Raw genomic sequence first — 280,846 nt, 5'->3', positions numbered from 1 at the left:
TGGGTACAGTACTCCTAAGACAATTCCAAAAGGCTCGAAGTCGTGCAGGGTTCTTGTACATACCTAATCAATAACACTCGTTTTTCTTGTTCTTTATTTCAAATATTGAATTAAAGAATATTCTGTAGCCCACTATGGTAAGCAAAGTTTGTTTAATTACATTTTGAATGCCTGTGGGGAGTCGTTATATTACACCGTGTAACACTTTTTTTTAATTTTTTTTTTTTTTTGTTCCTGGATAGTAAGTGTTATTTCCTAATTGCTTATGCCTCAAAAGTATAGAAAATGGCTATTATTCCCCACAAACTTTGCTTTTGCGACCAGGACAGGTAAATTTCAAAATATCACTATTTCCAATGAGAAAACGGGCGAATTTGTGTCTTTTCGTTCACATAAAGTCAGAAAAAAACAACATATGAATCCAAATTAACATGTATTTATACTAAAGTAATACAAAAATGACGACAAAAGATTCAGAAGTGAGTAGTTTTTCGATATTTACGATTATACTGTAAATTTACAGTATAATCGTAAATCTCGAAAAATTACTCACTTCTAAATCTTTTGTAGTCATTATCATATTGACATTTCTAGCACCTTGTAGACAATATTACCATAGCATCAAAGGGTATGAATACTTCTGAATTAGCTTTTTTTTTTTTTTTACGAATTTTACAAAACAAAAATTGGTGAAATAAATAAATTGTAGACATTTCTTGTAACTTTTTCTCATCCACAAAAACAAAACGTTTGCTACAAAAGATTTATCCTAAAATTCTTTGTTTTCAAGACGTTTCTAGAAATTTTGTATTTCCATTGGGGTATGTAAACTTTAGACTACAACAGTAGTCAAGCATTGCCTTCAAAGCCACCATTAACTGAAACAGCTTTCTATGTGAAACACATACCAAAAAAAACAAAAAAAAAAACTGTTACACATTATAAAAGGCACAATTGTCTTGTCAAAATGACAGACTTATTTTGTTTTAGACAGCATTATTTAAAAATAAAAATAATAATCTGTTCATTCTACTGATTGTTTTCACTTTTCAAGGAAAAAAGCAAGTAATCTGGCTGTCCCAGCCTTTTCGCTGTACATGCAAGTAACACACTGCATTGAATGTTCCTCGGTTGGACTGGCTAAATTAAAATAAACAACAAAATCTGTTAAAACCAGTTTTAGTATTTTCATTTTCAATAATATAAAATGTGCTACAGTGTTGCCAGTGATATAGGAGAATATCCCTATTTCTATATCAGTCGTTTTTAGAGAGGTTAGCCGCGTATACTAACACAATGTGAAACAAGAAGAGGCTATATTTACTGCTTGACTTGTGAACTTTTTAAACTCAGGGGTCTCCAATCTGGGTCCTGGAGGGCTGGTTCACTCCTGGTTTTTGTTCCAACTGTACCCTAAATTACTTAATTGGACCAATTAAGTGTTTATTAGAAGCTTAATTTGTTAGAAGCTTTGCCATCAGAAACTTTCAATGTGCAAAATGACAACATTCCTTGATGAACTGGTAGCAAAGATTCAAGCCCAGGAATCTCATAAAGTTGGGTACGTTATATAAATACATTACATTCTACATGTACGTATTATACACATACAATTTAAAATTCTCAAAATGCTCTTGAAAAAATGTGGCAAGTGGTCCGTGGTAAAAATCCAAACACCAAGGTGGTCCCTACATTGAAAAAGTTTTGGGAACCACTGCTATAGGCGATGCAAATCTTTTGTCCATTGCTGTATATTAATCTAGTAGGGGGGCCCCCCCCCCCCCCCCCCCCCCCCCCCGATAATGATTTATAGACCCACACATCTCCATTACTAGACATTACAAAGTTTCAAGTTAATACAACAAAGAGATTCAGCAGGACTTGCCTGTACATTTACAGGTTTGAGAACTTGAAAAAGGAAACTCAACAAGCATGTATTCTACATGTTACTTTATTTCACCAGCCAATGCAAACGATGCTGTTATACATATGCATGTATTTCATTTAAAAGTGTTTATAAAGTGAGATATAAATTATACAGTAGCAATAAGAAAATACTGATACTTTCATTAAAAATGTATATACCCAGAATCATATAGCAAGTAAAAATCACTGCAGTTTTGTTTTTATTTAAAAAAAAAAAAAAAAAAAAACAGAATAAAACATAAAAAGCTAATTTTCTATACAACCCATTTTCCAATAGTACAGCATATGATTCTTCCAGGGATAAAATAATACAATTCACAGTATGGAAATGTACAGCATTTATATAGGATTTTTTTAATCCTCTTGCAAAACTTGTACTTTTTAGATCGTGACAAATATTTTCAGTGTATATTTGCATTGGCAAATCAGAAATTGCGACGGAACAGGAAATTAAAATTGTATGCTTGAGTCTTGCAGGAATACTTTATACTCTCTGAATTTATACTTATTTATCTCTAGTTATGCCATGATGTATTAAATGTTTTTGATGTTTAATAGAATCACCAGCATATTTCTGTAATGAGGCCAGTATAGCCATGACCACTAGGGGCAGGGCACCAGCATTTCTTCCCCCTGAAATGAGGAGTTTGTTTAATATTTTCAATAGAAAATCTGAAAAACTCACCTTTCAGGGGGACAGAATCACTGACACATCCACCCCATGTTTACTTCTAGTGGTCACTTTTACACTGGTCCAGATACAGTAGTTATTGTTGGTGATTTTATTAATATCAAGGAGTGATGAAACTAATAAACCAGGCAGAATAAGAAATCATAGGATAATGTACAAAATAAAAAATAATATGAATTCAAATTCAGTGAATGGGACCACATATTACCTATGCAGGTCCCTATTCACAGCGCTTCAAGAAGTTACTTAAAGAATGTATTATAACAAATTGTTCTAGACTGGTGTCAATGGAGCAATTTCATGAATACTAAACAGCACTTCATGCATTCAACACTGAACTTGAGTAAAGACAGAGTGTACCTTAGCAAGCATGTGATTGAAACACTGAGCGCTGTCTCTGGAAGCATCAATCCATTTAATATTAAAGCTGGACCAGCTGCAATCGAGACCAGGTTTAACAATTAACCTAAAAACAACAGCGCCCTTCAGGTAAATGTTGTTAACCCAGGTACTGTTGGGAAGCACATACAGTGCTACTGTTCTCAGTTTGGGTTCTGTGATTTGTGAGGTCCAGCAATAGATTTACGCTAAATGACTTGTATTTGGTACCATGAAGATTTCCACACAAAGGAACTGTATTTGTGAGTGACTTGTAACTGGTCTTGATCTGTGTGAGATCTGTTTGGAGCACTTAAGTAGGGACCTTTGTGTACTAAATCAAAAAGCTATCATTTTTTTAAATGTAAACCACAGCTGTATTCGGACCCACCAGTGTTTAAATCAAACTGAATAGCATCCACTCCCCACCAGCGTCTTACAACAGCAAATGATGCTCTCAAAGCCAGATGGACACATGGTACCTACACAGCCCTGTGTGGGGATGAGGGTGCAATGAAAAGGAGGCAATCCGGTGGTATTTACAGGATGGTGTGTTGTGTGTTGGGGTCTATCCCTCCTTTGAAACTCAGCTTAATGTCCTGATAAGAGATAATACAATCAAAGCAGCAGTAGTTTGTACCGTCACTCAGCTTGTTTCCTGTTCATTCCCAATCTATTATATTCAGTAATGTGCAAGCAAGTACCGCTTGTACCTACAAGGTTTATACATTTGATCATTCTGTAAAACTTTCTATAAAAATATCTATCTACAGTATATAGCGGTGATTTCACATGGAAATACTTCTAATTAACATTGCGTCTGTATGCTGTCCCATACCGCTAGGAGCCTGCAGAGGGTGTCTAAGCTGTCAGACTGCAGAATAATAAATCTCATTGCTGCCGACAGTTCATTTCTGATTCCTGACATGCAAATCACAGCTACAGTTGAAATACTTTTTTTTTTCTTCTTTATATTTTCTTAGAATCTGTGCTAGACATGCCTGAAACCTTCCATGAAACAAAGATACATTTCAATCTCGTTCTGATTAAAACCCCATGCAAACAAACCCATTCAAAACTGGTTTGGAATGAAACTGTATAACCCCAAGTGTACGTGTATAATCAGATGGTTATATACAGTCTGTAACCCATGTTAAACAGCATTTCAGATCCCCTGAATTCCAATTGATGTCTTTTTTTACATGGTCCTTGGTGAATCCTATTCACAGATTACATACAGAATACATACCATCATTCACCCATTGTTTTCAAGGTTAATTGTCTTCCAAGAACATCAATAAAAGATCTTACACATTGGCTAAACACACTGTACTGTAAAAGTAGGTCCTGTACATTCTGTTATATAATAATAAAAAAGGATAATTAAAAAAGGTAGCAAGTATTTTAACCTACATATTTGATATTCTCTTTATTGTACCGCTTGTGCTCTTTTTAAGAACAATTTTGCTCAAAAAACAATTCCGAGAGCAAACATGAAGAGATTTTAAAAGATCAATTGCTGGACAGTGTGTGAATACTGATCACCAGACGTCATTACAATCTGCTTTCCAAGCTGATTAACAGTCAATGCACAGCACATTTTGAGCATGACAAGCATTAGGTTTTCAGGATATTTGATAGGTTGTATCAGATCATCTAAAACCGCTCTGAACTTCATTAAAAACACCCATTATTATTTTTCCATTTCGCCCATTCTGTTTAGAAATGACATCCAGCTTCCCGTTACAACCTTGAGATGAAAAGCCAAAGTCTGATTTTAGCTTAGGATCACTTGTGTTGCTTGATTACTACCTTAAAACAAATCATATCTACACAGTTTATTTAAAAAGGCATTTACAAATAACGTTTAAGATTAGAATAAGCCCCAAAAACCTATTTGATGTGGATTGCAAGACTTTATATCACCTCCCATTTTTTTATAAAATAAAATATATTATGCGCTGACTGTTAATATATCCAGTACTACCCTTGCTCCTTCATTCACAATCACAAGTAACCACAGTGTAAAAAAGTGGCTACACACTGCATGTTGGATCAATGCAGAGGCACCGAGTAATAACATGGCACCTCCAGTACCTTGAACTTAAGTGCAGGCTGCTGTCTATAGTGTGATCACCGTTCCTTCCTCTTCTACATTCGCTCGTTCTGTACTCATCCTTCTTTCTGACTCTTGATCCTGAATCTCTCCTGCTGTCGTAAGCGAGCCTGCACTGCTGCTGGAGGTTACGAAGCCATTCTGCTTGGACCCGGAATGGGACACAAAATGTGTCAGAGAGCCCAAGCTGGCGCTGGCGGAGGCAGCTTTGGGGATCTGCTGGGGCTTGCCACTCCCCTCGATGATGATGTCGTTGTCCTCATCGCTTTCCGCCTCCTCAGGGTGGAAGTTCTGGATAACGTGTGGGGTCACTGTGTAGGCGTAGTGGCTCGTGCTGCTGTCCGAAGACTGACCCGAGCTACCAGAAGTCCGGCTGTGTCTGACCACATTGTTCCTCTGATTGGCAGGCTTCACTGTGACAATGAGGTTGTGGCTGTTTGCTATCATCATATCTGTGACCTGGTCGAGGCTCTTCCCCGACACCTCGATTCCGTTCACTTCCAGAACTTCGTCATTGACTGCTAACAAGCCCGTGCCATCAGCCAGGCCTCCCGGCACCATGCGGGAGATGAATATTCCTGGTACTTTCTCCAGTCCCTGCGGGGTGACCCGGACGCTGGAGCCATCCCGGATGTAGAAGCCGAGGGGTTTTTCCGAGCCGTGCTTGAAGAGTCGGACCCGACGGTGAGTCTCCGGGAGTATGTCCACATCTATGATGGAAGAGACCGGGCGGAAATCACGTGGCAGGCTGATCAGGAGGGGAGGTTTCTTTCGGTTGTTGTCGGCACGGAGCACAGTGGAGAGGACATTCTTCTTCCTCTTCAACGAGTCTGTGCCAAACGCAGAATAGTCAGCCTCCTCTGCAGAGAAAAAGAAACAGAATGCAGTTATATAATTTTCCACAAGATGGCAGTGCTTCAATCTAAAATTGGAATAGGTATACTTTTTTTTTTTCTTCCAGTAAACGATATAAAATTGAATTAGGGTTGTATTTTGCTTGCATCCTGAATTAGTGATACAGACCATTAGCGCTCAATCCAGCCGAGACACGTTAAAAATATAGACACTTAACAAGGAGGATGAGGATTAGCCAAGAGGGCTAAAGGTTAATAATGCTGTACGTGTGGTGTCAAGAATGATGTATTGATCCAGATCTGAACTAATAATTATTAAAAGTGATTTTTAAATGACTTTGTCGTGCTGTTTAATATCCCCTGTTGTACATTAGCTCTCTCTCTGTTTATTTTGTACAGAGACCAACAGAGTTGTAGATAGGAACTGTATTATTAAATTTATCAGTGCAATTTGCCAAAGGTATGTTTTCCCATTCATGTTGGACTGGAAATTGGCTATAATAGCTTTTATCATGATAAAATACGAGAAAAAAAAAATCAGCTTTGTTTTTAATACAACCTAGAAATACTATTCTGAGGTGACAGTTTACAGAGCAGGTCCATATTTGGAGAGTTTTATGAAAACGATTCTTTAACAAGAAGAGACATTGCACTAGTCACTTAAAACAATGGCAAGTACAAAATGCCTACGTCAGAGCTGGTACTGTATTATCTACTAATACTCAGTAAGGAATTTAACAATCCAGCTTTTATAGCTTGAGACATATAAGCTGCCCTTGTAATAAAATGACAGATAATGTTTATTGCACTTTCTAAGTATGTGTTTCAGCTGTGTTACTGAATATCCAAATTCCACAGCACCTTATACAATCTTCACAACCCCTCTGGGTTATTGAGTTATTGCAAAGCTCAGTATCAACAGTCAAGGCTGATTTGTCAAACTATTCCAGACAATTATTAACTCCAGGCATTTGTTGTGTGGTGTGGAGTTCTTTGGCAGAGTAATCCCGACTGTGAGCTGTGAAACTGGAAGCATGGAATCATGCAGCTCGGCAGCTCTGAAATCTTTTGCTTCTTAAACCTGCAGTAATCTCCGATTCAGAAACAAATCTTCAACCTTTTTCTGTGTTCTTCTGTATGCATTTCAGTCACTTCTGCATCACTTCTGCTCAAGCAGCAATTTAGACTTTAAAGATGGTACAATCCAGGGGACCGCATTTTTTAACAGATGGGCTATTCCATTTTTATTACAACTTTAACGAGGTATTAAATATACATGTATCCCTCATGAAGGATGTAAATAAAGGTGCCATAATCATAAGATATAGTCTTCAATATCAGTCTTCAAAATCTGTCAGGAGTCAGTGCAAATGTATAATTATTCACAGCTGAGGTGATGTGGGTGTGTGTGTGTGTGTGTGTGTGTGATGTGGGAAATGAATTTAACTGCACAAACTGGTTCTTTTGGAATGAAGGCAGGTTCTCAGATCATTGCAATCGTGTAACTTTACTGCAAACTTGTTATCTTGTGGGATTCCTCAACAGAGACAGCTCAGTGTATGAGCAAAGAACAAAAACTTCAATGGACTTAAATCTCTCGGAGCACTCTGAGCACTGTTGATTATGTTCTTAGTCCCATAGCCTACAGCATTGGCGTGGCTGTTGAAAAGGAATGAACAGGGTTCTATTAGACAGCACCGACAGGAGGTACCTGCTGAACAGACTCGGTCAAGTCTGGACAGCCTACTTTCTATCTCATTCCAACCATGGTGATCCTGTCTGAAATACTGCTTACAGATAAAAGGAACAATCAACATCACTAACTTCTTTTTTTGTTTAGTTTTTTGCTTCTTCTGAATTAATTTTACTGCATTGTGTACAGCATCGTGCACATTTATTAGAACACCTCAAGGTTTGTCATTTTATATGCCTACCTGCATTAACACCTCTGGGCGTGACAATTTCAATTATCAGTCAGTAATCCGTGATATAGAAACAACAGGCACTCCTTTGAGAAAATGTTAGACAACTTTGATCTTTAATTAGGCATCCTAAACAACTTCTAAACAGTCTCATGCATTTTACCATGTGTGACTATGTGTTCATTTTCTCTTACTATTTTAAATGAATTAGCACATGTGGCCTATTTAAGTCATCAATGAAAGACGACAATTACTATTTGCATATTTTGACAATTTTTCAAGATTTTCAGTTCCAGCGGTTTTGATTTCATATGCACAACAAATCAATCAGAAGCAATGGGGTGTTCTAATACATGTGCACATTGCTGTATAATACTGTGCACATGCAACTTTCAGCTGTATCTGAATGCGTTTGGGAATGGTTTGAGACAAGTTACACTTTTAGTACATTTAAATAAAGAAAATGTCTTGAAACCACTCTGAGCGGGGCCAGCCGCAAGCTGCTGACCCAGCAAGCTTTGATAGCGCTGCTTGCCAGTCATCACAGAAGCACTCCACCAGGTACCTTAGTTTATTGATGCATAGATTCTTTCTTTGTATCTAATCATATGAATCCACAGCTAATCCTGCTAGTCTGCATTAAGACACAAGACAGAACAAGAGAGGGCAAGTTTCTATTACTTTCAGTATTTTAGGACACATCATAAGCAGAGCTAATAGCATGGTGCAGTCCAGCAGGCGTTTCCCCTGTCACAGAACTGCACACCAGGCTTGGTTCAGCTTTGTTTTGTCAACAGAGATTTGGCAGTGGCTTTTCAAAATGTCTTTGAAATGTCACGTATGATCAAGAACAGGTTATTGACAGGAAAGAAGCCAGTGAAGAGGTGAGGACACTTTCACTCTCCAGGTGAAATGACCAGGAAGTGCACGACAGTCTAAAAGACAGCTTATAAACACACAGATTTCTTTAACCTAGAGTAGTACCAGCTTTCATGTTTTAAAATTAAAAAATATATATTTGAGACATATAATGAATTGATTTGCATGGCATCTCATTTATGGACCTATTTTGTTAGCAACAATTAATTTAAGAAAGAACACTAGATTTTATTAATGAATAATGTTTAAATGGCATTCATACACTGTATAATAATAACAAATAATAATAATAATAATAATAATAATAATAATAATAATAATAATAATAATAATAATAATATAATACTTCAACAGCAATACTGTAGGATTGTACCACACCAGACTGCACAATTGAACACTTTGATATTTTTTTCTACTTTTCTTCTACAGAACCCTATTTATACTCTGACTTTGTAAGCCATTATTTCATTGCTGAAGAGAACAGCACCTGAAAGGCTTCATTGGCTCCTGATCAAATATGTGTTGTGCAAGAGCTTGCACAGTCAAAGACTAAACAAAACACTTATTGTTCTTCCCCTGGAAACTTAAGTGAAAAGCATACAGGATCCTTCAAGCCCTGGGAAGTATGTTAAAACAGGTAATCTTCAACTTTCCTTTACCTTGAGAAAAGCTACAATAAAATACTGTGTAACACTAGTGCACAGCACTAAAACATGACTCGCTTTAATGTCTCAAATAGCCAATAAAGTTTCATAGCAGACACCCCAGATTTTATTTTAGACAAACATTATGGTTAAAAATCTCAACTGCGTCAAAAAGCAACCCATAAAACCAACACTGGTTCAAACTGCTACTGTATGCAATGGGGAGTGCTATATCTGCTGTATGCAATGGGAGGGTTGCCTTCGCCGTATGCAATGGGAGGGTTATATTTGCTGTTTTAGCTCATGAATGTCCTGAAAGATGCCAAATGCAAAGAGAGGGGCATGTGCTTTTTAATGCTTGCACTCTATTATATACAGAAAAGAAAACAAGCCACTGTCAATGGCACTCGCTGCATGCCTGGGTTCCGACTGCATGTAAAAGGAAATCAGTCATGAAGAATAAAGTCAGAATAGGAGTATCATCTCTGTCACAGGTATAGGACTTCATTCGGAGGTTGTTGAAAGTGACAAGATGCCTATGGCTGTTTTCACTTAATGTAATCTAATGTTAGTGCTAATCAGACCACTTTCCATTAAGTATAATGGCTTTGCTATGAAGGTCTGCACATTTGATTCTACAGTACATTTATTTCTTTCACCGCAAATGACATTCATTAAAAATGAAGATAGCTTCAAATCCAAACAAATAGCCCTGCATTACTGTTCTAAACAATAAAAGGGACATTCAGAGGATATAACAATTGTTATACATCACCAAAGCTATTAAGGAAATGGATTTGTTGATGTATAACAACCTGTCTTCAATGCAAACCAGGCATGGTGGTGGTAGTGCAATATGCACCTATCCTGTAGCCTATGCTGGGAGAGGGGGTCCCAGTTCTCCAGCCTCCATGTATATGGTGTGTGATCACTACAGACACCACTACACTTCTGGCTTAGATTATGCACACTGGAAAGGAGTGTATGGGGAAATAGCCTATATAAAACATGCTTAATAGACACTGGATATCAGTTTCCTATTTGGAGCAGTCTGCTTTTCTGCAGTTTATGGTGTCCCAGATTAAAAAGCAGCACATTCTCACTTTATTTGAAAGATTTTAGAAGCCCACTGTTTTGCATTCATTTTGTTTTTATAGAGTAGTGTTTTGTATAGCGTTAGAAAACAAACATAAAAAAAAAAAAAACCACACACTAGAATATGAAAGTAAATCGTACTTGCGTCAAAAACTGCTGACCTTCAAAGTTTGGGATTACACCGTGTAACAATTTTTTTTTTTTTTGTTCCTGGGTAGTAAGTGTTATTTCCTAATTGCTTATGCCTCAAAAAGTATAGCTTTACAGTATAATCGTAAATCTCGAAAAACTACTCACTTCCAAATCTTTTGTAGTAATTTTTGTATTACTTTAGTATAAATACGTGTTAATTTGGATTCATAAGTTGTTTTTTTCTGACTTTATGTGAACGAAAAGACACACATTTGCCCGTTTTCCCATTGGAAATAGTGATATTTTGAAATATCACTGTCCTGGTCACAAAAGCAGTTTTTGGGGAATAATAGCCATTTTCTATACGAGGCATAAACAATTAGGAAATAACACTTACTACCCAGGAACAAAAATTGTGTTACATAGTGTTATTACATAGGCTAGTTTGTGTTCTCAATCAATGTCACCTTTAATGACTATTTAAATCAATACACCGGATCACCCGTGCCCTGTACTCTATGGGATAATACTGCAAAAGACAGCTCAACTGAATTATAGCCACACTTGCACTGATTAAAGCCTAGTCCAATGGGTTTTTTTTTTTTTTTTTTTTTTATTTGTAGGGATTTCTTTCCCCCCTGTCACTCGAGACATGGTCTTATTTGCTATTGCTGCATTCTGTACAATGTGTGTAACCAAATTTACTATTTTTCCCACAAACAAAAAAAACCTTGCCTGTGTTGACCTATTAAAACAAATGAATGACCACTGCAATTGAAAAAGCACACATGAACGGACACTCTCATGACGAGATCCTCCCAAGCCTTTATGGAGTCCTGCAGAGCCTTTATATTCTGTGCAGTAAAAGTATGTCTCACTGTCTGTCTCTTGATAATATCTTATCAAGCTTGAAAAAGACTTGCACCATTTTTAAAAGCTTGTGAATATTAAATTACATCCATTTGTTCCAGGCTGTTTGTAACCCTTCAACAAGGAGTATATAGTTTCGAAGGATGGCAGGCATAGCATATAACACAACTAGTTATCAAGCCATACCGTATATAAAAAGCATGGGTGCTAAATACTGAGACAGTACCATTTCCAGTGCTCCCTCAAACTACAGGTGTCCCAACTTCTAATGAGCATGCAAATTGAAATGGCCTTTTACTGTAGATCCAGTTCATGCTATAAATGGCAGCTATATTACAAGCAAGCATTACTGGACATAACTTGCATTTAACAATGCATGCCAACAGAAGCACTGCATTTTTTAATTGCATCATGGAGTCATTTTTCTGCTGCTAAAGTTTTGCATTTGACATTGTATGTGAAGGTTTTTACAAAGTACCAAGCACGCTACTGATCAGGGCACTTGCCAACTAATTGCACTGAAGAAATCAACATTTAGAGGGAATTCCAGAAGCCTTTACTAATCTCAGACTGTTCTGCATCTCTTTCTAGTACACTGAAGAGAAACAAAGGTTTTCATTGATGGAGGCTTGTCACAATCAAGCAATCAGGCTGAAACTAGAGCTTCCATTCAAGTGAGATGCATGCCACAAGCAATCCTTTTGGCATATTCCTTCATTTGAAATATGTATTTGCACTAAATAATGCAGGTTAGTTTCAGAATAACAGTTTCTGTGTAGAAAACTCTTGATACAGCCTGTATCATTAAATAAACAGATTCACCACACCTTTCCAGCCCTAACCCTGAAATTGAGTCAGCTGTACTCATATTGAAGGCTATTTTTGAGCTTCTGCCAGAACTCTTTTGTCACATACCATAACTTTGAGTTGGCAAACAGCGTGCACACACGCCTACGAGCATTCAAAACGTGTGTCTTAACGTCCTTCACCTTTGTACACAAGTTTCGCATTCCATGCTTTAATCATTAAAAGTACAAAAAAAGAAAGTCCCCAGTTGCCCCATCAATTAACAGGTCAAGGACGCAAGTTTGCTGTGCTTAAAGAGTAGCAGGGTTTCTGAAAAATATAGCGTTATACATCCCCTGATGATTTTTACACTGTGTTAACTGTTTGGCAATGTGGGCAATAATCCTTAAACTATCGGTGCACTAGGGTGGCCATTTTGAAAAGAGCTTTGAAACAGACTTTAAAGTTATAAGTGTAAAAAGTCGTCGGGATGTTAACAATGACAAGAAAAAATGTCCCGTACGTTATTTAAACAGTTGTAGCAACACCTGGGGACGTGTAATGCTACATTTTTCGGAACCCCTCTACTTATTCAGACACATTTTATCAATCGCAAATTTTAGAAATACTTTCAGTGAGTGTAAACACATTTGTGTTCTCGGTTTGGTTTCTTGTAATTCTACCTTGGAATTTTGACTGAGCGCTTTGACGTTATAAACAAAAAGGATATCAGTTCTAATTCTAACTGGAATAGAGAAAAGAATATAAATTAATATGTAACTAATACAGAAAAAAAATTAGAATACAATAAATGTATGATGTTATTGTAAATGTTTGATCTAATTGTATGAAAACCAAAAAGAGAATACAAAAAAAAAAGCCCACAGCAAAGCAAAATTTACTGAGGTGTTCACAGGATTGACTACCTTATACCTGAACTAAATAGTTCATTATAGTTTAAGTTTCTTTAGTTAATCGCTTTCATCACCAATTCACATTACAATCTACTGTAACTCACGCTCATGTTTCAGTTTGAAGGTACAAAGTTCAACTTCTTCCGATGGCATTAAATATTGTTTATCGATATTGTATGTTTTTACTACACAATAAAATATATATAATATATATATATATATATATATATATATATATATATATATATATAGTATTGGCATGCAAACTTTTTGTATGGAAGAACTTTACATGAGCTTATAGACAGCAATTAGTAGAATATCATACTGTAACAGAAGTAGTTGTACAGGTTGTGAATAATATTAAATGTTTGTTTTTACTCCAGCTTTAATAACAAATACAATCAACCCAAAGTAAAGAAACTAGCACTTGACTGCCTTTCCTGAGAGCAGACAGCTGCTCATTACAGTTACAGTAAGAAACAGATGACATTTGCAGAAGTTACCAGTCGTGAGTGGATCAACTTGTAAACACAATGGGACACCGTGTTCTGTAATAGCACAGTTTATATTTTTGTGCAGGCAAAGTGTAGAAGTCAAGGAAACACGCAAAACCTGCAAAGCAGGTCTGCCGATTTCAGATTGCTTTGCGCTCACTAAAGAATAACAAAATGACCAACAGAGCTATTGCGTTCAGGCATTTATTATTTCAGACTTCTGCTTTGCTTGGTTATGGGGGAAAAAGGTATTTCTTGCATGGCGAGTTTTCTTGTCTCAGTTTGTGCTTGCTTATCAAGCGTGAATTACTTTACCAGTTGATCCCGGTTCCTCTGAGGCCGGGAAGCACTTGCATTGCTCTCTACACTGTCCTCTTGAAACTGCCCCCTCATGCAGAGACTCTGGCTAGTACCAGGCGAGGTTTTTATTCCTCTGTCCATTAGTCTTTGGTCCAAAGAGGCCAACCACCGTGGCCTGAAAATGTTTTCAGCCCTCTCTACTCTGTTCCCTAGAAACTGTCCTATCATGCCAAGACTCTGGCTAGAACCAGCAGTCTTTATTCTATCCACTGGTCTTTGATCCAACGAGGCTGACCCCTGAGGTTGGAAAATGTTTGCAGCCCTCTCTACACTTGTCTCAAGGACTGCCCCATCTTGCCTGGGCTCTTGCTAGAACCAGGCGTGGAGCTAATTCCTCTATTCCTCTAGTGCATGTTCCTGTGAGCCCGATTCCTGAGTCCAGGTACTGCTTGCAACCTCCAAAAACTGCACCAACGTGCTTAGGCTCTGGCTTGAAACAGACAGATGTTTTTATAACTTTTTTGATCAAGTCTGTTTGTGATGTGGAATCAACCATCAATGTCGACATTCTGTCGCTAAGTTTTCTGTAAAATGATTTCTCTTGAAATGCATACCCATCTGGCATTTCCTCTGAAAGCAAAAATAAACATATTAATAAATGATGTACAGTTACCTGTACAGGATTACAAGTTGGTGACTTTATTGTGTCTGGTGTTCACAATGTCACCAGTTAAAAGGCATCCTATATTCACCATTATAGTGTGGAACACTATGGCCTGTTTCAGTTTGCCAGTGCTGGCTCTGCATAAAAACTCTGTGAACAAACCCTACATGGTCTTTCATGTAGTGATGCTTTATCTAAAACCTCATCACGCTGACGCTGTAGGACAACGCAGTGGAAAATCCAAGACAATGCTAGCTGTTATCCTGGTAATGAACACCAGAGGAGTTTATTCACGATGACCTCATTCTACCACATGATACTGTACGACCATCCCACTGCTACCTGTCCTGCTGCTGTTGTAAAATAAGGTCTGGATGGGACCCACATTTTAAAATCCCTCTTTAAATATCTGGTTTACAGTGCCCTGGTAAAGTGTTGAAGTCCCAGAGCGTTATCACATCTTGTCTCAGGGATCTGTTAGCATATTGCTTTGCTTAAATGAAGGGTCTTCTTTAATATGTCCAATATTCCACACCCTCACCACTATCCTACCCTGTATCTGAAGTCTGTCTGCACTTTCCATAACCTCCACCTAGGCTATACCTTCTGTGTAATGCAAGCAATTAACATTCAGCCAAGAGAGCATCAACCTCGAGATTTAAAGACAAGGTTATTCCCCAAAACACAGTAGGATCTTTATGTATTGTATCTGAGGCAACAATCCTAAGATGGAGACACCCTTGGCCCGTACACTGAAAGAAAGTAAAAACTGCACTGCACTTGTACTAAACAGGTTAACAAGCCCAGGAGTGTTGTATTTCCTACTAGCAGAAATGTCCAGTGGAACAATAGGTTCTCTGTTCAGCCTACTCAAATTATACACAGTATAGGCCTACATTCCATCAAATATTTTTGACAACTTGCCAGAGGACATTGCGTTAATAAATATAAAAGTAATAGGGCTTGTGCGAAAAAAAAAAAAAAAAAAAAAAAGAATAGCCCAATATTCTAATTCAGATACCAGGCTCTATTTAATTTCTTATTAGGAACGATGTTTTCAGGTGGTTTGTGATACATCAAATCCTTTGTTACTTTGTCCGACTGTAGTAATGTCTTTCAGTTAATATATTTTAAAAAGTAGGCTATTCTAAACATGGACTTTCATTAGATGAGCAACACATTTCACCTAAACAGATATTCGGCTGATTGTTTGTACAGGACAGACTTCAAAAGACTTTTACTTTTTTGTCGGTTCTTTTAAAAAAACATCATGTCAAGTATTTTTTTTACAGAAACAAAAAACGCCTTTAATTGATTAAATGCTTTCCCAATCTCAGCCTTTCAAAAGAAAAAAAAAAATTATGAATCACTTCGACTAAGTAAAAAAGAAAAAAAAAGAAAAAAGCAGATCCATTGATTTATCGACATTATGAAAGGGTAAAAAAAAACCACAGTAATACATGTGGAGCTATGGATTTCTGTGTAACATTGCTAGTAACGCTTTAAAAACTAGTATGCATATTAAACTGATTCCATCTTTTTAGGCATATAGTAATTACAAAATGTATTACATTATTTTTTTTTTTACCTTATTTGTACCAGTTTTTATTTCCACAAACTATTAGGAAACACCTCTTCATGGGGCTGGGTTATGCAAAGCATCTGGATGATGTGACATGTTTGTATGTAATTATAACTGTGCAACATTGGCAAGAACAGTTTAGCTGTTGGTGGGCTATAAAGTGTGTAAAATCAGAGTTTGAAATGGGCATGACGAAGGGATGACCGATAAGTCAAACATCTCAATAGGAGACAAGGCAGATACAACACAGGTACAGTGATATAAAATATTTACAGGCTTGTAAATGCCTTGACAGAGATCATGATTATGTATACCAAGTATAGTTTCATACTGTAAAAGACATCCTCACTTTTTTTTTGTGAACTTTAATCCCAGTGACAGGCTTTCACAATTGTAAAAGAAAGGAAGACACATGAGGAAAAGCACAATGCAATAGATCATAAATCTCCAAAACCTCCATCTAGAAGACAGCTTGGTTGTGGTTGGGAGTGGTTAACATGTAGAAAACAGAAAGTACTGATTAGAGGAAAAACCTCAGAATGGAGTGTGGTAACCAGCGGTGTACCACAGGGATCAGTATTAGGTCCTCTGCTATTCCTAATCTACATTAATGATTTAGATTCTGGTATAGTAAGCAAACTTGCTAAATTTGCAGACGACACAAAAGTAGGAGGAGTGGCAAACACTGTTGCAGCAGCAAAGGTCATTCAAAATGATCTAGACAAGATTCAGAACTGGGCAGACACATGGCAAATGACATTTAATAGAGAAAAGTGTAAGGTACTGCATGCAGGAAATAAAAATGTACATTATAAATATCATATGGGAGATATTGAAATTGGAGAAGGAATCTATGAAAAAGACCTAGGAGTTTTTGTTGACTCAGAAATGTCTTCATCTAGACAATGTGGGGAAGCTATAAAAAAGGCTAACAAGATGCTCGGATACATTGTGAAAAGTGTTGAATTTAAATCAAGGGAAGTAATGTTAAAACTGTACAATGCACTAGTAAGACCTCATCTTGAATATTGTGTTCAGTTCTGGTCACCTCGCTATAAAAAAGATATTGCTGCTCTAGAAGAGTGCAAAGAAGAGCGACCAGAATTATTCCGGGCTTAAAAGGCATGTCATATGCAGACAGGCTAAAAAAATTGAATCTGTTCAGTCTTGAACAAAGAAGACTACGTGGCGACCTAATTCAAGCATTCAAAATTCTAAAAGGTATTGACAGTGTCGACCCAAGGGACTTTTTCAGCCTGAAAAAAGAAACAAGGACCAGGGGTCACAAATGGAGTTTAGAAAAAGGGGCATTCAGAACAGAAAATAGGAGACACTTTTTTACACAGAGAATTGTGAGGGTCTGGAATCAACTCCCCAGTAATGTTGTTGAAGCTGACACCCTGGGATCCTTCAAGAAGCTGCTTGATGAGATTTTGGGATCAATAAGCTACTAACAACCAAACGAGCAAGATGGGCCGAATGGCCTCCTCTCGTTTGTAAACTTTCTTATGTTCTTATGTTCTTATGTAGAACATCATACTGATGCAAGAAGGATCTAAGAATGGGGTCAGACACAGCAAGACTATATTTTTAGTGTTCAACTTGACTGTGGGACACATAGCAGCTTTAAATATAACGGCCATTATATAAAGTGTCTGCTACTGAAACAAGGATAAATAATGAAGGGGGGCTGCAACTCCAAAATGAATTCAATACTGGAGCCCTCAACATATGCCAAGTCCCCTAAAACCTGCTCCCCTGTCTCATTTAATATCCTTCACAGTTTGCTGATCAGAGGCTAGCCTGTTTCCGCATGGCTGACGACTACAAGCAAAGCCTCCACCTACCAGCTATTCAGTACACTAGGAGGCATAGTTACGCATAATCAATCAAACAGGCCCCCAGTTGAGATGATACAAAACCCATTATAGTAACGGACAAAAGATAAAGAGGCATTTACCAATGTGCACCATTCACTTGAACCTCAGCACACTTGAAACGAGCTTTGCATGAAATCTGCAATTATGAAGTCAAATGCACCAGCCAGCAATTCATCATTTTAAAAGCTGAGGGAAAAATCTGTAAATCACAATCATGGTTTATTATTTTCAAATAAAGGGAAAATTAAGAGTCTGAGCAAACTACAACCCACAAAAGGATTTAAACGCTATGAAATGTTGTATTATGCACTTGCAAATTCAGTCAATAAGTGTTAAAGACAGCCCCCAAAACACAGGGGCTTACTCCTCCACAAAGTGTAAGTAGCGGTGTTCCGGAAAATAGTGTTACACATCCCCACGTGTTGCTACAACTGTTTAAATAACGTACCTGTGATTTTCCTTTTCATTACACTGTGTAACACAATTTTTGTTCCTGGGTAGTAAGTGTTATTTCCTAATTGCTTATGCCTCAAAAGTATAGAAAATGGCTATTATTCCCCACAAACTTTGCTTTTTTTTTGACTACAAAAGATTTAGAAGTGAGTAGTTTTTCGAGATTTACAATTATACTGTATTTACAGTATCTCGAAAAACTACTCACTTCTAAATCTTTTGTAGTCATCTTTGTATTACTTTAGTATAAATACATGTTAATTTGGATTCATATGTTGTTTTTTTCGGACTTTATGTGAACGAAAAGACACACATTTGCCCGTTTTCCCATTGGAAATAGTGATATTTTGAAATATCACTGTCCTGGTCACAAAAGCAAAGTTTGTGGGGAATAATAGCCATTTTCTATACTTTTGAGGCACAAGCAATTAGGAAATAACACTTACTACCCAGGAACAAAAAAATGATTTTTTTTTGTTACACAGTGTTATTAACACTCTGACAACTTTTTACACTTAAGACTTTAAAGTCTATTTCAAAGCTCTTTTTGATATGGCTGTTCTAGGGGTTTGAGATCTGTCCTCTAAATCACTGCAGGAAGAGCAATTTAAAACAAACAAACAAAAAATTATTATAACAAGTGCTCTGGCTTTTCTGTTCCGTACCACATCATTGATCATTATTGCTGTGTTACCTGTTTAACAATGTGGGCAATAATCCTTACACTATCAGTGCACTAGAGCAACCATTTCCAAAAGAGCTTTGAAACAGGCTTTAAAGTTATAAGTGTAAACAGCTGTCAGGATGTTAACAATGAAAAGAAAAATCGCAGGTACGCTACTGAAACAGTTGTAGCAACGTTATATTTTTCAGAACCCCACTACTTACAGTGACTGGTATTGATAAATTATTTTTTTTGTTGAAGTGTAAAACTATTTTCTGAAATGTGTTCTCAGAATTCATGATTGAGTGTTTGAAGTTACAGACGTTATGAGCATTTTACCAGGCTAGTCAGTCACAGCAAGTCTGCAGTTACAGGGGCAACATAACTTTTCACTATCAAAAGAACAGAAGGTTCCTTAAGCTAATTGATCTCAAGACCACACTGGTTCTGAACTAACAAATGAATCAGCAGCAACAACAAGTCTTGGCAATGTATTCCACACACCAACCAATTTGAGCAAGCAACATTTAATCAGGTGTAAATACTCAGTCTTTCAGCTGGGACAGGAACGTTGGGCTTCTGCATGTAATCAAATTGCAAGCACAGTATTACACTGTGACCCATAATCCCCTTTCACAAAGTGGCTTAGCTAGTGTAGGTCATATGGCTGGTGAAGGAGCTTAACGTGCTGAGCTGTGGTCATAATCTTTTTAGTTTTGCTTAAACAAACAAACTCTTAAAATCAAACTCGCAGTGCATGAAGCAGCGCTGCATATTACAGGTAACTGCAGGGATAACTCGTCTATAAGGTTGAGGTTTTCAAAATTAATTTACTCTGCGTGTTTGAAAGTTATGCGATTGTGTGTATGTATATATACACACAGTGCCTTGCAAAAATATTCAGACCCCTGACCAATTCTATCATATTACTGAATTACAAATGGTACATTGCAATTTCGTTCTGTTCGATATTTTATTTTTAAACACTGAAACTCAAAAATAAATTATTGTAAGGTGACATTGGTTTAATGTTGGGCAACATTTTTAAGAAAAATGAAAAACTGAAATATCTTGCTTGCATAAGTATTCAACCCCCACACATTAATATTTGGTAGAGCCACCTTTTGCTGCAATAACAGCTTAAAGTCTTTTGGGGTAAGTATGTACCAGCATTGCACACAGTGTTGGAGTGATTTTGGCCCATTCTTCTTGGCAGATTTGCTCCAGGTTGTTCAGGTTGGTTGGACGACGCTTGTGGACCACAATTTTCAAATAGTGCCACAGATTCTCAATGGGATTGAGATCAGGACTTTGACTGGGCCACTGTAGGACATTCACCTTTTTGTTCTTGAGCCACTCCAGTGTTGCTTTGGCCTTGTGCTTGGGATCATTGTCCTGCTGAAAGGTGAATTTCCTCCCAAGCTTCAGTTTTTTAGCAGACTGAAGCAGATTCTCTTGCAGTATTTTCCTGTATTTTGCTCCATCCATTCTTCCTTCAATTGTAACAAGATGCCCAGTCCCTGCTGATGAGAAGCATCCCCACATCATGATGCTGCCACCACCATACTTCACTGTAGGGATGGTGTGTCTTGAGGCATGGGCAGTGTTAAGTTTGCGCCACACACAGCGCTTTGAGTTTTGGTCAAAAAGCTCTATCTTGGTCTCATCTGACCACAAAACCTTTTCCCACATCGCAGCTGGGTCGCTCTCATGCTCTCTGGCAAACTCCAGACGTGCTTTCAGATGGTACTTTTTGTAATGGCTTCTTTCTTGCCACCCTCCCATACAGGCCAGTGTTATGCAGAGTTCTTGATATGGTCGACTGGTGCACCATTACTCCACTCCCAGCCACTGAACTCTGTAGCTCCTTCAAAGTGATTGTTGGCCTCTCTGTGGCTTCTCTCACAAGTCTCCTTGTTTGAGCGCTGAGTTTTGAGGGACGGCCTTTTCTTGGCAGTGCCTGGGTGGTGTGATGCAGCTTCCACTTCCTGATTATTGATCCAACTGTGCTCACTGGGATATCCAAACACTTGGATATTATTTTGTACCCTTTCCCTAATCTACGCATTTGTATTACTTTCTCTCTAACTTCTGTAGAATGCTCTTTGGTCTTCATTTTCCTTCAGATTCACAACCTTAACAATGATCCTTCAAGAGTGGGATTTTTATCCAGAAAATGTGACAGCAACTTTAATGGTTCACAGGTGGAGGCCAATGGTAAGGTAATTGTGTCCTCGTTAGGGCAATTTCTTTCATCGGTTCAAACTGGGAGCTTCCACAGCACAGGGGTTGAATACTTATGCAAGCAAGATATTTCAGTTTTTATTTTTCTTAAAAATATTTCCCAACATAAAACCAATGTCACCTTACAATAATTGATTTTGAGTTTCAGTGTTTAAAAAAAAAAAAAAAATCAAACAGAACGAAATTGCAGTGTACCATTTGATATTCGGTAATATGAGAGAATTGGTCAGGGGTCTGAATACTTTTGCAAGGCACTGTGTGTGTGTGTGTGTGTGTGTGTGTGTGTGTGTGTGTGTGTGTGTGTGTGTGTGTGTGTGTGTGTGTGTGTGTGTGTGTGTGTGTGTGTGTGTGTGTGTGTGTGTGTGTGTGTGTGTGTGTGTGTGTGTGTGTGTGTGTGTGTGTGTGTGTGTGTGTGTGTGTGTGTGTGTGTGTGTGTATATGAGAATGTGTGAGAGAGAGAGAGAAAAAGAGAATCCTGTTGTCTACCGGACCTGGCAGCCATCAACTCCTTCATTTTGTACAACTAAGGTATGCACCAGGTAAAATATCAGTAGGAGAGATTTAATCTTGAAGCTACCCACAGCGCTTCAGCAGAAACATTTCGATCAGACAACTGCAAACCTGGATTCTGCGCTGCGAGTGACACAAGCAACAGCTAACACATGTTAATTTTTGGACATTAGATCTTGTCCTTTTTGTTAACCAGATTATTTTGACGATATATGTTAGTGTTTCACTTAAATATATTTTAGTTTAGAAAACTAAAACCCTAGCTTACTGTACTCTACAGTCACATAATATTCCTTACCTTTCCTCTGTAAAAATATCCGAAGAAGAGGGATGGCTGTTGATATTGCTTTGTGGTAATTATCATCGTTGTTTATTGGTAGCAAGTCCCCATGAATGTCTGCATATCCAACCAACACCTCCACGTTAGGGATTCTGTGCACATGTTGAAGTAATCCATAGAACTCATCAAATTTCCCAGGTTTCGATCGTTCCAGAGAAAACCGTCGGAATTCTGCGCCAAACTGTAACCAGAGAAAAATAACACTGCGTTAAATAAGACACAAAATGAGATTTTTACAAAACAAAATTAAAGGAATTCTAATCAACTGTCCTTTTTCTTATCTTGAGTTTTATCAACAAAAACTGATCCCCCTTTAATTCTGCCATAAAAACATTTGGTTCTTTGTTTTTTTAATGTTCATTTGTATGCAAATATTTCAAATCCAACTCAATAGATAAAGTCATTAGGTACCTGGAAGCAGGAGCAACAGCAGCATTGTATTTAAAATACTTTCATTACAAATGAAAGAATAGAACCTCAATAAAAAGGCTTACTCACAATCACAGCCATTACAGTACCCCCTGTTTATATCTACTGATGGTCTTAAATATCAAGGCCATTACCAGCAGTCCCACATGTATCAACACCCTGTTAATTTGACTTGTGCAAACTACATGGTGTAAACTACCAAACCCTCTAGAAACTTGCATAAAATATATGCATATAAATATATATGCCTGCATAATATATATATATATATACACACAGACATATGTGCGTGTGTGAGATTATATATATATAATTTATATACACACACACACACAGTACCAGTCAAAAGTTTGAGTACACTTGCTGGAAACTAGTTTTTTTTTCATAATTGATGTTTTACGTTGTATACGTTTCTGTAAATACTTGAAAATGAAAACACATGTTACAATATACAAAACAAAACATAAGACAAAGCAAAGCTATGTTCAAGAAAATTGAAAATTGCCTCTAAATCTTGGATTCCTCAAAATAGCCACCCTTTGCCTTAATAACAGCCTCATAAACACGAGGCATTCGGTTAATAAGTTTCAGCAGGAAATCACCTGACATGTCTTCCCAGCTCTTCTGCAGCAATTTCCAGAGATGTAGGGCACTTGTGGGTAGCTTTGCTTTCACTTTTTTGTCCAGTTCGTCCCATACAAGTTCTATGGGATTGAGGTCTGGAGACTGGGCCGGCCAGGTCATTAGATTGAGTTGTTCTTCACTTTCCTTCTTCGCCAGATAGTTCTTGCACAACTTTGAGGTGTGTTTTGGGTCACTATCTTGCTGAGGAATGAAGGACTGCCCAAATAGCCATAATCCTGATGGAATGGCATGCCTCTGAAGTATGCTAGGATAGCCATGCTGATTGAGCTTGCCATGGACTTGGTAAAGATCACCAACTTTTTCACCAGCAAAGTAACCCCAGACCATGACACTGCCTCCTCCATGCTTGACAGTGGGAACCACATATGCAGAAATCATGCGCTCACCCTCTCTGCATCTTACAAATACTCTGCGTTTGGACCCAAATATTTCAAATTTTGACTCACCCTTGGCCTGCCTGACCTTGTTCGGTCCTCATGAGTGCAGTTTCTTCAAATCGTTTGATGGTCTAGGCCACAGCAGTTACAGACACTTGCAAAGTTCTTGCGATTTGTCTTAAAGATTGACCTTCATTTCTTAAAGTAATTACAGACTGTCTTTTTTCTTTGCTTAACTGAGCGTATTTTGCCATTTTCTGATCCCTTACATTCAGGAATGACAAACTTATGCCTATGCTACCTATATTTATTGTAATCATGGACACTCATCTGTTAACAATAACTGGTGACAAAAGGTTAGTTAGGTAACATGATAGTTAACTCAGAGAACATCTAACAAAGACACTTTTATACTTAGGCCAGTGTTCTAACACCGTGTTGTACACATTTCAGACTTTTAACTGACGGGCTTCAGACTGAAATCCCCTTGCTTTGGGTGACCATTTCATTGCAATTGACAAGATTTACATTTTCATTTAAAAATTAAATTTTTGAATGCAATTCACTTATGATTATCAGCTTATATAAGTACATGTATCATATAATGAAATAATAAGTGTTTATAGACAAGTTTATACAGTTAAAAGGATAAATAATCATGAAAAACCTGGTTTCAAGCAGGTGTACTCAAACTTTTGACTGGTACGACTATATATATTATATTATATTTTCACACACACACACACACACACACACGGTCAAAAGTTTTAGAACACCTCAATTTTTCCATTTTTTATTGAAATTTATGCAGTTTAATGCCTCAATGTACTCTGAAATTAAAATATAGAACAAATAAACAATTGGAGATAAAAAAGAAATCATGGAATCTTTTTGTTTAACAAAATTTAATCTAAATTTTTGACTCAAAAGTAGCCACCTTTTGCAGATATAACAGCCAAACACACTCGTGGCATTCCTTCTACAATGGAAATCAAATACTGTTCGGAAAGTTCTTCCCAACACTGTTGCAGAAGTTCCCACAAATGTGTTGCACTTGTAAGTTGCTTTGCTTTCACCCTTCTGTCCAGTTCATCCCAAACCAGCTCGATGGGTTTAAGTCTGGAGACTGTGCTGTCCATTCCATGATTTGAAGCCTACCGTCTTGTTCTTTTCTTCTAAGGTAGTTCTGACATGGCCTGGGGGTATGTTTTGGGTCATTATCTTGCTGTAGGATGAACCCCTGACCAACTAGGCGTATACCAGAGGTATTGCATGGCGCTGCAAAATGCTGTGGTAGCCGTTTTGGTTCAGGGTGCCACTCACTCTGTGCAAGTCGCAGACTCTGGATCCAGCAAGAGAGCCCCAGACCATCATGCTTCCTCCTCCATGTTTGACAGTTGGTGTCACACACCGAGGAACCATCCTTTCGCCTACTCGATGGCGTACAAAAATTCTGCACTGGCGGTGCTTCATGGCTCAGCCAAGCCTCTTTTTCTTATTTTGCCATCTTAGCAATGGCTTTCTTACTGCCACTCGACCTGTCAAACCTGCAGCTCGAAGTCTTCTCTTCACAGTTGAAACTGAGACTTGCTTACTTCGACCGGTGTTAAGCTGTGTTTGAAGCTGTTGTCCTGTGAGCCGCCTATCATGCAAGCTGTTGACTCTCAGAAACTTGTCTTCTGATTCTGTTGTGGCTTTGGGTCTGCCAGACCTCTTCCTGTCAAAGTTTCCTCCAGTTTCCAAGTGCCTTTTGATGGTGTAGGAAACTGGACTCACTGACACCTTGGCTTTCTTTGCAATTTCTCTAAAGGAAAGACCTACACTTTTAAGGGTTATAATGGTCTGTCTGTCTTCCTTTGTTAAATTGCCTTTTTCTCGCCATTATGATAGCAATATACTACTTCCTGCAGTACGATACTGTCCAAATAATGCTTAAGAGGGTGTAGCAACACAGTCTGTTCCAACACTGCTTTTATACAGACAGAGGGTTTGTAAGTAATCAACAAAAGTTGGGACACCTGTAGGAATTGTTAGCATCAACCCTCACGGCTTAATTTACTTCCATTGCTGTAGAACAGCTGTAAGTTGCCTTTTTGTATAACTCTGAAATGTACATTATTTTTCAGTTTTTGGTAACCTAAACTTTTTTTTTTTTTTTAACCTCTGGCAGTTTACCGCTTACCTTTTTACCATTTCAGGTTATTCACTGGACTTGAACTGCTTAAATTTCAATGAAAACTGAAGAATGGGGGTGTTCTAAACCTTTTGACCAGTAGTGTGTGTGTGTGTGTGTGTGTGTGTGTGTGTGTGTGTGTGTGTGTGTGTGTGTGTGTGTATATATATATATATATATATATACACACACACACACACACACACACACACACACACACACACACACACACACACACACATATATATACATATATATATATATATATATATATATATATATATGTGTGTGTGTGTGTGTGTGTGTGTGTGTGTGTGTGTGTGTGTGTGTGGTGTGTATATATATATATATATATATATATATATATATATACACACACACACACACACACACACACACATATATGATATATTATATATATATATATATATATATATATATATATGTATATAAACACATATATATATATATATATGTATAGGAACTAAAAAAAATAAATACATTTGAATTCAAGAAAACTATAACAAGGTCATTCCATTGACTTTTTAAAAGTCACAACTTTAAAATGATGATTGTGTATTTGGTATTTAACAAGAAGGAATCCATTCAAATCCATTCATTCTTCAGATGTTTGAGGGTGGCTTTAAATTTGAAAAGTAAAATAGAGTATACATTTTCATAAATTATGCTAAAATTGCACTCTTGTGTTTGAAATGGCCTCTTCTGTTTCCGCCACCCCTGTTCTTACTCAGTCAGAGCTGCTTGCTGTGTAAGCTCAAGTGCTTTAAATATTTGACATCAACTCTTAAGGAATAAGAGACACTGCACCGCTGTAAGGTTCAAATGTTTTCCGAAGGCTGGAATTAACATTTCATATAATGCCGAGAACTCATTTCAAGCTCTGTTTAAAGAGCTTACCTTCTGTAAAGTATACCCTTACTATAATAAGCAAATAAAACAAGCCTATTGTACTATAGGAGCAGGACAAAATCAAAACCACTGTTAGACAGCACTGCGTTGTTTCAGCATGACATGCCTGCAAGGTGTTCTCATGAAAATCTGCAGGTTACACTGGGGTTTCAATATTTTGTCTAAGCATGGTATCCTTGGTATCTGTTCTGTCTCTTCATTTAAGTGACTAATCAATGCGGAGCTGTTTTCCACCGCTTTCCAGTCTCTGGAGTATGACAGTGCTGTTTTCAGAGGAACGCTATGCTTGTAAACCACTGCATCAATTTAGTTGATCTGATTTAAAACTTACTGTAGTCAGCTGCTTTCCCCACTTCAAAGGATCGGCACAACTACAGGCCTAGACTGAGACTGCAGAACTGCAGATCTGAGGTCCATTCTGTATACTTGACAGCTATTGTGTATAAGAAAAAGAGGACCACTTAAGAAAATACTGATTGAGTTTCTTGCTGTAAAAGAACATCCAAAGTGAAAACAGCCAAACGTTGTGTTAAGCAAAGCTTCGTAACACACAATGCAAAAAACAAGACTCTGACACACACGTACAGCAAACACAGATATAGCCTTTTGCAGTGTATTTCTGCATCGATGCAAGTGTAAACAAAGAAAGGAGAACAGGTTTTACAAAGACTTACTCCAGGTATTAGTGGAACTTTACAGCAAATCTTGATACAGTTTTCTTTACTATAATGCCTCCCATTCATTTTGAAGTTAATTCATGAGTCAAATCGGTCTCCCTGGATACAGTACACTTCAACAGTAGTCCTGCCAGTGTAAACTATGAAACAAACAATTCAGGAGAATCACAAAGGTTATAAAAAAGGAAGCTATTTGGAATGTGGTTTCGGTAAACACCACAAAACTTGTCGATAGCTGTAAATTCAAAATTAGAGAAAGAGTGACATGAAAAAATACGCTCTCAACACACCCAGAACCTGACACCACTATGTGACAGGGGTGCAACGGGTCGGAGCTGTGGTCGATCCTCCCGATCGCTGGTGGCGTTGCATAAAACGGGACGAGACCGGCGAAAAGACAAAGGTCGAACCGTCTGGGAATTCCAGAAAGAACGCTCACTCCGCCCGAACGCGGAAGTCCGCAGCCGCCGTGCGACATACCTCAGTCGGAGTTACTATGTACGCCGATTGGGTACAGGTGCGACCGGGGCCGAGGCTAAGGGCAGGGTCGAACAGTATTTAAAAGACGGTACGATCTAAGCTCGGTTGCTCAGTCCTGGGGAACAGCGGAGGAGACGTGCTGTTAGAGTTATTAACAGATATAAAAGTGTGTTGTGTTACAGAGTCTGGAGACGGTGTTGCTGCGTTTTTCCCGGAAGAACGCCCGGGACCAAGGCACTAAACCCTTCCCAGGACCGGGAGCCCCTAGAGGTCGGCGCGGGATGACAATTGAAATGTTTTTGTTTTTTATCTTATATTTTAATGTGTGCGGGACTTTGTTGATTATACCTTTTTATTTTCTCCTCCTCCTTTATCATTGTTGATATTGGTGGGGGAATTTATTTTGATTATTTTTATTTCATTACTTTTGTTCTATTTTTTTTTCTGTTTGTGAATTGAATTACTGGTCGGTGGCCATTTCTCCGGCTAAACGTAATAAAACCCTGTTGCGGGGAGAACTAGAACAAGCCTCCTGTGTACTTTTTGCCAGTCCCATCATCACCACCATTTGACTCAGCCCACTAACCTCTTACACACACACACACACACACACCCGGAACCTGATAGCACGCACACACACACACACACACACACACACACATGAAGAATCTGATACAATACACACCCAGTGCTTTCGTGACAGGGCAGAGGGTGGGCACACTCTCACAAGAGAGTGTTCTAACCACTTTGGAAAAGAGCTGGGTCTGCATTTGTGATTATTGAGACATCCAAATGTTTTTGTAGTGGCTGGACAAGACTAGAACCCACACTGAACTTGGAGCAATGACTCTGTATGTTAAGGTTTAGTGTTCATCTGCGTTGTTGCGGCACTGTGCGATTTCATTAGATTTAATCTGGGGGGGAAAAAAAAAACACACACACATGGTTGCTGTTTATAATGCTTTGCTGTCTGAGCTATATAGCTCGAGATCATTGTATAACATCCTACTGCTGCAAACAGAGACAGGAACATGCACTGTCCACGCAGTTTCTCTTACAGTAGAGTTCTGTACAGTGCACAGAAGCACGACAGGGAAGGAATACTACCTCTGTATCTCCACCAGGCATTTATGGGATACTAGTTTTTCATGCATGTAGGGGTAAAAACAAGACAGCCATTCATTAATTGGGTAACAGGAAGCACACCTGTTTGTTACCCCCAGATAACCATCAGGCAGGAAGAACTGTGTCTCAAAATGAGCAGGTTAATTTTTGTCAGTTTAACTGGTGCACCAGTATCCAATGAACAGGCTAGCTTTTGTTTTCCAAAACAGCTGCCAAATATTTAACACCCCAGAAAAACAAAAGCATACTGGGAAGAAACACTTGCGTGTATTGAATTTCAATTCAGCTAGTTATTGGATATATTGAACTGTTACTAGTGTGCCCATTGCATAATGAAGGTCCTTATACAGTAACACAGGGCTATGTTCACCTTGCACCACCTTTCATTCCAATAGTTGTAAATCGTGGTGGTGTTGGCATTACCACTTTAGTCACATCTCTGAGATACAACACTGTAGAGGAATAATACAATGAAAGCACAGTAGGTAGAAACTGTATAGTGACGCTTGTTCATGAGGTCAGTCCATGAGTAATATATTCTGTTAAACAAATAACAACAGATATTAAACAAAATTACTCAGGAGCATGTGGTCCTAGTAGAATTAAGGAGTTTATGTACTGAGTTACAGTGTCACCAAATTCTGCATAATCTGGTGATACATTAATCAATATTGGACTTCATTCTCCAGAGATTTAATTAATCTAGCCATTGCCCCAAAGAGAGTTAGTTTTATGCTTTTCACTTTACCTAAATAATGCCTCACCATGTTTTGAAAACAGAATTTAGGGATGGAAATAAGACTCCCATTGCACAGCAGTTTGATCCATTCCTGATTTTACTAGGAGTTTAATCAGATACACCTGAGCTTCAAGTAGTTGCCTGTCCGAATCAGTAGGCATATACCTGGCTTAAGTTTCTTGTGTCTCACAGTAACTTCAAAAAAGAAGGTTTCCACCCCCCCCTTACCAAATGTATCTATAATATATAAACACAGCGGGTGAAGGAGATGAACCATGCTTGAGTAGCACTACACATATAGCCTACATACAGTCAAGTCAAGAGCAGTTTGCTGTCATTAGTTAGTTGGCAAGAAAATGGGTTCTGAGCAGAGTTTGAAGGGGCATAAATATGTCTGAATCTGTATTTGTTACACTGAACCAGAAGCAACTACGGGAAGACAAAAACGTCAGATGCAGCAACATGAATAAAAAATTCGAGGTAGCTATTGACAGAAAGATGGATAGACACGATCAGTGCTTCTGAGACCACATTCTAAAGTATTTTTTGAACACTATGAATAATATAAGTTTAAGTGATTAGTGAATAAAACACAGCTAATTTGAGACAAAATTGATCTTAAATGGGTTATATTATACAGTATAAACAATGTAAATGAAGCCGTTCTATTAAAAAGTTAAATCATGTGATTATTATTTAAGTGTGCACACACGCATGACTTATGTAAGCTAAGCATTACTGTCAAAAAAAAAAAAAAAAAAACTCACTTTCCCACACCCTGAGAACTGGCTACAGTACTGTATCTAACTTCTACCACTGGGAAATATGGTTCAGGTTTCATCATGTTTTGAAGACATACAGATTCAGGATCTGTTGCCAAATTAGACTTTAACCCTTCTTACTGACACAAAACGCTTAAATAAAGTGGAATAAAGCCTATTGCCACCTAACACTACATTCAAAGTCACAGGCTCTTCTAAAGTTTTACAAAGAAGCCCAGGTTCAGTACTTTCTTGTTGGATGTATTTTCAAAGTTTTACATTTTGAAACAGAAGTTTTATAGAGCAGTCGACTGTGTCCCAGGTTTCTACCATGCAGCGTTATTCTACCCTGTCCAGGTAGGCAAGTCATTATTTGACATCATTAAACTGACAAGCACTCAATTATAAAACCTGTGTAAAAAAGAAAGGTGTGTTTGTTTACTAACATGACTGTCAAGGGACACGAAACCAAAGCATGAGTTGCTTTATCATCAGCTATAAACTGGAGGCAACTGAAACAAATTCATTTCTCACGCCTGAAAAATTATTCCAGGAGAAAAAAAAAGAAAAAAAAAACCCTAACTAGTCTATGATAGACTCTTTGTTTAGGAGACCACTTTTCACAGTGCACAGAACAATACAATAGATGCGCATTTTAAGGAGATGTCTGGTGTTTATAGCATAAGATCTTTTAACTATATATAATTTTTGGACTACAGTAATTAATAGTTCCAGTGATGCCCACCGAAAAACGTACAGTTTTCCTTTGTTACTATAGTAATATATAACATGTCCAGTCCGTAGTTCTGACAAAATTATTCTAACAGCCCCTTTTAATTACATGAACCAGCTCGGGCATCAATAACTCCATTGATCTCTTAGTATCTCACTGATGATATCGGTCTGGCTACCGTTCTGGACTCCCACAGTACAGTACACTCGTTATACAATATTGTATTTGTTATTTTATGTTTTTTTATTTATTTATTTTTTAAATGGTTCACGATAACATGATGTAGAAAACAACGTTTCAGTAACTTCAACCACAACATTTCTTTACAAACATTTTCAAAAGTCAAGAATATGTATTTTTATTTTGTGTAAACAATGTAAACCACATTCCAACTATTTATTTCACCAGCATTTCATAAGAAAAAAATAATGTATTGTATGTGTTAATTTTCGGTTCCGCGTTTATTAGACTGAGTTCACCTGTCTCCAAATCCAGAGGCTATTGGCATCACCTGCACGATACAGTATTGACCGTAGCTAGTAAATTACAGGCAGCTGAGATTAAAACCAGGGCCGAAGCGCACACTGTAGAAACTGACAATGTATCTATAACGTTACAAGTATGTTAATATTAACACAAAAATAAATGACATTCACAGTTCACTGCACTGTCCATCTGCAATAAAAAGAGCTCGCTACTCGTTTATGGTTTTAAAAAAAACGCCACTGTTCATAGTAATGCATTACTGTGATTGCTTCAATATACACATTTAGATCAAACAGTAGTAAAAGTTTGACTCCTCAATTTCTGACGTGTAGTAGGCTCATACAACAAATACTGCAACTAGACACAAAACTAGTATGCGAACGCGATACAATCCCTCTTCTTTCTGGCCGGAGACGGGAACTGGTCTTTCCCGTGAGGGAATTGTATACGACAGACAATGACAGGTTGTGTGTACACAAAGCTAGTCTGTACCCCGCTGTGTGGGAAAACCATCAAACCATCTGCGCAACAACAACCGATAACAAGTTGCAGCTAGAATAAATCTTACACAGACTTGGTATGGTTACCAGTAAATCCGAAGTGCTTAAGCGTGTTAAATACTCGTCTACGCACCTTGCTCTTCACCTCCACAGCGCACAGAGCCCTGCTGCTCGGCACTCGGTGGGTTTTATTCATGTTTAGATCCGCGACCCGGGGTAACAGGCTCGCCCTCACTAGGGCTATCCCCCCACGGCGTGTTCTCCCTCTCAGCTGTCTGTCTTTCTCGAAGTCTGCTCACTTATTATTTTCACTTCGTATACCGTTGCCTCATTCGCGTTCTCGCTCCTTGGTTGCTTCTTGGTCTTTTCTCTCTAACGTCTCCCTGGATGCGGACGCCTCCGCCTGACAACCTGCTTTAAACTCTCTCTCAGTCACACAGGCAGGCACACACACACACACAGTGACGTAATCCGTGCCCAGGAAACTGCTCCAGACCAGCCTCGTTTCCACAATGCGCGTTCACGCCAGCTTCATGCTCGCACCGCAGCCTGTTTGGACACGCAGGTAGCAGTTTGACGTGCCGCATAGACAAATATTTGATGATAACAAGGCACAAAGGTGCTTAATGCATGGCGAGTATGAAAGCTTTAGAAATCCAAACTGTGCCTCGTTTTGACCTACAGTCTCTCAGGAGATATAGTTATGTTTATGATTGTGGCAAGTGTAATTTGTAATGCTGTAGTATAATTCTGTAATGATATATATATTTTTTTGTTTGGAATTTTTTTCAAGCAGTGCAAACCTACCAGTGTAAATCAAAACATTTACTAGGTACTCGGTATTAACTCATATGGTTTCTCTGGAGCCCCTGTATTGATTGTTAAGGTGTAAAATTAATATGCTGAAGAACAGGGATATCTAGAATTGGTACAATATAAAACCACAGGTATCTAGGCAGAACCATAGAGAGTATTCCGTATAAAACATTCTACTCTGATTTCACAGACCTGATTAGCACTCATCTTGGTGCCTGATCTTTTAAAGGAGTTGCCAACTTGCACAGATCAGCAATACAAAGATGATAAATGATGTCAAGAAGCAGCAGTTCCATTCTGTGAAGTATTGCAGCTAAAGACATTGGAATCCAATACAATTAAAGTGTGTAATATTCAAAGTAATTAAGACATGCAAAGGTATTTTTAAACTTTCAACTAATTAGTCATTAATCAATAAAGCAATTGATTGCATTGTCAGGGGAAGCAATCAAATTTCATATCAACACCATGGTAAACAATTGCCGTAAATACAGATCACACATTGAAATACTGGGCTTTATGCTTTTCAGAATAGATTTTTCAGTTCTGTATTTCCTAAGTACCTTTTCTAATACTTTAACCCTGTAATGTCCATTTCTGAATCACATACTGTGTTACTCTTTTTTTTTTTTTTAAATCCAGCCTCACAGTTTTTCATGTGCAGCACAGGGGAAAACGTATTTTATTCAAGAAACAGAATCTAGTTACATTAACAAAAGTAGCTTTTCTTATTTCAAACATGTCTGGGCATTAAAGGGTTAAATGATATAATGTGAGTTATTCCATCACCTAATGTATAATACAGCGAATTATAGGTAATCATTGCTGCCCCAGAAAGTTGGGTAAGTTGAACACACAACCCCTTGACAGATAAAGGAAACTGGGCTTTTTCTGTCAGAACTGCAAAGGGTAGTGTGTGCACCCCCGTCTGGTTCTTTCCTGCAACTACACTTGGTGGTGAGGAGAAACAAATACTTTGAAAGTTTTATGCTAACTTCGCTAATCTAAACTATACCCTTTACTCTTACGCGCTTAATGGTTGTACCAAATTCACAAAGAAGTGCGATATAGGGAACATCTCAAGCAAAGACAAGTAAAGATGAGCAGTACTCAGCAAAACTTGCTAGCAAGTACATATCAATTATAATTGCCAGTACATGAATTGCCATTGAATTGCCTAGTGTAAAATATTAAGCAAGATTGCTTAGGGTCTGACTCTTGGATAATATTGCTGGCCATTTCTCATGTCATGTTCATCATTATTTCATGATAGCAGCGACCTGTTATAGACTGCTATTAAGGTTACCACATGCAGTCATTGGGGCTGTACACATACAGAATATTTTATTTTATGATGCAAGAATGTTATTTTGTATTCTTTAAAGATACATTAGTTTCAGATGTATTACAACACCCCATTACTTGTGTCGTTTATTGGACTCCCTGCTTGACAAAAGTACCAACTGTAAAAAAAAAAGTCTGAATACAACTTCAAGACAAATGGAATGAAGTGAGCCCAGAGATCGTGAGACACCACATAGACACAATGCCAAGAGCCAAGCTGTTATTGATGCCAAGGGTGGCCATATTAAATATGAGCTTTAAGACACTTTCAGACATGTAGCTGTAGTTTCATGTAAGTGTGACCTTTAATGTTTTAGAGGTATATTGTTTTCTTCACATGAGCACTGCAGAAAATGTTATGAAACCAGTATATTCATCTTGCCCCACTAGCAGATCATTTTGCTCGTTTTAAATGACGATGCTTTGCAACCTGTACCTCATAACCTGAGTCTGCAGCGTGTGCTTGGATCTGACAGTGAAAAGGAACAAAGTATTTACAATAGAAGTCCTGCAGGGAGAACAGCTACTGACATGAATAGCATGCAGAAGCAGTATTGCCTGGTTACTGATGTTCTCAAATGATTCAAGAAACTTAGTATCCACACGACTGACACAATGATCAGTCTCTGCATGGCAGAGGCCCAGGTGCTCAGGCCCAGGTATACTCTCTGAATTGGATTGCTATATTCATACTGGAGTCCAAATAAATCCTGGAAAGATAGTTTTGCCATTGAAATAAATAAATAAAATAATTATTTGTACTATCAACATTTTCAAAATGTTTAATTTCTTATCTGATTAATATCATATGATGCAGGGGTTTTGAATCCCAGTCGTGGAGGGATATTCCACTCCAGGTTTAACAGGTAAAATGAGATAATGAACTACTTCAGGGTCTGGATGGAGGTTTAATTGGGCCAATTAAACAGTTTGGAACATGGTTGAAACAAAGACCAGGAGTGGAAGATCATTCTCTTTGTTATTATTTCTGCTCGTTATTTACCCTGCTAATAACTACTCCAGCACACCCTAGTGGTCATTTATAAAAAAAATGCCGCACTTGGTAAAATTAAGCTTTTAGGAGTCATTTCATAAGCAGCCCCCACTGAAATATTTGTAAGCTGGGTGAATAATGACACACTATAGGTAAAAACAGCAATAGAGAATTATGACAAAATATTAAACAGAAGAAATTAAGTGAATACAGAAATGACAGACATCTGGGAAGTACATCTCTTAATTATTTTATTTTTTTTTGTTTTCACACATGTTCCCATTTCTATCCTAAAGCTCAGTTTCTATGTAGAACTGTTATAGCTGCTCTTCAAGTTCTTTACCGTAGTTGGACAACACACACCTGCAACATGCAACACACACTTTTGTGTCATGCAATTGGAACCCCTGACATACAGTCTGAAATATAAGCTGCACCTCCCTGTTCCAATTTAGTTTCAGTCACGATGTGCAAGACAGCAGAAATGACAGACTTTGACAGGGGAACACCCAGGACTCCATATACATTAGTGAATTTTATAAACATATTCTTATAACAGGCCGAAAGGGGACTGATATTTAAAAGACTACTGTCGTTCATGTGACGAGGCGCAATTGACAGCACCATACCAAAAAAAACAGTGCTCTCTCCCCCTCGGCCGTGAATGGAAGCAACGGAGAGTCACGTGACCGTATGCTGCCAACATGGCGGCGCAGTGCTGATGTAGCAGCTCTGTACACCTTCACTCTCTGTACGGAGTTCATTTTTATGTGATTTAATAATAAAAAAATAAAATAAACACGGAGCTTCGTTCAACGATGACGTTTTGAGACTTTCGAACAATGCAAAAGCAGACCGAGCACTGTAAAACGAAAAGCATGTTTCTGTCCCGGGCTCTTGAGAAGATCCTTTCCGACAAGGAGGTGAAACGAGTCCAGCACTCCCAGCTCAGAAAAACCTGCCAGGTAGCTCTCGGTAAGGAACACGTCTGCGTTATTATTAACACTGGTATTGTACTGCATTGACACACTGATCGTGTTTGGTTGTTTTTCATATACAGCTGTTTATGCTGACGCTGTCGCATTCGAGTTGTTACAATGCTGCTCAATACTGTAGCAGCAAAGAGACCGAGGCCTTACCAATGTTGCAGCTATGGGGGAATAAGATACACAGTTCAGCAGTGTACAGTATTCAATTTCATACGCGAGGTATTAGAGTTTGCTGTTCTTTATACTTACGTGTCAGATGCTATGGTAACCCTATTTGGAAGTTATCAGAGTGCAAATTAAATGCGTGGAAATAAACTTGTACAGACGGAAATGCGATTATTAATTATTGATTTATTTGTATTTTTTTTAAAATACAGTTCCAATTTTCAAGCTCTTAAGAGAAATGTACGGCATAGCTGTGGTATACATTCTTTTATTTGTAAACGTTGAACATATGATTAATAATTGCGATATGAAAAGTGTTGCATGTATTTAATACGATATACCATTCTGCATACATAGTGCTTGTTACTGTATGCGTTTATATTAGGTAGAGCGTGTGCTAATTACTATTGAGCTACAGGCGAGTCATTTATATTTTAATGACTTGGTTAACGTGGCGATTCGGCACTGGACATATCTTTACTTTGTTCCTCAGATTAAAGATACAGTATTTAATACGACATACACGTTGTTTAAAACAACGGCTTGTGTGGAAGCGGGGCGACTTGATAAACTAGTTTACCTGTCATTTTCTTCCGCATTGGTCGGGCGGTTTAACAGGTTTAGCGTCTGTCATTAGAGTGCGCCAGTGCAGGTAACTGGAACTTGAGACTTCAGGCCTGGCCTTCCTGGAATCTAGGAGGATACGATTGGTTGCCCAACATCCTGCTGTAGACTAGCACGCCATACGGCAGATTTAATCAACCCGTTCTGCGGGAGAGACATCATTCACAACTAAAGAATCTTAAGAGTAAAACTTAGCCATTCTTTATGTTTTGCCTGTCTTTGGAGAGAGGAAAACAGTACAGGTTACTACTGTGTTTGGTAAATAAGGGGAGTTAGGGTTAATGGGCAGTAATCAAAATGTTAAGTTCACCTAATGAATGATTTAACATAATAGAACCTGTAATGTACTTTTATAAATTATAAATATCATCTATTTCCACTAGTCTCACCCGACTGCTGTATTTTCAATTCAATCAGTCTTCCACTACTTTGCATACCTGCTAATGCACATGACAGTCAGATAGCATTTTGAGGTAAAAGGTCTTCAAACCCCTGGTGCCCCAAAAGGTCCATACATCTAGTTTTTGTCATCTTCCTTGTTCATATTTCTCCGTTTTGCTTGAGACCCATTGAGTCCAGTGGCGTTATCTCTTATTCTCCCTGAGAACCTTTGGGTCCAACGCCAGTCCCTGGGAGCCTTTTAGTACCTTTATGCTTTTTATTCCAAAAGTCTTAGAGCCTGGGCCCTTCTGGTCCACAGCATTGTTATCTTGTTAGCTTGCAGTTAATGCTGGGCAAGAAGCTTGTAGATGCAAGGTCTCTATCAATTGTTAGCAGTACATGCAATTTGAACCAAACAGTCTGCTATCTGCAGTATTAGTCTCTTTTCAGAAAAGAACAACAGTATATCTCTGCCAGTCCACATGCGTAGCAAACTGCTAATCAATTCTCGATCCATGTTTTCCAGCAGTTTTTATTTTATTGTTTAATTCTCCCTGTTAAATGCAGCTTACCTGTAGGCTAACATGAACACCCTCCAGCAGGCAGTGAACAGCACACTTGGGTGTTAAAATGCAGGCTCTCCAGCTGGTACTGTATTGAGGTTGTAGCAATTCACTGTATATTGCTGCATCGTGATACTTTCTTTACATGATATGTCTTCTTGTAAGAGAGGTTTGTATCATCTGTATTGTGATATAAGACCAAAGTACAACACAATTAATTATAGTTCCCCAATTTATTGTTGTAACTGACACATGCTCTCCCCATCTCTTTAAATGTGTGTATTGTAACAAAACAGTCCTCCGCTAAATAATAATGTGGTCTTATAATTAATTATCTCAGGGGGGTTTATAGATGCCTTTAGGTCATCAGTGGCTACAGATCTGGAACACTTGTTAATGTGGACTATTTAAGCCAGTAATTGGTTCAATTAAATAACTGAGAGCTTGATTGAAGTGGGAACCAGAAGACCCTGTAGCTCTCCAGGACCAGGGCATGTTAATCTCTGGATACATTTCAACAGGAATAACAAGGCAGTTTTCTGTTCAGTGTACTAAATGTTTAGTTCATGCTGATGAAAAGCAGGTTTTCACTGATTATGCCGTCTGGAAGGTTACAATAATGGGTTGGAGGTGTCTCTGGGTATTTGAATTGTGAATAGGGTGCTTTCAATAAATTAATATGCGAACAGACTTTAAGCTGCAATGTTCCACACCAGCATGCAGGATTTTCAACTTTTAATATGATTCCTGAGTGACTATATTCTTCAGTAATTTACCCTTCAAAAAAGCAGAACATGTTGGCTATCCAGTTTGTTTACATCCTCTTTGTGTTACTATGAACTGCAGTATTGCAGTAGGCAGTTATAAATGTCATCAGCAAGCTGTGCTGCAGCAAAAAAAAAAAAAATATTATATCTATTTTTTATAAATCAATAATGTTTTACAGGAAACAGTACAGAAATATAAATTTTTTTGCAAACCTAAATATATATTTCAGTTGTTTCCCTTTTGTGATAGAGGTGTTTTACAAAAAAAAAACTATAAACTGTTCTTGAATGATTAATAAATGGCATTTATAGTTGGTAATAATCATAATCTACACTTCTGAGGTTATTTATAAATAAATTGCTTCTGACATCACAGGTAACTAATTAAGCAAGCTGAAAGGTAGCAGTATCAAACCTTTTACTCTAATCAGCTAAACATGTATAAAAGGCCTTTGCAGGAATATGGTTCATTTGTTCTTTTGTGCAATGCTTAAATATTTGACTAAGAAAGGATCAATATTTCGTAATGGTCTGGTATTTAACAGGAGTTTAAGCAAACAGCATGTAATCTGACCATGTAAGGAGTTCCTGGTTGAAACTTTCCTGTGCAGTTCCCTTTGGCAATCCTCTGCAGTCGTCCTCTTCCACTGTCAGTCTTTGCCAGTCTCTTGGACCATTCAGCAGTTATTGTGTGAAGTTTGCCTTTCTTTAACAGTGGGTGATACAGTGGGATGATTTTTTGCATGAAGTTTCAGTTGTGTTTTGGCATACAGGTGCTGCAGCTAGTGAAGCATCTGCTACAGTACCACGCCCATTTGAAACTGAAAACTTTGCTTGTACCCATGTTCTGTTCTATACCACCCTTGATGTGCTTGCTTGATCTCCTAATGCACTCCTTTTAAAATGCTTCTTAAGTTTTATTTCTAGTACCCTGTTGTTTATATATCTGAAGGGTACATCTTAAAAGGATATTATGAAAAATCAGTTTGTCTTGATGCATGGATTTTAACTTAGTAGCTTAGTACAGTGTGCAATAAATCATTTACTGTACCAGATTCTAGGGGGTGTGTGTTTGTGGTTTAGTGGTTGGTAATATAAACTACCTTTGATTAAGTAAAAGGGTTCCAGGGTACAGCAGGTGCTGTTCCATACAAAATAACTCCTGCCCCACCCACATGGCATCTGAAGGCTTTCCAACAAATAAATAGTTGAAGTGAAGAGTCGAGCAATCCTCCTGCAGTCCACTTGACGTGGAATGACCATATAATAAACTTACTGTAGCTGTCAGGAGTATGACGGTCTCCTTTACCAAAAAACAAAAGACAATTAGTATCTGAATCACTGCTCCAGAAGCCTAAAATACATCTAATTGTAGACACACTGCCTGTGTGTTGTGTTGGTGAAGCACTGTGCTGACAGATTAATGAGTGGGCTTTTGCATGCAAGACAATAGAGAAGCATTACAAGCGCCCAAGAGGATGGTGCACTTTCGTTGAGAGCAGTTCAGGATGACATAGGCAAAAAACAGTTTTGAGATGTTTGGAGAGAGAATGAAATTTATGTGAAATGGAAATTGTTTGAAGTTTTGGTTTGCCTTTTTTAAATTCTGGGTTCAGCTACTGTAGTGGTGTAGGGACCTGTATAAGGCACACATTTTATAGAACTGCTAAAATATGATTGTGATGAAATTTGGCTAGGACATTATTTAGCAAATTTCAGTTGCCTGTATTGCATAAATATGAGGGTCTAGTGTATATTATAAGGTAAGCTGTATGTTAGTATAATGGTCCCCTGTAATAAGAACACTCTTCTAGGTAAGTAAAGTGCATCAAAGATAGTGTTTCCTGAGTTCCGCACAGTATATACACGCAACCCATTGATTCCAGCTTCTTCTCCTTTACAGATGAAATAAAAGTCGAGTTGGAAAAACAAAAGTAAGTACACCATTCTCAAATCTTAGCTATTCATTATCATTTTGTTAAATGTTTTTTGTGCATTCATACCTGTAACATTGCTTGCGTACTGTTGTTTTTTTTTGTTTTTTTTAAAAGCATAATGTGTATATTTTAGTACTGGGATTAAATAGTTTTTTCAGATTCAGATGTTCTTTCAGAATTTAAATGAATATTTTTATTCTTTCATTTTAAATTAGCTGGAAAACAAGTGTAATTTGTAGCACAGTAAAAACTAAATCAACCCAGTGTCTCCCCTATCAAATACCCTAGAAAGAAGCGAAGTAGTAGAACATGTGTTATTTTTTTCAGACCTAATTTGTGCACTTTTGCATGATGCTTTTGGAGACAGTCATAGGTTCTAGTCAGTCAGTTTTGAATTATCTAATTGTGATTAGTTTTGTGAAAGCATTGAACTGACTGGAAACCATTGCCTTACAGAGATGGCTCAGTGGTTGTGCCCAAAGCCAGCTTTATCGAAGCGGATAAGTACTTTCTCCCGTTTGAGTTGGCGTGTCAATCCAAATCTCCCCGTATGGTCAGCACATCTCTGGACTGCTTGCAGGTACTGTGCATCTATGAAGTGAACATGCAGTATATAAACCCTCTGTGATCCAGGCCTGTCCTCTTCTGTGCCTTGCCAATCAGATCTCTGTTACACTAGACCAAATCCATATCGGAGACTGTAAACCATTATTTCTGACTGGGAATGTCATAATAATAAATAGTCTCAATAGCAGAGGTTTTATATTAGCAATTTCAAGTGCTGTCCTGTACAGCATTGTTATTTTCAGCATTATAAGTTACTGGTGATATCTGTAACCTGTGTAAGCATATATGGGGTCCCTATCTTGAAAGTCATTATTGTCCTTATCAGTTCTGTTAGTAATATGAATGCATACAGCTTTAATTGGTACTCTGATGAAAACATTTTGACGTCTACCTTTTTCTGACTACGTGGCTATGATTCCTTTTCCCACAGAAACCATGTGGCTGACCTTTAGCAGTGTTGGCTCCACCTGGTTCTGTACTGCACTTGTAAAGGCCAGTCGTGCATGGTTTATCTGGGATCAGAAAGCACAGGCGCACGAGCGAACAACAGAATGCAGTATTTTTCCATGCTTTTCCCATGGTTATACTATGCCTTTAACATAGTTTACCCAGGTTTGGCATGTTCTTTTTAATCTGTTTTACCATACCTCGCTATTCTTTACAATGTTTCCCTGTGCTCTACCATGCTTTCACTAGGCTTTCTTACACATTGCTATGCGTCTGCTATGGTAAACTTTTATAAGGTTGAGGGTGCATAAATTTTCAAAATAATTTTTCAACAAAAAAGGGAGACTCATCAAGTACCTGCACTAACGGCTCATCGTTATTGTAACAAATCTGAACTTTCTGAAGCTGTGCGTTTGTATTTATTCTGTTTTTGGTTTATTTTACTTGAAGTGCCCATGATTTGTTTCCTCAGAAACTGATAGCATATGGTCACATCACTGGGAATGCCCCAGACAGCGGGGCTCCAGGGAAGAGGCTGATCGATCGGATTCTAGAAACCATTTGCAATTGTTTCCAAGGACCTCAGACAGATGAAGGGGTCCAGCTGCAGATCATTAAGGTATTTCATTGTGTGTTTTTAAATCTCTCTTTGAATCCTGGAAGCATGCATGCATCTACAGGAGTATGTAATATCCGATTGAAATACAAAGTTTGAAAGGACTGCAAACTGCCAGAGCCAGAGCCAGAGCCTGATCCAGAGCCTGAATTATTTTATGTAGTCTTATTTTCAAAGGTATTTTTTATTCCACTGCAATGTCCAGTAAAACAGAACTGTTGTGCAAGCAGGTAACCAGGCAACATGCACAACGTTGAACTTGGTGTCAACAGCAGAAGTATGGTTTTTAAATGAAGACAACTAGGACTAGAGATCCATGTTTGGTGGGTGGCTTGATTTGATGATGACGTAATGATGAAATGTTAAACTGTAGTAAATTCTATTTTATGCCATGGATTTGACATCGTCTAGTGTTGCAGCTCATGGCAGTCCATGAACGTTCATTGAGTACTCTGGATAGTCCAAGAATATGGATGGGTAGAAAGGCAAGTAGGTTGCGGTAGTGTGCAAATTTATTCAAACACCTCAAGAGTTATCATTTATATCCTACCTAGCTGCATAAAAAACCTCTGGGTGTGAGAATTTCAATTTTCAGTGAGTAGTCAATGATATAGAAACAATAGGCACTTGTGTGAAAATGTTTGACCACTTTGTGCTTTAATTAGGCATCTTAAACAACTTCTAAAGCGTAATGGATTTTACAATTTGTGACTGTGTCCCTTTTCTCTTACAATTCAAAGTTGCTGCAGTGTGTCCACTCTTGTCATTTCAGATATTTTCACAAAATGAGAACAAGCATTAAACTTTAAAGCTACAGTGTGCAATGCAAAAGCACATCATGAAAAAGCACATATGCAGGTGAAAAACACTAGACTAGATGTCGCTACATTTAAAAAAATATATAAACACGTGAAATTTTCAGACCACTAAAATAAAGGGCATAACATGAGATCTAAGTAATAAATCGCAGTTTCCAGTGTGAAAAAACAACACAAAATAATAAATTAACATCCAAAGTAGCATTAAAAAGTAGCATATAGTATTAAAATGTTCAATACAAAATATGGACTGTAGCGTAAGTGGAAAGCATAATCAGTCAGTGTTATATCTGAATCATTAATGCACAGAGCAGCTATTTGTTTTTCTGTTTCATTGTTCAAACCGGGGCGTTGACTCGGCAGAATCTGGTAGACATTCACAGATTTCCCAAGATTTTCAGTTCCAGTGGTTTGATGCACAAAAAATCAAAACAGAAGCAATGGGGTGTTCTGATAAGCGTGCACACCACTGTACCTCTTCATGTAAAAGTTGTGCTGTGTTGGTTTCGTAGGCTCTTCTTACTGCGGTGACTTCTCCCCACATTGAAATCCACGAAGGGACCATCTTGCTGACTGTCCGGACCTGTTACAACATCTACCTGGCCAGTAGAAACCTCATCAACCAGACCACGGCCAAAGCCACGCTCACGCAGATGCTCAATGTCATCTTTGCCCGAATGGAAAGCCAGGCGGTGAATACAGATTTTATTATCCGTCTTTGCAAAGGAAATCTGTCTGTCTGTATATCTGACTTGTCTTATTCATTCATATACAGCTACACATGTACATTACATTTCATAGGTTGTCAGTAAATGTGCTGTAAAAACAAAAAAAAAGCTTCATTTTTTAACTGAGAGAGATTTATTTGATCACGTTTGATTTCCGCTGCTCTTATTCATTGGGAAAGGAGGTGCAGTTTTGGTTTTTAAGAGACTGTTCAAGCTTTCATGGAATACCTGGAGAGTCCAGGTATTGGAAATGCACCTGGTATTCAGAACCATTCTAAACTCTACATAAAAACACTCCAACCCTTGTTTTAACCCATAGCTGCATCTAAACATTTTCACAGCCACATTGGTTACCTGGTCTCCAGGTTTTACCAAGCTTTATTATGCTACTTTGGCTTTCTCTTGGAACAACGTGCCTTGGAATTATGTGTTATCATTTGTGTATTCTTTGTAATATAGTACATTGAATCTGACATGCCGATACATTTTCCTGAATTTATTTCATAGCTTTGAGTTAGTTTAATGTTTTGGATTTTGTTTCATGTTCTCAGGAGTGTGAATTATTGATGTTTACAGCAGTAACTACACAATTACAGCTCCTGTATTACACTCAGTATTTTCTTGTGTACATTAATGCTGTAGTATTTTCAAAGTTTTAAATGTTTAGGAAATTATACTGAACCTACCACCTCTACCAGGCATTGGAAGCAAGAGAAGACGAAAAGGAGAGACTGAGGCAGCAGCAGTCTCCAGAGATGCCGTCTGTCTCAGATTCGCCCAGACTCACTCGGGCACAGCTACCGGAGCAGCCTGACACCCCTGAGACCAGCACACAGCAGGAGAATAGAGAGCAGGTCATTGGAGAGCAAGAGAACGGAGAGCAGGGGAACGAAGAGCAGGAGAAGGGAGACTCGGAGCCAGAGAACGGGGCAGTCCAGAACAAGGCTAACTCGGGGCAGGAGGCCAAATTACCAGGTAAAACACAGGGCTGCTGGAGGAAAGAGAGTAATATATTCATCTGAATACAACAGTTTACATCTGAATAGAGGAAAGGGAGTAATATTATCAGAGTACAACAGTTTATGTAATCTGAGTAAAGAACAGAGTAATATTCATCTGAATACAGCATTTTATATGATTTGAATTTTTTTTTCCCCATATATATATATATATATATGTATATGGTTCTGATCCCATTTTTAATCCTACTCAAATGTGATGTTCTTCCATAACAAGTTTGTTTATATCCAGAAAATCCAGAAGCATCATATGAAGAAGAAAGCCAGACTGCGCAGGATGCTCCGGTGCTAGTGGAGGAGGATACTGGGACACTGATGGACAAAGGTAAGGACAAGATTTAAATTCGGGAGGGGAGTACTTTGAGCCCGACTATGTATCTGATGTTAACTGAAAAGCTATTTTAAGAATTCTGAGATGAACAAATCTGTAAGGTCTGGTTTAAAGAATGTTTTTTTTTAAGAATTTCAATTACATTTTTTTGTACCTGCATAGATGTTCTACGAAAAGAGAATGAACTTATAAAAACAGTTGATAAATGAACACAATGGAATACCAGGTCTGGAACGGCTCTCACAAGCAGGGTTAGGGATCCATTTTTTTCAATTCCTTTTTAAAATCGGTTCCCATTCCATTTGAATCAATTCCAGTTTCTTCAAAGGAAAAGGAATTGACCCGACCCTGCTCACAAGAGAGTTGTTAATATCTTGTGCTAAAGAGTGGGTTTGCCGGAAAGCCCCTGCACACACACATACAGGGTTCTCCTCAGGAATTCTGTACAGCGAGGCGGCAGAACATTAAAGTGGGAGCACTATTAACGGAAAAATAAACTTGCCTTACCTTAAATATATAATACAACAAAGAATTTAAATAATGTATTGTCTTTCGTTGACTATATCTCGTTGCACGCTTTTATGTTCTAATAGTAGTAGCATCTGCAAGACGGGCGGATCAGGTTTTTTTAGCTGGGCGGCGACAGCCACTTTGCCGGGCGGCTTGTCTGGCTGAAAAAGCCTGGGGAGAACCCTGATATATATATCAAGAACACCCTGTCAGTTATTTGAGGTAATAATCCATTTGGATATGCAGGTCATGGTCTAAATACAAAATACATATGTGTTCTTTACATTGCCATCAAAAGCTAGTCCTAAAGCTGGATTTTACTGTATATTTCATCAAATTGTTTGATATTGTTTTAAATCAATCCTTGCTAATGCATCTCTGAAGATGACCAGTTTTTACCTTTTTGCAGCTTCCCAAAAGCAAGTGATCCCATTTTCATTCATTGTTTTCCTAGGTTCAGTGGAGCAGCCAGTGGAAATGGACATTGAAAAGACTGTTCCAGAAACTGAAAACAAGGACACAGCCCCCTCTGCTGGAAGAACCGAAGCTGTTCAAGCAAACGGCATCCTTGATGACCGAGCCTCTGTCTTGTCGGCTGATATCCTGGTACCAAACCCATGTTATTTTTTAATTTTTTTTTTTTTTTTTACTTTTTATATAGGTTGGAATGCTTCCCCTCTCTTAGGAAACAAAGAAAGTAAAAATTACCAAAGTATGCTAGCGGTGACTTTATGTCATCAGATATTTAAAACCTTTCCTTGTCCCTGTGTTTTTATTGAAGTTTAAGCTTATCACCAACAAAAACAAGTTTGGAGCTCTATTAAAAAGAAAATGAAAATGTACTTCTAACACTGTTTAAAACAGCTGAAAATGTTTCATCTGCAAACTTGACTAAATTCAACATAAATGGGCTTTTATAAATCTGTCCTTTTTGTAGAAAAGAGCCAGTGGTTTGTATAGATGCTGAGACTGAGCACGGTGGACATCAGATTAGTTCAACAATGTATTATTTCCCCAGGACCCTGATGCAGTCCATGGGCCAGCTGCTACTGCCAGATTCTCTCACATTTTGCAAAAGGATGCCTTCCTTGTGTTCAGGTCTCTCTGTAAGCTCTCAATGAAGCCACTCTCTGATGGGCCTCCTGACCCAAAGTAAGTAGGATTGGATGATGTCGACAGAATGTACATGACAAACCAGGGTCAGAGAAGGCATTCCTCTTACCATGGGCTCTGCAAAACACACACACACATGCACACACACACACACACATCACTTATATGGTAGTCCTTGATCAAACAGAAGTGGTAATAAGGCGGAAATGTCACTAGAACTCTCTTGTTAAGATGGTGGAACACAATTAGCACAGCGTCTTAAATCCATCTCCTGTTACAAATGGAACAAATCATATTAGTTACGATGTACTGGAATTATTTTGCAAACTGTGTACATTGTCAGATGAGAGACTTCCTACCCCTAATAAAAGTGTATTGTGGTATAACATGGTAAAAGCAGTAGCAGAGTCTAGTACAGCCTGTTAAAAGCATGACAAAATAGATTTCCCTGTCCCAGCGAGAACAAAGCCCTTTCTTTATTGAAACCATGTGGGGAGCCACAGAAAAGTGCTGACTCAGTATATCGAGTTCAGAGTCACATGACCTTCATGAGTGCAAGTGGAATTGCCAAGGTCTTCTACTGCTGGGCTTAAAGCAAGTATATTGTTCTGTATGCACTCCATCAGAGGCTGTTCCAACCACACCCTTATTATTGAACTGATCCAGTTAAACACTGTCCAGGTCTTAATTAGACCTGCAATGCAACCAGGATTTGAGGTGCCTACTCCTACACTACATATTTACTTACTCTTTGTACCTTCATTTAGTTCATGCTTAAATAATGTCTTAGTACTTACTATGTGTTGATTGTGGCCAACACTTTCAATATTGTATCTAGTTTCTAACCTACTTCTACCATCAAAATATGGTTAAGCTGTTACAATATAAACACTGTAATATCTCATTACTGAGTATAAACTATTCATTGGAACCCATTGGATTTGTCTGTATGATGCCCTAAACACTGTCTGGGAGTTTTCCAAACTGATAATAGTGTGCTCACTTTTTCAATGGGCAGCAGCACAGTTTTATGAATGCCACTGCCCAGGCTTGGTTAAATCCCTGTTGTTCCCGTTTTGTTTTCAGGTCCCATGAGCTGCGCTCGAAGGTCGTGTCCCTCCAGCTTCTCCTGTCGGTGCTGCAGAGCGCCGGGCCAGTTTTCAGAACACATGAGATGTTTGTGAATGCGATCAAGCAGTATCTGTGCGTGGCCTTGTCCAAAAACGGGGTCTCCTCAGTGCCAGATGTGTTCGAGCTCTCCTTAGCCATTTTCCTAACCCTCCTTTCAAACTTCAAGATTCATCTAAAGATGCAAATAGAGGTACATATTTATAGTATATAAATATATAATGAGGAACTGTAACATGAAAAATAAAGTCTGGTCCTGGGGTTCGACTATACATATAAATTCTCACTATGGGGGCATTTGTGTATTATTAAATGTAGTTCTTATATGTACAATTTTGAAAGATATATATATACAGTAAATACAGTATCGGTATTCAAACTATAAACAACTTCTCAGTCTAACTTCCGTTTCTGTCTCTCCCTTTTGACACAGTATCTGAAAGAAAAGCTGCACTGGCACTTTATAACACAGACATCTTATTCAGCATTCGTTTTATAACTAGATATTAGGCCTGTTACGTGGTTATCTTTCCTAATGCATTTACTTTTTTTGCTGAGAAGAGCTAAGGCTTTCTCCGAGAGACGAGGCATTTCAGTTTTGCTTCAGCCCCGCTCCAGCAGCCGAACCAGGGGCGAGCCCATTCCCTCTTCCCCTCTCCCGACCCTCTCTTCTTGCACTTGGTTTTCTTGTCTGTCACCTCCCAACCGCCGTTTAGCCGTTTTAAGTTTTTTATAGTTTAAAAACTGCTAATTAAAATGATCCACAAGTGGGAATATTCCTTTTTTTTTTTGTAAAAAATATAGCATTGATTATATGGTGCTTTATGCATGGTTAATTCACAGAAGGTTACATTTTTGCTTCACTATGTGTGCATTATAGAGAGGGAGGTATTTTATTTTGTATTTTACTCAGATGTGTGTTGTGTCCCGCAGCACCCCCCCACCCCCTCCCCATTTATAATGCTGTTCGGTTGCAACGCTCATATTGTGTGTGAGACCCGCGTTATAGCGAGGGAGCTTTGTGATATATATATATATATATATATATATATATATATATATATATATATATATATATATATATATATATATATATATAATATATATATATAGAATATAGTCAGAGAGTAAGGTGTCATGCTGTTGTTTTCTTTTGCGTTGTTTAAGAGTTGATAACTTGAGCTTCCTCACATCTATAGGTCTTCTTCAGAGAAATCTTCCTAACCATACTGGAGACAACTTCAAGTTCATTTGAACACAAGTGGATGGTCATTCAGACCCTAACTAGGATCTGTGCAGGTAAATACAGTGATAGACCTCTTCAGCATTCTGATGCTTAAGGAATATACCTGACACACAGGCTCAACAGTTCTTCTATTTTAACATGGCTGCCATAATGAGAGAATTTAACTTTGTTTTAAGGGATATAGAGATAGAACGTGTTGTCTGAATATTTGGTACACAGCTGTGGTCTATGATTTTAAGTTTCATTACTGATGGTGATAAGTGAAAATGTTCACACCACTCAACATACAGACCCCACACGTTGAGATCCTTACTGCCGTTGTCTCCATCCAACAACTAACTCCTCCTGGTACCTGAGAAATTACTGGGTCTAAAATGAGTCTAGCTTGATTTCTAAAGTTTTCGCCTCACTAAAATTGAAAGTGACTGTAATGAATGTGCACGTATGTCATTTTTAATCTATAACTTTTTATTTCCTGTTGCAGATGCCCAGTGTGTTGTCGATATTTATGTGAACTATGATTGTGATTTAAATGCTGCTAACATTTTTGAACGACTTGTGAATGATCTATCAAAAATTGCTCAGGGCAGAAGTGGACATGAGCTTGGAATGACTCCTCTTCAGGTATGTACTGTGTTGGAAGCAGAACAGTTGCCACGCAAATCATCCAGTAGCCCATAACATATAAGGGTGACACTATTGAACTATTGAGTTAGTTGGAGAAGCAATGAGCTATATCTATATTACTGTCTGTGTAAACAGTTCAGGGTTTGTAGCTATAAGTACTCAGTGTCTTTACTGCAGAGAAATGAGAAGAATCGAAGTACATGGGTGGGGTAAAAATAAGACAAAAAAAGTGAGACAGCCAGGATCAATACTACACTTGTGGTTAAATAAAAAGGCGATTTCTCGAAGGCAATGTCAAGACCATTAATATTTGATTTAAATAATATTTTTCAATGGACTTTTTTATTATTTATCTCAGTAGCAATCTAAAATGAATACACACGTTTCCTAATGCACTGCTACTAGTTAACCAAGTACTTGATTAACTTTCAATCAATACTATTTGTCCGAAATAATAATGACGGTCATAAATACCGACAACCGTGTATCTTTATTAAAATGTTACATGACCTCCTATTGGACTTTCCACTGCTGCTACTCCACTTGCAGTAGCATGTACTGGCCACGTGTTTTGAGAGATGGCTTTGGCCAGCCTTTTCAGCAGGTCAATGTCAGCTGCTCAATACCTCATATATTACAGGCTAGTCAAGGTGATTAATATTGAAAATAGAGAAGGGTGTCCCTTATTAATCTGGTTTATTGAAGAGCAGTTTATACACATATTGTTTTGTAAAAGCAGGCTACTTTAATGTTTTTATTTTTTGCAGGAGTTAAGCTTACGGAAGAAAGGTCTTGAGTGCTTAGTTTCTATACTGAAGTGTATGGTGGAGTGGAGTAAAGAAGTCTATGTAAACCCCAATCTTCAGGCCAATCTTGGTAAGAACCTGGTGCCTTGATTGTACTCGCTAAGGTAACGTGACCTAATGATCAGGACGCGTTACAAGAAGTGGTGGGATTTTAAATATACCTTTCGTTATTATTTTCTATTGCCTTATAACATGGTCTGGGGATTTACATTCCATTGTGCAGATGTGTTTAAATAGCTCAATTGTGTATGTGTGTGTAGTATATTTAACTAAGGTTTACAGACTTGTGTATAATTACATTTTAAGGGCTTGGTTATTGATTATTATGTTGCAGGGATGGGAATAAGGCTCCCGTTGCATAGCAGTTTGATCCAATCATGGTTTTGCTATGCGTTTTTAATAAGACACATCTGAGCTTGTTAAACACTGTGGCTAGTCTGGTTTGCATTAAAACCTGGAATGGGTGAAACCTTTTTTTTTTCTATATAAACAAATATAAACTGTTTCATAAATAAATATGAGGGGGGGGGGGGGGGTGGAATGTCACGAGGCAAAATTTCCCATGGGGCTTTCAGTTGCCCATATATTTTAAATGTATGTGAAGGGGTAGAAATAAGGCTTACTTAGCAGTTTGTGTCAGTTTTGTTTTACCCAAAGCCAGGTATGACAAGGTCACAGTCAATCTTGAAAGGTCAAACTTAACAGAAACTAAGGGACTTCATTGCTCACCGTACTGAATATGCTGCCAAGATAAGCCACGGCTGGATTTTATTAGAGTATTTTACAGTACCAGTGAATCCACTTGTATTGCATCAACTTCTCATTTGTAGTGATAACACAGAGTGATTCCCCAGTGCTGTAAAATTCTCTATCCAGCTGTGGCTCCTCCTGTATAGGCATAAGTCAAACCAATCCCTAAATCAAGAAGACATGCATTTCGGCTGGTGCTTTCATCTGCTCTGCAAGAGAGTCTGCCGTGACGTGGCTGGCTTAGTAGTGAAACGTCATCTCCTCCTCCTGCATTCCCTTCCCCAGGCCAGGAGAAGCCCCCTGAGCAGGAGAGCACAGAGACTAAAATCCTGGAAGTGCTGGTCAGGAGGGGCAGTGCAAGCTCCCAGGACTCCACGGTGTCCTCGGGCATCGGCAGCACCAGCACACAGGCCTCCCTGGCAGACGATCCAGAGCAGTATGAGGTCATCAAGCAGCAGAAGGAGATCATAGAGCATGGCATTGAACTGTGAGTCCTGTCTACTGCACTGTCAGAGTGGGTTTATTATCCTGGGGAAGCTGCAAGCTCAGTTGCATATCGGCATGACAAGCAGCAGCAGGTTAAGCACTTGCCTCCTTTTATTTAACAGCTGTTTGTATCATTGATTTCAAGGAGCATTACTTTGGGTATGTTGCCTAAGGATAACATAGCCATGTGCTTTTGCAAAAGCTGCAGAGTTGGACTACATTTCTTATTTCTACCATTAGTTCCACAATGCTTTGTAATCCTGTAAAAAGTAATTATACAATTCAATAAAATTGATTCTACATATTTTTTTGTTTAATGCATTTTTGAAAACCTTTTTAATTAGTGACTGATGAATAAGGTGCAGCACTCAGAAAAGGTTAGAGCAAAACCATCAGGCACTCTTTCTCCTCATCGTCTGGTGAGCTCAAGCAAACACCTGCAAGGAGCCAGTAGCTCTCCGACATTAGTTCTGGTATATGAATACCTGGTCCTGTCAGGTATTTTCATGACTGACTGTCTCTTGAAACCTATCTTCTATCTCTCTGTTTGAACAGGTTTAATAAGAAACCAAAGAGAGGTGTACAGTATCTGCAGGAGCAGGGCATGCTGGGAGTAACACCAGAAGACATTGCCCAGTTCCTTCACCAGGAAGAACGACTAGACACAGTATGTCATTTCAGAAAATAATGACAAATTATAGTCTACGTGAATGATCTAAAAAAATCTAAACAGATGCCCTTTAACTCTACGACAGTCCTGCTGGTATTTTCCCTTATTAACATCAATACAATAAACAAGCCCTCAATGTTCGGTTTTGCAGATGTATTTTAGTTTGCCACTGTTTAGATTGAAGGCCCTGTTTTTTTGCATGTATTCTTGTGTATAAATACATGATAAATACTCTATTATATTTGAGGAAGGTTGCATGCTTTATTTTGCACTGATGCACTTTATCCTGTTTCAGCAATCCAGTTACATCTTGAATCTGACTCTCTGTCTGTCAATGTGCATGTACATGTAGACTTATCTGTGATATTTTGTGGGACATATGCACCTATTGGCATTTCTTCATTTGACATGGGTTTTAAGAGTGGTGTAATGGTATGACATTGGATATAAATTATGTATCTAATGTAATAAATCTAAACTACTGCTGTAGTTTTCTCCTTAGAGTGCAACCTCCCCATGCCATGTGTGGTTAATATAAATAATGCTAGTTCGCTGCAAACACCATTTTTAAAGCCCTATTCACAGACAGCACTTGGGTGTTGCTCCACCCTTAAGAGCACCAAGTTAATGTGTGTTTCATGTTGTGAAAGCACCCTTATGGGAGCATTAACACTCCAGGGTTCTTTCTTAGTATGGTTATTAGTCTAATGCACTAATTAATAATGCTCCCCCCAGACCCAGGTGGGAGAATTCCTCGGAGAGAATATCAAGTTCAACAAGGAGGTCATGTACTCCTATGTGGACCTGCTCGATTTCTGTGGCAAGGATTTCGTCTCGGCTCTGCGGATGTTCCTTGAGGGTTTTCGTCTCCCAGGAGAAGCTCAGAAAATTGACAGACTGATGGAGAAATTTGCTGCGAGATATCTAGAGTGCAATCAGGGGTAAATCAATTATTGATGCTGTATAGAGATCCTAAAGCATCTGGGCTCTGTGCTTTGCAAATTGTTTACCGTTACTATCAGTACCTTCACTGAGCTGTGGCCAGGGGTTGGACGCAATATCAGAAACACGTACAACATGCAGCGCGCACTTTTGTGAAACCAGGCACTTATATTTACAATGCAGATGGCATCCCTGAAATTCTGTATTGTTCACTTAGACGATGTCTTCACTTTAAACCCAGACTCAGAAATCGGACCAACCAAAGTGATTTGCTTTTGAATAAGTTCAACTTTTAGGATCCCAAGTATAATGTTTTTGTCTCCCCCCCCCCCAACAGGCAGACCCTGTTTGCAAGTGCAGATACTGCTTACGTGCTGGCGTATTCCATCATCATGCTGACCACCGACCTACACAGTCCCCAGGTGAGACATGCACTGAATATACTAGACAGATACCCCTTCTCCTGCCTATCTGCGCAGCTTTCAAACAAAGTACAGTTCTGTATCCTGCTGTCACGCTGTGGTTTTCACTGGCTCTAGATCAGGGACGGGCTACTCCTGGAGTGCCAATCCAGTCCAGGTTTAATAGAAGTATTGTAGGAGCTGATCAGAGGTAGGAATTCATCATAAGGACTTGGCTGTAACAAAAACTGGAAGGTCAAAGGTTGTCTATAGGTCAAGCAAGTCTACTACAAAAACATAACAAACCACTTCATGACCTCTTCATTTTATTCCATTGCAAAGTCTTGGTAAACCACAGCAAGATCTATAATGTATCCCTTTGCAAAATTATAGGGTTTTTTTTTGGTATATGTGGTGCAGTTACATTTTTACTTATGTCTATGGAACTGCTTACTAAATTGTTGTGAAATTGGTAAGGACATGTTACGTGTACATACTGTAGATGTGAGTCACAGAGACACTGATTGCTGTAGTTTTTTTTTATTTGCTGCTTTGCACAACCTGTTTTTCTGTATAGTTTGTAAAGTTGAATACATCTAAACTGTAAGGTAATTAAGCACTTTGTTGTGATCTACAGTACATCACAGATGTTTGTATAGGGATATACTTATCAGTTCTCTTCAACACCTAGGTGAAAAATAAAATGACCAAGGAGCAGTATATCAAAATGAACCGAGGAATTAATGACAGCAAAGATCTCCCAGAGGAGAACCTGTCTGCCATCTACGATGAAATAGCCGGCAAGAAAATAGCACTGAAGGATTCCAAAGAGCATTCCATCACGCCGAAGAACAGCAAGCAGAGTGAGCATTAAAACAACAGAAACACATGGGCTGGGAAACCTGGGCTCCTTCAATACCAGTGATCAAGTGCGAAGGAGTGAGAGCTACAGCTTTAAAATCAACTGTCCTACCTGCCATTTGACCTTTTTCTTGTGCAGAAGATATGTTCTCATTATTGGGTTTTGTATTTTGTATTTTATTGTAAAGTTGTAGATTGCTGACTAGATGGATTACTCCTTTTGTGTAACACTTCCTGTGCTGTTGGACCTACAAAACAGGAATTGACCTGCCAACTATAGTCAATCTATAGAGTGGTACAGTGTACTTAAAAACAGCATACCAGTATCCCTAATTACAGTAATAAAACAAGATGAAAACTAATGTCATTAAAAAAAAAAAAAAAAACAGTTTTAATCACCTGGAAAGGTTTGAACTTGCATTTTGGTTTTGATCACAATGGTACTTAACCTTGCATTGGAACATCTCTTTCTTTACCCGAGTTTTGCTGTGTTCCCCAGATGTTCCAACTGAGAAACAGAGGAGGCTGCTGTACAACCTGGAGATGGAACAAATGGCCAAAACAGCCAAAGCTCTGATGGAAGCAGTAAGCCATGCACAGGCTCCGTTCACCAGCGCAACTCACCTGGAGCACGTCAGGCCCATGTTTAAGGTGAGAGGAGTCCTGTGGCCTTGGGCATGGTCGACCTATGCAGTGTACAAGGCCTGGCTAGACAATTAGGCTGCAGTTCATTAGCTGTAAAATGAGCCCAAGCCCTTTAGCAGATTATCAAGATGTAGGTATATGAATTACATTTAAATGGAAAGTCTGTACAACAAAGAAGCATGGGGGAGTTCCTAAAGATCTGGACCACCATGGAGATTTCTCTAATTCTCATAGCAGCTCAATATATAAGGTTGAATATATGTAATAGAAAACACACTGTAATCGAAATGCATCAGATCTGCAAAATGCTGCTGAGACTAATAAAGTGCAGGAAAATGGATTTCAAAACCTTAGTACTGTGCATCTAGCCGTGAGTGTCAGAAAAGCATTGCCCGTGCTGCAGTGCATTGTGTGTGTGCTTCTCTCCCAGCTGGCCTGGACCCCACTGCTGGCTGCCTTCAGCGTGGGGCTGCAGGACTGCGATGATCAGGAGGTTGCGTCGCTGTGTCTGGAAGGGATTCGGTGTGCTATTCGGATAGCTTGTATATTCAGCATGCAGGTAAGCACTCGGAGCTTTCATTTTGGATTTGCTTGTTGGTTTGCTGTTGATTTGATCGGCATCTTTTTAAAGCCATTGAGCATGCTTGAATAGTAAATGTTGTATTTTTATTATAGATTATGCAAGAGCTTTTGTATGTGGTATTGGGCCTTTTTAAAGAGTGATGTTCTGGTATGCAGGTGTTTATACTGTAGATTGTTTCATATGCACCCTTAACTAAAAGAAGCTAAATGAAGTATAACACTGACAAACATTACTGATTTGTAGATTTCCATCTGTGTTAGTAAAACGTTTTGACATCCTGTGCTGATGCTCTAAATATACCAGAGTAATACACTGAATCAGGGACATAATCTATCATTAATATGCCTCAATGTGTGCTTTGAATACTGTATATACAGTAAACTATCTGTGGTTGCACCTCTAAAGCATGCTGTCTAAGTAATATGTAATATGCTGTTTTTTATTTTTTAAATCTCAGCTTGAGAGAGATGCCTATGTACAGGCTCTGGCTCGCTTCACACTGCTCACAGCCAGTTCCAGCATCACAGAGATGAAGCAGAAGAACATAGACACCATTAAAACACTGATCACTGTGGCCCACACTGATGGAAACTACCTGGGGAACTCCTGGCATGAGGTAAGAAGAGAAGGAAGGGCCCTTACTTTAATTAGATAAAGGTAGGAGGCAGAAATCTGTTAAGATTTATTGGTTTGGAAATTGTCAGCAGCAGTGATTTTTTTTTCAAGCAAAAGTGGGCGGTAATCATGCAGCTACAAATGCATGGATTTAGAAAGAAAAACATCCTGGCCTAGTTTTGTTTGAGTTCAGGTCCCTGGATTACTAGTCTTCAAAACTCTGGATTTGTCTGGATTTTAAACTTTGCATGAACCACATAATTCCTTAATGAGTAATTTGAAGGCTGTATTTTGGGAACCACTTCTCCTATTTTGAGGAAACAATGCATGGTTTTTATTCCACATGCTATGGGTGTAGGTGGTGATGACCCACAGTACTTTTTGTTCATGGTGCTGACACCTATAATGTGTGATTCTAATGCTTGAGGAAGCTTGTGTTTGTTTGACCTTGTGTTTTTTTTTTTGTTTTTTTTTTAGATTCTCAAGTGCATCAGCCAGCTTGAATTGGCTCAACTAATAGGAACTGGAGTGAAGACGCGCTATATCTCTGGTGTCACGAGGGAGAGACAGGGCAGCATCAGGGGCTTCCCCTCTGGAAGCGAGGAGTTCATGCCGCTAGGGTTAGGTATGGAACAGACTTTTACAATTGCTAAAGCAGGGCTGGCCAGCCCTGTTCCTGCAGGTTTTCTGGGTGTCTTTCAATCATCAATGGCTAAAGACCTGGACATTTTATTTTTTTTTGGTGTTGACCAATTAAGAAAATAATCGGTTCAATTAAGTAATCAAGAACTGCGGCCCTCCAAGAGCAGGGTTGGCCACCTCTGTACTAAAAGAAACATAATAAATTCCATGACAAACCTTGCGACCTAGAAGTCTTTCTCAATATGTTCAAAATTGAAGATATTGGGAAAGGCTTACTTATGGATGCACATGTGTAAAGTTTGGGGTTTTATTAAATCTACTTTCCAGCACTACGTATTTGGTATACCTACAATCTATTGACCTGAACGTCATGTAAAACCAAATAATAGAAAGTAAGCACCCATCTTAACTGTCAACACTTAGAAAATAAACTAGTGTTAGCACTTTGCATGCTAAGACTTTTCTATTTTCCTGTAAAGTTTATTTTGAACTTGGTGTCTTGTTGTTTTCTTTTGTTTTCTAGGCAGTTTAGTTGGAGGTGGACCTGACAAAAAGCAGATGGCCAGTATCCAGGAATCTGTCGGGGAAACAAGCTCCCAGAGTGTGGTGGTTGCAGTGGACAGGTATAGATATTCTTATAGCATTACAATACAAAGGATTTCTTTTGTTTTTAAATAAAGGTTTTTCTAGCACTGTAACAGCTAGTTGATACCAAAGAGAATATGAAGCAGTCAGCTTTTTACCATACTGTAATATCTGTGCTTCTAACTTCAGGATATTTACTGGATCAACAAGACTTGATGGAAACGCGATTGGTATGTATTTATTTCCAAATGTATAAAGACCTACAGTGGTGTGCACATGTTTTGGCGCACCCCGTTGCTTCTGTAGTTTTGATTTGTTGTGCATTTTAAATCAAACCTCTGGAACTGAAATTGACAATTGTCAAAATAGGCAATTTTTAGAAGTTGTTTAAGATGCCTAATTAAAACACAAAGTGGTCTAACATTTTCACACACAAGTGCCTATTGTTTCAATATCATTGATTACTGACCGGGAATTGTAATTGTCACACCCAGAGGTTTTCATGCAGGTAGGTATATAAAGAATGTAAATGACACATCTTGAGGTGTTCTAAGTGAATAAGATGGAATATTGCTTATCTCTATGTACAGCTCTGGCCAAAAGTTTAGCATCACCTAAAATTTTAGGGCAGAGGCATAATTAAAATGATAAGAACATAATTTAGATATTTTATTTAACATCATGTAATCAAAGGAAATGCATAATGATGTCGCAAAAGTCTACCGAAACCATAATAGTAATACAATATTTCATGTTAGATTTAAATTTTTTTTCAATTTTTTTTTTCAGTTTCTCTTTAAATATATGGAAAACTAAAAAGCGGTATGTCATTCAATATGTTAATGTAACATTATTCAGCAGGGTTCATTCAACTTTATGAAGCAACATTAGTTAATTCTATAGGGTGATGCAAAACCTTTGGCCAGCGCTGTAGATGCTGTAATGTGATGCTTGGTGGGGATGTTCCTGACGTTCCCTTGCTTGTTTCCAGTTGATTTTGTGCGCTGGCTATGTGCTGTCTCTATGGATGAGTTGGCTTCTCCTCACCATCCTCGCATGTTCAGCTTGCAGAAGATTGTCGAGATCTCCTATTACAACATGAACAGAATCAGGCTGCAGTGGTCCAGAATCTGGCAAGTGATTGGAGATCATTTCAATAAGGTATGACTGTTTATTTTACTGTTATGCCTAATTCTTTTCTAAAAGTATTCAGATTCAAAGCCAGCAGAGCATCTGGTTATACTTTGTTAACCAGTCTATAATCCCAAATACAAATCTTATCAAATATTCCCACACGATTTTGTTGTTTTAATTTATTTACCCTAACACTAGCCCCAAGCCTAATTTAACATACCGATAAATAATTCTTCTGTAATTGATGTGTATTTTATCCAGGTTAAAATAAAGAGCTTACTGCACCTTCTTGCTGTTTTTAATCCCTAAGGTTGGATGTAACCCTAATGAAGATGTTGCAATCTTTGCTGTGGACTCATTGAGGCAGCTGTCAATGAAATTCTTGGAAAAAGGAGAGCTGGCAAACTTTCGGTTCCAAAAGGATTTCATGAGGCCCTTTGAACACATCATGAAGAAAAATAAGTGAGAGATGCTTGCTTTTTTTAATTTTTTTTTTAATAATAAATCCTTTTCCTGAAATGATTTGGTCTGGGTCTTTAGGCAACCCTGTTTATTTTCTGGTAAAAGCAACATGAAAAGATACAAAGTTTTGGTGATCAAGGTTTAGTGTTTGTTTTAAAAATGTCTTGTGTCTTGCAGATCTCCAACGATCCGCGACATGGTGATTCGCTGCATTGCTCAAATGGTAAACTCTCAGGCTGTGAACATCCGTTCAGGCTGGAAGAATATCTTCTCAGTGTTTCACCAGGCAGCATCGGACCACGACGAGACAATTGTGGAACTGGCGTTCCAGACAACCGGCCACATCGTCGGTAACTATCTTTCAGACTGAACGGCTGGGAGGACATTAGCAGTACCATTACAAACTAGCAAGTAACAGCTTGGAGCACGAGGACTGTGGTACCATTACAAACTAGCAAGTAACAGCTTGGAGCACGAGGACTGCAGTACCATTACAAACTAGCAAGTAGCATCTTGGATGCAGTAGTTTAGTTGTTTTATTGCTAGTTTAATACAGTTAATCATTTTTTTTCTGCACTTTGCACTTACTTCGAATCATTCCCTTAAAGTTAAATAAAGTACGTACAGTATTTGGTTTGACTGATAAAGAGCTTTTGGTAGGTTTTTATCTGTATGGTATAATTGAGTTTTGTATCCAGGATACAAGAGCAATCAAAATATTTTAAATTGTTTGCATGCAAGTGTTTTTTATTTCTTCCTAATGTGTCTTAATATTTTGTTTGGCTTTCAGTGAGCACCTTTCAGAATCATTTTGCAGCTGCAATAGATTCGTTCCAGGATGCAGTGAAATGCCTGTCTGAGTTTGTCTGCAATGCTGCATTCCCTGACACCAGCATGGAGGCAATCCGACTGATCCGACACTGTGCTAAATACGTGTCCGATAGGCCGCAGGTCAGTAACATTCAGTGCTTACAACCACGACCCAGTGTTATGTTGAGTTCAGAACAATGCATTACATTTACGGTACAATAAGAAAATTAACATGGATTGGGACTGTATGCTGGGATTTTCTTCTACTTTTGAAACATGTTGATAAATGTAATTGCATCCTTAGTCTGAAATGACTTTTTAAATGTATACCACTGCCAAAACCGTAGCAATCTCCTGCTCTTGCCAGCCAGTAAACCCCAAAACAGATTTTCACTTTTTTCAATTGCAAATGTTTGAAAGCAGTTTTCACTGGACAGCCTTCCTATTTCTTTACCACCTCATGACAGGCACTGAGAGAATACACCAGTGATGACATGAACGTAGCACCAGGAGACCGAGTCTGGGTGCGAGGATGGTTTCCAGTCCTCTTTGAACTCTCCTGTATTATAAACCGCTGCAAGCTAGATATCCGGACAAGGTAAGGATGCTTCTGTTTGTGTAACATTTCAGCCCTGACGATTCTGTACATTGCACGCTGCTTATCACACCTCTATCTGAATCCTCCTTTTGTCCATAGGGGCCTTACTGTGATGTTTGAGATTATGAAGAGCTACGGACACACTTTTGAGAAACACTGGTGGGAAGATCTCTTCCGGATTGTGTTCAGGATCTTTGACAATATGAAGCTTCCTGAGCAGCAAACCGAGGTAATGTTTCACAGAAATCTCTTCAACATACCAAGCTGTAATGGATAACTCAGATTCCTGGAGGCTGGAGATCCCATCGTTGTGTTTTTGTTCTAGGAGTTAACAAGCTCTTCCTCTGGCTAGGTACCCTAAAATATATACTCCTCGGAGGGGTCCAGTCATTTGACTTGTGAAACTGTTCGTGATTGCCATTGAAGCCACTAACAAGCAAGTCCAGGTGTCTTGAGACAGCATGCACACTTCTTGCAGTGCTGAATCCATGCAACTTCCTTTCTATATGAAATGGCAAATAAAAATTAAAATATGTTGCATGTAAATATTGTGATCAATTTTGAAGCACGCTGCCTAGAATAATGATTAATCATCTCATACTCCTGTGCTTCACATGTGGCTTTCTTTTATTCACATCGCTCTCAATGTGAGCTGCCGGTAGTCTGAAGATTATAACCTCCGTTTTAGTTTCCTTATGTGTTGTCTTTGATTGGGATTGTTACAGTGCTCTAATATATTCTGTATGTGTGTGTGTTCTGCTTTTCAGAAGACAGAATGGATGACAACAACCTGTAACCACGCACTTTATGCTATCTGTGATGTTTTTACTCATTTCTATGAGCCGTTATGCGATATCCTCCTTGCTGATGTCTTTGCACAGTTGCAGTGGTGTGTAAAACAAGGCAAGTATGCTTATGGTCTACATGAATAGTACACACATGATTGTCTACCTGTCAAGGCCTTCATTTGCTTTCCATTTACCAATGTCTACAGATAGATAGATACATACATACATAGTCAAATTGGACTGCCAAAGGAAGTTGTGGCATGTGTTGGACTGTCGCCATGTAACATCCAAGCAAATAAATAAACATGCCTCCCTTTATTCACAGATAATGAACAGCTTGCCCGATCAGGTACCAATTGTTTAGAAAACCTGGTGATTCTGAATGGAGAGAAATTTAGCCCAGGGGTGTGGGATCAGACCTGCACCTGCATGCTTGAAATCTTCAAGACCACCATCCCGCATACGTAAGCCCACAGTTAAATACTTGTGCTTCATATTACTGGGTGGAATGGCATTATGCAGCTTCCTAACGTTTGCAGTTTGTCTTTCCTTACTTAGCTTGTTAACCTGGAGACCAGCAGGACAAGAGGAGGAGCCAGTGGATAGACACACTGTGAGTAGTCATCCCAATAACACCCCCTTAAGAATCTTACATTAACTGTGTGGTGTAGTAGGAGGGGTTCTGATTTGTGGTTTTATTTTGTACAGCTATGGCCAGAGGTTTTGCATCATCCTATAGAATTAACTAATTTTGCATCATAGTCATATGAAACTTGTCGAATAATGTTACATTAACATATTGAATTACATACCGCTTTGTATACTTAAAAAAATATATATTATGGTTTCCAATAGACTTTTGTAATATCATGTATTTGATTACAAGATGTTTAATAGAACATCTAAATTATGTTCATGTATTTATTTATTTTTTTATAATTGTCTCAATCTTAAAGTTCTAGGGGATGCAAAACTTTTGGCCATAGTTGTACTTTTTTATGGTTAAACGACTGGGTTGAATTGGGCATTGAATTCTGGGAGTTTTATTTGCTAAAAAATTAAGTATCTACAGAGTTCGCAATTTATGATTGTGATACAAGTTGATTTTCCTTTTACATAATTATACACCATTCAGATGGAGTATAAAGGCCTCCTGTTTCGCTTACCTTCTGTCTGAATTTATAGGACGTGGAAATAGACCGTCAGTCTCTGTGCAGTTTCGACAGAAATCCTTCAGAAAGAGGTCAGAGTCAGGTCTCGAATACCAGTGATGAAACCTGGAAAGGAAAATCATATGCAAGTAAGTTGCTGTTACAATCTGGACTGTTGAACAAATCCAGCACTGTGTGGGTATTGTGCTCAGTTAAATACTATTTCAACAATAGACTTTTAAATAGTGGTATTTGTTTTCTGGAATATGCTTGTGTGAATTTTGTGTGTTCATTTAATAGTACTAATGTATGTACTGTATGCTGTATATAACTTTTCCTACTGGAAAATGGATACTGACACCAAACTACTCAAAACATATGTTCCTGAGGGTACAATCTAAGGGTACAGTGATCTGCATATGTTCTTCAGGGTGAAACCTGAGGGTACAGTGAGCTGCAGGAGTTCTTGAGGGTGGAATCTGAGGGTACATGATCTGCAGGAGTTCTTGAGGGTGGAATCTGAGGGTACAGTGATCTGCAGGAGTTCTTGAGGGTGGAATATGAGGGTACAGTGAGCTGCAGGAGTTCTTGAGGGTGGAATATGAGAGTACCGTGATCTGCAGGAGTTCTTGAGGGTGGAATATGAGAGTACCGTGATCTGCAGGAGTTCTTGAGGGTGGAATCTGAGGGTACAGTGAGCTGCAATAGTTCTTGAGGGATGAATCTAAGGGTACGTTGATCTGCAGGAGTTCTGTTCTCTTGCTGGTTGTTTCTTGTTCACAAGGTTTCCTTGTTCTAATTTCTATTATTGGCGGGCTATATGTGTGTTACTGACATGCATGCTGTATTGCGTCTTTTTTTGTGTGTGTGTTTAGAAATCGCAGATAACAAGCTCTTTTCTGGCCTCCTCATCAAATGCGTTGTGCAGCTGGAGCTGATACAGACCATTGACAACATTGTCTTCTACCCGGCAACCAGCAAGAAGGAGGACGCAGAACACATGGCAGCTGCTCAGGTAAACAGGGTTTAGTAGTACTGAGAAGTGCGTCAGGGGACAGATCATACAAATACACTTTGACCCTCATTAAGACCCTTGCTGATAGACTGCCATTTTAAGCTCTGTGGTTTGATATTTTGGAAATGCAGGGTTATTAAGCTCTATAGTTTGATGTTTTGGAAGTGCAGGGTTATAAAGTGAAAGGGTTATTTGAATTGCTGTTGTGCTTTTACCCATTATTGTTCTTCTAAGTGATGTGATCCATCCTCAAGGCAGATAGCGACTCTATGCAAGGGTTGAACAGAGTGCTGAATTGGTTGTCACTATGGCGATACTCCAAGCAAGTTGTGCCCCATTATTTAATGCCTCGAAATGCCAGATTTCACTTGACCACTTTTTTTAAAGTCTTGCTTTCTTGGTGTTTTCAGAGGGATGCTCTTGATGCAGACATTTGCATCGACTCACAGGATCAAGGCATGTACAGGCACATGTCCTCCCCACACCTCTTCAAACTGCTGGACTGCCTCTTGGAGTCGCATACCTTTGCAAAGGCATTCAACTCCAATAATGAGCAGAGGACTGCGCTTTGGAGAGCAGGTAGACCGCGCTTCTCAAATGCTTAACTATCGGTGAAAACAGGGATTGTAGTTTACAGAGTTCAATCTGATTTCACATTGCTGTTTACATTTAGGATCTTGTATTGTACTTTTAACATTCTGATTTGTGCATGGAGATAATGGGAACTGTGCACTACATGCAAGAAATTAAGTCCCTGCTTTTGATCCCCATGACGAATAAAAAAAATCTGTCTATTTATTAAGAAGTGTCCAAGGTGATTGCTTTTTTAAAAATCTGCCCTGAAGAATCAGGCTTCTAAACCTCCATCTCTTTCCCCAGGTTTCAAGGGGAAATCCAAGCCCAATCTGTTGAAACAGGAGACTAGTAGCCTGGCTTGCTGTTTGCGTATTCTGTTCCGAATGTACATGGATGAAAATCTCAAGGATTCTTGGAAGGACATACAAACTCGCCTCCTTAGGTAAGCTGATCGCTCATTATGCAGAAACCTGTTTAAAATTAGTTCCTTGAGTTTTGATTTAAGGGTTTCTGTAAAGTTACTGCAGATGTTTTTCTATACTATTGCTTTTCAAATATTAGCATAACCTGAATCAATGTAAAAGAACAAGGAGATTCTCAGCACAGTAAACGGTGGGGGGTGGGGGGTTAATAAAGCTAATATTTTTGTGCGTTGGTTACAACTCCAATTAGCAAAGGATAAAGATGGCTCATTATTTCATTGTTAAGAACAGAATAGATCCAGGTTGAAAGGGACAAAGTTTGCTTAACTTTATTAGCAGAAGTCTGACTGCTCTGATTTCCCCCTCTCCACAGTGTGTGCAGTGAAGCTCTATCGTACTTCATCACCCTCACATCTGAAAGCCACAGGGAGGCCTGGACCAACCTCCTGCTGCTGCTTCTCACCAGAACTCTAAAGATTAGCGATGAAAAGGTAAGAGGCTGAGGTCTTGTCAGCTGCTCTTATCAGCGAATAACCATCTGCCACTGTGCAGGTCATATACACACACACACTAATGATCAGGATTCAGTCAATGACCAACAAAAATAACCATTTAACAATTTTAAGAAATGATAAATTATCAAAGAATGAAATGAAAGGTTATTTCTGTGTTTGAGCAAATTATTTTGATCAAATTGCGAAATGGAAAATATCAAACAAACAAACAAAGAGCGAATGCAAAAGAAGAGACAGCTTCTTTGGTCTTTGAGTAAATCGTTCAATAAGTATACTTTTCTTTTTTTCTTTCTCTAAAAAAACTGATTAGACAACAGTGGGTTGACATTTGATTTTGCAGTTTAAACACTGTGTATGCAGTAGTCGTATAATGTCAGTAAAACAATCTCTTTTACTTTACTTCTTTTATGTTCATTCAATTAAAAAATGTTGTATTAAAACATTTGTATTTCACTTGATGCCCGTTTTTAACACTCCACAATTAATTGCTATTCGCAGATTGAGCAGCCTCTTTAAAGTCTGTTCAGGAACTATGCATTTGCTCAAAGCACATTTTGCAATTTGAATATATAATTTTACTCAAAGACCGAAGAAGCTGTCTCTTTTGTGTTTCGCTGTTTATTTGTTTGATATTTTCCATTTCGCAATTTAAGCAAAATAATTTGCTCAAACACAGAAATAACCTTTCATTTCATTCTTTGATAAGTTGTCAGTGCTCAAAATGCGAAATGGTTATTTTTGTCGGTCATTGACCGAATCCTGACTCTGAATGTAGTGTGTGTGTGTGTGTGTGTATATATATATATAATAAATATATATATATATAATATATATGAAAAGATATATTAAAATCTACATATACTTTTATATATAATTTTAGACTGCTGATAAATATGAATTACTGATGAGACACACTTTTTTGTTTTTTTTTAACTTTTGGAAAAGCTTATCCAGGTTCATAGCCACAAGCCTAGTTGCTGAAAAACCTTTTCAGCTAGCCTATTTCAAAATCCCACAGGGCTGTTTGCATCAGCGATGTGGGACTACAGGTTAGAGAGTGAGACAAATTCTCACCAAATTCCATGCAAGCTTTCCTGCAAGTTAATTGCATTGAGATGGGCCGGTACAGTTCATTGCTGAGATGTCTGTTTCTTCTTTTATTTTTATGTTTAATTAAATATGTAACCCCAAAGGGGCACATTAATACAAACCAACTGATTTTCAAGAGTGTCTTTGTTTGTGTGTCAAATGCTGATTATTTAATCTCTTGCATTTCTGATTCTTTGCCCCCAGTTCAAAGAGCATGCCTCCTGCTACTACCCCTTTCTGTGTGAAGTCATGCAGTTTGACCTGATCCCTGAGTTACGAACAGTCCTCCGGAGGTTCTTCCTGCGTATTGGGCTGGTGTTTAAGATCTCGGCAGCAGACGGGCAGCACAGGGTAGCTGGGACTTAGCAAGGCACAGAAGCGGTTTGCCTGCATGGGGGAGTGTCAGACCTGGATTCGCTTGTCCGTTCGAGAGAGAAATTTGCTACGTCTAGACTGTGAATTTGAAACTCTCCAGACCCTGAGTTGTCTTGAGAGATCCAGCTAACAAGCCTTGGTTTCCCCTTAACAAATACTTTAAAAAATCTATAAAAGCAGACTGATTATTATGCTAGCTTTAAGTTGTTGAAACTGTAATTTATTTATTATTATAACCATTTGACAGCATTGAAAATTGATATAATCAAATACAGAAGAATACCAAGTTAAAGAGAAAGCAAACCTTTTTTCCTCCCAATGTTTTGCAGTCTATAACACAACAGTGAAAACCTGAGAGTAATAATGACCACAGGTTACATAGAGAGGGAATGCAGAACAGTAGAAAAGCCCAATGCCTATACATAATATTGCATTTCTTTGCCCTCGAGGGTTCTCTGAACATACATTTTGATTCATTTCTAAAGGTTTGAAGTTTTGTTTGCTTCAAAAAAGAAGACCTTTGTGATCCTGTAGTTATAATTATAATAATTTTAAAAAATGAATGTACTGTATATTGGATTTATCATGGATTCCAAAATAAGACAATCTATCTCCATCTGTTGAAATAGGTTGTAATAACCATTCTGTGGGTAATTGCTAAACTAGAAATAAAACATAGGTGAATATCCACCTTTTTCAAAGGACTTGCTTTTCTCACCCTTTGACAACTATTTGGAAGAGCACTGTCAAAGATGCATAGAATGCATCAGAGCATATGCATCAAAGTACTCCTGCTAGGCTTGTATGGCAGATTTTGCAGCTTGCATTTTCAAAAAAGCAGTGAGCTGGTTGCGTGGGGTGGGAAGGATTCTTTATAGATTGGAAGTGCTTTGCAAAAAACTGTTTTCTGTTTTTGAAAATTCACACTCATTAAATCATTTCACACAGCTCGGCTTTGTAAAGAACTGGAGTTTGTGTTAACTGTAAAAACTGAAAAAAAAAAACTAAACGAACATCGTTCTGTAAGTTTGTGCTGTCTTAGACTATAGTTCAGTACAGATTGAGGAATATATTGTATGTGACTTTGATTTTTTTTTTCTTTTTATTTAAATTATGCTGAAACAAACTTAAACAGAGAACATGAGAAGGTGGTTAGTTATTTGTTACAGGAGGTGAGTCTGCATGTTGTATGTGCTTCCATTCCATGTTCCATGCGTTCTGTTGAATAGACATGGCACTTGCATTCATAAAAAACATTCTATTTTACATTTTCAGTGAACCTAGTCTTTCCTGAAGTGTCTTCCAAAACACAGAAGCTGATAAGTTTTTTTTATACCCTCTAGTTTCCCCAAAGTTATGCTACTATAAAATACCTGATGAAACCAACAATTGGATATGCATTCTTTGTATGTAGTTGTCCTGGTTTCTGTACATTGAGTATTAAGCTGTGTTAGTTTTTCCCATAACTCATCCCATAAGCAAACCATGCTGTCCAATGCAAAGTTAATTTGATTCATCTATACTGTGCTAGGATAAGCCCCAGCTGGATTTTTAAAAAAAAAAATTTTTGATCATTTTGTTGCAATGATTTTTAGGGGGTAATCCTGGGATAACCACAGGTAGGTGGTTTATCCTGGCATGATAAAGAATTACCAAAGCCACCTCCTAAGTTCTCAAGTATTGTCTTTTGCTTTCCTTTTCCCAGAAATTCCGTACAATTGTACACATCACCCACAGCTTTCCCATGCAACTATTGGAGCAACTGAGTTCAGAGTAATTGCAATCATAAAACAATGTCAGGAAATAGTTAAAAAATAAATAAATAAATACAAATATTAAAGTGGCTCTTTAATAGTGGCATGTCCTCTTGAATAGCAGGAACGTCACTGCGAGTCCATTAGTCAATATGAAAAGTGATTTTAGCACATTTAATATGCAGATTATGTTCTCTGTGTCACTTTTATTCCATAAAGTGCCTCGGAAATGTGGGTCCTGTTTTGGTAATCTGGTATGTGAGTGTATTCCATTCCATGTGTGTGTGTTGATTCATTAAAGAAACCTTCACTTTTTATATTTATTTTAGATTTTAAGTCTTGAAACAGATGGGTGAAATGTATACACCTGCATTTCTCAAAACGTTTTTTTTTTTTATTATTGATTGCATTCCTTTGATCCAATGTAAATGAACACACTTTTCTGCAATTTGTCACACTGATAAAGGCAAATCGCTGTGATGTTTTTGCACTTTACTCAGTTTCTGTTTGTTGTATTGTGATTTTAGGGTTAGTGTTTGGATTGGATTTTATCCTCAGGATTAAGTAGTACAACTCCCTTAAAGTACTGTAAAGTTGCTGTTAGTACATTTTCAGAGCGGTGCAGTGAAGTAAGTATTTAATTTGTTAGGTACTGCAGAAAACCAACTTTATTACAGACAGTTCCAACACCCTACCTTGTTAAAATTGCTTTGGTAAGAAGTAACATTATTTCTAGATGAAGGTCATTTTTAAGACATGAGGCATAGATTGTACCTTTTTCTCTGATTTGTTTTTGCTGTTCGTTCACCTTCATTTTCCCTTATTTGTTGCTGTATTTAGGATTTAATGTCTAGCCTACAATCCGAAGACATTGTGTAAATAGCTTCAAATGTTATTTTAACATTCTGATGTTTGTAAGATTTTTACATTGAAAAGAAGGTGGGCCCAGCAAAAGACCTTTCACTAGGGAAGGAGGTCTTCAAAGCCGGGAAAGTTAGCAGCCCACGGCCAGCAGTGAATTTTGCTTATGGAGAAAATGATTGCACCTCAATACTGAACTACAAAAGAAACTGATTTAAAGTAGATTTTGAAGCTATTTGTTCTTTAAGTTTAGAAGTCCATGGTTATAATAGGTATTTTACGCCTGCATGGTGATATAGCCTGCAACTTTCAATCTGGCATGAGATACTGTGGTGAGAATCAGATCTCGAGGACGTTTGGCCGAGTACAGTGCATTGGATTTGAAACTTCTATAGAACAGCTATTGGCTGGTGACAAAGATCCCATTGCCTTGCACTGTTGAATCCTCCTAAGAATAAAACGGTTTGGAGAAGTGTTAAACCCATTTACAGAACCAGCCTGCAGAACTTGCCACAATGCTGCATATATGCTTGGAATACTTTTACCCTTGATATAGCTATCTTGTTCTGCGTATCATTATGTATGATTTAGTAATGAATAAGTACTTTTTTGTAAACTATGATCTCTGTATTACAATAAAGTGCTTTTAAATATTCATTTTGAGAAGCATTCCATGCAACTGTGGATGTATACATTTTTGGAAATATATATATAAATATATATATATATGAAAAAAAACTGTAAAGTTTAATGTAAAGTAATTATTCTATATAGAAAATACTGTTGTAATCTTTCATGCTTCAATCCGGCAATTAATCAATAAAGTTTTAAAGCGCATACTATTGTTTGCCTTTGTTACAAAATGTTTTTTTTTTTTTTTTTTTTTTTTTTTTTTTTTTTTTGTGATAACTTTGCCTTGGACCTTTTATTACTAACAATTTAGTTTTTACTCTGTTATATCTATTTATAATGTTAAGAAGCTTCCAAGAGTAATCCACTTTCCCCTTAACATCTCAAACGTATTATTTAGATCAGTTGTTTCTACCACACTAGAACCTCTCTGTATGTCACACTCTGTAAATATTAGCACATACTGTATATAGAGACATTGTTCAGTTATTGAGTGCATATACGTTTGGCGTTACAGTATGTACAGCCTGTGTCTGACACTTGTATCGTTACATAAGTCCAAAGAACCACTTGTCCCAATTGTGATGAAACTTTATATGATTTATTTATTCTTGACTGTCCTTTTATGACACATATAGGCATTAGAGGATTACATACAGTAGTGAACACCATGATTTGCCATTTATATTCTTTATATACCTACCTGCATGAAAACCTCTAGGTGTGAGAATTAAAATTTCCGCTCAGTAATCGGTGATCTAGAAACAATAGGTACTCCTGTGAAGATGTTAGACCACTTTTGTGCTTTAATTAGGCAGCTTAAATAACTCGTTGAATGTGTGGTCTTTTAAAGTCATCAATTAAATCAGACAATTGCTTATTTACCTATTTTAAGAATTTTCCAATATTTTCAGTTTTAGTGGTTTGATTTTATATGCACAACATCAATTCCGTAGCAAAGTCGTGTTCTAATACATTTGCACATGACTGTATTCATTTAAGCATCCTTGTGAGGGTCAGAGCTTGGTTCACCTACAGTGTCCGCCATATTGTTCATGTGACTTTGGTTTCTGGCTGATTAAAGATATAACACTATGAGATACTGACACAGTACAAAAGAGTGTTCTGAGATTAGGTCGTTCAATTCTACAACTTAGTCTTGAAGACACTTTCTTTTTTTTAAGCTTCTATAATTGTGTATTGAACAAGAAAAAAGGAACAAGTGTGTGTCAGTAACTTTACCAAGCAGCTCCCAGTGCCAAAGCTTTATATTGTATCCCTTTTGTTTTGATGCTGTTTGCAGGTTATATAAACACATGTTAAATTTTTGTTTCAGGTCTCTGACAGTCTTTTTAACCTCTGGTCAGAGATACACGTCCCATGCCTTGTGTTGAGTTGGTACACACAGCTACATTCATTGATTCTCTCAATGAAGTTCCATTGTCCAGTAAAAAATACTGCCACATTGTTCTACCCTGTGGATGTACAAGTACTGATCTTTTTGACATCACCAGTCATTTCGAAGATATCTCATGAACCATAAGAGGGTTAAAGGCATACCTCCAAACCCCGTGGGTTGAAACTTCAGCGACAGGTTCAGTTTCACACGAAAACACCATTCCCTGCAATCTGCTTTAATACGGGATTCTGGTAAAGAAACACGACTGGACGTCATTGAGCCTTCAGTTTCACCCATTATCAATAAATGTGAGCTTAATGAATAACACATATTTTAAAAAAAAAAAGTAGTATACTTTTCTGCACCGCCATGAAATGGTATGACACGGATGTAATATGCCTGCTACAAAGTTAGAAACCTTCTTGCTGGACCTTTGTAGAATGAATAAATCTGTGAGTCAGTTTTTCCAAAGCTGAAGTTAAGTTAGCGACAGCCAAGGACTTAAAACGACCAAGAAGAGAGCATGCGTAGTGAAGGCGGCGCGCCGTTGGGGCTGGCTTTGAAAGGGAGAAGGGGGCTGAATTGCAACGTTTGATTACAATACACGGGAATTATTTAATCAGCAATACGCCCAGTACAAGGTAAGAATGGGGTTCTTTTGAATTAAGGGTGTGGTATGCATTTCTTATTGAGATGCCGTTTTAATTTAATATTTATTAATTAATAAGTAAACAGACATATATAAGACGAAGTATGCCATTTTCTTTCCTTTTTTTGTACATGTTTATAATTGTATGCAAAGAAGGAATAAAAATTAAAAAAAGAGCCGAGGTCTACAGCTATATATCTACGGGTTATGGTACAATTGGACAACGATATTTCGATAGTAAAATCGAAGACATAATATTTATATAGCATTCGTATGTTAGTCTGATTTAAAATTCCATTTGTAAAATATCAAAGTCTACTGTGCTTATGTAGCAAAACATATAATACGGTTTTAAATAGCAGAGAACATTATTTGTTTGTGATTTAAATTATTATAACCTGTATTTTTATTCACAGCATGGGCCCTGCATGGTATAAGGTCGAATTACATTGATCCATTCATTTTTGCTAGAACAGATCATGCAAGGGATTAATGGATATTACACGGTGTCGTTTTATTTTAAATCGCTGGAATTTAAAATTTCTTAATTTTAAAAAATGCAAACGCGTAACATTCCCTTACATTTCCAGGCAGTCGTTTGTAATGAACTTGACGAGGGCCTTGTGTTCTGCATTGGGCCTTGTTGGTGACAGGATTTTAAGTCCCGCCTTTTAATTTGTGATTGGTGCACATCAAAGTGGTAGACCGATTGCCTTGGCTTTTATTGGACTGATGAAATGCTTGTCTTAAATTTAAACAAGAATGTTTAAAGTTTGTGTGACTCCCATGCGTGTTAATTTGTGAGACATGTTGCATTACACTAGTCACTGCAGCCTTGTGATCTGACTGCTGCTGGCTGAAGTTTTCAGAGGTAAAGCATCAACATCAGTTGTATTATTTTATAAAACTAATATATTTGTATTTTAATGTTGTTAATTGAGATGGTGGTGTTAAATATTGTGTATGTGTGATTTGTTTTTGCACAACTGCATATTCAATGTTGCGTGCTATTTTATCTCTTAGCGCTCTTAGTAAAAAAAAAAAAAAAAACATCATAACTGTATTCTTGGAAGTTAACAAGTGGCTATTGCTTGTTCAGATGTGAGTTTAGGAAAGACTACATCTTGCTTGTCTTAATAAAGTTTGTCATAAGGATTCTAGAATTCAGATAAGTGGGCTGTGCGATGGGTTGATAGTTTGGTGTTACTACTAATAGGTTATTTTAATTAACTGCATTTTCCTGTAATGTTTTACATGTCCTATTGTAATTTTCCATCAGCTCAGCCTCATCCAGTGGGAACCGTATCCATATATATATATATTTTTTTTTGCAGGTGTATAAACATGGATTTGAATGCTGCCAATTTGCAGACCCTCACGGAATACCTGAGGAAGACTCTGGACCCAGATCCTGCAGTCAGACGACCAGGTAACCTGTCCAAGCTGCTGTAACTTTGTATAGGAAAAAAGATAGCTGCTTATTATTGCAAACTTCCTACTGCTTCCACCATACACTTCTTTTTTTCACAAATCCTTCTTTGTTAACCAGTCAGTCACAGGTGCTGTTATGTTTCTATTATGCCACAGGGGGTTCTGTTTGTTGGGATATAGTAGGGAGTCATGCATGTGTGTAGTGTGTTAGATCCTGAGGGTATGATTTACATTGTTTTTCAGCTGAGAAGTTCCTGGAGTCAGTGGAAGGCAATCAGAATTACCCCATACTGCTTCTAACGCTGCTTGAGAAATCACAGGACAATGTCATTAGAGTTTGTGCAGCAGTGATGTTTAAAAACTACATCAAAAGAAACTGGAGAATAGTAAGTATTGCAATACATATTAGTATTTTTGTAGGGAGAGAGGGGTAGACATTTACATTAACCAGTTTGAAGCTGGTCTTCCAATGGGCTGGACAGCAGTGACACTTTTCTGTACCTGAATACTCTTAGTTAGACGCTGTTTCTTTTTTGTTTTTGTTTTTTCCAGGTGGAAGATGAACCAAACAAAATCTGTGATATTGACAGGACGGCTATTAAAGCTAACATCGTAAATTTGATGCTTAGTAGCCCAGAGCAGATTCAGAAACAGGTATGCCATTTTCTACATGCAGTATGCTTATACAAGAATGTACAGCGACGCTAATGTTGTCAACGCACTTGGCCATTATACATTTTAAATGTATTCTTACCAAGACCTGAGCTTGATACAAAGTGGTGAGGAAGCATTGCCTTGATTTTTTTTATTTGTATTTTTTTTATTTTTTTTTTTTTTAGTTGAGTGACGCTATTAGTATTATTGGTCGTGAAGATTTCCCTCTGAAGTGGCCAGATCTTCTTACCGAGATGGTAAACCGATTTCAGAGTGGAGATTTTCACATCATTAATGGAGTGCTGCGGACAGCACATTCGCTCTTTAAAAGGTACGGTTTTGAGCTTATTACCGTGCACTCAAAGCTCTTGATATACAATTCAGCTGGGATGCAGCAGTGTTTATACAAAATAGTGCAAAGTCTTTCATTTATATTGGTGTTAATATTTGATAAGCTTGTCTTGATCAGCAACAAGTGAGCAAAAAATCTGTTTTGCTTATAGTTTTGTCAACTTTGTTTATTGCAGATATCGACATGAATTCAAATCAAATGAGTTATGGACGGAAATTAAACTTGTCCTGGATACCTTTGCCCAGCCATTGACGGAACTTTTCAAGGTGGGCAACAACTGCAGCTGTAACTGGTTAAAATAAAAGCAAACAAGTTTAACATCAGGGAAAAACAGTTCATTGTGTTTATTATTTCATTTTGAATGGATAGTGTTTTATATATAAACTTCAATTTGAAACGGCTTCTAACCTTCTGCTGCTGCACATGCTAGTTTGTCTGGATGACTCGCACATGGATGCAATGGCAGTTTCAAGACTGGAAAGAGTGGAATACAAACAAACTGAACTGTCAAAAAGGTCTGCTTTGCTGAAGTACACTCTGGAAGGTGTAGTAAATTAATAATTAGTGTAAAACATGATTTTGTGAGACAGCTACACTAATGTGTATTGTGTGGATGGCATGGAATGTGTGAGAAATCATGAATTGTATAATAAGTTGTAATACTAGTTTTCTTTTTAGGCAACTATTGAGCTTTGCCAGACCCATGCCAGTGATGTAAATGCTTTGAAGATTCTCTTCTCCTCGTTGACTCTCATTGCCAAACTCTTCTACAGCTTGAACTTTCAGGTGAGACTGTGTTGGTGGCAGGGCAGGGCAGTCATTGCATTAAAACACAGTACTGTGAGATTGTTGTTTTAATTGAAGGTAAGCATTTGAATGTTCCCTGTCAACTGGTATTTGATAGCGAATGCAAGTGGAGCTTCATTCTTGGTGGATGAAAGTTGTCTGCCTTTCCAGAATACTTTGTTTTATAGAGTACTCTAATTATGTTTCTGTCTTTTTTGATGCCCTAGGACCTGCCTGAATTCTTTGAAGATAACATGGAAACATGGATGACAAACTTTCACAATTTACTCACCCTCGATAACAAACTGCTGCAGACTGATGTAAGCTTTTTATTTGAGAGCTGTCTTTTTTTTTTTCCAGTAGGTTCAGAAAGGAGAATCTCTTATCCAATTAAACTTGGTCAGGACGTTCTTTAGCTGAAGTTATTGAGGGTATCCAAAGAAAGGGAGTGTCGGGGTCTGTCTTTTGTCGGTACATTCCGACAGCTTGAATTGTGCATTTATGGCTCTCCTTTGTGTTTAATGCAGGATGAGGAGGAGGCGGGCCTGCTTGAGTTGCTGAAATCCCAGATCTGTGACAACGCTGCCCTGTACGCTCAGAAATATGACGAGGAGTTCCAGCCCTACCTGCCTCGCTTCGTCACGGATATCTGGAACCTGCTGGTCACCACGGGGCAGGAGGTCAAGTACGACCTGGTGAGAGTCCGGCTGTGGCTTCTCTCAGTTTAGAGTGTACCAGGCAGAGGGAGACGCTGATATTTCTACTAAACTGCAACAAGCATTTAGCCATTTTTTTTTCTTCAATCCTGTAATGGATGCTTATTTACTCTTACTTTTTTAAATCCAGCCTCATAAGCCAGAATTTCATATGCAGTACAAGAAACGGAATCTAGTTACATTAAGTAGCTTTTCTCCTTTTAATAAATGCTTGGGCATTACAGGGTTAAAGAAAGCCCTCAAAAGTTATCTTGTGTTTAAAAAAAAAAAAAAAAACACCTTGTGGAAACTTCTCCACAATTTCATGTGTTTGCATGGGGAAAAGATAATTTTGCATTTTTTTAATTTTATTTATTTATTTTCATTTCTTCCCCTCTCCTGTTAGCTGGTGAGCAATGCCATCCAGTTCCTGGCTTCAGTCTGTGAGAGACCTCACTATAAACACTTGTTTGAAGATCAGAATACACTGACCAGCATCTGCGAGAAAGTCATTGTACCCAACATGGAGTTCAGAAGTACGTGTGCTGCTGCTTGTTTCCACAGAATACAGGGATATAGCAGATATGTCCAGAATTAATTATTCTATCTTAAGAGCTGCTTTGCCAGTTGTAAAACAGCTTAGGATGTATGTAAGCGGTTGACATACATTGATTTAGTATTCTGTATGATTGTCGAGTAACTCACACAGTCTAGTTTCTTTATCTCATGTTGGTTGCTGCTAGTGTAACAGTGTTTTTGAATGTACTGCTGGTATGATTTCTGTCCCCTGCTGGTGAAAGTTACAAGCTCTTGGTTTGGAAGTGTTTGGTTTGCGCCTGGAAACCAATTTTTTTTTGTGTGTCTGTGTTTCCACAGCTGCTGATGAGGAGGCATTTGAAGATAATTCCGAAGAGTACATCAGACGAGATCTGGAGGGTTCAGGTATTGCAACATTTAAAAATATTGTGTATACATAACAGATAGAAATCTTATCAAACCTGCATCAAAAGACTCTGTGATAAATATTGAGAATCTGTCTGGGGGCTCATTTTATATTGCAGATATTGACACAAGACGTAGAGCAGCCTGTGATCTTGTAAGGGGGCTCTGCAAGTTTTTCGAAGGTCCAGTGACTGCCATTTTCTCCGGCTATGTTAACTCCATGTTGACGGAGTATGCCAAGAGCCCAGGCACCAACTGGAAGCACAAAGATGCAGCCATCTACCTGGTCACCTCACTTGCCTCCAAAGCACAGACTCAGAAGGTACTGCTGCACTCCCAGCTGGGCCTGGGGCTCTTCTCATTGCCTTTCATTGTTACAATCAAACATTGAACCTTTGAGTGTCTTTAGAAACACGAAGGCCTGTTTGATCAGTGTACACAAAATCAAATGCGTGCCTTTTTATAAGTGATGCTTATTAGTTGAACTTGTTTATTTATAAGGGAAGCTCTCATATCCTGGTTTGTATAATAGCTTGTGAGTTGGCTTTATTTATTAAACGGAACCAGTTAAACACCTGATCCCTATGGGTAGCAGATGCCATTGGATTCGAAACGATATGATATGTGATTAAACAACATTCTCTCTGTTTTTGTTTCAGCATGGAATCACACAAGCCAATGAGCTGGTGAACCTCACAGAATTCTTTGTTAGTCACATACTGCCTGATCTGAAGTCTGCAAATGGTAAGAAAACAGAAATCACCTGCTAACTTCACTCAACTGCAGAGCACTGGTAAAAGGAAAGATGATCTGTTGAAATTGGTCTTTTATTTAAGATATTATAAGCTGGTTTCACAAATCCTGATTACCACTACTGTTAGACCAACTAGTGTTAATTTGGATAAGGAAGTCCAAGATCAGTGCTAATCGGGGTCTGTGAAACCAGCTGCGAGAGATGCAGTTGAAATGTTTCAATAAGAATGTTGTTTCTACATTGTACAACTCTGGAACTTCCTGTGAAGTCTGAGGCGGTGGGGGGGTGGGGGGCTTGATGCAATCCAGCTCCTTCCGCCAGTGGTGTTGAGGTTGATCAAGTCAATTCCAAACATTTCCTTAGACCCCTAAAGAGAAGAGATGACCCCATTCCATGAAGCCTGAAATGTGAAAGCAATTGTCTTTTTAAAAAAAAAAAAAAAAAAAAAAAACCCTTTAAATGTGTCTCCCTTACAGTGAATGAGTTTCCTGTACTGAAAGCTGATGCTATCAAATACGTCATGATTTTTAGGAGTCAGGTGAGTTTTATAAATACTTATATTATAAATTTTATATTCTCTAAGTTATATTTTACTCCTAAGGATTGATTTTTTTTTAAGACTTCTGTGCTTAGCATCTTATAATGAATATTTTGTTTTGAGTGCATAGCTGCAAATTTTCTCTGTCTGAGAGGAGGTGAATTTTAGACCTTAAGTACCCCTGCAGTCTGCCATTGTAGCTGTAAGGTTCATTGTGTTGTGTACCCTTGCTTCCCCTTTTCAGCTTCCCAAAGAACAGCTCCTTGTGGCGATTCCTCTTCTAATTGCCCTTCTCCAGGCAGAAAGCATTGTGGCTCATACGTACGCAGCACATGCCCTGGAGAGAATCTTCACAATGAGGGGTCCAAACAACACCACACTGTGAGTGCACACTGCTTCACTGGAGATCGGATTAGTAGACTGTTTAATTGTTCTGTTTCTACAATTAATTAATTTTAATGGTTTAATTGTTTTTGTGATTTTTGGATCCTTGTGACTTAATTGTAGTGACTTGTCAAATCAAAGTAATTGATTTGACTGTGCACATGAAAGCTGATCAGTATTCACATGGTGCAGCAGTCCAGGTTTATATGCTGTTGCATGAAACAGACATGAATTTATCATGATTGTGGATATTTCCCTCCTGTAGAATCACAGCTGCAGAAATGGCCCCGTTCACAGAGCAGCTTCTGCTCCACCTATTCAAAGCTCTGTCCATGCCGGGCTCTTCTGAAAATGAGTACATCATGAAAGGTAGGAGTGCCTGATTGCTGCTGGTTAAGTTTGTGATTCTCATGTATGTCTGAGGGGTGTTAAGGAGAGGTGACAAGGGGGTCATTTCACACACATCTGGTATGCTGATGCGTTCTAGTATCTCTTCAGTTAAGTTCTGTTCGCGTTGTCCTGTGAAAATGAGGCTTTATTCATTTTGTTGCATGGCTGCACACATTCGCTTGTCACAGTGTGTCTGGTGTGTAGCAGTATTTGGTTGATGCACAGTGATTTTCCACCTTTAAGTTTCATTCACAGTGTTATCCAGTAAAAGTGAAAGATTTCACTCCCCCATTTTTACTTCATGTCAAACTGATCTCTGATATACCACTCCCATTAAATTTTGTCTGGGGATGCTTTGTTCACTAATCTTCCCTGGGTTGACGAAAGACGGTAGTATTCATACATGTGAGATAAAGGCTAAAAGAAAAGCTGGTTTTGCATTAGTGTCTGATTTGAAGGTTTGGTAAATTGAAACATGTCTACATTCTACTTCACAGCTATTATGAGAAGCTTCTCCCTCCTTCAGGAATCCATTGTTCCCTACATCCCTACCCTCATCAGCCAGCTAACACAGAAACTTCTCTTGGTCAGCAAGGTAAAGAACATTGAGTGCCCAAATTAGCTTTACGTCTTCATTTAACTATGTAGATGGCCCTTTACCACTCGGCTATCGTACATCTTCTCAATGAGAAAGTAGTTGATTTAGTTCAATTTACTTTGTGTACACATTTTTACTTTTACAGTTTAATTACACTTGTTTATTATGCATCAAGATATTGTGTATATGAATCTTCAAGATCCAGATATTGTATATTTATGAATCTGCAAGATCTCCATAAAATGACATCTTGTAAATGTTTAGGATCCTATGCTGCTTAGGATTTTCTTTTGTTTGCCAGTTTTTAGTTTTTACTGAGATTTAATCATTAAGTTTTCAGCAGTGTCCAAATGTACTTTCTATTGGTAGACCTGTATGTGGCGCACAGTGATTGCGCTGGTGAATTTAGCTTCTATTCAGTTCTATTTCTTGAATATTGCAGTCAGGCCCAAAGTGGCCTACTTTTTTTTTTTTTTGCAGTAAACCAGATTTTTGGCTTGGTTATTAACGTGTTGTTTTTTCCTTTCTCCAGAACCCCAGCAAGCCGCACTTTAACCATTACCTGTTTGAGTCTCTGTGCCTGTCTGTGAGAATAACCTGCAAAGCCAACCCAGCAACTGTGAGCAGCTTTGAGGAGGCGCTGTTCCCCGTGTTCACAGAGATCCTGCAGAATGATGTGCAGGGTATGCTCTTTACAGCTCATTGAATCACAGGTTTTAGTCATTGTAGTACTGTGGAATGAGATTAAAGATCAGGTTACACAAGTTGTGTTAAGTGGCTTTATAGAACTGCAACAAGAGACATTCAGTCAAAGTAATATAATCTGGTACACTCTAGCTGACTAGGCTTTATTTTTAGCACGTGATAACAGCTAAATATAGTCCAAATACAGTAAGAGCACAGGTGGAGGGGATTGGAAACTGGAAAAAACAAGAGACCTTGACACAGACTTTAGTGCTGTTGTACATCTTCTGATTGAGTATTTTCATTTTATAAATGTGGTGGTTGGTTGCTTTTTTTTTTTCTTTCAGAGTTTGTTCCCTATGTCTTCCAAGTGATGTCCCTGCTGTTGGAGATGCACACCACCAGCATCCCTCCTGCCTACATGGCGCTCTTCCCTCACCTCCTGCAGCCTGTTCTGTGGGAGCGCACAGGCAACATCCCCCCACTGGTCAGGCTGCTGCAGGCATACCTACAGAAAGGGGGCACCACCATTGCCACTACAGCTGCCGATAAGATTGTAAGACTATAGGAATTATTAGCTTTTTCTTAATTTCATCTTTGCATCTTTCTAGAGATGCCCTTATTCAATCATCTCCCTGGCTTTATTTTCGCTTGGTTTATGTGCTCCAAACTTGCATAGGAAGAAATATTCTTGCACAGGAATTTGAGTTTAGTAGTTTACACAGCAAGGTAGTCTGGAGAGGAGACGTGTTTACAGCAACATGAACTGCTTTTAAGGGCTAGCTTATTATAGACTCTTGTAAGATACCCTTGTTTTAAGGTTTAGTTAATGTATTTTTTATTTTTTTTTTCAGCCTGGCTTGCTGGGAGTGTTCCAGAAGCTGATTGCATCTAAAGCGAATGACCACCAAGGCTTCTATCTGCTCAACAGCATCATCGAACACATGCCACCGTCAGTAAAACATTGTTTTAATAGTGCACTGTGCATTTTACACCTTTCTAATGCATACTAGGTTGACAGCTTACTTGTGTTAATGAAGCAAATCTTTAAAGTAAACGCTTGCCTGATGTGTGTTTTTTGTTTTGATGTGTTTGTATCAGAGAGTCTGTCAACCAGTACAAGAAGCAGATCTTCATTCTGCTGTTCCAGAGACTGCAGAGTTCGAAAACCACCAAGTTCATCAAAAGTGAGTTCAGGGAGGAAATCCATTCAGCTGTGTGCGTTTTAAAGACAGGAACAAAAACAAAGTTCTTTAAATGTCCCATGTAACTGTGGATTTGCATTGCACTTTTCTAAATAGTAAAATGTGACTCGCACACAGGGGATAGAGTAGACACATGTAAACCAATGCCATACTGGATGAATTATTGCTACTACTGCACTAGCCGTATTTAGGTGATTCAGTAAATGTTGTATTTTAAAAATCTGTTGGCAAGCTATTCCTGGTGACCGGTTGCTCTCGACAGACTTGAAACCCAAAGTGTTGCTAATTGTTGGAAAACCTTGACGTTTACTCTGAGATTTGCATATTGAGTGAACTCTGTCATCCTATTTCTATTCTAGGTTTCCTGGTGTTTATAAATCTCCACACTGTCAAATATGGAGCTATAGCAACACAAGAAATCTTTGACAGCATACAGCCCAAGTAAGTGCTTTTTGATCCGTAGATGCTGATGTAAAATAGTCTCGTTCGGACTGGATACCGTGACCCAACTGAGTGCTCTTGACTGTTGTGCAGGATGTTTGGCATGGTGCTGGAGAAGATTGTTATCCCAGAGGTACAGAAAGTATCGGGGCCAGTTGAAAAGAAGATCTGTGCAGTGGGGATTACTAAAATACTGACCGAATGTCCTTCCATGATGGATACAGATTATACTAAACTCTGGTAATGCATTTCTTGATTTAATCTGTTAATGTCAGCATTGTTCCCCTTTGTGGTGGTGACTGCAAATGTACATTTAAAATATAATATTTATTTTGCATGAACGGGCTGTGCATCGCATCACCAATTGATTTATTATGCAAATATAATGCCTTGTAAGAAGTAATATATGGAAGCTGCATCTCTCTGTTGCAAGTCGGTATCAGTCACAGTGGGCAGGACAGCAGGGTAATATATTTAAAGGAATAACTGTTGGGCCATGCTGTAGAGGGGACACATTAGCTATTTCATAATTGGGAAGAAAATGGGGTAAATTTTTTTTTTTTTTTTTTTTTTAAATATAATGAAATGAAGAATATGCAAAGAAGAGTTTTTCAAGCCCTTTGCAGGTGGTGGTTTTATTTGTATCTTTTTTCCGTTACTTGCCTGTTGATCTAGGTCCCCCTTGCTGCAAGCTCTGATTGGCTTCTTTGAGCTTCCTGAAGATGACAGTATCCCAGATGATGAGCACTTCATTGATATTGAAGATACTCCTGGTTACCAGACTGCCTTCTCCCAGCTGGCCTTCGCTGGGAAGAAAGAACACGACCCATTCGGTGACTCTGTCAGCAATCCCAAGATCCTCCTGGCACAGTCGCTGCACAAACTGTCTACAGCATGCCCAGGAAGGGTAGGTTATAAACAGCGACATTCAAACCCAGGACTCATGCTTTTACTGACCCTTTCAGAGGGTTGCTATGGGTTGTAACTTTACCTGTGGTGTATTGTTCCTGGATCGCCCAGTATAGAGAGAAGACCCACTGATATATGGAGACACCTTTCTTAACAGTGTAGTAGTATTTTACACAACATTAAACCACACATGCTGTTTTATGAGGATTTTAAAGTTTCACTTGTATGTTTATGTATTGTAAATCACAAACTAAGATTTCTATAAATAGGTAATTGTCTGCTACTTTTTAATTGATGTATAATGATTTAACGGGTTCTTTCTGCAAGTGTAGATTCATTTTTTTTCGTCTCGATAGGTACCATCCATGCTGAGCACCAGCTTGAATGCCGAAGCACTGCAGTATCTACAAGGTTACCTCCAAGCTGCAGCCATACAGCTGGTCTAAAAACAAGCCACTTGAGCCATTGCAGGCATGCTGTCGGACAAGAGCTGATCTGGAGGAGACCCGGCTCCATTTGTAGATTGACAAATACTATTGCTGTCATGGTAAACATCTGCATATACTTTAATAGAACCATTAGCTGTTTCACCAGATGCTGGTCTTGTCAGCAAGCAGTACAAGTTAAATAAACTGATGTTCAATCTTTTAGAATTTTAACTCCTATACCAAAAAGACATTCTTAAAAAAAAAAAAAAAAAAAAAAGATTGAATTGGCTAAGTTTAAAAGAAATGGTCTACGAAGTTTACAAATGTGACTCTGATGTGGAGGTTTTGTGGAATTGGTTTGAAGCAGCTTGTATTGTGAAGTTGACATTTTAAAAGAATGCTGATGTGCTAGTGTTCAAAAAGCTCATTTTGAATATATTTTAACAGTGATCTCTTTGGAAAGGGAATGTAAGAGTTCAGTCCTGGCTGTCACTGTGAAGGAGTTAAAGATTGAAATGGATGTCCCATTTAGCCACAGGCCATGCTGTGTCAATTTGCACGTTCCTTTTCTTGCAGCTCCATTGCAGTCAGTCGCCAATTCATTTGTTTTGCAGTGCACTCATGCTAGTTCGGGAGTCTTTGTTTTGCTTTTGGGTAAAGCACTGGTTGTAGAGCAGTAATGTGTATCTAACTTGAACTGGCTTATTTCCATGGCAATGCTTCTAAACTTTCTATGTTACTATTTATGTTGACTACATTTTTTCAGGGTTTTTTTGCTGTTTTTGATCCAAATCTGAATAAATAAAAATCATTTGTGTAAAAAGCTTATAACTTTTTTTTGTTTTCTAGGAAATAACAAAAAAAAAAAACATTGATTTATTTCTTGCACCAGTTTCAGCCCTAAAGATTCACAGACCCTGATTACCACTAATCTTTGACAACCTAATGTTCCCTTAGGTAAAACAGTCCAAGATTAGGGATTATTGGGGGGGGGGGGGGGGGGGTGTTAAACCACCCCCCCTATCACGTGCTCCCCGTAAAACAGCCCTTTATTCTGTGAAGCAGGTTATAAGGCAGTATAGTCATGGCTCCTATTTGCCCTATAATACCATTAAACTAGCAAGTATTCGCTATGGCTTAAGTGTTCTAAAGGGGAAGCGCTGTGTAATAACTTTAAAATCTCCAATTAACCACGTGCATAACCAATCAACAGAGAACATGTGTATAACTGCATTTACATGACAATTTTCAAATTGCAATATTACAGATGTTTGTATAAAATAAAATAAAAACACACTTACCCTTAATTTAAGTGGACAAGTAATTGCAATAATAGCATTTGATATGATCTTACAAAAGCAGGAATTGTGTCCAAATCCATAGTATATCTCGCTCGGCATACAGACTTTTCTAGACACAGCCCACCTTTTGACGTGTAGTTCTTTTAGAAGTGAAATATCTTAAACTGAGTATATAATTGAATCTTCATGTAAAGGTAGACTGCTACTGAGGGCTGATGGGACAAACCCTAAAGTGAGGATGGGGTGGGTGGAACTGAAGTGCAAATGTACAGTTTTGTTGTAAAGTACCTCCAACATCTAAATTGTGAATTAGTACAGACTGAAAGAGGCCCAGGACTGAATCAACATGCATTTGTACAGCTGCAGTGTTCCCCCTTGTATATTGCTGCTTTTATCTTGTAAGTCATTAAAGGGCTTTGCAGCATCGTGTTTAAATGAACTTTTAATACCATATATTCCTAGACACCCACTCGGATCACATAACGTCAGGTTGCTTACTGCTCCGTAAATTTAAAAAAAAACAACAAAAAAAAAAAATGTGGTAGAGCATTGTTATAGGACCCCAAAACTCTGGAATAATCTGCCTAGCTCTGTAAGGGAAGTGCCATCTGTCACTGCTTTTTAAACAAGATTAAAAACACTTATACTGTAATCTTTTAATGCTATAATGATGTTCCTTTTATTCTCTGCCTTGTTTTACTGTTCTGTCTGTTTCTTTTGTTTTTATTGCTTTTCATGCATTCTTTTATAAATATTTGTCAGTGTTTTTATTCGTGTGAAGCGCTTTGTGGAAGTTTTTATTGTGAAAGGTGCTATATTAAAAATAGATTATTATACTGCAGAACCATTTGTAAGTCAGCAGTGTTGTTGCTTCTAGTTACCTCACAAAAATCCATTAGCACTTTCAACACAAAACTAGAGTACTATATACAAAAAAACTAATTACACAGGGGGAAATTGACTTTTAAGGAATAATTGGTCACGCATTTAGAATGGCCAAAATAACCACTTAAACTAAATGATGATTAATTGACAAAATTAACTACAGTCACTGGGTCCACAATAATTGGAGGACTGGGCTCAGCTACAAACCTGCCAACCTATTCACCAGTAAAATTTGTCTTACGTTCACCTTAATAGTATACTTGATGCTTGAATATACAGTAAATGTTGGGTAGATTGATGGGTTTAAAATAGCTACAACTAACGCTAATCGGTCATCTTTCTGACCTAAGTGCTGGAACTGTTAAACACAAGACAGCTCTTCTCACAGTACTCACAAAGATTATCATTTAAGAATAAAGTGATGAGGTGTGTACAGAAATATTGAAAGTAACTAAACCAGGGTAGTGTCTGGATCACCCACCAATACGCAGTAAATATGTAATTATGTATTAGGGCTGTGCCTCACATGACATACTAGTTTAAGACATCCCTGACCATAACGTGTAGGTTTGGTGGTCCTGTGGTTAAAGAAAAGGGGGCTTGATATGAGAAGGTCCCTGGTTCAAATCCTGGCACAGCCACTTACTGTGTGTGACTCTGAGCAAGTCACTTAATCTCCTTGTGCTCTGTCCTTTGGATGAGATGTAAAACGAGGTCCTATTCTAAGTGGCTGCAGCAGCAGTTGTGATGTATAGTTCACCCTCTAGTCTCTGTTGGATAAAAGTGTCTGGCTAAGTGGCAAGATACAAATGCACATAATAATGGTTTATTCTGTAACATAATAGTATGTCACTTTCAGTCACAATGGGCAGGACATTAGATCTGACAGTGCATGCTTCTGATACTTGCAGTAAATAATAAATACAATCTTCAAGCTTTGAAGAGCCCAGGACATTTAAAAGGGGGGGATCACTCAAGTGTATATCGCTGCAGAACGATGGCTCGCACAACTCGGAATTTACGTAGTGCTTCAGTGACCCTCAACACCCCTACCACGTGACCACAATAACCCACAAACGTTAGCTTTAGGGTTAGATTACTGTTATGAAATAGTTGCGCACGCAGCACTACCCTGTGTGAGTCTTCGTTCTGCAGCAATACCCCTCTCGGATCAGCTGTTCACATTTTAAACCTGCACACAATGCAACTACCCCATGTATACATTATTAATAGGCACACTAGTGTCCTCTAGTGTTTTGAAAAAGAAACACACCACACAATATTCGGGATAAAATTTTGATTGTCATCTCTTACTTAGAGTTCTTCTTTCACGTTTACGTCTCCTATACGGCGCTCCATGACGTTGCATGCGTAATAAAAAGTCACCCCTCTGATTCTGTTCTTACACAAACCCCCCCAGTTATAAAAATACTCTCTATCCCCGATAAAGTCCTTCCCTTTATGAATGCTAATGCATGTGTGCTGCGCGTATGCTGCGCGCTGAGGTCACTTCCTGGATGGAGTAGCTCCGATTGATTCTCTTTAGTGTTTGCCCTGTTCGCCTGTTTCTCATCACAACACCAACATTTAATTTAAAAAAGAAACCTAAAATAGACCAGAATCAAAAAACCCAAGCACCCCAGCTCATGGATTAAGGAACATTTAGCTGTGGGACTGAAGGACATAGAGGTGAGATCGTAGACGTTTTTAAATGTTACATTAGCAGTCAGTGTGTGCTGGTGCCAGTGTGACGAGACTGAGTCTGCACTGAATCACCTACAGTTCATAATCATAGATAACCATACATTTGTGTTTGTTTTACCCCTAATAAAGTGAAGACGCTGTAATAGTCATGTGCTCAAGAAAATAACTCTTACTGTGAGGCTAATAAGGAAATACGTGCTTTTATTATAATTGTTATAATGTAACCATACACTTGTGTTTTTTTTTGCATTATTATTATTATTATTATTATTATTATTATTAAACACTGCAACATGATACTTTGCATACTGTTGATTCACTGCAGAGATTATTGTATTATATTATTTTTACGTTGACATGGTTATAAAGCAATGCCATCGTTGTCAATTTCTTGAAAAACCTGGGACCATTCTTGTCTTATTGTTGGCTGAAGTTGCGGATTATGCATTTATTTCTTATTGTTGCTCAGCATGGATGGTACGTGCTTTCATTTTTGTAAATAATGGTAAATTAAATATCGCGGAATATAACTATTCAGTTTGGCACAGTATATACAGCAGAACAAGGTCTTGAGATGTTCAGTGCAGCGGTTATTTGTCGTAAATGTGTCATTCTTTTTAAAAGTGTTATCTGGGGGCAGAATTTAAAAACGCCGCGTTTGTGGTTTTTAAAATGCTTGTCATATCGCAGTTCATTTTTAGCATATAGGCTTCACTTAACGAGACTAGGCCGCAGCGCCACTCTTGCCCGTATTGTTTGAAGGCACAGTAAAAACAGTTCTCCAGATCAATTAAACTATCTAAAATATGTGTTGTGCGTCGAGGTAAATTGGTTTGCGTTTGATTTGCGACTTCCTTTTTTGTCCTGTGGTTGTATGTGAATGCTTTCAGCACTTCATTGTTAAATACAGTAGTGTTTTCTCATTTTAAAATGTTACAGGCTTCTAAACGTTGTTAATCCTTTAATTGAACCTAATCAGAACTGTTTCCGTCAGTACAAACTCTTACTTGCCAACAAGCACTAATGGCTTAAATTGTTAAAATGACACGTAAAAGCATCATGGCGTTTCTTAAACTGTCAGTGCCATTTGTAGTCTGTCTATTTTAGTTTTGCTTTTATATGTTAGGTCTGTGCTTTTGCTTCATACAAAGATTTAATAGTACTGCAGCTGGTTCTGCTGTTAATGGTTCTGAATGGATGCAGTAAGTTCTCAATCTTTTTGATTTGAATACTTTATATTAAAACAAACAGAAAAGCAAATAACTGTGATCCGTACTCAATTGAATGCTTATGAAGGTAAAGTTGCATTCTTGCATCTACTGGGATCTCAGCTGGCATCAATTTTATGTGTTTTTCAGTCTGGCATTGAAAAACCACAATTGTATTGTTGGAACAGGCTGTGTGTGTGCTTTGAACTCTTTGTATAGATAATGGGTTATTAGCTTGGAAATTGCTTATGCAAGGGGATCAAACCTTTTTTCTGTTTTTTACTTTGGATATCTTCACCTACCAATTTCAGTTTTAAAAGGGTGTGTCGTTATTTATTTATTTTTTTAAACAAGTCATTCATTACGCATTTTATGTTTCAAACTGACTTAAACTAATGTAATAATATATTATTTTTTTATAGAAATAATAGAATGAAACTATTTTATTAATCTCTGTGAACGTGCACATTAATAGATAAGTCGGATTCAAGACTTGCTCATTTATTTTCTGAAACGTCCACATTTATTGATAGTTGATGAACAGAATAAAGTGCATCAGTGCAAAATAAACTTAGTTTTAAGCATGCAGTACTTGGTATGAACAAAAAGACATGGTGTTGGTCACAAAGTACACAATGCAGAGTGTACGAAAAGATTACAGTCTTCCAAGTGGGTAAAATCTGAGATCTCAATATTTTTATACTAGTGAGGTAGAAAAAAATGTCTGTGGTCTTTCCTGATTCCGCTCCCGAGCAGTCATTTGGTTTAGCCACTGGCTGCTGTTGCTATGGACCACAGACCCTTTCTGATGTTTGTTTATCCAAGCTGTATGGTATGGGGTTTCAACAAGGTAGCAGGATTTGGAATCCCAATGAAAGTGGACAGCTGAGAGATTCCACTTGTCATATAACACTGTTTCACATGAGTGATCATTTTCTTACCTATAGCGTTACTGATCCCCATTTCTTGTGTTTAATATATTTGACTTGAGAGTAAACAACAAAAAAAAGGCTTTTCAATTCTGGTACCTACCGTAGTCCACTCAATTTATGAAACAAGCAACCAAAAAAACAATCGCAATGAAAACGGTTGTAAACTGCTGCTGTGTTTCATTATCTTGTTTGCTCTGTTTCAGGTAGAGCTTTGCTGTCTCTCTCAAACCTACACCGAACCCCCTCTGCTGTGTGCCGTGAAGCTCTTTGAAACTGGAAACCGAGATGTCCCAAGTTCAGGTCCAGAACTCTTCCCCTGTCCTCCTGTCTGCTGGGAGCCCCATGCAGAGCACTCCTCAGCCCCTGAATCCTGCAGTCTACCAGTCTGTGATGAGTATCCCTTCTGCTTCTGGGCCTCTGCCCTCTGAAAACGCCGGCCATCCTATCAAAAACTCTGCCCTCCCCTCCGCTTCTGCCACTCCCATCAATTCAGCTGCAGGTACTGGTGTCTTTTTGTTTTTGTTTTTTGGGAGGAATTTTGATGCTCATGAAACGTTGCTGGTTTGGCAGCACTTTGACCACAGAGCAAAGGATAGCACAAGCAGAGGCAATTTAGCTTTCCCCCGAAGACTGCTAAAATTATTTTGAAATTACAGCAATCCACAAAAAGTAGTGCGTTAACATTTGGATAATTTGGGCTGATTTACCGTCCTTTCAGGAGCTGATATTTGAATATGTGATGGTTATCTTAAGTGACAAAAGCTGTGTCATTCTACTAGGTTGTTGGGTGACTTTTTTATGCAAAGATTTATTTCAGGTTTTGACTTCGAGTATACTACTACTCATGTATGTACAGAAATTGCTACTCTGGTATTTATATTGGGTGCCCCACCTTCTAAAGTTTCCCCATATACTTCTTGTTTGTCTACTCTTCAATAAATCGTGTTTGAGCGTGGGCCTGACACTTGTTAAGAAAACATGTGAAACGAGTACATGCGCTTATTTTGCATAACTGATTTTACAGCCATGTCAGGCAGTGCCTGTAGTAAAATCATTAACAAGGGCACGCAGTGTGTATTTAAATGGCATTGCAACAAAACCAAATTGCATTTTTAGAGCCATAAACCTATCATAAGGGCTTGGGGGTCATTAATGCATGGTAACCGATATATTAAAAAAGAACAACAGGGTTATTGACCATAGAGCTCAGTATAGCTACTAAAAGCTGCTCCCTGTGAAAATGCCAGCTACAGGCTGAGTTGTAAGCTCTGAGCAGCCACAGGCACACAGGACAGTTCAAAGAAGCTAAGTTTACACCTTTGAAGTGACTTCCCCTGTGCCTGTGGGCCTATCTGTATTAATGAGTTCTAATCGGTAAGTCATTAATATCAGCGCCCAAGGCTTTCTGTTAGGAAAGTCTCGGGCTTGCCGTTAGCCTGAGATTCATGGCTTTAGTGTAACCGTTTCATTCCATAGAAGGACACAGTTACCAGTGGTGGGACTGTCATTGTATGGCAGTTTGATCCATTCGTGGTTTACTGTGAGTTTAATAAGACACACTTGAGCCTGTGACCTGTACATTTTGGATAATCAAGCTTGTAGTAAAATCTGGAATGGGTGAAACTGTGATGCAATAGGAGTGTTATTGCCATCCCTGAGTTACCATTTATACATTTACACTGGCTGAACTGATTTCTGCAAAACTGTACCTTGGTTTGTGAAACGGAAGGAAAGTTATCGCCTGCTAAGTACTGATTTGTGATACTGACCCTGGGGGTCAGAGTTTTATATCCTGCCAAATCTGCTCGGGATCATATAAGTAGTCTCATTAGACTCACGTGGCTCTTTAATTCATTACCTGCTGGAGGAGATCAAGTATCCGCAGAGAGAAGGAGAGAGGGTTCCCAGATACATCATAGGCCTGCGTATTGTACCTGAAATGCATTGGAACAAGGCCAGATGGTGCATTTTGAATTTTCCCTCACCAAATAGCAGAATTCCATGCCTGCTTAACATTCTCCCTCAAAACAGGTGCTACTGACTCCCATCCCATGCAACAATAAATAGTAATTGATTGGCTGTTCTGCCACCTGTTTCTTTAGTTCCGCTGTTGTTTATGAAACTATTTCTTACAGTAAAGAACTTTTTTTATTTTTTTACAGTTCCTAACATGGCAAACCCCAAAGAGAAAACCCCAATGTGTCTCGTGAATGAGTTAGCCCGCTTTAACAAGATTCAGCCTGAGTACAAACTTTTGAGTGAGCAAGGACCAGCTCACTCCAAGGTAAATCGCTTTTATAATAAAAACTAGACAGAAAGAGCAGGGTTTTCAGCATAAGGGGTGACATGTTTATTTTAAAGGACTGAATTGGTTTTTGTTGAACCTACCTTCAAATGTAATTCGCAGTGCTAGGCTCAGGTCACACTTGTGGCACAAGTGGTAGCCTGGATTGGATTTCTGAAAGATGCACTCGTGGTCTCTGTTTTCAGTCTGTCATGTTCAATTGGATTGACATTATTACTACACAAGAACGCTATTGAAAACTGATCAAGGGCTGTTAACTTGACATTAACCAGTTCCTTTTGAGCGCTAGATCATTCTGGGCTGGAATCCAAACCTCCAAGCTGGCATAGTGTTGGTAACACTAAGTAGGTGTTAATAATAAAAAGATGCCTGTACTGTAAATCCTCTCTACATAAACTAAGCAGTAGCAGTGTATTGAGAGCTGTCTGTCCTAGATTTAATATGATTTAACAGGCTTATTACAATGCCATATGTTTTGACTTAACTCAGACTTTCTAGTGATACTCCAGAAAGAAATGAACCCTTTGGCATGTGGTTTTGGTGTCAGCGAAACCCTGTGGTTTAAAACAGGTCAGTTTATTATTACAAACAGTTTATTGCCATTGGAATACACTACATTTTGGGTCCTAATGTGCAGAAGTATTTCTCTGCATTTGAGAATTTAAATAGCCCCATTTATTCCCTTTAAAATTACACAGTTCATCACGCTATTGCAAAAGTCACTGTTTCGTAGAACTCCTTCAGCATTGCAAGCAGGGTGTGGACTGAAGCTTTGACAGGGAAGGAAATAAGACTTTCGTTGCATTACAGTTTGATTCATTCCTGATTTTATTGTACATTTTTAATAAGACATTAATCAAGCTCGTAGTAAAACCTGCCATGGGTGGAACTGCTATGCAATAGGAATCTTATTTCCACCCCTGCTTTGGTCTCTGCCGTGAAAAATCCCAAAGTAATGTAAACAAACTGAAGGATCAACGACGCCCGGGCATGTTACTTCATCAAGAAGTAGAAGACCAAACTTTGGAATCTTGTATTAAAGCTGACTGCAGGGAGTGGTGTTTTCGTGTGAAACCGAATCTCAGTCACTGCAATTTCAAAGCACAGGGTCTGGAGGTATGCCTTTTAACCCTCCCCCACCCCCACAGGTGTTTACAGTGCGGCTGACTCTAAATGAACAGTATTGGGAAGCTGAGGGAACCAGCATTAAGAAGTCTCAGCATGCAGCAGCCGCCAGAGCCCTGGCAGAAACCACGCTCCCAAAGCCCAGTGTCCGCCCCCCTCGCCACACAGGCAAGAATCCAGGTAACCTGGGCAAGTCCTGAGCATGGTGGGGTCCAAAAAACCCAGCTTGGCGATTTCATACTCCAGCAAATCAGAAAAATGGACCAAGATCATTAGCTTGCCAACACCCCTGTAGTAAAGGAAAAAAAAAAAATCTTAATTTCGATTTGAAACCGCTCAAAAAGAGATTCTCATAGTGTAGAAATGCTGTTTGGTCGGAGGCTAGGTGGTGCAGCAGGCAAATTAATTGGCTTTTTAAATTCCTTTTGTGATCCGTGTGTAACAAAACCATCTTCTGACAGTTGGGCCACTTTGCTTGAGAGAGGCCCAGGACTGAATGGCAGAAATGACATACTCCGGTCAGGATTGAGGTGCACTCTCTCGCTTGCAGAACTGTGTAGGGACGCTTCTGTGGATCACGGTGCCTGATAGTGTTCAGTTACACTGTCCCTCACCTTTCAAGAGCACAAAATACACCCCTCAAAAATGTGATGATCCACTCTTCGTTTAACACTTGCAGAATGATAATGTTTAGTCCTTTGCTTTCTTCTACAGACAGCGTGACCCACACAGTGGAGCTAAATGCACTCTGTATGAAACTTGGAAAGAAGCCCATTTACAAGCCCACTGACTCATATCATGGAATGAGGCCCAATTTCAACTACAACGTTAGGCCCCCTGGCCCCTATCCAAGGTAAGTAGTCATATTCACAGTAACACAGAAGACAAAGACTTCAAGTCAACAAATGTCAGATTTTTTATGTTTTTTCTTTCTTCTTTCTTAGGGTTGCATGTTTAAAGTTGTGAATATATATTCTGGGTACAGTTTATTGTTTTTAAATGTATATTTCCCTTGTTGTCTGTGTAAGCTTTCCCTGTTTGTTTTTGTTCCAGGTACTACTACCCATTCTCCTCAGTAGGGCCAGTGCTGTACCAGATGGAATTGTCAATTGGGGGGCAGCTGTTCCATGGCAAAGGAAGAACCAGACAAGCTGCAAAGCATGACGCAGCCGCCAAAGCGCTGAAAGCCCTCCAGAAAGAGCCCCTGCTGGAAAAGGATCTCCAGGTGACTTTGCAGCCCATTTATTCAGCACTTGTCAGGCGCGTCAGGTCCAATTTATTTTCACACAAGCTATTTATTTTACTTGCGCCGTTTAATTATTTTTTTCCCCCCCCAGAGTAAAACTGGGTTAAATGGCTTTGCATGGTAAAACGACATCAGTACTGCATCTCCAGCCAAGCCCACCCCTTGTTCGCTGTATTTTTCCCATACCTCTTTATAGACTGCATACTGATAAATCCTCAGCTGATCACTCATTTTATCACCAAACTCCTCAATAATGCAATCCAAATCATTATTTTATTACTATAACATCTCAAAAAGCTCTGCAAATGTCTGATTCTTCTGAGCGCTTGATGCGGATGCAGCTGTCTCCTTTGTTTGTGTCTGTCTTATCTCTGGTGCAGGGGCTAGCTCTATTGCTCAGATATGCCCCCTTTTTTTTCCTACTCCTGTTGGTCTCACTCGTCCATTGAAAGGTTTTCTCAGCTTTTTCCGGAGAAAAAACGACTAGAGACCTGTGCTTCACGTCTTTTTGATGATGTCAAACAGGGTACATCGGACTAGAAAGGGAAAATTGTAATATCGGACGTGGTCCAACATAGGACTGCAAAGGGTTAATAACCAAACATAATTTCCAGTGTCCCCTTTTCATCTTCACAGAGCTATAGACTATCAATCTCATAAAATCATTTGCACACACTAAGAAAGAACAGAAAAGTGGGATATGAGCTAACTGGAATAGTGAGATCAGACAGACGGATTATCAAAAGACGGTCTAAATTACTTCATCTCCCCCAACCTGGAACCTTTCTGAGCTTGGAACACACTGCCTACTTGTTTTATCATTTACCACATTGAAGAGTTCATTGCTTGTTAAAATGTCATACTGTAACAGTCTGGAAGTGACGTCGCAGCCTTTGACTGCTATGTTACTGAAAACTGGTAGAACTACATATACATGGAGAACGTCTCGGAGCGCTTTACACAGTCAACAAAGGAAGAAGCAAAAAACACTACAAAATCTGCAAAAAAAATAACAAATACGGAGGAGAAAACTATATACTGCAATAAAAATTTTAACTAAAACCCTGGTCAAACAAAAATGTTTTCATATGTGTTTTATAAAGGGCAAGAGAGTGGATGCTTCTAAATTCCCTAGCTAGGGAGTGCCACAGTAGGTGCTAGATGGCTAAAACCGGCAGTTTGAACAGGCGGTACACTAAATAGGTCCTCCTCCACAGACCGCAGCACCCTAACTAGAAACATAACGAAGTATTGAGATCAGAAAGATGTAATGCTTTAAATGCAATTAATAACATTTTGTAATTTTATTCGCTGAGTAACTGAGAGTTTCAAGTCCTTTTCAAAAAAGCGTGGCGGAAGGGCAGTCAAGCAAATATAGCTCGGCACAGTTTTGTAAGCGCAAGCAGCAAGGTGCAGCAGTGCAAGTCCAGACAGGCAAGCGGGCAACCAAGTACGCCAGGCAGCAGAGCAGACACAACAGGCAGGGCAGGCAAACAAACGGAGCACACAGGCAAGCAAGCTGGACAACACGCAGTATACAGCAGCACCTTGTAACCAGGCAGGCCAGCCACCAGGCAGCAGATCAAGCATGAGCAGGCAGAGAGCCGTGGAAAGAGCAGGCAACCAGGGGGGAACAGGCAGGTGGCGGTGCTCTCCCCAGCAACTTTAGCCAGCAGCGGAAAGACGGCAGGAAACGAGCACAAACCAAGCAGGACAGGGCAAAAATATGTGATAATAAAATCAACTCAAGTCAAATAAAAATCGGACATCTAAAATGTATAAAAGAGAACTGAGAGAGAAGCAGCAGCCGCAATGCGCTCAGCATCTTGGCAGAAATTCTCATCAGGAACAATGTGTATTTTCTGAGTATAAGGTCAAATGTTGTGTGCTTCTTTAGACAACACTTGTATTACAGATTTTGCTTTTGTGAGAGAGCTCTTTGGTATACAGGGTCTTTGATTTAGTATTCTGTATCAATGGCTGTTGAAACTTTGCTAAACATTTTTGTAGAGCCCTGGAGTGCTTCCAGTTTAGTGCAAAACATCTCCTACAGGTTAACAACACAGGAAACGGAGAACATGTTGTAGTATAATATGCATTTAATTACAAAACTGCACATGCCTCTTGAATATAAATAATAAAAACTAGACTTAATTTGTAAATGTTTGCTGTAATCTAGGCAGTTGAGCTCTTTTGTAAAAGAAAAACTGTGGCCATCGTTCAAGCGTAAAGGCACTGTGTATTCACAGTAGGTGATGTGTTTTTTTTTTTTTGTTTGTTCAGGTCAATGGGGAAGTGTCTTCTGATGAGAACCTCAACAAATCTGAAATCAGTCAAGTGTTTGAAATTGCACTGAAGAGGAACATGCCTGTGAACTTTGAGGTGAGTGGCAGGAGTTACTCATTGGTATCGCCATTTCAGACAAACTGTTAAAACCACTTCATACTTTATTTAAAAAAAAAAAAAAAAAAAGCTGGTATCTGCACATCGCTTGCTGATACGTTTCAAGGACATTCTGCACAGCTGTTGCAGAGGACACCGTGCCTAAAACTTGTTGCCTGATGTCAATTAGAAGTACATTATGAGAGGTGAGTTAGTGTCTTCTGCACTCAGTTTTTATAAATGCAGTCTCTATGTTTGTATGTCTTTCAGCACTCGCTGTTTAGTTGTGTTTACCCGTCTAGACCACTCGAGCCCCAGCATCCCGTATGCTGGCCTGGGCATTGTCTCCAGGGCCCCTAGTGGCAATACCTGTTGCCACCTTTTGAGTTTTTCAAAAGTTTAGATGGAAACATTTTAGAATTGCTGTTTCAGAGACAGCAATAAACTCAAACCATGCCACGCTTTTCCAAAGTTTATCTTTTATTTCCTCTTAGGTGTTGAGGGAGACTGGTCCCCCACACATGAAGAGCTTTGTAATGAAAGTATCTGTAGGAGACTTTTCCGGGAATGGGGAAGGCAAGAGCAAAAAGATTGCCAAGAAGAACGCTGCTGCTGCTGTGCTGGAGGAGCTGAGGAAACTCTGTCCGCTTCCCAGTGTGGAGAAAGTACATCCCCGCATTAAAAAGAAAACTAGGTCCATAGTCAAGGTAAGAAGAACCTGCAGGGATAACGTGCTGGCTGCTGTGTGACATGCAGGATTCCATTCAAGTCGCACGTATCGCTGATGTGATTTATAAAGTCAACTGACCGCTTTGCAGTGCTGCTGTGGAACAAACATTTGATAGATGCGAGGGATCGAATCTTTGTGTTGTGTGTTCTATTGAAAAAGTTATGTCTGATGTCTTTGTGTGTTATCTCTTCAATGGGAACATACTATAACATTTATGAAATGTGGCCAACAAACTATAGCCAGCAATCCTAGTAGTCTGTCTCCTGAGTGCAATGTATTTGATATTTTATACTACACAAAATGTCTTTCCTGTGATTGAGTGATAAGTAATTTGCTTAGCTAGTCTGTAGATTTTTGGTAAAGAGAATCCTCAAGCTCAGTAGTGATAAACTAGTTTCATGCTTTTATGTTTGCCAGTGCTGGAACTGCCTGAGACTGTAGTCCTGTTCCCTTTTGATTCCAGTTGCAGACTAGCCCAGAATATGGGCAGGGAATGAACCCCATTAGCCGTCTGGCTCAGATCCAGCAAGCCAAGAAAGAGAAAGAGCCCGAGTACAGCCTGGTCACAGAAAGGGGGCTTCCTCGGCGCAGGGAGTTCATCATGCAGGTCAGGAAGACAATGCTGCTTTATTGTTTATTATTATCCCTTATACATAAGTGTGTTTGGAACTGACATGTTTTAGATGGATCTACAGCAGTGGTAAGGTCCAAACAAATATGTTCCCCCTAACATCCTAGTTGCTGTTTATCTTGTCAATTCTGAAAATCAGTTAATTTCTTTGCCTGTTGTTGTTGTTATTATTTGGTCATTTAGCACATGCCTTTATCCAAGGTGACTTAGACTAATATGTATAACCATAATGTGTGCTCAGTTGCAATGACATGCTTCCCTAAAAAAAGTTGGAAATGGATTTGGTATGGACATTCCCTAAGAGTGTCCATGACCAATCCTGTTTAAAGAAACCCAGTGTCTGCATTGCTAATGTTAAAGATCATCACTGATACTTGAAACACATAGTAAAACTATGCAAACGGATAGTCTTATATGGCTATACCAGAGTCGTACAATTCTAGATTACATAAAAATGGGCCTATGACCACATATTTTGGTGTGTTTTAATGAAGACTTGATTCACCCCCCTTTGTCTCAGGTTCAAATTTGTGACCAAACCGCAGAAGGGATGGGTCCCAACAAGAAGGTGGCTAAGCGCAATGCAGCTGAGAAGATGTTGGAGCTAATGGGATTTAAAGTGCCTCAGCCACAGCCCACAAAACCTGCGCTCAAAAATGATGAAAAGGTGAAAAGTGCTCCAATAGAATATATTGTTTATACTGCCTGCATTAACCCTTTGTGGTCCATTTATTCAGCGCCTGTCAGGCACGTCATTTTTTTTTTCCTCAGAGTAAAACTGGTTTAAAGGGCATACTCTGCAATAATGCGATCCAAGTCATTATTTTATTACCATAACATCTCAAAAAGAATGTCCGTGATATTCTTTCAGCACTGGATGCGGAAACAGCTACCTCATTCGGCTCCTATCTGTCTCGTTCGGCCATTGAATGGTTCTTGGCTTCTTCCGGAGAAAAAACGACTAGAAACCTGTGCTTTACGTCATTTCAATGATATCGGACAGGGTCCGACATTGGACCAGAAAGGGAAAATCGTAATGTCGGACCTGGTCCGACATTTGACCGCAAAGGGTTAATCTGGGTAGCAGTTTGGTTTGGATCATCCTACTCTGCTAGATATAGAGTTTGGTGTCTGTCAAATCCAGCAGGAGTGAAGTGTGGATATCATAGTTTAGAGAATAGAATTCTACTGGGAGAGTATACATGTTCTGAGATACAGGTTTTGTATTGGACCTGTGAACACTGTGGTCCTGCACAGCAGTTCCACATCTTGGTGGTGGCTCTGTGTTTTGAAAGAGGTTTATTTCAAGAGTGTGCTGTTTCTGTGCTAGGTTCCAGTGAAGAAACCTGGAGATGGAAGAAAAGTGACCTTCTTTGAGCCAGGCTCTGTTGAGGACAGAGCTAGAGGTGGGTGAGAGGGGCTCTGTTCTCAGTTTTTATTTGTATTTTTTTTTTTTTTTTTTTTTTTTTACATTCCTGTGTTTAATGGGACATAAACGGGTAAGAATAATATAGCCAGGCCTCAATAGAGTAATTGATAGATACAATTATATACAGTTACTAAAAGCAAAAAAATAAAACAATGTGGAAGGGTATGGAAGAGTTTACAATGTATTTGTCAGTCAAATCTGTAACCACCAACAAAATAACTACAATATGTTTTCACAAAACAACTTTTTAGGAAATCTGTTGCAATTACCAGATGAAAAGCAAGTCTCTAAATAGGTGAAAATGATGCTCGCATGGGCACTGTCTGTGTCAGCTAAGTATTTGTTTTTTTCTTCCTTGCAGGTAACAGAGAGGATGACTTCCGGATGCCATACATGAGCCACCAGCAGCTTCCAGCTGGGATCCTGCCTATGGTCCCTGAAGTGGCCCAGGCAGTTGGGGTCAGCCAAGTACATCACACCAAAGACTACAGCCGCCCCCCAATCAACCCGGCCAAGGCCACCATCACAGCAATGATTGCCAGGGAGCTCCTGTATGGGGGCACCTCTCCTACTGCTGAGACGTTACTGAAAAGCAACAACAACCTGGTGCACCTTCCACACGGACCGCTCACCCGACCCTCCGAACAGCTCGACTTCCTGACCAAAGTGCAGGGGCTGCAGGTACTGGAGCCGAGCCCTTCTGGGAGCTCCCGTCAGAGGCTTGCTGGTTATCGGCATTCGGAAAATCAATTGCATCCTGATTGCTTTGTCTCAAGCAGAGCAGTCATTATGCAACCCTGGATTGTGTAAAATCCATCAAGTTACAACGGCTTAAACACTTTGTAGTGGCTTTTGTCATGGCAATCGAACCAAGTTGACAGACATGGGGCCCTAGTTTACTATATCAATTGAAATACTACTGATGCTGTAGAAGTGGGGAATGTGAACACATAAATGTAGTCATAAACAATTTAGGTGCATGGCTGCCTTTCAGACAGGATGCAGAATGCTGTTGGGCCTCATCTTTGCTTTCTGTAGGATTTGATGTGTTTTGTCGACAATAAGAATTGGCTTAGGAGATCAAATTTAATGGCCATCTAGCATGAAATTTTAAACCGATGTGCTTAGGTTGTCAGACAATTTCCTTTTATGTGGTTAAGATTTAAAAAAAAAAAAAGAAAAAAAAAAGTATTTAGTTAAAAGAATTGATGCTGATGAGAGGAACAAAATAAGTAACTGGTGTTTAACATTGTAGCAAAAGCTTTGTCAATGAAGACCCTGTAATGTGCTTATAATTAATTAACTGAGTACTTAAGCCTGGTCAGTGATTGAATTTCTGGTTGAAAGTGCCTCGGTTACCTGCCCCTCGTGTTCAACACTGCATCACTGTCAAAGTGCATTGACTCTTATAGTCAATTCACAACATCTTGGTCATTTGATTTATTGATCACACAGCGCGTGTGTGTAATTGTTACTTTATTTCTTTGGTTGCAAGTGAAGCACAGGGTAATTTTGGGTTTTCTACAGGTAGATGAATAAAAATTCAGTAAGAGCTTTCTCTTGTTTTCCAGGTCGAGTATAAAGACTTTCCTAAAAACAACAAAAATGAGTTTGTGTCTCTGATAAACTGCTCCTCCCAGCCACCCCTGATCAGTCATGGAATAGGAAAGGATGTGGAGTCCTGCCATGATATGGTAAGGGGCAGTGTTAGAAAGGGAACTGGGCTTGTGTCTTGTAATCAGATATTGAGGAAGGCTGTTTCAAATGCAACTTTATTCCGAGAGCACTGGTATTTCTTGCCTAGGTGGTTGAGTGTATCAAGCTGCGATAAGCCATGCCTGGAATTGTTAATGCATTTTACAGAACCAGCACCAATTATTTTTAGGGGTAATCCTGGGATAACTACAGTTAGGTATAAACCTTGCTGTGAGTTATTCTGGTGGGATGTAGGTTGATCAAATCAATGTTTTTTTTTTTTTTTTTTTTTTTTATAAAAGAACGGTCAGTCCATCTGCCTCAGAGCAGAGTTTTTAAGGCTAGCTCTTTTTATTCTTAGTCCACTGTAGCTGTAATAGTTTATTTTTAGGCAGAGTGCTTTTATTATCTGAATAGCAGAGTGTTTTACACTTTCACTGTAAGGACACTCTTCTTTTACAGGCTGCTCTTAATATACTGAAGCTGCTGTCAGAGCTGAACCAGCAAACTCATGACAGATCTGGAAATGGACCAATTTCTGTGTGAGTGCCTTTTTGTGTATACGGTGGGTTCCGTGGAAAACTTCCCTGGCACCACGGCACGCTGCGGTACCTCGAGGCACGGCACAGTATACCACAGTTCTCATTATTATTTCTAAACAAGATGATCTCTGCTTGGGATTTGTTTAATACCCCCCACCTTTGGTACTGTATTAACAAACATAGGCTACTGTATTTTAAAATTAATTTGTTGATCGATAACATGACTACTAAAGCAGAAAAACCCATATTAAAAAAAAAGCTTTCCACTGCCCATATTAAATCGTGCTATAAAATGTAATTTAAAAAAAAAAAAAAAAAAAATTCTGCTCATGTAAAATTTGAATATATAAATAACACACATAAACAAACGTTTACTATGGCAAATATTTGGGCGCTTTTCTCGGTTATTCCATTCCCAACAAAACACAATACAAAACAGTACCGGCACATGTTACCGACTGTTTTATTTGGATCATTGGTGCAACATTTGATACAAATGATGTAATTGTTTTGGGCCCATATAAATGCTACTCTATTTTGCTTAGAAAAAAAAAAAAACTTTTAACAGATAATTTAGACAGTGGGTACATACATTGACAAGTATGAAATTATTGTGCATAGTCATATTTGAGCTGAAGCAAATAGCTAGTGTATCTATCTGATCTCTGAAGGAACCTCCCCCAGGTAAAGAGGCTGGCCGACTCTCACCCACTCCCCAGATAGACAAATGACCCAGCAGTGTATTGAACCAAGGTTTTCAGTTAGATCATACTTGCTTGTTTACTTTAATGACAAGGGGAGCCTACATGCACTGTAATATTTTGAAGACGGTGGTTCCATTATTGTTTTATTTTCTGTAGCTGTCAGGCTACCGGTTTTATAGCTTTGCTTTTGTACTCCTAAGGGATATGATAAGATTTAATTGACCAGTTTGATAAATCTTACAAAACTCCAAGAGAATTTTAGCTGTAGCGACACAAACTCCCACAAGCTCCCTTAAAGCAAATTACCTCTGCGCCTTATGATGGGGGTCCCTTATTAAAATGATCGTAGCGAACAAAATAATTCCTTAAATAATACCTGTTGTGCACTTCCATTCGTTATATAGGTCTCAGATGTGCAGCTTTGAAGTAAAACTAATATTTTCATGTAGAATATTAAATCTGGTACTGCACTCGGTAAATGAAATCTGCATTGCACATGCCTGGTCAGTTAACCTAGTCGGATGAAAGGCTTCTTTCTTGTCATTAACCAGCCAGCTGCTGCCACAAATGAATGACATGCTTTCAGCTAGTAACAAGCTTTAACCCAGGTATTCAGAGGTCAGATGACTCAAAGTCCAGGTGCAACTGAAACAAAGCCGAGCAACTAAGGCTGTCCTTTCACTTAAGGAAGCAAAATATATCACTAACGAAAATACATGTATGTGAGAACGTGTATTTCTTTTAAAACTACACATTTTAGACTAATTTATTTCTTAGCAGACACCCATATCCAGGGTGACTTACAATTGTTACAAAATATCACAGTACTAAGTATCGCATTACAAAATATCACATTGTAAAGTATTGCATTTCAGAATATCATGTCACAGGTAAGACCAGTTGCAAAGTAGAATAAAATCAGTAGCAAAAGATCTAATGTAGGAAATGGAAGTTCAAAGCCGGTAAAATCTGGAATTATTTTGTTATCTACAGTTACTTTAAAGGCATTACCTTTTGGAGTACAGGGACCGTCACGCCATCGTGACCTAGGGAGGAACATGGGCTGGGAATGGGGGAAAAAATGTTTCCTAAATTTCTGTTACCCTTTATTTGTAGATGTGGAAAACAAGAAATGGAAAGTGAGCGTCTTCTTAAACAGGCTAACTCTAACCCCATGGGCAAAACACTGGATGGGACCGCGTGAACGGCTTTTGACTTGAGAAGGGAGGGGGAAAAAAGCACCAGAGAAAATCAGAGGCTTACTGTTTATGCAACTCAACTGTTTTAGAGGGCTACAGCTAATGAGCCACTGTAGTATCTAAATCATCACAGTTGCTAATCCTATTTTTAGATGTTCAGTTAAACAACTTTGATTAAAAAAAAAAAAAAAAAAAAGTTCATTTTTTTTCTCAATGTTTAATTGCATACATTTATTTATTTTATTTTTTTCTAGAAATATAAATAGTTGATTCAAAGATTAGCTAAATCATATTCAAGCATGTGGTTTGGGTTTTACAGTAAATGTTTTACAGAGCGAGTTTTGAAGAGAAGCATTTTTTTATTTTTATCTTTTTTTTTTTGTAAAGTTCGATTGAGGTTCATTAGAATAACATTAGAATTTTTGTTTCTCCTAAACCAGTTTTTAACCCCAAGCTTAGTCTTCAATGAGGGGGTGTTCTTTTGTTGAATTAGCAGTGGGTACGGTTCTTATACTACAATGCTGGATATGATAAAGCTAAAATAAAAAAAGCTATTGATTTTCCTTGAGTGCTTTAAGAAAAGTGTTTAACTACATCTCCATGTAGGGCTGAAAAAGTTTTTGTGAATTGTAATGTTTGTGTTGTCATGTGTTTGCTTGCAGCAATGCAGGTGACAGTTTCTATTGCATGCGATCCAAGCACGTTACCTTTCTTGTAATGCTTCAACTTGTCAATGTTAACCATAAACTTTTTTCTCCCCATGGAATGTAAGTAAAACCTGTGTGCCTTATGCACCAAATAAAAAAGAAAAAAATGTTCTACTTTTCTTTTTTTCTTTCACACATTGTGTATAGTTATCGGAACACCACTTCATTTAAGCAAATTATAAAATTGTAGATTTGAGAGGTGGGATCGATGGGCCAGCAGTTCTTCAATGTTTAATAATTTGGAACTTGACAACAAAAAGTAAAACCGTGTTTTTTGTTATTAACTGAAGACACTGCTGATCTGAGCTGTTACAATTGAAATACATCAACTACTTTGTAGCAATTATTCCATGACAATCTAAAGTTATTCCCTGATGCTGTAAAATGTTTAAATGAAATCCAGCTGCAGCTTGCCCCAAAAGGTATAGAATCGAGCTCTAAGTAGACAAGAAGGCATTAGCTAAAATGATTCTGTCCTTTGACTTTATTTTGACCAGAGTTACTGTCATATGGGTAAGTTGGATCAGTGTAAATGAAGTGCCCTGGATCACTCAAAGTTCTGCTGCAGTCTGTCTCCAGTCTGTCATTAAATGAAAGGAGTGTTAACTGGTTGGAAGTTGCCTGACACAGAGAGTGCGGCATTGGTCTTTGTGCTCCAGCAGATTTAGTGTGATTAATCAGAGGGGCTAGTTTATCTCCTCAGGCTTCAGCAACTCCTACTGGTCAGGTGCAAGTCCAGGCAGAGAGACGAGATGAGAAGAGGTGTGTGTTTGATAGTCACGTTACTGACAGATACTAAATTCTCTTCTCTGGAACGCTGTTCGCAGTACCAGCCCTTTTCTCTATAAATGGATACATGCACTTGTACGATTCCACATTGTCTTCCCACGGCAAGAGGCTGTTTGGTAAACGCAAAGAGAAAGGTATAGTTACATCAGGTATTGGTAGGGTTACAGCAAGTTCTTCTAAAATACCTTCTCCCCTGCCTCTCACCAAGTCTATTCTTCACCAGACTGCAAGTGGCAATTGTGAAACGGGTAGAAGCAGGGCTTATTGTTTTGAATGAAACCGTTGTCTGAGGGATAGAATGGACAGTCTTGGGTTCTTGGCCAATACATGGTTTAATTGGCTTTGAAAGAATCTCAGGAATTACAGAATAAGCACATCAATTAGTGTGGTTACATCCCAAGAATTCCCATGTAAACTATAAACACTGATTTTTTTTTTTTCCCAGATATATCTCAGTGTTGTTGTTGTTGGTTAATGTTTTATAGAATCTGTTGCCAGATAAGTAAAAGAATAACTAAAGACATAAAACCAAAAACAAACAAGCAACAAAGTAGGTGCTGCGCACTACATTGTACATCATATGCACTTACAACCTTTTTATAAAACCAGCTAGCTCCAAAGGGCTGATCTCGGATCAGTTTACATGAAAAACACGTAAACCAACATCCCTGCACTCTCAAATAATAAAGATGTGTGATTGACAATGCAATAAAAAGTGCAATCCCTATCTTAATAGATACATACAAATACAAATAAATGAAAACTGTAATGCTTCAGGACTGCGATGTGGTGAGTGTGTAAACTGCTATGCTACAAGGGCTTGATGCCTGGTGTACAGTCCCTACGGAAAATGTGATCTATATCAGAACGTGACCACAACCATAGCCCTGATCTAGACCACTATGATCATCTACTGAATCCCAATGATGAATACAATACATGGATTGGTTCGATCTTACAAAATCTTCAGCATCCACAAACTATTTGGAATCTGCACGTCTGGTTGACGATACGTATGTGCAGGTTGTGAGCGGTGGCCGACACAGTACTGCACCGTTATGCCTCGTTTCTATCTGAACCAGTCTAAATCTCATCTCGTTCCAGTATCAAACTGGGGCTGGATCTGTCTGCACTCTACAATCTGCAACCGGACAGTCAAAGATCACCTGTATGTATCAAATTTATATTATTGCCGTTTATAAATAGATTCGTCCGCCTCCAATATGTCCTGATCGAATAATATACACAGCCTCCGTGTTCAGCCTGAATATTTCTTTTTCTGCAGTACGAGATTTCAAACCAGCCTCTCCATCTTTTATATTGGACTCTCATTCAGAGTTGTGCCAGCTCGCAATCCTGACTGGTGCTGATGTTATCAGACCCCTTTGAGTGGATTTGACCTCGATCTGCTGCTGATGGAAATGCACAATTCTGATTTTAAACTGCTTTGGTGGCAGATGGTTCGTTACTGATAGTGAAGATACTGACACCTTGAGCATGACAGCAAAGTATAAGAGGTGTGGGATGCAGATCATTGGCTGATTAATAATGGCTTTCATCGCCTGCTGTACACAATAATCCGGTTTCAGAGGCTGGATGAAGAGCTCCAGTTCATCTCTTCTTTTTTGGGGGGGTGGGGATAAAAGAACAAATTGAGACTGGTTTAAGAGTTCTTAGAATGTATTGTATCTGTTGTGTGTTCCAACATACAATACAAGCACATTTTATATATTTGATACGTTAATCAAACCCTATAAAAATATTATTGTTTTGTTAATGTTTCAAGTGGACTCAAACATGAGCTTTTTTGGAAACCAAATTTAAGGAACTGGGTTTTACAGCCCCATAATGAGCACTAATTGAGGACTATTAACAAAGGTCTGTGAAACCAGGATTTATATCACAACTACTTGTAGAGGTAGGTTAGAGACTAATGACTTGTTCTGCCAATAACTTGTGTGTAATGGCCAGTTGCAAATTGGTTTGCAGATAAAATTGACGGCAGATCCAATTTGGCATTGAAAAGAGCAAAGCCAGGCTTCATTGGCCTGAAGTATGAGGGGTGAGCACAATTTTAAAAGCTTGCATGATACCCACCTGATATTGCACCCAGCAAACATGCCACTGTCCACCATGTATGGACACACCAAGGTGGTCTTCACATTGTCCACATCCTGTGCCCTCAGCTCGTGGCTCAGTGACTCATGAAACTCCACCACTGCAAACTTGCTGGCACAATAATCCTAGAGATATGTCTGCAGTTCATCTCCTTCATCTATATGTTTGAAAAGAAAATACATGTTTGGTTAAACTTCTGCTTCTTCAAAACTGCACACAGCAAATGGAAGTGCACAGCATTTATGGAGCATTAACTATAAACCTTTAGACGTGCAGTAGAGTTTCAATCTCAAAAGCTTACACTATGATAATATATATATATATATATATATATATATATATATATATATATATATATATATATATTATATTAGTTATAGTTATATTTAGCTGTCGATTCTTTTAGTTTACTCATGCAACACCTTAGATTTTTGGACACAGAAGCTAGGCAAAAATAACCGGTATCCGGTATGATAACATGAATGTTTAACCAAGTTGTAGCGTGTGATGCAGAGACAGAAAACTACAACTCCCAGAATGCAACTAAATTGTTTTGTTGCGCTTGCGCAGTAGTTAAGCGCCATGTATTTCTGGAGGCAGTACGAGCGGTCTGTCTCCATTTGGTTTTCGCTGTAGCGGAGGTAAGAGCTTATTTGATAAGCAGAAGTAGCATCCTTAGCAATCGTCTTATTAACAAGTTTCTTAAACTAATAGCAACATTTAATATAGTTCGCTACGTGCATTTGCCAGAGCGTAATCAGGTAATTGTTGATTTCATCGATAAGGTTATACTTACCGATGGAATACTTCAACTATGGTGGGAACTTTTGGGAATATTAGTTTTTTACATTTTATTTGCGTTTATTTTTCTTTTCGTATGACCTTGAGAGTGTATTAAATATACTGTATAAAATATTATGCAAGTATTGGTACTTTGCACTCGTTTGTTAGACTAGTAGTATGGGCCTTGGTTCTGTACACGTGGCTGGTTACCATGTTCTGGAAGTGATTTTCTTTGTCGTTGTTGCTTCTTATGTTAAGGCGTTTGTGGTTAGATTAGTACCATTGCGTTTTAAATGAAATATCTGTGCGCGCGTGGCATACTTCTCCATTTTGCTGGTGTTAACTTGATGACTGAACCTTTTTCCCCCAAAACAGATCGACAATCAGTGCGTTTGCATGAGCGTAAGAATTCTGATATTTTTTTGAAAACTAATTCTGATATCAAGTCACGTAAACAGTTTTCCGAAAATGTATCGGAATATTCCAGAAGTGAGTTTTTCGGAAAACGGCACCTACAAATTTCCGGTTGATAATGTGTATCATGTAAACGCACAGTTCGGAAAACTTTTATTGAAATAGCATACTGCACATTTGCACACTTTTTTTTGGACCCTTTTCTCTTGTGCCTGATTTTAGAAAACGAAAATATTAATCTGTAGTCGGTCTGCACGTGTTACAGTTTTAAAATAACGTGAGAATTTAAAATGTGTGCAAAAGAAACTGGTAATATAGAACAGGATGAGCTGTTGGAAGGGCTGATTGCACATTGTGTGGAGTCTGCATAGAGGTAGAGTAATCTTTGAAGACCTGACACTTCAATAAAGCATTTGAGTTACTGGATTGGTCGCCGTTCTGTGGCAGAAATGTCCGGTCTGTTCAAATCCTACTTGGGCTGATCCAGTACTTTGCATACGAAAATATTCAGCTTTTTCCAAAAACTTAAATCCATGTATACAGTTGAATTCTAATTAGATTTTCTATAGTTAGTCATGTAAACACAGAAAAGTGATTTTTTTTAAAGAATTTTCTGAATTTCTGAATGTTGACTGTTCGTTACTTAAGCCAAACTTTGAGGCACCAGAAACGTGTGTCTGTGGTTTAACTTATAGTAGTTTTTGTTGCAGGGGGCTGATTCTGTGTGGAATTGAGATGTAGAACAGAACTCCAGGCTGTGGCAAAATGCAGCAGCAGGCCGAACTGTAAGTATATTTGAAACTAGGTGCCCATGAGCTGCAAGGCAAACAAAGCTTTACTAGAATTGAAGGTGTTTTATCTGGCCAAGTGTAAGTGCCACCAAAATGATTCATTAACTCCTGTAATGTCCTTTGGGTTTATTAACTGTGTGGACATAATTTAAAACTTTAGAGGATCTTGGCACAATGACTAGCTGTAATTCTGGTGTCTGTGATGACTGAACTTTTTTCCCCAGCAGATCGACAATGTTGACTGTTCGGTACTTTAGCCAAACTTTGTCTGATGCACCAGAAACATCAACAGTATCCGCACAGCTTCAAAACATGTCTGAAGGTGTTTCACTTTGCAGTGTGTTGCATGGTTCCTAACAGGTTTTATTATTCTTGTAGGGTGCTTATTGCTGGTGTAATCAGAGATCCAGTGGTAAAGGCAGAGCAGACCATGGCTGACTTTGTTCAAAGTTGGATAAAGTATTCATGATGTAAGTACATCTGAAACTGGATAATGTTTCTGACTGTGTCCAAATGGAATACATCTTGTAGCTTTTGTTTAAGATTTGATTCTGGTGTCTGTGATGACTGAACTTTTTTCCCCAGCAGATCGACAGTGTTGACTGTTCGGTACTTTAGCCAAACTTTGTCTGATGCACCAGTGGCAACTAAAAAGGCCTTGCAGTGTGTGTGCAGTATGGCTTCCTGATGACAAAAGTGAAACTGTTTATTTGCAGGGGTGCTTGTGTGCAACTAGCAAAAGGCAGCAGAACTGGTCATTGGCAGTACACCAGTGTGGAAATACTAAAGCTGTAAGTACAGAATGAAGGCTAGATGGATAAACATTGGCGTGTTCCTTTTCATCTCTATAAATCTGTGAAGCCATAAACTGAAATGTTTTGCCTACTTGGGTTTCTAAAGAGAATGGTCCAGTTTTAATCTAATGGTAAATTTAATTTTCACTTCATAGCTGAAATGGTAAGATGTGCATGGCTAGCTGTCTGTTTCTGGTGTCCGTGATGACTGAACTTTTTTCCCCAGCAGATCGACAATGTTGACTGTTCGGTACTTTAGCCAAACTTTGTCTGATGCACCAGAAACATCAACAGTATCCGCACAGCTTCAAAACACGTCTGAAGGTGTTTCACTTTGCAGTGTGTTGCATGGTTCCTAACAGGTTTTATTATTCTTGTAGGGTGCTTATTGCTGGTGTAATCAGAGATCCAGTGGTAAAGGCAGAGCAGACCATGGCTGACTTTGTTCAAAGTTGGATAAAGTATTCATGATGTAAGTACATCTGAAACTGGATAATGTTTCTGACTGTGTCCAAATGGAATACATCTTGTAGCTTTTGTTTAAGATTTGATTCTGGTGTCCGTGATGACTGAACTTTTTTCCCCAGCAGATCGACAATGTTGACTGTTCGGTACTCTAGCCAACCTTTGTCTGATGCACCAGCAGCATGGCATTGCAGTGTCTATGTAGTATGGCATTCTAAAAAAGTGTTAACTATGTATAACATTACTTTCAGGTGTTGGTGGAGCAGAGCTGCATGTAAGAAATGCTATGGTAAAAGATCAGTGGTGCCTTCAATTAACATTGGGATACAGCTGATGGAGTATTAATGATGTAAGTTTTTTTTAAGCTGGGTTACATTTATATATGTTGCAGTGTAAGAATTGCACATAACTGGATTTGGCTTTGTTTCTGGTGTCAATGATGACTGAACTTTTTTCCCCAGCAGATCGACAATGTTGACTGTTCGGTACTTTAGCCAACCTTTGTCTGATGCACCAGCAGCATTTAAAGCCTAGTTGTGTGAAGTGTAATTGTGCATACTATGATTGCCCCTGAAACTTCTTAACTTCATATAGTTAACTGGAATGTCCCTGTCATTAGGGTTACTGTAAATGTTTAAACAAAGTACTGTACATGTTGTGTCAGTACATGTGTTGCAGCAAGTAGTTGCTAGCACAAGCTGCCACTTCTGTTTAAGACTGATGTGTAATTTTAGTTTGTTCCATTTGTAGATCACTATGCGGGTCGTTTTCCTCCAATGTGTGTTTTTTAAAGTGACAAATGACGAGGATTTCCTTTTTTTAGACTTTCACTTTTTTCCTCGTTTCAGGGGAATGCTGGGGCAGATATGTAAACTCAAGTGGACGGTCTTCAAAAAAAAGTTACGCTTGCTTGCGTGCCTTGTGCATTATCAATGGGTCTGTTTTGAGTTGTATTTTCAACCTGGCTGTCATGTCACTGTTTTGGGTCAGATGTTTCTACCGATATTATACAATAAAAGTAATGAGTTTACCTTGACGGCATGTTCTATTTCTTTTCACACTGCAAGAACATAAGTTTTAAGAATGAGAAAGGCCAATCTGCCCATCGAGGATTGTCCCTTGTTGGCACTCAATTTTCCACTAATTGAGTGTGCCCAGTGTTAGATCCTACTGCTTCACCTGGTAGTCCTATTCCAAAAAAAGTGCTTCTGTTCTAAATTGTGATACTTCAGTAGTGTATTACATGGTAGCATGCTGCAACTGTACAGTGAAGGTAAGTATACCCTACTGTATAATGTACAGAGGATTTGGGTCATAGTTTACTCATGAGTAGTGTTTTGTTTCCCTGCTTGATTTTAATTATTTTTTATTCTCCTGCTCCTTCACCCCCCCCCCCAAAAAAAAAAAATTGCAGGACTGTTGCATTTTATTTGTGCAGTGGAAGTGTTTCAAATCTATTCTACACACAACCCTTCCATTTGCAGTGGTAGGTGTCTCTGCTAGTTTCAGCTGTATGTTGGAAGCTGCCTGGTGTGTGTGTGGTCCCCCCCCCCCCCCATCACAGCAAAATAGTTTCACAGGCACTTTAACACCCCCTGCTTTTCAGTTGCTATGCTGGCCTGTTCATGTGAGTAATTGCATTGGAGGGGAAGCTGCTACACTAAAGCAGGTGCGATACCTTCATTGAACTCTTCTTTCTTTATCTATGTACTATCAAATTGATTCATTTATTTAATTGCAGTGCAAGCAAAGCTAGTACATTTTCTTTAAGGTTACAGAATTGCATGAGAATCAAATGCTGTATTGAACTTAGTCCTACATCAGCTGTGAGTTTAGCTGAACTAGAATTAGACAACATTACACAAACCACAAGTACAACTTCAATATTGCCCACATAATGAGAGCAAATAAAGGAAAGGGTTTTTTTTTTTTTTTTTTTTTTGTACAGATGTAATTATAAAACCATGTTGTACCTGTGATTTATAATCACAATTTCAATAGTAGCTTCCAAAGGCAAACCCAGGTGTGTTGAGCGCTCAGTCCTGTAGGAGTTACTGTTTTAAGGGCCGGTAGTCTCATTGATTAATTATTTAGTGTGACACACTAAACATTTTCATGAAACAATAAATATATTAATAAACTTACTAGAGTGCACATCTGCCTTGAATTGGAACTGAAAACCAGTCCAAGAATGGCAAGGGAGTGGGCAGTGCCAGTCAAATCGCACAACTTTGTTTCAGAAGCTGCTGAGGAATGTTGGGTGTTGTTTGAGATGTCTAGTAGTTTGTGACTGTTAGATGTCCTTGATGTCGATTGAGGTACTAATGTGACTTGCATTCCTTGAATAGAAAATGTGTGTACAGTGAAAGGGATATTTTTGTTTCATAACTTCACAGCTAGCTTGCTAATTACATATATAATAAAAAACAACCCTTCATAATGGAGTTCTCTGACACTGCAAAATGACAAATAAACGCTTTTCAAGAGTATTAAGCTAAAAACAAGCTTTAATTTATAAAATGGTGTTGTCTTTATCCTGCTGGCCAGTTACACAAGGTACTTTGCATTTCTTGTATTGGTTAGTATTCAATGTGTTTGTAATGTCTGCTAGTAACTGCAGTAAGTTTAGGACACAAACCAGCTAACTAGCCGACCAACTTAAATGACTTAATAACCAAGGCCGATAACATTTAGTTTTGCAGACTTGCATTTGTTTTTTATTTCTTTCCTTGCCAGAACTCTAAGCCAGATTTATCTTTACAGTTGTGCAATTTGCAGTTTTATTCTTTGACAACATAATAAAACTTACATTTATTTGGGAATCAAAGGCTTGAAGCTCAGCTGATCTTGTGTTGTTCCACTCTCCTATCTTATCTGTTCTCTGTGATTGGCCTGGGACATGATCTTTACACACCTCATCCCCTCCTCCTACTTTTGCACCTCACTGACTACCAGCTTCCTCTGTTGAGCTGGGGTTGCTTTGTGCCATGTAGGAGAAGCTGAGACCAAGACCCCTGTCTTCCATGCTGAACTTGCCCCATAATGTCACTGATTCAAAGGACAGCCTTAGCATCTTCCACAGCTTTCTTTGCCACCCACTTTCTTCCAGTTATCAATACTGGTGCTGCCTCCCTTATGCATTTGTCGCATGAATCTACTAATGTCATTTCCAGTCGGAGCATGGCGCACTTAAACGCCTCGGTTAGAGCAGAGATTGGTAGCTGCAGTATTCCTTTACCATAAAGTCACACTGCTGAGGCAGTGTGGAACGCCCAACCATTTCCTGATGTGAACTGATTAAAGCTTCTAGCTTCTCAACTGTTGTCAAGGAAACCTCGTACACAGTCATTGGCCTCAGCAGTCTTGACAGTAGACCAATCTAAAAGCACCAGTTTTCAGTTTGCCCGGTAAAGCGCTTCATGTCTATGTTCTTCATCCCTTCCACTGCTTGTTGTCTAACTTCTCCCTCACGAACTGTGTCCTTTAGATCCCTGTCGTACCATCTCCCAAGACTTTTTACTGGCTTCTCGGACACTTGATATTGGTATTAATTATAGAGATGCTCCTTGATTTAGTGGGCTTGAATTGCATTCGTGCCCATTCAATGTTATTGGTTAATTTGCCCAATAACTGATTAGTGCAGGCTACTGTTGTAGTCATGATTGTCATGTCATCCATGTATGCTCGAATTGGTGGTAGTCGCATTCCAGAAGCCAAGCGCTCTCCTCCCACTACCCATTTTGATGCCCTTATAATTACTTCCATTTCCAAGGTAAAAGCCAGTGGAGAAATGGTACATCCTGCCATTATTCCAACTTCTAGGCATTGCCATGTAGTGCTGAATAATGAAGTTGAAAAACTAAATTGCAAATCTCCAAAATAGGCTTTCACTGAATGTGTTATTGTCATCGGTATACTGAAAAAATCAAATGCTGCCCAAAGAAGTTCATGTGGCACTGAACCATATGCATTAACCAAATCCAGGAATGTCACATACATTGTCTAAAAATCCTGAGAGTTGAATGAAACAATTTGACCAATTTGTTTGGTCAACAGCACTTGTTGCCATGGGAACAGACTGTACTCCTGGCACAGTGACAGAACTGTCAACTGCCTATCTGATAAACAGGCTTACTAAGTGTTACCATAAAAGGGTATCTATTGGACAAAGGCTTATGTCAGTAGGTTTTGCATTATTGTTTTCTGCCATGCTACATGACAACACTGATCTTGACATTAGCCTGCTGTATTAGATATTACATAACTGATACCCAGGCTGCTTGGAAAGGTATGGATTGTCTGCAGTGTCAGTCCAGATTAATTTATTCCAGTCATGTTTGTCATGATCTGGGGTCAAGATTAATATGAACTTATTAAACATGGCAACACCTGACATAACACTGACTATAACGGGGTTAGCTACCATGTGTGTCCAGCACAGCACTGATTGAGAATGTAGTAACATCTGGAATGGATCTGCTATGCATCATAATGCTGAACTGTTACAAGGAGAGTGATGGTCAGCTCCACATTATTACTACAAAAGATCCCAGGTAATTGAAGCACAAGGAGTGATTACCAATAAACATACAGAGTTAATTAATTTTACCATTTGTCAGTTTCTTGAAGTATTGTTACTCCCAGTTATTACTCCCAGTTACAATCCTAAAACTATACTCCAATGTCAAGCTACCAGACTAATGGTAAGAAGTCTAGAGAACTGACCTACATTCAGGACACATTGCAAGACCCTAACTCAAGCGCCTTGTTTTCCCTACTAAAAAAGCACACCACTTCCAGTTATAAACGTTTGAAACCAGTAAAACCCAAATTAACATAACCATTATGCATACTGAACTTCAAAAGAAATGTGTCACTTATATTTGAGCATCAAAAGAAACTTAGCACTTATATTTGGATAAAATTCACTAGATGTGATCGAAAAATGACAAACTATTTTAGAGAAGGTGCAGTGAATTTATTGTGCTGATTTTAGCAACTGACATCACAAAGATGCTGCAAAATGATCTGTCCATCTTGGGCAGGTGTTGTGACTCTTGGTCTCCCAGTTCATGGCCTGTCATTGACAGAGTGTGTCTGGTTATACCATCTCGCCAGGTTTGAAATTGCCGGCTGTGAGCACCCAAGACAGCGAGCCACAGTACGCTGCCCTAATCCAGCCTCCAACATGCCGATTGTACGAGTATGGAGTATGCTAATATTTCCATATTAACAATCAATCCAAGCTGTAGCCCATATTTTATCAATTTACTGCTATACAGGAAAACTTCATTCCCTTATAAAAGGTTCCCATAGTAAAAGCATACAAAGTGTGAAAAAGCATATTAAAAATCATGGGAAACCAGTGTAAACTATAGTAAATGCATAGCATGAGCATGTACTCAGCTGCACAATTACTGTGCAACATCACTTCTTTGGGATAACTGGAAGAACTAGTGGCCCTTCCAATTCATTTTTCATTTATTTTCCAGCCTCAGACTCAGGTTATTTTTCAAATGGGATATTATGGATTGACTCTCGGTTTATGTACAGAACTATTTTCACGCTTTCTGTTTTCTATTAAAAAAAATCTCATTACAGAGAGATTATTTGGCAGTGTGTTGAAATCCAACTAAAACCTTTTCCCACATATGTTTTACTGACAGGAAAATGACCTTAAGTCTCCTGTTGACTTTCCTTTCATGGCTTATTAGCATATTCAAACAATACCCGCAGTGCTTGTTCTTCTCTTTCTCAAATGTTTTCACTGGTGTTTTGAATTGGCGAATACACAAGAAAGACTGTTTCCCATGCAGTTCTTCACAAGCAAGCCTGGCAGTATGACAATGCTTTTTTTTATTGAAGGAAACTTGCTTTGCCGTTGTGGGAAGTATGCTGGATTGCTGTGGTTTGAAAGTGGACTGTAGTTCTGACTGACAAAGTAATTAGGGTAGTTGACCAGGTCTTATCCCAAAGGTGATGGCTATGGAATCATGTCAAGGAAAGACTCCACTCTGCAGACAGCTTGTATAAACACTTCCATCTTAAAACTGATAAAGCAAATCTTTTAGAACAAGTATGAGCGGGACCTTCGCCTCGCTAACACATCCCTGAAACGGACCCTGACACTTTATACATTCATTTGTTGTCCTTCAGCACTTCTTAGGCATCTAAAACTGGTGGAATGAATTTTCATTTATAAGTTAGCCAAGCTGACAAACTGATGCATTCTGGGACCCTTTCTTGCAGCAGATCACATGGTCCTGTTGCAGCTCCCACCCTTATAAAAGTGATTGTATGCAGTATTTTATGCAGTGTATGTTTACAGTTGAATATACTAGGCATGTCCCATAGTTTACCCTGGAGGGGGGACACGACACGACAATATCTGGCGTTCTGAAGGGGGACATTTTAGCTTAAAAAAAAAAGTGGGGGCTGTTGTGTTTCCTTTTTATTAAAAATTTTAAGGACATTTTTATTTCACACAATGTGCCAGTGAGTCAGAAATGTGTGTTGCTATGCAGTAATGTCACTGCCAGTTGTGCTATCCGGTTTGGCATGCAGATTTAATATGGTCCAATCAGAACAAAGCAACTGTTCCATTTATGCCTGTTGCCATGCTACGGTACATGTCTATATTTGATAGTTTATCCTTATTGTTATCCACACAATGACCCAAGCTGAGATTATACCAGTGACTGGGGTTTCATTATTTCTTCGTTTTATGAATTATTTCTCTGTAATTCTCAAAACTAGTGAAATTAAATGTAATTAATAATTGATATTAATTAAACTACATTGTTAATTGGCAATAATTCTTAATCTTTGTTCTTTTCTGTGGCAAGGGGTTAATGACTAAGTTCAGCTGATCCTTATGGGGTGTCGTTATGAAAAAGATTGAGAAACTTTTCATCTACAGTGTTGTGTTTCAAATATCATGTACTTCACAACATGTCTTAGGAAATAGCAAAAGATATTCAATGCAAATAACAGGATGCTGTGAAAATGTGCCTCGTCTTACAATGAGTTAACAGCTTAAAAATGCAATTGTTACAGTACACCTATACAACTGCATGTGCAGAAGCATTTCCATGGGCAGCTACTGAATCACTCGCTGGCTGGGGCAGTGTTTGCAGTGTGTACACACGAGACAGTGCAGAGCAGGGCGTCAACAGATTGTTTAGCTTGAAAGGCCTGGGAATCTTTTGAAAGAGGGGAGTCTTACAGCACTCAATCGATCACCCACCCCTCCGATTGCAATTGCTGCATGAATGCCAGTACCTCTAATCTAATGAATCCACTCTTTTCACTTGCTTGGGCAGAACTGGAGAGGCAGGCATGCAGTCTAAAACAACAAGCATTAGAACTGACTGCACAGCTGCAGTCTTGCCTTCGCATATCCCTGTGGAGAGACCTGCACAGTTTTCCTGTATCTAGTGAACCTCTTGTCCAATAAAGCTCAGTTTGGTTAGGTCATTCTTTATGTATCAGAAAAAAACCAATTAGTATCGCTGGTAACGTTGTGTTCACGTCGTTTAGTTTATTGTACCATTAGTAAATGCAGCAAATTCATAAGATTTGTAATCACAAAGATTTAAAGAGATACGAAAACCACCAGGGTGGATCGAAAACTATGCTTTTGGTGGTCCCACGAAGTGTTTTATATACATAAATACCCTGTAAACTCACTTTATGTAGTTTTCTGGGACTTGAGTAGGCAAGAGCTGAAGATGTGAAATTAAAGTCTCCAGTTAACTTGGATTGTTATAAAAACTCTTTGCAGTGTCGTCATTGTGTCCTAGGGTTACCATACAGGATGTCAATTTTATATGTGAAAGTTAACAAAAATTAGAAGGCTTCCGAAAAAACTCCAGTGTAGTTTCATTGACGGTCAAATGTAAAGTGACTCTAAGTTTACAATTGACCATATGGAAAGTCTAACTACAGCACCTCAATGGATTGTATGTCGTGAAGCTGCCTTTACTTTTCCATCGTCCTTCGACGTCTGTTTGATTTGTAGAACTTTCGTTGAAAACCTGCACATCTTGAGAGCTCACAACATACACTTTATGGACGTTTAGAACTGTGGCCATATTCTTTTGTACATTTCTAGTTAGAATTTGTTTTTATTTACGTCACCTGGCACTATTACACCGATGGATTCTTTGGACTATTTGGAAACCAAGAAACCTGCTCCGTCGGCTTCGAAAAAAAACTGATTTGACATATTTATTTATCGACAAAATTGTTTCGAACTACTTGCTGAAATAGAACTCCTTATCATTTGGGGGGGGGGGGGGGGGTCCTGACACCCCCACCGGAGGTGTGCCTCTAACTGTAACACAGCAAAATGATTTATTATGCTGATAATTAACATGTACGGGGGAAGGGATGGAGTCTGAATCAGAGCTCAGTGTATTTGTTTCCCAAGATGCAACACAGCATCCAGGATCTGTAAAGTAATCAGATCTTAATACTAGACTCTAAAATATCTATAAGCATGATTGACATGACCATCAACCATGCTTAATTAATCCATTAAAGCCAGTGATAATATGTATAATCGATATATTATATATATATATATTATATATATATATATATATATATATATCTTGCAGTGAATACAGTTTAGTTGCAGTGAATACAGTTTAAAAGTCAATAATACAAATAAATAGAACAATGAAAAACAATGTATTAAAATTCCTGGGGTGTTTAAACTGGTGAACTCACTGTAAAAAATGTAAAAAAAACCCGACCTTGTAATGAATTTACAAAGATGCCTCAGTGTGCTCAGACAAGGCGGACTGGCTTTCCTTTATTTAGTATGTAGGAGGAAATTTAAAATGAGCTTGTTTGCTTTAATGACTGGATGGGATACGCAAAACTAATGCCACAAAGGTAGGGTTAGCCAAATATAACAGGATGGGTGTATTAATAGAATGGAGGTTTACACTTTATTTGTCAATGACTTCAATGTAGATTTAGCGGAAAGGTACGATTTTGTTTGGTCAAGAACTAGAAACTTAAATCAATGTTTAACCACAGCAGTTTCAGGTAAGGACCGACTCAATGTTCGAATGGCAGACAAAGGCAGTTATTTTTCAAGCCTTGTTTAATTAAGAAATTCAGAGGAAATTAAATATGTTCAGCTGGTCAGCAAGCAAAGAGAACACAAATACCTGCAATATAGAGGGGACAGGAGTGTATGTGGGGAATGGGACTATTGTAATGGTATTAACAGTAAAGGATCTTGGTATCCCTTAACTCTGCATTAACTCTGCTGTCGTTTCCATCCCAGGTCAGAATTATTAATAACCAATCAATAAAAGATCAGTAAAATAAGGTCCACGAACAATCTGGATTATAAATTCTAATAGGACATCAGTATTTGGATCTGCCGCTATGCATATAAATGCATTTTACAATTTGGTGCAGCAGGTGTTGTTCAGATGTTGACTCTTAGGTGACCCTGCTCTTCCATATGGTGAGAATTAGGCTTTCAGAGGACCTGGAGCGGGCAGGCAGAGAATGTGCACATCTGGGCAGCAGCTGACATGTAGCCAGTTTAATGTTAAGCACTAATATTCTTAGATAGCAAGGGTTCTGTGCAGAGGGGCAAGGGTATCTGCGATGAAACGATGCTGCATTGTTATAATAGTACATTATTGGACACAGCAATGGGATCACAATGGTACACATCAATACACACTGGCTGGTAATCCACACCATCACATCAGTACCAGACAGTGCTACTGTATCAGTGCTACTATGCAATGCTGGTTACAAATGCATTGTGTTGCCATGGCTGTCCCTTAGAGAAGTTTACAATGGTAAATGCATAGCAAAGGGTATTCCAACATGACGAACGCATAGCAAAGTGCATTCCAACATGGTGAACATACGGTAGAGCCCAGAGAGAAAGGGTAATGCATGTAAGAAAACAGCAGAATTAGCAAAAGGGGTTGATGGTTTGGCTAGGTTTCAGGGTGATATTTTGATGGTATCCAATTGCTTTCTTTAGAGCTAAATTTAGATCCCCAAACTGACACAAAGTAATCTAAGGGAGACGTTAAAAGATAATGCATTGCCCCACTATCACGCTGCATTTGATTTTGCAGTGGGGTTGTTGCGTTTCTCAGAAGCCTATGTTTACTTTGTTCTGTAAATTGCAGAAGTGTGTCCTTACAGCTGATACAAACAATCCTCTCTATCATCACTGCAGCCCTATCTTTATCTGCACAGCACAGCCACCAGGCTAGTCTTGTTCAACTCCCTTAGAAGGTTCTGCCTGATGAATAGCACGGCTGAGTTAATTGACAAAACCCACCGCCTGCAAAATAAAGCTATATGTAAGATCACTGTTTAGGTGATGTAAAAAAGAAGTGTGTCCTTCTCAACATATGACTGCAGGTACGCTCCATTCATTGATGGGTTCTTAATTCAAGTGGCAAATCATATAATTTTAAATTAACTGATGAAATGTTTTCTATGAAGTTGTTTCACCTTTAATTAAATTATATTAGGGTATATCTGCAGAAATGAGCTTGTCTATTGCCACATTCTTATTTTTTTCACGAAAGTTAATCAGTTTGAATGCACAGGTTAAAAATTTACGATCGTGGTTGTAATTTGATAAACATGGAAACTATCAGTAGTGTCGTATCAATTCTATCAAATTTCTACCTCGAGATGTAAAATTTTTACCTCATCTTTTTTATTGGAATATTGTTCGTTGTGAATTGTTCGACCGGAGGTTCCTAAATATATTCCTGACTTATGATTTTGGAAATAAGTCCCAAGTTTCTAGTCGGAAACAGATGTTACGGTATCTTTGGTTCCGGAGAATAGATATTTGAGTATTATATATATATATAATATATAATATATATATAGTATGATATATATATATATTTATATATTATATATATATATATATATATGAGTCAACTATGTAGACTCAGTTTAATATGTAGACTTGGTTAGATGTCTATGTTGACTTTAGAGCATCTTACACAGACAATGCTGTATCAACAAAACACACTACTTGAGCAATCACACACAGAGTAATTACAAACACCATAAAAAGGACACAGTAAAAAAAAGCTATTGACTTTAAATGTGGAGGTATTTGCTCCCTAACTGTTTAGAAAGAGCCATTCTTTTACAACCATGAGAAAACACTGCTAATCTACATAACGCTACTAGCTTATTGGATTTCTCTGAACTTTTAAAAGGTGTTCAAAACATGAACCGTTATCACTCTGTATAGGGAGGGTTATAGATCACAGAAGCGGTGTTGGGTAAATGTGTGACACATTAACTACTCCCTTCTAAGATAGATCTTTCCCGGTACATTTTCACTAAAGTATGACACATTTCTTCTGATTTTCAAAATGTAAAAACTTAGAAGTTTAAAGCACCCTTTGGACCTAAACAGGGCTCTCAGAATCATGTCTGACCTCCAAGTACATTTGGAATACCCGAGTGTAACCATTAACCTGTCCCCCGGATACACTGTCCTTACTGGGTGTTAGAAATAAACCAAACAGATAAATGGTTACACTGTGGTGTACCAGCTGTACTTAAAGGTTAGATGTGATTCTGAGAACTCTATTGAGGTCACATGGGTGTTTTAGGGTTAAAAAGTTACTAGGATGAGATGAATAAAAAAGAAAATGATACACATAGAGAATGTGTTAGATTAGATCAGATTTTCAACTGCGTTAATATATATATATATATATATATATATATATATATATATATATATATATATATATATATATATATATATATATAATTCACAATACATAAAGGAGATTTTTGGGAACTGTGAGCAATGTAAATGCTTTCATTGGAAAGTGAGTTTAATGTAGGTGAAAGTGCCCTGCTGGAGGTCATGGCAGAGCTATTCTGCCTGGGACTAGTGTCTCTCTCATATCTAGTGCTTGACCCTCAATGTGTTTTTAGTTATGTCCATTTATCTCATGCTTTTTGATAGTGTTGTTTTTTTCCCCACCCACTGAACGATCTCTATTGTGCTTCATCCTTGAAGTTTTCAAACATGTATTAAGATGGCTCTCTCTTTGTTTTTCAGACTGAAACTGAGAAGCTTCTGTGATAATTCTTCTTCTTTTATGTAATGTGGCAGTAGAATAGAACATGATAACAAACACAATTGCAGATTGATGTTTTTTATTTTTACTTAAATAATTAGGTAGAATATTTTTTGTAGAATTTGTCCATCATGCACATCACTGCTTTTGAGTTGATTCTTCTTGTGCTGTTTTTCCTATATAATGTCCCTTATCCGTTAAGAAGTTGCAGGGTTCTGAAAAATATAGCGTTACAATCCCCACATGTTGCTACAACTGTTTACATAACATACCTGTAATTTTTATTTTCATTACACATATAGCTTTAAAGTCTGTTTCAAAGCTCTTTTCGAAATGACTGCTCTAGTGCACTGATAGTGTAAGGATTATTGCCTACCTTGTTAAACAGGTAACAGCAATAAAGGGTTTTTGTTGTTGTTGTTGTTGCATAAAATAAAGACTTAGTAAATTGGCTGAACTAATAGCTTTTTTTATAGTCAAAGTCCAGCTGTATTCATCTGATAATATAAATCCCATAACCCTGGTCACCTCAGCCCCCTATTGAGACTTTTTGTTGTTTCCTGTGGCTGGTCTTAATAGCAAGTTTGAACTTTGGTACAAATCTGCCCTCCCCACCCAACAAACAACTGAAATTAAACCAGAACCACGTATCCAGGTCATTCCTTGGGCAAGTTAGTTATAAACTGGTGTAAAGTGTTTGTTTTGTTACTCCACTATGGCCACAATCATTATCTGACACTTATAACAGCACGCACTGCCAATATTTACTGGTCATCTTGGCAGCAGTGCACTGATAGTTGTCTTCTTGCGCATGAGCATAACAGCATAATATAAGCAGCAGTGTCTGGTGGTGTCAGTGTTTATTGGATCAGTTAGAAACGTAGGCGAGGCCTTTGCACACTGGATCCGTTCCGTCATTTATCATCCGTCAGCTGAAAAACAGTCGTGCGGCAATCCATTTACACATTAGATAAATGCGTTAATATCGTACTTCAGAGCAGTGCAGAAGAGGCTTTATAGTAAATATACCTAGTTTCAGCATTTTAATACAAAATAAATTCAAATCTTTTCAATCGTACATAACTTTGAACACTTTAAAAAAAAAAAAAAATAGTAGTATAAACTTAATGATCAGCAAACGCTGATGGAAGTCGTTACGTTTATGCTAGATCTACAATAATGTTATTACGCAATAATAATAATAATAATAATAATAATAATAATAATAATAATAATAATAATAATAATAATAATAAATAAAAAAAAAAAACATGATATTACACAACACGATTGTCACAGCATCAGAAACATTATGACCAATATTTATTTTTTCAAACACTCGCTTCTGTAATAAATATATCTAAAAGTTGGGAAGCTAGCAATGAGCTACTGAAAACACGTCCCGTCATTTTCACGATCTGCCCCTCTTTCGTGACTGCACTGACCGCTCTGTCACGCTTCTTTCTCTCATATGTTTCTCCAGGTTAGACCGTTGTTTCTTTACTTCCTCGACTATAACTGAAATACCAAGTATATGCTTGTAATACCCTATACTGCACAAAATCCACGTGTTTATATATGCTATCAGTTCATAATTTCATGTTTTATAATGCATATCATTCATGCCCAAATCCACGGCAATGTCTTTCGATATGTGTAAATCTTAGTAATCTTTGTTGGATTTATCATAAAATAACTTTTGTTTGCCAGCACACACACTTAGATTTTCCATTTTGTTCAGGGTACTGCAAGAACCCACGTGTCTTCCCAGTTGTTTTTCTTTGGTCAATGTAATTTTTAACGCATGTCAAATCGGATCCAATCGAACTTGTTTCGAGTCCAAAACTGACGCACCACCGTCGTGCAACAATCACAGACTCAGTGTGCAAGGTGCAAAAAAAAAAAAAAAAAAAAATCTATCTATCTATCTATCTATCTATCTATCTATCTATCTATCTATCTATCTATCTATCTATCTATCTATCTATATATATATATATATATATATATATATATATATATATATATATATATATATATATATATATATATATATAGGAAATTGTCATCTAGACAAATTAGTGACATTAATATGCCACACATAATTAATTATAAATAGTAAGAGAAAAGGAACACAGCCACAGATGGACAAATTCTCATGCAGGTATATAAAGGATGTAATAAATTGCACATCTTGAGGTGTTCTTATAAAAGTACACACTGCTGTATATGTCTAAGAATGATTTTGATTTAAATGAAAGGCGTGTTGTCTCTTTAGCATCAGCAGTTGACAGCGGCAGGGCGAAAGGTCAGCCGGAGTGAAACTAATTGAATATGAGTGCACATGCAGCGAGCTGTCTAGTTTAGTGTACAGACCTGCCCAATGACGAGCAGGGCGTCCGGAAAGAGCCATACCCGTATAAACGTGAAGGACTTTGGTTAAAAAAAACTCTATCAGCGGTATCTAAAATACATATTTCACTGGATTTTTCTCATCGCAACCTGGGTTTTGTATTTAGATGGTGGTGGTCTTTTATTTCATTACCGCCGCGATGGAGTTTGTGGTCAGTACGTTTTTGCTTTTGTGTGTCGGGTTTAATCTGCTCCTGTCCCGAAGCGAGGGCGGGTGTGTGGATTCGGGACTGTGTTGCGCAGGTAGAGACCACACCTGCGTCAGCGAGGGATGGAGACCCGACAGGTCCCACGGGAGCTGCTACTGCGATCAGGCGTGCGCAGCCACGCTGGACTGTTGTCACGATTACCAACAAGCGTGTCCAGGTAAGACTGTCCTGGAGTACAAGAAACATAACATTTCTGTACATTTTGTGCAAAGAAAAAAGTTAATAGGAGCCCAAATAATAATAATAACACATAGATAGCCTGCTTTTTTTAAGATAATTGCACATAATATTACATGTATAAAATGTATTAAATGTTTATTGATTTTATATGGGGATTACAGCGTGTCCCAAGTAGAATATATAGCACTTTGCACCTTCGTTAGTGTCTGTTGCTGGGACCTTTTGCAGTGACGTCAGGGGCGCTCCTGTTAAATCTGAAACAGAAACCGGCTTTTCATACTTGTTAATTGTTTATATTTATGTGACCTTAATTTAAAATCTGTGAGCTGAACATATATTTTTTTGTCCCTGTCAAAATCAGGTTTCGCTATTTTGTATTCACATTTTCTCTCCGTACAAAACTGTTGCAGTGTGCTCAACAAGTTGAAGGCACAGTCATTTATTATACGAAAATAAAATCAAGAGACTTCTAGATTACTCGTTTAATAATTCTGATTATGTTTTCAATAATTAATAAATATTCAAATATTAATAAATATTCTGTTTAACCCTCCTGGACCAGCCTAGTTACCCTTTGTTGCTGTTGTGTTTTCATTAACAGTCAATAACCCATTTAATATGAATAAACAATCTTCACGTCAATGAAAGGGAGCTAGTGATTGGTAATATTAAGGTGGGAAAATGGGGTTGAAATATCCTATTATTTTAACTGATTATTAACATTTAGCCAGACATAGGTTCTCCCATAACATTTTACAATTATCCTTATATAGCATATTCTCCTAACTAAATTACAATTCTACAATGCACATTATGTATACACCCTATTTACTGAATGTGTTTTGTTTGTGTTTATTAAATTAGCTTAAACAAAGCTTTGAAAAATTAGAATAAACTAACAATCCTCTCTCAAACAGTTGGAAAAGGGTTAGTGAACTACAACTGAAGTTATTCATATCATTTAAGCAGGCCTATGAAAGATGTATCCAAGGCAATGTAAATGCACTCAAATGCTGTGCTGCAGCGTTCCTCACTCAGGTCAGACTGTATGGTTTCGCTGCAATGACGCTGTGTTTTGCCGGTCAGCGGTGTCCTGTGAGGTCAGTGAATGGAGTGCGTGGTCTGGCTGTGCGGAGCCCTGTAAAGCCACGTTCCGTGTGCGGAGGAGGCGGGTGGTCCGGGAGCCGCAGAACGGGGGGGCGGCGTGCCCCCAAGTGCAGGAATACGCTGGCTGTGCGGAGTACTGGAGCCGCCAGAGAGAGGAGTGCTGGCAGTCCTTCGGTGAGTACACTGCATGATACCCGATAAAAACGAAATGTGACCGGCATGACACGACCCTCTAACAAGTATTGACAGCCCTATTGCTGCCCCCCTTCATAAATCATAAATGTCTTAACCCAAGACACGACTTCAAATTCAGCACAGAGAGGAGAACAAGAGGGCATACATGGAAGCTGAATAAAAGTAAGCTTAGAACAGGAGGCAGGAAGCAAGGTTTTACACAGAGAGTTATAAATGCAAGGAATAGCCTGCCACGCTGTAAGATCTAAAACAGTGGTGTGTTTGTCCTCCCTCCGCTTTACAAAGTATTAACGTGTTGTTTAAAATGTTTTTGTTGTTTGGTGTATGTTGTAGGGACAGGCAGTTCATTTCTCTTGTAGGTTATACTGCTGTTATTTCAGTATCTCCATTGCTTTTGCACTGTCTGTACGGCGGAGAGGGTTTTCTTTTTAATGTGGAGGTTGTCTGCATGGAGAATGATCCCCAGCCTCTGTTTTATTACCATGGTACTAAGTGCTCAGAACAGTTTGGGAGCGACCCGGAGTGCCAGAAAGACTGGAAGGTCAGCCAGTAAATTCAATTTTTTCTAGGAAACGTTTTCTCCTTTTGAAGATAGATTAACGAAAGGAATTCCAGGGCTAATCTGTGATTTCGAAGATTTCAGTGTACTTGTTTAACAGCTGGCAGCTGCCACTTGAAGGTGTAGAAACCAGTGCTTTAAAAACACTTACACCCAGCGCTGCGTTGTTTGAAGCTAACGGAGACTCGGTGTAACACGTGGCAAAGGACTTCACTTGAGTCGCAGAGTACTGAGAAGCGGAACAGGTTGGGACATTACCACTAATATTATTAGGTGTAAAAATTTAAGCCTGGGCATAAACATTTATAAAATACCGGGATGGAAATTGAGAAGACTGAAAAGAATCTCGGGGTTGTAGTGGAATCGTATTTATCTCGCCATCTCACTACTAAAAAAAGAAAAAAAAACCTACCATTGCATAGTAGTTTGCTCCATTCCTGGTTTTACTATGAGTTTAATAAGAGACACCTGAGCTTGTTATCTATACACTGGGGAATGGGTGGAACTGCTATGCAAGAGGAGTCTTATTTCCATCCCTGCACTTTGTAAAGTTTTATTCACTGTTCCGTTTACAGCGTGACAGCCTCATTTCTAGTGTCTTTACTTTTCTTTTTGTATTAGAGTGCTGTCTATACCCACATTAAGGGGTGGCTGTTGCATTTCTCACTTTCAAATTCGTCTCATTCCGCTCACTTTAGCGCTGTAGTGGTTTTGATATGCTGAAGCGGGTTGTAGACATTGATTTGATGCCAGCAATGAAAATGCAAGGGCATTGGCGCTGGCCTGGTTGTGCATGTGGTGGGTGCAGTCCAAGCTTGTGAAGTCTGATTTATGTGGTTTCTTTGCGGTGCCCTGCAGTCCCTGCACTGATAACGACAGGGGGTTACGGGAACGCCAGGAGAAAAAGGGACGTGCCCACGGACCAGGAGATACCAGGGTGAGTGGCAGACTGTGCACCAGCTTTACACTTCCCAGTCTTCTTGTAGGAACCTCACTGGTTTTTCACGGACAAAAGTTTTGCATCCCCTAGAGTTTTAGGATTGAGACATAACTTTAAAAAAAACCCTCATATGAACATAATTGTGATCTTTTATTTACATCATATAATCAAGGAAACTACAAAATTATATCACAAAAGTCTGCCGGAAGCCACAATAGTAGTACAGTATTTCATGTTAGATTTTGAAATGTCACATTTTTCAATTGTTGTCAGTTGTTTTTTTTTTTTTGTTAAGTATATGGAAAACTACAAAGCCTGTGTAATTCAATATCTTAACGTAATATTATTCAGCAGGTTTCGTTCGACTTTATGAAGCAAAATGAGTTCATTCTATACGGTGATGGCCTATTGTTATCCATAGCTGTACAGCAAGTACTGTGACAGATTCTCATGAATGGGAAGAACTACAATTCTCTAAAACAGCGATCATTATTATTAATAACGTGTTGCCATCACCTGTATGATACATGGTGAATGATCTTTTTTTTTATAGTCTTCCGTGTTTTAGAGTGTTATTATACGTGGTGGGGGCGGTGCGAGACCCGTGTGTATAAGGTTGATGAGAAAGCTGCTATCCTCAATTTAAAACAAACAAACAAACAAAAAACCCTACCACCAGTACATGAACACAACAATTCAGCATGAATTTAGTAATAAATGACCTGGGACACATGCCCCCTGTCGGGTATTATGCAGCCTAGACTGATAACACTGAATTCTAAAATGAATTGTTAACAAATAAACTTGTTTTACAAACTTTAAATTCTGTTTTCCAATGTTGTTCAATTGTTAAAAAAATAAACACTTCTAGTTTTACAATTTCTGTTATGTCACCATGTATTATAACAAGTAACACACACCAGAGCTGTACATATAGCGCTGTAATTCAGTCAGTGTTTCTGGTGACATTGATAATTCATGGGCGCTAGCGCTACAGCCTCATGTGCACAGGTGGGTGGACATTATTATTTATACTGTATTATCTGTTATCCCATTGGAGACCATTGTATTAAACTATTGCAGGCTTGAATTCTAATATTGAAGAAGAGACATTTAAATAAGTAATTTATGGTCACCTAAGTAAAGTACAAACATATTTATTTATATCATTATTGTATTGAATAATATAATAATTAACAGTTCCATTGTTCACTACTGTACGTGTTCAAGTTATTACAAAGCAATTCCACAACAGTTAAAGGATCACTTGTTTAGGAGGTGCTATTGTTGCTTATTCTTGCTAGCTTTATACAATTATACTGTGTTAAATATGTACGATACATAACAGAAGTGCCTTTCACCAGTTCACTGTTTATATAGCCCAGTATTTCTCAGTGTATTGCAGTATACATTGTGATTCTGTAAGGGTACTTCATGTTTCTATGTGCAGTAACCCCTGGTTTGTTTGTGCAGGTACTGTGTAGAGTTTCAGCTGACGTTTCTCACTCCTGGCTGTCTCCACACCAGCGGCTCGCACACACGCTGGATGCAGTACCTGAGGGAGGGGCACACTGTCTGTGTGGAGTGCCAGCCCCCAGCCCTCAGCTCCAGGCACCAGCAGTGCTATGGGGATGGACAGGATGCGAAGAAGTGAGTTCACTATCCTAATGAGCCCTATTACAAAGCCAGAGCGGCACTGCCACACAACATAGAGAGACAGAGGCACTGGGACGCGCGCTGTACACGTGGGGAAATTACTTTTAGATCTGTTAGTTACAAGTTACTTAAACAAAAATGACTAGTTACAGTAGCTTCATATTTTGAAAAAAATGTAACTAGTTACAAATAGTTACTTGTCAGACACAGTTTACATTTTACAGAAATTTTGTTTTTAAATATTCCTTGAAGATCCAGTTTTCAAACCCAGTCATTCCCTCCCTACTGTTGAACAAATACTTAAAATGAGATTATATATATATATATATATGTGTGTAATTTTTAAATGACTAGAAGTTGTGTACAGCATTTAGCTTTTTTGTGTAACCACTATAATAAAAGTTTACTAAACCTTGTAATATGGTATAATAAGCGTAGGGAGGTGAGTCTGTGACGGTTGCACTCCATTCACAGCGTCCCTTTGATCCCTGCAGGAATCAGTTTCTCCAGTGGCAGGCTGTGGGCGCCCAGCATTGCCGAGGAACATGGCAGCGCATTCGAAGACTCGAGTCCTGCACCTGCCCCACCGTGCACAGCTTCCTATTCATCTGAACCGGAGCTCTCGCTGAGATGCGGGGGTCACACGGCTTCACCAGTTAGCACAGGCTCCGAGTGCGTGTGATACACGCCAAGGCCACATCTAGAGTAGACATGATGATATTAGATCCGTTGTTCGGTTTGTAAATCCGGTGTTTTATCACAATACTCTAATATTTCTACCTGAGAAATTAAATGACTGTGTGGCAAATTGAGCTCCCTCAGTGAAGGACAGGACACTCTGAAAGGGGTGTGTGCTTTTAAATGGAGATGTGTTTCTGAACGCCTTCTAGTGTTTCTTAGAAACTCCTTGCTGTACCTGTGCTTGTCCCTTGTGCTCTGAGTCACAGCAATATGTTTCTCAAAGTAATTAGATTTTCTTTCAGATTCAGGCATCATGGTGCTCAGAAACCACCTCGGGAATATATTTCTCAACTTTTACTGTGAATCGTTCGCCAGGAGATAGAAATTGTCTCCCGAGCATCTTAGTGTATCCAGCCCCTCTTGCAACAGTGCTGCTGGTCCTCTGAGAGAAAGCAGTGGGATATGGAGGAGAGGGCGCATGATCTTGTGTGAGAAATTCCTTTTCTCCCGTGGTGAAGTTTAGAAATACAACAGCTCATTTAGGATGTGTGAAAGAATATCAGGATTACATTGTAAAATGTATTGCCCCAATACGGACTGCACACATACAGGACAGGGAATGCAGCTCCTGTAAACATTGCAAGGGGCTTTGTAACAATCTGTAACACTTTAAATGTTCTGCCCAGGAAAGAATTGATGTGTGTTTCAGATTTCAAAGTAAAAAACAAGGGCAGGAATTGTTTGTGGTAGAGCGGGCCATTCTAGAAAACAGCGAGCAGTGTTTTTTACAGTGGAAATTGCTGTGAGGTTTTGCTATGGTCCTTTAGACCCCCCAGTCTGTAGTGTCATGTTTCCATTGTTAAAACTCTTCAAAATAGTTTACCATTCTACCAACAGTACAATCCTACCACTGGAGCTGTCCTTGTGCTACCATTACCCCTTTGTACAAAACCACAGCTTCATTGCAATTCAAGTTTGCATTATATTGAAAATACTGGAGTACCTTTTTAAATGTATAGCTAACTTTAATATCATTTGTCTACAGACACAATGTCCTTATAGTATTAAAATCAACACACCTTTTTATGTAAAATGAGTGAACCATTCTGTGCCCTAACATGTTAGAATGCTATGATTGTGTTAGACACAGTGACATTTTACCAGGAAACTTAGATAACAATTTGAGAGCTGGCAAACTTGTGTGATGGGAGGTTGCTTCTACCTAGCGATTACTGCATGAATAAAGTATGCTTGTTGAGTTTTTGATGACTATGGAGCATATTATACATGTATGTATGTTGTGTTGAAATTGGTTTCGTTATTGAAATACTTGTAAACAAGATCTAGTTGGTACAAAGCCAAATGATCAATTAGAGATATCTGAAATTACATTTCAAGATTTCTATAAATATCTCTTAAATAAGATAGCTATAAAACATGCAGATATCGGTACATTAATTGAAGATATATAAATTCGATTTAGAGATAAAAGTGCGTGTGTTGTATGCTACCGTATTGGTACCTGACTGTGCACAGTATATATTCCAAATTAAATACATTGTGTCACCATTCTGTTAAGTGTTCTAAATGTATTTCTATAGGGTGATACACTGGCATTACAACTGTCTAATTATAGAAAGCTGCAATTTGTCATTCGTTAAGGAAGCACAGACTCGTTCGTGGCAGACATTGTAAATGAACACATGGTAGGTACAAGGAGCAGCGCAGCAGTGCCGTTCGCATGTGGCTAGCATGCGCCACCTTTAAAAGGATGTACTGTTCTTAAAGCTGTGCTGCTGTATTTCACAAACATTACATTCTTCAGAAAAATCGCTAACATTGTGTGCTTGTCAATCGAATTACTAAATTCAATAGTAATGCAATAGTAAGTAAGTGGTAAACGTGTTCTGCATTCTAAAGTCAGAAAAGTCAAAATGTTAAACTGAATAAAAAAAAAAATTCTAGTTAAAATTAAAAAAAAAAACTGAAGACCGGCTTTGTTTTGTATTAAGCGCTACACACAGTAAGTTCGAGTTAAAACCACCCTATACCATAGTTAAATAAGTATAATGAACCTCTATAGCTTATTTTAATGTGGAACTACTGCATCAGAACAGTTTCACTTAAAACAGCAGAGCAGTGCATCCATTGCTAGAACGTTGTCAGTCTGATTATCAAATGGGCAATACTGTAAAAGAACACTGCGTGAAACTGACCCAAGAAAACCAAAGCAGAATATAAAAGGGGACTATATTGTATTGACTTTATTTATGATTCTGTATGCAGTGGGGAACATTGCTTTTTAAAATCCTTAGACATTTAACATATTTTACAAGACAAATACAGGATCTGTATGTCACACATTGTTCACAGTTCCATACCACTACATGCACAGAACAACAGCACTCTGTACAGAAACAACTGGATAGAAAGTGAACAAGTAAAAACTAAGTAATAAAATAAAAAAAGAACTTCAAGACATACAAGCAACATTACATCATTATGGGATGTTTGGGATTGGTGTGTATATTTAGACATGTCATTTTTATTTCTCTGAAATGTTAGGGTGTTAGAATTTAAGAGAAGCCTAAATGTTTTGTTTTTTTAACCCCATCACAACATGTTTATTTTGTGTTTTAAGAACAGGCTAATTTGGAAACGTAACTGGGGGGAGGGAAAGTAATTTTGAAATTAGAAGTCTTTATTAAGATGTCAAATTAAACAGAGAAGCCCCCAAGTGGTTAAGATCTAGTGCTCTAATAGTTTAGATTGCAGGAGATACAAATGAACGCGTCGGGTTAATACTGAAGTTGAAAAGTAAACTTCTGCAGCCTTTCCACGTTTCACAATTGAAATTCTAATTCCAAAAAAAATACAGATAAATAAAAGTGTCCTTTTAAAATAAGTATTATCGAACTTGATGCTTTTGATGCTATATAGGGATAGGATCAGTAAGGTTCTTTGAAGGAGAATGATTTACACCCAGAGGTGCCCTGTAAAATCATTAAGGGCTAACCTGCATGCTGCAATTGTCACTTTTTAACAAATCAGAGAAACAAGTGCTCTGCAGACCTTGGTAAGGCTTGTGAAAATCTACTTAGTTGTTTAACGAACCCCATATTAGGTTTTGAACCCATGCTGCACACATTTGAAATTGATACAACAAATCCTGCTAAAAAGAAAGCATGTCTTTTCTCCCGTCTTCTTAATAGTTACCCATATGTCTTACGTTACAATATCTAACCTAAGAAATTCCTGGTGTTTTTATGTATCAGACCTGTCGTCAATGTTCAATGTTGTCCACAGTGTCAAAGAAAAGCAGCAAGCACCACCAGCCCAAGCAGCCGTTACCTTACTTGTTTCCCAATCAACACTATTGATCCCAATTTGACAGGACCTGGTTTCAGCATCGGTTAGTGCAGTCCTTCACACTGTTTGTTCTCATTGGCTTGCCCAAGCTTGTATTTTGAGGAGAAAGATTTATAGAGATATAATACATAGGCTTTCACCCAATGGCACTCATTAACCTCTCTATAACACTACTCAGTTCCCACCGAAATGTAATCCATATAAAAAAACAGGAATGTCAAGATAAATATATTTTTTAAATGTTAGCAGCATAGTTCTGGGAGAGGGGGGGGGGGGGGGGGGGGGGCTTCCAATTTCCTGTCAATTAGTACCTATTTTTCCTGATCACTTGCACCTTTGCTGTCTAGTGTTTTGTTTTCCCCCTCTTCCCCTCCTCCACCTTTTCATACATGCCTTCGCTTTGGTCGTCTCTGGGGGGCAAGTGAGTCTCATTTCCCCTACCGAGGAGCTAGGCATCTGCCTCCCTTACTTTCAGGGGGGTTCTCACAATGTGAGTCAGAGCGGACCCCCGGCCACACTCTTTTCGCAGCTCCAGTGTTTATCTTACCTCACTCGAGACTCTGTTCTATACTCTGCCTCAATTCGGGATGTGGCTACTCCGTGCTCGAGTCCCATACTAACCTTTATGCCTTGTCCTTATTTCAGGTCCCAGGCAGTGTGACGTCTTGGCCAATTTGGGGTCTAATGAGCGCCCCTTTACAGAAGTCTCAGATGCTGGGTACCGCTCTCTCTCTCTATCTCTTTTGTGTCCCAGTCTACTGGGACAGACTTCCTCCCAAGGGGTGGCTCCCCGAGTCATAACCCTCATATGTGTTTTTGGTTGCTGGGTCCTCTGCCCCTGGGATGTGTCGGCATCATCGTTCTCAGTCAATGACCACTTGCTAGCCTGTTTCGGTTGCTGCGTCCTCTGCCCCTGGGATGTGTCAGCATCGTCGCCCTCAGTCAGTGATCACTTTCTATCCTGTTTCCATGTCCGGCTCTGCTGGTCTGCTGCTAGAGTCAGGGCCTCGCCCGCTCCTCTATCCTAAGTCCAGTCCTTTCTAGTTGGCACTCTGTCCTACTAACTGCTCCTTTCTGCTTCTTCTGCCCTATCCTTTTTTTTTGGCTCTTTACTGTGAGGTGACCATATGGCTCCATATTAACTGGGGCAGTTGCATTCCGGTAAGTGTAGCCCTGCTTCTCTTAAAGGAAAGAGGTAAGTGAATGGTACCTGAGACAGGTAAAATGTACCAGAATGCGGAACACGGAGCCATACGGTCATCTTTTCTTAACAACATCTATTTTTTTCCCCCATTTCTAGCAGCATATTAAATAATAACAATAGGTGATTTCACAAAGTTTAATACTGTCAAATAAATAAAAACAAAACAAAGACAACTGTTCTTGTCTTTGTTGGTTTTCCATGGGAACATCAACAAGAAAAGAGGGGGGTTCAGGCATGTGAAATCACACACATGTAGTTTGTTCAAAATGTCAGTTTGCTGTTCTATGTAACCCTGTGGTAATATCTTGGTCTTTCACCCAAATCCATTGATTGTGATGATATAATGCACCTTCACACTGCCCTGTGTACCTGCGACTGTAGAAACAAAGGTAGGACATTATACATGACTTTGTAACCTCACGCAGACAAACTGACTGCAAAACAAACGAACAGAAAACAAACACAACAAAAAAGTCATTCAACGATTAACAAGTGCTCTACACAAAATGAACAATTGTCTCTACATAAAAGGAACAGTTTTTCTACCTAATCCATTATTATAATTCATAATACAAAAAGAAATTGTTTTAATATATTTTTTTTACTGAGTTGCCTCTAATAAAAATCTGCTAAAAATACTGATAATTATTTTAATATATTTGAACAGAAAAATAGACTACTCTGAGATGCATGATGGTCATATAACCATTTCCATACACCAAATACTTATAGGAAGTGACTCCATGGCAGACAGGAAGTGACATGGTAAACAGAGTGTCCGGGCCAGGCTCCCCTTAGTAAACATTCCACAATCTGAAGCACATCTCAACCCTTTCAAGTGCTTGGTTTATCAGAGTCTTTCTTTGCTTTATGAAGGAGAGAAAAACCAAGCAGTTCAGACTTATTTGCACATCATTCTGGTAGCATGTGATAAAATAATCACCTCGCTTCCGAGTTGTATTTTTGTGAAGGGGATGAGGGGGGGAATCACAAAACTTCAGTCAAGCCAATCATAATAGATTTACAGCAGCTACACATATTAACAATGCATGAGCATCATTTACAGCAGTCAACACTGGCTTGAAGGGTTCCAATGTGGTAGGCTGCAGTTGCTATGGAAACAGTGAAGTCCTCCCCCCCCCCCCCCCCCCCCAGCAGTGCTAAGTGTTGTGTATGTGTGCGTGTGACAGTATGCACCTTGATCACATCCAGAGCCACAATCTTTAATGCGGTCCTCTCTTGAATTCTGGCTAAATGTAGGCTGTGTATAGAGAAGGAACAGAGTCCTAAGCTGAGCTTACAAGGAAAGGCATGAGAAATCTACCTCGCTTGTCAGTCAGTTAGGGCACAAGTAGCGGGACACTGGGGGTGAGGGTAACACAAAAAGCGTCTCAAACGGGGGTATTATATATTAAGGTAGGAGTGTTCCGTCTAGAAATGTATATAATGCAGTAGAAATATTTTACATATAATTACAAGGTGCTGGAGGATATTGTAATCATGCGGTTAAATTAAATTTAAACACAAGCCATCTAACAGGCTCTCTAAAATGAGATGCTCCTGCTATGCATCTTTCAGAACAGGCTCTAGCATAGCGCTGTGAATGTGGAGTGGCTGCAGATATACTGGATGGTATAGACGATCTAACAGAGCATGTTTGGAGTATATGTGTTGAAAAGCATTAACCTGCTTGTCAGCCAAAGACTTTCTATATACCGGCTGACACCCACTTTCATTGCATTAGTAGATTTCTCACTATGTTTGTATTGCAAGTGTAGAATTCAGAGATGTATCTTCCAATCAATAGGTAAAAAAACCATAACCCAGTTCTCACTCATCTGCTCCTGCCAAACGTAACTTTACAAGAAGAGACATTCTCTTGAGATGCAAGTCCCTGTTAGAACCAGGGGCGCTGGAACTAGGGGTACAGGGGGTGCAGATGGCTTTGAATGGCTTCCGTCATATACAGGGGTTACAGTTTTGTTCAATGGCTTTCAGCACCCCTACTTTAAAAATTGTCCTAAGTTCTTTGGCTCTTAAGACTTCAAAATATAATAAGCAAACATTAATGTCTATTTATAAAATGAAGAAGCTGAATGGCTAGCTACAAAATAATCAGATGAGATCAGAACAATTTTGTGTGTGCAGAAGTCATTACTTGAATGTAGATTTACAGAAGGCGCTGCACCATTCTCGATTTGAAATTTCCAAACACCCAGACCACGTGTGCTACTGAACTTGCTCCTAATGCTGTGTTTGCTGTCGGGGACTATGGGGGACTGAGTAAAATTTGCTGTTGAAAATGGCGCTTTGGATGTCTAAAGTGAGAACTGTAAATACATGTAAACCCTGCACATGATAAAAAATATACCTGGTATTTAGAAACAATATGCTTGTAATTCAATTTTTCCACTATTCAGAACTTGACTATGTTGGTGTTTTAAATCTCCCATGAGAAACAGCACAATTCATTCTAACAGTTTCTATCAGCAGCCCTGTATCTAAGGTCTGTTTTGGATAAAGTAACAAGGCATTACTTCAATATTAAAACAACCCATCTAATATTAAAACACATGCTTCCTACATGTGAAAGGAAATGAAAGAAGTATGAAAGCACTAGTATATCCTCCTTATAGCACATTGCAAAACAGTCGAACATTTCAAGGTGCTTTTTATGTTTTATTTGTATTCATAATCCTGTATTTACATATAGTACTTGTAGCCTCCACAAGAGGTCCATATTAATACTGATTCACATAGAACTGTCAGCCTGTTTATCCTGTTCAGGGAGAAGAAAAGGAGAGTAGAATACATTTTCATCAGTATTTGGAAATTCACAGTACTATCCAAATCCCATCTTAAACAGGACTGTCTCCCTTCACACCTCTCCTTTGCTTCTTCGAAACAGCTGATCATGCCATGCAAAAGCTCTCGTTTTTCCCCTAAAGAAGATGTCTGTTTTCCTGTGTAATGTCCCTCTCTCTGTCGTTGGTCTAGAAGCAGTCAGATACTTTCATTGTATGTGCTGGAATGGCTTTGTTCGCTGTTTGGAAAGCGGATGTCTTGTGAGATGTGGTTCTCCACTTTGCTGCTTTCCTGGTTGCAACCTGGTGTGCTTCTCCCCGCAATGCCCTCCAAAGGGAAAATGCAGTTTTGACCCACTAACCTCTGCGATGATGTTACTTCTAGGTGGCTGCCTCTCTGCTTCTGATAGCCGCTGTTTATGTTGTACTTTGGGCTTGCGTTTCCCAGGAGCCATTTAGAAGCACTTGCATCGGTCCCCTCTTGTAAATGTTCTTCTTCATCAGTGTCTGCATCAATATATTTGTTAATGGAAGCGTCATGGAAGGTGAACACATTTGGCATGAGGCTCTCTGGAGACTTAGGAGGTGTTTTGCAACTGGCTGTTGTGTAGATTGAGACTTCTGGACTGAGCAGAGACCGGTCAGAAAACAGAGAGCTATCAGAAAGAGGCCCACTCAGGGTATCTGTAACAGAAGCTGACATTCCAGGTGCGCTTTGAAAAGCACCAGCTTCCCGGAAATTCACTTTGAAGGACCTGGATTTCAACGGATTGTTGAACCTAAAGGAAGGGGGTTGGGAATTTGGATTGTTGCAATTCATCTCCAGGAAACTGTTCTCCTTGACCGGATAAATTTGTGCGCTGGTGGCGGTTTTGGGGGAGAGCAGTCCTTCGTACTCGTGAGTGGTCTCCAGAGATGGATTTGCACTGACTTTGAAGGACAGGGAGGTGATTGGACTGTGAGGGAATCTCCCGATTTCTGGAAAATCTGTAGCACAACTTATAAAACTGTCAATACTAGACATGCTTCTCATGTCAATAATTCCTTCAGGGGGGGGCAGCACAGGATCTGTTGGACCCGGGATACTGTCCATCTCTATTTCATCCCTTTGTTTGCCTACTTTTGATGACTGGCCTCCCTCTTTGGTATTGAGGTTGGGTTGGGATTGAGTCTTGGCCATCTTACTATACATTTCTTCTAGTGTTTCCACATTGAGATGCTGAGGGCTTGTGCTCGGTCGAGCCGTGTCCGGCGAGCCTTGGTCTTTAACATTTAAAGACTTGTTGGAGCTTGTCTCTGACATGGTTCGTTTTGTCCATTTCCATTTGTTGGGTGAAAGGTGGTTGTCCTGCACCTTCTCCTTCTTATCCATGTTTTCTTCACTCTTCTCCACCACAATGTCCATCAGTTCTATACTCCGGGCAAAAGCATCCTTCATGTTCATTGAAACAATGCTTCCATTTCTCTTTGCCCTCTCGAGGGCTTCTCGGCGCTTGATTGCCTTTTCTTGCCTCTTTTGTTCCTTGTAGAATTCTGAGAAATTGTTCACAATAATTGGTATAGGAAGTGCAATCACCAACACCCCAGCGATACAACAAAGCCCCCCAACAATTTTACCCAAAAGAGTCTTAGGGTAGATATCCCCATACCCTACTGTGGTCATGGTGATGGTAGCCCACCAGAAAGAAGCAGGGATGCTCTTAAACTTTGTGTCATCCTCGTCCTTCTCAGCAAAGAACACCAAGCTGGAGAATATCATGATGCCCATTGCTAGAAACAAAATTAGCAACCCCAGCTCATTGTAGCTTCGTCTCAGGGTGAATCCAAGAGACTGCAAGCCTGTGGAGTGTCTGGCGAGCTTCAGAATCCTCAAGATTCTCATGATCCGGAATATCTGGACCACTCTTCTGACGTTCTGGAACTGTAACACACTTTTATTGGACTCTGTAAGGAAGATTGTGATGTAGTAGGGCAAAATTGCCAACAGGTCGATCACGTTCAGCGGCCCTTTGAAGAACTTCCATTTGCTGGGGGAAGATAGGAAGCGTAGCAGGTATTCCATGGTGAACCATGCAATGCAAACGGCTTCCACGTGAGCCAGTTGAGGGTTGTCAGTGACCTGTCCGAATTCATCTGTATCCTGCAGCTCCGGGAGGGTGTTGAGGGACAAGGCAATCGTTGATAATACAATGAAGAGGATGGATATGATCGCCAAAATCTGGAAAAGACAACAAAAAAAATAATGATTAGCGTTTGAAAAACAATAAAAGGGAAACCTAAATTAACTGTCTAATGATACAAAAATCTATCAACAGGGGAAAAACTATTTTATATGCATTGTACTGTAGCGGCAGTAGAGAAAGGGTGAGGAAACAACGATTCAAATAAAAAAAGCTCTTTATATTCAAGAAACAAAAAAATACGGAAACTGATGACAGACGGCCCCAACCAGGCCACCTCAATGCAGTCATAGTGGACCTGTTTGGAGATAGGCAGACATAAAATTCGAAACAAAGTGATACATTTATTTAAATCAATGCATCACACAGACCAATACACACAGGCACACACAACAACCAATGACAGCTGTTTACAGATGTTCAAAGTCCCAGGGCCACTCCCCCTGCTGCTTCAGATCTGTGTCTGTTTCTAGTATTAATACTGTACACTCCAGGTACCAAACCAGAGCAGGAACCTGTAAACCCCTATAACAATCAGAGTCCATCAAACTCTAAATAAGGTGAATTGTATCATGGCTTTATATGGTTTTATACTGCAGCTATGCTTTTTATTTAAATTAAAATTGCAATACAGTAATACTAAAAGAAACTTCTTTGACAAGTGTTTTGACTTGAACTCTTGCTCAGTGTCTTCAATATTGAAATTTGTATACCATACGGTTTGGTGCAGTCCAAACTTATACAATGTTATAGCTATGGATACAATGGCTATTCAGCACACCTTTTACGTGCTAATTTCAATCTATATTCGGCGACACGGTATCCACCTCTGCTTTGTAAATGAAAGTGTATTAACAATTCAACAGCAGTTTCAGATTGATCAGTGCGGCAGCAGATTTGCTGAAAAAATGAGGTGTCGGTTAATTAACCACACATCATGTTCTCAATCCAAAAGCTTTCAAAACAGACAGACACGCTGATATTTCGACTGAGTCTTGCCTGTTAGAATCTTTCACAGTCCTGAGGGAGTTATTGAGGATTGTGATGTGCGTGGACAGGAACATTATCAGGCCTTTCCCCTTCATTTAAAACACGCCAAGCCAAACCAGATTTGAAGCCTGGGCAACACTTAAGGTCTGTGCATTTACTGTACCCATTAATAAAAAAACTAAGCTTTTTTTTGGTATTTCGCTATCTATTTGATTATATTTCTCATAGAAACCTACAGTACACTCCCTGACTCTCTTATTGTCTGATCAGCACATGAACTGTGATATTTAAAGGCAGGCAACCTGCTGTCACATGGCTCCTTTTTTTTTCAGTCATAGTAAATGTCCTGTTACTCATGTAACTTGAAAAAGACACACAATTTCAGTAAGGTGTGACAGATTTCTAGTGAAATCCAAAATACCAGGATGCTGTCATTGCAATATATCCACCCTGGAGACACTTGCTTCATTTCCACCTGCCCCTGGGTCCGACTCAAAAGCGGTTTGAAATGAGTCTGGCTCATTTCCATCAGCAGGAGATTGAGATCGGCTCGGTTCCCATTGGGACTGTCTGTCTGTCTGTCTGTCTGTCTGTCTGTCTCTGTTAGCCACTTTGTGCTTTAATTAAACATCTTTTTAAACAGCTATGTGTTCCCTTTCTCTTCATATTTTAAATGAATTTCATGTGTGGCCTATTAAAGTCATAGACTAAATTATACAATCAGCAATCTGTCTATTTTGACAATTTTCCAAGATTTTCAGTTCCAGTGCTTTGATTTCATAGCACAACAAATCAAAACAACACAAGCAATGGGGTGTTCTAATACATGTGTACACTGCTGTATTATATACACAAGCAATGGGGTGTTCTAATAAATGTGCACACTGCTGTATTCTATACACAAGCAATGGGATGTTCTAATAAATATGCATAGTGCTGTATATATTGTAAAGGTTGCTGTACTATGAAAGATAATATACATACACACACTGCTAGGGAATATGGAGGTTGTTGAAATCATTTATAAATAGCAATAACAAGAGTGAAACTGTCCAGGCTTGATAAACATGATAAACCTACTGAGCCCAACCATTCAGACCAATTATTTTTGTTTTCAGTTAAAAGTCTTTGCAATGATTTTAAACAAAAGATTTGTGATTAAAAATAGTCTGCCTGCTCCCGTGCGGGTCACAGTGGAATATTAGTAATTCATGACCCACTTATCAGACTGCAAAACATGCCTCCGCTACCTCACCTTATAATCACCTGGAAGACGAAACACTGACATTTAATGAGAAAGATGAATGCCTTCATTAACAGTCATACAACCCGAAGATGACCACACACATCGATTAATAAAAGCTGAATAACTTTTGGACAATGTTGGGTTGTCTTCTAAACTATGGTTTTACATTTGACATATTCTACCAATTGATTAACCTATAGCATGTGAGTGTTTGAATAATCCCAAATCTTTGAAGATGCGGAAATGTAATAGCAGAATACTCTCAGTAAACTAAGAGTTTAAACATGTATCATTTCCAGAACAGCTGTTTCAGCAAACTCCTTCATTATTTGTTTAAATGAACCTGTGTAATTAATTAATTTTAATCCCCTATACATGCATTTATTATAAAAACACTGATCTCCTTTTTTTTTCAACAGTTATCTGCAACATAATACCATGCCATAAAAATACCACAATGAACTTCACTGTAGAATAAAAACTTCCTAGTTCACAAACAAAAATTCAAAATACGTTAACATGTTCAATCTCAAAGTAAAGAAAACTGTGCTTCAGGAATCTGAATGCACAATAAACTTCAACTTACTGCAGGTTATCCAGCTTTAAAATAGATGCTGTCCTTTTAATAAGCTTGTAACATTACAGGGACAATGCTTGAATTCTGTACAAAGCTACTACTCTGCTATCTCTTTTAAATAGATCTTGAATATTTTATTTTTGTAATAAAAACAACCTCCAAATATACTATAAAGAAAAAGACAGGAGTGAATAGCTCTCAAGCTTCTCTGCTTGAAAACGACTTCCCGTCAAAAAAACAAACAAACACCCCTGCCTTTATAGCTGGCACTGTCAAGTTATATTAAGCAATAAACGCGGTCGGCTATCTCATGTGGAAAATTACCTGCATAGCACGGAGCAGTGGGATAAAAATAGCTGCTGTGCAATCTCCAGGATTCCCCCCGAGACAGGCAGTGCAGAGATCTTTTTATAGTATCGAACTCGGAGAAACCTCATGGGAAGTGCTGAGTGGCCCTTGTTTGTTTCAGCCTCAGTCAATGCAAACCTTGCTGTCAAGCCTGCTAAGTCATCGGTCCTGACTGCACTCTTATTGTTGCAGCACCTGTGCTGAAACAGTATTATATTCACTGCTGTTGTCAGAGAATTTAATTTTCTTGTAGTAATTGCTGAAAACCAACCAAGAAATCCCTAAGGTGTTTTACTCCCCACTTAATGAAGAGTTATTTTTGTTTGATTTTGTTTTTTATTTTCCCATTTGAAATGCCCAATTTTTTTAAGCCTGGCTCACCTCTGCAACCCCTGCGCTGACTGCGCCGGGAGGGACAAAGATGAACACACTCTGTCCTCCGAAACGTGTGCCGTCAGCCGTCCATTTCTTTTCACTCTGCAGGCCTGCCATGCAGCTACCATCAAAGTTACAGTGTCAGAGGACCACGCAGCACTGGGCCGCTTGCAGGCAGGCCAGTCTACAGGGATCGCTGGTGCACGGTGAGCCGAGGACATCCTGGCCGACTTAAGACCTCCCCTCCTCCGGGCGGTGCTCGGCCGCCCCCTGGGAACTCCCATTCATGGCCAGCAGTGGAATAGCCTGGACCCGAACCGGCAACCTCCAGGCTATAGGGGGCATCCTGCACTCCACACGGAGTGACTTTACTGGATGCACCACTCGGGAGCTCCTCCTTAAGGAAGAGTTTAACATCAGTACTGTAAAGTCAGCAAACAAATGTATCTTTTCAACACTTTTGTGGTCCATTTTCATATCTACTTTAGTGTTGGTCTTTTGTGGGTACACATTAATGCAGAAAACAATAACAGTGCAACAGCTTGGGAGGACTAGGGGACAGTAGGACAAGTGCCTGTGCATAAATGTCTTGGCTGCGTCATGCATGTGTTCATTTTCCAGGAATGGGCATTACGTTCTTCATTTTCGAGGAAAACCTTACCTATACAAGCATGCAACTATTTACTCAGTCAAGGTCTGGCCCCTTTCTCTGTTGACTGACTCTGTGTCATATTGTACTGGCAGTGACATCCTATCTTAACAGAAATGTATTCAGATTTAAGAACCACACAGCTGCACTGCTAGTCTAAATAGAGAGGTTTCAATGGTGAACCGGTCTTAGCCTGTGGAAATGAAAACGCCTCTTTTCTGTTTGCATCACATCGGCGAGAAGAAATCTAGCATTACAAAAGCAGATGTCTTTTTAACCCCTACTGTGTATATATATATATATATATATATATATATATATATATATATATATATATATATATATATATATATATATATATATATATATATATATATATATACTGGCACTTGGGCAGCACTGAGTCCTGCAAGACATCCTTTGTACAGGAGATTGTACTGTGCATCCGAATGAAAGGTTGTGGAGAGAGAGAGGGGGGCAGGGGATAGCAAAGGAAACAGCCCTCTGTGAAGGAATATCAATAACTGCACTTTTCTACCATCTGCAACGTGGCGGAGACACTGTTGAATGAATTCCTCTGCACTGAATAGGGAATGAGCTCTGAGACCACACCTCACACCCAGTTCAGCACGGTGCACAGTGTCGAGGAGGGTTGCCATGACAACCAGCATCTGGGCCAGTCATAATAACATAGTTATGCTTTTGTTTATGAAAGGCAAGTAGGGTGAATGTAGACAATAGATGACTGTGGTAGGGGGAGGGAGGGGGTGACAAGTGGAATCCCTTATTAAAAATGATTATATTACACATTATATTTAGTCTTAGTACAAGTTAATTTCTTTTGGTGGGCTATTTAAAAAGGTCTCTAAAATAACAAGCTCTACATGCAAACCATCATGACCTACAGCCACCGGTTCCTCTTTTATTGGGATACTCAAATTGGTGGTAAAGACTGTTAACAACAGTTCTGCTGTTGGTCGTACTGCATGATAACCGTTACAATTTGCATTAGGAAAATAAAAGTTAATCATGTAGCAGGTTGTATAAACAGAAATCTATTATATTGTGTAGCATATAGAGAATTGAGCAACTAACTGTCAATTCTACTTAAAGGCAGTGCTGTATAGTGTTCACACTCATCCATAACCAGACTTCAGTGTATTCCACCTGCCAACAGCACAGACATCAAGGCACTCATTAACTATGTGGCCCACCTTAGTTAAGCAATTGGATAGATTTTTGTTAGAGCCCATTCCCGAGTCTAGTAGCTCTGCGCACTCCGCAGAGAGAATATGAGTCACTCATCAATCTTTGTGGATGCTGCTTTGAGGCTCTAGTCACACAGCTGCCTGTTACAAGCAGTCGCTGCAATAGCTGAGACACACCACTATTTCAAGATACTGCTATTAAAGCCCACTGATAAACCGCTTTGCTTGCTGCTGCTCTGTACTCAGGAAGGGGAGGATGTGGAGTATAGGCCTTTAGATTAAAGCTCCAGTTTGAACATTTTTCGCCCATAATTTGAATATAAATTTGCAGGTCACTGGGTGGTCTGAATCATGCTCATGTTAAGGGTATAAGGCAGGCACATGCAGAATGTACTTATAACTATTAATCTGGACAACGGTTCATAGAGGCAGCATCGTAGTTCATAATCTAGTTACTAAGATATTGTGAGCGCCAACTGCCCACTGAATGTTTGAAGGGTTCAGTTGTATGTTTTGAAATAGGGTTAGGAAGGTTCACAATAACAAGCCACTGGTCTGGCTAAAACTGATACTATCAAGATTGTATATGTGACAGAGTGACCACATTAAAGGTTGAAGTACATGGAGTGATAGAGCTGGCTTGGCATAATATCTCTTAGCTCTAGCAAATGCATACTCTCAGAAATAGATGCATCATTGGGCTATTCGGGAGACACATGATGACATCCTTCACTCCTGTACCTGGAAGAACGTCCTCCAGTTCAAGTAGATATCATGCACCTATTCTGTAACTGTAAGCTTGATGACCATTACATCGTGTCTAGAGGTATCATTGCAATAACTGTGTATTTCTGTATTACTAATAATCTTTCCATGCTAATACATGAATAATGTAGCTTTAATAAACACTCTTGTCAAGTACCAGTAATAACATGGATTAAGGTCAATAGCAAAGTGACTATAGTTGCTTCCACAACCCTTACACATTGACTGTGAGAACACCTTCCTGTGTATAACATGATGAAATGCTTGTTTTGGCTGCTGGCAGATCGGAGTGAGTGTATTCTTCTCCCTGGAGGCAGAGGAGCAGTGCAATCCACAGCAAGGTCACAGACATGCCGCTCTCCTGCTACATTCAGACACTGGATTATTTGCTGTAAACAATCAGGTGCATAAATGTTAATTAATGCTGTCAGATGCTTTAAAGCCATGCCCTGCTCATCAAGCTGAGACAAAAAAAAAAAAAATACTGTATACAGCTCGAGGGCCGTTTTAAATACACTCAAATAAAATGCCCTTTTATTCATGCCTGTTTTTTGCGTCATTCCCTACTCTCTGTAATTTCTATATAGATTGTGAGAGGTGGGAGGGATTTTTTCCCCTGCCCTGTTCTCAATGCTTTTCTTGTACGATTCCGACGATACAACATGAAAATCACAGAATACAGTTCAGTTCCTGGACCCCTTGTAAACAAGGCCTCAGTCTCAATGGATAATTCTCCTGGTTAAATAAATAAATACATCCAAAAAATAAAAAAAATATATATATATAAAAAATGAAGCTAATATCTCGTTAGGTCTTTACATTCACAAACTAAAGAATCACACATATTACATTTATTTAATAAGACACTCCTGAGCTTGTTACCTATACACTGTGGCTAATCAAGCCCGCAGTAAAACCACTCAATTCTTACTGATCGTTTATACTGGAATAAACTGATCCATTGATTGAGAATTGAACAGAAGATCGTGCAATAACAAAAATAACCACCAGGGGCCCCCAGTCCCCATGCTAAGACCTCCCAACCCAAGTGTTGCTGCAGTGCAGGAAACTTTAGACATCGTTGAAGTTGTCACTCCAAATTGCTTAAATGAATCGAGTTTGGCACACACAGGGTTTCTCTTTCCAAATCTTACATAATCAAGCAGTCCAGCTTGTGAGCAGCGTGGGTCAGCTTGTTAAACTCAATGAAACTCTGGCAGACACGTTTAAACATGTATACAGCCTGTTGTGCTCGAGAAGATCTTGTCATACAAGTGTATTAATACTGGATGTTTTCTATAGCTGTACCTCTAGAATATAACACATGGTTTGGGCTTTGCAAGAGTCATTTTTTTATGAACTAATAAATTGATTTTTTTTTTTTTCTGTAACATACAAACTAGTCACATGTAACATAAATGTCATCCACTTTCAACAGTATAATAGATGTGACTTGGATGATCCTAAAGTGTGCCCGAGCCATTTAGCACCACTTAAATCTGCTAGAAAAGCCATCAATGCTCAGTTTAGTCTTTTGTCAACATAATTGAAGCCATCAGTGCATGCTGTTGATGAGCCTCACTTTTTAAAATTCAAAAGCGTGCCCATATTTTACAACACTGCAAGATGTGTCATTTATATCCTTTATAGACCTACCTGCACGAAAACCACAGGGTGTGAGAATTTCCATTTCATGTCATGTCAAAATGTTAGACCAAACATGTCAAAATGTTAGACCACGTTGTGCTTTAATTAGGCATTTTAAACAACTTTTGTAGTCTTATGTATTTTAATGTGTGGATATGTGTTCCTTTTCTCTTACTATTTTTAATGACTTGCATGTGTGGTCTATTAAAGTCATCAATTAAATTAGACAATCACTAATTTGCCTATTTTTTCCAAGATTCTCATTTCCAATGGCTTGATTTCATACGCACAACAAATCAAAATTACAGAAGCAATGGGGTGTTCTAATACATGTGCACACTGCTGTATTATATACACAAGCAATGGGGTGTTCTAATACATGTGCACACTGCTGTATATATTATAAAGGCTGCCATACTATACAAGATAAAATGTACCTCAAGAGCTATCTGACCTTGAGTGGGGAAAAAATAAACCACTTTGTATTTTACAGAATACAATATATAGGTCATTAAGAATAACTAAGCATACTACCTAATCTTAATGCTGTCCATCCAATACAAGCGCTGTGACATTTAGGCAGAGTCCTGCAAGCCTGTGTCTATTCTTGAGTAATGGGGTGTCCATCGACTGTGCATTAAGTCATGTTCAATTTCTTGATATTTTTTAGCCCTAGCACCAGCTCAGGCTTTTATCTGACCCTATGAGAACTGAGGTTACATACATAAGAACATAAGAACATAAGAACATAAGAAAGTTTACAAACGAGAGGAGGCCATTCGGCCCATCTTGCTCGTTTGGTTGTTAGTAGCTTATTGATCCCAAAATCTCATCAAGCAGCTTCTTGAAGGATCCCAGGGTGTCAGCTTCAACAACATTACTGGGGAGTTGATTCCAGACCCTCACAATTCTCTGTGTAAAAAAGTGTCTCCTATTTTCTGTTCTGAATGCCCCTTTTTCTAAACTCCATTTGTGACCCCTGGTCCTTGTTTCTTTTTTCAGGCTGAAAAAGTCCCTTGGGTCGACACTGTCAATACCTTTTAGAATTTTGAATGCTTGACAAGAATGGAGGAAACACACATAGTTCAGAAGGGATTTCATGTTGGACTAATTAACACTCCAGCAGGATTTGCGCTGGTTATTCAAACGCACAGCTCTTTGACTTTTGCACAGATTAGTAATTATGGGATGTAGAGTTGTTACAGGATCAGGTAATGGAGCATATTGCTGTGTGTTTTTTTCATAATTGCTTAATAATTAGAGCAGAATGTGTTGCTTTGCTAGCGTCTGTGAGAGTATTTCAGGGTGTCTGAGTGCAGTGCTGCTCCACAGGTGCAAGGATAGACTAGAGGTCTGCGTGCAACCACCATATTCCTCATACTGCGCCTGTCCCTGTGGGAAGAGTGTGTCTTTCTCAAACAGATTGTGCATGTATTTTGTGGCACCATGTTTTCTTGCCCTTTCTAGAATAGGACTATTTATTTCCTACAAGAGTTTCGGTGCAGGCCTTTTCTTGTTTCCAAATGTATCGTCCTTGCTGGTAATGCTGTGGGTCCATTTCCTTTAGGGGGAATACACTTGGATTATAATGGTATGAAATGCAGTTCCACAATCAGGACCAGGATTCAACTGACAAAATCTACTGCCTTCATTGTACAGAATGACTGAAGCCAGCGTCCGCCAATTTATTTTATGTTTAATATTTTGGTAACACTTTTACTGTGTATTTACATAGTACTTACTTAGTAAATATGTGTACTTACACATAACTACAATGCTATTATGCATAGTTACAGTGTACGTAAGGAGTCAAACCTAACTCCACTAACCTTAACTTTAAGCGTACGTTTAATACCTGATACAACTGTGCACTTGTATATATAATGCAAAAAGGTTAAGTACATGTGTATTTACTAAATAACTACTATGCACATACACAGTCATTAGAGACCCAATGTAAAGTGCTACCCAAACTCTTTCAAGACCATTCAAGAGGTATCAGATCAATAAGTCCACACAGAAGCCTAACTCAGGCTTTCACAGTGTCTGACATTGCATATCCTTTCTGGAGGACCTGCTCCAACAATCCACAGACATGTCAAATGTTGTTTTCCTTACAGCCCCTCCTGACTTTAATTTACTGCTATTGACAAGAATGGAGGAAACGCTTTGACCACATGGTTCAATAAATATAAGCAGATATAAGTCTAGCACAGTGCTTGACTATACTATACTGGATTGTTCTGCACAGTGCTTGCAGAACACAAAATAGCTTTTCAGAATACTTATTTCAGTAAAGCTAAACAAATCATTCCCTGGAAATTTAGTTCCCTGGAAATGGACTCCAGATGTTCTCCCTCATTGCCATGTCTTTATAATTTTTGTGTGCTTTATTGTACAGCTCCGGGTATTTTGACACTGCAAGAATGATCTTTTCTTCCGCCATTGTTTAATGAAGGCACGCAAGAGAAGCTGTTCCTCATTGGTCAGTTCCCTAGCTGCCGCGTTACAAAATCGCAAACTAGGACACCAACCCTGTTTTTTTTCCGCATTGCTTCAGCGCCGCTTCAGTGTCGCCCGTCACATTGCAGGCAGTGTGAATGGTTTGTATCAAAAATACATGTTTTATTTTTTTTTTTGTCATGGTGCGGTGTGTCATACACATCTGGTGTGTGGAGACCTTATGTAAAAAGTTCGATAAATGAATCCTGTTTTAAATACCATTCACAGCTGGAACAATTACTATATTCACACAATTATTGTTTTGAGATTCAGCTTTTATTCAGAGCTCCCCTAAATCCCTTGTTTAGAAAGATACAGGGTATTAATGCTTGTGACAGGGTAGCCGTGTGAATGCGTGCATTTGCTGCTGAGTGACAGGAGGAGATCGAGACGGAGGTTGAAGTTGATACACCCCGTAGACGGACAGGATTTATTTACAAATCAACACACTGAACAGCTCACATGACACTACCAGCAACAGCAGCGCACGAAGCACATACAACACAGTGTACAAAAACTCTGAACTAATTTTCTCAGTTCAATAATAAACATTGCTGAAGAGCTTGATCCTGGTGGATAAACGGTTAGGGTGGATACGCGATGGGTGGATACACAACGGATTACAGTAAATAAGTAAACAATAAACAGCAAAGCTGATGATTGATGATTTCAATGGAGCCTTTTCTTCAACAACTTCCCTGAATTGTTTTATACAGGATTGATGTATTGTAAGGTTCTGTATTAATGTGACTCTGCAAGCATTGGCATTGACAGTCAGACTTGTACTGAACACCAGGCTATACAGATGGAGAAGAACATTTGCGTCTTGCACTGCAGTTAAAGTGACCGTAACCAACAAAATATCCCCATAAATCTTAGTCATTTTGCACTTTCATTCACTAGCCGGACCTGTCTAATTTGACTGTTGGTTGAGAGCAGACATTCCTAGCAATGGCTGTGAACTGCTTTGGGCTGAAATACAATTGGGTTTGAAGACCGTGCTTCTTGGTGTCTAGTACAGGCCTCCTTCAGTAAACCCATTACCATTGTTGTATTCCAGTCTAGTTAAGGGTTCACATGTTATGTCCAATGATTGTGAATTGTTACTGGTTAGTTATTTTAATGTTAACTGGTTAGATGGATCATTTCACTCAACAGATCTTCTAAATAATGCAGAACATTTAGGTCTGTGCCAGCTTGTTAGTTAGCCTACTGGTATTAACACATATGGGTCTACGTTAATTCACCATGCTTACACCTCACATGTCAATCTTTTTTTTTCATTTATTTCAGCTGAAGCTCCATTGGGCTCTTCTGGGTGTTTAAATTGGCTGATTGGGGTCTTGCTAACAAGCTGTGAAGTAACTTGCCATTCCACAGCTGGGTTTCCTCTCATGTTGAGGATTCCTGGGCTAAATGGAGATATTATTATTTAGAGATTATGAAACATTGTATTCCATCCAAACAGATGGATTTTCTAAACCATGGTTGTCTGCTGAATTTAAAAGCGCTAGAGTTAAAACTAGATTGTTTAGACGGGCCAAACAACTTGATGCACCCATTGCTTGGGAAGCCTTTCGCACTGATAGAAAGAACTAGCTTACTAAGGAAAGCCAAGACTGAATGGCTAGAAGGTATTCCTCAAAACGTTTCAAATCCTAAGAAGTGTTGGTCTATGATAAAGGCAAGTTCTGGAAGGGGGAAGTGCCTTGTATGTCAAATGAGCAAGTCTCACAGACACTCCAGCTAGCATAGCTGAGCGTTTCAATATGTTTTTTGCTTCTTGTTTTAATCTAGTTGATACTCTGCTCCCCAGTCCAGGTTATGGGCACATTACTTACATTTAGCTACTGGCCCAGATGGCATCTCTGCAGCATTGCTCAGGTGCACTGCTCAAATCATTGCTCCACATCTTTCTTTACTCTTCAATCTGTCCCTAAATCAGGGAGTGGCTTCCCCCGCAACGGAAACGCTCATGGGTAACTCCAATACATAAAGGAGGAGATTTAGGGTTCAAATTATAGTCCAGTTTCCCTCTCACCTATTGTCTCTAAGGTTCTGGAGAGGATTGCGTACAGTTCTTGTGAAAATTATCTTTCCTTTAACCAGATTTTAACGAAATCACAGTTTTGCTTGCAAACTAATTCAGGAACAGGGGGTGCACTTCTAACATTTCTTGGTCCATGCTGTAAAAACAGCTGCTGTATTTTTGACCTCTCCAGAGCCTTTGACTCAGTTCCACAAATGTCCTTTTATCAAAACTTTCTAAATACAGGTCCAATTTAAAAATTCACTCATTACATGCTCCTGGGGGTCTGGGTATCTGATAATTTGCTCTGGACTCACCACGTTGATTACATCTATGGTAAAGCGGTGGGATTCTACTTATGATAACCTTCTTAGACGCTCTTCTCTCAAACACTGTGTTCACTGTGTTCTACCTCTGTGTCAGCCTGTGCTCGTAAAGGACCTGGGCTGAGAGTCTCCACAGAGCTGCTCTGACCATCAATCCATTTCACCTTCAGTTGTGTCGTTATTCTTTCTTTGGCACAGCCTTAGGGTTTTGGAATACCCTTCCGGATTCCACTGTGTCATAAGCCTCTCTGGGTTTCAAACTGTGAACGTGAACGTGCTTTAGTTGTAATGTAATTTAAATATAATATTTGTATCTTTTAATATATTTGTGTATTGTATGTATATGTGTGTGTATATGTGTGTTTTTATTGATATAGCTTGGATGTATGAAATGCATTAAGCCCAGGAAATATATTCTGAATGTAGTGTAATATTAAATTGTCCAGAACTGTTGGCAGACAGTCTTTAAAATAAATTAAAAAAACATTGTAATTGAACTGATACAGTTCTTAAATTGGTGACAAATAAAAAATAACAGAGAGTTTATGTGATTACTTTAAGATTTAGGACTGCCCCACTGGTCAAAGCATGTTACTGGCTGAAAGAAAAGTCAGTCAATAGGATAAGTGGCTGATTGGTTACTGACAGGAAAGAAGCAGCGAAGAAGTGGGGACAAGTTCACTCTCCAGGTGCAATGACTCAGGATGACCTTTTGAACTAATTTTCTCCATGTGAAGTCACTGTACTGTATAGTTCAGAAACAGCTATATTGTCCATGGCTCCATATATTGTACTGCAGCCAACAGTCTGTGCTCCTCAACATGTCTGTTTTTCACAGCAGCCAATTGAAGGTTTTCAAATGGATCTGAAAGACAGCAGGGGCGATCTATAGTGAATGCAACATTCTGTGTTTAAATGTGCCGAAAACAGCTTTAGTTGTTATTAGGTAAGATTTTTTTTTAGATAAACTTTGAGATAAAGTGAGACAGCTCAGAAAAATAACATCATCATTATGAAGCTTATCCCAAAGCACTTTCCAATAGAAATACTGCATGAACGCAAGTTCTTGATGTAAGGGATCAGCAAGATTCTCCTGGAGCTGTTTGTGTGTGATACTGTAAAATCAGTTTAGGGGGGAAACTTTGTGAAAACACAAGTACACAGGTAAAGATTACAGTCAGTAATTGTTCTGAGAGGGCAGTGGAACGAGACCGCAGTGGAAGTGTGCTCCTTGCCGCTTGGCTCAGGACAGTGAAGGATAAGTGTAATAGGATTGCGTTTCTATATATAGAAGAGTAAGCCAGGAAAACCTAATGGGCCATTACGTGGTTTGGCCCGTCGCTTTGAAACAACCCTGTAAGACCTTCCTCTATTTTGAGAAACTACCTGCGGCCATTCAATGCTTTATACGTGTTCAGCTAATTCCATTGTCTCCTCTGAATAACAAGATTTCCACGAAGACGGGACAAGCGCACAGGAGCTGGAATAATCCTGTTATGGGCAGAGGAACATAAATCCCGTTGAGTGTTTTCACATTGCTGTCAGGTAACCCCTGTCTGGAGATTGCTGGTGTGGGTGATTTAATGTAATTTCTTCACGAGGTGGGGGGGCATGGGGGGTTGCATGACGTACAGTACAAATCCATTTGTTTCAATCCCCTGACCTTTCACAGAAGAACAGTTTCTTACACTTACTGTTCAGTCCTTTCCTAATTTCTACTGTACACATGCAGTAGCATAACAGGGACGGAAATACCACTCCCATTGCACAGCAGTTTGACCCATTATTGGGTTTTTTTATGAGTTTAATAAGATACACCTGAGATACCTACAAACCGTGGCTAATCAAGCTTGTATGAAAACCTGGACTGGGTGAAACTGCCATGCACGGCCTTGTTTCCACCTCTGTGTAAGGTGCATTGTAAAGGGTTACTATGGTAATCTTGACGCATGGTAGAGCAACATACAATCATGGTCAATCATTATATAGATTTAAACACAGTAAAGCAAAGTAAATACACAGGTACAGGATAAAATGGGAACTGTAAAACTTATATACAGTAAACACTGATATTAATGTGATACAGCCACCTGAAATATCTTTTTGTATCAGAAGGAACATTAAGACATACTGTTTATTTTTTCTTATTTAACTATATAGAAAAATATAGGGTGCTCTAAAATATAAGCACATGTTCATCCCATTCAAGGTCATAGTGGCCAGTAAGCTCTCAGTGGGCAGCCTTTAATTGCAGGGTGTCTTCAGAACAATACCTGTTTATTCAGCTGTGGTTATCTTCACAGACACTAGTGAATGGCCCACCCTTCTGAAACTCTGTCTCAGGCTCTGTCCTTCTCCTCGATTGAATTGCTCCCGTGTGCGTCTCATGAGACAGCCGAGGCAATTAGTCACTCTAAATTACTGGGAGCCTTTTCACAGCCTTGCTTTTATCCAACTTGACAAACTCAGCCAGACGCAAACCACTGTCACGTGAAACTGATTCCTCCGAGCCCCCCCGAAAGAGATATGTTGAACCCATCCAAAAGATATGGCAACAGCTGACAATAATAATTACCCAGCTTTTTAAAACAAAATAATTTATCCATTTGTATGATCAATAGGCATGACTTTTCTGGCTTCTTTTTAAAAATGTCCTAATAAATGTTTAAAAAATAAAAACAATGCCTCCTTAATTGACTCTACTACCCCCTTTTCACTCCCTTCTTTATAACTGTCTAGTTTAATACTTTCCTGACTCTTTGAAAGTACATGACAGAACAGTCATCCTGTGTGTTGTTTCACAGTACCAGAGTTACCCTGTGCTCTCTGCCTCATCCCCCTGTCTCTCAGTCTCTGTAACACAGCGCGGCTCAGCATGGCACGGCTCAGCATGGCTTAGGTGGAGTTAAAGGGACCACTCTGTGTGAAGGAAAGGTATTAAATGAAAAGTGGAAAAAAGAGGCACCAAAGTTATTGAAGGAGAAAGAGGATTGTTATGAAGGTAAATGACACCAATACAGACAGGGGCCCACAATTTCAATGGAGTTTCCATGAAGTCATCACCAGCTATCACAACTAAAGTTACTGTCTAGGGAACACTGGGATTGTCCCAGTCAGAAACAGACAAATTGTCAAATGAATTGTATTTCTCAAAAAGGGGCTGAATTCTCTTACACAACAATGATGACAGAAGAAATCTACTCTAAATACATATTAGCTTGTGGCAGAGCAAAGCTCTGCCCTTTAAATTGGCAGGGATGGGGTTAACTTCCCCTACCTGCCTGGGTTTATTATGTTCAGGTGGCTGGGGTTGATTAGTTGATTAGGTTGATTAACGATCAATCAGCGCCCAGCCACCTGATATGAAAGGAGGCCTCTGCTTCTCATTTGGGGAGAGGGAGCTGAGGAAGCAGGTTGGTTTTTTTTGGAGAGCTTGAATCCAGTGAAGGCATTGCCCAGCCTGGAGATTGTTATTTTTGTAAATTTTGCTTTTTTGTCTTTCTTTGTGTTTAAATTGTTTTGTTTTGGCCCTTGTGCCCTTTCATTTTGTGTTTATTTATAATAAAATAGTTATTTTTTTGAACTGCAGTCTGTCTCTGGGCCTCTAGGTGGCGCTATCCCACTTCTAACACCAAATGTGGCAGGCTGGCGAGTGGATAGAGGCCCAGAGACAGACTGCAGTTCAAAAAAAATAACTATTTTATTATAAATAAACACAAAATGAAAGGGCACAAGGGCCAAAACAAAACAATTTAAACACAAAGAAAGACAAAAAAGCAAAATTTACAAAAATAACAATCTCCAGGCTGGGCAATGCCTTCACTGGATTCAAGCTCTCCAAACAACCAAAAAAAAAACCAACCTGCTTCCTCAGCTCCCTCTCCCCAAATGAGAAGCAGAGGCCTCCTTTCATATCAGGTGGCTGGGCGCTGATTGATCGTTAATCAACCTAATCAACTAATCAACCCCAGCCACCTGAACATAATAAACCCAGGCAGGTAGGGGAAGTTAACCCCATCCCTGCCAATTTAAAGGGCAGAGCTTTGCTCTGCCACATAGCTCTTAAGATACTAATAATAGTACAGCTATAATATCATATGGTAAATATAGAGAAATAGTACCTGGCTATAAAATAATAATAAATGTAAAGTTATCTGAAAAATAATAGTTCCATTGTGTCATTTATCAATGTTTTTTTTTTTTTTTTTTTTTTTGGTCTATATCCACAAGGATTGTTGAATACTCCCTTTATTAAAATGTAAAAACAGACAAGATGTCTCCAGCAGAAAGAAGTCTGGCTAATTCAATTTGCTTTCTTGCCAGTGGTACAAAGCAATTCCTTTTTTTTTTTGTCTCCTTTAATAAATGGTCTTTGAGAACCGTCAGCAATTAATCCGGGGTTTTCTTTCTGTCCTTTCAGGCCTGCTTATAATTACATGATCGTTTCAGGAAATGATGACATTAAAATCCTGGTTTCTAGCTGTCAGATTTGTAGCTGCAACACAAGACTCAAACTAAATACTAAAGGCAAATACTAAATACAAACAAACAGAGAAAGCAGTGTATATAACTCAACCTCACTTTATAACAATAAATGACCTGTTTATAATCAAAATAACCCCCCTAATATTGGGCATTAGCTTGGTGGTTGACCTTGACCTTGAATTCTGTATAATCAAGGTTCTATTGATTATAATCAAGACTTTCCACAGCATGTTCTCAAGCTATTTGGCTGCTGATCCTTGCCATGCCACCACATTACAAATTCACTTCCTGTATACCAAACCTGCATGCAGTGTCTAATACATCAGCAATATAATACGTGCACGTATTCCTTGTGTATGTAATACATATAGAATATCGTATAGGGTACTGTACAGGTCACTGCGGTAAAGCTACTTGTAGACCTACTGCCCACTCTCCCCCGGAGTGGATGACAATCAGCTTTTATCTTACACAGCTATATTGTTATATAATGTATAGCTAAATAGGAATAATCAAACAGTATTGCTCAATTGAACACAATGTCATTTCCGTCAGATACGTTCAGACTATATATATATATATATATATATATATATATATATATATATATATATATATATAAAACCAATTTATACAGCGATTAGACTCTTTTGAATGATCTAGCGATGAGCTAAAATTACATCCCATCCAGATGATAGTGATTCTGATGCATTATCATCCCATGACTCTCTCTGACTTGATTACTTCATAAAGGATCACGCCAAGGTCACCAGAATAATGGGACCAGCTGTACAATTGATTAGCTGTTTGGCTGAGCCCCAAGTTTAAAAGGGTTAGAAAATCCTCAAGAGAAATCCACAGAATCCCTCTATCATACAGAATGAAACACCCAGTAGTGCGCCGATTATTCAGGCACTGATTTGAGAGACAGAGCAAGACTTAATATCCCTTGTCTTTCATAGTGATCACAAATTACTTGTATTCCCTTACAGTAAATCTACAAGCTTGTCTTACTGTATGTAGCCATGGCTTACCCCCAAGAAACCCCAGGCAGGACCATTACTAGACCACTGCATTACTAACAATGGCAACACAATGGATTTTGGAGCAGATACCACACAGTACAGGCAGCATGCTGTCTCGTACTAATAAGACACAATAGTATGGGAACTGGAGTTGCTCTTGTGGTAGCACTGCTACTTCGTACAGAACCACAGAGCCACCATCTTGAAGATGCATGAGTAAAAATTACCAAGCCTCATAATCAATAAATCTCTGTATTGAGATTTCTTGTTTAGAAACGGCATTCCTTGAAATCAGGTTCTTAGGCAAATCTTCGTTGTAATCTTGCATTATGATTTTTGTCTATCTGTAGCATTAGCACAGGACATTTTTTCCACGATACTAATGTATTTGAAGCATTAAAAGGGGAAAGCTCTCTGGGTGCAGTGTGAGGCTGAGTATATTAGCTAATGTTCCTTGGAAGCTGAGTAATCAAATACCCCCTCGAAACTCTATAAATCAAGTGAATACCAGCAGGTTTGATAATAACAAATTTTAGGTATGGTTTTTAGTTACAATAAATGAAGATAAGTAATGTAATGCTGCAAAACTGGGAAAAGTACAATCAGAAAAGCCAGTGACTTCAAAGTGAAGTCGAATAAAACAAGTTAGAAAATCTGATATAATCAACTATGCAAATATTATGCAAAGGTTCTTAGGTATTCACAGGGAGTTTGTTTCTAGTTTTGTTACAGTAATGTTTTGATGCAGGTGACACTATTGCACTGCTGGTTCTGTGAATATTGACCTGGCTATTATAATTTTTTTTAACCTGGAATTACCCGCAGGGGTAGCACGATATCCAGAACCGGCGCCCCCAGTTCTAGTACTCTCCCATGCTTGCCTCGAGACAAAACTTCTGAATAGAAATAGTGGCATTATTGAAAACACATTGAAACAATCAGAGAGGATATCTACTGCAAGCAGTAAAACAGACATTCAGGTTGGGGCTTCCACGATGCTAAGCTGTACCACTTTCAACTGAGCTGCTTTAATCTTTCTGGTTTGTACACAGCAAACTTATACGGTGGTTCCAATTCAACATACAGAAGAAGTTTCTACTTTTTCATTCCAAGTTTGCAATGAAACACAACCTATGGACCAAATTGCATAATGAAAACTAAACTTTCCACTTTATTGTGGAAATACTGAACTGAGACCGCCCATTTGTTCCCTCATTGGCTCAATAGTTACACCTGTACTGCAGCCTGTTGTTCATCATTGCAAAAGAAACATCAACAATTCATGAGTGTCATTCTGCCTGTCATGCAGTGGGGAAGCACTCTATTATGTTTTTATTTGAAATGTTCACCCCTAATTAGCAGTGTAACAAAAGGACCATTTTCATGGTCTATAGCATTGCGGATAGATAATACAAAGCTAAAATAACATCTAGTGCAGGAGTCTCCTGGTTCTGGAGAGCCCCAATCCTGCAAGTGTTATAGGTGTCTTTATTGTACTACTCTAGAGCAGAAATAAAATCCTGTAGCATGTATAATAAAACAGTCAACAGAGATGGCCTTCGAATGACGCAGCAGCACAAGCAGTGTTCTATTTATTTATTTAGTTCATTGGTTTTATTAAAGAATGCAATTTTTAGTTCCATGCATTAATAAGCGTGAAGTGCATCAGCAGCAATAGAAATGGATTCATGAAGTTGTGAGCCTGCGGACAGTGCACAGGGAGACATGTGACAACTCTGGCAGCCGATAAGAGAGCTATGAGATATTATTGAAGGCTGACCCTTTACATAATATTCCACCGAGGATTTCAGATTGAACAAAGTAGCTGAATATCTCAACACCTTCACGGAGAGAGATTATGGAGCGCTTGGTCTCAAACAGAGGAGTACTGGGCTCAAGTGCTAAGGTTGTATTCTGATGAATCAAGACCCCCAACCTCCAAAATGGTTTAAATTGAGGTTGGATATTATTCTGGAGAAAACAGATACCATTGTTCATTGACTTGGGGTAGAATGACTACTTATTTGCCAGAGTCAAATAATAAAGGTAAAAATAGTCAAGTAAATCGACTAGTCACCCCTTAAAAAAATATATGAATACATCATGTATTTGATAATGTCTAGTGCTCTATTTGTGTACGTACATTTTTGTAATACTTTCCTGTTCATACTCTACATTTTAAAACTGCTGGGAACTTTTAAAAATGATTCATTATGTTATAAAATGCCATTGATATGTGAAGGCTTGAAACCACAACGGCACTTCCATCCACCTGCGAGCGCACGCTTCACAATTACTTTCAGTTTCAATACAATCAGATGAATACAATGAAAGTGTAGACATTGCTAGTTCACTACTAGTATATGTTTTACTCACACAACAACATGACTACATTGCTGCTTTGAAACTGAAGCCTGCAACTAGTCAGGGAGTCTCTGAGGTCAATTAGTCAGCTGTCCAGCGCTACCCTCAGCCCGCAGTACATCAGGAAGACAATGTTGTTAAAAAATGTTAATGTATGGACTTCCAGACTCACAGTCATATATGTCCGTGTCTTGCTAACAAATGTAAAGCGTTACACTCCAGTCAAAAAACCATAGGATTCAATTGCAAAATGGGTGATACAGAATCCAACAGTCCTAGCAAGAGAAAGATCTTGGTGTTGTATTAGACTCGTTGTTGTCAGCACAGACACTTTGGGGAAGCAATTAAAAAGGCAAACAGAATTCCTGGTTATAAAGTGTACAGTACAAATCAAAGGAGGTTATGATGAGGTTTACAATGCACTGGTGAGGACGCTCTTAGAGTACTGTGTCCAATTCTAGGGCCCACATTAACAAAAGGACATTGTGAAACTTGGAGATAGTCCAGCAAAGATAAATCAGACTAATCGCAGGGATTAAAGGAATGAACTATGACGTTTAAGGGAGCTACATTTATTTAGCATGGATCAAAGAATAACGAGGAAGGACTTGAATGAAGTTTAAAAGCAGCTGACAAAGTTAAACCTATCCAATACTACAATGTTAATGCAATGGTCACGTATGACGGGGCAATGGTAGCACAACACTTATTAAAGTTTAGCACAGTAAATTCACACAGTCATTTTACAGTTTTCCCATGCTTCTCCAGTTATACTATGCATATACCATTGTTTGCCATATACGTATTTTATGTACTTTATCATATCTCTCTGAGCTTTACAGTGATTACTTATGCATCCCCATGCTTTCACTATACTTTATTACACTTTGTTTTCACTATGGTAACCTTTTATAAGAGAAGGACAGCTGCAATGGTCAGTCATTGATAGTACAATACTACACTGGTAACAATTTCAATGCTTTGACAGACCAATACACCAAATGTGTGTGCACTAACACACACACCCTGTAATCTCCATCAGCAGTGAATTTACAAGATCAGCACCAAGGGTTTCTGAGAACTTCATCTCCCAGCAGCCTTTGCATCTCAATTGCTTTGACATACTTTCCCACGATTCCAGCTACTACAACATATGAAAAAGAAAAGCCATTATTTAATTCCTTAAAGAAATGAAGAATTACACTGAATTTCTTAATTTTTGAGCTTTCAAATCAATAACATCAGTGGACCATAGCGTTGACCAATTATGGAACTTTTATAGAATATGACTATATTGAGTTGTAACTGTAGTCAAATCTGCAAGCAGCTGCTTTTTTAATGGAGTCAAAGTGACTTTGAATACAGGAAAAGAATGACTGGACTCAGGAGTGAAGTGTGTAAGTGGATATGTCACCTGGGAGCACTCTGAAGTAGAGCTTCTTCTGCGCACTGCAATGCTGAGGGTCTGCAGCACTGCGGAGTGCAGGAGGTGCCGGGACTGAGGCAACGGAGCTAATATTAGACATTAAATTAGCACAGGAACGCAAAGGCCAACAGCAAAATGTGTAATTATATACTTCTGCAGCTGGAGTGCACGTTGATGCACTGAACAGCATCGGATTTATTTATTTAAAACAGAATTAAACTAAAATTGTTGGTCTGGGGGACAAACATTTTGACAACCTTTTCGATGTGTGCCTCTGTGCATTGTCATTGTAATCATGTCTCCCCTCCCCTAGATTAATCCTTATCCCATTTGAATGGGATTGCCTTGGTCTGATTTAAGGAAAATGACGTAATGTTGTTTGACCCCCCCCCCCCCTATTACCCCCCCCCCCCCCCCCCCCCCCCCATTGTCTGTCTGTTCATCTTGTGATTAAACATTTCATTACTGCTTATCATTCTATACTGTTCTGTACATAGTGTTTATATACATCATGGACACCCACTTTTTCATCACACTCACTTTTGTAGGTCACACACTGCTACAATAGTAAAAGGAGAAATGGTAAAATGACAAAGGTATTTAAAAGCTGAATGTGCTGGTTGACATTGGAAGCAGTATTTAGTGAATTTGGTAAGTCTACAGCAGTAGTACAGTAGTGTGCAAACAAAAGGCACCATGATATCCACAGATACAACATGTCTTCTGCACAATAGCAAGGGAAAGCAAGTTGTGACCAAGTCCAGGGAATACATTTAAATAATGTACTTCCTCCCTATAATTAATTAAACCGTCCAAAAACTGCATCAGCAGCGTAATTAAAGCTGCCAGGTCTTAAAAGCTATCAAAGCCATCTTTATCAAAAAACAAAGGAAACTGGCGAAGTCAATTTCTTAAAGAAAAAGTAGCAACTTATCCATTTGCCAAAGCTTTTTAAACTCCTAGCTAGTTGTCGTTATTCAATAATTTGGCAGGTATTCTATTCCTATTGATCCTGAGCGAGTGTCCTTGTTTCTTGTGTCTCCTTGGTGTTGACACCAATCCAAGCCCTTTATTAAAACAATGAACAAGACATTGGCTCATAAAACTGTATGCAGAGTTTATTTATAACCAATTATATATCATATAGCGTTATTGTTAAGTTCTACCCAAGCCTATCCAATCTATTTTTCTTGCCTCCTATTAGCACTCACTGGTCCTCAGGTGGGAGATATCTTGTTTTTTTCGTATTTACTATAAACTTGTTTTAAAGATTTTATTTTAAGATGCACAGGTGTGTGTGTGTATGCTTGATGTTAGGGATAGTGGTGGAGGGGTGTGTTCGATGCTCTGTTCTGTACTTGACTTTAGTCAATTTGACTTGCAGCATTCTGTGACTGAGCCAGGAAAGAATGTCCTAACCAAGCCTCAACTCAATGGCTTACACGCTCCTCTTGATTTATGTAAAACTCTAAGGCCTGACATGCGCATGTAAGGATGCCGCAAGGAATACACATTCCCAACAGCAGACTGAAACTGAGAAAAGTCAAGTCAACTGTACAGCGCTCATTAACTGCTCATTAAAACTATTTTTTATTCAGAACGATGTCCCATTTTACTAAAGAGCTCCTCATTTGTCACCGCTGTGACACTCCAATGATTTATATATATCTTTAGCAACATATGTTTAGTACAACATTTGACAAAATACCAAGAGGGCAGTTATTATTGTGTGTGATGTATTTCATCACTTAGCCTAGATTTTTCTATTGGATTTTATTTTCATAGATTAAAAGTTCTTATTTATTGATTTGGATGCTCTTAATGGAATGTACAGCTACACTACTGTATTTGCAATTACAATGCAGTTTTTGGCCAAAAGAAAAGCTGATTGCAGTTTGCAAAGCATAATAGGCTTAACAAGTGAAAGGACCAGGAATTGTATAGTTTGTAAAACAAATATATAAGGATTTCCGCAAGCAGCATAGGACAAAAGAACTGCAAGGTAGTCAACGTCTAGCTTGTGAAACTATTCCAAACACACACTGGCAATCCATTGCAATACCATTGCACTATATCACAACCCACCATGTCACATTTGTTCCAAACCATTTGTTTTTCAGTATTTATATGAACTAAGTTTTGCAGCAATAGGGGTGCCCTATAACATTGAGCTGGGGTAACGATGCCCAGTTTTAGGGGCCAGCAATATGAAACCAAAAGTATTTGAAGAGGAAACGAAAAATACCAGAGAGTCACAATTAGAGTGTAAAATTAGAATGGCGTGCTTCATCATTCCAGCAGAGTGAGGAAACAGGGACTGTGCCTAGCATTTGTTCAGCTCTGCAACGGCAGCGGTCAGATTTTGGTACCAGTACCTCATATTCAAGTGCGGTAATTAAGAGTGTCAGGGTTAGGTAACAGTTCCCCGCTGTGCCTCGGAAGTATCAGAATGACACAGGAATGAATGCACCCAAAGTATTGCCTGGGTAGGAGTTATGAACTAGTATGCCCAACCTGAATCATCCCCCTCAGAAGAGTGTATAAGGATGTGCAGCTGTTATCTGCCCAGCTCATCCATCACACAGGCTGACAGGCTGCAAACTGGTCCCAGGCTGCTGTGCCAGTTAGAGCCAGAGACTTTTATTAGCAGGTCTAAATCAAATAACGAAGAGGCTCAACTAGGATAGATCGATCCGAACTACAACGACGGACTAGCCTCATCAACAAAGAGAGTTATACTACATTCATTAAAGGACTGATAAGCAAGGCTTTAAAATCCACTTTCTTCCTTCTTAGTTTTAGAAAGATTCTTAATGTGCTTCCTGGTATACTATCACTCTGTGCGAAATGCCTGTGTTTCCATGTGTCCAGGTAGAGGGTGGAGGGCGGAGTATGACATCCTGGCAACACAACTGCTAGAAATCAAGCACTCTTTGCACTAGAGGGTCTTGCTAGATGACCAGAAATTAGATTTCCCCACATTGTGTTACTTTTTTTATAAGATTTACTGCAGCATCTACTGCAGTCTTTTCTAACACTGATGTGATTTTTTTTCTCCTTTCCAAAACCAGGACTTAATTAAAGAATGGAGGAAACGCTTTGAGAATATGGCCTGTTTTATCAGATTTGCTTCCCAGTGGCTCACCTAATGAAGAGTGTAATGGACAGGCCTGTGCGAGACACTGCTGTTACAGATTCCACCTCGTGTCAGTGAGGCGAGTTGAGGTTAAAAGCTCTAAGAACCACAAATGCAGAAGAACCTGGCTGAAAACAAAAAGCAGCTGTCTTTCAAGGGTCGCTGTGTGGCTGTTGCATCTGGATGCTGCCTCTTTCTTTAAAGTGGGGGACATTTTAAACCCAAATAAATATCCATCTGAATGAGGCAGCTGTTCTTTGTGTAAGACGACCACTGTTTGTATATGTTAATAAAGCCATAAAATATCCTGCTGATTGAGTTTAGATAAATTAAGCTGTGCTAAATGACCGTGTTGCCACTTTGCTTTGTGTATACTGAGGATGCAGAGCTATTCTGGGAATATTTCTGTGTGCTATGGTGTGGCTTAACTGCAGAAATATTAGAAACACTGAAATGCATATACAGTGTAATATTGTGTTTATACCATACATTAAATAAGTTAAATAATTAGTTTCCCCGGGGATATTTAGTTTTTGCACAAAAAAATTACAATGGCATTTTTAGGAATAAATAAGTAGCTACTTAGCTAATTTCACGCAGAAGGATTAATTCGAGGACAATTAAAGAGTGTGCTTCTAAAATTACTGCCAACAAATTAGACATGAACAATACTATTAATGAAATTAATATGTTTAATTGGAGTAGCTTTTACTATTGCACCACGTACAATACCCATCATGCAAATGTAGTGGCAGATTATCTAAAAAACTGATGTTGAGTGAACTTTGACCTCATTTTACTACCTCACGTGGAGAGGTTCAAACGGTTATAGTTTCCATAAGTGAAACTTAGGAATGGTGCCATCTGCACAATTACTATATAAGGATTGAATCCCTGTTGTCATAACAGACTCAAGGACACAAAGAATGATGTGTCAGTCAAAACACATCTTACCCAGAGCAGCTGTGTTGAATGAACACCATTCAGCATCATTAACACAGCTGACTGACTCTCAGAACTGTGCAGCTAGTAATGCTTTCTCCCTCAAAACAGGGCTCTGACAGGGAAATATGTTTCAGACTTACACAAACCGGGTTTACTTCTTCAGATCATTCTGAAGAGTGAAACTGGTGGTTCGTATCTGTGGTGTGTAGCCATGGTTATATATGTATATATCAAGAGATAACGGTAACCAGCCCTTACAGAAGCATGAAGAACCCCCCCCCCCCCCCCCCCAAGAAACTCTGACTGAACCAGTACCAAACCCAGGCATTATAGGCAATGAAAACACTGAAGATTTGCAACAAATATTTGGCAGTGAACCTGATACAGCAGCAAACTAAAAAACGCAATGGATTAGTATAAATCATATGAATGTCAAAATTTAACATGTATTTATACTAAAGTAATACAAAAATGACTACAAAAAATTTAGGAGTAGTTTTTCGAGATTTATGATTATACTGTATTTACAGTATAATCGTAAATCTCGAGAAACTACTCACTTCTAAATCTTTTGTAGTCATTTTTGTATTACTTTAGTATAAATACATGTTAATTTGGATTCATATGTTGTTTTTTTCTGACTTTATGTGAATGAAAAGACACACATTTGCCCGTTTTCCCATTGGAAATAGTGATATTTTGAAATATCACTGTCCTGGTCACAAAAGCAGAGTTTGTGGGGAATAATAGCCATTTTCTATACTTTTGAGGCATAAGCAATAAGGAAATAACACTTACTACCCAGGAACAAAAATTATGTTACATAGTGTAATTATATGCAGTCCAGCAAAATAAATTGCCTCTGAAAAGCGGTGGGGGAAGCATATTACAGTTGCACTGTGCACTGAAACCTATGGGTAAAGCATTGGGCACTGAAGGCTGTGCGACAAGGAAATGCTTCCCTGGCTCACCTGACAATGTCGTGTTGGTTTTTTGTACCATAATCAAACTGCTGCTGACATCTTGTAATATTAAAAATACTCAACAAGATCAAAACTTAAAAGGCAGGTTTTTTTTTAAAGAACTCAGACCTATTTTTGTTGTTGTTTACAAATCCTAGCTACATGTTTAGTATGTTTAGCAATATAATACAAGAAATGCTGAGATTTCTAGGGATTTAGTACTGGGATGTCATGTGGCTCCCGAAGTTCTTAATAAAGAAAGTCTTTCCTTCCAGCTGGAACCTTGACCAGTCACCCTTCCCTTCACTCCCTGGAATCTGTTTATATCATAGAATTCTTAAAGAACTTACATAGACTTAATTACGTAAGAAAGCTTCTTCGAAATGGTATCATAATCGGTCCCAGCGAAGGCTCCTGTGTGTGTGTGTGTGTGTGTGTGTGTGTGTGTGTGTGTGTGTGTGTGTGTGTGTGTGTGTGTGTGTTACTTATGATATTTCTTAGACAAGCATTTAAATCATTAAAATGGACCACACTGCCCTCTGTGATTACATCACAGCAGATCAGGGTAAACAGAGGCCAGTTTGGAATAGAGATGCTGAAAGGGAACCACAATGCCTCCTGTGTAGTTTTCAGCGCTATGCGTCAGAAAGCATTTATGACCAACATGTAAGACCCTGAGAAATGTCAAAACAGATTTTAGAAGTCATCTTTTTTCCCAAAATAATTGGATAAGTCTTTTTGTTAGCGATTTGGCAGCACAGCGTTTCTGAACCTGACGCTACAGGCATTCTCAACCCCTCAAGGTGCTGCATGTTTCAGGATCTGTTTGTTACATTCTGTTTTATCACTGCACAAAGTGTTTTTCACTATATGACTATGTAAATGTTATGGTAAAATGCTTACAAAAAGATTTTGGTAACACTTTACATTAAGTGTCTCTAATTACTGTGCATTTACATAGTAGTTACTTTGTAATTATGTGTAAGTACACATGCATTTACCAAGTAACTGCTATGTACACTGAACAAAAATATAAATGCAACATGTAAAGTGTTGGTCCCATGTTTCATGAGCTGAAATAAAAGATCCCAGAAATTTTCCATACGCACAAAAAGCTTATTTCTCTCAAATTTTATGTACAAATTTGTTTACATCCCTGTTAGTGAGCATTTCTCCTTTGCCAAGATAATCATCCACCTGACAGGTGTGGCATATCAAGAAGCTGATTAAACAGCATGATCATTACACAGGTGCACCTTGTGCTGGGGACAATAAAAGGCCACATGTGCAGTTTTGTCACACAACACAATGCTACAGAAGTTTTGAGGGAGTGTGCAATTAGCATGCTGACTGCAGGAATGTCCACCAGAGCTGTTGCCAGAGAATAGAATGTCCATTTATCTACCATAAGCCAGCTCCAACGTCGTTTTAGAGAATTTGGCTCTAACCGTCCAACCGGCCTCACAACCGCAGACCACGTGTAACCACACCAGTCCAGGACCTCCACATCCGGCTTCTTCACCTGCGGGATCATCTGAGACCAGCCACTCGGACAGCTGATGAAACTGTGGGTTTGCACAACTGAAGAATTTCTGCACAAACTGTCAGAAACCGTCTCAGGGAAGCTCATCTGCGTGCTCATCATCCTCACCAGGGTCTTGACCTGACTGCAGTTTGGCGTCGTAACCGACTTCAGTGGGCAAATCCTCACCTTCGATGGCCACTGACATGCAGGAGAAGTGTGCTCTTCACGGATGAATCACGGTTTCAACTGTACCGGGCAGATGGCAGACAGCATGTATGGTGTCGTGTGGGCGAGCGGTTTGCTGATGTCAACGTTGTCAACAGAGTGCCCCATGGTAGTGGTGGGGTTATGGTATGGGCAGGCATAAGCTATGGACAATGAACACAATTGCATTTTATCGATGGCAATTTGAATGCACAGATACCGTGACGAGATTCTGAGGATATTGTCGTGCCATTCATCCGCCACCATCACCTCATGTTTCAGCATGATAATGCATGGATAATGCAGGATCTGTACACAATTCCTGGAAGCTGAAAATGTCCCAGTTCTTCCATGGCCTGCATACTCACCAGACATGTCACCCATTGAGCATGTTTGGGATGCTCAGGATCGACATGTATGACAGCGTGTTACAGTTCCCGTCAATATCCAGCAACTTCGCACAGCCACTGAAGAGGAGTGGGACAGCATTTCACAGGCCACAATCAACAACCTGATCAACTCTATGCGAAGGAAATGTGTCGCGCTACATGAGGCACATAGTGGTCACACCAGATACTGACTGGTTTTCTGATCCACGACCCTACCTTTCTTTTTAAGGTATCCATGACCAACAGATGCATAACTGTATTCCTAGTCATGTGAAATCCATAGATTAGGGCCTAATGAATTTATTTCAATTGACTGATTTCCTTATATGAACTGTAACTCAGTAAAATCTTTGAAATTGTTGCATGCTGTGTTTATATTTTTGTTCAGTATAAACACACAGTAATTAGAGACACTTCATGTAAACTGTTACCAAGATTTTAATAGAAAGTAGTTGCCAGTTTTATGACACGTCACTATGTAGCAAACAATAAAACAAGATGTAGACTTCACTATGGGATACTGTATTCCTGAATTAAGCTACAAATGAAGTCTGAAACAAAGTAATGTATTTATCCTGGAACAAGGAAGAGCCAGGGGGACGTGACTGAAGTCTTTAAAATCTTAAAAGGAGTTGACATAGTTAACCCAACATTGCTTTAAGCACAGAACAGAGACCAGGACCAGAGGAAGCACACTTGGAAATGAAGTGGTGATAGATTAGGACAGAGGGAAGGAGACACTTCTTCACACAGAAAATGGGAATGGAATAGGCTACTGTGATTTTACTTTGGGACTGTTCATACTGATCTCCTGGAACAGCTGATTGCTTTCAGCTGCTGCTCCACGCAGTCGGGTAATCGTCCCCAGCGGAGCGCCACAGCAGCTAACACAAAAACATACAATAAACTACATATTTCATTGTGCAAGGCTTACGCTTTGCCACAGCTACCTATTCATGCTGTTGAGGCAGAAACACTAGTATCCTTTAAAACCCAACTTGACAAAGTTCTGAGATCAATCAGCTACTAAGAACTGCACAAGCTCAGATGGGCCGAATGGCCTCCTCTCATTTGTAAATTGTCTTATGTTCTTATTTGTGATCAGTATGAACAGTCCCAAATAAATCCAAGCTCAGCAGACCATTTCCTTTTTGAGTTAATGTTATTCCTGGGAATTAACCTAATTACATTTTTTTATAGCAAACAAAGATTATGAAACAAAGCCATGATCTGTGGTGCTGTCGTCACAAGTGGAGTAAAGGAACGAATGCTCTGTGTTTCTGAACAGATTCCGAGATTGCCTCACTACCCGGTCAAGGCAGCTTTCTATATTCTGTTCTTTCACTGAGCTTAGGGGCTTACAGAAACACAAACTGTTGTGTAGTAATAACCGTAACAAATCTGGTTAAAAATCAATTTTCCGAACCCATTCTATTAGCTTCAGTGACATGTACCCTGCAGGAATGTGCTTGGCAAGGAACACAGGGGGGGCATTAACCTTTCCAGTGCTTATGAACAGAGGTAACACAACAAGAGATCTTGTCCTAATTATATTGTTAAACATAAAGGTTGTGAAATAAAATAAGCGTTGTCTCTTTAAAAACATACTGCTGTTGGGAAGTAGAAATCTTCGGAGATGTTGTAGCCATCCTGGTTTCATGGAAGTGGGCGTAAATACAGACATGCTGAGAGTCAAGGCTTGTTTTACAGCAATCTTAAGAAAATACCTAAAACAATAAGGATAAAATTGTCAAAATAGGCACATTTGTGATACTCTGACTTAATTAATGATTTTAGTAGGCCACACATGCAATTAATTTCAAATAGTAAGAGAAAAGGAAAGCATAGACACAAATGGTAAAATGTAGAAGACTTTTTAGAAGTTTAAGATGCCTAATTAAAACACAAAGTGATCTAACATTTTCACATGAGTGCCTATTGTTTCTATATCAATGATTACTGACTGAAAATGGAAAGCCTCACAGCCAGTGTTTTTCCCGCAGGTAGGTCTATAAAGGATATAAATGACACATCTTGGTGTTCTAATACATTTGCACACTACTGTCCACAGTATATAGCTTCAAGCCATCTAAAGCAAATTTGATTACATACAGAAAGAGAATGAATGGTCCCTGGCTGAAGCTATTTGTTTTCTTACACTGGCGGTAATATATAGTTAACCTAAGCGAATCTGACAGCAGTGAACTAATGCACTCCTATACAGCCAGACTAGGGAGGGAAACAGGAATCTTCTGCTGCTGTTTCTAGTGAGATTTGTGATTTAGTGGCAGTGATAAGTATTTTGATGACACCTTCCTCACCGCATGGGTCATGTTGGTGCCCCGCAAAGCTGTTACTATTAGTTAAACTCATCATTGGAGCAATCAGTAACATGAAACAGATGATGACCCATGATTCTATATATATATATATATATATATATATATATATATATATATATATATATATATATATATATATATATATATATATATAAACACACACACACACACACACACACACAAAATAGTGTAGACATGAATTGTAGGACTAGAATATATAGTACGAGACTTAGCAGGATTCTAGTGTATCTCTTGCATTATAAATGGCAGTATTCATAGAACAACAACATTAACACTGTATATCATTTGGAAAAGAAATAGACCCAGAGATACAAGCACTTTGTTTTCTGGCAGCAATAGAAACAGGCACAGGAGTGATAGGTAGAAGTAACCTCTCACAGGAGCAATGATACCCATGCTCCTGTAAATAACTATGGGACACAAATACCATTGCTGATTTATTTTAGATTTAAGCAGTTCAGCTATGGATGTCATTTCAGTTAATAGATGTAAGGAGTTTTGCCAGCAGACATATCTTCTTATTAGGAGGTCATAATGATGTTTGCAGATGTATTAACATCATTCCTCCAGCTACTGGGCCGATATCCCAATGTTGCCACATTGGCAGAATATAATAACACTGATGCTAGTGATAATGTTTTGAATGCTATTAAGACCTATGGAAATCAAGTGCAAAGCTATAGGTAAATTAACACACATTGTACTGCAGCCAAAGTGTAAAGGTCCATTTGATCAACTAGTTCCTCATCTGGGATAAAAACAGAGCTGGATTTTTAGAGCATTTTATAGCACCTTGGATTTCAACCACCTGTTTTTGGGGTAATCCTTGGTTGCCACAGAGGGGTGATTGATGTTACCCAGGGGGATTCCCTGGTGCTGTAAAATGCTCTAATAAAATCCAGCTGTGGCTTATTCCAGCAGGGTATTCCTGAAATTGACCCCTCAATACTGGTCTAAAGTTTTTTTTTTTTTTTTTTTTTATTCAGTTGAGGCCCCAGGGCTAAGTAGTACCTTTCTACTAGCAGCAACAAAGAGACCTGACATTTATATATATATTGACAACAAATCCATTTTAACCTTGCCCCATTTATTAATAATACACTGTAATCCTCAGAAGATGAATAACTGCAGAATGGCTGTGTAACTGCACAATCCCTGTTACGCAATCTGTACTAACTTCAGGCTCAGAAAAGAAAAAAAAAAAAAAGAAAAAAAGATTCTTCGCTTGTGACCTATTTCCTGTAGAGCTCTGTATAAAAGTTTGACAAGATACTTTTAAAAAACGACAAGTGCACTCCTCCTTTGTAACGTGGTGTGCTGTACTTAGAAACCCTGCGAGAAGTAGAAAGAAAAACTCTTTCGAGTTTGGCTAAGATTAAGACTTGCTCTAGGAGGGATTCTTCTAAAGTAAATGGGAGAAATTAAGCTGAGTGTTCTTATTCAACCGAGAGAAAAAAACCAACAACTTCTAAACAAACACAGTACCTGTTGAGCTTCCTGTTTTAAGTCATGCTCGTCATTATAGCGACTGTAACAGTTTGACTGTACAGTACGAATGCTATTGTATCTGTTAGAGTCAGGGTACTGCTCTGTATTAACTATGACTTACACAAGTGTACAGTGCTGCTGTTTCTGTTGCTACCATCTAAGTCAATAAACTGTAAACTCAAATTACAGTGATTTTTGTATCATACAGTATATAATGATATTGCTTTGGTATTAAAGTTTATTTGCCAACTAAGTTAAAGTATAAGAAATTATTAAATCTAATATACATTGAAGACTCAAGTATATATAAAATGCACCTAAATACAAAGTAAGTCAAGTAGACAAACTCCTTGACTAGTGCCACCTTTTTTTAATACACCAAGGGTGACACTGGTCAAATGTGTATCTACTTTACTTAATTTCTTAGAAATATCAGGTTGCAGAATAAGGAAAATTCATCCGTTTTTGGATCCAACCATCCAAAATAAAGGTATGGAAAGAGAACAGCATTTATTTATTTATAATTTAGTATAATTTATTTTAAATCTAAAAACACCTACGAGACAGAACAATAAGCTAATGTAATGAATCGTTCAGCCCCTGCATCGCTGTGTCTTCGTTCAGAGACTGCCCCTTCGCTGCCACAGCTCCCTCTCTCACAGCTGATTACCTTGGAGTGCTGAGGGGAAAGAGCAACTCATTTCATGGGCTATAGCACAGCAATATCCTGCTTTAGTTCAAATACACTCTGGTTTATTCATGGCACCTCCTTGTTCCAGGATGTTATTGAGCTACACAAGGTTGACAGTTGTCTAACTACTAGGCTATATTTTAAGATGCTGTTTCTCACAATAATGTTCAATTTTATACTAAAATACTGGGTTACTATTTACTACCTTAGCCTTTTTTGCACTCCTCAGCCTTTGGCATTGGCTCTCCTTTCACCGGCAGCAGTACCTCGGAAAACTGGGAAATGAATTCAATTATTTGAACCTGATATTACCACCAAAAAAATATAAAAATAAAAATCCCAGGACAGTTTATATAAGATAAAAACAGAATACAGGGCCTCAATGGCCTTTTTGTTTTTTTAATAAAATAAATATAATTTCTGTGCTTTAAGACCAAGCCATAACCACCTACTGCTGCAAGAAGTAACAGATGCTCGTCTGTTTTGCCGTCAGCCTATCACTATGGAAATGTCATCTAATAGAGGGGGTGAGGTGAAGCTTGTCATTGAATACTATTGAATACGGGTAACATACACAAAGACAGGCTGTTATAATACTAGCAAGTAGCAATTGAACCCACACTAGCCACGCACCCTGTTCCCAATGAAATACTCCATAAAAGGTGTTATTGAGACTATGTGTGTACACTCCAGAAAACACTTAGCGCTCTGGTCATGTGGATGGTGCTTAGGTAACCAAGGTGTCAGACCCTGATCTTATTGGCTCACTGTTGCCTGTGCTACAACCCCTACAGCTGTAATTATAAGCCCAGTTGAATCCTTTCACTCTGTGTGCTGGCAATTTAAGTAGACTACAGTAAACACTAAAACAAAAACGGCAAAAACGGCATCTTCAGATAATTGAAAGGGTATCTTTTACACACACACACATCTTCTCGCGGGACTAATAAATAGGTCCTTTAGGAAATAGGTTTGTATAACATAAAATGAACGCTAACCAAAGTTTCTTAAATGATTACCCTCTCCTGCTGAGAATCAGCGTATACAAGTATTTCAAACACAATGCTGTAGATAAGATACTGCATCCTGGTGCTTTTGATGTAAGTCACATAGTTTGATTGCAGGTTGCTGATTATAGTGAGCTGGAGCTGCAGAATTTGAAGCATGGTTTTAAGCAGCACATTCATCTTCTAGTTCTATAATCGTTGTCTTTGAAATTACCTGCGTAATTTGAAGTTTTAAATATGGGGGGGGGGGGGGTTGGGGCTTGGTTTGCTGAACCGCAGTCTATGATGTGTCCTATGATCAACTGCGGTATATTAGCCAAACAAGACGACTTTCACCAACATTCCAAATCCGTATATGTCACCAAGGCTCCCATAGACAGCAAAGCACGGCACCTGTCTCTTAATGAATGATTCTGTTTGAAGTCAGACTTTGCTGTTAATCAGCTATTCCCATCAAATTCTTGGATGAAAACTGAGCAATTTTTCATTGTTCAGTGATCTTTTAATATCTAAGCGTAACCTTTAAACAATGTAAGCAAGGAGATGAAACGGCTTAGACATTTCTTAACTAAAATTCAGAACCTTTAAAAAAAAAAAAGCATGCACACATGTTATATACTAGCTGTAAGTAGAGGACATCAAGTGTACTTGAGTAAAGGTAGAATGATTACTAATTTGACTCGACTTGAATTTGAGTCAAGGTTTAATATGTTGAATAGTTCAACCAGTTGCCACTGTAAATGTCACACAGCAGGACAATGCTAAACAAAACTGGCCAAGGTAGGTTATTATACAAAGACACACAGCTGGACTATCTGAGCTGCCCCATATATCATGGCTCCTATGTGTATTATGCGTATTTCCTGTCTTGATAAACAGATGTCTCATTCTGGGTCTGCTAATAGCCCAGAACACTCACCAAGACCAACTAATTACAATTGCTATTAATCAGTCATTCCCATCATGCATGCCTTGGGATGAAAATAAAGCACTAATGTGGATTTAATATTCCTCTCTATTTAAATCTCTGTGATTTGATTTGATTTGATTATAGAAAATAAAGTCCTCTTTCTTTTAATAGCTCAGTCACACACACATTGTGACGCAACCTACTCACATGGGAGCCTCACGTGCACAATTGAATAGAAAGTGATGATCAGTGGTCAAAAGCCACTGTGCAAGTGGGGAAGCCCAATCATGTACAGTAACAAAACAGGTTTTTATCAGTGACATTCAAGCTTAACCTTGTATGAGCTGCTGAGCAAAGGGCAGTCCTGCTGGCCTACAAGCAGAGCCTGTAAAATCACTTATACCCCTTCTCCACTGGCCCATCCAACCCATGAGGGCTCGGCATGGTACGGGTATGGGTGGTTCTCCACTGGCTATTTGTCGAGCCGAGCGAGAATCAAACTGTGAAACTCTGGCCTCGCAAGACATCTGAATCCGGCTGCGAGCTGAGCCAGGGGCAAGGTTAAGGATTTTTGTCATTACGTTGCATAAGTAGTACACTCCAGAAAGAAAAGCAACAAACATGGCGGGCAGTGAGTGTGATGAGATAAAAGTACAGCCTTAGGACACAAGGAAGTACAGGCTCTAGTTTCACTGTGGGCAGATAGAGGTGTTCAGGAAGAACTGGAGTCGTGCGTCACAAATAAGAAAGTTTATGCCCGAATATCTGACAATTTAAAGAAAATGGAAATGAACCGGGGGTACGGTACACTTAACTCACAGAATGTGGAAAATAACACAGTTCTAAACTTATTTACAGTAATATAGTCAAACTAAATACTGTACAGCTCTACCACTCACACAACTATGGCTCTCGCACCCAAACAAGAAACAACTAGAAAAAAACAACTCTCCTTTAACAGCATATCTTTGGCAAATCATATTTCTCATATACCTTCTTTTTACCCCTTCAACAAAACTAATTGAACTTTAGTTAGTCGATATAATCAGTAAAATGTGTGGGTTATAAAGACATTCCTAAATATATTTACAGAATATAGTGATACAAGATACAGTTGTACCGTTGGTCTATTAATTTTTTAACACCATTTGTTTGCGCATCTTTTGGCAAACTGAGTTCATTAATAACAATAATGAATAACAACTGGCTTTCGTTGAGTGTGACGTCAGTAGCACGGCTTGGCTCTGCAGTGGAAAAACAACCCAGGCACCCCTTAGCCGCACTGTAAGGGCTCGGTACGACCCTGGCGTGGATCAGTTATACAAAGGAAAAGAGGCATTTGATCCACCCTGCATCCACAGTAGCAGCTCCGATATGATTCAGTTGTCCCAATATGTTATATCCTCCATAACTGTAAATAATATCGTAAAAATAAACGTGGCTATTGAAATAAAACAAAGCTACAATGATGACGGGTTTGCAGTCAGTAGCTATCGACTTTGCAATAGCATTGGTCATAGTATTGTACTTAGCTTGATTCATTGGTTTGCAGCGATGCTGAATTTCTAAAAGAGTACTCTGTCAAAACTGACAGGTTTCATTTGTGGTTGTACTGTTGTTGTCTGTAACAGAAGAACTGCTAGAAAGTGTATTGTGAGAAGCGAAAGCATGTTCAGCACACAGAGGGTACAGCAGACTAGATGCACTTCTGTGATACCAGAACTCACTTTGACAGTAGATACAAATAACCTCTTTCTAGCCAATGAACCATCAGAAAGTTTTAAAAAAAAAAACTTCCCATTCACAAGTCCTTCAGTTGTTTAGGTGCTTTGCTACTTAATGTGGTTCTGTGACAAATTTTATATTCAAGCGATGACTACACCCGTTCAATCCTGGCATGCACTCGAGGGTATTAAAATGGTGCCACAGGAAATTAATTACGATATGCTAAGAGGGACAAAACAGAGGAGTGCGATCAATGTGCATTAAAAAAATAAATCTCCCTAAAAATGTACCCTTGCAGAAGTTAACTGCAATTAATTGACAGCCCTAATATTTTTACAACAGGCGAGGATGAACATATTTTCAAGCAGTTCAATAGATCGACATTACCTTTTATTAATAGTGTACCTGTGACGGTTATAGGTCAATATGAACTCCTGGAGTTGGGATTAGCCAAAGACACTTCAGGATCTCCTATTTATTTTTAAAGATGTAACCATGCAAGGATGAACTGGCAACATCTAAAAGTTGTTGTAAGAAGGCTACAAAAATGTATGTGAATAGTCTTTAAGTAGATATGTTGCCCAGAACTTGCTTTTGTTAATATGTGCTGTTACAATAGAATGTAGGGAATTCAAGCTATGTATAGACACCTGCAACAAGAAAAGTTTATACCATCTGCAAAAAGTGTGCATAACGCCATAGCTCTGCAACCATCCTGATCAACAAAAACTGACCTTAAAATCATTCACTGTCGGTTCTTTAGAATTAAGGATCATATGAGCAAAAACTATTAGCTGGCTGCCTGGCAGTCATTAAGTGCTCAAGGGCAATAGGTAATAGCAACCAGCAAACCTGATAATGGGGTATACAGTGCCTATGGTAAGTATTTACCCCCCATGGACATTTTCACAGTTTGTTGTGTTAGAACCTGAAATCTTGATGCATTTAAATGGGATTTTTTTTCTTTGATTTACATAACCTACTCAACACTTTGAAGAGGCAAGATAATTTTTATTGTGAAACAACAGTTAATGAAAAAAAAAAAAAACTGAAATGTCTTGGTTAGATAAGTACTCACCTGAGTCAATACTTGGTAGAACCACCTTTACCAGCAATTATAGCTGTGAGTATTTTGGGGTAAGTCTCTACCAGGTTTGCTCATCTAGATCGTGCAATACTCTCCCATTCTTCTTGGCAAAATTGTTCAAGCTCTGTCAAGTTGGATGGGGATCGTTGGTGGACAGCAATCTTCCAGTCTTGCCACAGATTCTCAATCAGATTCAAGTCCAGGCTTTGACTGGGCCACTTTAGGACATTCACTTTCTTGTTTTTAAGCCACTCCAGTGTCGCTTTGGCTGTGTGCTTGGGGTCATTGTCCTGCTGAAAGGTGAATCTCCATCACAGTCTTAGGTCTTTTGCAGACTGAAGCAGGTTTTCCTCAAGGATTTGCCTATATTTAGCTCCATCCATTTTGCCCTCTACCCTGACAAGCTTCCCAGTTCCTGTTGATGAAAAGCATCCCCATAGCATGATGCTGCCACCACCATGCTTCACAGAAGGGATGGTGTTACCCGGGTGATGGCTATGTTGGTTTGCGCCAGACATAACGCTTTGCAAGTGGGATTTTACATGGGCTTTTTTCAGAGATGGCTTCCTTCTTCCCACCCTTCCATACAGGCCAGATTTGTGTATTTAATCTGAAATCATGTGAACCACTTTTATTGCACATAGATGGACTCCATTTAACTTATTGTGTGAATTCTGAAGGCAACTGGTTGCACCTGAGCTTATTTAAAAGTGTCCTTTATTACCGGGATTTTTGGGCATGTGTCAAAAATGTAACTAAACATATATAGACTACTGTGCAAATTTATTCAAACACCCCATTGCTTCTGTTGTTTTAATTTCTTGTGCATGTGAAATCAAACCACTGGAACTGGAAATATTGGAAAATTGTCAAAACTGTCACATTAGTGATAGGCCATTGTCACAAGGACGGCCGGAGTGGGTGACGTCAGACCAGAGTCAGGAAATAAGCAACAGAGAGAGATGGAGTTTGGTGGAGCTGAGCAAATGCTTTCGCTCAGCATTTAATAAATGAACAGAAAATAAAAAGGTTGTAACAAACAAAAATACAAAGGACACGGCACATTCGCCAAAACAAAAGAGATAAACAAAACGGACTAACACTAGACAAAACACGGTGAGCAGATATTTTAAATACGATTACAATTACCTCCGTCTCCAATCCTGTTCTCCACTCACCGAACACACAACCCAGAGTATGTGAAAACACTCTGCTTTTATGCAGCTGTACCGAGACTCGACTGCTAATCAATCATTCAATTGGAGTCGCGGTACAACTGCATGTGATTTAATAGAGTGCAATTCCCCGTTCTCACATTTTATTACTTTTTACTTGCACGTGAAGTGGTGTGCAATCCTCGTGCCTAAATACAAATATACATTTTAAACACTCGTGTTACACAGACCTGTTTATATCCAGTGTACCAATGACTATACACCAACATTTAACACACCACAAGCAACATATAACAGAAAATACACACAGGGGCAGGCACTTCGTCACAGCCACACATGCAATTAATTTAAGATAGTAAGAGAAAATGAACAAACAGCCACAACTGGTAAAATGCAGGAGGCTTTTCAGACTCTTTAGAAGTTGTTTAAGATGTATAATTAAAGTTTAAAGTGGTTTAACATTTTCACACATTGTTTCTATATCACTGATTACTGACTGTAAATTCTCACACCAATGGAGGTAGGTATATAAAGAATAAAACTGACAAATCTTGGGGTGTTCTACTAAATTTGCACACTACTGTAATATACTCATTCATTGATGTTTTGACAAGAAACTGTAAAAAAAACACTTTTAGATAAGATGGATGGGCCAATGCGAGGAACAGTAATTCATTGAAACACTCGCGCTAATGGATAGCCTATAATCTTAAATGTGCATTTTTTTAAACTACCATTTGGAAGGGAAAGATGTTATGGCTATCTTCACTCTTCACATGTTATTCATATCGTAATGTCTCTTGAAAGAATAATTTAATAAAGTTAAAATGTACTTTGTGCATGACCAGAATACTGTTGCCAAATGATAAATTGATATTTTAATGCTACCTGCAGCTGTCTCTTATGTGAGTGTGTACTATTGGTTGTATAAAAATGCAATACTCAAATGATTCCATTCACAGATTATACCTCTAGGCAACTAAAAAGGCAAGTAGAATGTTAGGTTGCCACCAGTATAGAATACAAGTCTAGGGAAGTTATGCTGAGATGATAAACAAGAAATCTTCTACTTAAACTTTGGCATAGATCAAGTTAACCCAAGTCACTAATTCAAATTCAACACAGAGAGCAGGAGGAGAGGGCACACATGGAACCACATTCTGAGGAGGCATTTCCTCCATTTGTATTTGAAACCACCCTAATGGAGAAAAGAGGTGTCATGTCCATGCTAAAGAAGAGCTGTTTCCCACAGTGAAAACAAATCCCGCCTGTCCAAAAAGGCCCACTTTAAATGACCTTTGACCTCATTCTTGCTCCATGTGGACAATAACTTCGACAGAAAACATTAGTATAATTGTAAAGCTTGTGTGACTTTCCAAAATAAGAATAACAAAAAAAAAATTATTGATTCAAGATTGGGCAACCCACCTGGGTCCACAATGAGTTGGAATCAACCAAGCATAACACTTCCTCTGTAAATACGTCAAATTTACATTGACCTATCAACATGTTTGATGAGACCTTTTGCGTTTGGCACTGAAAGAGTTAAGGGATGGTAAAAAGCTGAGAAAACAGAATGGATTTGAAATGGTTTATAATACTACTCCTTGGATTTCTTTCACCTCCCTCTGGCAAGCATCTGCACTAGTCTGCTTCCCATCAGCAAGCTCTATGACAGGGATTATAAACCAGGCTGAAGCCTCAAGACAGTTTAAACAACGATTCAACCTCCTTGTAATTATCAGTTCGCAGACTTCCGCTCCCTTACACACACGCAGCACTGTGAAGCCTCCCCAGAACATCAGAGAGCTCTGGTTACCATGGTGATGCAAACCTGGCTGGTTAAGACAGCCGTGAGTGGGCCAAGTACACATTCACAAAATAAATACATGAATACATAAATAAAATCCAATCAAATCAGCGGTGAACATCATCACCCATTAGGAAGCCTCAGTCTAGCAGCAGGGTTTTGATTCAGAAATAATAGAGGCAAAGCAGAGAAATACCAAACATAACACCATTCATTTTATATTTCTGAAGTGTGTGTGTGGGGATCCTCTAATCTAGACTCCATAATGAAAAGAATGCAACATCTAATACTAGAATGGTTAACCAACAAAAACGTGCATGCAATTTTCACATTTGTCTACTAGGGCTTTGTAGCACATTAACCACTTAGGGCTAAAATGTTTTACATGCAGCTGTGAATTTATCCATTCAGATGGTCTGAGATCACTGGACTGGAGGGTACTAGTTTTGAGGTGGGGGGTCCCGGGATTCAAGCATGTCTTCCAAATCAATTATAGTTTTTTTGTTTTTTTTAACTTGTAAATGCCATCTGATGCATGATGGCCGCAATTAGTTCTCCAGTCAACTCGGTTTAAGAATCACAAGAACTTCTCGACATAGCTGCCTGCAAAACTGCTGGATAAACCGTATGAAGACAACATGGGTAAAAGTTAATAAAAACCAAGTTGCACTTGGTGAAACCAAAATCAAAGTTGCCCCCAAGTCTGTACTTCCTGTCCCCTGGCTGAACTCAGACCTGGACCAAGAGGAGAAAGCCAGTGTCCTCAGGCATGACATTTTATATGCACCACCCAGGAGCAATTGCTTTGAACATTCCAGTATTGATTCTGCTTCAAAGCCAAACGTTAAAGATCATACGATACAGAGAAGTAGTAACAGAAAATTAGTGCAGTCCTGCACAATTGCTTTAACTACATAAAGAATTACAGTCAAAACGTTTGTTTAAGATTACACTGAGTTTCTGTGGAGTACTTCTATATGTATTTTGAACCACAATGCAGAAAACTAGCAGAAAATCTATAAATATTAAATATGATAAACAAGTTAAATGTATCATATAATTAGGGATGCATGTTTTACACAGTAAAAAACTGCTTACTTCACGGTCTAAAAATAGAACGATATTTCATGATTAAACATAACATTTATTAAAACAGAAAAAACAGCGCTGTTGCATTTAAAATTGATACTTTTCTCTAGAGTAATTATATAATAAATTTTCCTAATATTTATGAAATACTTACCTTAAAATCGTAGATGCTAACTGGTAGAATATTTCGTTTTTTTATGTCCACCTGTCCATGAATTAATAAAAATATAAATGCATGTAAAAATAACAACAGACACATGAAATGCCCCCTTCTTGTACTGGACAGAGTAAGGAACTACATATTACACTGCAATGGGTACATTTCACAGAAATCGTGAAATCTGCGATAACAGTGAAAAAAAAACCACAGCCTTATATATTACTAAATCACATCTTTCATCGGATACATGTAGAATCTGTTCCACAGCCTGCAGTGTGCTTTGAGGATAAAAGATCTACGACCATTTCTTCATGTGTTATTAGTTTGGGGGAAGCACCATGAACAAGGAAAATAACAAACCCTGCCATATGCTTTCCAAATTCACTTGACAATTGGGACTGAACTTAAACATGCATCTGATGGTGATTCATTTCCCAGTGTTGTAAAATGCTCTACAAATAAAGCTGTGGCTTATCCCAGAAAGATATAAGAAAGGAAAGGCTTGATTTGATCAACCAGTTAGTTCACAAACAGAAGGAAGTTAAACGTTCTTGTACAGTAGACCTGCTAGTCCAAGCTCTCCTTTTACTTAAACCCAAGCAAGCTCCCTCTTTGCAGCTTGCGTGCCAGTATCTCACACTACAGACATGCTTGCAGAAGTTTATACAATAGGGGAAATCCTTAGGCTCTGCAAAGGCTCAAGGAAAAGAGGGTTGCCCTTTTCCATATGGAAAGCATTATTCAAGAATCCCCAATAGAGTGGGTATTTCCAGCATGGACTTATAAGGCAACAACGACCTTAACCTTCTTTAGAGATATATGTGTAGAGGACTGTTCTCATGTACTAATAGAAGCCTTTCCTTTCCAGTGGTAGAATTTCCTTGATCACAAAGCATGATTTGTGCTATGTGCTGCAGCGCCTACATTTGTACATATATCTTTTTTTATACCTTCCTTTTTACCTTGTTAACCTATTTCCAATCACTGTGAATGGTTCTTCAAGCAAATACTCAGATATTGTGTCTAATTAGTTCAATTTTGGATTTGCTCTGGTTCAGGCGGCCAGAGTCCAATTGCAACAGACTTATGTAACACAGGCTAGACCACTGTCCGTTGAGATTTAAGACCCATCCAGTAAATCCAGTTTCTGTAAGTATTGCTGTCAGCACGCTGTACCCGCACACAAACTCTGTTCACAAGATGATTTCACTTCAGCAATCTAGCCTGTGTTACATAAGTCTTCGGTGAAGGACAACCTTGCAACTAGAACGGAAGAGCTGCTTCTGAATTGAAGTCAAAGTACCTTAAAACAGAGCATATCAATTAAATATCTAAATGACTGCAATAAGAAACAGTAGGAATAGTTTAGAATATCATAAGGAGGTAACTGGACAGTAAAAAAATCTTTGAAAATCTAATTTAAAGCTACTTACCGTAAAAACCGTGTATAAGTTTCTGCTTCTTTTTGAGACAATTTCAGGAAAAAGCCTATAGCTCACACCGTTGTATAAGTCACTCCTCCCTTTTTAGGACCCCCTAAAAACACCTAGAAAATAGACTTATACAGAGGTTTTTACAGTACTCTTTAGTCCTGCCAGTCTTGGTTCTTTGCTGTAGCTGCCTCTACCCTCAAGCAAGGCATTACTGCATTCCACTTATAGCATACTATTGAAGTCTAACCATGGATGTAGAAAAGTGAGTAAATGCTGTTTGCAGACATGTAAGCATACGGGTCCCCGAGTTGCATGTTACTTGATTGACAGGGTGATTCTTACAGGCAGGTGAGTGTCCTGGCTGTATGAAGATCCTCACATTGGCTCTGGTGTTTCCATAAGTTAGGGTGCTCAAATCTGCAGGGGCTGCATCACCTCACCATGCTACATCGGCCCTTACTGGCCAGTTGCTGGCTGACCTCAGCAGTGGAGTGTAAAGAGGTGGCTGGGCTCGAAGGACCTTCGAAGCTTGTGTGGGATCTGCTGTAGTGAGGGAGCATAAGTAGAATCTAAACTATGGAGAAAAACGCATTGGGAACATTAAATGCACACACAGTATAGCCAAGAGTGGCGCTGATCTCTTAGGGTGGTGGATATTAGCTTGTATCGTACAGCCCCCTATACAATATTCAACAATTGTACATGTCTTTATGATTAAGTGTTTTAAAAGATATAGATATATCCTAATAGAACACAGAAAACTTTAGCAAAATCAATAGGATACAATACAGTCCATGTTCCTCTGTTCTTTATTAACTGGGGTTGAGCAAGCCTTGAATAGCATTGATTGATATATCTTTAAACTGCAAAGTTGCAAGGGTTAGACAGTAATTTAATTGCCCCAGCATTTCTCAAAATGAACGGCCTGTAACAGTAGGAAGAAATATAATGCACTGCCCTGCAGGACTCTTTAAATATTAGACTTATTGCTTTCTGCTGGCTACGTTGCCCAAACTCATATATATTTATTAGGCACTTAGTTTATCTGCATTTACTCACACATTGGACTGCATTACTGCAAAGTCAAACAATTCATTACATGAGCAGTATGCTCTACTGAACTCTACTGAAAGGCCACAGTGCTCCATATGTTAAACTATTTTTATTTTTACAACTGTTGCTCTGTCCTGCAGCACAGTAGTTTTGAGCTATTGAGTTCCTCTGTGCATTGCAGTATGCGACTTTGCAATTACACTTCAAAATGCCAAACTGGATTTTCCATTGCATTAGATTTATGTAGTCTGCTCCAGGCTATTTTAACCATCCAATTACACAAATCTAAGTACATGTATTTTTTTAGTTGAGCAATTTTCAAAATATATCAAGGTGTTTGACATGAAATTGTAATTTGTCATCTGTGGCTGTTCAATAATTTTGAAAAACTCCATTATTTTATGTTGGGTAGCAGGGGTGTGGAACAATGCCATAACACTCTCCCAATTACCTTTGACATCGACCAAATCTTTCAGCAATCGAATTCCTTCAAACACAAGGACAGCTACACAGTCCCACCTTTACACTGCTTTAATGAGCATTTCTGAATTACTGATGCAAATGATGACCATCACGCTACAGCCTTGCAGTAAACCTATGGAATGAATGTACATAGAGCACGGCTCTAGGAAAAGGCATTGCTGCTGATTACCAGGACATAGTCTTCAATGGCAACGTCAATGGAGTGTTGATGCCATGTTAATACCAAAATCACAATTCGACGGTGAACCTTACCAAAGAATGCCCTTACCAATGTTCTTATCAATTGAAAAAGTGGTTCTCTGGATGTGTAAAAGAAGGTTCTTCCTTCTAGACAGACAGGGGTTCTGGGATTCTGATACCCCGAAACATTAGTATGGATTGAAGAGCGACTTGCTACAGTAGGTATTCTAACTAAATGCATTATTTTTGTTTACAGTAAATTCATGTTATATCATTTTCTAATGACTGGTGACATTTTAAAGCATGCCTGTGGCTTCAATAGGTGGCTATAAAAATAACATTTTGTTATGATAACGGATGTTTCAAGTCTATAGACACATTTATTCTGAATAATATTCAGTGAGTAGCTGAATTTAGTACAGCACTGTGAATGCGATAGATGTTTAATTTAAAGAGGCACAAAGCCCTCCCAGATTACCAGCCTACTCATTAAACATCAATCATGAATCATACAGCAGTTATCACGTAATAATTCAATGTATTCAAGGGAACTTACACATTTAATGAAAGTGCAATTACACATACAATCATTTTAATCGCTCAACAACAAATTATATTTTTGTTCCTTCATATATGCTTTATCAAATAATTTCAAGCAGTTTCATAACACAGTGCTGCTTTATGATGGCCTGCAGTTATTACCATCTCTGAGGAGCTTTGCAGTTTGAAAATCAGAAACAGTGAACTAAGAAAATATGAAGTAGGTCATGCTAATGAATAGTTTTTGTAGGGTACAGAGTAAGTGGCATTGTAGCGTGACAGGGGGGTTGAAGGGGTGCCCTCCTTGGTGTGAACAGTTACTAGTGTTACATGGCTCACTAGTGTGAGTCTGTGATGGGTTTCTCAGAATGATCTGCTCAATACAATGAGTCAGTGTAATACTAATACTTTATTAAGCTTCAAATCACAACATGCAAAATACAGAATTAGGCAATATTCAGCTGCAGTAGTGTGCATATGTATTAGAATGTCCCATTGCCTCTGTAGTATTGCTTTGTTGTACATGTGAAATGAAACCACTGTAACTGAAAATATTGGAAAATTGTCAAAATAGGCAAATGAGTGATTGTCTAATTTAATTTATGACTTTAATAAGCCTGTAGCAGGGGAGATCTGTGCTGACTCTGCTGGTGTGTTCACAGTACCGCAGGAAGAGGGCGGCAGTCGTCCAACAACCGAGTCATGGCAGTGACACGGGGAGGTGGGAAAGTGGGTGTGTGGACTTTCCCCCTCTCTGAATGGCTGAGAGGTGAGTCTTGGGAGATTGCTAGCCCTATAAAAAAATGCTCTGCTGTTTCCTCAGGTCTGCCCTCTTAGATACGCCGTGTGTACGGAAGCGCTGATGGATGTGATGGATGTGCCTACTGCCTGTGGAGCTTCTTTGCCTTGTTCTAAGGATGGCTAATCCTCCCTTTCTTCCTCTTTGGTTCTGGCAGTTGGTCCTCTTCCTCCACTACCTCTGGGAAGGGGCAGTTGTTTGGGAAGTACCCCCACTCCCTGCAGATGAAGCACCAACTTAAGGCCTCAATCTCGCTGTGGTAGGAGGGGGAAGGAAACACTGCGAAGGTGGGGGAATCTGCTTTCATTGGCTGGAGACCCTTGAGGCGGAGCCATTCTTCACATGACTCAACCTCTTGGCCAAAGTAGGCCTCTGCCCATGGGCACTCTCCATAAATGTGCCCAAAGTCCCCACACTCCTCACACACAAGAGCCCCTTTTGCCTCCAACCGGCACTAGCTGCTGCACCACACTTTTGTCCGGGCCCCTTTTCTTTCTCTTCAGCACATATGGCTGAAGTGGGGTGTGAACGAAGCCACACACAGTGTAGTGCCCAGGCTCGGCCCAGGGAAGCACCACTTTCCATTTCAGGCAGGTGAGGCAGCCGTCCAGCCCTTGGTCCATTTCCTCCACTCGGTTAAGCTTGCCTCTGTGATTGGCCACTCTTCCCCTTCTTCAATTTCTTTTTCTTTCAAAGATAATCACACAATTAAAAAAAAGTTCTTAAAATAAAATAAAAAATTCAGCAGCAGTACTTCCCTGTCCTGCGTCCGTGGAGGCACTGTATCCCACTTGGTGGTGACGTCAGACCAGGATAAGAATGGACACACAGGTAAGTACTACAGGGCAAGATGCAAATGCACTAATTTCTTTTTTTAAATAAAAGATTTAGAAAAAAAGGCATGATGGCCAAAACAAACAGAGTGAGACACAAAAACACAGAAGCAGTCATGCTGGTTTTAAAGCCAGCACGAGTAGCAATTGTTATTTATATGCTTTTAGTTCTCTTTCACTCATGTTCCAGCTCTGAACACCCAACTCCCATCAGCAAAAGCTGCTGCTTTTTATATTGTGGTCAAGGGATTAACTGTAAATTATCTAATTTATCCCTCCACCACATTCTGCAAGGGCTTTCTCATACGCGAGGTCAACAGTTAATGTGTCAATAATCACTTGCTGCCGACCACACATTCTCACCATTTTAGCTGGATGGGGCATTTTAACCCCATCCATGCTGTAAAACAATAACAACAATAAAACAGTGTTTAAACACAAAACAGTCCATTTGAATAATAACGATACAACACAAACACAAAATAAACAAATCTGATCTACTAAATTTGCACACTACTCTATATTGCAGAGAAACAGGCTGCAGTCTTTATTCTTTCTTCTGTAACAATGAGCTCTGATTAGCCTGTGCTATTCAGCACTTAATGTTCACCTCTTTCATCAGCGCTTCTCTCTTTCACCTACATATCTGTTAGTTAAAAGTACAGAACAGTTATGTGGGTTTAAATCTTACACAAGGTTATTTATAAATGGATACACATGCCTGTGCCTGCAGCTGTTGGTAACACACATTTCAATACAAAGTCCAGGCAGCACTGACATTGTGAAAGGTCACAGATAATTCTTGTTATTAACCCTATCCTGATTCCGCCTTAAGTAAGTGGAAATACCCAGCAATCAACATTTTGTGTTCTAAGACAAGTAAGGGCAGCCTGTTCTCAGCAGGGGGCTGGGTTCCAGTCCTGGTTGAGGAGGAGAACACCACCACTATGGCAGCATGTTAAGTGCAAAGCGTCCTTGCTACTGTATATTAGACCCCGTTCTCATGTACTGTTGTTTGAATTGTTTAGTGACGTGGTGGATTAGTATGGGAGCATGGCTCAGTATAGTGCCAGAACGAAGCTGGTGCCAAGTCGGACCGAGTGCTTCCGTGATTGTCAACTCTGAGGCGATCATGTCAGTGTAAATGGACAAACATAAGAATGTAATAAAATAGGAACATTTATAAACGAGAGGAGGCCATTCGGCCCATCTAAGCTTGTCCGGTTCCTAGTAGCTGATTGATCTCAGAGCTATGTCGAGTTGGGTGTTAAAAGATTCAAGCGTTTCTGCCTCAACAAACTGACTCGGTAGCCCATTTCATCCCCTCACAGCTCTGTGAGAAGAAGTGTCTTCTTCCCTCTGTCCTAATTCTATCTCCACTTCATTTCCAGCTGTGTTCTCAGGTCCTGGTTTCTGTGTTGTGCTTAAAGCAATGGTTTGGGTTAACTATGTCAACTCCTTTTAATCATGTCCCCTCTGAGGAAGTACAACTAAGGTTTTCATATTGTGCACCACAATGTGGCCAATTCAAACTATTTATTTTTAAATGATGATTCTGTTAAGATATACTTATTTTAAGTGGTTCAGAGTTGAATTGAAGAAAAAATAAAGTGTCCTGGTTTTTCACTCTGGAAATCTGGTAATTCTAACTAAAGTGGACTGACTGCTAGCCTTCTTAAACAAGAAGTTAATATTATTAAAGAGCAAGCAGGTTCATTCATGTCTGATAAGATCTTGGTTCTTAACTCTGCAGATTTATAGGAGCTTCTCAATTTACTGGTGCTTCACTTAGAGTGTATCCCAAGTGTAACTGCTGTAATCCTACTTCATCAATTATCAAGAGCAAGTTATCACCTGGAGCCAGGCAAATCCTTCAAATAGCTTTAAAACGGGTATTAAAATAAATTTGTGGTTACCGTTTTTAATATATATGTTCAATAAATTGAACTTTTTTTTACAACACAGGTAAGAAACCCTTCTAGGTCTAGACAATTGTTAATGCAACTTCTAATCATGCTGCATGATCATGGCAAACTATCCACTTCCCACCAATACAGTCTGTTTTAATGAATATATTATAGTTTGTATTGAACAATCTAATGAATTTTAACCTCTATTTTAGTCTAAAAAAACAGACTGAAATTCTTAATGACAAAAAAATGGTCCTTTAATACTCCCACCAAGTGGGTTTCTTCCACAAAGTTAGGAGATACACATGAACTGGCATGGCTTAAAGGAATCCCCTCTGGCAAGGTTAAACATTTCTCAGGTTCATATTAACACACGCACTTATAAATTTAAATATATACACAGAGTGCCACTGAGCTATTCCCTTGGAGGAATCCCGGACCCTACATGGTTAGCACTCCCCAGCCACTGGAACATTACTCTGAAGAACTCCATGCCAACAAAAACACTCTTCAGGAGGATTCATTTGGGAATGGTTATAAATTATAATGAAACAATAGCCTTGTGCAGGATAATTCACCGGATGAAACAACATAGTTACAAAATAAGGATATACCAGGAGATCATAAGAGCTTTATTTAGCATGAATCTATGACAGATCTGCATAACTAATCAAGAAAGACAGAGACACTGAGCCTGGTGATTGGTATCTCACAGGAACACCTCCACTGAAACAAAGGCAAATCTACATCAAAGAACAGCAATTCCAGGCTTGTATGGCTACTCAAACAATCAGGCAAAGGACACCCGTTGTGGAGTTAGCATGAATGACAAAGTTCCGATTAATCCTTAGAAGAATACAAGAGAACTAAACAAAGAATATTTTTACATCATCTCAATTTAAAATCACTACAAGCACGAAATATGAGGGTTTCCCACTCATATTCCTGACTGACGCCGAATATTCCAGTCACCAAATCCCCTCGAGATGGTAACCATTTAAAACGTCAAATCAGGAATGCATTCTGACATGTTTAGTATAAGAGGGGCGTAACAGAGATTTTGAATGAAATACAACAATAGCATGAGTTATATACTTTCAAAGTTTTCCCTTCTTAACTATTATAATTAGTCTCAATTCCTGAAGACCATGCAGGGCGAACAGCCGCTATCTTAGAACAAGCTCCGAACACAGCCAAACAAGAATGACACGCTGCAGGAAACATATTTCCTTTGTTTAAAACGATATAAAAAACACGACCCAGTGAGTCATATTTGCTCAGAAATAATCTCCAAGCATTGCTCTAGCCCCGACGCCAAAAAAAAAAAAAAAAAAGCTAAAGGTTGCGAAACTCAGCAAAGGCGTCTCATTGGAATCTAACCAAGTATATCTCTATTGGGGCACAGTTAGGTAGGGTTAGGGTCAGGTTGGATTTAGGTAAGGCTAAATTAACTAACATCAGATTGATAAATTGTCGCCTAATGTCTTGATTTCATTGTAATGTTGCTTGAGTGTAATATTGACTGTGGAATAGTTTTATTTGATTTTTTTTTTTATCATACTGTGTGATTGCATGTTAAATAAATTCCATAGTTTTGAATACATTCCTAGAAAACCATACACTATGTAAAAAAACATGATTTCTGAACTTTAGATGAAGTGACTGTATTATTATGAAGTATATATCTGGTGTCATTTTCAGAGAGCGATATTGAGAAAAAGTTTATATATTATAATAAATGCAATTATTATTCTTGTCAGAATTGGAACTATGAAACAGCACCAACATCCATGTAAGAATATTGATATCAAACAATACTTCTCACACCCCCTTACTCACTATTAGCTCTATGTGCAGGCTCTTTTCTCATTGTATTGTACACACTTAGTTATACCAGACACTGTTTTCTATGGAGGCCAGCTGTTCTGTTATTAATCAAAAAAGCATGGCTGAGAGACAGCACCAATTAATGAAATCTGTTCCAACCACTGCTTCCTGATGAAACAGTTCATACAGACAGACACTCAAACCCTCCTCTTAAACTCTTTCAGTAAAACTACCATAATTTCAGAAAAAGGAAAAGATACACAGTTCCATTAACTACACTTAGGAACTGCAGGCACAGGCAAGTGTAGGTGTGCAGTGCTGTACCCGGCCAGCTTGAACAGGTTTGACAAGATGACTGCTTTAGGACCTGGTTCCACTTTCGACTGCTCTCTACACAAAGGATGGCTATAAAGTTCCTTGGGGACTAAACAGCACTGGAGAAGAAAATGAGTCACACTGACATGTAGTAGGCAGAGATGATGTGTTCGGTGTTACTGTAGCTTTAAGGCATTAAAAGGATCAGTTCGCCTAGAAGTCCATCTGTGAAATGAGCATGAACTGTGAGGAGTTCACACTGAACTGCTGTAGAGCCAAGTCCCACTTCGCTGGATTAAAAACATAAAACAGCACTTCCAGGTTAGCAGGGCTCCTCCAGTTCACGAGGGGGGGGCACGTGGGTCACAGTTCAGTTAAGATGCTTGGGCTAATAGAAGAAAAATATCCACAAAGGTTGTGCTTTTCTTGTATTTATGGCACTTAAGAATATGCTACGAACCCTTATATAACGCTCAGCACCCACCCACCCAAGCAGAACAATCAGCAAAACAGTAATGGCAGGGCAAAGGATTCAGAACAAAAATTGCACATTGGATTCATACCCATAAATACGAAAACGATTCCCCCTGTGGTACCATCAACATCCTCTTGTGCTCCCATTGTCTGCTGTGTGAATGTGATTGTGCTGCCCAGTGGAAAGGGCAGACACAGGGAGAATCAACACAATCTGGTCCCTGTCAAATGTCAGCAATTGAATAAAGCCAGTCAGCACTCACCCTTCTTAACCCTTTAATTGATGAGGTAGGGGTTCAGAAACAACCACGCTGCTTCAACCCATTACAACCTGCTTCTACAAACCTCAGAGTTCACCTGCCTTTTACTGTTTACAAAGGAGCCCCCACCTGGCTGCTTTTAACCCTGGAAGAAAAGCAATACAATTAACAGCTGATCCTCAGTGGCAGTGCAGTCAGCCTATGGTAGTCAGCCTATGGTAACCACATTGCAACACTACGTCCAGTAGTGTTGTGTGAACACACAACAGACCCTGCTGGCATTCCACTGCCTTACTGTAAGGATTGTTGCGTTCATGTAAAATGCACAGATAGGGTGATTTTAAAGTCAGATGGTCAGTTTGCAGTGCCCTCCGTAGTGTTTAGTGGTTAGTGCATTCTGCAGATTGCTTTACAAACGAACTGAATGGATTGATGCTAAGTTGTTTTGAAGTTAGTAATACTTTATAATGTGCTAATAAATAATAATGTGCTTAATTAGACCCTTATAATTGTTCTCAGCTCCTAAAAAGTTGCCGATTTCAAGTTACTTATAAAATTGTATAGTTAACGTGAAATCTTTAAACGCTGAAAACAATTAAAAAGGTCTAATTAAGCTAATGAGTAGTTCAATTAAGGGTACAATTAAGTAATTGCGAGCTTAGTTGGAATGAAAACCAGCGCACACAGGGGTCCCCAGGACCAGGATTGGGAAACCCTAGTCTAACTCACCCCTGCATGCCCATATGAAAATACCTTCTGCTGTTTAAAGATCTTCTTTGAAGTACCTTGTATGAATCGTGGTGGTAGTACACTCAGTTGTAGATTCTAAGGTGAAAAGTCCAGTTGATGCATGCTTTGTCTAGTGCCTTGATCAAGTTCAAAATCAAAGCTGTGTCTTATATAATTGGTCTTATTTAGTTATGTATTTATTAAGTAAAATTAAAGTGGCCCCTTATTTACGCTATCTTTTAAGCAATTTTCCAGAAGCTGAAAAATAAACAAATGGCATTGCATAGTTAGCACACTACAATGCACAATTAGAATTAAAAGTAATCTAGAGCAATAGCTCACATGAACAATGCTTTGCTACTGAGCAACACAGGAAATCAATAAGTGACTCCAGATTCATGATGCCTTGGGTTTCTGCTTTTAGGTTTTAAACCATAACACAGATACAATAAACTGTGATTCCCATTTGTGCTACTATTTGATTTGAACAGAACTCCAGAGGAGATATTTTGGGCAAAAACTAAAGAAACGGTCAATTTACTTTGAATGATACAGAAACAAAAAACAGATTTTTGGCCAGCAACAAAATTTCTATCCTAGGAGCCACAGGGTGAGTTTTCAGTGTAAATTAGCAGTTAGCAGCATAAGAATGAATGACAGTTTTGCTATGCATTACTGCACAAAGTTAACTTTTATAAGGGACAGCTTATCTTAGCATTTTGCCACTATAACATAATATATCGTCCTTTAGCACTGCTACAGCCATGACGTTATTGCTTATGAATAAACATTATTAAATAACACTGCAAACATTGCTGTATCTACAACAGCACTATATTGTTTATTTAATTTAGGCCTTGGTCACCGTCAGGCCCTGACAATTAAACTGTATGTATTATTTATGGCTTGAAGGTACAGCTGCAGGCTACCTGGAAGCTGTCCAGTGATTTTAACTTCATTTCAGTGTGAGTAAATGCTTGGTCTGTAGACTGGCTGCTTCTCCCAGGCAGGACTGAGAACAAATTCCTCACACGTGGGCTTCAGTTAATTCAGTAAAGGTCAGACGTGGAGGGACTCTGCTCGCTTGCAGAGCGATGAGGCCTAAAAGCACAGCACAGCAAAGTGTTGTAAAAAGAAAACATGGTAAAAAAAATCACAGACGGTATGGTTAGTATGGTAAGTATGGTTACACATTGTTAAGAGCCACTGTAAAGCACAGTAAATGCAGAAATACATAGGCAGTTAGGACTAAAGAAATGTGCTTGTGATGAGTCTGTTAGTGACCTAAACCCTGATCTGAGTGAAAGCCTCTAAACGCCCACACTGCAGCTGTGCAAAAGTCCCTGTACCTGCAGGGCTGTGTTGTCATTGGTAATTATAACCAAGCTCACCTTGTCTTGTAGAAGTGAAACTGTCTCTGTCTCACTAGTCTCTCAGTAACTATGCAAAGCTGAGGGAACAAAGCCACTTTTACAGCTTGAAACCTGGTTCCAGGAGACCCGGAGACCAGGAGACCTGGTTTGAGACAACTTTGCTGTATCAAACCCCAAGTCTCCCTTGGTGTGTCATGCTGTGACGTGACACCTAGTCTCCTGAAGCCAAGTTCCAAGCCACAAAGTGGCTTTGTGTTCCCTCAGCTTTACTGAACAATGCAGAGCGCAGAGACGAGATGAACAGGGACTCTTGCAAACAGGCACGTTCCCGTGCAGTAAAAGTACTGCATTTCTTTTTGTTCATTTCAATGACACCTAACCATACCCTGAAGTCTAATTTCCAAGTGTAATAACCAACTAATTGGGCTCAATACAGTAAAATATATGTAAAATGAGCTTTTTTTAAAATTAATGCATGCAATAGACAATCAGGTGATGTAATCAGATCTAAAACACTGGGAACATTCTGTGCTTTAAATTGTTCTCCCATCACGAGAGAATGGTGTGCTAACAAGGGACAAGCCTTTATGTTCTAAAAATGTCCATTCTGTTTCATTCTTAACTTGTTTTCAATCACATTTTGTGCTTTTACAACTTTCTCTTATTATGGAAATATTGGAGTATAGCTATGGCCAACAGTTTTGCAGCACCCTAATAGAACTGTATTTAATTTTGCTTCATAAAGTCGAATGAAACCAGGTGAATAATGTTACTTTAACATATTGAATTACATACTGCTTTGTAGTTTTCTGTATACTTAACAAAAAACTGACACAAATTGAAAAATGTGTACTATTATTGTGGCTTCCAGTAGCTATTTGTGAATCATTTTTAGTTTCTTTGATACTTGATGCTAAGTAAAAGATCAAAATTATGCTCATAGCTTTTTTTGTGTGTGTTTTTTTTCTCAATCCTAGGTGATGCAAAACTTTTGGCCATAGCTGTAGCTTTTTTAAAAAGAAATTCTGATGCTAGTAAGACCAGCCCTCAACGCATGGCCACCAATACTGAGGTTTCACTCTATTTGAAATAGTTCCTCCGTTTCCTTCCATTTTTTTTTAGAAGGTTTCAGAATGCAAGTAAAGGCATTACATTGCATTTCTGGTATACATCCTCCTTCATAAATAAAGAATATGACAAGCAGGCATGCTTTGAAGTTTTCACACAAAGTTGTCATATAAGCTTTATGTAATGAATACGTTAAAGTCCATTATGCATATAAAGTCTGATGCTTGAGTTTATATGATAGTTTGATACAGTCTTTGTGAATGCTGCACAGTGTCAGCTTCCAATAAAATTACCTAATTATCTTGTAAATTGCATTATTTTCTATTGCATTTCACTTACCAATCCCTCCTGTCTGATAGACATAACTCCTAGAGGAACCTGTCTTGTTAAATGGTACTAAAAGGAGTATTAGATATTTTACTAGGACACTCTATTAACAGATTTTTACATTAGCGACAGAAAAAGTTTTGCCTCGTAGCACTAGCAACATCACTGGTCCCCCTTTTTATATTGTATTCCAGATGGTTTTGGGTCTTTGCTGGTGTTTGTATTAAGATATATCAAATACAACACTATAGATTACAGTGTCTATATTCCTTCATTTTCAATATTGCTACAGTTGACATCACCTACGTTAAAAATTCTCATTCCCTTCAACTGCAGATTCAAAATGGTGACATCACTACTGGCCACGAATCTCAAAAATACAACGTTAGGGCTGGACAAACCGATTTTTCGCATTGAGCTGACCACAGGTGAGGGTCATTGCTGTCAATCGGGCTAATTTACCACTGAAAGCGAAACAAATGAAGAAACAGCTACTCGCATTTGTGATAACTGCTGCTTGTCTCTGCCCAGCAATCCACACAAATGCAATCATCTGTTTCTTCACTTGTTTCACTTGAAATGCTATCACAATCACCATCAGTGACCCTCACATGTGGACGGCTTGATCCCAATAATTGAATACTCTGTGCAGCACTAGTTAACAGTGTTCACTTATAACCTTTTCCTTCTTTTCAAAAGTATGTTATGAAAAGAAAATCATAGTTGGATTTTTTAACTTGCATAGTAACAGAAAAAGCATATATGCACCAAAGCAGAACTCAACTTTCAGAACACCCCATTGCTTCTGTAGTTTTGATTTGCTGTGCTTATGAAACCAAACCACTGGAACTGAAAGTCTTGGACAATTGTTATATAGGCAAGTTAGTGATCACATTTATTGATGACTTTAATGGGCCACACATGCAATTAATTTAAAATATAAAGAGAAAAGGAACACACATGGTTAAATGCATGAGACTGTTTAACAGTTGTTTAGATGCACAAAGTGGTGCCTATGGTTTCTATATCACTGACTATTGACCAAAAACTGAAATTCTCACACCTAGTGGTTTTCATGCAGGTGTGTATATAAAAGGGTATAAAAGACAAATCTTGAGGTGTTCTAATATATTTGCACACTGCTGTAAGTTTTCAGTCCTACTGAATATGGGACAAATATATATTCAGGGATACAAAGATATTGGTGTGAATGGGGTAGATCTGCCCCTTCCAGTCATTTAGCATTAATTCGTCAGTCCTTCTAGCTGCGAGAGGGGGGTGTGTATCTCAATGTGCAAGGCTTCAGGATGATTCTGGGCACGCCATGTGTTAGACACAATATTTTCTACAGTAAGGTCAACAAATAGATAATATGATGGCACTATAATGGAGACAAAAAAAACACCATAGAGGTAAATTGGCTTTTTAATGTATTACAATGTACCCTTTTGACAGTTATACATTGATTTCAGTGATCACAGCTAGCATTCTTAGATAGATGTCTGCCAAACAGGAATAATTCACCACTGAAGTGACACCAGCACTAAATCAAAATGGCTGCTGCCTGGAAGGGCTGAAGGTCATCAGATTGAGGCCTGGTGGAAGAATTAAATGTGAGGAAGATACATTCCTGCTCCTTGTTATGTTGTGGTTTATGGCGCTTGCCTTTCACTAGGAGTACATTCTACCATTTTGTATAAATATACCCTGACTGCTGGCTGTAGATTCAGTCACACAGTAGCACAGGCATTCAGGATTCACAGATCCGGCCCCTGACAAAATCTAATGACATCTTTTCTGCCTGGTGCTTCCTCACACTCGCATGCTGTGCACTGCACTTGAGACTGAGGACCCCCACTTCACTCTTATGAATGGTGTATGAAGGAATACGACTCAAAACCATCCCATTTTGAAGCACTGACATTTCTACTTAGATTTGATATTTTACCATCACAAACGTCAATTGGAAATACCCAATTGGAATGTCTCCTCCTCTACAAGGTATTAAATATGATTGCTATTCATGAAAATGTTCCAGGCTGTTGTTAAACAAGGCAACAATAGTCTAGTAGAGTTTCATGACTATCAAACTGGATTTTATTTATATAATGCAACCCAATAAATATGATCGGGTCCTTTTTAAAATGGGAAAATATCTCTGTCTAGACCACGGCTACTCAACCCTGTTCCTGGAGGGCAGCTGTCCCTCCCGGCTTTTTTTCCAACTATACTCTAAATTACTTAATTGGACCTAATGCTTATTAGAAGCTTAATTGGTCCAATTAATCAATTTAGTGTACAGTTAGAACAAAAACCAGGAGGGACAGCGGCCCTCCAGGACCAGGGTTGAGTAACCCTGGTCTAGACTATACATCCTGCGATTTAAACTAAACATTTAACAAACAGTGAGCTTCAGAAATAAATGACCAGCTTGTATATTGGTTACAGGTCCTGTAAGAAAAAGCACTCACGGACAGTGAAATGAAGTTAGAAACGACTTTGATCACAGCGAAGGTCATGTAAAGCCTGTATAGTAACAGCCCCCTAGAACCCTTCAACTCTGATGTGTTTAATCTGTTTCAAAAAGAAAAGCTGTGCTGACACCACAAAAAAAAACTCAATTCCCTTACTCTCAGGGAGATACAATTAGAACCAGGATATCAACTCCCTTACTCTCAGCGAGATACAATTATAACCAGGATCTCAATTCCATTACTCTCAGCGAGATACAATTCGAACCAGGATCACAATTCCCTTACTCTCAGCGAGATACAATTAGAACCAGGATATCAATTCCCTTACTCTCAGCGAGATACAATTAGAACCAGGATTGCTACTGTATTCAGTCCTCCCAGACTGGTTCAGATTTTGACACCTGGCCCTGTAGATAAAAAAAATGCAAATCCATCTTTCAAGGCTATTCAAACAGGTTCCATTAGATTTATCTTAATACAGTTGAGCAAGCCTAGCTGTGCTGCCATTGCGATGGTGTATGTGCATTTATAGAAATCTCAAGAGAGACGCACAGGCACAGCACTTAATGAATTCAGTCCCTGTTACAAAACCTTCTGGCAATATGACACTGTCACAACAAGACAGCTGTGGAAAATTCCAAAAATTAGGTTCAGTAGCTTTTACTCTAATATTTACTCAAGTCTATCTCAGACTTTAGAGTTTCAAATTTGCTTTTATGGGCTCAATTCAACTCCTGCTGTTTTTCACACTAAGCATATCCCCATATGCTTGCTTCCAGCATATTAAGGCAACATGATATCATTTTAACACTGAAAAGTGAAACTATGCTCATAAGGTTTAGTAGAGAGTGAGAGTGCTTAAGATTACCAAGAGATTGTTATTGGTGTGCCACTGCTGCATAACCATTTAAAGTACATAGTGCTAACTACATAATTTCTGTAAAATTAATCTGTATTGCCACTATTTCATAGGCCTCTCATTTCACTATAAGATAATGCACATATTATTGAAAAAATTAATTAGACATTTTTTTTTAATTATATATATATTTTTTAAAGGTACAGTAGTATACAAATTTATTAGAACATGCCATTGCTTCTGCAACTGAAAATCGTAGAAAATTAGGCAAATTAGCGATTAATTTAATTGATGACTTTAGCAGGCCTGTGGCAGAGCAAAGCTCTGCCCTTTAAATTGGCAGGGATGGGGTTAACTTCCCCTGCCTGCCTGGGTTTATTATGTTCAGGTGGCTGGGGTTGATTAGTTGATTAGGTTGATTAACGATCAATCAGCGCCCAGCCACCTGATATAAAAGGAGGCCTCTGCTTCTCATTTGGGGAGAGGGAGCTGAGGAAGCAGGTTGGTTTTTTTTTGGTTGTTTGGAGAGCTTGAATCCAGTGAAGGCATTGCCCAGCCTGGTGATTGTTATTTTTTGGGATAATTTTTTTTTTTAAAAAAAACAAAACAACCTGCTTCCTCAGCTCCCTCTCCCCAAATGAGAAGCAGAGGCCTCCTTTTATATCAGGTGGCTGGGCGCTGATTGATCGTTAATCAACCTAATCAACTAATCAACCCCAGCCACCTGAACATAATAAACCCAGGCAGGCAGGGGAAGTTAACCCCATCTCTGCCAATTTAAAGGGCAGAGCTTTGCTCTGCCACAAGGCCACACATGGAATTAATTTAAAATAGTAAGATAAAATGAACATATAGCCACACATGGTAAAATGCAAGAGACTTTTTGGAAATTGTTTAAGATGCCTAATTAAAGCACAAAGTGGTCTAACATTTTCACACTTGAGTGCTGTTTAGTTACTACTGCATTTTAGTTGAAGCTACAAATACAGAAAACGGATCACTCCTTGCAGATATATCAGTATTACACATCCGGTTTACTGCATTCAAGGAACAGTCCACATTGAAAACTCACCGGAAAAGTGTTGAGAAGCAAGTCAAGGAGTGAAGCTTCTGGGAATTCTTGTGGAAATAAGTGGCAGAAATTCAGACTGCTTAAAGTTTATTTTTAGATCTTTTTGGCAAACACATTTTCTTTTTAAATAGGCTCAGGAAACACTTTGAGTTTACAAGAACTTAAACTCCCAGAAGAAACCAAGTGTCATTGTCCTCTGTATTCTAAACTAACTGATGAGCAACAATGTACACAATGGTTGTGCCAATTTAAACATAATGTCTAATGTCATAATGTTAACCATAATGTCTGCATCTATTATGTAGGCAAGCGTGAGCTTCAGAAAGTACAAAAAAAGGAAACTGTAATCCAACAGCAAACATTTCAATTCAAAATCTTTTTCAATGTCTTCTACTGGATGCCACTGAATGGCAGTGCTTTTAGCATTTTGAAAGCCAGCACTATTCAGTGTTTCCTAGTTATGGAGGAGTTCTGCAAAATTATGACAGTCCTAATTAGATTTCCTGTCATTCTTTTGTTAACTCTATGAACAGAGTCTTATCAACCCATCCATGTCAGTTCTGAACACTGAACGCCCAATATTAGTGGCAAAGTAAATTTCAATCGACCAAACAAGGTCCCAAAGTGTTAAAGATAACCATGAGTGTTAGACAGCTGAGAGAGATGAACGAGGTAGCCACTCGAGAACCGTTCGCTGGCCTGGCTCTTCAGCTAGCGTAGACACCCTAATAAAGCATCGGATTTGAATTTCAGGTGCAATCTGCTACTCCATCATTCAAAGATCCTGCTCTGTATCCCAGCCACTCTGCTGACAGCTCTTCATTACATGATCAATGTGCACTCGCCGCCTGTCACTCATACAGCATTTATACCGGTTTGGTTTTATTGACCTGTTAAACAGTTAGTTAAATATAATAGTGATGCAGACTGACATTTACAAGAAACAGTTTAAACAGAGACTTTTTGTGATGCTAGGAGGCCCCACGTCGAAACACACACCAAGATCGACCAGAGGCTTCATCACCAAACAGGCTTTTTTCTTTCTTAATGTAACATTTTGTTGGGAGGGGAAAACATGATATCTGGTACTACGCTCGGTTGAAGAAAGTTATCAGTCTGCTTGCCTTACTTTCAGGACGTCTCTTACTGTTTCACTTCCAAGGTCGTCAGAGCCATAGCATGCCGCTGCAGCTGGCCAGGTGAAATGACCAACACTACCTGAAAGCACGTCTTGCAACCAAGACATTTCTTTAAGCATGGTACCAGCTGTCTTAAAAATGAAAATGCATGTTATTAGAACATGTGTTTCTTTCAAAACTGCCCATTTGAGACCTATGGAGAGAATAGAAGTGCAGTGAGGATTTATGAAATCATTGGGTTAGCTGCAATCGCTTTATCTAGTCTTTATTTATTACGTAAATGCACATTCTGGTGGTAAGCTTTAAACACTTACCAAATAACTTCCACCATGCATTTCGTTGTAGGCAATATTAGGAGCTACAGCTACAGCCAAAAGTTTTGTATTTAATTAACATCATGTAATCAAAGAAACTATAAAATGATAATCGCAAAAGTCTACCGGAAGCCATAATAGTAGTAAAGCATTTCATGTTAGATTTATAAATGTCACATTTTTTTCGTTATCAATTTTTCATTGAGTATATGGAAAACTGCAAAGCGGTTTGTAATTCAACATGTTAAAGTAACATTATGCAGCAGGTTGACTTTATGAAGCAAAATTAATTCATTCTATAGGGCGATGCAAAACTTCTGGCTAAAGCTGTAGAAACCAATTTTTGCATTGATTTGGTCATTCCATTTTACAGAACTAAACAGTTTAAAAGGCATAAAAATATTAAATATATCATTTGGATTTTTGTAAATATAGTACATACAGTGAAATGCACACTACTACTGCAGGCCCTGAAAATGCCAGGCCAGGTCAGCATTTCTATGGCAACAATTTTTCATACAGAACATGAAAGAATTGTAATCAATGAAAGACTTCCTCGCTTAGAGTATCTTATGCCTTGCAATTTGAGGAGCTGGCCTGAAATAGCCAGTGGAAGACTTAAAATCTGCAATGAGAGTCCCTCAGCAAACCGGTCCCGAGCTTCTAGATTCTGTTTTGAGTAATAAATACAGAGTATTGTGTTACTCACAAAAGCACTCCTTGTATAGTTACCTTTCAGGCATCCCGACTTTGTTCACACCCCTCCGTTATCCTGAACTTCTGTCCATTGTTGCAGACCTTTGGAAATCGCATGCCAAGTTCCAGCAACTCTTTCAGTTATTCTACACTCAGAAGCATGTTACCCGTGCTCAGAGTTTCTTCATTAAAGACGTCACACATAGTAACGCCGGCAGAGCGAAGCACAGCAGGTTACTCTGTTTCCTCTCGTAGCCAAGCAGGGTTCCCCATTAGAAGACAACCTGCAGCTTCAAAAATCAACCAGCTACATCTATACAGATCGCTAGAATGTCATGATTACTGGGGTTCGAATTCTGCATTCTGCAGTAAATGTACATACCAGAAGTGCAAGATATAAACTTCCAGCATCACTGCAGACAGAAAGGTAGAAACACACATACATCAAGTCATCCCAGCATTATTCATAAATGTTATCTGCATATTTCAATGTGTTAACTTTGTGATAACTTCCTGTGCTGCTGTCTTAATGAGCAGGAAACAACCTCCAGCTTTGACAAAGTGAGTCACAGTATAATAATTAATTTCACTCATTCATTTTTCTTCAGTCTAGTTGTGGGGATTGTCCTGAACTTGGTTTCTTGTGAAAGGCACTTAAAACAATAAACATTTTCATGGGGACAGACCCCTGTTTTTTCCCTGTATATTGACTATCAAAAGTAACCTTTGAGGGGGCTTAATTTTCAGATTACGATGTGAGTGGCATCACCAATATGTCACGAAGTTCAGTACCAGTGCCTTATCAGACAATCAATCAGGTCCTTTATCTAACCAGATGAGTAACCATTGAGAACAAAGCTCTCGTTTACAGGTCAAGAAGCTGCACAAAAGCTGCAGTATTAAGTTGACACAATGGTATGTCACAAAGCCCACTCAAAACGGCGACATCAAAATGTGTCACGTACCTCAGCCACTTGACAGTATTCTCTTCACCAACCTTTTTTCCATGAAAAGGATCATGGATGAAATAAAGTTTGATCATAAACAGAAAATAAATATTGCTGTTTTCTTTTTTACTTGTATATTACCAATAAAGTATCATATGCAATAGAGTTATATTAATTGGGAGTGTCTCTGTATGGGTTATATGGACATGCTTTCAGCTTTGATTCGTTCACTGCTGCTTGTGCCAATATTTCCTCATAGACACAAGTTTGCCGTCCTATAAACGTATAACATAAACTTGAAATAACATGCATCAGCAGGAGACAGCCTGACTGACCCATATTTATTCCAAATGCATTGCTGGTAATTCTATGCTCTGGTGTTGGTTCTGCTAAGGTAATACACCTCGATTAGATTTCAAGGCTTGTTTATATTTCTACCCAGGGAGTGATGCTGTATGCATGCAAATAAGCCCGGGAGCTGAGGATCTAGTGAAAGACTCAGGCAAGCAGTGTAGCTCTGGACCAAGTAGCTTACGCTTGCTGCTTGATGTAAAGAGGACCAGTCTTGTGATGGTTACAATGCTTGGAAGTGGAGGGTTCTTCTTAGAGTGATATATCCTGTAGCCAGGATCAAAGGGCAAGGGCATTTCAAGCACAACCTCTTTCTTTTCCATGTTTAGCAGATTACCAGACTGCCACATGAGATACTGGATTTACATCGTTAATGCGCAACTCCCCAGCCTTCACGGGCAATCTTTCTAAATCCATCTCATTTATCTCAAAACCCTTCTGGCAGCCTAGTCCAGCTGCAGGGCATCTTTACCACAATGGCTTTCTGTCTCTTATTCATGTTTGAGAAGGATAACGTAACCTCCATTACAACACGGGTACTGACTTTTTGTATTATGGTTGTAAAGGAAGATAACTGAACTGTGAATTGTCATCCCTGTGTTTTTTTTTTTTTTTTTTGTAGGATTAGTCAGGATTGATTGCTCCTTGCAGATTAGTCAATCAGAAAGGTGGGGGGGGGGGGGGGGGGGGGGGGGTTTTCCCATTAACTGGCTCCTCCAACAGCACAAAGCCTCCTGAATGAACACAACTAACTGAAAACCATCAAACCAAACCATTGCTGGAATTTCCATCAGGACCAGAGTCAGATCATTCTTCTAACCAAAACACATTTACTAGAGTGTCTAGCACTTTGCGAAGAGGATACCCAAGTGATCCATTAACCTCTATGATGATCACAACAACAACAACAACTTGAATTTATCTTGAGGCTATTCACAAATTCAGGTCCCTGCTACACCAACAGCACTGAGCGCTGGTATTGGGTGACTCCACCCAGCCTAGAGGGTGGTCCTAATAAAACCTTGACATTTCCAGGTAGAGTATCCTGGGGTTTCGGGTGACTGCATCTCTTCATCTGGAACAACAAGGCTGCTTTACTGACATGCAATTCACTCCCCCCACATATATTATATTACTATGCTTACCAATCAGAGCACAGTTCATCAGTGTCAAACCATCAGAATCATCAGTGAAGGTTGCCTTCGTTCTGGGAGCAGGGCCCCCAGATCATAGTGTTGCAATGACCCACCTGACTCTTTATTTAATGCTACCTACTGGTACCGAAGCCTTCTTTCACTAGCAAGTAATTTTCTGAGGGTTACCCCAGAGAGATGTCTTTACTGTAATATTGTATACATACTTTTTTGTTTATTTGCACTTGTACTCAGCCATTGCGGTATCAGTGCTATGTGCTTATTCCAACTCAAAGGTGCATAAACCAAACCTGCACGTTCACAAAAAACACATGAAGTATAATGGAATACACCTTTTTAGAAGTTATGTACACATTTATATGTTTTACATAATTACATGACCCCCCCCCACCTCTTCACCCACTGGGCAGCGTTTTTGTAATTATGTACATCACTGTTAGTAATAACAGCACCATCCAATCCAGGAGCCGGTGTGTTTTGGTTCTTGGGTACATGCAATAAGCACAGCTGCATCCTCTGCAGGTCAAACTCCCTGTAGACACACGTTCCTTCATGTTGATTCCCCATGGGGCTGCAGTCGATTATACTAATAACCTATACAAACTGACCTGCATGATTAGAATGCTGCTCATACCCCAACACTCACACACACTGTCAAGGGGCTGTTAGAAGAGGGGCTTCATTTTATAATGGCTGTAAAGGCTATATTCCTAGTGAAAATGATTAAGAAATGATTCATGTGAGAAATGAACTCCACCCTGACCAAGTCAATCTTTGTATGATGCGAAAGTAAATCTGGGTGTTAAACTTTTGTTCCCTGTCCATGCCCGTGTAAGAAAGGAAAAGGGTCCTTTTATGAAATCAATTGCTTTATTGATCTTGCACGAATAAGATTAAAAGCATAAAAATACTTTTGCTTGAAGCATGAACATTTTGAACTGTATGTCCAGCAGAATAATTTTTTTTTGTGATTCATTTCTTAATTACCTTTACTAAGAATAATCATTTTACCAGTGGTTTGATTAGGGTTCGTTTTTTTTTCACATGTTGTTGCACGTTGCAAAACTAAAACAAAAAGAGATAAAAAGTCGGCAAAATTAAAAAATGTTCAAAGCACATAAAATTTATATATAATCCCATTTGCAAATGATAATGCTTCTAGATGGAACTCTTTGCAAGAACAATCTGCATTTGTGCATGTCTCATTCCCCCTTCATTATGAAGGTATATACTCATTTTCAAATCGATCAAACAAGTTGTTTGATTTGTGGGACATCAGATTTCTAGGGAAAACATCTAAAACAGCCAAACTAACACCCATACATATAAGGAAGCATATAAAAACAGAAAGGTCATTGCATACACTGTACTAAGGCAATGTTTAAAAGGAGTACTGTATAAGCATTTTCACAATAGGCCTTGTTGACAATATGTTGTGGTGTTTGGTGTTTTATCATTATTCACAAAAGAAAAGCAATGGTTTGTGTGTGCTGTTTGTCTCTACTGACATGTAGTACTACAAAAAAAAAAAACATTCAATATCCAATGACACATGTTTCAGTTGGAAGTCTTTCTCAAGGTTGAGTTTCACATTCTTAGATCTTCAATTTGAGGCGTGATTATCAACTGTGGTATACAAATTTAAATTAACTGGTGGTGCAGTTTATATGATCCTATCACACGAATTGTCAAACGTAAACTGTTTCTTTACATTTCCACTTACAACTGTGCACGAGACATATACATTTCTTTATACATTTAATGTAATAAAGGGCTTTCGAAACATCAAGCAAGGCTTGCAATGTAAACATTTGTTTCAATCTAAATTAAACAACTGAATTCAGAGATTTACTTAGATCAACTACTACTTAGCAACCTGACATTATTTGGAACTGTGTGATTCCCCCAGTCATTCTTGGATTTGAATGAATGCAATGTAGATTTAGACCTGCGGCAGTCATTGTGCAACTTACAAAATAAAATGTATAGGCAAGATCACTGTTTGCGAGCTTTAAAAAACTGGAGTTTGTCATTATCAGCATAGGATTGTAGGTACACCCCATTCATTGATGGGTTCTCAATTCAAGCTGCAAATGACATTTAATTTCACTTAGTTTAGTTTATTTACTTTGTGCCTACAAGAACATCTCAATAGTGCAGCACTAATACAGCAAATAGTCTGGACAGCACTCCAGCTGATGAAACTTGATTCTAAAATGAGATCTAAACAAACACAAATTTACTCAGCAGTGCTAAATTTAACACTACGTCTCTGACATACATGAAAGTTATTCAGTGCCAGAATTGAACACGACTCAGTGTTTTATAATCACGGATGAAGAACCTTGCAGGCCTGACCTGAGCACAGTCAAGGTAGTGAAAGATTGCAATCTGATCTTGGCTGATTGAGAGACAGGAGAGATGAGGCGTGGAGGTCTGACAGTCGGTCTGCGGATCAATGTACACCCAAGCCAGTGATGAGTGCTCAGTGTATTCACTTTCTCTCCCTGCAGTCAAGTTTAATGACAACACATTTTTAAATATCTCTTTGCCCATCACCCCCCTAGGGATTCTACTCTCCAGTTGTGTGGATGGAATTTTAAAACTTTCTTGTGCTTTACCAGGCTTTCTCCATGATACTACCTATATTGGCTCAGACCATAAGAATTGGGAAACTCAGTTATTTATTAAACAAGAACCATAATTCAGAGTTTCCATTTTAGGGTTTTAACCTGTTTTCAATCCAACACATTTTTTATCTAAAATGCTCAAAGAGAAATATATTGATTAATTTAAATGTGATATCAATGTAGCCATTGTGAACAAGGATCATTTTAATAAGTGTATTGCCTCTTATTAGATTTAGCAGCAATACCACTGTCTCCCTTTTTCTTATGCATATTCCAAATTGAGGAATAAAATAACTAAAATGTTCAAACTGAAGGAAAGAGGGACCAGTGATAATGCTGTTAATGTTAACAGAATACAAAATAAGATAATAAAACCTTCCTAGTTACATCTTAAAAAGAAGCACTGTTTGTCAAATGCAAAAATTATGTTTTGTTTGAAAGGAGTTTGATAAATTGAAAAGAGATCTGATTTTTTTTTTTGTAATAATATATACAGACAAGTTCTGTACCAGTTTTTTTTTTTTTTTTTTTAATGTAATTCATACCAAACAAGGAAAACAAACAAAAAAAAAAAATTTGAAAAAACCCTTTATAATAACAGGACAAATCTCACGGAAAGCCAATTCACACAAGGACACAATAGAGGTGGATATTTTATGAAAAGATGAGAATACTGGCTTTATATAAATCTCTGTGGCAACAAGCCCAGAAAAATGGAATTATTTAAAATAAGCAAAAGATAAGTCTGTCCGCTCATGATGCAAAGCACGTCTCCTGCTGTTTACACTACTGCACTTTTTAAGCAATGGATTCCTTCACCTACCTGCTTAGGCGTCACTGTGCAAGGGGAGCAGACTGATCCTTACTGATACTGTTTTATTGTCTGTTTGAAGGTCAGACTAAACGTCTCTTTCCATCCCGTACTGTTGTCTGAGAAGACTTTCAAACACATCGTTCATGCAACGCTTTCCTTCTTGATTGCCAAGCCGCAGTTACAAAAAAGCTAAATCAAAAATTGCTTTTTACCACTTGTCCATAGTGTTTATTTTACATTTGAAAAACTGTTTCCATTGTTTTTTTCATTTCAGTGAAGATGAATCCCAGGCTTGGAGCAGCGCTGGGAATTCTGGAAATTTGTGTTTGGACACCAGTACAGGGAGACTTGTAAAAAGCATAGCTGCACTGGGGTACTGGATCCTCATTCTGAATGCCAGTTTTGCTAGCACTTTGCTGGCCGTGACAAAACTTGAATACAAAGCGGTACCGGTTCAAAATATAATTTATCTTAATTAATGTATTCTTCCTTGCTCTTCAGATTCACTTTGTATCATTTTTCAATAATATTCTGGTGACTTTTTAACACTTCGTTCAAAAGCACTGCTGTGGCCTCAACAGAGCTCTCAGAATCATACTCTCCAAGTACACCAGAGTGTAACCATTGAAAGAACTCTTCCCTTGGAATTTCCACAAGTATTATACCATGATAGGTGTTCCCAATTCTAATGTATTACTGTTTGGAAATCTGACATGTTTAATAAAGTCACCAGTATATTTAACCCGTTGAGAGCAAACCTGAGCCAGGTGGAATTTCTAGAAGGAGCCCTATATAAGAATGACTTCTAGGGATGCCCCTGGGGATGGACACTGGTATTTTCATTCCCTCTGAACAGTGAGTTGAAAGAGTAGTCAAATTAATATGGACCTTATTACTGAGCAAATACGGTATTTCTTACATGCACAATGGGAAAAGCCTCCCAAAGTAAACAAAAAAGTGTCTGTACAAAAATACTGGATAGTAAGGTTAAAAATATGTGTGGTTGGATCAAACACTAGAGGCCTTAACTCCTATGCTGATGACATACAGCTCTAAAACTAGACCCTGGAGGTCCCTCTGCCATGGTTCAGCTCTCAGCTGGCATCCAAGACATGGAGATCTGCCAATTTTCTTCAGCTCAACACCAACAAATCTGAACTTCTTCTAGTAGGATTGAAAATTCAACTCAAGAATCTCAATATTGCTGCCTTGAACCTCGGAAACTGTCTACTGCTGCCTTCCCACACTGTATGAAGCCTTGGTGTACTTCTGGATAGTAACCTCTCTTGTGAGATCTCCTTCTACCACCTCTGAAACATCTCAAAGGCCTATCCCTACCTTTCCCTCCCAGATGCAGAGATACTCTGTCATGCACTCAACTCTTCTCAACTCAAATTCAACAACTCTCTCTATGGTAGTCTCCCATCACCCACCATAAACAGACTGTAGCTGGTTAAAAATGCCGCTGCTAGGATCCTTACCAGATGTGAAAAACATAATCACATTACCCCGTCGTGCCCAGCTGCACTGGCTACCTGTAAAGTTCAGGATTACTTTCAAAATTCTCCTGCTTGCCTACAAGGCCCTTCATCACACAGGTCCAGAGTATCTCTCCAACCTGCTGACCCGCTATGTCCCTGCATGCAAGCTGAGGTCCTCTGACTCAGGCCTGCTGGTTATAGCCAAACAAAAGTGCATCACACTAGGAGAGCACTCTTTTAGCTTCATGGCCCCGATTCTCTGGAATTCTCTCCCAGCTTTAGTGCATGCAGCTCCCACAGTCACTCGTTTCAAATCAACTTTCAAGACCCAGTTGTTCTCTTTTGCTTTTAATTATCTCCAAGTCTGGTATCTGTTATTAGCTGTTGTCTAAATTGTTATTTCAGGTGTTTTTTGTCACTCCATCTTATTCGTATGATTCTGCTTGGCACACGCATCCTCAATGTTTAGAATTCACATCCTAGCCCTGATTTAATGTATTATGCCTGTATTTAATGTGTTTGCATTGTTACTTAGTGTGTATTTAATATACTATGCCCTGTATTCCATTGTATTTAATGTATTATGCATTGTTCCTCACTATCTTGTAAAGCACTTTGTGATGGTGGTCCACTAAGAAAGGTGCTATATAAAATAAATATTGATTGACTGATTAACATTCACATTTAGAAATACTAAAATAAACTTAACAAATACCAATGCTAATTGTTCTGATTAGAAGTCTTTTTTCAGTGTTTCAAATCAATGCTAATAAAAATAATTCCATAACTCTTACAGGGTGTGTACTTCCATTCATTATATAGGCCTTCAATGTCTATTGGTACAGACCTGTTATTGTAAACATGTGTTCGTATTTTAAAACATGTACTATCTTACACTTGCTTGGTCATCACCTGGAAGGTGATATTTTCCCAACTCTTTAATTGCTTTTTTCTGGTCATTAACCAACCAGCTACTCTTGCTACTGACTGACATGCTCTCAGCCAGTCACATGACCCAGAAGACACTGCGAGGGGAAATGACTCAGGAAGTGCTAGTGTAACATATTTCCTGTGAAAAAGACAGAGAAAATGAAAACTTCCTCTAAACCCACAACAGGAACAGCTATCATGTTTTAGTATGTTTCTTTCAAAACTGCCCATTTGAGACTGGTGTAGTTAATGGACATGCAGAACAGGAAAGATTGATGGAATGCTTGTCTTAACTACAAGTACTTTAGGTTTGTTTAAAGTATTTTTAATGTTTATGTGTAAATGGTAACAAGTTGCATATAAATTCAGGATATTTTGGCGGGGTGCCCGCCAGGCATTGTGACACAGAGATACAACCCTAATTTGTTGGCAGTCCTAATAAACATACTCTGACACAATAGAATTGTGCACGCTCCGGTGCCCAGGGTTACCGCAGCATGAGAATCAGTCTATACCAGCTGGAGCATTCAGATTGATGTACTGCAGGTGTTATATTTCACATGGTGGAGCCTGGGGCTACAGTGGATGGGTTTGACTGGAGTACTGTATTTAGCCAGATTGAGTTACATTGGCTTTCACGCCAGTGTCAGGAGACTTAAATGACTTGTATGAAGCGGTTTGCTGTATGTAAACACAGACAAAAGAGCATCAGCTAGCATTATTCAGAGTTACATTAGTAAATTAGCCCTTGTGGTTTAAAAGTACAAGGTTCTAATGAAAGAATTCCAGTAAATCTTATCTAATATGTATTGCTGACATTGAAAGCACGTGTGCCATAGGAAAATAAGCATTTTTTTTAATACAAGAAATCCAGCTGCCAAAAGCAATTCACCTGTGTTGGATGCGCTCCTTCAACAGGCACTGAAGCATACCAAACTAGAGGGCAAAAAGACGTTTGACAACTTTGTGCTAAGAAAAAAAAAACTACTGTTAAAAATGAAATTTTATCCAAGGTGCGCATCTTTCATTTATGAAAATGTGAGTTATACGAAGTCATGGCAGTACTTAGACAAGACCATTGTTCATGTAAAAAGACCAAACAACTTTAAAAAAATGACTACTGCATATCTGCTTTGCTGTCCAGTTCATTTACATTCCCTGAAGCTGCTTTTAAGAGACACAAGCTTCCTCCCCCACTTACAAACTGAAAAAATAAATAAACAGACAGATGTGTACAGTATATCTAGCTCCTGTACTGCCCAGCAGTCTTGATGAATTCTGCTAAGCATACAACAGGTCCAGTAATGCAATGCAGTAACCGGTATGTTTATCTGCTGCAAATACAGTATGCTTGGTTGTTAAATAAGACTTACACAATATTGAAACCCCTGTATGTATTAAAATGATTATACTGAAAAGCTGTAACATAAAAAAAGTTGGCTTGTTGCTGGGATAGTGACACTATATCACAGGAATATCATATGTCTCTTGGGTATGTAGGGATAATTAACAATATTTTAAACAGGATACTGGCAACAACAAGTGTAATGGGAGCTACAACTTCTTAGATAAAAAACATGACCCCCCTACATGATCCCATTACAAAAAAACATGACCCCTCCCCCTACATGATCCCATTACAAAGCAGATCTTGAGTTTGCTATATTGTATTATAGTACTACAGCTTAATATCTAGTAACTTCTAAAAGGGGTGTAAAGATAATATATTTTGATATGGGTGTCAGGACTATGTCATTGTTTTAGGATTGCTGCCTGTAAATTATTTGCATGTAATTATTTGCATGTTGATGTGTATTGACAGATTGACAGGTTATTATATATTGCAAAGCATGGGTTTTCATGCTTGAATGTTCTTTCAATTTAAATTCCAGCAATGCAATGGCAGAAACCAATGGGACCAGTCTGGTTAGAAGTGGCCTTCATGGAAGACCTGCGGCCAAAAAGCCATACCTCCGACGTGGAAACAAGGCCAAGCGACTCAACTATGCACGAAAACACAGGAACTGGGGTGCAGAAAAATGGCAGCAGATGCTCTGAACTGATGAGTCAAAATTAGAAATATTTGGCTGTAGCAGAAGGCAGTTTGTTCGCCGAAGGGCTGGAAAGCAGTACAAGAATGATTGTCTGCAGCCAACAGTGAAGCATGGTGGAGGTTCCTTGCAAGTTTGGGGCTGCATTTCTGCAAATGGAGTTGGGGATTTGGTCAGAATTAATGGTCTCCTCAATGCTGAGAAGTACAGGCAGATACTTATCCATCATGCAATACCATCATGGAGGCATCTGATTGGCCCCAAATTTATTCTGCAGCATGACAACGACCCCAAACATACAGCGAATGTTATTAAGAACTATCTTCAGCGTAAAGAAGAACAAGGAGTCCTGTAAGTGATGGTATGGCCCACACAGAGCCCTGATCTCAACATCATCGAGTCTGTCTGGGATTACATGAAGAGAGAAGCAACTGAGGCTGCCTAAATCCACAGAAGAATTGTGGTTAGTTCTCCAAGATGTTTGGGCCAGCCTACCTGCTGAGTTCCTTCAAAAACTGTGTGCAAGTATACCTAGAAGAACTGATGCTGTTTTGAAGGCAAAGGGTGGTCACACCAAATATTGATTTGATGTACATTTTTATTCTGTTCACTCACTTTGCATTTTGTTAATTGATAAATATAATCTATTAACATGTCTATTTTTGAAAGCATTCTTACTTTATAGCAATTTTTCACACCTGCCTAAAACTTTTGCACAGTGCTGTGTGTGTATATATATATATATATATATATATATATATATATATATATATATATATATACATACAGATGGGCTTCAGTGATTTACAGGAAAATGATTTCATCCAGGGTTTCTGCAACATCATAAATTACGAGACCGAAGGGCGAGTAATTTATAAACTGTCCCAGAAACCCGAGATGGAATTGTTTTCTTGTAAATCACTGAAGAGGCCCATCTATTATTTTGTATAATACATGGATACCCTTGTGATGCTAATATTAAAGAAGACAAGGTTCAGCAGTACAGTTGGGTTTTTTTAAACATAGTGTTTCAGTGGTGTCGTTATCCGTTAGTGCGTCAACTTTATTTAGATGATTACCTTTACCTTGTTTTAATTTCCTGTTCCTCTCCAGTTTCTCTGAGATACAAATGTACCAGTTTTACATCATTTTTTTTTAATGTATTCTCATTTTGTTGCTCATTAATGAGCATTTCTGTATGGTGGGTGTTGTTGAGTGACTGAAAACAAGACATTTTGTGTTTGAATTGAACGTGATGGTCTCGAGGAATCGATGTGTCAAAGTTCAAATACATTTTCCTCTAGAGAAATTATCACTTTATGAAATCGTTATTTTTTTTCGAATGATTCATATATATATATATATATATATGGATGCAAATATAGCCTTCATCAATGTATTATATATATTATATATATATATAATTTGTTTTTTATAATTCACAGTCTGATCAAACTCCAGTCCATAGTCAATTAATTTAATCTGGCAGTGGGTCCCATGTAAAATGGCATTTACCAATTACAGCAATGCAAATACATTTCACCTTATAAAAGTTTACCATGGTAAATTTGCAGTTATTTGCAGTGTTTGCATTTTTCCCTGGGTTCACTATTTATTTACCATAGTTTACAGTGGATTTCATGTTTAATATGCTTTTCCATTCCTCTCTAGGCTTTACAACGCTTACCTATGCTTTACCATGCCTCGCTACTCTTTCACTCTGCTTTATTATACTTTGCTGTGCTTTTACTATGATAATCTAACTGGGCACAGATAATGTTAGTGAGATTAGGTTGGTCTGAAACCAATCATATTCCCAATCCTGTAATCTAACATATTGGCAGAAAATTCTAATCTGAAAATAAATCTGACTTTCAGATAAAATGATTCGGGTTGAATCCAAAAGTTAGCTCAAAACACAAGTCTCCTCAGAGGAACATGTAATACGCTTTGGGCTTTATTCTGAAGCAAGTGCAGAGGTGAAGGCTAACTTTATGAATGGAATAAAGCTATTTTAGGATGTACAAAGACATCTAATTAGAACAGTGAATGAGCCTACCTTCAACGAGGCTAAGTTGCTTCATGTACAGTACTTTTTAAAAGCGTGTCAAAAAAAGTAACTTCAGATGTTGTTTTCTTCTTCGTTTTTACAGTTACCTTGTATAATGTTTGCAATCACTCAAACACTGGTAATTGTTTGCAATAGGTTCTGTGTTAAGGTGCTTTCCACGGGCGTTCAGAAGCGACTCTTCAGCTCTGCCTGCCACAGATATATGTCGCCTATGCCAGCCAACGTGTTATTAAAGGAGTGAAAGCCAGAACATCTAGTGATCTGCTGCCTTAGATCACGTTTCCTTTTGTTTTGCTGGCAGTACAGTGCTCTGCACAGGATAGCTACTGGATGCTTACTAATATAAAGACACTTAGACATAGATAACTTCTGACCATTGTTGAATTTAAGGCGATACAGAAAAAAAGGAAAAGAGAAGTCGCAAGCTTCTTCTTTTGGCTTTCAGATAAGTATAGTTTATTGAAGATAAGTTGCAAAGTTACAACCAGACATCTTAAAGGTTACACGGTGACAACAGTTTGCAGGTATCCTCTTTCCAAGCACGGATCAGAGCAATACAAAGAGCATTTCACTATTCTCAGTTTAAATGCAGTCTCTCAGTGACGTCATGATTTTTCCTTGAACCAATCCGAAAGACCTCAAATCTCCTCTCACTTGGTTAAGCCCATTTGTCCTAACCCTGCTTCAAAGCATCTGGTTCAATCCAGTTTATCTTTGAAGTACCCAGTTTTTATAACACTCATAAAATCAACTGTAATTTCCTAAGAAAACCTGTTTTATTTCTAGTTTGTAAAGATGTTTAACATAAAAACAATGATCCACCCTAAATGGCAAATGCCTTTCATGTTAGAACTGTACATCAAAGGAGAGGCCAACACCTATTTAAAAATGTCTTGGAAGGCAACCTTGTCTTAACAAGGACAAAGTGACCAGAAAGATCTTTATCAAATTACTGTCTAAGTAGGAATTTAACCAGAATCTGACCTAATCTTTAACCCATTCTGTGAATTGTATTCTAAGACCAAAAATTAATTTATATCTAAATAAAATGTTCCAACAGTCATAGCTGTATGTTAGAAAACAAAACAAAATATTCTGCAGCCTGCTCTACCCATAGAGCCAAGGACAAATGTAATAAATTCAGCCATGCCCGTGGGTCAAAGTATCAGATGCTACAACAGGCTACGCAAAACCGCTGGAAGAGGCAAAACACATTCAGCAGGCAAGTGTGCACAAAGTATGGAGATGACTGATGTAGCTACAAACTCGAGAAACAAAAAGAAGAAGAAAACAGACAGACGAGACACCGCTGCAAGGGACAAACAATAAGCCACAGCCGCGTTGATAAAAAAAACATCCTCATCTGGATAAAGGGTGCCTGTGGGCCAGGTTTACTAAGCTTCGGTGCTGCAGCAGTGCGATGTTAACCCTTTGATCACATTTGAGATCATTCAGTCCTACCCTGGGTAAACACTGATACACTGTGCTGGACTGAAAGGTGGTTTTGTGATGTGGATTACACTGCTGTTCACTGAGGTCTGGGATGAGTCCACCAAGCCCATTGCGCATACCCATGGGGAGTATTTATAGACATTAGTGAACCCACAGCAGCCAGCACGGTTCCAGCTGCTACTCACTATCTCACAAACCACTTCCGATGGCAGCTTTACACTTTCTGTGCCATGGAAACCAACAATGCCCTTCACTTTGAACTGAGACCGAAAACGTGGCTCTTTTTGGTTTCTGGGTGTTAAAGACTGAACACTTTGAGACAATGCTTTAAACTTTTTCACCAGAATTTGATGACTGAAACAGAAAAGAAGAATACATTAGTTAATGCTGATATTACATACCTATTCCAGGTGTTACAGTCTGTTTAGTTTCCTAAACAATATTCATGTGTATGAGACTACCTGTGCTTACATGTGTACAACTCCAGTGAGTTTATGGAGTGCACTATGAGTACATACTGAATAATATTTAGACAACCTGTTTGGATGGTGATTAAACTGCCCAGGAGTTAATTAAAGAATAAAGAAAATGTTTTGAAAATATGGCCCTAGGTATATCAATATTTTAAAGTGGGGATGTTAAAACGTTAGCCAAGTATTAAACCTTTATGCCTAAATGTTTAACCCAGCCTAGGTATTAACCTCTGGGTTTACATCGCAGTACATCGTGTACAGTGTGGGCCAATTTATTTCAGATTTCTTCACTGTCTTTTTTATATACAGTACAATTAAGTTTAAATGTTTAGGTAATGAAACGGAAAGTAAAATCCCTACTAGACACCCCATACAGAGGTTTTAAACTATGGTTTTAACCAGCCCATGGTTTTAACTATGAATCCAGTCACAGTTCTGTATACTAGACACCCCATACAGAGTGCCCCAGCCCATGTACGCACTGTGAATCCAGTCAGATTTCTGTATATAGGTGCTGAAAAGCAGAGTGTAGTTACCTTCTCAGAGCAGGTTTTACTTCTAAGCAGATATATTCCAATAAGCTACATAAAGGTCATCTATGCTGTGAACAGGCTGGCTGTAGAGGTGACGTCAGGCCAGAAAGGAACACACAGACAGGCAATACTGGCAGGTGAAACTGAGACACAATGGCTGCGCTCAGTGCGTTTATTGAATGAAACAAATAAAAGGTTTAAACAAAAACAGCACACGGCACTTGAGGCCAAAATAAATCGATAAACAAAACGGACTAACACTATACAAACAGTGGATGAAGAGACAAACAAACATGGCAAGTCAAAACAAACTAGTATCGTGCTGATCCTTCCAACACAAAATAGTAATTGTTATTTACTTTACTCTCCTTCTCTCTCCCGTTCTCTACTTACCAAACACCCAACCCTGAGTGATGAAACACTGCATCTTTTATGCGGCTGTACCGAGACTCCGTATCTGCAATCTCGGTACATCCGCACATGAATTAATTTGTACACTTCCCTGTGCTCACATACAAATACCACTTTTAATCTGCACCTGAAGTGATTGTGCCATCCTCATGTCTAAATACAACTATATATTTTAAATTACTTGTGCTACACAGACCCATTTATATCCCACGCACCAGCATCCATACACCAACATTAACACACCACATGCAACACACAACACAAAATACACACAGAGGCGGTGCACACTGTCACAATGCTGACAAAGGATTTTGCTTTCAGCTTTCAAAATCATCTCTAGCTTGGTAAAAAAAAAAATAAACAAATGCATGTTTTTAAAATACAGTGATGCATATGAAGCTTTCAGTACAGTGGTTCTCAGTCTGAGGCCTGGTGCTGCTACCCCCAAACGTCAATGTGAGGGAAATTTATGTATTCTAATATAATTCTATATTTTTCTTGTATGTGCTGAGTTAATCCTGCATTCTTTCTCTCATCTCCCCTCACCCAACTTAAAATGCAAGCTTCAAAAGAAACTGAGAAAGCAGTCTGCAGATCTGTTAGCCAGGTCCAGGAAGAAATTAAAGATTGTGTTGATTAGATAAGAAAACCAGGCCAGGTGGCTCAAGAACGTGTGTCTGTTTTTCTAAATGGTCAGTCTCTGATAAAATGGCTGTCTCTAGCCCAGGTGTTAAAATGTCTATTGAAATTTATGAGTAACTCTAACTGGATTAGAGAATGTCTTTGAATTGATGTCAGTTACCCAACCTTTAAAATGTTTAGATGAGTATACATAGTTTTCCTAAAACTTTCTAAATACATGACTGACACTAACATTTTGTTCATAATTTTCTTAAACTAACAATACTGAACACTATACACATTGTGATGATTGCTGTCTGTCAAATTGTATTTTGATAACTGTCGGTATAATATTAAGGATTGAAAATATTTGTTTTGTGTCTTACAATGACATTTGGCACATACATGGTTAAATCTGTAAAGAATAAGCTACAATTTAAAATGAACATAGTACTTTATAACCAAATATAATTTGTGTTACTCAGGCTCTGAGTAGCCATATATAATAAGGTATGGAGTTATTCATCTTTTTGTGGGCAACATGAATATAAAGATTTTATAGAGACAAGAAGGAGCACAGTGGAGTTATTAATAAAAGAGACTTTTCTTAAGTTACCTTTTAAAAAGATATTTGATGGACAGCCTTATCCAAGGCGTGGACAACAATTCTTTGAAGATCATGGACACACCTTTTTCTAAGGACAACTGCCAATGAGGTTACATTTTGGGTCAATCCCAAATGATTGGCTGGTGTCTCAGAACACCCATCTCATGCCAATTTTAAAGACTAGAAACCGAATGATTTCGGGGGGTCTTGATTTTTCCATCCATTCAAGTTCTATTCTGGACCTATTCTTTGAGGAATCATCTATATATCTGGAAGCTACAGAAGATGCCTTGTTGGAGAAAACCTTCTTCAACTTAAGAACTTCGATTTGCCTTGGAACTAAACTTTGAATTGAACTGCAACGAAAAGACAATATCTTTGAAGAAGATTAACTGCAATTGACTTTCTACGTGGGATTTTAAAAGAAAAACTTCACACATTATTCTTGGAAATCTAACAATTTGCAATGAAACTCTGGGACTCTTAAATCAAGTTTTGCATATCATTTTTGCTTTTTGCATGGACTCTTTTTACAACTGGACTTGCAAAACTTTGAAACATTCCTGCATTCTTTGAAACATTCTTAACCTATCAAGGAGTTGCCTATAGCTATTAGATTTAGAATATCTATTATGTGTTGTCTTTGCTTATCCATGTGTGCTATATAATAAAACTAGTTAAAAATAATTTCTTAAATTGTCTGTGTTTTTTTGGTTTGAAACAAGATGCACTTTTACAGAGAGTAAACATTCATGATTTAATCAATTAAAATTACCAGAACTGTGAATTACTATTGGAGTAATGTATTGCTGTAGTTTAGAACATAATTGGTGAACTATAGTGACTAAGTTCTTTAATAGCAATTTGTGAGGAAACCATGTTGTGATATGACCTTAGATGTAAAAAAGTAAATATGCACGACATCACCCATTCATGCCATTTGTCTGTTAAGCAACTCTGAATGGTGAATGCCAAAAAACTGCAGCTGCTAAAGAAGGATTGATTGCTTTTGTCAGTGCAAAGTATTGATTGACTGGTTTTGGTGGATAATTAAATAAATGTGGACCAATTGTGTCTTTGTTTATGCATTCACATTACTAAATGGCAAATATAAGTATTATTTTTAAGCAAATATCTATTTTACTCTTAAAATTTAAATATGCAGATTAATAATTAAGGAAAATAAATCTGCATCACAGTAGCAATTAGAGGTGGAATCAGTAACCAGTTTTCTCTCTGATGAATGACAGGTACAAACTGTGAAACCTCACTATTCAAATACGTAACGAAAGTCAAGATCAGCTACCACACGGTACAGCCTTCAAATCGACAGGCACTATTGCTATTAGAAAATGATCCGGTATCATCAGCCAGTCAGCTTCCAGTCCCAGCAGGCTTCTATCAGACAGTAAATGCCAGCTGGAATATTGCACCATCAGCTGTAATTCAAATTTTAAATCAATCCACACATGTTTTGGCTTTTTCATTTTGACTTGTTGCATTTGGTTAGCAAGTACTAAACAAAGACAAAATTGGTCCAAATGTATTTAATTATCCACCAAAATCAGCCAAACAGTACAATAACAAATGTGTATATTATATGCTGTATTCAAATATATGCATTTGTGCAAAAGCAATAAATATAGATGTAGCTCTTTATAAAACACAACTGAAAACCTGATGTACCAACCCTAACAAATAAGATTATTCTATTCATGTATTTCCCCTAAACACAGACACATTTTTAAAACACAGAATTGTTTTTCTATTCAATTTTTTCGTAATTTTACTATTCCTGCTTAATAATCAAAGATACTATAATTACACAAAAAAATTAATTACAATGTTATATTTAGGTCAACAAAATTTTGCTTCTTGTGCACCAGTTCAAAGGTCAAAGCAGATCATGTGGCTAGATTAGATTAGAGATTAATTCCAGCTCTGTGTTCTCCATACAGCGTACATTTTGAAAAAAGCTTTGAAACAGACTTTAATGTTATAAGTGTAAAAAGTTGTCAGGATGTTAACACAATGAAAAGAAAAATCACAGGTACATTATTTAAACAGTTGTAGCAACACATGGGGACATGTAACGCTATATATTTAAACAGTTGTAGCTACATGTGGGGACTCGTAACATTATAGTTTCCTGAACACCGCTATTTACTCTTTAAGTTAAGATAATATAAGTGCTAACTGTAGTTTGTAAAACTAGTCATATATATTTAGAATAGACCAAACATACAGCAAAAAAACATGGTTCACGGGGTCTCATCTATATGATAAAGGATGCAAAACTGCATGGCACAGTAAAGTATTTAAACTGTCCCTCAGCTACAATATCTGTAATGCACATTAAAATGCTTTGGTGCATTAGTCTGCACTGCCCTTGTGTATAATTGTATTGTATGCTATCAAACCCTGATAAAATAAGAACCAATTCAGCTAATCTGTCTCAGTGAAAGCTCAACGCTTATTTCGCAGGAGTGACCCCATTATTCTCATATAATAAATCAAAGAATCTGCTGTCTCTCCCTTGCCACATTTTTGATTCAGTGCCACCGGCAGCCATCAGCCTAATCACTATTCAAAAACAACTGATCTGTATACATTCTTAAAAGATTCACACCATTTCACAACGGGCGGCAATGTGTAATAGAGGACAACTATGAAGGATTGCTTGCAGACTAAATGCATTACATTTCTAATGGTTCCCCTACTTTTAAACATCTGGGTCAAATATACAACTTCAAATAAGTAGAAATCAACTGTTTTAAGATGTTGCTCGATGGGCAAAATATTGGAAACACCTTTCAACTGTAGTATAGACTTTGTGTTTGCACGCTGTACGAAACATCACTAGTTCATGTTGTTATACACAGAGCATCCTTAAGATCTGTTCAGTAATTATGCAGTAACTGCATGCGTAATTATACCATGTTAAGTTTCCTATTTATGTATCTACTTTAAAATGCATAAACAGTCAATGTTCTTTGAAAGTTTTGTCAGGACACATTCTTGAACCCCATACTGCTTTTAAAAAAACAACCTTATAACCCCCCCACCCACACTAAAATTAAATTTAAAAATCATGACTTTCTGTTGGGAGTCATTGGTGGGTGGATTTGATATACCTTTAAACAGTTCTGATAGTAGGGGCTCGGTTGGAAGGTGCTTCCATATCCAAGACTGCACTAAAATATCCCTCCAGAAAATGTAAAGCCCTTAACATGTCAAATAATTCAGTGCTATTCATGATTCCTTCACCATTGACAGTGTTATGGTGGATGTTGATTTTTCTTACAAAAACAATTTGTCCACTTTTTTTTAAAAAATGTGAACAATTGCTGTCATAAATCAAAAGGCAAAATAAAAACTATAATCTGTTGACATTGTTTGTTTTGATAAATGCAATTCCTCAGGCCAGACACTGAACTTCAACCCCCCCCCCCCCCCAGTTCTCAAGGACACCCCCCCCCCCTTTTCAGACAAGAAAAACCCAGAAAACACCACACTTTCCAATAACTGTGTTTGTTTTTGTGCACACAATAAACGTGTGTTTTTTTAAAAAAGGCATGTACAACACAAGGGCCTTCATATCGTGAGAAAGTTTCAGTTCCAAATATGAAGAAGATCAACCTCAAACCTGTAAAAAAAAAAAATATATATATATATATATATATACACACACACACACACACACACATTTTGGGTGAATTGGTAGTACTGGATATTTTTTCTATCGTACTTCTCCACAGAGAAGGTAGCATAGCGCAACACAATGTATGATAATATTCTATTTATTTGTAGCAGGAAATTCTGTTGTGTTCTGTGGAGTAGGCAACAGCTGTAACCCATTCTTGTGTTTTATAACTATTATAACATCACATGAAGTAAAATAAAATTATACAGTATTTGCTGTGAGTAAAAGTAGACATTAATAAATAAAGTGTACATATAATAGTGGATGCTGTCCAACCTTTTCAAGAAGAGCCATACTGATAATCAGATAGTTTTCAAAGTGCCATAAAAACAAAACACAAAATCACAAACGACTGTTTAACAGGAGCGCTTTAGTAGTGTTGTGTGCTGTGTGTTTTTACCAAAAAACTGCAGAATAAATCAAAAGAACTATGCTGTGGCTGAGGTACTTGCCTTTCAAACATGACAATAGCAATGAATAAATCAACTGAGAAATTAAACAGAACTGCATACGGCAGCTGAATTAAAAGCAGTATTCATTTTGTACTGTACAGCCTATTTTTATATTGAGAAAAGTGAATGGATCACTTTCATATTACAAAATACAAGAATACAGAACACCAAATCAGACCTGTTTGATCAAGTCTGATCAATGTGTTCACTAGTTAAACAGATCTGAACTCTTAACACTACAGCCTAATGTTGTAGTACAGGAAAGCACATCAATCTAATAAAGCTGGAGGCCAACATATCATTTATGCAAAGACATCGCTATGATGGGTTTCTTTCTTTTTTCCTACACTACATCCCATTAAAAACAGGATTTGCAGAACGCTGTGTTCAGTGACTGAAAGTGACTGCGGTGGATATATATAAAAAGATGGATAAATGAATCCTGTTTTAAAAACCATTACAGACCATTACTATATTCACACAATTATTGTTTTGAGATTCAGCTTTTATTAGGGAGCTCTCCTGAATCCCTTGTTTAGAAAGATGCCGGGTATTAATGCTTGTGCCAGAGTAGCCGTCTGCCGTGTGGGCAGCTGCAGTCGCTGCTGAGTGACAGGCAGGATCGAGACACAGATTAAAGTTGACACACCCCCTGCAGACTAACAGGATTTATTTACATATCAATACACTGAACAGCTCGTGTGACACTACCAGCAAAGGCAGCTCACGGAGCACATACAACACAGTGTACGAAAACTTTGGTAGGATCTACAATATCTGAACTAATCTTCCCTGTTCAATAATAAACTAATGTTGCTGAAGAGCTTGATCATGGTGGATAAACAGCTAGGCTGGCTATGTGATGGGCGGATACGTGGCGATGGATTGCTGTATTAGTTTTATATGGCAATTTGACCAGTTAACTGTGATCAATATGGGGACTGCTTAGTTTTATTCAATGGGCTTAGCCAATGCTATCGGGTTAAGAAATGGAATGAAAAAATTATTTGAGGAAGAAAAAAAGTAACTTGCATCAGTGGAATTATTAGTTTGGAATTCTTGTTCAGCTAAGCTGCTTGATAATTGATGCAGCATTGGTTTAAAAGAAACAATGCTATATTGGCCTTATTCGAATACATATACCTCAATAATTAGCAGCTTAAAAAATACAGGTTTTAATACAGAAATATCAAAGGGTCCATTCAAATGATTTCCAGCTGGGAAAAAATGGGTTTTAGTCAATTCTAAATTCACTTGCAATAAACATGTTCATCCGTTTTTTATTAAATTCTCATTAATGTGATAAACTAAATCAACATTTTTTTTTTTCTAAAATGCCTACATTTAATTAAATTGGCCCCCAAGAGAGGTTACATTAAACAGGTAACAAAGCAGACATGAAAAGGCAGTGCAGGTGCTATTCCAGATACTGAAATGAACACATGCAGTACATCCTACACTGAAACAATGACGCCGTTTACATGCATAAGTCATGACAGCTTTCCTCACCACGTGTTTGCCATACTTTTCAGGAAATGCGTTGCTATGCAGCTCTGATTTAGGAAAAAAAACAAATCGGCAGATTCATAGTCAGTTAGGAGAGGGGGTATTTCCATATCTGCTTACAAAGTAAGAAAAGCACAGCTCTGAATATCGTGAGGAGAGCTACATGTGTTGCCATGAAGATAAAAACAGTTTAACAAGAGAAATGAATTCACATGTTGACGTGCACATCTTGAATTATGCCACACATTAGCTACTTGTTTGTCTGGTTACCTTTCCAGCACACACAAACACACACACACACACACACACACACACACACACACACACACACACACACACACACACACACACACACACACACACACACACACACACACACACACACACACACACACACACTCACACACACACAGGCATGCTCAAACACACACACACACACACACACACACACACACACTCACACACACACACAGGCATGCTCACACACACACAGGCATGCTCACACACACACACACAAATATACAGTGCCTTGCAAAAGTATTCAGACCCCTGACCAATTCTCTCATATTACTGAATTACAAATGGTACATTGAAATTTCGTTCTGTTCGATATTTTATTTTAAAACACTTAAACTCAAAATCAATTATTGTAAGGTGACATTGGCTTTATGCTGGGAAATATTTTTAAGAAAAATAAAAAACTGAAATATCTTGCTTGCATAAGTATTCAACCCCCACACACTAATATTTGGTAGAGCCACCTTTCGCTGCAATAACAGCTTTAAGTCTTTTGGGGTGAGTATGTACCAGCTTTGCACACAGTGTCGGAGTGATTTTGGCCCATTCTTCTTAGCAGATTTGCTCCAGGTTGTTCAGGTTGGTTGGACGACGCTTGTGGACCGCAATTTTCAAATAGTGCCACAGATTCTCAATGGGATTGAGATCAGGACTTTGACTGGGCCACTGTAGGACATTCACCTTTTTGTTCTTGAGCCACTCCAATGTTGCTTTGGCCTTGTGCTTGGGATTATTTTCCTGCTGAAAGATACATTTCCTCCCAAGCTTCAGTTTTTTAGCGGACTGAAGCAGATTCTCTTGCAGTATTTTCCTGTATTTTGCTCCATCCATTCTTTCTTCAATTGTAACAAGATGCCCAGTCCCTGGTGATGAGTAGCATCCCCACACCATGATGCTGCCACCACAATACTTCACTGTAGGGATGGTGTGTCTTGAGGCATGGGCAGTGTTAGGTTTGCGCCACACATAGCGCTTTGAGTTTTGGCCAAAAAGCTCTATCTTGGTCTCATCTGACCACAAAACCTTTTCCCACATCGCAGCTGGGTCACTCTCATGCTTTCTGGCAAACTCCAGATGCGCTTTCAGATGGTACTTTTTGAGTAACGGCTTCTTTCTTGCCACCCTCCCATACAGGCCAGTGTTATGCAGAGCTCTTGATATGGTTGACTGGTGCACCATTACTCCACTCCCAGCCACTGAACTCTGTAGCTCCTTCAAAGTGATTGTTGGTCTCTCTATGGCTTCTCTCACAAGTCTCCTTGTTTGAGCGATGAGTTTTGAGGGACGGTCTTTTCTTGGCAGTGCCTGGGTGGTGTGATGCAGCTTCCACTTCCTGATTGTTGATCCAACTGTGCTCACTGGGATATCCAAACACTTGGATATTATTTTGTACCCTTTCCCTAATCTATGCATTTGTATTACTTTATCTCTAACTTCTGTAGAATGCTCTTTGGTCTTCATTTTCCTTCAGATTCACATCGTCACCAATGATCCTTCAACAGTGGGGTTTTTATCCAGAAAATGTGACAGCAACTTTGGTTCACAGGTGGAGGCCAATGGCAAGGTAATTGTGTCCTCGTTAGGGCAATTTCTTTCACCGGTGCAAACCGGGAGCTTCCACAGCACAGGGGTTAAATACTTATGCAAGCAAGATATTTCAGTTTTTTATTTTTCTTAAAAATACTTCCCAACATAAAACCAATGTCACATTACAATAATTGATTCTGAGTTTCAGTGTTTAAAAATAAAATATCAAACAGAACGAAATTTCAATTTGTAATTCGGTAATATGAGAGAATTGGTCAGGGGTCTGAATACTTTTGCAAGGCACTGTATATTGTAAGTAGTAAAACTTGCATTTAGTAGAAATTATATTTTATATAATTGTGTGTGTGTGTGTGTGTTTGTGTGTATGTGTTTGTGGAACATCTAAAAGTTACATTTAATTAACACTAGAACCTCCTTTTGCAATACATGTTTTTATTTTGAATATAACCTACAATATTCTATTTTTTATATATACAAGTCTGTTATCTCTACTGGACCTAGCAGCCATAAAATTCCTTCATTTTGTACAAGAAATGCACCAGAGAAAATAACAGTAGGAGAGATTTCATCTTGAAAACTAACCACAGCGCTTCATCAGAAACATTTCGATCAGAAAACTGCAAAAAAACAGCAGCTCAGCTTGGATTCTGTGCTGCAGGTGACACACACAAAAGAAATCATATTGTAGCGATGTCGTTTAACGTTGGTCGGTGCATCACACAGGGTGAGACAATCCACACACAGGCAAAGGGCAGACATGAACCCGGGACCTCTCGCACTAAAGCATAGCGCCGATACTGCAGTACAAAAGAGACGGCTCCTTTGCAAGGAACGTATATCGGCCTCATGTCTTTGTATGTGATTGTGTCACCTACCAGCCCTGCTGCTGCCTTCCCGTGCACGCTACACTCTCCCCTGCCAGCCTCATGTCTGCCCCGGACTTGCTCACCAGGCTATTGCCTGACGAGTGCATGCCGAGGTAATAATCCCACCCCTAACACCAATGTGATTACGTCATCTGCCACCCCCCGTGCATGCTACGATATGTTACCTTCATTTTAGATTAAAAACTACTTTTGTTTTTACAGTTTTGGATATAGATATACCTGTTTACACACTAGTTTCTTCTGAAATGTTCATTTTATTATAGTTTTTCATTTTGTGAAGCAGTGCTTTACATGTAGTAATTTAGAAAATAAACCCTTTCATGTATAATTGTTCATTTAAATACGGCATTTTGGCTGTGCAGATGTTTAATATGATGTGCTTGAATAAAACTTTTGAGTTGTATCTGATAGTTTGTCTGATTTTAATATTGTTGATGTTTAAAATGTACCGTGATAATGACTGTCGTCTGCAGTTGTAGGTATGAGTATAACCGCGGCGGTTCTAGTGTTGAAGTAGTCCATAAATGTACATTTTGTGAGTGTGTGTTGTGTGTATGTTTTGTACGACCTTCCGAAATTATGTGAGATTAAGTCAGAAGAACTGGATCGTGACTGCTGAAATCTCGTGAGCCACAAGAACGATTCCTGCTCTGTTTACATGGGTTTTTATGACTATTTTTATTGTGAGAAAGCAATTGACCCTGCCCTCAAAGTCATGCTGCCAAAAGGATGTCCTTTTGCTGTTTCACAATGTATTCACGTGACAAAATCACACAGTCATGACAGTAGAGTTGATTTTCATATGCATGTAAACCCAGCCACTCTGACAGCAAATTGTTTAGAGTTCATAATTTAAACAAAACATGTCTTGATGTGTGTGTGTGTGTGGGGGGGGGGGGCAGATATTTTACACAGCAAAAATCACTAATTTGTTTAAAGGCCATAGAAACTACAGACATTTATGATCTCTGCATTAGAAATGGAAAACTTAAAATGAGGTTTGTGCTCAAACTGCTTGTCCACTAACAACCATTTTGTCAGTGTGTGCGTCTGCCTTAAAATGTCTGGAACAGGAGCATGTGGAGTTGCTGCTATGGCTGACAGTATAGTAGACACACACCGACAGCAGCGTTACACATACTAACTGAGGCTCTACCCTGCTGGTCAGAGATATGGATTTATTACAGCATTACTCTGCAAAGGGGAACCTTATAGCTGCAACAAAACAGCATTCTTTCTATCAACAGTACGAGTGAAGTACTGGAGATTAAAACAGCTTTTGAGTACTTGATGCACAGAAATAGGTGTCATATTTTCACACTAGGCAATATGGTTGGTATGAATGTCTTTTTCTTATTCAGAACCCCATGTGCTTTCCTGATTCCTAACCACAGTTCTTCAAGAGATTCTAAATGTGATAATAATGTGCAACATTACACATTTGCTCTTGTGATTAAAATCAAAACACAATATTATATTTGATCAAAACAAGTTCTCTTGATTTTGCAAAAATATAAATAAATAATTGAATTCGTACACTATCAAAAATTTACAAACATTCATCCTTAGGGCAGCTTCTTTATTTTCTTTGTTTTTGCTTTCCTTATAAACATTAGGGTTAATGATTCCTCAGTGCTGTAACTTGTGAGTTACTTAAGTTATGGTCTGGAACAGTCCACGAATAGGTAACAGACTTACACATATTCTTTAAATAGGCCTGAGTTAGGGTTTTGGGAATAGGGCTCTGTGTTGTATCATACAGACTTGAGCATTGCTCAAAAGAACATTTTCATGAGAGGAAGAATTCCTTGTTGCACACTATTAAACATGGATTATGATTACACAGTAATGTGTAACACAAGCAGAGTTGTCCTGTTCACATATAGAACATTGTGCTTTATTGAGCAAACATAACCATATTGAAACTTTTGTGGTATAACCAAGTCAACAGAAAATGACTGAGTTTAACACATTTTGCCATTTGTGTGTGGGTTAACAGACTTACATCTCATAAGTTATGATGCAAACCATTCTTGTGAAGTGCCATAAATTGACTGTGTGAGTTATTATTTAAAACAGCATAAGTGTTACCTTGGCGGCCACAGAAGAGCTGGGTTTCTCCAGAAGGTCCCAAAGCCTCCTCCTTTTTTCCGCACAGCATGTGTTTTCAAACTCATCTCCTTCCCTGTCCCTCATAGTTTCAGCCTCTCGTTTCAGTTCCTCGTTCATTTGTTCCTTTTTCTGGTGATATCTAGCCTGGCAGCAAGATTCCAAATATATCTCGTCTATTCCCCAGTAGTCCAGTTCCTGACTGAAGGACAGCGCGCACATCTCCTCCATCATGTGCAACTTACCAGTGCGGTAAAAATTCAAAATAGAAGTGAATGCCCCGGGATGGCGATCAAAAAAGTATTCGTTATCGTCCAAGTTGTAATCATCACATATTTCAGTGAGAGACTCGTGCGTGTTGCAGTCTCTTAGTTTCCCCAGCCGCGTGCGGGGTAACCTGTCCAGCGTTCTCCAAAGAACCTCGTGCGGAAGCCCCCCAACGTTCAGCCGCACTCTCCTGCAGCAGGCTTTGCTCCTTATGATATCCATCGGGTCTGCAGGCAACGAGGTAGTTGATTTAGATCCCGATTTATTCAGCCCCGCCGACATATTGTAAAAGATAAAGCTCCACAAAATTATTATTTTATTTTTTATAGCGTCCAGAAACCACCGTTTACAAGTTATTGTTTACATTTGCGCTTGTTTACATCCATTCCTGCAGCTGAAAAACAGAGAAAAGAAATATCAGTGACACTTTCTAAAATGGAGACCAAACCCAGATGCCCTACACAACTGGGAAAGCACATTTCTCACGCAATGTCAGATGGGTTATCCACTTATCAGTGGAACAAATAGATTATTTAATCTGCTCAAGTAGCCACAACAGATTTCTCCACACTTTGAGAGAATGCAACGCGTGAACTCCACTCCGACAGTGAGCGCTGTTCAGTCGATCAGTGCTGAAACCACTGCCTCCCCGTTCCTTAAAAGTAAAACGGGTTTCTTTCTCCCCCTTCCTGTTACATGTAATCAATTGCAGTGAGCTGTCCAGCACTGCGGGTGTGAAGGCAATGAAAACTTCTATTACAATGTGCGCGGTCGCTCGGCTTATTGGAGAGACAGCCACCAACGCTCGGAGTGCTGTTCACTGTCATGGGAAGAACTGCAAGGGCTGATCTCCCCTAAACCTATAATAATACTGACTCACCAGCTATAAGTAAGCGCTTCCGTTCGAGACGCTGTAGGGATAATTGCTGCCCTTTAAAAACCGTGTTGCTGTTTCGAAAAACTAATAAAATGTGACACCCGAGTGAAAGGTTGAAAAAAAAAAGAAATAAAAAACACAAATCATTTGGGCTTTAATCCCGTTTAAAAAAAAAAAAAAAACACCAAGTAAAAAAAACACAAAAAAAACAAAAACAAAAAAAAAACACTTGTTTACTATCATCCACAGAAGCCTGGTCTCCTGGTTTTGAAATGTTAGCAAAAGGCGTAGTATTTTATGGGAGCACATTTTAACATTTAAAAATACCATCATCAGCCACTTAACCCAGCGCCATTGCCAATTGAAATGGGCATATTTAAAAACGTTAACGTTTTGAGCCTTGTTAAATAAAAGCGATTTTGTGTCCGTTTCCCGGGGGAGGGTGATATTTCATCCTTCAACTCTTCCGCGGCTGCGTTTAGTTATAGTGCTCTGTGGATGGCAACACATCTTCAATATCACCTTATAGGCTCTGTGTATAGAACGATAAAAGCAATATACCAAAGAGCCAGTCGTAAGTGACTTAGATGTCACAACTGCACACACACACACACACACACACACACACACACACACACAAACTATGTTTTAAAGACAGGCGGCTGCTGTGTAACCCTCCTCACATATCGTCTTCCAAGTGTCACCAAGCGGAACATTTTTAACATTCCCTTCAGCGAAAGCATTTTCCTCAAATACCAATAACAGATGCCATTAGGACTCCGAATTTATTAATATTCATAACATAACGCACACGTCTAACACGAGACACAAAATACATTAGACTTCAAAAACATCCGCGGAGAAAAAAAGAGAAATGACCAAACTGTTCACGTACCTCCATTAACACCCACTAACATATCGAACAATCGAAATTACTCCAGTCACTCCAAGGAAATTGATCGGAAAACCTTTAATGGCACAATAAACACCATACAGACGTTTTGCACGCCAATCTCCAGTGCTTTGAAGTTGTTTTTTTTTTTCTCAATCCGAGACTTACAAGCAACGTTTCTTTTTTTTTTTTGTTGTTTTATTTTTCTGATACCCGTCTTTGCAGCTTAATGGAGATCAACAAGTCTGGTCCGAATCTCTGTAATTTTCTCTATAATTTCAGTGCTTCTGCCTTGTGGAGAACAGCCTGTTCTTGCATCGGCAAGGAGGTAAGTAGCTCCACCAGCCGGTTAGTGCTGGAAGACAGCTATGTTTAACCATTCACCTACCAGGACAAGATTGCATGTTATTGGACAAACTGGGTTGCTTCAAGAGACACATACCTACCCTGAAAACAGCCGTATTTTGATCGCCGAGTTTGTCTGCATTATTAAAGATGAATCAGGCTGAAGTTAATGTTCTGTGTCATCATAATTCCACAGCAAAAAAACGAATTAAAAAGTGTGTCTGCCATGGCCCGCTAATGGGATAAGCATCAAGTGATTGATGCTATTTAAACTTCATTATCACTAAGCAGTTCTCATATGTCATGCTGTAGGTAGAATCATAAATCCTTAATAGTGTATAATTGCGCCACTATCAATTCTATTTTAAATTCCCCGAAAACAATTAATTAAATTATGCTAATAGTTGCAGGAATAGTTGACGGAATGCCAATGTTGAAGAAAGATTAGGCCAAAAATTACGGCTTTCTTAAAACCTGGTTGGACAGTTTTGCATGATATCGTTTCCTAATAGAACACGTGCATCATTATATTCAAAACAACAGAATGGTATTTGATATCAGTGTGCAGCGAGGGTAGCTTGGTAAGAACAAAGCATTATTGAAGAAAGGGTTAAGTGTATCTGTCCAATGTCGATTTGAATTCAGGGATTTTCTCCTGGCGGGTCGGACAAAGTAAATCCAATTAAGCTAGAACATGACTTTTAACCTGTCGATACCCGCTAGAACCGTCTGAAAAATTACGGTTTTAAACAACCGACTTGTTTCGTCACTTTGGAGACCGACACACGTTCCATCGCTGTTAAAAAACAGACGGTGTTTAATTTATAAAAACTCCGTTAAAATCTGCAAATTTCTTTAAAAACACAGCAGTGTAAATGTTTAGTTATTTATTTTTTTTTTTTTTTACTGGTAACGTTTTGGAAATTTGCCGGTTTAAATTTTCAGCAAAACAATAAACAAATAAATAAATAAATAAAAACTTTTTAAAACATTGTAAATACATTTAGTTGATTTAGTCTATTACGATGTACACTGTGCATTCATTGTATTTTATAAATTGCCAGTAGACACACAACGACGCCAGATCAAGGAAGCTTTGTTGACTCTGAGATATCTGACCCGGCATGACGCACTTTTAGCCATTAATGGTTTCCACCACACTCACCTTGAAGCCAGTCCATCACAGTAACAGGGCACTTGCTTTCCAGGCTAGCGGTTTTCTAAGGTAAAGATTACATTTACTGTACACAGAATTCCTGATATGTAATGCCATGTGACATCGCTTATGTGCTCAGTTAATGTATTCATCATTTTAACTACCTGGTGCACAGCCTAAACCTCTGTCACGCTCTGTAAATTTAACACTAGGGCAGTCAGTATGAAGCAGATCAATATGAACTATACAGACTCCCCAGAATCTGATAACCTGTGCTGTCCTCAGCAAGTTGTGTCACAATGGGATCAGTGATTCTAATTAAGACTATTCCTGGCGTAATAAATTAAAATACACTTATTGATTGTGTGAGAAATTGTGTAAGTGAACTCTGCTTTCGTAAAACAGTGCCCACTGTTTAGTAAGCAATACAGAATGTACTCAAATAAGCTGCACAACAAAGCACATTAATAATGTACATATTCATGTGGGATCTTTCAAGTTGAATTTAAAACATTTGGTGATCGTAATACATAAGCACATCATCATTATTATTATTTTAGAAAGTATGACATACAAACAGAAGGACAGACAGACACTCAATCAGCCCATAGGAGGCTGGGAGATGTCTTCTTGAGGTTAATCAGAGGTTAACTCTTGCCCAGGTCTACGACCCCACCACTCACTGCAGAGATGGTGCGCACATTAGGTTGATTTCCATGGAAAAAAGCACACTAAAAAATAAGGAAGCAAAATCGAAATGATTGTACCTCAACCAGATAAAAGGTAAGACAACAATCACAGATAAAATGTGTGTTTTTTGTTGGTTTGCTCACGTTGCCAGCTTGTTATTGATTGGTACTCCCTACAAAAGAGACAAACTTTGTTTTGTCTAATCAAAAACAGGTTTAAAAGTTTGTAATTATTGTAATTATCACATAACGTCTTGAATCATGTTAAAGGGAGGGAATAAAATCAATAACTAAATAAATACAAATCTGAATGTTTAGTGTAGTGACAAAACACCTGTACACAGGAAACATGGTGACTAATTCCAACATGATATATAATGATTACTGTAGAAACTAATCAACACAAAACACTTAATTAATGCCACAAACTAAAGCCCAGCTTACACTAGGAAACATGTTTCCAGACAGAAAGTTTCCACCTGTATGCTGGATGTTTCCGTGTTTCCAGAAACAAGGGAATATGATTCCCACAGCAGACCTGGGTTCGACTTTGACAAACATTTTGCCTTTAGCCAATCAGAAGAGACTCTCAGAGTCATAGATCATGTGACTATGCAAGATGGTGACTTCTACAGAAGACGACATGGTTTGGAATCCTGTTGCAATCAGTCATTTTATTGATATGCACGCTGACGCATTGCAGGGTCATTTCAGGTTATGCAATACGTGCTGACATGATCACGTGATCACGTGCTGCTTGAAAATGTTTCCCGACATGTCTCCACATGTATGCTGGTCTTTAAGTATAAGGATTTCACAGACAAAGTGTAGATTCACTCAATGCCACTGGCAAACCTGATCAACTTGAGATTAATATTCAAAAGCTAATTTCAGCTTTTCTTTTTAGCACATTATGTTAAAAGTAGAATCTAGGGCACACTGATTTCCCAGTACAGATGGTATACCCATTAAAACAATTACACACGCATGCAGGGCGATAGTGTGCTGTACTGTATCTTTAGCAAACTTTGTGAAGGGTTTCTCAGAAATCATTGTTTCTTATCATTTAAAGAGCTTAGTTGAATATGGGATGGGTTATACCCCGATGTTGACAATAAGGGGTCTGGTGTTTAAAGGAAAATGGTCTATGAAAATGCAATATGAAGTTATTAAATATCAAATATAAAGGTGAAACAACATCTACGGAGGGGGAACATCAGCAGATGAATAGAGTGAAAGTGCACCCCAACCCTGAGACCTGCCCCCCCCCCCCCCCCCAGACACACAGGGGCATTGTTACATGGGATCTATACATGGAGATTACACACACATACACACACAGAAAATTCAATTTAAACTTGATTCTGTGTACAGTACAACCTGTCTAATCCAGGCCTTCTACAAATCAACATTCTGTATAAATTGCCATCATTCTTGGGTTCGGACCACATGCTTACTAATGGTACCGTCTCCAATCCAGAACCGGTCTGTTCCAGAATCCAGCATGAAGTGTGTGTCTCATCTGCCTAAAAGCAATACAACTCTAACAGTGCAGCTAGCACCAAGTGTTTGTAATCAAGCATGTTGCATAACTATGCACATGTCCCCTGGGTATGGTGCATCTACAGTACAATCCGTAGTTACATACTGTCATGGAGAAAGTCAAATCAATGCCATGGACAGTATTTCTAGTGTATGGACTTTAATAGATTAAATCTGTGTTTTGTTGTTTTTTTTTTTTACAGTAGTATATTTTCCAGTGCCTCTGTAATGCAGCACAGTGTTCTGGATTGGACAGGTTTCATTCTATTTTAAAAGAGACTTTGTTACACAATAGAAACAGCAGTATTAGTTCTAACTGTAGTGGAGACGCACATATCAAAGTGAACTACTGTATGTAGCAAAGGTAAACATAGGGTTTCTTTTGTAAAGTTTACACAGTGACAAGGCTTCAGCATATTATATCAATCTCTGTACGTCTATATATAAATAGATATACAAATATAAATGCAGTACTTATGCAACATTTTGCAATGTGTGGCCCCACAGTTTCAGAATATTGGTACAACATGACTAAATTAACAGCTGGTTTAACAGACCCGAGATTATTGCTGATCAGGACGATCCAATGTTACTTTAGGTAAGGTAGTCTGAGAGTAGGGCTAATTGGGGTTTGTGAAACCAGCAGAGAGAGCTCTGAGGTGTACGGAATCTATTACTATTTCCACTGTCTCTTGGGATATCCATTTTAACAGTGTGCTGGTTTTGAGTGCAGCGTCCAGTAGCACTACAAAAAAAATTAAAAACGCCTCTTAGCATGAACAAGGGTTTATGAGTTTGAATTCTGTGTTTTTTGGGACACCATCAATCCAGCACAACTTCCTACCCTGGCAGCTCAGGGTAACGTTCCAGGTAACATTTTTCTTGCGATAGGCTCTGTCACAATTACTGTGATTCCTAACCACGCACTAAGCAACATAGGTTGTTTGTAGTAAAAGATTCCCTCTTTTATAGCGCGGAGCCACTTGTAAGGCAGTGTGGCGCACAGTTGCCTTTCCATTCTCATTATAAGACGGAACACAAACAGCATGGTCTTATAACTATGACTCCTGACTTTAGGGTTATAAAGGGGAGCCTGTAAGACAGCAGACAATAGCATGGGGATCAGTGCGCTTCTTGCTTAATTCCAAGTTTTTTCCAAGCTTGCCAACTATGAAACTGTTGTAAGGTATAAACCTACTTGTATTTGTATTTCCATTTACTGGTACGCTTGTTCATGTTCATTTCTCATGTTTAATGAATTGTGATTAAAAATAAATACATAAAATAAAAAAGCACCAGAACTACTCAACTTTCTGAAACCTGAAATTGACCTCAAATGTTCATTAAAATATTCAGGGCCATTTCTGTGTTCTATAGTACTGTGGCAGGGCAGAAGAAAAGTAATGGTTTAGTGTTATTATTGTATGCATTGTTTGGGTTATGAAGCACGGGTGATTTAATGTATTATATTGTTGGTTTGAACGTGGTCTGGCAGAGACAGTGTTAGCAGTTTGTGAGAATGCATGGTCGGCAGTCAGTGATTACTGACAAAGTGACTGTCGACCATGCAAATTAAAAACTCTCATGCAAAATGTGGTCATCTCCAGATTAATTCATTTATTACTAATCTGGAGATGACCACATGTATAAAAACCTGCAGTTGTGGGAGTTGAAGGACAGAGAGCAAGAGAGACGGGAGAAAGATAAACTAAAACAAAGGAAAAGAAAGTTAAACAAACAAGTGTTTCTCATGCTGGAAGGACCAGCGTGACAGAATTATAGGATCAGTGAAGGCGACCGTCCAGCCTGACCTGAGGTATTGTTTGGTTTAATGTGCTCGAGATTGTTTAATAAAGCCACCAGCACAATCTTCATTTGAGGTAATTTCTGCAACCAGGCCTTTGCACTGGTAGTCAGCTCAGATCCAGGTAAAGACAGATATAAAAAAGATTATAGCTCAGTATTGGAGCAACATCACCCCTTCAAAACCAGTGCAAACATCAGAAAGAGAAGCAAACAATCCATTCAAAACACATCTGAATAAAACCTACTGTGCTGCCTGTTATTCGAAAAACTATCCTCCCAATTAAACAGACATGTGTTCTGTTTGGCCAGGCCTGTGAAATGTCCACCCTCCGTCTGTAAATAATTTAGTGCAATTGAACACACTTCAGCATCAAAGGGTTTTAGTTTAGCTAAGTATTAGAAGATTAGAATCTTAAAAGTCTAAATTGTTATGGCGTATCACCTTGTGATTTCATACACACAGTATAACAAGAGCTATGTTTCTTTTTTTGCCTACACTAAACACTATCTTCACTGTCAGTGAGTTTACACCATTATGTGCTTCAGATGTTCTTACAATGAAGGGTTCTCTATTGCTGGACATTGATCGTTAACAGAGACATCTCTTAAGTGGAACATGTGCTTTTCATGTTTAAACACTTTTCCCTGTACCCCATCACATTACCCACTACAGAAACGTCAGAAACACTCTCCCATAGAGTTGAATGGGTGCGTGCTGTTTATTTCATACAGCATTGCTGCCTTGGCTTTCTTTGCACATTTTTTCAGTGGAGTCATTTAGAAATCCTGCTGCGACATGAACGAATGCATCATTAGCTATCACAAAGCAACATTAGCTTGCATATTCATTTTGTCCCAGCATTACTCAAAAAGAGATATTTTTAAAGTGATATGAGCCTATTTATTGAAAGAAGAATATCACATGCTTACATGACTAATCTGATTCAACGCCAGTAGGCGTCTGGACATTGTACATCTATGGAGAGTGCTGCTCTGTTGTATAATTGAATACTAATCAGTGAAGCACAACCTTCCAGCATTATTTAGAAGTATAAATACTATGGTAAACATCAATACAAATCACAATTTTGGTTTTATTTCCCTTTTTAAAAACGACCATTTCAGAAATATCATCATCTCAAGCGGATTTAAACTGGTAAAAATCTAATCAAAATATTAATTTAGAGTCGCAAATACACACTCGTAAACACGTCGTAAACACGTAGTCAACACGCGCTTTTTATTTTTTATTTTTTGTTTTCTCAGTGTTTCATATTTTATCCTGGTAATTTTAATGCTAGTAAAACGCTAAGCTTAATTTGTGGAGTACTGTAAATGGGATTGCTCTCACGACACTGCTAGACTGTTAAAAAGCTAAAAACTAAACTGTTTAATATTTGTGTGTTATTGTAATGCCAGGAATAGGATAAACAGGTCTTTTCAAAGCTCCTTCATTTTGTAGACTGAACTACCGCGTTAGTTAGTGGAAGACTGTAAATATGATTTTCACAACTGTGCTGGACATTTGTTTTCTGAACTGTTACAATACAAATGAGATTTTCCTGCTTATTTTAATACCAGCAATGAGCCAAGTGATGTCTATAAACATTATTGTAGGTCTGAAGTGTCTTCAGGTGCTTTACTTACTATTACAGCAACAAGAGTCTGATTGAAAAACTCTTGGCTTTAATAATAATAATAATAATAATAATAATAATAATAATAATAATAATAATAATAATAATAATAATAATAATAATGAATTCTGGTAATATTTATTCATTTACTTATTTTAACAGTCAACATTACGTTTATGTTCAAATGCTATGTTTAATTATTAATACGTTGATAGAAAGTGGGGGGAAAAACAGATTTTGGTATTCCCAAGAATGGAACAGTTAGTAGCCCTAAAGATGGTTACAATTGAAGGCAGTGCAGATGCCAGTGTTTTATATAGTAGTATAAAGCAATTCTATGCTGGCCACCAGTTAAGCATGCAGTCTATATGAAAACAACTGACAGGGCTGCAGTTATGCTAGGATCTCAGACAGGCTTTATAAAGGTAAATATACGCTTCACAAAAATTATATATGTTATATTTATATAGCTGTCTTGTTTAAATGTAACTGTTTGTTTTATTATTATTGTTATTGCTATGTTCCTGATTTTGTTTTTTCATATTGTACTGCACCCTGACACACCATGGCGTAAAGGGTGTATGTCAAATTAAAGTTATTATTATTATTATTATTATTATTATTATTATTATTATTATTATTATTAGTAGTAGTAGTAGTAGCAGTAGTACTATAAAGCAAATTGTAAAATTATTGAAATACTTGTGTTGGAATACTGTTTCAAAATTGTGTAATGCTACAAAAATAATACATTAAAAGGATTACTGTGTGGCCGAAGGTTTCTCATTGATAATTCACCTTTCTCAGTCAAAACAACATGTTTCTCAGTACCAGAAAAGCTTAGAGGGAAGTCTTAATCAACAAGATCAGTCAGATAGAAGGCTAATAGTCGATGCTCGGTTGGCAGGTGCTTGAGTGTCTAATAAATCACTGAAGCCATGGTATTCTGTGGATTTCTGTCTAAAGTTGTTTCTCAATATCTATCTTATGAAACAAAGCTATTTAATTGAAATACGTGGTCTTGTTTTACTCCGTCCTGTTAAACTAAACACCAATTCCCTTCACATAACCCTAGTTACAGTAAACTCATGTCACAGACTATATGAAAGCTGTTTCATACTGAAAGCTTAATATTATTTACATAGGTGCATTTGTGTCTACCTTTTCACCAATTGCAAATGACAAATGATGCAGCTGTCTGGTCTCCCTGCCTACCACTCACTTCTCTTCCAGTTCAATTACATATATTCGATAGTGTGCTGTACTGTATCTTTAGCAAACTTTGTGAAGGGTTTCTCAGAAATCATTGTTTCTTATCATTTAAAGAGCTTTGTTGAATATGGGATGGGTTATACCCCAGTGTTGACAATAAGGGGTCTGGTGTTTAAAGGAAAAGGGTCTATGAAAATGCAATATGAAGTTATTAAATATCAAATATAAAGTTGAAACAACATCTACAGAGATGGAACATCAGCAGATGAATAGAGTGAAAGTGCAGCCCAACCCTGAGACCTGCCCCCCCCCCCCCCCCCCCAGACACACAGGGGCATTGTTACATGGGATCTATATACACATATACACACACACACACACACACACACACACACACACACACACACACACACACACACACACACACACGAAACTGCTGGCACCCTACAGTTAATATAAGATCATTCAAGAAAACATGCTAAATACATATATGACAAAGACCAAAATATACAATTGCTGGTAGTTTAACCAATATTTATATTTAAAAAAGCACTTGCTCAATTTCATATATCTATATATCTGTTCATGACCAGTTGCCACTTTTACATTAAATGTGTGTATATGTTTTATAGAACTATTACAAAAATATAGCAATTGTTTGAAAACCATTACACAGTAACTAAACTGCATTATAAAGTCAATATCCAATTGTCATGGCAACACAGCACATGACAATAAAGACAAAGGAGTTGGATTCCCGTTCAAAAGAAAATACTGGCAGCAAACTACAATGGCCACCGAACAGTATCAAAGAAATATGGAATAGCAAAATCCACAATAAGAGCAGAAATCAAAAACTACCACAGAACACATTGAACTGAAACGCTTGAAAGAAGTGGACAGCCAAAGAAGATTACTCGGACAAGAAATCCAATATCAACAGCCAAGGACTTAAAGAGAACGACTGAAGATGGAATGAATGCAGTCATGTATCAAAACATTCTACAAAGTACAATGACACCATCTGTTCCTATGCTGACTGTCAGGAAGTTTATCTTCCAGCACAACAACAACCCAAAGCATAGGGCTAAGTCAACTGTGGAATTCTTGATGAAAACAAAGATAAAAGTTTTGGAATGGCCTTTGTAATCACCAGATCCCAATCCAATAGAAATGTTTTGGACTGATCTGAAAAAAGGCTGCAGCCAAGCATTGTGTATCAAATCTGTCTGCGCTGAAGGAAATGGGGGGGGGGGGCAATACTTTAAATTAAATAGTTTTTTTTTTTAAGATTATTTGTTAAAGTACTAGAAATTGGGTATTTATTTTGTTTTATGAGAGTGATTAATGTTTAATGTTAATGCTTGTGCTTAATCTGTTACCTCGAATTATGGTTGAATAGTCGTAGGATATAATCGAAATATAGAAACATAAACATTTTAAATTTATTTAAATAAAAACATTGCAAAAGTAGTGTAGAAATAAAATAAGATCAGACAAATTTATCTCCAGCTTAATGCTCTTTGACTGTCAGGTAGCACCTGTTTATAGTTGGTGGATTCTATCAGATACGGGTTCCGCGGAGGGCATTAAAAATACTGGTTTATTTATTGAAGTGGAGAAACTATTAACCAATGTAAATGCATATTTAAAGATTTTCAAACTTACCACCGTTGCAAGTTGATAAAGCAATTTTCTGCTGTCGTTTCTGCTGCTTTTATATCCGAGAACAGAGTGGAACTCTAATCGAACAAGTACCGCCAGCAAGCGAATGCGAAGTGTTCATTCTTCATCAAAATGAAACAGGCGACCTTTTGAATTCCACAGGGTCCGAGTCATCGTGCTGCAACCTCAACACAAAAATCCCATAAATCTTGAAGAAAAAAAACTTTGCAGCAGCGAACTGAACTTCATACGCGGACAAGACACTGTTTACCTATCATGGAAACACAGAAGAGCGGAATAATTAATGAGAAGTCTGCGCTTGTTTAAACTGTTGCTCACAGTACCGATATTTCTCGAACTTTTGTCTTTGCCGCATCAACTGCAAAGTAATATTAAAGTGATAAAAACGGCGTGTTTTTGTTGTGCTTATTTATACAGACACAATAATATTTATCAAACATGATTTTAACGAGTAACTGGATGCATTTTATAAAACTATTAACGTGAAAACATATCAAATATTCGTATGTATATCCAAAGTATATAATAACACAATTCAGTTTTCTAACTTTGACAAGTTGTTAAGTGTTAACTGTTGTTTCAGAATCTTCGTGGAAAAAAAACTACTTCGGGGGGGGGGGCATCTTCCCCCCCCCCCGTTAAGAAAACATACATAATTAACAGTTGTCCATTACTAAATAAAATAAACTATTTTATCTACTATGCCCACCATATACGGTGTTGAAGGACTGCGCTAATTAAACTATCAAGTTTCAGTGCCTCTATCGGGAATGAAAAAAGAAAGACTAGCCGACCTAGTGCAGAAATAAACAGAGATTCAAGAAAGTCCTTGAGAAATTATTTAAAAAACAAAAGTAAAGATTTACTGTTTTATATTCAGTATTTACTTCTTTAAATCATGTCATATTGTTTAAAAATATTAATTCAATGTAATTCAATCTACTTTTTGTAATCAATCAGAAATTAAAAATAATCAAAGCATAGATCTATAGCGATGGAGCTTTGTTTTTACACAAATGAACAGTCATATAAAATACGCGGTATGTGTCTGAATAATCAAAAATATGTTCGGGCCAAGTACGGCTTTGCAGAATAGAAATATTAAAATAAAAACTAAATTCAAATCTCTATGCAAAAATTACTTTCACAATGCTTGATTTAATCGTATTATTCGTTTTTTTTTTTTGTTTGTTTGTTTTTTGAATCCAATATTTAAACATTTCATGGGTCTCATAACGACCACACTCCAGTTTGGGCGTTTGAGTAGACAACGATGCACACAGTGTGTATTAGTGCTTCCGCAACTTCCAAAGAGACAGTATCTACCACAGTATCTTTGTATTTCTTTGATTTAGTGCAAACTGTTTCCCCATGTTTATAATTTCGTGATTATACATGACGGATTGTTTATCTCCACAGATAAAACTCAACGCTTGGCCTCTTACTGTTTGTAATTCATTAAAGTTGCATTCCATTCTAGGTTTCCATTGCATCATGACAGCAGTAAAGTCCAACGATCTTCAAACATCATTGTCAACCCCTTTACTATTTGATGGAGTTTGTAATCATTCAGAATAGTTCTGGGTTTTAGAATACTGATTTACGGTCATTGTTTCTCTAAATCTGCCGATGTTCCATCCTTTTTTGCGTCTCATCAGTTTTTTCTTCTTTTTGCCAAATTCTTACACTCGTGTGCTCGCTTACTGTTTTACTTCTTCCGATTACTGAGTCAGAAAAAGCTCCCTACTTAAATCGTTTTAATTTATTGGTATTAAGGAAGCATTAATGGATAAAATTATTACTGTTGACTATTTCTCCAACACGGGTAACACTACCTTCCAAAGATTATTTCACTTAAATGAAAATATGTTCTCAAACATAGGTAATTCATCTTTCCAATTTCTAAAACATGGGCGATGTGTATTCCTAATCCTAAAGTGATGTGTTGATGAAGAGGGATAGCAATTTCTGACAGCACAATACGACCCATCAGAATTCCTTACCATCTTTTTTCCAGTACTACTGGGTCAGAATTTATTACTAACTTTTTTCCCCATTGTAAAAAAAAAACAGGGGCAGCCATTTCTGATGGGGAGGCAAATTGTGACATCTATAGCTGTCAAATGTTGCTACCTGTAGCAAATTCTGATGGGGAGGCATATTCCTCATTCCATTCAAATCATGTGACTGTGTGACCTTTCAACTCTGCCAGCCCCACCTACTCTATTTATTTAGACAGGGTATAGGCAGAGCAAGCAGATTTGAAAGGTTACCTTGTCAGATTTAGTCCAGACAAAATCATAATGCAACTTGCCCCAGACATTTAATGACCCAACTGGATGAAATTTGTCATGTCATGTCAGCCCTACCTCCCACTCCCAGATTCTGGCAGTTCATGTCTTTTCAGCACAAACCACTGACCTATAATCTGAAGCTTTGAGGATATGTACTGGTGTATTCCCTGGCTTCATTAAAAGAAGTCCTGTTAAAAAAAAAATCTTGCTTTCTGTTCTGAAGACAGTCTGCTAACATGGCTATATCATTCACCAGTCAGATCAGCAAGGTGAAGACAACTGCTGGAATGAATCGTTAATACACAGACATAAAATCAACTGGGACATGTCCCGTGGCAGGGTCACAGTGTCCCATGTGCTTTTATCAATAGTTTTACATATTTTAAACACATTCTGACTTGTTTCCATCACTGCATATTTATCAGGCATGCTATTGACACAGTGGTGGGCATGTTTCAAAGAGGCAGGAAGTTTGCTTTGTCACCTTTGCTACTTTACAAACTGGACAGACAACAAGGCATGCATCTGATAAAATAGTAACTTTTAGTAACCAAAACATTTTAAATTCGTTTTTCCCTAATGCTGAATCATCCTTTGAGTGTCATGAGAGTGTAAACACAGGAACAGTATAGCAAATAGACACCAAGCAATTATCTCAGTGTAAAATGAGCATGTTAGTTGAACACTTTCTTGGAAAAAACCTGAAATGAAAGTTATTTATAAAGAGAACATAGCTTCAAATTTTCTTTGTATAATACTTTTTTTTGTATTGTTCCTTAGCTTTTCTATTGATCTGCCACTTAGGATGACGTTTGCTGGCTATACCCTGCTATGTACTAGATGGCTCTGGTACTTACTAATATATAGACACTCTGCCTGACCTCGTCTACAGAACAAGTCTATGGCTGGCAGCTGTTACTGAAGGGCAGCTACTGAACAGAGGTGGAAGCAACAGGTCCATTGCAGATGTTGTGCTGCTGTGCTCTGCACACAAGAACGCACCCAGGATAATGCTTGCAGCTCAACTTTCAAAGCTTTTTTGCTCCAACTTGCTCCAATGCAAATAAATGACAGCTAATTTCCTAAAACTGTCCAGAAGAGATGTGAGATAAAAATTCGGATTGGGTGGACTGTTTATGTGGAAGAGAATTTTTAATTACGTTAATGTGTAATTGTATTACTTTTAGCAAACAATATATAATGCTAAACTGAACTCGTAAGCCCTTTTTTAAGTGTTGCGTTTGAAATATGTAATACCTTAATAAACTAATTGCTGAAATGATTGTTGTGTAATAAAGTGGTATTCGCTTTTCTGCTGAATTGTTCTGATTTAGTTGACAAATCAACAGTTTTCTGTGGCTTTTGTAGCACAAACTGTGGATTAGTTAATCAACAATATATCTGCCTCGTCTCTTCAAGGCCACGTTTTGTTAGAAGATTCGCAGAATGAATCAATTCAAAGAGGAAAGGGTTTCGTCACAGAAATGTTTGAACACCGTGTTTTTCTTGTAATTAGCGTTGGAGCTTCTCATTCAGTTTCTACCCTGTGATTAAAAAGCAGGTCAGAGCCCAGGCTGAGGGAGTCCTTCAGCACACTGGAAAGCACTGCCGGTGTAGCAGCTGTCACTGTCACCCCCATCCTGAGAATACTTTATGGCAGTAAACGCTTTTGGAAAGCAACAGCAAGCATAACAGATGCTTCCACGGATCTACTGTGCCATTCCTAGAGCCAGGTTAACTAAAGACTGCAGTAAACACTTTGAAAATATAACCCTATAGTCCTTATAAATGTATAAAACCCATTAGAAATCATCTCTCTTACAATGTAATAGTTATGTACATACATGTAAGCAATCAGTTGACAGCACCATTTCTCAAACTGCAACACATGCTATCATCTCTGATTTCCCCTCTGAATCTGTATGTTATCACAAGTGCTTTCGCTTAAGCTGAGGGAACACAAAGCCACATTTTCAGGAACAGCGGATTAAAACCTGGTTCCAGGAGACCAGAAGACCTAGTTAGAGGCAACTTCATTGTGTCAAACCCCAAGTCTTTCCCAGTGTGCCATGCAGTGGCCTGAAACATAGTCTCCTGAAACCAAGTTCCAAGCCACAAAGTGGCTCTGTGTTCCCTCAGTAAAATTTCCCCCCATTGATGTCATACATAAAAGAGTTTGCAGAGTTTGGAATGAAAGAGATCCCGTTTGCCAATTATAAATAAAGAAATACAAACACAGAGGCAGCATTTAAAAAAAAAGAGGAGCAACTAAATCTAATTGGGTTCTATGGGTTAGAGAGCACATCTCCTGGAGTGCAGCTTTAATCATTTTTACACTCATGTATTTCATGTGCTTTACAAATTAATAGTACAAATGGCACATGACTAAAAGGGTAACACATATGACAAACATTAGGGTATAAAAAAATAAATTATTAAAATATAAAATCTCAAAATACTTTACAAATACCACATTCAAGAAGTCATAGGGTCTGCTTTCCAAAAGCTGTGCTAAAAAATATGTGTTATCTTCAATTGTATGCTTAAAATGCAAAACGTGTCCTGTCTTGATCAAGCAAGTTACATTGTTAAAATACATTTACACAAAACAGGATGCCTGACATGGTACAATAGATTTTCTATTGGCTTATGGGTGCCCATATATCTTTATTAAGAGCCTAGCCTGGCAGTGATATTCAATGTTAGCTTCCAAGCCTGAGGGCAGACCCAAGAGTGCAAAAAAAAGACATGACTTGCTTTATAATGTCTTACACAAGCTATTAATAATCGATATGCTTTAATACATTGTGATGAAGGAACTGTTAGAAACTAAATGAGCTATGACTTGGGTGCCATGCACAGCACCAGCATATAGAGAACATGCAAGATGCTCTTTGGGCTGTCTCTAGGCAGTGCTATGTCCAAAGTCTCTCAGTCTGTACTGAATCTCAATGTCTCCCTTTGGCTGAAGCATTCCGAATCCATAGCGGCTCACATCAATGTCAGAGATTGCAGCTTCTGGATCACACAGCTCCAACTCGAATGAGGTGAGGACCATGAACATGAACCTAGGAGAAACATGAAACAGCGTTCACCAAAGATTTTAAACAAAGGTTTATAAACCCCTTTGTTTTTTAACTAAGTTAGTGGCAGATAGAGCTGCACAAGCTGCTTATTCAGATCAAGATCTCCCCCAGTGAGGCTTGATTGGGCTAATGTGCCATTAAAAGTGAAACGAGTGAAGAAGCAGCTGCTTGGGTTTGTGTGGATCGCTGTTCTCCAGGGTCTAAGAAAATCAGCAATCATCACAAACCCAAGCAGCTGCTTCCTTACTTGTTTCACTCTGAATGCTACATTAGCTCAATCAACACCAATGACCCTCACCTGGTTGTCAGCGCCTGATTTCTGTGGAGCGCTCAATCTGTATAATCTGTTTATGCAGCACCACTGGCATTGCTTGTTTCTGTGCTACAGGCAATAAGACCCCTCCTGATTCCATGCAGGCAAGTGACGCAGGTGTGAGCCTCCAGCGGGGTTCAATGATTAAGATGGAACGATGAGAAACTCAAGTCAAGTAGACAAGCATATCTTCTCCAGTGCAGCAGAACTTCGTTTCGTATGGTTTCACTTTGTAATTCGTACTGTGTTTTGAAGTTATGGATTATTCAATTACTTGTAACACAGGAAGCAAATCTAAAGTGTTGTGTCTGAAAAAAAACATCAGCAGCAAAAGGGACTTGTGAGAAAACAGTGTGCCAATTCTGCAGAAGTAAATGCTGAAGTCTGTTCATTTAACATAACAGTTCACAGCAGACCTGCACTTCTAACGGCAGTCTTAATTTGGAAGCATCTGCTGGGTTACTGATTGCCACTTGAATCAAGCTCCGTTTTCATTCTCATATATTTCTAATGCAGCTGTATGAGGGAGGCTGGTCTGAGAGTTGGATGTCCTGTTGAGTGGTTAAACAAGGACAGCTCTTTCACCCTCCTCTTGTCAGAACTTACTGTGCTGGTTGGAAATGCAGTCTGGCTCATGCGTTCTTTAACACACTTGGCACTGGCTTGTTGTCAACAGTGCTCCCTGTACTCAAAGTTCTCTTTTCCTCTCTGAAAACTTACTGTTTGATGCTATTGATTGCGAAGAACCTTCCCACGCACATGTGACTGCCTGCTCCCCACGGCATGCTGTAGTACTTCAGCTTTGACCCGTCTTTATAGAAGTCTTTCTTCTCCGTTCCATCGGGATTGAGAAATCTATCGTATTTAAATTTCTGGGAAAAGACACAAATGGGGTCAGTTTTAGCATTTCAGACAGAAAACTGGTAAAATCCCTTGCAAAATATATCTTCAGCGGCAATGCAGCAGTGGCACTACAAGGGCCATGCAATGGTTCTTACAGAGTTTAGCCATAATGGTATGAGGGTGCCATTGGTAGAATGGTGCCACAGTAGAAACAATTTCCTATTTTCTGTTGGTATTGAGTAAATCACCGCACTGATAATCCATTCCAGTACTATATCAAAACCACACAGCACTCTAGATACGGTCCTTTAGATTTTCTTTGTTGGTAATGCTGTAGTCTGATAACGGCTCTGTCAAATTGCTCTGGACTAAGCCCTGAATGTTTCTTGAACATTTTAAATAAATTGGTATCTGAACTTCCTCAATAACCCCCCCAATCTGTGCTTTACACTTTGGTTCAAAGTTGCCCATAAGAAAAATAAAAGGTTGGGAAGGAAGAATAGTGATTGGATAATCAGAACCATAGCAAAACAACTAGGAAGTTGCAATGCTAATAAAGAAAAACAAAGTTTTTGAAATGAATGCTTTAAAATCGATTCTCACCTCAGTGTTAGTGTTAGCAACAGTTTTACTCGTTCCTCTTTAAGTCTTTTGGTTCTTCACTTGCTTTTCTTTTCTTATGTTAATTCAGTAGATGGAAAAACATTTGAAATATGACACTATAGATAAACAGCTACATCCTGACTGCTGTAGGTCCCATAGTCTGAATCTGATAGTCCACAGGAGTCAGTTTGAACTTTAACACATCAAGGGATTACAAGAGCAGTAACTTTTCATCTATAGTGTTCACTTTGAAATACCTACTTTTTAAAATACAAGCAAAGAACCAAATCTGAAGTAAAAGGGGGACCAGTGAGAACATTGCTAGTTCTTGTTAGCACTTGTGTAAAGCAACCTCATTTTGAGCCAGCAATAACTTTATCCATTCCAGATGTCTCAGATGCTGTTTTCCGGTTGTCTATTACCTGCTAATGAAGACTGCGGAGATGAGCATGCACCTAGTGTCCCGTGAGCTGGTGACGTACCTCTTTAAAGTGATGATTGTTAATATACCCACTTAACCAAGTGTAAATAATAATTAACTAGGCACCAACTGGAGCTTCATCTACTGAAAACAAACAACTTGCAGATAATTGAAAGTCTCCCTGATGGCTGCCTCAGAAGGATTGTCAATATGTTTCATTAACTGGCTTGGGGGAGAATATGGCAGGCTTAGCTGATTTACAATAATGGGAAATACTGTTTGATTGACCTGAATTACCTATAATTGCTCCTAGAGAAATATATTTAATTACATAGCCTTTATTGGTTTGGACAGTAAATTCACACTGGAATAATACATCCATAATAGCTTTCTTGCTTATAAATGGATATGACATGATACAGTGCTCCCCTTTTACAACGCTGTAGTTAGGGGCCATAGTTAAGAGATAACTATAACAAGACTACTAGTGTTTGTGTAATTGCATTATGCGAGCCATGACTGTACCACCTTATAACCTGTTCAGCAGTACAACGGGCCACCTCTTGAAGGGGGAGCACTGTAATTGTTTTATAGCTATGAGATTGAGATTTTTTTCATTTGAAGAGGTCACAGTCATGCAAACGTGGTTTATTCTTTATTGGGAACCCACAGGGAACGCTGCACTGGCCTTTGCGCTCCTTTGCAAAGTGGCTTTTTAAAAAGAAAAAACATAACTGCGATAAATCTATCAGATATGCAGTGTTAGCAATAGCGAGTGCACACCGTTAGTTTAGATTCTGTTAGTACATTTTAAAAGTTGCTACAAGGCAGCAGCCACATTATTAAAATGCAATTCGTTGAATTTAAGTTTGTACCCAATCCCTGGTAACTGTGTAAATAAACTCATCATAGTCACGGCTGGATTATTTTTGTAATATTTCACTAGATTGTTCATTACAGTATCAGTAAATGCTAGTCATTGTGCCAACTGTCAGATATCACCCCAGCATCCACTCACTAAGAAACAGGTTGAAATGCTTGTAACCTGACAATTATAAAAACAGTACCATCTAGTTACCTGGGGCTCCTGGTGGATTTCGGGGTCCATCTGGGGGCTCAGATAGGGGAAGAGGCAGATGCGGTCCCCCTTCCTCATGTTGTATTGCCTGCCGTCAGCAAGGCACAGCGGCATGTCCTGAAGGATTTCTCTGGTTATAAAGGGGGCTGCCGTCAACCGCAGGGTCTCGCGCAACATGCTGTCTATGGGAAGAGACTCCAATCAGTGCACTGAACTATTAAAAAAACAGCAACACATGTTCTCCTCTGACCTAAAACAGAATCCCCCTGCTGTGTGTCTTCTGCTGAAGTCAGTTTTATTAACTCAGAGATTCACTGAGTGACAACATGGAAAGCTTCAAGGGAGGGGAGGAAGCTTGTGCGCCTGCAGCAATAACAGCCTTAGGCAATGTAAACAAACTGGTAAGCCAACAAAACGTCCTTTCCGATGAAGGCACAGAAGGCTATGGAACAATTCAGCAAACGTTCCCCTAGGCAAGGCCTCACTGTTGCATCCACGTAGCGATCAGGGGGGCTGAAGATCAGTGTGTGACCTCCGTTCCTGCATTGAAGCCAATCACCACTTTACACCTCCTGCAAAACCTAATCAACGGCTATCACTGAGCTGCTGCTCCCAGGGACCCAGCCTCGGAAGTGTCTGCCTGGGCTGGTCGTGGATGCTGAAGTGTGAGCAGGGAAACTAGCCCCAGACAGCTTTCTCTCCCTGTGGGCCATCCATTCAACATCACAAACTAGGCATCAGTGGAAATCAAACCACTCCAAGAGCCTGTGCTTTTTACTGAGGGAGCCACAGAGGATCCATCCAACAGGATATTAAACAGATCATGAAAATGTAGCTGTCCTGAAGTATTTAAAGCAGTTCTCCTTGTTTAACATACTAAGGCTAGTATTTCTGGTCAGTAAATGAATGTCTAGGAGCAAGACGAGAGGTGGACATTATAAGCCTGCAGTTTCATAGCAACCTTGGGGTCATTCAAATCATATGATTTACATATTCTAAACACTCCAGCTAAACAATGAAGAGAAATGGAACAGGAGCATCCCTCCACTCTGTCACACTGAAGCAATCTTGACAGCAATGGTTTCTTCTTAGAGCAGTGTCAGTGACACACGATGAACACATTGAAACATGTCAGTTTAATTAGAGGGAAGCTGTGTCTGTTCCTATTATAGTGGTAGCATTTTAACACAGCTCCAACTGCTTGCAGTCTTGAGAATCTTGTGTCAAAAATTCATATCCTTTACATGAGGGCTGAGATCTGGATTTGTTTTGCTTTAAACCGCATTTGCAGGGGCATGATTATTCATGAAGGTTTCATATCGGTTTTGTAACATTTTACATTCAAAACCTAAACACTATAATCAAATCCCCTAGCTTTGCAAATGCATTCACGACATGTGATATGATCCACTCACACTATATGTTAAAATGTTCACTTGCCTGATGTGCTGATCTCAACGGTTTAATAATGCAACGATGCTGGTGATTACAGCTTGGAGTGCAAGTCTTTTCAAATTTAAAAGGGCGGTTCCAAAATGCTAGGCTTTTGCGGTCATCTAACGTGGGTTAACGACCGCTAGACTGCTGAACCGTGAGGTTTATAATAATATTAACAATAATAATAACACATATGTTTACCGAAAACTGGAGTTTTATCCAGCATTTCTTGGGCGATGCGGTGCACTGGAGGATGTAGATGCTGTCCCTGCCCTCTAGATCCCTGTAGAATTTTATTAAACTCATTCTTCAAGGCTGACATGGCTTCAGGGTTCTTCAACAGGAACACCAGCAACCAGAAAGCAGCAGGGCCAGCATTCCCCTGAAACAGGAGGAAGGGAAATGAACCGACTGAAAAACAATCTGCTAACTTCAGCTACCTTTAACAGAATCCATTTAGCACAAGCTTATCGTGATTGTTACAAAACAATCCTGCATGTCATTTTCTAGAACATGCATATCCATTCTCTAGCAGTTTTGAATCTAATAATTTTTCAGACATGCATTTTTAAAAAGCTGTGATATCGGTACTACGCTCGCAGTTTCTGGAAAGTGAAATTGTTCCCACCTATTCAGGGCCGTTTTTCCTGGTACTAGCCAACCAGCTGCTGCCCCTAGTGATTGACATGCTTTGAAGGCAGTAGAAATTCTTGACCCCACAGAAACTGATGAACTGAAATGACCACGTACAATTGTATCTCCACGAGGACAAAGCAAGCACATTGTAGTACAGGTGTATCATTTTAAAATCAAAATACATATTTTCTTTTGAAACTGCATATTTGAGACTTTTCTATTGGATGGCAGTGCACAATAGGTAAGATTCTGTAAGGATTGATACTATACAATATAACAGTTTTTGTATGTTTTGCTCAATGGGGGGAGAAAACAGCACAACCTTGAGATTTTTTTCTGTTGCTGTGTACTTTATAAAGCTGACAAACCTTCTGTCTTATACATGCAGACATCTTTGAATTCTCTGTTCAAAGTTAGGAGTATGGGTTAAGCTGAAAGCATTCCTGAAGAATGTACCACTGTATTGATTATACTAACACCTCTGAACATCTTCTTTGTAACCTGGCTTGTTATGTGCAGCACTCCCCTTACTAAAGTGTCACAAAGTAAAAGTACAGCAAAGTGTAATAAACCACAGAGGAAGCATGGTAAAGCCCAGAGAGGTATGGTAAAGCATAACTGAAAAATCATCATGCAAATTTACAGTGAAAATCCTGAAAGGTATTGTGCCCTGTTGTCACAGAAAGGCACTCAATCTCTGGTATTTACAGAACATTGCAGTATTGGATAGTATTTACTTAAAGATAAAGGGGATGTACTATATATTTTTGATGGGGTTTGATGAGATTGGGAAAGGGAAAACAATCACATTAATTCAATAATCTCAGCACCCTATGGTCCCAATTACTTTAGATAAAATTGGTTATACTGCACTACAAACAAGGCAATGAAACCTAGTCAGCCTACTACTCAGGCAAGCAAAGCCAATAGCACTGCATTCAAAGCAAGATATACTGCAGTCCACTGCAGGCTCTTAGTGCTTTAAATGGGACTCTCGTCCTGATAAGCTTGCACTTGGATGCTGCTAAAAGTGACAGAAATGTGATGTGATCACATGCTGATGGCACTACGCATTAATGTACAAGCTGAAGTGACGATGTCCCTTCCACGCTACCCAAACCCAGCACTTCAGCAACCCTCTGCGTCTCTGATCACTTCAAGGTCTGATTCGAATGACCACTGGCGAGATTAAAACAGGCCAATCTGTTTCTCAAGCAATAGCCCATTCATATTTAAAGCACCGTTTTCAGTGTGCTGAAGCCTGGCTGGAAAACAGTTTCATGTGCTGTCGTGAATTATATTACTTTAAAAAGGTGGTATAAATATTTAAATATACAGAATTAATGCATGTCTGCTTTTCAGGTCATTGTGTGTAGACTAAAGCAAAGACATACACTTCTTCTAGCCTTTGGGATTCCATTATAATCCAGACCCAGCCAAAACAATTGCAGGGCCATTATGGTTATGAACAGGTCTGGCTATTATCGTCATTGTCATTTTTTTGTTGTTGTAGTAATTAACTCTCTCTGCTGTCCTTAGTAAGATCAACATTGAGGAGCACTGTCTACCAAATAGTGTTGTGTTTTCAGAGAATTTTCAAAGTGAAGAAAATCTATGAGAAATTAAAGTCAACTGCTTTAAACACACACACAAAATGAGAGCTATCAGTAAAATGAAAAAGTAGGTAATCACAACCTATACCCACTGTATACACACAAATCCAAGTGTCACGTAGACATTCTGATATTACCAATAATACATGCAAAAGAATGTCCTTACCAAGTTTTCTCACTTAATTAAGCCCTTCTCTCTCCCTTTCCAACTTGATAAGTACTTCTCAAGATATATACAACATTTGAAAAGGTGATTGACATACAGGAGTGAGCAACTGTATTAACACCTCAAGATGTGTCATTTATATCATTTTATATTATATTATATTATATACAGAAGCAATGGGGTTTTCTAATACATGTGCACGCTGCTGTATTATATACACAAGCAATGGGGTCTTTTAATACATGTGCACACTGCTGTATTATATACACAAGCAATGGGGTCTTCTAATACATGTGCATACTGCTGTATTATATACACAAGAAATGGGGTCTTTTAATACATGTGCACACTGCTGTATTCTACACACAAGCAATGGGGTGTTCTAATACATGTGCACACTGCTATATATAAACACATGCCCACCTCCACAGTTGCCAGTGAGATGCACCCACAGTGAGGGGTAATAGGGTGCTCAGTGAAGAATGAACTGAAGCTAATAAAGGAGTGTGAAACCTCAGGGAGTACACTTCTGTTTAAAGTCAGTCCAGTGCGACTATTTTGCAGAGAGAGGAGAGCTGCAGGCATCACATCTGGGTCGTGTCTAGGACTTAGTGTTCGTGTGGAGGTATGGTGCTCTGCTTACACAGGCTTCTAGTCTGGTGACCCTGCCCCTGGGGTCTGTACTGAAGGCTGTTTAGACAGGGACAGTTTTTTTTTTTCTTTTCTAAGTCACAGGAAGTAAAATGTGATAAACTGCGAACTAGAAATGGTAGGAGACAGGCTGTCATTTCCAATTCAAGCCATCTGGTAAAGATTCACACCCCTGGGGAAAATGAGACACCTTGGCCAGGGAAACAAGGCCATCCTCATTGTGTTGCAGGGCTCCATCTGGTGGCAATGAGAGGGAATTGCTATCTAGTGTCCAGAGCTTGATTTGCAAGCAAGTGTAAATGTATTTCTATTCCTGGAGGGCCGGTGTCGCTCCAGGCTTTTATTCCAACTGTACCCTAAATTAATTAGACCAATTAAGCTTCTAATAAGCACGTAATGGGTCCAATTAAGTAATTTAGGGTACAGTTGGAACAAAAACTAGGAGGGACACCGGCCCTCCAGGACCAGGATTGGAGACCCCTGTTCTAGAGTCAGATCTGAATGCCAGCACTACTCAAATCATTCAGAAAGGACTCTATAAGGACAACTAGAAACTGTAAAAGTGCAAGCAAGCTTATTTTCTTGTATTTGTTCTTTTGTATTATAGAAAACTTCATGCAACAGTTTTTTTTGTTTGTTTGAATATGTGTGGTATTAAGCTCTGACTGTATTCAGATGAAATGAACAGACTGAACAGTGCTGGAGGTGTAGCAGTTGTCCGCTCCTGCTCTGGATAGCATGTGACAGTGTGACATGTAGACTTGATCAGAATGACTGAGAGAAACAGGTACCTGTGTTGCCCAAAGCTGCAACAGCATGGCTCGGCTCTGCATTTCCTCATCGAGTCCTTTCTCCGCCAGGTGGCGCCGGTAACTCTCCAGCCAAGAGCTCCTGTTCAGTTTGCGGACGAGTTTCTTTGTGGACAGCAGCTCCCAGAGGACCTCCTTTACACCCTGGGCTTCCTTCTTCTCCGCTGTTAGGAAAACAAATACAGGGAAACTGGTGAACATCGGATGCATGTCAGCTGAACCAGTCATGCTTTTTTGCTCCTTATAATATATAAAACTTGGTTTCTTATATCAAGTGTCTGTATAATTGTTGGTGGTAATCACAGGTATTTAAGTTCTGTAGTTAAATACATAATTAACTTTTAATTCCAATACGTACTGTTTTCATCATTGGTTCAAAATAATAATAAAAAAGTTCCAAAATATGTTTATTAAAGAAAATCTTTATCATTAGTAGTACAGTACATTTGGCGTATCTTTATTCAAGTGTATCACTGCTTCTAGATTGAATGTACAATCTTGATGGCTCCTCTTACATTTCAACTGCCTTTTGAAAGCATTTCTACACAGATCTACCCATTAAAACATTACTGTTAAACTAATTTACAAAGTGACCTGCTGTATAAACAGAATGCAGACTGGTTCCCAGTGAAGGTTCAGACTTTCTTCCAGTTGTGAATCTAGGCTTGTGTGGCTAACCTGTGGCTTTACCATTTGCTACTTGTTAGTCTATAGCAGGCCTTTTCTCACTGAGATCCACTGTGCTTTTCTTTACCAGATGTCAAGGTGGTTCGTGCAATTTTCATGAGGAGGTTGTCGAACTTCCTGAACTCTCTGTAGATGTCTGCAGACTGGCTCCTGTCTCTGGATTTCTCTGGCTGGCTGCCACTCTGCTCCGACTCACTGCCGTACAGAGTGAGGTATCCAGCTCTAGGGGGAGACAGAGAAACTATTTGTGAATGTGCTGAGAACGACTTGGAGCAAAACATTGTCAACCTTGCACTTAAACAAACTCTGATGGGATTCTCCACGCTTGATATGCTAATTGAACTGTTAATTACAAAATGAGACACCATGACATTGTGTGTATTGAAGGCTACCATTTGAGTATCACAGCAAAACCACTTGAACTGCATGGAACAGGACCTTGTGGTCCCTGAGCCACCTTAACCACTATGAAAGTTTCCCATAGTAAAAGCATGGTGATGTGTATTAAGCATAGTGGAAAGATGGTAAAGCATGGGTAAGCATTGTAAAGCCCTGAGAGGTATGGTAAAGAATATAAAAAAATAAAAAAACATGTCAAACCATTGTAAACTATGATAAACACACAGCAACTATTTACATCACCATGCAAAACTTTTACAAGGGCCACTATACAAAACAAATCAACCCCATTAGTCAAGTACACCTATTAAAGAGGAGCGAACCAACATATTGCATTACCTCATTTTTGCTTTTTTAATATTATTACTAGTCACACCTTTACTATGCCAAGAATCTTGTGGTTCTTCAATTGTATTGTTGTTTTGCGTTATTTTAGGAGATGCTAGATAAATGTTTGCATCCTGGTACCTTTGCTGTAGTTCACAGGGCACGACTGAGTTCGACACATGACTGGACTAGGTACCAGGAAGCAGGAGAAGCAGCTTTCATCCCGTACTCTGTCTTTGACATCCTGTATCTGAATTGACCAAATTGACGTATAATAATTCAAGCAAAAATCCAGAAGACATTAAACACAACAAAAGCGGGATCAGTATTGCTGAAGCTGATCAGATGTCAGGAAATTGATGATAACCTTGGTGAGCACTCCTTTAAAACGTTCAATAAGCAGATCTTTGAAAGCAGCAGTTGAAGCACATTGTAATTGCTGTGGGTGTCTGAGGAATTCCCTACCTGAACAGAGCACTGTAGCAGAAGTTAAAGAGCCCGTCTCGCCTCCACATCCTTCCCAGTTCGTTGCTCTCTGGCAGCAGCACAGTGTCGAGGTTTGACTGCATCATTGTGCTCAGACTGTGCAGGGGTTTACCCTGGAAGTGTCTGTCAGAAAGAAGTGAATCAAAAACACTCGGAAACTGTCCTTCAGACCTCAGGAACGCTGTCATTCCACTCTACAGAGTGGAGGAATGGGCTGTGTACTAGCAAAGGGCACTCAATCTTTGACATAAATAAACAGCTTACACTTTCTTTGGTTTTTGTGTCTGTGTTTGTATGGGTTCAGGAACTGCTCTTCAGTTCCAGTTGCCTGTCTTAAACATATGTAATGCAGTCTTTGTACAACTTTGGCAACAGCGCCATCTAATGCAAAGCTGTTTATTGCCAGCAATACAAAAGAAAACAGATGAAAGATTACTTCTACAAAGGCATCGATCCAGCTTATGTTACATATTATTTCTGCAGCAACTAAAACAGAAGAGCAGCTCCTGATCTCTGGAGAAAGCACCTTGACACAGACAGTCATTGCCATTGTAGTGTCACAGGTCCACTGAAGACCACGTGGTAGGGAAGTTGTACTTACAGCTTCATCATAGCCTTCTCTGTGTTGGGCTCATAGTTGGGTAGCCTCAGGTTGAATATTCTCTCCATTAGCAGACATGCGTATTTACTGAAGTTGAATCTGGAACTGGACTCCATAACAACTGCATCGTAGGATTTGGGATCAAGGAGGACAGTAATATATCGTCCAGCCACACGCACCTAAATAATGTAAAATAAATAGCTTATTGGAGATATTTTTAACCCAAGTGATATGGTCTCATTACACTGCCTAAAGTGTAACTCTCCCATACAGTAGAACTATATGCAGTATATGATGCCCGTTCTGCATCTAACCTCATAACCTACATTATAACATGCACTGTAAAGCTAATTCAACCCTTTTTCTTTTAAAAAATCTCCAGTGAAAAAAAAAAGTGGAGTTAATTGAAAACTGGGATTACCATTTGTTACAGAACCCAATTCTGCCCTATTGCATCCCAGCTGCATATACAGACTGTTCAGGTCTAAAATGCAGTCCCCAGTGCTCGCTATGCCTTACCGTGAAGATGTCTCCATGTTTGCTCTTCATCCGACTTAAAAATTTAGCGGCATCTTTTCCAAACTCTAAGGCATGCCCAAGCCATGGTATATAGCCTTTATCTAAAGGTGGCTCCTTCACTAATCTGCAAGAAATACAAAACATAAGTACATACATATATACATACATACATACATGCATACATGCATACATACATACATAAATACATATATACATACATACATACATAGCCAAAAGTTTTTCATCACAGAATTTTAGGATTAAAACATATTTAAAAAAAACCAAACAAAAAAAAAAACACTGTGACATTTAACATCATGTAATAAAAAAAACTACAAAAACATAGCCTCCAGGTGTACCAATTTAGCCAGTATAATACCTAATTTCTAACTTTGGTATTATCCACACAAATTGATTGTGTGTCCCGAATTTTGAGCTTCATCTGAAGGCTTTGTTTTATTTATTTTTTCTGCACTGCCCCGCCAGGCCACTAGAGGCATGCGGGTGCTAGCGTCACATCCCCATGGTACTTACTGCCTGCTGGGCAGATAGTTAGCAGACAGCATTGGTAGATACAGTCCATTTAAAGGCATTCTGTTATTATAGAATTTGTTTGGTTCATTTCCTAGCAGGAGCAGTAGTACTCAAAACCACATCATGGCTTGTTCCATTACTGCATATGTAAGGTAAGAATTCTTAACATTATTACATGTGGGGCAGGGTGTTTAAAATTAAACCAATAAGCAAAAAAAAAATATATATATGCTTATTGAAAATTGTAATGGCAGCTGGCAAATCACTATTGCTAGTAGTGAGCATTGCAATGAACCAACATTAAAAATTGTAAAAAGTAGGCTACCAATGTTCAGTACTGCTGTAATCCTATAACAATTCGCTTCTGACACAATGTATCTCAACAACAAAGCAAAACAAAAAAATATGAATGACATATGTCATTTCTTCTCTCTATTCAATATGTATTTTGATAATATACTAATGTTTATGCAGTGTATCATGCAGGCATAGACATGTATATTCCTGTAGTATTTGTGCACAAGTAAAAGATATAAGTTCTTAAAATTTCAAAAGGATACTTTTGGAATAAGTCAGTTTATACCACCTGCTTTAAAAACAAGTCAGGTGTGTGCCAGGACAGGGCACTGAGCTCAAGGTTAAGAACAGGCAAGACTCTTCAGCGTGATGGAATTTCAGGACAGGGCACTGAGCTCAAGGTTAAGAACAGGCAAGACTCTTCAGCGTGATGGAATTTCAGGACAGGGCACTGAGCTCAGGGTTAAGAAGACAGGAAAGACTCTTCAGCGTGACGGAATTTCAGGACAGGACACTGAGTTCAGGGTTAAGAAGACAGGGAAGACTCTTCAGCGTGATGGAATTTCAGGACAGGGCACTGAGCTCAGGGTTAAGAAGACAGGAAAGACTCTTCAGCGTGACGGAATTTCAGGACAGGACACTGAGCTCAGGGTTAAGAAGACAGGGAAGACTCTTCAGCGTGACGGAATTTCAGGACAGGACACTGAGCTCAGGGTTAAGAAGACAGGAAAGACTCTTCAGCGTGATGGAATTTCAGGACAGGACACTGAGTTCAGGGTTAAGAAGACAGGGAAGACTCTTCAGCGTGACGGAATTTCAGGACAGGGCACTGAGCTCAGGGTTAAGAAGACAGGGAAGACTCTTCAGCGTGATGGAATTTCAGGACAGGACACTGAGCTCAGGGTTAAGAAGACAGGGAAGACTCTTCATCTCTTCTAACACTGAAGAGATGGGCTTTGTGTCTGGTGAAGGAGTGAGAAATCGCTTGTGAAGGGTAAGTGAATTAATTTATTACACACACACACACACAATATATATCGCATAGAGAGTGCTAAGAGTGCTAACTAATTCTATAGGGTGATGCAAAACTTTTGCCCATAGACAGACAGGCAGATTTATTTCCACGTGTGCCTGTGTACTAAACTTCACCAGTGGTGGTTTACAACACACCTCAGACTAATTAGTTTACAATTGATTTAGGCGATAACAGTGAGGTACATTGTACAGAACAGGATTTTCTTCTTTGTAACGAGTATCTTCCACGTTGCTATGGGTTACTGATGTGGACAGTGAAAAGGTGGAGACTGAGGCTACCTCTCCCAAGTCTTTCAGCAATGTCTACTGTATCGTAAACCTACTGTACGCACTTGTATTTGAGAACTTAGTGACATAGTGTTCAATCCATCATTAGGTAAAGAAAAATAATAATCGCGTTAAAATAGCCAATTAATACAATACTTAAATCTGTAATTACTATTGTTATGTATTTAGACGTGTTCAAAATGCCCCTTCGTTTACAGTATGTTAAAAAGCACAGTTGATTTGATGTAACGTAAGAGTAAGGTAAACGTGAGGTGTACACTGAACGTGTGACAATATAATTACAGCCCAAAGGAAAATATTACACCAAGTTACTTAACATTATACCGCTAGCTTGTAATGGATGCCTGTTCCAACGCGTTTGTTTCTATTACGTTCAACTTGAAATTTAAGTTTTATTAAGTCCATTCCCTTGACCGTATCGACCGTGAACGTGTAGCCTACTCCTAATATGAACTGGTACATGTCACATACATAATAAATATATTATTAACAAGAAAGTTATGAGGAATGTATAACGAGCATATCAACATACACAAAGTTTAATCCATCCTCTTTGAATAATTTAAAATGAAGCATTGCTTACCTCGTTCTACCTCTGAAGATTAAAATGAGAATTAAAGGTACTGGCAAAATTAAAAGCACGGTCCAGATCATTATTTCCTTTAGCCTAAAATGTATTTATAAATATTTATGTACTTACTGAAATGTATTTATATATATATTTATATGTATTTATCAAAATCTAAAATGTAAAGCAGTCTTGGCGGTGAGTGAATACTTTTGTGCTGATGGCGAGAATATATATATATATCTGCGTGAAGCACGTGAGTTTAGTGGGCAAAATCAACAGGCGTGTCTGTTTTTTTTTTTTCTCAGTCAGTGGATTTACCGTCTCGTGTTCATTTTTATTAATTTTCGAATAATCAGTAGCCTTCAACTGTACACGTTTTTATTTCAAACTAGTTGTTCGTATTTATTTTTTATTTATTTATTTTTAAATCGTATTGCCGTTTGGTTATGCAAATATACTCTAAACTCTGTTTAAAGTATACCGTAATAATACCAGAGCGAGAGGTTATAATAATTACGAACACCGTAGAGCAGTAATACACGTGTGTGTGTGTGTGTGTGTGTGTGTGTGTGTGTGTGTGTGTGTGTGTGTGTGTGTGTGTGTGTGTGTGTGTGTGTGTGTGTGTGTGTGTGTGTGTGTGTGTGTGTGTGTGTGTGTGTGTGTGTGTGTGTGTGTGTGTGTGTGTGTGTCCTCGCGTTAATGATCTGACCATTTCAAATTACGTTGGCACAGCAGAGCCGACGCAATACTGTTTCTGTAATGGTATCGAATCTGCTACAATCTGCAGTTATATGAAAGATAGCTGTGATAGTTGTGTGAACTATACCACACTGGGGTGAAGGAATTCATTTAGCCACCGAGGGGCATTCATGTAAAACAAAAAATAAACAACAACAACAACAAAAAAGAAAATAAAAACACCACACAAGTTATTGGGCACAATCTGAATGATTTATGTGAGAGCGGTTGTTCAGAAGTGAGCGGTGAGTGTTCAGTTCAGGAAGGTGAGTTCACTTAACAGTTACAAGCACAGAGACAGAGTCAAAACACAAGAAACTGGTATTTAACCCTGGGTAACAAGACATAAAAGACTATTTAAATGCTGGCAGGATATCAACAGCGATTGCCACACTTCCTGAGCCGCATTCTAAACATCAGATTGGATGCCCACTCCATTCACTGCTGGCTTCTTAATTCTTAGTTCTTAACTGTTTTCTTAATTGTGTCATTTTAAATTAACCGATGTTATTGTTTCTTTTTTCTTTTATTTTAATTTAGTTCAGATTAATCACTGTTCAAAATGTTCTGGAGCGCTCTGTGTGGTGTTTGGGGCTGGATTGAGGTGCGCTCTCACCTCCCCATATTAATTTGTGATGTCTGCAAATACATGTTATTTATTTATTTATTTTATTTATTTTTATTATTATTTTTTACACCGCTCATACATCCGTTATATCAAAATAAATGTTCCTTTTAAAAAAAAAATCACGTTCTTAGTTTTTACTTGCATAACAACAATCTTGGAAGTTCCTTGTGTGTTTTGAAGTTGATTTTTTGTTTTTTTAACCTTTGAACAATATCAGTGACACCCTCTCCTTGCCAAGTTGTAAAGTCAAAATTAAAGCCATCAGTAGCATAAAACTACATACATGCACATATACGAACATAATTGGCATGCACAGAGTATAGAGAGACATTAACTGCCTTCCTAGACTCTCTCAATACAGTAGCTTCAGATCACATTTCAGTTCAATAAACACTTCTTAGTAAGTAACACATTACATTAGGCATTTCTATTACTGTGTATTTACATGGTAGTTACTTAATACATACAGGTGAACTTACAAATAATTACAATGTTATTATGCATTGTACACAATGTGACATATGGATGAAGACAGACATTCAGACAAAGTGTTTCCATTTACTGTACACCCACATTATCTTACACAAAACTTGTATTAAGGAATGTCCTCAAAAGTTTGACAAGGGCTTGAAAAAGGGTGACATTGAGGCAGCTGCCGGACGGACAGACAGACAGACAGAGAGCCTCCATACACTGCCAGATTATGTTACCTCAATAACTCACACTTTCATCACAACTCTAATTATATATGTGATAATGTAAGCATGCCAAAGAAAAAGGGAAGCCATACACTCAAACATACTCCTAAAAGTTTTCAAAATGTATTGAGAAAGAAAGCAACGTTTCAGCTACAAAGCCTTCATGAGGGTATAGAGAGCCACTAACAGAGTGCTTGTTTTACAGACAAAGTAGCAGATGTTAACCAACAAATTAAGAAGTCACAATCAGTCTACATAATTGACAGTTGTATAATAGATTGAAACAAGTTATTAATTAAAGATAAGTATAGAATCACTTGGATAATGTTGATAATTCATCAATAGTAATAATGCAAAAGATAAAGCTAATGTATAACCATTTATATTTTATAATGGGCAATATACTCCTGCCTCCAAAATGCCCAGTGTGTGATAACAAGAACTCCACCTAGTCGTTTTACTCACATTCTATCATGGGCCCTGTTATTGGGGGGAGTGGGAATTTGTTGTAGCTGCTGTATTTTTAGTTTGAGTTCATCCTTATGACAACTCAAAGAAGAAATTCCTTGAAATATGATTAAATACCCCATCAGCAGACATCTACAGCATTCACTTCCTAAAGATGCCAATTATAGCCTTCTTAAAACCAGCCTCCAGTCACATCCTGTGTTTGGTAGTCAAGGTAACGCTGTACATCACGGTATCGCCCAGCCTCACCCGAGGCCCCAAGTCCTCTTTATCCAGTTTAAAACATGGTGAGTTTATTTTGGCTCATAGGTACTGTACACTGTATGTGAAGGTTTAAAATATACTCTGAGTCCATACAGTTTCAGTATCTATTGATTCACACATTCTAGTTCAAGTACATTACACAATATCTTCATTTTCTATGACTAATGTGCACCTGACACTTGCCTTACAGGCTACAGCACTGGCATCACGTGCTGCTGCTGTCACTGAATCATTGGTGAGTTAAGATCAGCAGCACAATCTGTAAGATAAACAAGAGGCTGTTTCGCTACCCTTACTGCATAGTACATGCTTAAAAAAAAGCATATACAACTTTTTTACTGGAGAAAAGTTGTTTCCCAAAAGCCAATATTAAACCTAAAAAACATTTGTACTGTACAATACAATACAATAGGTTTTTATATTGCGCCCTTCATAACAGAGTTATCACAAGGCGCTGAACAATTAAGAACAAGCCAAATCGAAAAGGTTGGTCTTTAACCTACTTTAACAATTGAAAGCGAGTCTGCCAGGCGAATACTCCCAGGGAATGAATTTCAGTGTCTGATTAGAAAGAGAGCAGTTGAAAGAAAGAGCAGAGAGTAGAGCTGAGTGAGAGGAATGAAAAGAAAGACCCAGAGTGGACGGCTTCAGCAGCTCACAGAGTAACCAGGGCCAAATTCCCAACAAGCCTTATAGGACTTTAAACTCAATGCTGTGCTTAACAGGCAGCCAGTGTAGGGATACCAAGACAGGGCTAATGTGCTGGCATGGTTTAGTTTGTGTGAAGAGATGGGCAGTAGAGTTTTGGAGAAGCTGAAGTCGTGAAATGGTAGAATCAGGATGGCCTATAAAGAGAGATTTTCAATAATCAATCAAAAGTGCCAATCAGGATCTCTGCATCCTTTGAGACAGCAAGGCTCCAATTCTAGAAATATGCCCAAGCTCAAAATAGGAGTTTTTTGTAATCGCATGGCTGTGAGAGTCAAAAGAGCTTGGGATCAAAGATAACTCCAAGATTCCCTGCTGCAGATTTAAGTTCAAGTTGATTGCCATCAAAGCACAGTCTCTCCACTATCCATTTCTGCGGAGGTGTTTTGCGTGTGTTGTGTCTACATTCTTAATGAAACAGAAGCAGAAATTGAAAAGTTTATCCTCCCCAGGTTTCCTTTGTGTACACTACAGTACTAAACACTGAGTTGAAATGTTGTGCCAGGTCATGGAACATGTTGTGGTTAGGACATCTTTCATCACATTATAGTTAGAATGCAGCTGGGAGATGATTACACTCACAGCAAAGGTTTCCGTTACTGTTCCGCAAGTTGTGGTAGATTAACATAAGCAAGAATATACTAAAAAAAACACAATATGCCAATAACCAAAACACAATATGCATTTTTCCATTCGTTCATATATAGCGTGGGCTGGAATTGAAAACAAGCCAAGCATAACTTTTAATGCAACTGTAGGCGTCTTGCAAGTGTGTACTGTAATAATGCAGGAATGCCTGTGTAGGCTTACAAGGAGCTCATGTGGATAGATGGATAAAGTGCTAACCAAGGTTGTGACAGTGGATATTTTTAGGGCTTGGCTACTGATACCTGTGAGTTGGCTTTTGTTGAAATGCAGTTTTGTTTGGGGTTTGTAGAATCCAGTGTTTTCCCTGAAACAAAATAATGTATATTAAGTAAGTAAGATTATCCACAGACAATGTTTTCCTTTATTAATCAGTAGAAGTAACAGAGAATTAATCATTCTTATTTCCAAAAACTAAATAATAAAGACATCAGTTTATTTCCCTGTATATCCACAAGCCCTAAACTTTGTGCTTAATTATATGACTGTGGTATTCCAGATCCTGTTATGTGAGATGACAGGACAGTTTGGACAAGCACATGTCATAAACAGTCCACTAGCATAGCCCAGGGGTGACCAGCTCTGGTCCTGGAGACACATAATCCTGCAGGTCTTCTGGGTATCTTTAAATCTTTAATGGCTAAAGACCTGGGACATTTTTTAGTGTTGACCAATTAAAAACATAATTAGTTCAATTAAGTAATCGAGAACTCAGGTGGAACGAAAACCAGAAGATCTTGCGACTCTCCAGGACCAGGGCTGGCCTCCCCTGGCATAGCCTGTCGCCAAGCCAAATGACAGATTTGGTTGAAGTCAAACAAAAGCATCAATCAACTAACTTTAATTGAAGAAACAGGACCCCAAAGCGAGGTAAGAGAAAAACTGTTGTCATATAATTGCTATATAGTGTCTGGGGTACAAATTGTTTTGAAAGTTGATGATAAACTGTTTTGAAAGTGTAGCAGCAGAAAGCCGACTGGTGCTAAATTATCATGCCCCCCTCCCCACCCCCGGTCTTCAATTCATTTTTAGGGTTTTGTGTTACAGTCCGACACAATGAAAAACTATCATCATAAGAACATAAGAACATAAGAAAGTTTACAAACGAGAGGAGGCCATTCGGCCCATCTTGCTCGTTTGGTTGTTAGTAGCTTATTGATCCCAAAATCTCATCAAGCAGCTTCTTGAAGGATCCCAGGGAGTCAGCTTCAACAACATTACTGGGGAGTTGATTCCAGACCCTCACAATTCTCTGTGTAAAAAAGTGCCTCCTATTTTCTGTTCTGAATGCCCCTGGTCCTTGTTTCTTTTTTCAGGCTGAAAAAGTCCCTAGGGTCGACACTGTCAATACCTTTTAGAATTTTGAATGATTGAATTAGGTCGCCACGCAGTCTTCTTTGTTCAAGACTAAACAGATTCAATTCTTTTAGCCTGTCTGCATATGACATGCCTTTTAAACCCGGAATAATTCTGGTTGCTCTTCTTTGCACTCTTTCTAGAGCAGCAATATCTTTTTTATAGCGAGGTGACCAGAACTGCACACAATATTCAAGATGAGGTCTTACTAGTGCATTGTACAGTTTTAAGATTACTTCCCTTGATTTAAATTCAACACTTTTCACAACATCTAAGTGTAAGGGGTTTATTTTTGTATCGCATAATATGCAGCAGGTGTGATGGTAAACAGGAGCCCCTTACCCGCTGTTCTCTCTGGTGTTGTAGAGGTCTCGGCGGCCTGGGTGTTTGTGTAAAAATGCGGCTTGAACACGTGGTGCCTCCAGGGGAATATAGGATCCCCCACCTTAACTCTCCAGCTGTAGTTTTGAAGAGGTATTGTGCAGCAACACAGGCAAAACTTCACTTCAATATTATAATGACCCCAAAAACCTTTTTTTTTTCTAGTTAACTCAAAATATTATTTAACTGTACAGGGGAGTATTACAGTGGTAAGAGTATTAACAATTATACCAAGTTTAACATATATACACAAACAAATTACACACCAATAGTATACTATAACAACAATGATTGGGTTTATTATAGTAACATAGATTATATTGCTAAGTAAATGCAGTTCAGTTTAAAGGGCAACAAACACTATAGAATAAAGAAAATGGTGCGGTCCTAAAGAGCTCAGTCACTCTACCGTAGCTAAACAAATAACCTGCTTTGCTGAAGGGGGTTACATAAGGTTGCTAAGGAATTAAAAAATACATAATACATTTTTTTTACTTGTCTACTGACACCAGAATGTAATGTTGTTGGCGCAATATTATGTAAACTGGGGCTAGATTCTCGTGCCATAGCACCAGATTTGCCCCCCTAAGTGTCCTTGCAGACCCCCACTCTATTATAACATAGTCATAGACAATGTAGTCCAATTGAAAGATTACTATCGCCTCTTACATTGTGTGCACCCTGTAGTTACTTCTTAAATCACGGAAATGCTTTTTTGGCATCTAAACAGAACTCGGAAGGAGCATTGCCCCTCATAGTGAACCTCTTGTTTCTTAGATAGTCCATAGGGTCAAAGGACCAAATAACTGCACCTTTAAATTTAAATTCCGTTATTGCACAATAATCAACCTGGGATTCAGCAGTATGAAGGCTGTAAGTAATGTGTTAGTAATAACAGCTGGGTGCATGGGTATTATGTAAGTTACCAAGCCTTTAACATGCCCTTCAGCATGGGGTGTGTACATTACACAAACTGGAGAGCGCTGTTGTGTTTTTAGAATAGCGATGACGTCATGGTGATGTAATAGAAGTAAGATCTAACCACCCAGGTTGTCATGGGATTTGGGTATTGGCTTTGTTTTAAAATGCAATCTAAACCATGCTAGTATTGGTTCCAAATGAAGAACTGGAATTAAATTTAGAAACAGCACTGCAACCTGGTTGTACTGTGACACACCAATACCATCTTATGTACTGGTTGTAAATAACAATTTAGGAAGAAGAAGAAATGTTTTTGTGTGTAGATACTCCTGGTGCCACAGAGGTCCTTTTTCAGTGGATAAGTTGCACGACAACCACAAAGGAGTCCAGGATACAATGGGTTAAGCTTAACAATGTATACAATCACAGACAAAAATACTGACACCCTACCCTTAATATAAGATAATTCAAGAGTTACACACAAGCATTTACTGAACATTAGACAGTAGTTTTGTATTGGCACCTTGACATTAACAGTCTGTAAAAATGTAATTGAACTAATTAAAAATATATGTTCATTCATTGAAAAACCATACACACGAAATACTAAACCATGGGAGGCAATACTTTTGTCAGGAACAAATATTTTAATGAAGTTTTGTTTGCTAAACTACCACAAATTGTGTATTTTAGTCTTTGTCGTAGTAATTAGTGGCGAATGTTCACTAAATGCTTGTGGTTTACATGTTTTCTTGAATTATCTTACGGTGTAGATAATGTAGGCTGTAGTGTGCCAATGCTGGTGTCCGAGACTGTAAATCAGATCCTTCATCTATACACACTGCATGGAGCTTGATATCAGTTAGAAGCCCCAATGCATGAAAGGAGTTACACACCCTGAGATTGTGCTGTGCTTGAATAAAAGATAACACTGTGAAAAGTGCAATAACACTCAAGTGCAATATAAACAAAAAAAAAACACAACTGCTTGATTGCAAAATCAATCCCATCTTTAACAGTAGCACCAAGGCTACGAAAATATTACAAAACACCTCACATTGTTTTATTTTCTGTTGCTGCCCTGCCCAATTTTGTTTTTTCATGTTTTTGTGCCACAGCTACAGTATTGTATGATCTAAACAGTGCTTTAGCTGAGGCTTGGGAAAGCTGCCCTGAGACCATGGTGCTGGTTTTTATAACCTTAGCGTTATGCTTCAACCTAATAGCCTGATGGTATTGCAGTGATATCTGGAGAAAACAACATGAATAGTTGCTTTGATATCAGCCTCCTTTGGCTTAGAAAAATGCTGTCCTTTGTTTAAAACTAAAATGTTCCTACTAAAATTGCCCACACTTGTTTGAAATCTGCCTCACCTTTGTTTGGATACATTTCTTGATGCAGTAATGAGTGATTACATACCTCCGGCTCAGAGTGGGGTGTTTGGTTGACCGGTCAGTTTATAAAGGCCACTACACACCAGAAGCGATGCGGTTTTTCATTGGGTGACAGGATCATACACACCTGTAGGGTCACAAAATGAAGTGCAGCGACGATCAGAGACAATCAATCACACTGCAGTGGTCATCAAAATACAGAGCGCTCCGGAGAATAACAGTCACTTCATCAGTAACTAGTGTATTCTACCGGGGTAAAGCACATACATGGGTTATATAGTTTTTCTACATAAAATCCCCTGCTCCTATCAGGATTTGGCACGCAGCAGACAATTCATCCATCCCTACCCCGTAAACTCATATACTCAACCAATAGAGGATAGCTGTGGGGCATGATTGCCCCCTCCGTTGCGGTTGTTATGTTCACTTCAACCTGAAATTTACGACCTAGCAAGCAAGCAGGCATTGCCCTTCTTCTACCATCCTCCCACTGCCCCTGGACATCTGACCCAACCTAATGGTGTACTGAAACATTCCCCCCTTCCCCCTTCCTTTCACAAATTCCTTACTAAACATTGTAAAACCGAACCCAAATGATCGTTGGTTGATCCTGCTATCTTGTTCGGTTCCTTCACACCTGAAGTGACAGATTTGAAAACTGCCACATCTATAAAACTGTAAAAAAATTGCTATTGACACAACTATGATCAACACTGGTACATATTCGACAACATGGTCTGGAAATTATGAGTGTCTTCTCTGATGGCATTGATTAGAGGAGAAATCTCAAAAAGGTAACCAGTGGAGTACCACAGGGATCAGTATTAGGTCCTCTGCTATTCCTAATCTACATTAATGACTTAGATTCTGGTATAGTAAGCAAACTTATTAAATTTGCAACCAACACAAACATAGGAGTGGCAAACACCATTGCAGCAGCAAATGTCATTCAAAATGATCTAGACAAGATTCAGAAATGGGCAGACACAGGGCAAATGACATGTAATATAGAAAAGTGTAAGGTACTGCATGCAGGCAATAAAAATGTACATTATAAATACCATATGGGAGATACTGAAATTGAAGAAGGAATCTATGAAAAAATATCTAGGAGTTTATGTTTACTCAGAAATGTCTTCATCTAGACAATGTGGGGAAGCTACAAAAAGGCCAACAAAATGCTTGGATATATAGTAAAAAGTGTTGTTTTAAATCAAGGGAAGTAATGTTAAAACTTTACAATGCATTAGTAAGACTTCATCTAGAATATTGTGTTCAGTTCTGTTCACATCGCTATAAAAAGGATATTGCTGGTCTAGAAAGAGTGCAGAAAAGAGCGACCAGAATTATTCCTGGTTTAAAAGGCATGTCATATGCAGACAGGCTAAAATAATTGAATCTATTCAGTCTTGAACAAAGAAGACTACATCCTGTATGTATATAACACAAGAACATAATGTGGCTTATTTACCAATATATTCCTGATGGGAGCTGATGTGGCTTATTTAACAAAATATTTCTGATGGGACCTCACACAGTCATTAGCAAATTAGTAGAGGCAGTAAAAGGACCTGACACTGAAAAGGCTAAGATAATATGAAATGTCATACGTTATGCTCAGATAAATAAACAGATTCTGTGTGCATTGACCTTAACACAGATCTCTTTACATTTGATTTTAATGTTTCCTTTGATGTCAATCCTCACCTTACTGGCATCGCCCTTCAGCAATAACACAACACTGCACTGTGAAAACTTGATAACCTTTTGGCAACATTCCTTTTATTTCTAAACAAGTCATCCAGCATGAGGGTGGTGTAGATGATCTGGAGTGTTCTGCCAGTTAAAAGGACAGGAGGGGCTTGCATTATTTTTCCTAGTCTGATAACTGCTTGATTGAACTTTTTGTGGAAAGCTGATAAAATATTTCATAATCTTCACAACAGATTCACAAACGGAACCTGCCAACAGTTCATCCAGGTCATGCTCCCTCCTGCCACCCACACTGCTGGATTTCTGTTCAAGCATTAGCCGGTCATTATGATCACCATTTCAGCTTTGTTGCAGGAGGGATGGTGATGCTCAAGAGACACGTTTTTTTCATGTGTTGGAAGCTCCCAAAAGCTGAGGAATGCTTTTGGTTTTATTTCTCAGCTGATTGATATTTTTCTAAGAAATGTTCTGACTTTTTGAAGACGGCCAAAAACGGGTCTTTGTAAATGTAAGTGAACTGACTAGTATACTCTAGTATTGGCTGACAGTACTTCCAGAGTCCAGTACTAGCTATGGGTATCACAGCCAATGCTGTACCTCTATTGCAACAGTAAACTCATCACTAAATTCATCTCCAGTCTTCCTTTAGGGTTTATAAGAGCAACACTGTGTTTTCCTTTTCAGGGGTGTTTTATCATTGTGGGTAAAACCTAAAACCAGAAAGCCTAATTATGACTGACGACTTGTGAATCAAAATGATCCAGACAATAAGTGGAAAAAACAATAAACATTCAGAAGGACTTGTTAAAGAAGAGAGGCATAAGCAGCTGACAGAGAACTGACTAGTGCAAAGCACAGTCCTTGAAACTAATCTGATAAACTGAGACCATTATCCTACTCTTAGAACAGTGGCTTGAATTGTGGCTGCATTTTTAACCAGGCAGGCCAGTGAGCGTGTTCAGGAGACAGCTAAAGAAGGTCTACAGAATGCAGCTCACAGGGGAAGTCTTGTTCATGTTAAGTGGCTGCTGCCATGTGAGTGTTATTGCTTTATTTTAACAACATCAGCATATAATCTGTAGCTATGCAGTGTGCTATGATAGATTCAGTGGTTCTTACCAGCGTGATGCGAGTATAATGGAGATGACTGGTAGGTGAAAAACTAGAACTGCACAAGCCATCACATATATGGAATTAATTTTACACACATAATTTTATATATAGTTATATACAGTTCTTGGTCTTTTTTGTTTGCATCTTTAGCTCAAATATTTTATGGCGTAGATAGATCCCATTTCAAATGTATGCATTTCTGCCAAAGAAATGTGCAAATAAAGCAGATTGTATCCTCACATGCATCCTACTTGAAGGTTATCTTTCACTAGTTAAGAGGTTTGGTTTTCTTCTATATACGGAGTTGCCATAACAGCGAACCCTGTGTGCCTCAATTAGTTCTGAAAACAGCTGTAAACACTGGGGCTGAATCAGTGATTACATTAGAAACAACACTACCCGAAGGCGAACACGCATCTACAAAGATAAGTCCAGGATTTCAAGCATGTTGTGAAGGCGCTAGGAGGGAGCACTTTAGCTGCCTGTGCCCCAGTCTTCTCTGCTTGAACCTACACATTAGAAAAATGACTGACATTCTTTGAAAGCTGTTAGCTGTGAACAGCTTCTTTGAAACGTAAACAGGTATGACAGGCAGTATGTCTCAATCCTAAAATTCTAGGTGATGTAAAACTTTTGGCCATAGCTGAAAGCATAAACATTGAAATCTCTTTATAGGACCAGTCAAGGAACCTTAACAGAAAGGTGGTCTTGATAGTGAAGGCACAAACAGTTTGTTGTAACGAATTAATACAGCAGGATTTTGACTGTAAAATGTTATTCGTTTAAATTCACCGATTAACACTTTATTGACAACTGCATTTAAACAACAAAAGCTAATGTGCGAATGAACATGCATCGACGTTTTAAGAGTTGTTTTTGCAGTCTGCCCAATTATTATACCCCCCATTTTCTGGAATATCCATTTCCCCACACAGCTCAGGAGAACTCATTCAGTGGGTGATCCCATGACCAAGCCAACTTCTTTTAACACCCAGGATATTGAGAGTAGATTCAGGGAGCTCCCGGCCTCTGTAGGATAAATGCCAGCTCTGCAGGTGTCCGTGTGAGCACCCCAGGCGCCTGGCCAGTAGGGGCCGCTGTAGCGATGGTTGGTAGGTTACAGCAGCTTGCTGTTGTTAGAAAGGTCACTTATTCGAAATGTATTATCAGGAAGGTCAATTAACCAAGGATTGATATCTTTGGGACTGTAGATGTATAGGGGTGGTCTTAATATTTTAGGTGACTTTACATTGCCAAGGAGAAAATTGGGACTGTAAAACAGGGGGCCACCTTTGAAGGGGGTCTTTTTACTGGTCTGAGAGCTAGGCTACTAGTATTTACCAATGTCACCTGTGCCTGTTTTGAAAGCAGAGAGCTTGTCAATCTGAGCGTTGACTTTGTCCCTCTGAAGTCCGTAAAGCTCAGGAAGGCACCCTACACACAATGCATTATGCTTTTTATAAACTTATTATAAATCACACAAACTGGTACGTAGAAATTACAACTGTTTCCATGCACAGAAAATAATCTGTACACAGGATCAAATGAAATGACAAATGGGCAACTCTGTAACGGTGATTGGTTGATTTTTTAATACATGATTTATAACAGATTTTCACACCACCTTAAGTAATTTAACAAAACTGACCTTAATTACTTTATAATTAGTTACAGTGACAAATACATTTTATAGAAATCTTTTTTTTCCGGTTTGGTCATGTGACATGCAAGGTTTGCGTCGTCAAAACGCTTTATGATGTTATGCCTTAGCCATAGTTTTTTTTTTTTTTTTTTTTTTTTTTTTTTTTTTTAATGTAACGAAAAAGTGTTATTTTTTTCAATTGAATCCGCTACCACATTTAGTTACCTATTTGAAAAAGGAACCATTAGTTATAAGCTGCAGAAAAATGCAATCAGATTTCAGTAAAGCGTTACATGTAATATGTTACTCCCTACACTATACAACCAAAACTGGGCACGCACTATTCTTAAACAGTAATACATGGAATAGTTTACCTGGTGAGGTAGAAGCAGTTCAAACTCCTTGACACTGAGGCAGCTGAGAACAAACAGGGACAGTATGCCCCCCTCCCCCTTCGGTTTGTATTTGTATTTGCAGGTCGTCACGTAAATGGAAAATTCCAACTGCTGCGGTTAAATAAACATATACTGTGGTATTGCATGACAAAACCAGAGCCATGAATTGCCCTGCGGTTAGAGCACCTTGGTCATCCAACACGCAGCCTCTGGAAAACTTTCTTGTTCCCTTGCAAGTACAAAATGTAACCATTACCTAGCGGGTGTTTATCTTCTAAAGACCCCAACACCTGAATATTCTATACCAAAGCTGCTGGCAGAGCCTGTGATGCAATCATGACTCCGCCCCGAAGGGCATAAAAGGACTGCGCGCACAGCATCATTTTTGTTACAAAATTTCACTGTCTTAAAAAAAGACATTTCAATACATTTCATGATTTAAAAAAAAAAAAAAAAAAAAAAAAAAAAAAAAACATATTAAAGTGACAAAAATAGTGTTGTCGCATTAAAAACTTATCATTTTCTCTAGTTATTATACAACAAGTTGTTCCTAAATATTTAAATGCTAACCAGGAAAACAGTAAAAATGCTAAATTAGTTTATTTATTTATTTATTTATTTTTAATAACAACCTTTTAAAGACGTTCTATTTTCACCATCAGTGAATCAAAGAAAATAAAAAAAAATAATAATGTAAAAAGTTACAGACAGACACTTTTTGTACTAGACAGAACAATGTTTTGCAGAAATATTTCTGATCTTTGATGCAGCTGGGGTCTTTTTCGTTGAAGACATTTTTAAAAAAATCGTGCAGCTCTATGCAGTGAGTGTTCAATCATTTCCTGGAAGCAAACTAAACCGGCTCCCGGGTTCCTAAACGCAATGTAATATATAATGCACCAATAAGGCAAATATCTGCTGTATTTAGTGTTAAATGATAAACAATATGCATATTTAGTGCATATGCATATTTAATAATATGCTTTCAGATATGGGAATTTTCACAGGGGAACTACACATTACACTGCAGAGATCCTAAAAGCTGTTGCATACACAGACATGTAAATGACAACTTTCTTTAAAAAATATAATCCTTTTTCTGATCCTGCAAAGCTGTGCTTACTAAACTCCTCAAATCTAGTTAGGGACTAACAGTTGAAAATGTAACATGATAAATACATACATTTTGATTGCTATTAACAAGTTCAACATTATGATTTTATTTTTTCTTAGATAAAACTAAAATCTGAAACAGAAATTCACAAAATTAAAAACATATATGATACAGTATCAAACAGTAATACATACACTATAAAAATACTGTGCTTTTAGGATTACATTTAACCACAAGGTATGACTGATAGTCTTCATATTACCTGGACCTTATTTAGCTAGCTTGTGTGTGAGTGTGATTATGGTTGTGTGTGTATGTGTGTGAGACTATTCTTGTATGGATTTTGTTGGAACATGATAAGTGGTGTGGGTTTCAGCTATCCAGAACGTTACGCTAGTATTTATTATGTAATACAATCGAAAATTGTATTTCGCTTTAAACTGGATTTACCTAATTTCATTTATTTTAATGCATATACTACTAGCTGGCTATACCCTTCTTAATCATATATTGTCTATTATCATAACTGATCTCACTGATAATCATCTTAATTGGGGTTTTAATCTTACAAATCAGTAAATATGGGAAACCTCTGGACATAATCATTTACTAACTGAAGTGGCAGCAAAGCTTTTGGAAGCTAGCTGTATCTCTGTAGTACCCAGGTCACCTTCATCCTGTTACCTAAACAACCATGCAGCATCAGGAGTGAAAGGAGGAAACAGAAAGAAAAGACATAGAGAAAGGAAAAATGAAAGAACATCAATTTCAGGTACCCAGGCAACTGATGATCGACTGTAGCCAGAAATCAAGGCTTTGGAAGCTAAATGTACAGTTTCTCTGCTTGAAGAAGACATGCAATGTTTCCCTTACTCAGTACCTGAAGACCAAGAACCACGTAGAAGTAAACTGTGTAATATTGTATTGACAGGTAAGCATTATGACTTAGGAAGTCATACATCACTGAAAAAATATTTTTGCTTCATATGAAGACACAATGAATGATAATGATTTTGACAAAGCTTTCTACAGTAAAACAATATGCATTACCGAACCTGCTACTGCAACAGGGAGGAGAGCCTCATCTTTCATTCTCGAAAGCCTCCTTCACACGTTGTTTTGTTTTTCTCTTTCATCAAGTTCATATTTGATTTGCTCGTGTTTGAGCAGTGCTGTTTGTGTTCACAGAAACCCTCTACCTTCCCTGCTTTAGCCTTCTCTTTTTCAAAAACCCAAAGTGACTCCATAGACACGTCAACCCTGAATTTGCAGGTGAATCCATAAACACTGCTTCATCGGACCTCATTGTGGAGTTTCAAGCTCAGTAGTCAAAATAAGCATCACCTGGAAATAATAATGAAATATTTCAATCAGCAGGATACAGGGGGGACAACAGATCAATAGTAATCCCTGCTGTATCCTGTCCGTGGTGTATAATCCCTGCTGTATCACTGTCCGTGGTGTATAATCCCTGCTGTATCACTGTCCGTGGTGTACAATCCCTGCTGTATCCCTGTCCGTAGTGTACAATCCCTGCTGTATCCCTGTCAGTGGTGTATAATCCCTGCTGTATCCCTGTCTGTGGTGTATAATCCCAGTTGTATCCCTGTCAGTGGTGTATAATCCCAGCTGTATCACTGTCCGTGGTGTATAATCCCTGCTGTATCCCTGTCAGTGGTGTACAATCCCTGCTGTATCCCTGTCCGTGGTGTACAATCCCTGCTGTATCCCTGTCCGTGGTGTACAATCCCTGCTGTATCACTGTCCGGGGTGTATAATTCCTGCTGTATCACTGTCAGTGGTGTATAATTCCTGCTGTATCCCTGTCAGGGGTGTATTATTAGGGCCACCCAGATTTAATCTCTTGTCAGTCATTTGTAGTGTCATGGGAACGGAAACACCTACCAACAGAACACCTAGCTCCTTCTATCAGCCTCCTTTCAAAGCCAGTTAAATGTATTGTCTCGCCCGAGAGATTTCTACAGTCTGTTTGCATAAAGGATTAATCAGTCAAACAAGGGGACAAGTACATTAAACAAAAGTGTGTGCTACAAATGGCAGTCGTTTATTTTTGTCCATCTTAAAGAGATTGTACATAACTAAATAATCCCTCAAAAAGGTATATCAGATTTTAACGATAAGTGAAGTGCAACAAAAATAAAATGAGTATTATTACAAATGCACCTGAAACCACAGAAAAATGCATGGCTTTAGCAAGACATTTCACACCTGAACTGCATCCAAACAAACTTTTTATTTGCACACGACCGTTAAGTTACTTGACGTACATCATGACAGGGTCATGCTTCGTTGACATCCATAACATCCACACCCAGTTCTCACATCACATACCTTGAAAGCCATGTCTGCAGATGCTCAGTATCAATGCAGATCTCCACTTTCAATTTTCATATGTCAGTTTCCTGAATACCATTGCTTGCGGTTTCAAATACCGTAATTATAAGATATAGCCGCACACCGGTGTAAAACGTGCTCCCATGCATTCCACACTCATCATTGCTGGAGTTGGTTTGTTGTATTACACGCTGCTATGGATAACATGCACTGTTTTAGCAAACCTGGTATCTTAACACTGCATACTTCCTAGTAACTAGCAGTGTGCAGACAGCTACTAACTCTACCTTAGTGCAAGAAAAAGAAGTTCAAAGTCTGAAACATTAAGGCAACTTCTGGTTGAACAGATTTTGCTTATTTATTTTATTATTATTTAGTATATGAAAAATACAAATCTGGTTAGATTTTGCTTTGTACTGTCCATTTTGTGTAATAATATTTGGAAAGGGCCAACACATTTCTATGGTACTCTGGTGATATGTTGCAGAATTCAAAACACAAGTTGAATTTCACAATTAGAGGAAGAATATGAGCATTACAAAACATAATTACTTCTTTGCGTTTTAAAGATCGGCCAGTGCATTGGATTTCACATTAAGATGAGGTTATGTAATCAAAACACTATACATTGTGAAATTCAGAACGAGGAGCTGAAACTCTTATAAAAATAAGAATTAAAACTGAACTTATGAACTGCTGTGTCTAAAATGATCTACTCCTCGGGAAAGGGTGGAAGGGTTATTTATTAATGTATGGAAATGAGTCGAGCAAAGATTTGTGTGTTTGGGAGAATAAAATATAGTGCACGAGTTTCTTCTTTATAAATTAATCCAATATTATGAAAATAATATCCACAGATTTATAATGAATTCCAGTGGAACACTATAGGAATGGCTGTGTTTTCCATTGGAGTGGATGGAAGTTTGTGGACCTTGTTGTAAAGTGTTAGAGCGAGCTGACTGAACAACACAGGGGATTGAACAGGAGCCTGACTGAACAACACAGAGGCTAGAACAGGAGCCTGACTGAACAACACAGGGGCTTGAACAGGACCCTGACTGAACAGGAGCTTGATTGAACAGGACCCTGACTGAACAACACAAGGGCTTGAACAGGACCCTGACTGAACAGGAGCCTGATTGAACAGCACAGGGGCTTGAACAGGCTGCAACATCTACTAATATCCAGAGAATTCCTGTGGGTGATTTCAGGGGTAATTATTTTAAAAGGGACACTTTATATCATCTACATTTTACCTATAGTTAATTTCTTATCTGTTTAATATCCTATTGTGCTTGTTCTGTATGGTTTCCGTTGGTTGTTTCTGCTCAGATCACTATTTGCCATTAAGAACATGTGTTTCCATCCATGCCTGTTCTGTTCCTCACAGCAGATTGATCTCATTTTGTCAAGTCGGGTCTTCAAGTGGATCCTAATGATTCAGCCTCAAGGTTAGGTAACCCATTCCATACCCCTCTGAAAGCAAGGTTTGTGCTGTGTACTGAAACTAGCATTGTATGCTAAAACCCATGCAAAACTGATTAGCTTACCCACCTCACTGCCCCGCAATCAGCCATAGGAGTCTTTTCAGAAGCAATGTTGTCTGGAATAGCAGGCACGGTTAATAATGATCATACAATAGACAATCTTAGGAAAATGTAGATGACATCCCTTTAAATTCAACTCAAAAAACAGGGAAAGATGTTTGTGATACAGATTGTTCACAACATTAAGAGGATTACCTGGTGGCCCTGGTGACCCTTGAATTCCTTTCTCACCGACTGGCCCCGGTCTTCCTGTTAAAACAAACACACCAAGACTGTAGCAGACTCAGTTCTCTGGACATCTGGTCATGTCTGGCTTGCCTTTGGAAATTCAATTTGTTTGACTTCTGCAAGGCCTGCATTTGTAATTGACATTAACAATGTACTTTGCTAAATCTGCAATATCCAGTATCCTTAATTAGTAAAAACAAATACTATGAACAGTAGTCCCTCATTTATATGAAGAAATATAAGGAGCATTGATATGAGAAAGAGAAGTTATGAAATGTGTGATATGACCAGTAATTATGCAACCTGCCCATGTCAACTTTAAAACAGCAACAGTTTAGGATGATGGTGCAAACTTGAAGCTAATTAAGGACAGGCTCATTGTCACATACTACTTATATTTCAAGTTAACTCATTATTACAGGTTTACTACATACTCAAAGAGATTTTAATACTGTATATACAAGTTACAGATGTGATAATCATATTTTTGGAGATTATCGCTCGTGGACCTTTGAGCTCTCTCTCCAACCTTTTAATCAGAGTGTGGACAAGCCCATCTGTGTTTAGTGGCAGTACAGGCTGAATATATTATATACCACTGGTTAGTAAAACTACGATGGAGAGAGTTGTTTTGTAGCTAACATAATTAAATTACACAAGGTTACATTCAATGAGCAGGTGACCTCTGGAGGACGGCCAGCCCTGCATGTGTCCACTTGAGCTCACTAGGCATCTGGCCAGCAGAATCCGCTGTAGCGCGATGAGGAGAAACAGTCCCTGCTGGTTTTGCATCTTTAAGTGTGGAAGCACCAAAGCTAATGCATCGCTCCCTTTGAAATCCCCATAGACGACAGGCGACTTTGCACAGTCAGGTCACTAACCTATGCCACCCTGACTA

At 38.6% G+C, this 280,846-nt stretch overlaps 7 protein-coding genes, 2 long non-coding RNA genes and 5 other non-coding genes across 18 annotated transcripts; 10 read left to right on the top strand and 4 right to left on the bottom strand.

Annotated features, from left to right (window-relative positions):
- Positions 1 to 1,956: 1,956 nt before the first annotated feature.
- Positions 1,957 to 32,851, bottom strand: LOC121298171 (partitioning defective 6 homolog beta-like). Its single transcript, XM_041225088.1, has 3 exons — positions 32,527 to 32,851; positions 22,297 to 22,519; positions 1,957 to 5,971 (listed from the first exon to the last, which is right to left on the bottom strand). Exons 1-3 carry the CDS (start codon positions 32,587 to 32,589, stop codon positions 5,118 to 5,120), a joined length of 1,140 nt encoding a protein of 379 aa, XP_041081022.1. The 5' UTR covers positions 32,590 to 32,851; the 3' UTR covers positions 1,957 to 5,117.
- Positions 32,852 to 36,229: 3,378 nt separating this feature from the next.
- On the top strand, positions 36,230 to 70,496 carry LOC121297898 (brefeldin A-inhibited guanine nucleotide-exchange protein 2-like). Its single transcript, XM_041224519.1, has 39 exons — positions 36,230 to 36,522; positions 40,940 to 40,970; positions 41,430 to 41,553; positions 42,460 to 42,606; positions 43,934 to 44,113; positions 44,848 to 45,124; positions 45,401 to 45,493; positions 46,464 to 46,615; positions 47,028 to 47,161; positions 48,209 to 48,443; positions 49,450 to 49,549; positions 49,981 to 50,120; positions 50,891 to 50,999; positions 51,965 to 52,166; positions 52,721 to 52,832; positions 53,571 to 53,776; positions 54,115 to 54,199; positions 54,870 to 55,041; positions 55,539 to 55,690; positions 56,115 to 56,243; positions 56,725 to 56,883; positions 57,360 to 57,507; positions 58,048 to 58,147; positions 58,299 to 58,339; positions 59,101 to 59,270; positions 59,554 to 59,705; positions 59,883 to 60,055; positions 60,496 to 60,656; positions 60,983 to 61,113; positions 61,213 to 61,342; positions 61,881 to 62,016; positions 62,227 to 62,365; positions 62,460 to 62,514; positions 63,087 to 63,201; positions 63,928 to 64,067; positions 64,478 to 64,646; positions 64,947 to 65,085; positions 65,439 to 65,556; positions 66,874 to 70,496. The coding sequence occupies exons 1-39, from the start codon at positions 36,390 to 36,392 to the stop codon at positions 67,033 to 67,035; spliced, it is 5,451 nt and encodes a 1,816-aa protein (XP_041080453.1). The 5' UTR covers positions 36,230 to 36,389; the 3' UTR covers positions 67,036 to 70,496.
- Positions 70,497 to 72,203: 1,707 nt separating this feature from the next.
- On the top strand, positions 72,204 to 84,351 carry LOC121298120 (exportin-2). 2 transcript variants are annotated; one of them, XM_041224948.1, is made up of 25 exons: positions 72,204 to 72,329; positions 73,672 to 73,766; positions 74,012 to 74,154; positions 74,321 to 74,422; positions 74,608 to 74,753; positions 74,950 to 75,040; positions 75,453 to 75,560; positions 75,788 to 75,880; positions 76,088 to 76,255; positions 76,662 to 76,791; positions 77,132 to 77,197; positions 77,317 to 77,519; positions 77,857 to 77,941; positions 78,428 to 78,489; positions 78,734 to 78,870; positions 79,139 to 79,242; positions 79,761 to 79,858; positions 80,394 to 80,544; positions 80,893 to 81,101; positions 81,400 to 81,497; positions 81,647 to 81,732; positions 82,110 to 82,191; positions 82,285 to 82,431; positions 82,867 to 83,098; positions 83,457 to 84,351. In XM_041224948.1, exons 2-25 carry the CDS (start codon positions 73,682 to 73,684, stop codon positions 83,544 to 83,546), a joined length of 2,916 nt encoding a protein of 971 aa, XP_041080882.1. In that variant the 5' UTR covers positions 72,204 to 72,329; positions 73,672 to 73,681; the 3' UTR covers positions 83,547 to 84,351. The 2 variants fall into 2 exon arrangements, with proteins under 2 accessions (XP_041080882.1, XP_041080883.1); XM_041224949.1 differs by lacking the exon at positions 72,204 to 72,329 and adding an exon at positions 73,118 to 73,208.
- A 2,862-nt stretch (positions 84,352 to 87,213) lies between these two features.
- On the top strand, positions 87,214 to 104,362 carry LOC121297977 (double-stranded RNA-binding protein Staufen homolog 1-like). Of its 2 annotated transcripts, XM_041224635.1 has the most exons (15): positions 87,215 to 87,403; positions 89,762 to 90,057; positions 91,721 to 91,842; positions 93,012 to 93,168; positions 93,703 to 93,841; positions 94,042 to 94,213; positions 96,518 to 96,616; positions 97,111 to 97,323; positions 97,810 to 97,953; positions 98,498 to 98,644; positions 99,308 to 99,383; positions 99,768 to 100,087; positions 100,978 to 101,100; positions 101,564 to 101,643; positions 103,464 to 104,362. In XM_041224635.1, the coding sequence occupies exons 2-15, from the start codon at positions 89,844 to 89,846 to the stop codon at positions 103,549 to 103,551; spliced, it is 2,094 nt and encodes a 697-aa protein (XP_041080569.1). In that variant the 5' UTR covers positions 87,215 to 87,403; positions 89,762 to 89,843; the 3' UTR covers positions 103,552 to 104,362. The 2 variants fall into 2 exon arrangements, with proteins under 2 accessions (XP_041080570.1, XP_041080569.1); XM_041224636.1 differs by lacking the exons at positions 91,721 to 91,842; positions 93,012 to 93,168 and having other exon boundaries at positions 87,214 to 87,403.
- Positions 104,363 to 107,738: 3,376 nt separating this feature from the next.
- LOC121297775 lies at positions 107,739 to 111,437 on the top strand. Of its 3 annotated transcripts, none has more exons than XR_005947206.1 (7): positions 107,739 to 107,801; positions 109,068 to 109,142; positions 109,527 to 109,618; positions 109,865 to 109,939; positions 110,323 to 110,414; positions 110,659 to 110,756; positions 111,256 to 111,437. It is a non-coding gene; the product is annotated as an uncharacterized LOC121297775 (long non-coding RNA). The 3 variants fall into 3 exon arrangements; XR_005947207.1 differs by having other exon boundaries at positions 107,787 to 107,801; positions 109,056 to 109,142; XR_005947208.1 differs by lacking the exon at positions 107,739 to 107,801 and adding an exon at positions 107,898 to 107,921.
- Positions 109,338 to 109,429, top strand: LOC121298509. Its single transcript, XR_005947290.1, has one exon. It is a non-coding gene; the product is annotated as a small nucleolar SNORD12/SNORD106 (small nucleolar RNA).
- On the top strand, positions 109,699 to 109,790 carry LOC121298512. Its single transcript, XR_005947293.1, has one exon. It is a non-coding gene; the product is annotated as a small nucleolar SNORD12/SNORD106 (small nucleolar RNA).
- On the top strand, positions 110,134 to 110,225 carry LOC121298510. Its single transcript, XR_005947291.1, has one exon. It is a non-coding gene; the product is annotated as a small nucleolar SNORD12/SNORD106 (small nucleolar RNA).
- Positions 110,495 to 110,586, top strand: LOC121298513. The gene has a single exon (XR_005947294.1). It is a non-coding gene; the product is annotated as a small nucleolar SNORD12/SNORD106 (small nucleolar RNA).
- LOC121298511 lies at positions 110,834 to 110,925 on the top strand. Its single transcript, XR_005947292.1, has one exon. It is a non-coding gene; the product is annotated as a small nucleolar SNORD12/SNORD106 (small nucleolar RNA).
- A 13,256-nt stretch (positions 111,438 to 124,693) lies between the features above and the next one.
- Positions 124,694 to 134,070, top strand: LOC121297734 (somatomedin-B and thrombospondin type-1 domain-containing protein-like). The gene is made up of 4 exons (XM_041224194.1): positions 124,694 to 126,608; positions 128,047 to 128,125; positions 129,602 to 129,778; positions 130,279 to 134,070. The coding sequence occupies exons 1-4, from the start codon at positions 126,308 to 126,310 to the stop codon at positions 130,394 to 130,396; spliced, it is 675 nt and encodes a 224-aa protein (XP_041080128.1). The 5' UTR covers positions 124,694 to 126,307; the 3' UTR covers positions 130,397 to 134,070.
- Positions 134,071 to 137,696: 3,626 nt separating this feature from the next.
- LOC121297754 (potassium voltage-gated channel subfamily B member 1-like) lies at positions 137,697 to 232,058 on the bottom strand. The gene is made up of 3 exons (XM_041224228.1): positions 231,876 to 232,058; positions 229,819 to 230,497; positions 137,697 to 140,060 (listed from the first exon to the last, which is right to left on the bottom strand). The coding sequence occupies exons 2-3, from the start codon at positions 230,383 to 230,385 to the stop codon at positions 138,042 to 138,044; spliced, it is 2,586 nt and encodes an 861-aa protein (XP_041080162.1). The 5' UTR covers positions 230,386 to 230,497; positions 231,876 to 232,058; the 3' UTR covers positions 137,697 to 138,041.
- A 14,400-nt stretch (positions 232,059 to 246,458) lies between these two features.
- Positions 246,459 to 261,987, bottom strand: LOC121297677 (prostacyclin synthase-like). Its single transcript, XM_041224114.1, has 10 exons — positions 261,652 to 261,987; positions 258,915 to 259,038; positions 258,396 to 258,574; positions 257,774 to 257,917; positions 256,650 to 256,804; positions 255,878 to 256,059; positions 252,222 to 252,402; positions 250,584 to 250,765; positions 248,359 to 248,510; positions 246,459 to 247,307 (listed from the first exon to the last, which is right to left on the bottom strand). Exons 1-10 carry the CDS (start codon positions 261,720 to 261,722, stop codon positions 247,145 to 247,147), a joined length of 1,533 nt encoding a protein of 510 aa, XP_041080048.1. The 5' UTR covers positions 261,723 to 261,987; the 3' UTR covers positions 246,459 to 247,144.
- Positions 261,988 to 264,965: 2,978 nt separating this feature from the next.
- Positions 264,966 to 274,983, bottom strand: LOC121298455. The gene is made up of 3 exons (XR_005947280.1): positions 274,684 to 274,983; positions 269,867 to 269,968; positions 264,966 to 266,095 (listed from the first exon to the last, which is right to left on the bottom strand). It is a non-coding gene; the product is annotated as an uncharacterized LOC121298455 (long non-coding RNA).
- Between the last annotated feature and the right edge of the window lie 5,863 nt (positions 274,984 to 280,846).

This window comes from Polyodon spathula, chromosome 23 (assembly GCF_017654505.1).
Source record: "Polyodon spathula isolate WHYD16114869_AA chromosome 23, ASM1765450v1, whole genome shotgun sequence".
Taxonomy (NCBI): Eukaryota; Metazoa; Chordata; class Actinopteri; order Acipenseriformes; family Polyodontidae; genus Polyodon; species Polyodon spathula.
The sequence above is the reverse complement of the archived record's forward strand: the minus strand, read 5'-3'. Positions and strand labels throughout refer to the sequence as shown.

Coding starts and splice junctions, on each gene's coding strand:
- LOC121298171 (XM_041225088.1), bottom strand. CDS start 32,589: ATGAATAAAACCCACCGAGTGCCGAGCAGCAGGGCTCTGTGCGCTGTG. Junction 22,520..32,526: donor CTGTGGAGGTGAAGAGCAAG/GTGCGTAGACGA, acceptor CTCTGGTTACAG/TTTGGCGCAGAATTCCGACG. Junction 5,972..22,296: donor GATATTTTTACAGAGGAAAG/GTAAGGAATATT, acceptor TTTTCTCTGCAG/AGGAGGCTGACTATTCTGCG.
- LOC121297898 (XM_041224519.1), top strand. CDS start 36,390: ATGCAAAAGCAGACCGAGCACTGTAAAACGAAAAGCATGTTTCTGTCC. Junction 44,114..44,847: donor CCCGAATGGAAAGCCAGGCG/GTGAATACAGAT, acceptor CACCTCTACCAG/GCATTGGAAGCAAGAGAAGA. Junction 57,508..58,047: donor GTTCATGCCGCTAGGGTTAG/GTATGGAACAGA, acceptor TTTGTTTTCTAG/GCAGTTTAGTTGGAGGTGGA.
- LOC121298120 (XM_041224948.1), top strand. CDS start 73,682: ATGGATTTGAATGCTGCCAATTTGCAGACCCTCACGGAATACCTGAGG. Junction 74,423..74,607: donor CAGAGCAGATTCAGAAACAG/GTATGCCATTTT, acceptor TTTTTTTTTTAG/TTGAGTGACGCTATTAGTAT. Junction 76,256..76,661: donor AGGAGGTCAAGTACGACCTG/GTGAGAGTCCGG, acceptor CTCTCCTGTTAG/CTGGTGAGCAATGCCATCCA.
- LOC121297977 (XM_041224635.1), top strand. CDS start 89,844: ATGTCCCAAGTTCAGGTCCAGAACTCTTCCCCTGTCCTCCTGTCTGCT. Junction 90,058..91,720: donor TCCCATCAATTCAGCTGCAG/GTACTGGTGTCT, acceptor ATTTTTTTACAG/TTCCTAACATGGCAAACCCC. Junction 94,214..96,517: donor TGCTGGAAAAGGATCTCCAG/GTGACTTTGCAG, acceptor TTGTTTGTTCAG/GTCAATGGGGAAGTGTCTTC.
- LOC121297734 (XM_041224194.1), top strand. CDS start 126,308: ATGTATCCAAGGCAATGTAAATGCACTCAAATGCTGTGCTGCAGCGTT. Junction 126,609..128,046: donor GGAGTGCTGGCAGTCCTTCG/GTGAGTACACTG, acceptor GGTGCCCTGCAG/TCCCTGCACTGATAACGACA. Junction 129,779..130,278: donor GATGGACAGGATGCGAAGAA/GTGAGTTCACTA, acceptor TGATCCCTGCAG/GAATCAGTTTCTCCAGTGGC.
- LOC121297754 (XM_041224228.1), bottom strand. CDS start 230,385: ATGTCGGCGGGGCTGAATAAATCGGGATCTAAATCAACTACCTCGTTG. Junction 140,061..229,818: donor GCTCTTCTGTGGCCGCCAAG/GTAACACTTATG, acceptor TGTCTTTTCCAG/ATTTTGGCGATCATATCCAT.
- LOC121297677 (XM_041224114.1), bottom strand. CDS start 261,722: ATGATCTGGACCGTGCTTTTAATTTTGCCAGTACCTTTAATTCTCATT. Junction 252,403..255,877: donor TGCAGCTTTGGGCAACACAG/GTACCTGTTTCT, acceptor CTCCTGTTTCAG/GGGAATGCTGGCCCTGCTGC. Junction 250,766..252,221: donor GGATAAAACTCCAGTTTTCG/GTAAACATATGT, acceptor CTCTTCCCATAG/ACAGCATGTTGCGCGAGACC.